The sequence below is a fragment of the Phodopus roborovskii genome, unplaced genomic scaffold, assembly GCF_943737965.1.
Source record: "Phodopus roborovskii unplaced genomic scaffold, PHOROB, whole genome shotgun sequence".
Lineage (NCBI taxonomy): Eukaryota > Metazoa > Chordata > Mammalia > Rodentia > Cricetidae > Phodopus > Phodopus roborovskii.
In genome coordinates, this window is record NW_026126585.1 from 1,513,220 (window position 1) to 1,801,577 (window position 288,358).

Here is a 288,358-nt window from a genome sequence, read left to right on the forward strand (position 1 = left end):
CACCTCTCTCTCTCTCTCTCTCTCTCTCTCTCTCTCTGTGTGTGTGTGTGTGTGTGTGTGTGTGTGTGTGTGTGTGTGTTTGTTTGTGTGTGAAGATGTGTTGAATCTGAGCTCAGGCAGTTGCCAAAAGGAATGCATGACTGACCACATCAACTCCTAGCATCCCTTGAAGAACAACATCTGGTAAGATTTGTTTGTTCAACTACGACTCAATGAATCCATCCTCTTTACAACTGGACAGAAACTGCCCTAGACAAAGTTTCTTCTTTCCCTCCCTCCCTCCCGTCTGTCTTTCTTTCTTCTTTCTTATAATTCCTGGTTAATTATCTGAATCTTTTTCTATTGGACTTCCCATTTCTCTCACTGGTGCTGTAAAAAGAGAGAGCCATTATAGGTTTAAAGAGAAAATTGACTATAGAGAAATGTCCAGAGACCTACAAGATGACCCCAACTAACAATCTGAGCAACAGTGGAAAGACTACCTTAAATGCCCTTCCCTGATAATGAGATTGATGGCGAACTTATCTATCATCATAGAGTCTTTGTTTAGTAGCTGATGGAAACAGAAATAGATACAGCTAAACACTGAGCTGAACTCCTGGAATCCAGTTGCTGAGAGGGAGGAGTGGTAAGAAAAGGGTGGCAAGACCAGGCTATAAAGACTCACAGAGACAGCTGATCTGAACAAGGTGGAGATCATGGACCCCCAGACTGATAGCTGGAAAACCAGCATTGGACACACTCAGACCCCCCTGAACAAGGGTCTCAGTTAGAAGGCCTGAGCAGTCTAAGGGACCTCTGACAGCAGAACCGTTATATATACCTAGTGCAGAAAAGAACTTTGGTAGCACATTCTCCATGGAGGGATACTCCCTTAACTTAGAGACAGGAAGGAGGTCCTAGTCCCTACTCCAAATGTCTTGACAGATTTTGTTGATCCCTCCTGGAAGGCATCACCCTCCCTGTGGAGTGGGGGAAGAATGGGATGGGAGGAGGGACGGGGGCATGGGAGGGAGAGGGAAATTGGATCGATATGTAAAATAAGAAAAAATAATAATAAAAGAATTTTCAGAACATTTACATTTTCAAGGCTTCTTTGGCTAACTATGGTAACTAAATTACAGACTCCTCACCCATGAATAACATCCAATATAGCTTTCTTGTGTTTGTTGTGAGTTCATGCTAGAAGGGCAATCAATTAAAAAATCTCACATCTCCCAGGTAGCTATTGGTCCAGCTGATACATTGTTGGTGTGAGAATTAAATACACAAAAATAAATGACTCTAAAACAAGAAGAAAAAAAAAAGGCTGGTTTCTTCCATTCTTTGTTCTTTCATCCAGAGCTGTTTGGCTGACACCAGCCTTGCTTGTTCACTGTGGGAGGATCTGGAGACATGGTATCTTTTCTGGCGGTTGTTCCCTCCTTATGTAAAACAGAAGGGTTTGAAGAGTTCAAATATTTTTCTAAACCTATTTAAAGGAAAATTTCCTATGGAGATTAATATTGCTGATCAGAATTATACTGCTGTGTGTGTGTGTGTGTGTGTGTGTGTGTGTGTGTGTGTGTGTGTGTATATATATATATAGTTGATGAAATATATTCTCATGCTTACACCATTAAGAAATCTGTCTAATTCTCTACATTGACTCTGGTTATTAATGGTTGTCAAATAATAACAACATTCTTATTTTATTTAAAGTCATATATTTTATTTTGAATAATATGTAGTCAGGTTCTCTAGAAAACATAAATTACTGAATGACTATATATATATATATATATATATATATATATATACATATATATATATATATATGGATTTATTAGAGTGACTTGTGGTCTATTGTCCAGTTAGTTCAACAATGACTGCCAACCAATGGAAGGACCAAGAATCCAGTAGTTGTTCATTCCATGAGGCTGGATGTCTCAGGTGGTTTTCAGTATAAATCAGAATTCCAAAGAAGTAGGTTGTAATACCAGTGAAGGAATGGACTTACCAGTGAGAGTGAGGGAAAACAAAGACAGTTCATATGGGCTGCCAGTAGAAATTATGGCACAGGTTAAAAGTGTATCTTCCCACTTCAAAGATTTATATTGAAAACAGGTCTTCCCAATTTAAATGATTTAATCAAAAAATTATCCACAGGTATACCAAGCCATTTGGGTTTTAGTTCATTCCAGATATATTCAAGTTGACAAACAAGAATATCTATCACAACCAATAAATTAAATATAATTAACATTTTATCATATGTTTTTATTCATATTTTGCCCACGTGGCATTCAGTTGCTATTTGCTTAAAAATTCTAAAATATTTAATAATGGATTAATTTTAAAATTGTATTTTCTCCAAATTATATCAAGTGGTAACTGGCTTAAAATAAGACATCACATATCACTTTTTCAAAACGTAGTAAAAACAAATAAAATTTTAAAATGGGGAATCCAAAACTTTTTCTTTTAAAGAACAAATGGAAACTAGTAATAATTGAAAATGGGTAGAAGTATGAATAACAACAAAAAGTTTCCAGGAAGTGAGTTAAGTGGCTACTGCTGAGTATACGTATTTTACTATGTGTGGTATATGTTTGTATGTGTGTCTGTGAGTGTATATATATATGTGTGTGTGTGTGTGTGTGTGTGTGTGTGTGTGTGTGTGTATCTATGTATGTATGTATATAATCTGTGCTACTATTGGCAGATACATAAGCATATGGAAGTCTGAGGTTGATGTTAGTGTCTTCTTCAATCATTCTCCATATTTACTTTGTGACAGAATTTCTCATTGGACCTGGAGCTTGCTGATTCAGCTAGACTGTCTGATTAGCAAGCTCAAGAACTCTGCCTTTCTCTGACTACCCTGTGCAGATATATAGGCAATATTATAACTGGGTTTTGTAATTGTGTTATAGGAATTAAATTAAGGTTCTCAAGCATGAGACACAAGCTTTTACTGACTAAGCTATTATCTATCTATCTATCTATCTATCTATCTATCTATCTATCTAATCTATCCTCTATCTACTTATCAATTTCTCTATCATTTATATTAAAAGTACCACAGATGAGTTGTCACAGTCTATTATCACAAAGTAGCTTAAATATGTTGTATAACATTAATGTAATGTTATGTAAGATTTATACTTTTTGATCCTTTTGAATATGTTTTTCATGTCCTTAGTTTGAACTTTTTCTCATTTCCATGTCTATGAATAACAGATTTTGTCTTTTCCTTTGTTGCATAGGTTTATCTTATGCTCCCACTTTTCTATTTTTAGATTTGATTTATTGTCTGTGACAATTTAACACATTACCTACAAACATTGATATCCTATATTCCATTTGATCTATATTATTGTTGCAAATCTTGCCTGAGCCTTTTGTTTGACAAATTGATCTATTCCTAAATTTCTAAAATTTCAATTTCATTCCTTTCAGCATTTGGGTATCTTACTGGATTTCCCTTTTATATCCTGTCCTGACGTCTGTCTTAGTTAACAATTATATTTCTGTGTTAAAATATCATACTAAGCAACTTGGGGAGGATAGGGTATGTTTCCTCTTTTTAATACTCAGGTCACTACCTTACTAAAATAAGTTAGGGCAGAAATTCAAGACAGGGACCTGGATGCAATAGCTAATGCAGAGGACATAGAGGAACACTGCTTACTGCCATGCTTCACATGGCTTATTTTACCTGCTTTCTTATACCACTGAGAACCATCACTCAAGGAATGACACAACCCAGAGTGAGTGGAATCTTCCATAACTAATAATCAATGAAGACAATGAACTACAGGCTTACCCATGGGTTAAACTGGTGGGTGCATTACTCAATTGACTGGTCCCCCATTGAAACGACTCCGGTGTGTGTCAAGTTGACAGAGAACTAGTCAAAAGATATTCTTTATGTTATATCTCCACTATTTTTATTAAATATTTTTTAAAATTTGTTCTGAAGTGTGTTTGTGTTCTCTGATTTTGTGTAGCATTCTATTATGTTCATTTACATTGCTTTTGTTAAGGTTCACACCTATTTAGTTTTCATTAGTGTTTAGTTCTGTGGAATTAGTAAATTTTAAAGGAGTCATGCTATCTGTGTATTTCATGTTTCTTGTGATGCTACATTGGGAATTAAATATCTGTGATTAAATAATCAAGTGGAGGGCTTTAGTTATTTGTGTTGTTTTATGGGAAAATTGTGCAATGTTAAAAGGGAACTAAGTTATAGCACAGGGAAGTGTATTTATACACATGACTGTGATTATAGAATGGTAGGTAAACCTTGTTTATATGATACTCAGAGCACTTTCAGCACTATTTTGAGGGAGTAACAGTGTTTCAAGAAGTAATCACATCTGATAAATAGAATTCACTATGAAAATATAGTAATATCCAACTCAAAACAATGACCCAACTTCAAAATTTTAGAGAATAAACAAGCAATGATAGTAATGTGTGTACTAAGATGTAGGTTAGTATGAGTATCACTCAAAATGTAGTGCAGTCAGCAAGCCAAGCATTGAGGCTAGGCCAGTAGAGAAGAAGTCAAATAAGAGACAAATAGGGGAACATTAAAAAATGTAGGGAGGAGTCAGGTAAATGTAAACTAGAAATAGAGATAGATTTTTAAAAAAGCAATACTACAATTTAAATCAGTTATACTCTCAACAGGATGAAACAGTAACACCTTCAACTCAAAAGATGTAGAGTGTGAGAATACTACAGAAAAATGAGCAGCATTAGAAGGGAGTGAGGTCAGAGCATGGATAAAACAGAGGGAGGGAAAGACTGAGCTGAGCTGCAAAGCAAATCAGGAAATGAAGGAAATGTTGTTGAAACACGCTGAGCTTTATTAAGAGGGCACCACACAGTCATTGAAGGGAAGTTTTAGAGCAGGAAGAGAGAGTCTTAATCACATCTCTAAGGGCAATGTGAAAGATAGATTTAATAATGGCAAGACTGGAGACAAGCTGTTGGAGTACTGTTACCATGCTAATCATGGATAGGAAGTGAAAGGGCTTGTCCAACACAAGTTATATTGCCTCTTCATCAGCACCTTAAAGAAAACAAGGAAAGTCTAACTTATTCATCACATGTCAAATTAGAAGAATCAATACTGCCCCACTCATGTCTGCTGGATAAAATGGGTATAATGCCAGGTTCTCATATATAGTGGATTTGTCCCAGGCCATTTTCTTCTTGGACCTTGTTTAAGGTGAGTAGCAATCTTCTACAAGGGCTGTAACCAAAAAAAAAAAAAAAAAAAAAAAAAAAAAAAAAAAGGCACATGGTATAGGATGAACCATAATTTTGAGTACAGAAATTAAACGTAACCATATTCTGGGAGGAGAAGGGAAACCAAAGAAGGAGGAAATGCATGTGGGCACACCAAACTACTTAGGCAAGAATCCAGAACCTCCAATGGATATGTTAGCCCAAAATTAAATGGTAACACTTCTAATCCTAACAACTGCACTCATAGAATTCTTTATAGGAATAAAGGCTAGGAGTTTTCTGTAGTTGCTTAGAGAAGCAAAGTGGCATAAGATTAATTCTTCCTTACTTGCTTTAGTTAGTTTCAGACATTTTGGTTACACAAAAAGTCACAATTGGACAGTATAGTTTATTAACCCAGTGTAGAATTCTACTGCCCCCCTTCCCCTTCCTGTCCAATACAAGAGAATTAATGTTTAATATATATGCTTGTATCAATTTACTGTAGATATACATTTTAAAGATAGATTCTATATTTTCATTGTCAAGTAAACCTCATACTTCACAATATATTTTTATTTACTAACAGAATAATTTTGGGGTTATATCAAGTGTTTCTTTAAATCTTATTCTTTTGTTTTTTAACTAGGTATTTCTGTGTAGCATGCTTATGTAGCCTGGGTAATTTTTGATGTCCTGTAACTAGCTCTGTTGACTAGACTAGGCTTGGACTCTATGCCTCCCTTGTGCACCCACCACCCAGCATGCATAGCTGGTTCTTGATTTTCGCCTGTAAAAGTTAGCTAATAGTCAATTCCCTAAATAGCTTTCAGCCATTTGAGATTCTGCTGTTGAGAATTCTCTGTTTAGATCTGTACCCTATAATTTAAATTGAATTACTAGGTACTTTGCTGTCTACTTTCTTGAGCTCTTTCAATATTTTGGAGATCAGCCCTCTGTCCGATGTGGGATTGGTGAAGGTCTTTTCCCCTTCTGTAGGCTGCCAATTTGTCTTGTTGACTGTGTCCTTCACCTTAGAGAAGTTTCTCAGTTTCAGGAGGTCCTACTTATTAATTTTCAATCTCAGGGTCTCTGCTAATGGTGTTATATTCAGGAAGTGTTCGCTTGTGTCAATGTGTTCAAGGCTGCTTCCCATTTTTTCTTCTATGAGGTTCAGTGTGGCTGGATTTATGTTGATATCTTTGAACCACTTGGATTTAAGTTTTGTTCATGGGGATAGAAATGTATCTATTTGCATTGTTCTACATGTCAACATCCAGTTATGCCAGCACCATTTGTTGAAGATGCTTTCTTTTTTCTATTGTATGATTTTAGCTTCTTTTAAAAAAAAAAAATCAGGTGTGTGGATGGGTCCACTGGAAGTGGAACCACTATTTATCTCTAGTGCATTAATTGGCTTTTTTTTTTAAAGCCCAATTCCTATGGAAAGGTATCTTGCTCACCCTAGATACAGGAGGGAGGGCTTTGGTCTTGCCTCAAATGATGTGACAGACTTTGATGATTCCCCATGGGAGTCCTCACCCTCTCTGAGGAGTGGATGGGTGGTGGCAAGAAGGTAGGGGTAGCGAGAGGGTACTGGGTTTGGTATGTACAATAAGGTAAGATTGTTTAAAAAATTAAAAAAAGAATTAGCTAATGACTTTTCACATCAGACCATAACAAAAATAGATTTAGCTGCCTCTCTTCAGTCCAATAGCATTTTACCTCACATGTCCAACAAAGAAGTTGGATGCAGGCTAATTTAATCATCAGGTGTTCATGGCTGTGACAAATTACAGCAAATCTGAGATGAACCTCGTGGCAACCTGATCATTTTTTTTTTCTTTCCATTACAACTTTTCCTGAAATAAATAATTTCCTGTAGTTCCTTTTGATAATAATCCTTTTCCCAATAGACTCGCTAATAATTCCACTCTGATAGTGACATACCCGAAGGCATGTCAGGGTTTTCTTACTAACTCATTTCTGAAGCCAAAGGCTGCATTACAAATGTTGAATCTCTAATTGTGAAGCAATCCCGTCACTTCACCTTTCTCCTTTGTCATTTCAGAGACAGTTTTCTATGTGTCTGTGCAATCAGTAGGTGCGTGTTCTCTTTTTCATTAATCTATTCTCATTTCTGTGGCACACACTATCTTGTAGCCCTATCATAAAAGGCAGAGAAAGACAGGTGCATTTTAAGACACTCAATTATAAAATCCCTTTAGCATACATTGTCAATTCATTGGTAATTCAGCTTGAACATGTTTCTAGCTAGCTTTTTTTTTTTTTTCAAATTAAAAGTGTGAAGTCTTTTTCTTTCATTTTGTTTATGTAAGAGAACCCTTAAGGCACCATGCTACCACTTCTAAGTTTGTTTTGAGTGCAGATGCCTTTAATCCAAGAAATCTGGAGGCAAGGGCAGGTGGATTTCTGTGAGTTACAAGCCAGAAGGGCTTTGTAGAAAGACCCTGTCTTTAGATAGATTAGAGAGGGGGAGAGGGAGACGGAGAGAGTTTAGAGTTATTTGCACTTATGTTTGGCTTTTTTGTTGGCCTTTAAAACAGGGTCTCCCTATGTTGCCTAGACCAGCTTCAAATCCTTAACACTTTACTCTGCTCTCTGGAGTGCTGGATCACCAACAAGAGTCACTTATATATACACAGTGGCCTGGACTTTGTCAACTCAGAAACTCAAAGCTGCTCCAATTGCTAAGCATAAATGTCTGTGAGTGCTCAGCACCACAAAGAACATGCTCATAAACACATCCTCCAAGGCTGGTGGAATCATTACAAAGAAGATGGGGAAAATAATAAAGGTGGGGGATGGGGGAGTGGTGCAAATTGCTACAGGTAAATGTACTAGTTAGCTGACAGCAGCAGTGGCTCCCTGATCAAGAATGGACAAGACCAAGTTAGTTGAAATTCTTTAAAGAATATAGGTGGAGGTCATGAGACCGCAAAGGCTGTTGGCAATTGACAGGAGATATGGAAGGGAGAACAATTCTTTGGGGTGTCACCATTGGTAGGGTGCCCATGCACCAGGGGATTATCCCACACCTATGAATATATGGGTTGACTATTTGGCTTTACTATGCTTTTGTTTTTTTTTTTTTTTTAAGAAGATGATGTGAAATTGGATATGGTAGGGGTTATGTGTTGGATGGTAGCCAGAGTGAGTTGTAAGTGGTAACACTGTCTTTTACTCTACATACATATAAGATGATCAAAAATGATTTTTCAAATGTATATGACCTTTATGTGTGGAGCAATTAAAGTCACTAGTGCATGCTTATTGTTTGACATAGACACAGCCATTCAAGGACCTCAGCCACATGAGGCTCAATAGACTCTGTGTGTGAGAATTTTCATTCTGCTTTCTCTAGCCATTCAGTTTCTGATTTTTTTTACAATCATTGTGAAATATGTCTCAGAAATATTTCATAACTTTTTAATTGTTCCTGTTGAGCCTCATTTTATCATTACCCATCTCATCTCATTTATTTTTTGTCTGATGATAACATCTTCTATGAAAGATTTCTAAATGTAAGAGTTTTGTGCTCACTTCTTTCAATCTTCTATTGAATTCTTTACATACATATTGCTGAAATATTTCTTTTGTTCTATGAATATTAATTCCCTTTCCAAGTTTTCTACTTGCTTCAAATTATGTACATTTGTGCTTTTTGAAAGACATTTACTGATCATTATTTATTTGAAGTTTTCTTCTTCTTGACAAAGCTGTTCTAATTTGTTATTTTGCTAGTTAAATCTGTGCTCAATCTCTCACAATATAGGCATCTCAGATAATGTCCTCAGGCTGTCCTGTCATAATTAAGTGTGGTAAATTGAAACCTCTTTGTAAATTGAGCATATATATCCTGTACTTGCTGATAACAATGAGATTGATCTGCTTGGTTAGGCTGGCTAGAAGTCTCTGATAAATGACTCTCAGGAATGACAAAAAAACATAGGAAATCCTGTATGAGCAACAGGGTCTTGTTTGCTTTCAGAGATTGTGTGAAAGGATGGAAATTTCACAGTGTGCCTTTGTAAACTGGTCACTGGGGAGACAGAAGAGTGGAACTTTGAACTTCACTCAGTAGTTTGCAGAATTGAAAATTTTCTGGGCCAAATGAGGCCCTGTTACAATAAATTATGTTCACGGTACCCTAAAGAAGGACTCCTGAGGTTTACCTTTGGCATCCACATATAGACATGCATACATAAAAATAATCCCAATCTGCAGATGAAAAGCCTTAGGCTGACTGGCAACATTTAGCAAACTGAACCACAGAATGTACATTTCTGCATTCAGAATTTTGTACATTGATCGTGATATGTGTATCTCATTCTACCAATTCTACCATGTTTGCACACACATGCAGATACATAAACAAATACCCACACATGTACACTTGCATGTGTGCATGTATGTATGCACACAATATGTACATAATGGTATCTTAATAATACACAAAAAATGTGCATTTAAAAATATAACCTCCTATAAATGAACTATTTAAGAGCTCAGTTCTTGTACTAAAACGCACAAGATTACTTTATATATGACATTCATTTTTTTTTTACTTTTACTACTTATTCTCATCCTCTTTCTTGTTTATTATCACAGAAACAGAAGCAAGTACAATGCCTGCCCTCCTACCATTTTAGGACAAATTCCACTTTGCATTACTACAAATCTTCTGACATGGCTGAGACTAAAATCAGTGTATCAACATATTACCAGTACTCAAGAAACCAAGTGTGTGCTCAAACAGGTTTTCTCTTCATTTTGTCACCAAGGCATCTCTCAGAAGAAATTAAAATCATATCTAAATCACAATTTAACATAGCAATTCCAGAATAAGAATCAGAATAGAAAAAAATTAACAGAAGGATAGCAATAACATTATATTTTCAACTTGTCGATGAATCATTAAAAATTAAATAAACATCACAAAATGAAACATACTTTTTAGAAAGGAGATTATTAGTCAGGAGGTGGTGGTGTGTATCTTTGATCCCAGCACTAGGAAGCAGGGGGAGACAAATCTCTGAATTTGAAGCCAACCTGGTTTGCAGAGCAAGTTTGAGGACAGCCAAGGCTACACAGAGAAACCCTGTCTTGAAAAACCAAAATGAAATAAAAAAGAGCCTCCACATTTAATCATATTCACTTATTTTGTGTGCCTGTTTGCATGTTGCATCAGAAGACAACTACAGGAGGCATATGACACCTAGCTATACACTCAAGTTGTCAACTTTGGCAGTAAGTAGCTATACCCAACTGATCCATCATATGGATCCCCTCATTTCAATAACAAAAAACAACCAAGCCTGAGCTAAAAATACAACTCAATGTTAGATTGCTTGCCTGACATATATAAGATCCAACCACTGTGAAACACAGAAATAAGTTTTCAAACAAGAAAACAGCCAATACAATTAGAAACAAATAATTCACAGACATCTCAAGCACATCAAAATGCTATTATTGAGTGAGGTGATCCAAGAGACAAAAACTACATGTCCTCTGTTATCTGCAGCATTGAGTACCAACTTTACATATGTAAGAATACAACACAGAGTAAACAATGGAACCAGGATATAAAACAGGACTTTGGAAGAAGGCCAAAGTGAGGAATAGCAGGATATAGGAGATATAAGGGGTAATGGGGAATGTGTTAGGGCCTTTAGTTGGGGAGAGAGGTCAATAAGAAAAAGCGAGATGCTGGGCATTGGTGGCCCATGCCTTTGTTCCCAGCACTCAGGAGGCAGAGGTAGACAGATCTCTGTGAGTTCAAGGCCAGACTGGTCTACAGAGTGAGTGTCAGGATAGGCTCCAAAGCCACACAGATAAACCCAAATTAACCCTGTCTCAAAAACAAAAAAAATAAATAAATAAAAAAAATGGAGAGAGGAGGGATAAGTAATACAGAGGACACTTAAAACACTTTAGGGAATGGTATTATTTTATTTTTAACTTGTAAGTGTGTGTGAATATATATCATAGATTACATTTATTTCTATATACAATATAATATATACTTGCACATAAAACATATACATGTATATAATGTATATAATCATATAATAAAGAAAATGGAGAGGGGAAATTTCACGTGTGTGTGTGTATGTGTGTATCTTTATGTATGTTGTAACACTTGGACTGACAATACTCCTAGAAGCACACACCAGGCAGGAGAAACTCTTTTAGAAATTTTAGATCACAGGAGTCTCCACAACTTCCAAAACAAGTTCTTTTCTCCTTGGCTGCCTTTCAAAGTATGAAGAGAAGTCTCTATTGCTAAAGGCAAGCACATATTTCTGACACATAGAACTGAAGATTCAAGATGAATATGGTCTCATTGACCTCTTCCTGAGGACCAGCCTTCCTAGTCCCAGAAGGTGCTATGCAAGATGTTAGGGGAAACAAACAATAAATTACCCAACACAAAAGTGATGGTTATGAGCTATAGCTATGACCAGCATGGCAGTGATACCCTAAAGAAGTGTTTAATAGCAATGGCCGCACTTATATTTTGTCAGTAATTAACAGCTATCGATTTGAACTTAAGGTCCTTTCTTCAGGAGGGACAAATCCTATCTCTCACTAGAAACCAGAACAACTACTGACGGCCAGTAAACTCATGGGTCTTTGAGGAAAATCTACTGCTACCACTTTGTTAGTCCAGTATGAATTTTACTGCATTGTAAATACTTATATTTATCCCCTATGTAGGTGTAGGATTCATGCTTCCTTAAAAGAAGCTTTTCTTTGCAGCAGACAGAAACTATTTCATAAAACTACAACTTGTAAAAAGCCAGAGAATAGCTATTCATGATGATTCCAGCCCCAACATTACAACCCTACACCTAACTCTCAAGAAAAAAAAATTCCTAAAAATATGAACCAGTTATTAGGGTCCCAGGAAGTCTCATAGAAATGACAAGGAGTTAGGAGTTACACACACGATACACTAAGAATGTTATTGTCCAAAAAAGACCTGAGCAACCTTCACACCAACACACAAACTAATGTAGAAGAAGGAAACCTTGCAGGACCCTTCCTCTAGATGAAGATCTATAAGCTTGCTGAGAGAGAGAAAATTAGTCTTTCCATGGATTGACAACCCAAATTGCTTATCCAGTACCAGTTGATTAGCCCTGACATCAAATTCATAAAACCAAGGATAAATGAACTCTGTAGGTGGTAAGTTTGATTATGTATGCACATATATAACTTATGTATATAATAATAATAAAGAAAAAGATGACATGAACTTGAGAAGGAATGAGCAGGATTGTGAGATTGGTTAGTTACCCTTCTATTGCTGAGACGAAACAAGATGACCAAAGGAATTTATAAAACAAAGTATTCGTTAAGGTTTCAATGGGTTAGAGTTCATGAATATCATGGCATTGTAACATACAGGCAGAAATTATACAGACTAGTGGCTGAGAGATTATACTGAATTTACAAGTGTGAGGCAGAAAGAGAGAGACCTAACTGGGAATGGCATTGACTTTTGAAATTTCAAATCCGACCCCTGGTGACATACCTTTTCAAACAAGGCTACACTTTCTAATACTCCCCAAATAGTTCCACCAACTGGGGCCAAAAGTTAAAACACATGAGCCTCTGAAGGATATTCTCATTCAAACCACCACAGGAAGGGAGGAAATTATATAATTGTTTACTCATTGAAACTTTTAACATCTTTTTAATCACTATTATGAGGCAATAGACATATATTTGACCAGCAGATGTAATGGCTTTCTCTTCAGTGGGGTAGTCAAATTAAAGATGGATACTATCCTATTCTAATGGCTATAGAGAATAGTAAGCCTGTGACATGATTGGAAATTGAGAAAAATAACAGAAAAACATGCAACTTCTTTGTAGCTATTATTTCAGACTGTCTCTGTATCTCTCTGTCTCTGTCTCTGTGTGTGTGTGTGTGTGCATGCACGCCCATGCATGCATAAGTGTGTAAGCATGCACAGGAGAGAGAGAGAATGTGGTGTGTTGGGGGATGTACAGTTGAGGCCTTGTCAACCTTAGGTGCTATTTTTCAGATACTGCACCTTCTTCTCAAAATAGCATCTCTCATTAGCCTAAAACTCACACAGCAGCCTCAACTAGTTGTCCAGTGAACCCTCTTTTCTCTCTCCACCCCTTAGATTACAAATGGAAGTCAACAAGCCTAGATACACAAGGTGAGTTCTGATGATAGGACCTTCAACACATACACATTACTGACTGAACTATGTCTGCCTCATACTTAATATTTATACAAAAGAAGTGTAGTGCATTTAAAAATCTATGCATGGCACAAAATATAGAAATAGCTTGTTTATTAACTGTCAAAAATTATTAAGCCATGATATAAATGAGCAGAAGCTTATATTCAGCAACAGCATATACAGATGAATCTCTAACATATATTGTAAAAAGAAAGCTTTGCACAAATATCCCAAAACTTCAAGTACTATATGATATAAATTCATAAGATGCACAAGTCTAAACTATAGTAAAAATGCAGAATACTTTTTATGCTGTGGTGTATGACTGGTCATGATGCAGATAGGCTCTCTGAGGTGGAGGCAAGGAGGAAGTGCTGCTTCAGAATATGCATCTGCCGACACTCTGCTAGAGAAAATCAAATGCAATTCATCTTTTATCATGATTCTTCAAACTCAAGAAAACACTATTAACAAACATTAAATTCTAGCTGATAATACACAGGCTGGAGTTTTTTTTTTTGTCATGTACATTTATATAAATAATTATGAAATGAATAAAAAAAGATGGCTCAATACATAGAGATACAAATTTAAACATATCCAGGGGATGAAGAAATGCTTCCATGGATAAAGAACTTGCTGTGCAAGCCTAAAGACCAGAGTTCAGAACCCCAGAGCCAACAGGAGGCCATATGTACTAACTGCATATCTGCAATCCTCTCATTCATACAATGAAAGGAAAGGAAACAGAAGAATGTCTTGACTTGAAGGCCAGGTGGCTTGGTGTATGCAGCACAGAAGAGCAAAAGAACTCATCTCAAATAAGGCAAAAAAATGAGAACCAATAACCAAAGTTGTCCTCTGATGACACACATGCTTTTGCAACCCACATTCATATACAAACACAGCACACACACACACACACACACACACACACACACACACACACACACTAAAAGTAGATCAGAAGAGTTAGTCAACCTAAGATGACAGTAGTTGGATCTGGAAAATGTGTAATGTAGAACATTCCACCAAGTTTATTGTATGCTATATAATTTTTATAGTATAATGTTAAGTAAAACTTCAAAATCTACATGTTTTCAGGAGCTAATATCTGGACTTTAGTTGAACATGTTACTTCTGATTTTTCAGTGAGCTAGAGTAAGGGGAGTGAATATAGCTAAGATGATAGTGTTCATACCTAGCACTCATACCTTGCAATCAGGAGGGACTGGGTTCAGCTCCAGCACTGACTGCATAAATTGGCTGAGATTGTGCATATCTACATCTCAGACCTCCTTAAGTAGAGTCAAGAGGATCAAATATTCAATACTGTCAGAGCCTAGTCTGAACTGTCTAGCTGCAAGAGACCTTGTCCTGTCTAAAAACAGAAAAGAGTAAGAACAGAAAGAAGGTGAAACAGGAAAGAAGGAAGAACAAAATGATGGAAGGAAGGAAGGAAGGAAGGAAGAAGGGGAAGGAAGGGGAAGGAAGGAGGAGGTAAAAGAGGAAGGGAGGGAATGAGAAAGGGGGAAGAAGGATCTACTAAGAAATGGCATTCTCTTTGCTGCTCACAAAATCGGATAAAACTAGATACACTCATCGTACTCTGAAAGTACCATGTTAGTTTAGACACAGTCTGATGATCAAATAAACACATTCCATTTTCCCTTGTCTTTGCGAGCTTACAAATGTTTTCTAAGAATGACCTATTTAGGTGCCACAGAGATAACCTGCCTTTTAAGACACAGAGCACACATAGTGTCTTCCAATGAAGACAGCCCAATTCTCAACTTGTGAAATTATTCAGCCACAATCATCCTCCCTGTGGCTAAATCAATACCTAGGGTTTTATGTGTTATTACTACCAAGCATTACTATGCCTGCTGTTTCACAGACATAGCTCCAACCACCTTGTTATACAGAGGATTTTGGAAGGAAAATACAGCCATCACAATAAATTCTCAGTGATACAAAACAGAAGGGAGATGGATGGTGGGTGTGCTCCTCATCTCATCACATTCACTGTAAACATGTATGAAACCTTAAAGAATACATGTTATTAAAGGGGAGCATAAGGTATCTACAACATGATTCCTGTACCTAAAGCTTAGGGTAAAGGAGATAGAAAAGTTTTAAGAGGGGGTTCATTGTGAGACTACATCTCCTACAAATGACAGGAAAGTTGTACCGATGATATTTCAGCAATATAGCTTTAAATAAGACTAGAACAAAACCAGCACCGACAGACACATCAAGTCAGAAAGGGAAAATCTTATAGAGTTCCAACCCTAGGCTAAGATTTATGGTACTTAAGGAAGGCTAAGAGCAGCAGAAATAGTCTTAGTTAAGGAAGAGGAGCCCCATACACAAAGACACACACACACAAACACACAGTTGGTTACCCAATACCAACTCCTGAGATCATACATACACATACCATTGTATGGATTGAACAGTTTGTATTTATATATTCAGCAATACAAATATATTCTATACATGCATATATTTATTTACACACACACACACACAGTTTGTGTTTGAAGAAAGAGACTGAATTTGAGACAGAGAGAAAGAGTACATGGGAGAGGTTGGAGGAAGAAAAATGGAAGAGAAATGATGTAATATTTACCATTACCCCTCAGCTCATCTTCCCTATTCATTCATAGACCAACACACTAAGCAAAGGAATGTTACACACAGTGGTCAGGATCTTTCCTCCTAAATCAGTGTAGTTAAGACTGCTGGAGACACATGGTCATAGGCCAACGTAATCTGAAAAACCCCTCACTAAGACATTATTCGAGAGGCTTCTAGATTATGATAGGTTGACTGTCAAAACCAACTCCCACAGCAAAGACACAGAACTCTCCTCTGCCTGTCAAGTACATGGATATAAATGTCACTCAAGAAGGCTTCTGTCCCACAAACTTTAAATAAATAAATGAATAAATGAATGAATAACTAACTAACTAACTAACTAACTAAATAAATAAATAAATAGACTATCTATACAAGTAGAAAGAATGTTCTCTCTGGCCAATATCTTTTCTTGGCCTCCAGTCTGCCCAACTTTATCTTGTAATAAACTCCACCCATCTTCTACACTGTTGTCTGTGTTTCCAATTTGAGTTTTTCTAAAGGAAATTGAAAGGAAATGAAAGGAAACTACTGTGAGACTCCAGTAACACAGTAACGTTGTTGTGTCCAGCATATTTCTAATCATTCCACATAACCCACAGGATACATATTGGTACTTGATGTGGTCCTTGGGTAAATCCAGGACTCAGGAGGCATAGGCAGGTGGATCTTTGTGAGTTCAAGGCAAGGGTGGTCTACAAAGGTACACAGAAAAACCCTGTCTCAAAAAATAAATATTTAATACAAATTTATTTGTGTTAATGTCCCTTCATTTCAATTATTCTTTCTGCAAATTAAGAAGAAAATGTGCACGTGGAAAGTCAAAGAATTAAAGTGATTATAAGTAGTGTAATCAGGAAATTTCCCAGTTATGTTACTTTTACTTATGCAAAATGATCAACTGTTTACTTGAAACCAAGAATAAAATATTCCAGGTCTGACCTCATAAAGGGATTAATTTTATTGGGCTTGCTTACTGGAGTGTATGTGAGTAGTTACTTACAGAGTAAAGGTGATTGATTCTTTACAAAGCATTGATGATTTATTTCAGACCATGTGTGAGAAGTCACTCACACATCACTGTCACAGGTTACAGGTTACAGGGAAAGAATGACAGTTCCTTACAGGTATATGTATAAGTCCTTGCAGAGTACACACGAGTGAAGTTTAGTTACCTAGCTTAGGAGAGACATTACTCACAGAAAATATGCATAAAATGTTCCGTTTAAGACGTTCCTTACAGGAGCAAGGGCAAGGAGTTCCATGAAGAGCAGGGATGGTTGGTGGTTCCTACAGACCATGGGGGGAGGTGTTCCATGCAGACTTTTGGTGCTAGGTTCTTACAGAGCCTTTGGGAAAGGGTCCATGCATACCATGGTTGTTCTTTCCTACAGAGTCTCGGGGAGATGTTACTTGCAGAACATGGTTTGCAGTTTCCTAAGACCCTGGAGTGAGGGGTTCCTTGCAGGGCATGGGCAAGGGCATCTTTACAGTGCATGGGGAGGGGTTCTTTACAGGAACATGAAGGGGTTCCTTATAGAGGAGTACTTACAGAGCCATTTGCAACTAGTATTAGGTAGACAGGATAGTAGTGATGATGTAAGGAATAATTTATAAAGTGTGAGGGAGGGGTTCTACAGAACATGGACAAGGATTTCCTGAAAGAGTATGGGTGAGAACTTCCTACATGTCATGGGGAAGGGGTTCCTTACACAACATGGAGAGGGATTCTTTACAGAGTGAAGTTCCTTATAAAAGCATCATTCAGGGCTACCTGTAGAAGCATGGGTGAGGAGTCACAGAAGCACAGGTAACTAAGAAACAGCTATATCACTGAATTGTCATTCCAGAAGGATTACAAAAGATTTGCTACTTCATTAAGTCCTATCTGCAGGTAACCTTCTACCTGGTAAACTACTTCCTACACAAGTTACCATCACTCATGATTTTATGTAGCTAAAACCAGGAGGGCATGGTGTAAGAGTCCTAGTTGGACTCAGGGTTAATGGCCACATTCCTGTTACTGCTGCTCTAACTGCCACTGTGTTTCCTTATTCCATTTCTGTGACTACGATGCCAAGGTTGTTTCAGTACCATGACGGCGGTAGAATAGTTATGTCCATTGGCAAAATTTATACTACAGCACTAACATACAAGAATCATGCTAGAAATTGTAGATATGATTGCATAATTGTTGTTATCCCGAAAGAAAACTCTTCAAGGATAGCTAGACCTGAGAATACTGAGTGATGCAGGAAGATATTGACTATCATGCACATTCTCTAATATCTAGAGCTGATGTTTTTTACCACAAGAAATTAGTACAATAGAATATTTAAAGCACAAAAGTCTATATGATTGCAGATTTTATATATATATATATATATATGTGTGTGTGTGTGTGTGTGTGTGTGTGTGTGTGTGTGTGTGTGTTACTTTGATGCATTTGCCCTCTTTTCTGATATAGTTTTGTCCCTTACACAATTTTCAAGGGCCCTTGACTCTAGGAGTCTACCCATACAGTCTTGGACAATGAGCTCTCTCATTTTCTGTTGCATTACTGAGAAACATTCTGGCTAGATAATGATTGAGGAGGGAAACATCAGACATATTATTTCAGGATGGACAAGTTCTCTTTTACAAAAATATTCTTCGAAAGAGATTTTCAGTGAAGCTCTTCGTCCTCATTAAATATTATCTGGTGGAAATTCTGAATTTGATCTTTCTTGTTTATTTCCACAATGAGGACCTTAAGTGGAAATGTAATTTATTTTGACCTGGGACTGATTTGCTGTTATAGATTTAAAATATGTTTGAAACACCATAAGGATCTAGACAGAGACCTTGGAATCACTTGTTCTTCCTATCTCCATGTGTCTGAATCTCCCCAAAATACAAATACACAGAGAAGAAATCCCCAAGATGGTTTCTACCCCAGACCTTCCTGACTGACTATGATATATGACATTAGCTCAGTCACTAATGTCTGACTAGGTGAATCAAGCTGCACTTCAGTAAACAAATACATCATTGTTAGGGTTTCAATATGCTGTGTTGGAATGTACTGTTACACGGGGACACAAGGCAAAGTGCTTCTATAGACAATAGCAAAAATAACATCCTCACAGTTAACAGAAGGTTCTGGACGCTATCATATGTTTAACATATGTAGACATTTTATCTGATGTGAAAACAATTGATTAGGAAAAGAAAAACATTCTCAACTGCAGAGCCAAAAGGATTGAATGGTGAATTTTGGCACATTCCCAAAATCTACCCTTCATATCTTACCAGGCTTTGCCAAGGTGACATATAAGAGAAATTTCCATAAGAGAAGTACAGGCCAATTAGTGAGAAGGCATGGAATCCAATGTCTGGAAGGCTGTCAGTAAGGAAGGCCAGGGAACTTGTTGAGCTCTGCTAGTATGGGATGCCACAGCTGATGTTTCACTCAGGAGACTACCAAAGCTTCTGCCAACTTATTTCATAACCAGAGTAAATAATTTTTAGCAGGATTTTCTTTTCTAGGTCAAAAGAAATTGTCACTTTTAATAACCAATAAAATCCATAAATCAATGACAAAGAAAAGAAAATATAAGCAGTAAGAAATGTTCTTTTAATAGGCTGTGTAATAATGCCTCAAAACTGTAAGATAATAAATAGAAAGTAAGAAAAAATGAACATAAAAGCATTAAAAAACAAAGAAAACAGCCAGTCAGATGTCAACCATGCTGCTTTATGGAACTGTATGAGTTTCTCACAATTTTCATTATTTATCCATGGTTTTGTGTGTGTGATGTGTCACATGCAACAACAAGGAAAATGAAGTTAGATGACTATGGGCAGGGGTGATGGGGATGTGATTCTCTGCATCCAGAATGTAGTTCTGGGGGCAAAGTCAGGTTGTCAGACTTGATGGAAAAACCCCACATAGGCAAATGCTCTGTCTGGATCATCTCACAATTTATTTTATTTAAGAATCATCCATTTACTTCTTTTATTTATGTATATGCGTGTTTACCTATGTGAGTTTCATTGCATCATGTAAATGCAGAAAGACATGGAGGCAAGAAAAGATCATGGATGCCCTGGAACTGGAGTTACAGATAGCTGTGAACAGTCACCTAGGTGCTTGCAGTGAAACACAGCTCCTCTGCAAGAGCAGCCAGTGCTCTTATCCAATGAGCTGTATCTCCAGTCCCTATCTTATGTTTTTGGTTGTGAGCCTAGCCTTTAACGGCTGAGCCATCTCTCCAGCCCTCCAGTCCCTATCTTACGTTCTAATGTGTTTAAGAAAATGTAGGTACTAGCCTATATTGTGTGTGTGTGTGTGTGTGTGTGTGTGAGAGAGAGAGAGAGAGAGAGAGAGAAGGGAGGGGAGAAAGATGTGGATAAGTGCTAACATTTAGAAAGCCAATTAATAAAGGGTAACAATAGACAATGAAGATGGATGGGGAAGTGTAAAGACACATAGGGAATGAAAGACAGAGTGTACAAATGAGTTAAGAAATGTAGAGTAAGGGGCAGCAGGGACTGAAAGAGATGAAAAGATGATCAGAAAAGATAATCAACAAAGATACTCATAGTTTGAAAATACCATAATGATATATTATACCTTGTTTGCCGTTAAAGTAAATTTAAAAATTCCCAATTTTTGATGGATTTGGACTAAGTTTTGTGCATGGCAATAGATATAAATCTATGTGCAGTCTTCTACACTCCAGCATCCAGTTGAGCCAGCACCATTTGTTGAAGATGCTTTTTTCTTCCATTGTATGATTTTAGCTGCTTTGTCGAAAATCAAGTGTTCATAGGTGTGTGGGTTAATAATAGGGTTTTCAATTCGATTCCATTGGTTTACCTGTCTATTTTTGTGCCAATACCAAGCTCTTTTTGGGTCTATAGCTCTATAGTAATGTTTAGAGTCAGGGATAGTGATGTCTTCAGGGGTAACTTTATTGTACAGGGTTCTTTTGACTATCCTGGATCTTTTGATTTTTTTCCATTTAAGGTTGAGTACTTTCCTTTCAAGGTCTGCGAAGAATTGTGCTGTGATTTTAATGGTGATTGCATTGAACCTGTAGATTGCTTTTGGCAAGATTGCCATTTTTACTATGTTGATCCTGCCTATCCATGAGCATGGAAGATCTTTCCATTTTCTGGTATCTTCTTTAATTTCTTTCTTCAGGTCTTTCATTTCTTTGTTTAGCACTACACCAAGATGTTTTATGTTGCTTGTGGCTATTGTAAAGGTTGATATTTTTTTCTGATTTATTTCTCAGTCCATTTATCTTCTGTATATAAGACTGTGGGAGGTACCCTTGAAAAAATTGGTACAGGAGAGCACTTCCTAAACATAACACAAGTAGCACAGAAACTGAGATCAACAATTAATAAATGGGGCCTCCTGAAACTGAGAAGCTTCTGTAAGGCAAAGGACACAGCCAAAAAGACAAAACGGCAGCCCACAGAATGGGAAAAGATATTCACCAACCCCACATCTGACAGAGGGCTGATTTCCAAAATATACAAAGAACTCAAGAAGACAGTCACCAAAATATCAATTACTCCAATTAAAAAGTGGGGTACATAACAAACTAGAGAATTCTCAGTGGAGGAATCTAAAATGGCTGAAAGACACTTAAGAAAGTGCTCAACATTCCTAGTCACCAGGGAAATGCAAATCAAAACCACTCTGAGACACCATCTTACTCCTATCAGAATGGATAATCTATAATCAAAAACACCAAAGACAGTATATGCTGGAGGGGATGTGGAGAAAGGGGCACACTCCTCCACTGCTAGTGGGAGCACATACTCATACAGCCACTTTGGAAATTAGTTAGGCAGTGGTTTCTCAGGAAAATGGGAATTAGTTTACCTCAAGATTCAGTAATTCCACTCTTAGGCATATACCTAAAATATACACATTCATACAACAAGGACATCTGCTCAACTATGTTCATAGAAGCATTAGTTGCAATAGCCAGAACATGGAAGCAATTTAGATGCCCCTCAACTGATGAATGGATGGAAAAAATGTGGTACATTTACACAATGGAGTGCTATTCAGCAGGGGGAAAAATGGAATCCTGAAAATTGTAGGGAAATGCATGGAACTAGAAGAAAACCTTCTGTGTGAGGTAACCCAGTCTCTCTCTCTCTCTCTCTCTCTCTCTCTCTCTCTCTCTCTCTCTCTCTCACACACACACACACACACACACACACACACACACACACACAAAATAAATAAATAAATAAAATAAAAAAGAACATGGTATGTCCTCACTCATATGTGTATTTTAGACATGGAGAAAAGGATCACCAGCGTACAATTCACACTGCCAGAGAAGCTAGGAAACAAGGAGGACCCTTAGAGAGACATATACAATTACATAATCCTTCATAGAAGGGTAAAGGGACAAGATTTCCTAAGCAAATTGGGAGCAGGGGGAAGAGGGAGTTAGGAGAAAGAGAAGGGGAGAAGAGAAGGAGAGAGGAGAACGCAAGGGAGCAGGAAGATTGGGTCAGGGGAAGAATAGAGAAGAACAAGAAAGGAGATACCATAATGGAGGGAGCCATTATAGGTTTCAAGAGAAATCTTGCATAGGACAATGTCGAGAGATCTACAAGGATGACCCCAACTAACAATCTAAGCAATAGTTGAGAGGATACCTTAAATGACCTCTCCCTGATAATGAGATTGATGGCTACCTTATATGCCATACTAGAGCCCTCTTCCAGTAGCTGATAGAAGCAGAAGAAGACACCCATAGCTAAACACTAAACTGAACTCCTGGAATCCAGGTACAGAGAGGGAGAAGTGATGAGCAAAGGAGTTAAGACCAGGCTGAAGAATCCCACAGAAACAGCACATGGATCCCAGACTGATATCTGGGACACTAGCAAAAACTGACCCAGACCCTCTGAAGGCGGGTCTCAGTAAGGAGGCCTGGGAAGTCTATGGTACCTCTGACAATGGAACCAAGATGTATCCCTGCAGGAGCAGACTTGAGGAACCCATTCTCCATAGAGGAACACTCCTTTAGGCTAGAGACATGGGGAGGGCATAGGCCCTACCCCAAATGAATTGACAGACTTTGATGATCCCTCATGGAAGGCATCACCCTCCCTAGGGAGTGGATGGGGTGAGGAGGGTCTGTGAGGTGCATTGGGAGTATGGGAGGTAGAGGTAACTGGGATCAATATGTAACATAAGAAAAATATTAAAAGAAATTCCCAATTTTTAACAGAATAGCAGATTCAAATCCTAATATTCATTTCTAAAAAATCAGTGTATGTATGTTAGGTTGGCAATTCCACATGTCTACATGTATTGTTACACTGTAGCAAAACATGATCAACTGAATAATAATGACCCCAAGGGGACACAACCCTATTTGTTCCTCGTTTTGTAAATATTTAGCTGTTTTGAGACAAAAATTAGCGTTGTCTGCTGAGCCGCATGCTTTCAAAAAGGGATCTCAATTTGATGAAAGCTGAGTTATTCCTCCTTTTCTTCCCAAGTGATCAATGTTTGATTCAGCAGGATTTTGTGCTTCCAGGGGAGTTACTAGGAAAGCAAGTTTGGACAGCTCCACCTCAGAGGCTATGTGTCCATCAAAGGGCACTAGCAGGGAGCCAGCAATGCACTCTGGGACATTGTTTAAGGACAAAGCCCCTGTTCACCCCGGCACTTTTGAAAACAGAGTGTGTGTATTTGGGAGGGAGTCTTTGTGAGGAGTATTGGTAAAACAGCTTCTCCACTAACCAATCCCTCAATGTAAAATAAATAGCACTAGAGTCTACAGCCTCCCTTCCCGGGGAAGAATAGGGGATAAGTGTAAATTTCATGAATAGTTGGTTCTGTATGCACTTGATTTCTGAAGTGAAGCTATGGCCGGGATCTGGAATGGCTGTAAATGTCTGGCATCTAAAAACCAATAAAGACAATAGCAAGCTTCACACCAGAACCCAGAGGGCCCTTTCCTTTCTCCTGATGTAATATTCTTACACATTACTTGTCAGAGTCCTCATGAACCTGCCTCGAATATACACAAATCAGTTACTAAGGGTTTCATTTGATTATTTGATAATTATTCTGCCAGGATGGCCATGACAACACAGATATTAGCTTAATTTCATTCACAGTTATAGACTTTAGCAGTTCACGATCAGAACAAGGTGCTGGAAGGGCATGTTTTAGAGGAAACTTGCTCTTTTTCCAGACTTGAAACTGGTCCTTTCTACTGGGTTTTCGAATGCCCTCTTTTCAGTGGGTCCTATTTAAAGAGCTCTCTGGATATCAACTGTCTTCCTATAAGGACCTTATGACCTCACTTCACCATGGTCTTGTCACCAAATCGAGCAGAAAGGCATTGGGAAAGGTTTTGGGAAGGAGAAGAGAGTTTGCATTACTTTCCACATCAACAGGCCCTTACCCCACTTCTACTCATGAGAAACTCTACCCATGCCGGCATCATATATGTTTGTTTGAACAACAATAGTTTTGTTTTGTTTTTAAGGTAACCCATATGAAGGGATTTGTGTGTGTGTGTGTGTGTGTGTGTGTGTGTGAATTTTCCTAAAATGTGTATTAAAGTGACTGAGAAACACTATTAGATTTATTGGGTCTTAATGGTGATGGAATTATATTTGGCACATAGTTAATTTTGTCAGAGAAAAATGAAGAGAGAAAAATAATGAGAAGGAAATGTTTTAAGAAGACATTAAGCTAATGAAGCAAAAGAAAAACATTGATACCATCAATTCAAAGCTCAAAACCAGAGGAGTACCATTAGGGGGTATACTCAGAAGGAAGCATGAGGGGACAGAAGACAGACAGACAGACAGACAGATCCATGTGTCCAAATCATCTTTTTTAGAAACAGACAGAAATCCAAAGGAAGAATTTATGAAATAAATGTTGGCATTTTCTCAGGCAGCATCCTAAGTAGGGAAATATCCATGATGGCCTCATGGATTTTCAGAGCAACAGGAAAGATAAACCCTTGAAGGGAGGAGAAGGAAGGAATGAGCAATCACTCAAAAACTGGTGATGAGATGGAAGGAAATCTCATAGTTCTGTTAAAGTCTATAGTTGCTTTGGAGTGATGCCTTCAAAAACTGATGGGAACACAATACAAATACATGTGTGTAATAGCCTCAGACTTTTCATTCATTTAAATTGGATACCAAAGCACAGATGATAAGCTGTGGATAAGGCTAAGAGTTTTGAACCAATCTGCAACACTGGTCTTAGGAGTTGGAAAAAGAAATCCTTAGGGCAAGCTGGTTATTTACACAAGCCATATAAGAGAGCTCTGGGTTTTACTGAGACCCTGCCTCAAAACAAAGGTATTAAATTGATGAATCCTGACATCTACCTCTGGCCTCCATACACGCAATTATCCACACACATGCACACCTGAAAGAACATGCATACACACATACCACACATATGCATGCGTGCATGCATCCGTGCTTGCACACACACACACACACACACACACACACACACACACACACACCTGAAAGAGCATGCATATGCATTAATCCCCACACACATGCATGCACACATCCATGCTTGCACACATACACAGTGTGGGGGAGAAAACAACATGAAGAATAAATATAAAAATATATCTCTATGAAACTTTTTACTGAGATTTGCTTTTCAGTACATAGTTCTAAATATGGGGATTGCACATGGCAATGGATGAACACCATTAATCCCAGTACTTGGGAGGCAGAAGCAGGTCGAACTCTGTGAGTTTAAGGCCAGTCTCGTCTACATAATGAGTTCTAAAATATCTGAAACTATTTAATGAGACCCTGTTAAGTGTAAACCTTTAAATACAACAATCTGTTGAAGAAATGTTGCTGAACTTTGTAACTCAGATCCCAGGAAAAGGAGGCATTTGTTTATACTACCCACCTGGAAGCTCTGGGGCTCTAACTGAGAGATTTAACCCCTGGCTGTTCCAACTGCCTTAGATCCTACTTAAACTCTGTGCAACACAAAAGGAAACAAAAAGGAATGCGTTTTGGAAGGAGATCTGTAAATAAGAAGGGAGTTGAGAGGGATACAGCAAAAATAAGAAAGACAAATGGGGATACATTATATACAAGTATGAAATTCTTAAAGAAAATAATAATAATAGTTTAAAAAGAAATCTACAAGAAAACATTTCAAGTTAAAAATTTTATCCATCACTCGGTTAATAATGAAGTATGTGCCATTTGTGCAACTTGTCAGAAAGGCAAGATACAAGTGCTCCCTCTCTCTCTCTCTCTGTTTCTCTCTCTTTATTATCTCCCAATATTTTCTCCAAAAATGACACCAGAAAGCAAAGCAGGATGTCCTAGCTACACATGCAGGTAAAAGAGTACAGTGGAAAGCACAAACTCATACCAGAAAGACCGAAGGAAGGACCCAGGAGAATGGCTCAGTGACAGGCCTGAGAGTGATAGCCTTGACTGTTGGAGCAAGATCAAAAGCTTCCAGAGGCAAGAGAGAAATGAAACAGCATAGCTGATGTGTGTCAGCATAGGAAGGGAGGTTCACACCCCAGGCAGTTTAATGGTAAATTTGCAGCCAACACAGAGACCTTCAGACACATGGAAACATCAGACAGATTTCCACTGCAGAATGCATTCAGTCATAGCATAATAATTGGCTGGGTCAGCCAACACTTTTGTATTTACAAGGATGTAAACACTGGTGTCCAAAGTACCTGAAAATTTATTCTTCTGGATGGGTTCTAGGATACAAAAGTCTTTTTTTTTTTTTTTTTTTTTGTTTCTACCTGAAATTACAATTCAAAAGTTGAAAATACTGCATTATTTAGAAAACTGTAGGAAGACATGAGTAAAAAGAAAACTACCAACTAGATTAGCAACCTTTCTTTAGATAATTAAAGTTACGGAGGGATTTGGGTGGGTCTGAGGTGTGTTTTTTTCCCTGCAGGTCTTACCAAAATTTTTTACTTTTGAAAATAGGTGCAAGTATTTAGGACAATTAAATGGGGTTTCTAAGTTAATCCAAATCAAAATGTAACTGTGAGCTACTACTGTGAGCCAGGAATGGATGCTGAGCTTGGGAAATGGTTCAGGGAGTGCTGTGCTCAATGCAAGAGGCACTAGTGTCCACATAAAAGGAAAGTGTGAGAGCCAGAGCCTGAATTTCTGGACCTAGGAGAGTGGAGACAGGACCTCTGGGACTCACCAGCTGGGCAGTCTGCCTAAATGACAGGCTTCAGGTCCAGTGAGAGATCTGATGTCAATTAGTAGGTAGAAAGACATAGGGGAAGAAATCTCATGTTGATCTCTGGTATGCTCACACTTGGGCATATGTGCACACATATAGCATGTGCACACATGCACACACACACACACAGAGAGAGAGAGAGACAGACAGAGAGAGAGAGAGAGAGAGAGAGAGAGAGAGAGAGAGAGAGAATATCATGGGAATTTCCATACATATTCTTCAGAAAACCTGAAATTTAACTCAGCTCAATTTCTTTTAACACTTTTATAATTACTCATGTTTATATGGTGTGTGTGTGTGTGTGTGTGTGTGTGTGTGTGTGTGTGTGTGTGTGTGCGTGCCTGTGCAGGTCAGAGGACAATTTTATCAAACTGATTATCTCCTAATTTTTACATGGATTCTGGGAACAACATTCCAGTCATTGGTCTTGTTTAGCAAGAGCAATTGTACTGAATCACCCCACCACCCCTTACAATCAGCCTTCTTGTTCTTTCTTTGGTCACAGCAATGTTGGAATTGAACCCAGGGTCTAGTGACAATTATTCAAGTGTTGTGCCACCAAGCTTTACCTCTGTCTCCAAAGTTGAATATTTTGCTAATTTAGATAATTTCTTTTTTTCTAGAACAAAATGCAGTAGTAAATGATTGCTAAAGCCGGATGCACTGCACAGATTACTCAGCCATGAATGTCTCTGTAAAGGAAGCTAGGCTTCTGTAGGTTTTAGGAATATATTGTATAAATTGAAACTTGGTGACAGTTTCTAGTAAAACACCTTCGTGTTTTCTCAAAAACTGATAATAAATAAACACATAACATTTTGGCCATGTGAACCCCAAAGGCTCTTTCATAGCTTAGTCTCTGATCCCATAATTCTCAGTGTGTCATTTTCCCTGGTGCTTGATTGAGGATGCTGTGGGAGATGTACAACCAGTAAGTCTGCGTCTTTTGTTCCTAAAATATTAACAATAATACTCATTTCTTTCCAGGATGAAAAGTAATAGTGACAGCAAAAGGGGAAATAGGTAAGTGGTGGTTAGGACCAATGTACAGAAATCCAATAATGTACCAGCTAATGAGCTCTTGTGGTTGAAGTTCCGCTGTCTACACCATATTAGAAGATTGTGATGCCTCAGCCTCTGGGTCACTGGAGGCGAGCTTTGGAACACAGCCCAGCTACAGAAACGAGTATCTTTAACTTACATTCTAATTGAGTCAGGTGGTTTGGCTGAGCTCTTGACCCAGAGCAGCACTTTTAATAGCTTCTTAAACTCTCAGACTTCCCTGTATGCATTTCATTTTTGGGGAGTTTGAGCATCCTGCATTTTTTACATCTGGAATGAGAGCCAACCTTGATAGAACCAGGCCTGCACCCAAGCTTCCTCAACGTAGACTGTTTTTCCAAGGGCTTCAGGAAGGAAGCAGAACACAATGCTGAGACAACAGCATTAGGATGTGAGGGGAGTCTAGAAACCCTTGATCTACCCTAGCTGCATGGTCTCTCTTCAACAGGAGGTGCTTCCTCACTAGAAAGCCTGTTGCTCAAGGTTGAGATATCAAAACAAACAATAAGTGTGAGATTGGATTCAGTACATGATATTTTATTGTTTCCATATGCAGCAATGTTGAACTTGTTGGGTCTGCTGTTTACCATCTCTGTTTCTTACATTAATACAATGTATCTGTACTTATCAATGTTTTCTATGCTTTTCTACCTATTGTGTCTCACTCTGTCTATAGTCTTACCCTCCATATTATATATGTATATGTATATATACGTAAATATATCACATATTATTGCTAATCTATTATATGTTTAATGCATATGTATCATCTATTTTATGTCTATTATCTATATATCTATTATGTACTTATCACTCTACATGTATCTACCCATTTTCATCAAGGACTTACTGACAAAGTGTGATTCTACTCTTATTACTGTCATCTCCTGGGGATCACTCTTGGATGGGCTGACTTCAGATCGATTTTCCAGTATCAACAGGAAAATATCTTCTATAGAGACACAGAAAACATTTAGACAAGTAGGACATTCTTGATTTTTCATCCCATTCTGATCATTACGTGACTATTACATGCCTTCATAACTATCTACTTTTCCTCTCAGGCACAGCAAAAAATAAAAAAATAAAAAGCTTCCTTTTACTTTCCTGTCCCATTTCTGAAGGTTCTTCTGTTACATAAAATTATGATTAAACACATTTAACTTTCTTTTTAGTCCCTCCATCTCTTTAGAAGTGCCAATCAAAATCCTTGCCATTCATTAGGGAGATATTACCCTCTCTTTCCCAGTGTTGGTTTCAATCAAGAAAAAGGGGTTGGAGTCAAATAACAATGTACTGCTTTTTCTTTCTTCCAGTTCTGCCTAAGAGCAGTAATTGGAGGCATAATATAGCCTTTTGGAGACTAAATACCCTCTTCAGCAAAAATGGGAATGTTGGCACTTATTTTGCATCAAGCTTCTGATATTAAGATATAAAGAATAAAAATGGAAGTTTACACAGGGTAAGTTCAAAAGACATTCTGAACTAACTTACTTCTATGGACACTGAATTTGATCACCAACAGAGGAGCTTTCATTTGTTGCCATTGTTGTTGTTGTTCTTAGAAAGCGATTACATTTGTATTTTGTGACTCTGCTTCAGAATGCCTGCCAGGGGCTGCAGAGATGGCTCAACCCTGGAGAGTCCTTGATGCTCTTGAAGTTCACATCTCAGCACTCATTTCATCCCTAGCTCCTGATGGTCCAATGCCCTCTCCTGGCACTCACATGCACCTGTACATGCAGACATAACAAATCAAAACAGAAGTAAAATCTTTCTAACGAGTCCTGAATGTGCCTTTGAGCTTCTTCCCTTTCTTTGTGTGTGTGTGTGTGTGTGTACACAAGTCCATATAAATGGGTGTGTGGTATATCTGAGAGAGAAGAGGCCAGAGATCAACTTTAGGTATTTCTAGGTATTGTTCCTAAGAGATCTTTCAACTTTTCTGTTTTGTTGTTGTTTGTTGGTTTTTTTTTTTTTTTTGGTTTTTATTTTTGTTTTTGTTTTTTGTTTTTGTTTTTTTGTTTTTTGTTTTTTGTTTTTTTTTTTTTTTTTTGTTTTTTTTTGTTTTTTTTTTTTTTTTGCAATGGAATTTCATTAGCCAGGAGCTCACCAACACCTGTTTGCTACCCAGTGAATAGCACTAATTCTGTCACTGCCACTCTGCCACCAGGATTCCATATGGTCCCCAGTTTTTGAACGTGAATTCAAAGCACTGAGTGTAGACACTCATTCTCTTTTTAATGACTCATTGTCGCATTCTAGGTAGGCCTTAATTTTCTTCAAATAATCTTAGAAGCATAAACTCATGATTGGATGGAAAGCAACCCCATGATAGAGTGTACCTGTTCCCTTCATTTTAGAGATGAGAAACGGAGACCCAGAGTGACAGTGGACAAAGTTAGACACAGACCCATTGGGAGAGAATTCTGCATCTTTAAGAAATCACAGATACAGCAGCCTTTGTTCTTTTCTGCGTTTTAGCATCAGATCCCATGACAGTTTCCTTGTCACTCAAAACTGTTCAAAACGAACAGAGACAATTAAACTGCAGCTCTTCTTACCTGCTTTACACAGACCTGACATAGCATCTGTGCTGGGCTTTCTGCAAGAACATAGTCTAATCTCTCAAGTTCACAGCTTCAATGTGTGATAACTAGAATGGCCGTTTTATCTTGGGTTCTGTTCTAGTTTCTACACAGCTCTTCAGAAAGTGACAGGGTATGACTGGCAAGATGGCTGCTAAGCTTAGTGATCTGAATTTCATCTCTGGGATCCTTATGGTAAAAGAAAAGAACTAACTCGACTCCTATAAATTGTCCTTTGATGTACTTTGAATTTTATAAGCAAACTTTCTCCTCTCTCTCTCTCTCTCCCTCTCTCTCTCCCTCCCCAATCTCTCTCTCTCTCTCTCTCTCTCTCTCTCTCACACACACACACACACACACACACACACACACACACAACACAGAGAGAGAGAGAGAGAGCACGTGCGAGAGAAATTAATTTTATTTACTTTTTAAAAAACTAAAGCCTAAGAACTTAGTTCCTGGGGTGCTTAATTTTAGAGTCAAATTTCTCAAAATTGCCAACAGCACAGTATATACTGTCTCTTTTTAATTTTCATCTAAATTATGCTATTTCTGCTCAATTCCCCACGTGGATATGTCATCTAGAATCACAATCTATTCAGTCTTCTCCTGTTCTTTGACCCAAAGTAAGGGTCCCAGGTATGGAATTCTGTTGTTTATTTAAATGGTTATGTTGGGTCATGCTTCCTTGGGAAATGGGAACAGCTGTGGGCCAAGACAATGATGACATGTGTTAGGATACATAAAGAATGAACAAAAACTGTGCAGGACACAAGCCAGAAGCTGCAGAATGCCTGGGCTTAATATTCAGGCTTCTATAACTAACCAATATAAATCCATCAACTAGACTTGGATGGAGTCAGTTCTTTGGTCTGTCACCTGTGTAGGATGATTAGAAATTTCTCTCATTTCCCCAGGGAAAGTTACACAACAGCAAATACAGAGAGATGCTTGCGAGGTTGTTAAAGGTAGTGTTACCTAAAGTCTGGCAGCACGTTTTGTGAATACCATATGATGTATGAGAAATCAGAGTTTTTTTTCTTTGGAGTTCTGGTTGTCATTAATAAAACAATTTAACAGCAGGGTCAAAAAGAAGCTATTGAGTAATTTTATTAGATTTTAAAGCATAATACTTCCAGAGTCTTGGGAGCTGTCCAGAGAACGGGATATGATGAAAAGATGGGGAAAGTTGCCTTAGCATTTGGTTAAGCCATCATGGAAGTCAGCCACATGGTGGCCAGCAGTCACATAGAAAGGAAAGCTTTAGAGAAGGGTTAAGGAAGCTCAAAGTGCCAGGATAAAAACAGGATGCATTAGCTCTAGGCAGCATCCAAAGGAAAGAAATAAAAATTAAAAACAAACAAACAACAACAACAAAAGTTGTATCTTCCAGAGTTAGAAACAAAGATAGACTCAGTCGAATCTTCTGGTGGCTTGGAAGGACTTAGCCAGGGGTGGAAATTCTCCTTAGTAAAAGTAGAGTATAAAGGCATATAAAGGCATAGCATTTCCACCTATTTCTTTTTCTTTATTTCTTTCTGTTTTTTTTTTCTTTTTCTTTTTCTTTTTCTTTTTCATAGCCAAACACGAGGATGAACTGGAGTTCAATTGAAGAGAATGAGGAGGGATCATGTGAACAAGGGGGCTCTAGACCATAATGGGGTAAACCACAGAAATAACTGACCTGAGTTAGTGGGAGCTCATAGACTATGGACTGACAGCTGGGGAACCTATGTGGGATGGAGCTAGACCTTCTGAATGTGGATGACAGTTATGTTACTTGATCTGTTGTGGGGGAGGGGTTGGGAATGGCATCAGGACCTATCCCAGGTGTATGACCTTGCTCCTTGGAGCTCATTTCCTAGGGTGAGATATTTTGATCAGCCTTGGTACAGGTACACAGGCTTGGTCCTGCCCCAACTTGCTATGTCACAGTTTGTTGACTCCTCAAGGAAGGGCTTATATCCTCTGAGGAGTGGATGGGGTTGGGAAGGTCATAGGGGTCAGGAGAAGGAGGGGGAGGGTGAATTGGGATTGGTATGTAAAATGAAAAACAAAATTAAATAAAAGAAGAAACAGTTTTTTGTGCAATAATGATGTTACTTTTAGAAAACTCCCCCCCCACACACGCACACAAACATACAGGCTCATAGACTTGAATATTTGGTCACCAGAGAATGCCACTATTTGAAAGGATTAGGAGGGATATCCTTATTGAGGTTTTAGAAGGATCAGGAGAAACAGATAGGACAAATAGATGTTTATTCCGGGAGAAATAACTTACAACATAGACAGATGAACACCAGCAGGTTCCTGGTCCCAAGGATGACTCCAGATGCTCTCCTGTCCCTGTGCTGCAAGCAAGAGAGCTCTGGGTGGCCCTTCCTGAGACTTAGTTCCCCCAGGTAACCCCTGCCCCTGCCTCCACCCCAAATGCTTGGAGGGAAAATGCTCTTAACAATTGTAATTGGCAGTTTCCTGCTACAAACCCAAACCCACACTTCCAGCTTCTTTCACTGCCCATCAGAGCTGCTAAGGAATGGAGGGGGTACAGGGGGGAGTGTGCTGTGCGTGGGGTAGTCATTTCTGACTCTATAAGGGGCTACATCCTGCCTTATTCTGTATTCATTTTGCTCATACACCAGCATGGGTGAAAGAAAGTCCCTTATGAACATAATCTTTCCTAAGATCAAACCATGTCTCTATTTCTGTCTGCCTTCTGGCTCCCTACAGCTACCTTGAGTAATTTAAAAGTTATCTCTGCAAATCTTTCATTTTTCCTCAGGGTCATCAAGTGTGGTTACTTTTCTAATTTCTTAGTAATAACTCTAGTCAGCATATCATATGAAATAAATATATTTATCTTTTTAGTCTTAATAGATTTTCCTCGGATGATTGATTTACGTACATGGCCAGTAAGCAGTGCATCTCTTAATTAAATTCTGAGTTGTGAAGTAGAACGTAGTTTGAGATGGAGTATTCAGAACCATAATGATAGCTCTAGTTAAGACAGAATTATTGATAATCATTCTTAAGGTCAGTTGTTCTAATAGTATTTTACTCATTTCTGCCTGGTTAGAACTTATTTACAAGAAAGTTATCTAAGGTAGAGTAGACCAAATTGACTGTATAATATTGATGGATGCGTAAAGGAATGAAAAGGGCCTAGTGGGGAAGAGTGCTTGCTGTGGCCTAAGTTCAAATATCCTGTACTGTATCAAAAGCCAGTCCTGTATGAGCATGAAGGCATAATAACAGCTATTAGGGGAAGCAGAGATAAGGGGATCATTGGGGATCCCGGGCTACTAGTCTAGCAACAGGTACAGTGATAGACCCAATCCCAAAAGGACAATGTATAGAGTGAGCAGGATACCTAATATCCTCCTCTGAATTATGTGAATAAATAGTATGTATATATCACACATATGTACACACACACACACACACACAAACACACACACACATACACTAGGTGGCTATTAGAGGTTCCAGCTGATTCCAATATCTCTGTACATTTCAACTCATTTCAGTGAATAAACTAGAAGAATCTAACATGTTCTAAAAGCCCTCTAAAGTTTGTATTCTAATACTTAACATGCTTTGCCTGCTCGGGTTGCTAAAGAAGGGTCTTACAGTGGCTTTTTCACAGCTCTCTTTTCATGAACAGCCCGTAACTTTCTCCAAATGTGGGCTTTGTCTTCTGAAGGATGAGCTTCTTGGTTTAAAGACAGTGATCGTGGTGAGTCCTACTGGAGCACGGAAGGTGTAGCTTTCTTCCTGTGCTTTGCACATAACTCTGGTCCAGGTTCTTTCTCATCTTTCATCATATGCACAAAAGTAAAGATTTTTCTCTTGAGATTCATATCCACCTTTTCAAAGTGAGAAGTGAAAATGTCACACAAATTCTCTGGGATTTTGTTGTTTTCACTTCGAGTTTTTCTTTTTGAACAGAACACACAGCTTCTGACTTTTGACCTGATGTAACTCTGCAGCATTTCATCTTATTTCCATTGCTAAGTATTGTCTGGCCAGCTGTCCTCTCCCTCCCTTTGCCTTTAAAAGCCTTCCATCTCCCTGCATCGCTGTTCAGTTTGTAATGTTTATTTTGATTCCAAAATGCAGAGAGAAGCATAGGGAATTCTGTCATCAGCCACCAAATTTGCATTTTTAAAACCTGAGGACAGGACACCAGTTAGGCCACCCTAATCCATGCCCTTCATCTCTAAAGTTTGGGGGAACCAGTCTCTTACTTCAGACCAATTATTCATGTAAAGTCTTCTTGAATTAAAGCTCTCTGTTCTTGTGCACCCAATGCATTTTCAATGCAAAATGCCCCTACAGACTTTGCTCCCCACTTATGAGCACTGTTTGTGGATGTTAAGGGGATGCAGCCTTGCTACAAGAAGTGCATTACCGGGTGTGGGCTTTTTATCCCTTCTTTGCACTTGTGGCTCAAGATATGAGCTTGCAGCTTCCTGCTACTTCCTCCATGCTTGATGTTTCCTGCCATGCCTCCTGGCCATGTTGGACTCTCAGTCTTAAGGAACTGTACACTAAAATAAATGTCTTATTTTCTAATTTGCTTTTGGTGATGGCATTTTATCATAGCAACAGAAAAATAACAAATACAATTGTCTATCCTGAAAGAACAAAGCTGCCTTTCGCCACAATGTTACCTTCTACAAAGTGACACACTTTTATACCAGATTAAATGTATAATCCTGCTAAATCCCAAGACTTGTAAAAATGTTTTAAACATCACTTGGGTCTCTCACACAAGACAAGCAAGACTTTATTTATTTTCACCACAACTTAGCTATGTATGCTTTATATTAACATGATTTTTTATTCTCAAGCTCCTCAGATTTTTATTTCCATGACAACTCTCTGGGGTAAGGAAGAAGGCAGGTTATCTAATTCAACCTATGTGAGCTGCTGCTCCAGTGAGTCCTGCATCTTTAAATCATTTTCTCTAACTCAGGAATGGTGTTGATCTCATGAATCCCACACCTCTCTGAAATCTAGTTCACAGCATTTCTCTCCTTTTCTAAAGTACACCTGTGTTTGCATGCTCTGCTTCCTGAAGTAAAACCTGAGTAAAAGAACACGTATACACTTTATGACTTCACTTCTCAGGCTCAGAAACATTAGACTGAATTCAGAGTTTTGGTTTTGTTTTTAGTTTTTGGTTTTTTTTTTTTTTTTTTTTTTTTTTTTTTTTTTTCTTTTCTAATTCAAGCAGAAGAACTCTTCCTTATCAGTGACACCCAGCCAATTTCTTCAATTTCCTGTTTTTATAAAGTCAGTAAGATAAGGCTATTTTGTTTATTCTCTTCTTTTCTTTCTTTCTTCCTTCTTTCCTTCCTTCCTTCATTCCTTTCTTTCTTTTATCTCTCTTCTTTCTTATGTTTCTGTTTCTCAGTTTCTCTGTGTTTCTGTCTATATATATATATATATATATATATATATATATATATATATTCTTTTCTTCCTCCCTCCCTACTTCCCCCTCTCTCTTTTTTTCTTCCTTCCTTCATTTCTTTCCTTTACTCTCATTTCTTATGGAAAAACCAGACACAGATTTATTCCTGTCACATATGGGGCTGTTTTCCAAACTCAGTAGCAGCAGAGTTGAATAGTCTAAGCAGGGACTGGACCTTGAAACTAAAATAGTTAATTTTTTTCCCAGTCTATACTATGGTTCATGAACATTTTTGCACTTCCTCCTGACTAGTAGACCTAATCTTTTTTTTTTTTTTTTTTTTTTTTTTTTTTGAGAAAGGGTTTCTCTGTATAACAATCCTGGCTGTCGTGGAACACTCTTTGAAAACCAGGTTGGCCTAGAACTCACATAGACCCATCTGCCTCTATCTCCCAAGTGATGGAATTCAAGGCATGCACCACCAATACAATCTTGATAGATAATGCTTGTATTTCTTTGTAGCTTACAAAAAAGTGAGTCAACATTTATAACTTTATTAATTACCCATAATTGCTTAGTCAAATAACACTTTCATACACATATTTCAGTTTAGGTGCTATCAGCTCAGAAGAAGGTTGAACTGGATAGAAACTTTCTGACACCAAAACCCCTGTGTGGTAGTTGACTGGAGGTGTGTGTGCTAGACTGGACAGAAGGACCACTGGAAACTGGTGAGTGGGTATGCCAGGAATTTCTGTCTGGGAGACTTCAGCACATAATTCTGAGTGGCCGGAGTGTAAGGACTGCACAGCAGTTTGCAAGTGTCTCCCACTGGCTGGGACCCACAGAGATGAGACAACATATAGTACCTCTGTCAATGCTACATGTAGCCTGAACATTGGAGCTCCAGACATCCAGGCCTTTGGAATACAGCATGAACAAGCTATTTTCCAGGTTCAAAAGTTTTTGAACTTGGACTGAGCCAGGCTGCTAGAATCCCATCTCTAGTACTTAAACCACCACTGTTGAAGCTTATGTCCCAGGTAAGACCTCTCAAATGTATCTATTTCTGAAATTTATTGCTCCTGACTTTCTAAAGAATTCTTCACTAGCATCCCTCAAATGCTTGCTGGGACATGACACCCTTAGGATATGAATGGGTTTGGAGGATACTAGGAATTGTGACACTATTCCTAACATATGTTTGCTCACCCCAGATATGTTACCAAGGACAGAAAAAAAAAATACTGATAGCACTAAAGTCTAACTTGATGAAACAATGAATTTATTGAGATTACATATGGGATTATGGGTAATGAGTTGCTTACAGGAGCAGAAATTATTCAATTACTCCTGGCTAATTGACAGCTCAGAAAAGCTGGCATCTTAGAGCATATGGTACAACCTGTTGGTTGGTGGCTCAATTGGTTTCTGCTTGTTTTGACATGTCTGTTTATCAGAAGGTCTCACAGTAATACTTATAGCATATCTATGTTTGGAGAGATGGGACCTAGTGAACCTGGTCAGTTTCAGGGACTTCCTAAAGCTATTGAATTGTTTACTTTCTGAGCTTAAAGAGCTTCCCTGTGGAATAAATGTTCACCTCCCTTAGACTGTATCAGTGTTTTACAACCCTTTTAAGTTCACAAGACCTAATAGCACCCAGTTGTTACACCTCTTTAATGTCTTGTTTTCATACCTTACTGTCCTATGTCTTAAACTTCCTTCCCAAACAGAAGATTTAATATCAGTAGAAATTGATGCACAACAGAGATAAGACAGTCCCTTGTGGACTTTGGACCACCCCTCCCTTTTGTCTATTTAGAAAACACTATAAAGGAAAGTGATTCCTTGGATTTTAAATTCGCTCATGAAAAGCTATCAGGGCTTTGTTGAGACCTATCAACAAAAATCTACTATTTGAGTCAAAAGAAGGAAACTTCAGTTTTATTATTAGCTCTGAGTAGAAAGACCCAGAATTCTAAGACACCAAAGCCATTGCATGGTATTGTCTCTTCCTTTACAAAGTTAATTAAACAACGCCTGTCCATCACATGACATGAAGGGTGTTCCCCTCACCTCAAGAAATCTATTTCTCCGGAAGAAATTCTGGGAGAGAGACCAATAACTACTCACCTAATGAAATGAAATGACTTCTTTCCCAGAGGCCTCTCACACCAGCAGAATTGCAGACCCTTGCAGAACTTCCATCATCTAGTATGGATGAATTTCACATGAACTGGCTAGACTTCCAGAGTTCTGACTCAGAAAAGCATAACTGTCATTTTTTTCTATCTTTTCCTTTTTGGTACTGGGTAAGGCTTGGGCATTCTGTCCTGGATGCTTTTCTTCTAAAGCTACCCATTTCCCACCACTGCCATTGCTGAGCCTGCTGGCTCTGGGAAAGGTGATTCAGAAAGATATTGCTTTCTGTCCTTTGGACTGCTGCCAAGATTAAGAATGTTCCTGCACATTGTTTTTCCTCATATATATATTTAAACATCTAAATGTTTTTTTCTTATTTTATTTTTCATGATTGCCTTACTTTTATACAGAATAATCTTCACTAGTCAGGTGTTTTATTATAACCAAGGGAGAATTTAGCTTTTGTATTATTACACTTTCCTCTACCTCAGAGAATTTCATACATGTATATAGGAAAACACAATCATATTCCCACACTTACCTTCTTCAGTTAACCTCATATCCCCATAATATGTTCCTTCCCAAATTCAGGTGTGGAAGGGAAACAAATTCTCTTTTGAGACTGTTCATTTGTAGGTTCCATTGCTCCAGTGGATGGCCTAAGCGCCGAAACCTCTTCCCATCAGACATCTGCTTGCACAAAAACTATGAAAATTATTATTAATTTTCCTGGGGAGCTTTCATATTCTATGCCACCTCTTGCCTTAGGTGTGCCAACATTTCCCTCTGTCTTCTCACAGCCAGGCATCTGTCTCTTCCATAAGATATATCACCTGAAACCATTCCTTCTTAGAAAAAGGAAAGTACGCTCATAACCTCTAATAAAATTCACGCTACTGAGTGTGCTTCAAAATTCCTCTTATTAACACGAGTAAGAACCCAAAAGGAACCCTATTGTTTCCCCAGTAACAACCTGACCTAAATATCACCCCTTTATGGGTTCTCTGTCACCTTGGCTATTCTACACAAATGGACAGTCACTTCCACACCTCAGCAATGCTACCTGCCATTTTAATAGCAGCTCTGCAACTACATTCTAAGCTGTAGTCAGTTACGTACAACCCAGAGAATCATCACACCAGCTCTTGTCTGATGCTTGCTTTCAGAGGCTGTTTCCTCTCTTTATGTTCAACTTTTCTATAGAGATTCTGATTATTCTTCATCATGTATCATGAAAACATAACACCCCCAGCTAGGTATCATCTTGAACATGGGAAGTATAATGCGTGGACATTCTCTATAGTACCTGTCATCCACATATCTTTAACCAACAAGTGTTTCCTTTTACAAAACAAGCAGATCTTAAATGATCACTCCTATCTTCTCAAAGTATACATGAAAGAACTGGTCAGTGATCAATGAGTAAATTAAGAAGATAGGAAATGCATAGTTCTCACAAGTAATGTAATTTACAGGTATGTATAGTATAATACACATGGAGCATGCTTTAATTAGAATACCAGGGTCCAAAAGCATTCAACACTATCTTTGTATTTTAAAGTATTTCAATGCATATCATGAAACATTTTGGCTTTTGTGCACAGTGTATGAACAGAACAGCAAACGGATAAAGAAAAATAGAACAATAAATTTTTCTTTATTCATAAACAAAAGTTCTAACATTTTAAAGGAAATGGATGCAACTGAAAATAATAAATTAACTATGTAAGTCTCAGAAAGATAAATATTGTCATGCTTTCTCTCATTTGTGGATTTTGGATTACATAAAATTAAGCATGTACTTATGACACAAGAATAGAAAGGAAATTGTCTATGGGAAAAAAGAAAACACCTGGAGGGTTGAGCATAAAAAAATATAGGTGAGAGGATGTGGGAACCATGCATTACATGCTTGTAAGAAACTGGATTTGTGTAGCCAGTTTGATAAAATTTAACATACGATAAATATAAAAACAATTGTATTTTAAAAACATGTAAATATTGAGTTTCGGAGCATTTTGTGTTTTACATTTTAAGTCACCAATAGTTTACCTGTATTTATATTAGTAAGTCATGTTACAAATCTTAAAGAAATACAAAACAAAAAGATGTCATATAAGATTAAGTGCTAAAGAATTGTTCTTACAAGACCACAGTCTGTCTTTAGGCAGTGTGATTGGTGTGGCTATCTGCCACTTGGAATTTAAAAAGAGAAGACAAAGTAGGATGTTGAGCATATAGTACATTACAGTTCCTGTTGTTCATTTCTGAAGTTTGTGCAGAGCATTTGCAAGTTCCTTCCTAGAATCCCCATGGGAAGGTTCATTGCCCCTGAGAGTTCTGTTCCATGAGCATGCCAGTATTTCTGTACCATGTTTACCATTTTTGGTGAGTAGTCAACATGCATCCACCAGGGATATAACTTCTACCTACTGACAACATATGTGCTAAAAGATGTTTTCTTTTATTCCCAGCTTTAAACAAGCATCATTTTTGCTTTGTAGACACCCACCAAAAAATAAAGTTTCTCTTAATTTCCATGGTGAACAAAATGTGGACCTCAGAGAAAGCTGCCTGGTATGGAAAATGATCTATGTCAGCCATAGGTTCAGTTTTTAATACGTTAATGTATTAAGTATGTAACAAACAGAAGTAAAATGGCAGTTAGCATAAGCAATACAAAACATCACAATATCATCAAATTAGGTCTTTAACTATCCAGCAGAAAAGCCTAGGGAGGCCCTGCTGAAAAAACTATGCAGGCATTCTGATTGATATTCCTGCCCAGAGTAAGACATTCTCTCCAAGCATCAATTGCTATCTTCTCATTTCTAAGGCAGACATTTCTATACCATCAGAAGAACAACAGTAGCCTCTGTTGGAAAATTTACCTTACAGCTGTTCTCAGTGGAGTAGTGTTGTTAATGCCCTCAGCTGTTAGCTATTCTCTGTTTTATCCTGCTACAGAGGCAGGGGGCCAGTCTGCCCAAGAGGAAAAATTTGGAAGATACTTGAAATAAACATGCTACATTTTAAGACAAAGAATAGTCCCTTCGTTTCTAGGGTATTTTCAACAACCAGAAATGATATGACTATTATTTACCAAAATGTTACATGAGCCTATCATAGACAGCGTCCTAGGGACACACAGTGATTTTGGTAGACCAGAGTTCTAGTCCCCCTGCTTTAAGATTAACCTCACATACTTGGCGTGAGAAGCTTTCGCATGGGCATTATCAGCTACTCACAATTCACTTTATTAGCTATTTATCTTCCCAGAAGTTAGTATCACTTGCATGTCACTAGAGGGAGTAGCCTGTGGTAGAAGGTCTGCACCAGAGCAGAAATGAATTATTTAAATTAGCTCTGGCAAACATAGAAAAGCCAAGTGTGGCTCAGGTTAAAACAGTGACACCTTGACTCCTCCACCACATATTTTCTTAGAGGCATACACACTCATTTCTGTCAAATGATCAACTGAGTCTTGGATTGAGGAAGGACTCCCAGTAGACATCACTAACAATAAACCAGCCGCATGCTGAATCCAAGCATGCGTGACACTAAGACTCTCAATTATTCTTCATACATTGTTTCGCTCAGAGTAAAATCTTCATCTGCAAACAGAATAAATATTTACCACTCCATTGGCTTTGTCATGACAACAACAGGAGACATATACAGGTGCGCAACACAGGTCAGGAACTGAAGACTCAGTTCTTCTAGGTGTGTGTGTGCACCTTTGTGTGTGAGTAGGTGTGTATGTGAGTATGTGTATGTATGAATATATGCATGTTTGAGTATGTGGGTGGTGTGTATGTGTGGGGGGGTTGTATATGTGCGTGTGGTGTGAGTATGTATATGTATGTGGTATTGTATGTATGTGGTATGAGTGTGTGTGTGTGTGTGTGTGTGTGTGTGTGTGATTATAATTAGGACACCTTTCATTTGAAGCAGGATATCTCCTGTTCTAGAGAGCACATAGATTTCTTTAGAGAGGCTTGCCAACAAACCATACAGATCTTCCGGTCTCTGGTTCCTTGGTTAGGATATAAAAGAGCAGGACACACTGCCTGGCTTTGTTCTATTCTTTTTCTTTTCTCTTCTCTTCTTTTCTTTTCTTTTCATTTCCAGGAAGTGAACTCAGGTTTAAATAGTAAGTACTTTTTGGACCCAGGTTTCTAATAAACCATTAAAGTCTATTGAAGACAATATTTGACTCATTTCAGAACTCTACCCCATTTTCTCTTATAAAACATGCAAAACAAAGTTCCTTATTTTAAGTGTTCAATTCAGAGATATATAGCCTTGTTGCACAGCCACCTCCTGCCTCCATAATGTGTTTTTCTTTTCTCTAATCTGAACATCTGTGTCTAACAAATAGATAATAAGTCTCCATTCTCTTGTTCATGCAGCCTCAAGCAATTGCCCTTGTACTCTCTGTTTCCTTGACTTTGACTACTCTAACTGTGTCATACAAGTAGAATCAGTCAGCCTTAAAAAAGAGTTCAATTGCAACCATGAGCCCTGCGAGACAAGTGTCGGTGTTATATTCTCTAAACCAGAGGATGAACTAGACAGATACTTACTTGCTTATGAAGAGAGTTACTAGTCCACTTTCTGCCAAAGTGATTGCCACTTCACTCTTGTGAAGACATATAGACCCTCAGAAAGTCTGGAATTCTCAAAGGCTCTTTTGAGCAGTCAGACTTCCTGGGAGACCATGGCTGAGACAGATTTACCTTTCTGACTAGTCAGCACTGTCATGAGTGTTCATACCCGCCCCCTCCCCCATGGGGTGGACATTGCACTCAAAGAGAGATTCTGCTCTCTGCAGCAGCCTGACATTCAGGTGTCAGAGAGCTAAGCCATAGTGGCTGTATATCTGGTAGCTCTACAATCCCAGCTTTGGCTCTTGGGAGCAGACACTTCAAGAGCAGGTACCTGATCAAGGTTTGACACAGGAAATTCCTTTCAGGAGCCACCATGAAAAATAACTTCATACTTGGTTGGTAAGAAACTAAATGTTTGTGTCTTCCACTAAAACTCTCACTGAAATGCTAACCAAGAAAATACCATTCAGAAGGTTGATCTTAGAAGGAGATTATTAGATGGTGAGGGTGCTGTCTCCATGACAGAAATCCACACACCGACAAAAGATGATCCTTATCTTTTCACCATGTAAGGGTGAAATATGAACACAACTTTATTATTTCTTTAGTTTATTTTATCTTTGAAATAGGACCTCATGTAGCAAAGACTATCTTTAAACCTGTTATGTACCCAAGAATGACTCAACTTCTGACCCTCCTGCCTCTGACACCTGAGGACCGGGATTCCAGGTATGCACTGCCGCATCCATTTTCAAAATGTGATGGAGATCTACTCCAGGCCTTCCTACAGTGCATGCTGGACAAGGGCTCTTTTCTGGGAGTTTCATAAGTGCCTGGTCATCCGGGCACCTTTCTCTTGGACTGCCATTATCCAGAATTGTGAAAGCAAATAAAAATAAACAACAATAAACCTTTCTGATTCATAATCCAGTTAGGGGGAACAAAAATCCAGTCAGCTTGTGGGTTTGTGAGAACTCATAACAGCACCTTGGGATTTAGCTGGAAGTTTCCCTCAGCATATTGTCTCTGTTCTTACTAAAGACATTCTTTTAGGCAGCTCTCAAGAGGATGTGGGTTCTTGCCCAGCCAATGAGGTTAGCCCTAGGCCGGTGAGAGACCCTATCTTCAAAGCATCAAGGCACATGATTTATGAAGAATATCCATCACCTGATATTTTTTCCTAATCTTCATTCACATGTACAGACATACTTGTGAATATACCCAGAGAGAAAGACAGAGAAAGAGACTTTTTTCTTTTTCTTCTTCATTCCATTACCTTAAAGCAAATGCAAACATGTAATATTTGATTCTATCTCATCCAATCTTCCACTACCCTATTTCATTAACTAATCATGATTAAACCCTCGAAAACATAGGAAGGAAACTCAACATTTTTTCTGAGTGAATGAAGATTGTTTTAAAATCCTTTGGGTGTTGAGGAAATGAAACTCAGGATGAGAAGAGATGCATTTGTTTATTATCTCTCAGCCACCTGCAAGGCTTGAAATCTGAAGGCACAACTGCCTTGCCAGAAGCCTGTGAGGTAAGTTCATTAATATTGAAAATTACTGCAAATATTTCTTTTAAGAATAATATTTCTTCTCATTATTTAGACTGATGCTATCTCTATGAAACAGGGTATCTAAACAAATTTCTACAGATGATATGCAAATTATATTTATTCAGGATTACTAGGTTAAAATGTCATAGCCAGAACCAGAGTGTAGATGCTATCTATTTCCAACATCATTCACTTGCAGACAGCCAATAAACCATGTGCATCTAGGAGTCCAGTTCTCTATGGAACATATCACTTCCTCTCAAAAAACATAATATAACTGCAGGTGGCAGAGGTGACTTAGTTGGGAAGCTGTTCCAATGCAACTACAAAGAAATGAGTCCTACCCCATCCTATCAGTGCTTGCCTGTAGCCCATTCTAGAAAGACAGTGACAGATAGTCATATGTCTTGGCCTTACTGGACAGTCAATATTGCCAAACTAATGAGTTGGGTTTAGTAAGAGAATGTGCCTCAAGAAAATAATGTGAAGAGTGCTTGAGTTAGGGAAAATTAAGTATTTGTCCCCTACAACTCTCTTCCTCCCCACCCTGCTGCAGAACTTCCATGCTCTCAAGGTTGAACAAATGAAATTGTTTTCAGAACTTCCCCATGCACAGTGCCTGTACCTTGACCCCAGGTGTGGGTGGTGCATGACTTCCTCCTATGCTTAGCCCATCCCCTGGCTTGGGTATATAAGCCCATTACTCTCTGTAATAAACAGCAGCTTCTTCTTCACTTCTTGTGGTGGTCTGCTAAGTGATTCAATCCCAATACCCTCTGCCAGCTCAGTACTCTGGTCACCCAGGAATGGCACTTGAGAGATATAGACTTCTACATACCTGTGTAGAACTCTGTCTGTCTGTCTATCTATCTCTTTCTCTACCTCTCTCCATCTCTCTCTCTCCATTTCTCTCTCTCACACACACACCCAGGGCATTTTTTTGCATGCTGTGAAACCACTTACTAACTGTGGTTCATCCCTAGCCCATTAAATTTTGATTGATACGTCTATGTCCACAAGATGGCTCATAAACACAAGTCGAAATAAGCACTGTACAAAGACAAATCTCCACAGGAGTATACATTGGCTCTTTCAAACACAGAGTCATTGTGTAAGTAGCAGTCCTCCAGAAAGAAAGGAAGTGTAGGCAAGGTAAGACATAAAGTACAAGTGCTGTGAGCGGACACTGAGAAGGGCTTGACAAGGCTTCAGTTTTCCTGGGAGGTACTGAAGTCAGGATGGTTCAAGAACAACCTTGACCGAACCACTAAGATTGCTCACAGGCACTTTTGTGCCTGCTGTGCAGTTTTGGTATGAGTGACTTAAGCATGAAAGAACCCAAGACAGTACTTTGAGCTACACTGAAATCCGTAAACCTGGAGAGTAAGAGCGCTGAGTTTTTCATGGGTCATGTTAGCTAGAAGTTAATGATCTAAGAAATCAGAGTGGGCACCCAGGGATGAATTATTTGACTCCTTATTAACCCAAGAATAACACAGCAAGACATATGTGTGTTCCCACACAAAATGATACAAAATTCTGTCTTTATTAAATATACAATATTTACAGTCTTTCTTCTGTACAGCAAAAACCATAGAAAACAAAGAAATCTAAGGCTAACTTTAACTTTTTCCATATAGTGTATTAAGACATGTTACATGGCATACAAAACAGACTTAGGATGAGGCAACATCACATGGGACTGGGGATTCTGATACAGGAAAAAAAAAAACCACAATATCCAACAAGGGGGCTCCAGCTAATCCCAGAAGGTATGGTCTGCTTTCCCTCTGTTGTGCTTTTACCAATAAAAAGCCTGAAATTATCATTCATATATGTACATATGTATGTTATAAATGAATATACATTCACTTATATATCTATAATTGGGATAGGTTCTTTCATATTTTAATTATTTACTAAAGGCAATCTCTCTGACTTCTTGTTTTTCCAAAGAATGTGCCAGAAAGACTCTAATTTCTCTGTTGAAGTGGACATGGTAATTCTTTTTCTTAAGGATTTAGGAATTTCATGGTCCAAATGAGAAACATTACCTACTTTATAATATGTAATTAGAATGTCATTTTGTCTTCATTTCCCTGTGATCTAGCTTCCTGCCATTGGCTAGCTGGCTGTGGGAAGGGTATGTTTTAGATAACATAGGCAATCAGAGAGCCTGTTTATTGGCAAATTCAGCAGAAAATTATTGGTATTGAACCTCACCAAATATGAAGTCCTTCTCATGAAATAACGATATTACTTTAAGCAAGATATGGTAACTTTTTCTTTTTCTTTTTTCTTTTTTTTTTTTTTTTTTCTTTTTTGAAGGAGATATTTACTTAAGGCAGGACTCGGTTATACTGGTTGCTGCTGCCATTCACAGAGAAGAGATTAAGTTACTTCATATATGTCCTTCAGAATATGGTTGACTACAACGTGAAGGCATAGCTAATCAGAGGTCCATTCATATTATCCTGTAAAGTTGCAAAGAAAAGGGCTTCACCTAGGCAGGACACTCAAGGAGGCTTCAGGGTCACAGAAGTCCTGTTCTGCACTGCCAGTGCCTTTTTCATGTCCTCTGAGACTTACTACTGGGATGTGAAGCATGGTATAATATAATACTGATGAAAATATGGCCAGGCTTTAATCACTTGCACATGTGACCTTTTTCATAACTTGGGACTAGCTTCCTCATTTTAATCAGCTTTTTGATGCAAACTTTACTTTTATACTGAGTGGCAGCAAGGGAAGGGTATTCACAGAATATCATGTGGTGGCTTTTGGAAGTACACTCTGTAGGCAATGGATAGCATCATACCTTTCTATAATTTTGGCATGCCAATGGATGGCATGACCAAGGGAGGAGAAAGAAAGGCCATTAGACTGACTCCAATATTTCAGATCTTCCATCTATAGGGTATCTGATTAGGGATGGTGGACCTGAGGATCTTGACCATAGTTGATTTTACTTCAGCTGCCATCTGAGTGCTCACTGAGCAGATAAAATCACTGTGGTGATAATTCCAAAGCATCCCTGGACTATATTAGTTAAACATAAAATATGAAAACTACTGGGGTAGGGTGAAAATGCCATGTGTAGGTGGGTAAAACTTTCTCATGCAAGGCCTGTAACATTGCCTCTTCCCTACGGGGTAAGATAAGTGCATGAAAGACACTCCTAAGTTAGGAGCCATGAACGTGGGGAGAGGAACTTTTGACCATTTTAGCCTCCAGAAGCCATTGCTTGCTCCACGAATATCATCTTCCTCTTTGACAAGCTCCTGTCAAGTCTGCTTTAACACAAAGCTCACTGTTACCTAAATCTTGCTTTTGTCCATTTAACCACTTTGTAGACAATCATCATTACACATGACAGAGGATTGGCTTACAAGTACACTGTTTCACTAAAACATGTTCTTACTCTTCCTCAGAGCACCTCAATGCAAAATAAAGTGGGGAACCACTCTGAAACAGCAAAGCAGTCATTAGAACCTTGTAGGAAGCATTTAAAGTTTCCAACAAAAAGTGGTGATACTTCTCTCCCTACAGAGTAGGTATAGATATAGATATAGTTTGAGGAACCACTCTATTTATTTTGACTGGTGTGTGTGTGTGTGTGTGTGTGTGTGTGTGTGTGTGTGTTATCTTGTCCCTTTTTAATTAGCCAACTATTTAGAATTTGTGAACACAGAACTGAGAATGAACAACTAACATTTTCTAAACAAATGACTTAAGGAAGACTGTAGGTAAGGCCAGAAGAGGTTAGGAAAGCCCCCAAACTGGTATAGGATGGATTAAGATACACTGTGAGTCTTTTAAAGAAAGCATTTCCAACCTGCATGAGAGACATGAAACAGCACTCAGGCATCCTTCAAGAACTCAAGCATGTTTGTGTTTGACTGTAACACCCTTCCATTAACTTCCTTTGTCACTTAGAGGTACACCACTGCTTGTTTATTTATTAAGTTAAAACTTGACCTGTGAGAGAATGGAGGACAAAACAACCCCCCTAAAAGATGGCTTCAGGAAGTAATGAGTGGCAGGATAATATAGGTGGCTCAAGAACCTCTTGCCAGAGTGCTGTGGCAATAAGGCTGATAATTTGTAGCTCAAGGGAATTCAAAAGAAGTGAAGTAGTTGTTAGACAAACAAACTAAGCAGATTTCCACAGGCTTGGTACTCAAGGCCACAGATACTGTGGGGATGTTATGAATGCAATTTCCTAAGTGCCTTCTAAGTGGGGAGATATTGTATGCAGAGAGAGCATGCATGACCTTCAGGGTTGAAATGATTCCTGTAGATATGGAAGTATGACCTTAGTTAGATGGACAACATACCAATGAATTATTCACTCAATAGATAATTTTGGGTTCACAGAGGTTTGCCTAAATATAGTTAAATGGCTCCTTAGGGAAGAATTGAGAGAGTTAAAAATGCCAGAATACCAACTAGCTTAAGATAGAAGAGCCATAGCTGAAGTGAATGCCTACCAAAGAAGTGCAATCTGGGGTGGGGGCGGAATGAGAGATTGCTCTTTTCTGTCTCCAGTCTTTACACCAGGTCTCTGCCATATACAGAGGGAATAACAGGAACTGACATGAGAGCAAAGAGGATTTAGCACCCGTTCAAATATATCCGATATAGGTGGAGATGGTGCTCCACACCTTGGCAGAGTTAGGTGGTTCTCTATGAGTCTGAGGCCTGCCTGGCTTACAATAGAGAACCCAGACCTGTCGTGAGCTACCTAGCAAACTCTGTTTAAAGCAAGTCTTTGATACAAGGACCATTTGTTCTTCCTCTGTTCAAAAAGAGTTCATTTACCACCCCTCTACAGAAATGTATCTGTGTGGCCAGTTACCTGATAAAGCGATCATTTCTGGTGGAATGAATAAGTAAGACACAAAATACTAAGAATTGTCCAAATATGTGTTGGCATTCCTAGTTCTCTGGAAAGTAGTTTGCACATTATCCATGTCTAGTCTTTGCTCTCTGCCCCCTGGTGCTGTGTGGACATCTTTATTTCTGCAAAACCTCTGCACCTCTGCTATGATTGTACTCTAAGTCCACAAAGACAGTAAACATTTGTATATCCAACAGGGCACTTGGAGTCATGATCATTTCATGTGTCTTATGACTGAATACAGGAAAAGTAGTGCATACTCATTTTTTGTGGACCTGCTTCTGCTATCATATGGTAGTTATGATTCTGACAAAACTTGAGAATTCAGATAGTGCCACCTCCTATTTCCAAAGAGAATAAAGTTGGAAATGATCAGCTCCACAGTTCTTCAGAAGAACACAAGCTCTTCTGTTTATGAAATAGACATCCAGACGATGACAAATACCTATTTTCCTAACCTAATTCTTGGAGAAACCACAGCAGTCTACCCTATGCATGAATGGAATGGCACAGCTTTTGGCAAAAATCCTTTAGGGTGAGCAAACATAGGATTGCTTACATCAAATGATGTGTTTAGTGGACTAATATCAATAGAACAGCACCTTAGGATGGGATATTACACAGGTATTTTTGGTCTTACTGTAAAGGGACTGTATCCCACAAATTAGTTTTATGAACAGCACCATCAATGATGGAGTGTTATCTAATGTGAGACATCATGAAGCCTGTATACCCTAGGAAGAAGTGGTAGCTACAGTAGGATTAGAACACTCTGACCCTTGTTTTCTATTGTTGCTATTTGAAGGTGGAAAACACAATTGAATAACCGCATAAATCAAATAGATCTTGCCCTGCCACTGAAGTGTACCCTTGTTTCTATCAGTGTAGGAAGATGCAGATGGCTAGATTTTTCACCTGTTGTGTGTTGTGGGATTATTAAAAATTCTGAATTAGCCCTGAGACTACATACAATAATATACCATCTTGGCATGTACCCACTGTTTGCTCTACAGGCCGAATGTTCTGGTATGCAGGCCTGCACACACAGGGGTGAAGGCAGCAGAATGTGTACTATGCAGAGAGTGGTGACTGACTTTACACATTTCCCTACATGATTATATCAAAGAACATATTTATAGGTGAGGGAACCACACACACTATTTGGCTTGTACTTCCATCTCTATCCAGTCACATCATGCCCGCAAAATATGGTGCTTTCTTCTGAGGGTTCCATAAGAAAGTGTTCCACCGTGGTTTCTCTCCCTTACCTGTTGTTTTACTACTAGAGGTGCTTAGGGCTATACTTTGACATGATTTTCATTTCCAGGGGCAGAAGAATATGCAGCCAACCAACATGGTCATTTATGCAATCTTTTACAGAGCCAGAGAATTCAAATGTAGAAATTGGAAATCAAGGAGTGAAGGGCATAGGGGAAACAGACTTCAATATCTCTCATTTTATTACATGATCGTTTGTCATATTAAAGATAGAAAATTAAAAAGGGCATCTGTGTTTGAATTGCTTGAGAATAAATTCACTAGCAAAGGGATAACAATTTCCTAAAGAGGGAAAGGGTGTGTAAGAATTCAGAGAAAATTCAAGGAAAGAACACGCGTTTAGAACAATATCTCAGAGTGGTGGGCTGTGAGGCCACACCCAATCCTTACCTCTGTAGTTCTGATTGAAGCCCAGATGAAGCTAGTGAGGACTTCACTGTGCCCCTCCTGTCCAGGGCAAAGCTGCACATTCAGAGGTATGGCACTCACTAGGAAGATGGATGAGCTACTGACTGCCAAGTTACCTGCTTTTCAAATTAGGTCTGCCCTGCAAAGAAAACTGGCCAGGGTCTTATCCTTCCAGGACCTTGCTTCTAGAATTTCCTAAGACCTAAAGGGTTTGGGTGGTTGTTTTCTTTTCTTTGTCCTTATTCTAAGGCGGTCCAAGGGCAGAGTTAAAAAAATGATCAAGATTACCCAGCATTGACAAATTCAATATGCCTGTTTGAATTCTGCATAGGCTTTGCTACCAGAAGAACCCAAAGCCTGAGGTACATCACCACCTTATATAGGCAAGCAAGGCAAGTGCATGGGCACTTTTGTGTACACAGGTGCAGACTTGAAAATGTGGTTGATTTCACAAATCAAGGGCTTCCTCTTAATCCCCTGAGCTAGCGGTGGCCACACACAATAGTCAGGCCCTTACCTCTTTGGAAACAGCTCAGTTGTCATTGAACTCCAAACGTGTTCTGGAGTATGAATCCTGTTTCCCTGCACATTGTTTCTTTACTGGAACTTTCTGGAGTGGATGGATGAGGATAAATCTGCTTGGTATTTCTCATTTTTCTTGCAGCTCTTTAAGTTTTTTTTTTTTTTTCCATTTTTCCTCCCAGCTAAGAGGGCCTAAGCATTTCTCACGGAACCAATTCAGACTTTTATTTGAATTCTGTTTATGCTGCCACAATGCACACATGTGTGTATCTTTTTCTTCAGTATAGCAATACTAGGAATAACCTAGCTAACATGTTCTTGAAAAGTACAGAAGGGAGTTACAGGAGCCACTACTTCCTCAAAGCTTTTGTGAAGCCTCCTGGGTTCAGGGTTCTGTATCCATGCCTCAAGACAGATCAGCAAGAGATACACAAAGTAACTACTCACTGCCTCATCATTCTATGTGGGAAAGTGCTTAGACTCTATGGAAATGAAGATGAATTGAGTAAGGGAATACTTATGTTGCCCACATTAAACTAACACAGCTGTCTCTGGTTGCCTGTAAAATGTCACCAAAACAAATAGACCAGAAGGGTCTCCCTCTGCCGTGGGTCCCTCAGCTGGGTGTTCTTATAACGTAAGACCTTCAACTAGTCTCTTTGTTCTTACAGGTGTTATGAAGGGCTCCCATGCCAGGCAGACCTGTGGCCTCTCTCCTCTCAGCTCTCAAGGGAACCAAGTTTCCCCATGCCCTCATGGAGTCGGAGTCTTCCTGGTACTAACGTCTTAAATGGAAAAGGTTACAGACAGGACACATGACTGCAGTCTTGTCATAGTCTCACATTCACTTGGCTCATTGCTCTTTAATGAGTGTCTTAGGAAAGAATGTCCTGGATACTCTACAAATACCTACTTCAGCCACAATGCAAAACAAGACAAAATAAAATGGGAAATAAATTTTAAAAACAACAACAACAAAAATTGTCTCTAAGTCTGGCTAGATGATGTCTGCTTCAGAAGCATTTCTTTGTGGGAAAATGTAACCCAACATCCCTACCCTATCACAAGAGACCTAAAATAACAAAAATTGCTTTCTCTAGGTGGATTACTTTCCTTCATTTCCTCCTGCTCTATTGGGCTCCCCAATAGATTCTTTGCTTAAAGAATTATCTGACTCTGTCTTTCTGTTTCACAAACCCACCCTTTTTCCCCTCTCAAGCTATAATACCTAACAATATGGTATTGGGCAGAGTGTCAATGCAAATGCCCCAGAGCTCACGTCTAATGGAAGCTGGTAAGACCAAGTGCCTGAGAAACTGAAGAGTGAAGTTTAAAACTCAGCTACAAATATCAAATGTGCCTGTGTGCACACACGTCTGTTCCTTGTTTACAATAGTGAAGTCTGTGTGTCTGGTGGTCACGTTCACAATGATGCATATGTCCGTGGACTGCATTAGCCACAGCTACCTGATCTCCTGAGCTGGGGAACGGAGATCAATGCTATTGGTGGATTTGGGTGTGTTTTGGAAAATTTAGGGTGAAAGAGATAAAGAGGATACCTAAACTAAAAGACAGGAAAGAGAAGAGAAAAAGAGAGGGAAAACCCCACAAAAAAAAAAAAAAAAAAAAAAAAAAAAAAGGAGGAACAAATGACCCTGTGGCATCTCAGATGAAATATTCACGTTTGCACTCGCTGGCTGTGTTTTGCAAGTCAATGTCATTTCTAAAGGAACTGTCCAAGTTCTCTGGGTATTCCTTCTCCTTCATCTGATTGGTGCGGTGTGACTGTTTATGTTGATAGAGGAAGCGGGTCATGATGCCAATGACACAAAAGGTGATAAATGTCACCACGGCTATGACACCTGTAGGACAAAGAGGGCAAAGAGAAGAAAGTTGTCACTGAGAAAATTCAGTCTACACAAGAACATGCTTTGGAGGGAGGGAAAAAGCAATAAAGCAAAAATACAAACACAAATGTGCTCTGTATTCAGAAATAAAGGCCTGCACTGAAGTCCTTAACCTTCAGTGTCAACCAAACTTCTGAAAGCAGAATAATAAGGGAGAAAGGCTCTTTCTCTGAGAAGGCTGTGCTGACCGCCTAAGAATAACCATTGGAGTTAGAACAAGAGAGGATTTGTGTGGTTTCTGAGTTGTTTAGTTTTGTTGCTAGGGATCAAAACCAGACTTGACAGATTTTAAATACACCAATCCTTGCCAAGAATTCCTTGATCTAAATGCCACCTCCACAACCGTGTGTGTGTGTGGGGGGGGGAGGATGATTGTGTATGTGTGTGTGTTTGAATGTATATATAGGTGATGTCAAAGAACAACTTAGGAGTCTATGTTTGCCTCCCACTTTGTTTTGATGCAAGATCTCTCTTTCTGTCTCTTCCATTTCTCCATCCTGTGATACATAGTGATACCCTATTTCAAAACAAATAAATGAAGAAACTACGTAACAAGCAGCATGCATATGAAATTAGTAATTAATACCAACAAAACAATTACATTTTGGTCATCCAAAATAATATAATTTCCAAAAACATACACATATTTCATATTCCTTAAGTTGTTATTGGTTATTGTTCACTATGTTTATGTGGATAGATACCAGAGAGTTAAATATATAGAACTATCTTCCACCAAAATTTTAAAAGTTGTGATAATTTAGACCACTTCTATTTGTCATATATTCTAAACTTATTGTATAACACATTTCCCAACTATTTCAGAACATGGCAAAATAAAATGCCGAAGTTGATAGTTTAGTTTGCCTGGCAATGAATGAATTTCAATCATGAACTATAGTTTTCCAATGTGGAAGAGGTTGGCTGTTTTCCACTGCTGGGTTGAAGGGGTTATTGTAGGCTGGAAGCTGGGCAAGCTGCCCAGGATCCCCTGTGGGGCTGTGATAACCTTCCCATTCCTAGAGTGACTCAATGGAGCTTGCCAATGAGTGGGGAGTGCCAGAACCCACAGTCATTTCTCACCGATGAAAACTTACAGAAGAGCAAGTGTTATAAAATTCTAGATGACATTTACTGATTTTTAAAGAAAAATCAAGGTCCTCCTACTCTGGGATGCTACCAGTAGGACTGGTAAAGTCCTACTGCTCTCATTTCTTGGAAGCAGCTTCTATGCGGTTATTGCTACCTGCTTGCCCATCTCCTTCCTAGCCATTCTGCTCAAACCAGGAAGGCACTAACTGGATCTTTCATCCTGAATCTCTGTGTTTAGTACAGGTTTGACCCAGAACTAGAGCTGATTAAATAGAGGTAAAATGGATGTTTCCTGCCGACTTTTAAAGAACTCCATATGGTGTGGATTCCTTCATTGAAGCTACCAGAAGGCAGGGGTGAGGCGCCTGCTATGGTTATATGTCACCAACGGGAATGGATTTCCACATCTCAGGCATCTTACATTAAACAATACTTGGGACACTTTCCATGTTGCAAGACCCACGAAGGGGGGGGGCGTACATTAAACTCCTCCAGGGCATTAGACATGAGACAGAGTAAAGAGTGTGATAGGGTGAAGCCAACACAGCTCAAAAACTGTAAAGCAAGGGAAGGTGGTGGCAAATGAGCTATAAGCAGAGCAGACAAAGTCTACATCCACATCCAGATGGGCTGCTGGATTTGGCATTTCAGCCACATGGGTTTCACCCTGCTCATTAGATCTAGCCCAACTCACTGTGTAAAGGAACCCCAAAAATGACTGCAGCCCCCTCCATCTGTCTGACCATTGTGACTTCTTTCCATATGTAACTTTATGGGTCTATTTTGTCAGGGCTTTAGAAGCGACAACTAGAAGCAGGCTGCCTGTCTGTCAGTAAATACTCCAGCTGTTGGCTCAGAATGCAGCTAGTTTTTAATGGGATTCCTTGGGTGACTTCTGGTAGTCAAGAGTGTAGGGGTGCTAGGCCTAGTTTGATTGCTAGGGAAATAAATATTCATGTGATAATTGTGTTGTCTGTCTGAGAGTTAATTACTCACATTCCTAAAAATTTGAAGTTTATTGTAATGGCTAGTAGAAAGATTATAGAAGCTGTGGCTTGTGTAATGCTGCCTGCTGCATCTGGGGCAGAATGAAGCCGTGGAGCTGAGGGCACAGGAGAAGAGTCAGTTATTAATCTTGCACCATGCATGAAGAAGATAAGGGCTGGACAGACAATACCTGATTCTGGGTGCTAGACAATCACAAAGGGAAGGCTTCAAACAATTTTCTGCAGAGCAAAGGATCATAGACACTGTTGGAAACCAGCAATCTGCTAACCCCGCCCCCTAACGATGGGCGGGACACACATGGCCATGCCATCACTATGTCACTTTTTAGTCACTCACTACGGGGCGCTGCTTTCAGTAATGAAGACAAGTTACCTCCAATGACGGCAGAGTCACTTCGGACTGCATTTGTGAGGGGTTCACGTTCATCTGTCTTTCCAAAGGGATCTAGACAGAAGAAAAATCCAAAACTTAAACTTCACTCTTGTCTCAAGCGCAGGGAGAGAAAACACAGCACAATGTACAACTGGGTGGTGTAACCCGATTCCTGCAGGGAAATAGGAGCCAGCATTTTGAAAGGGACCTAAGTAAAAGGCGTCTAAAATAAGGACCTACATTCAGTCCCAGAGTCCACATTCAAGCTGAATTCTGGGGCTCAGACCTGTACTCCCAGTGAGGGAGTAGTTGGTCACATATGCAGATCAGGTAGGGAAACAAGGAAGAGGTCCTCTAAAACAAGTTGAAAAAGAAACCTGACTCCCCAAACCTCGTTCTCTTATCTACACATGCTTCATGATACACGCATACACACACTTCACAAATATTTAAAGGTGAATAAAATGTCCTGGTTACAAGCCATAATTCATGTCTTCAGTAGCTTACAGTAAGCTGTGAGATGACCTTGAGGCTGTTAGTGTTGTACCTGGTGTGTGCACTTTCAGTCATCTGCTTGGTCATCTGCTTTACTGGAGAATTCCTAAGAATGACATCTGCACTTTGCTTCACCCTTTCCCCTGTGCCTCAGTGTGCCCTTGAACTGCATGAATACCTGAGTCTACTGACCAGGGTTCCAAAAGACGGGAAGAATTAGTTCCTCAGAGCAACCCTCATCGGAGGAGCAGCTGTCCAGGGTATACTCTTAATCTCTGAGCCATTGCTGTTGTCCAATTTATTTTTCTTTTAAGACAGCATCTCTTATATGCTGGACTTGGAAGGATGAGAGAGCAGAGATATAGGAAGACATGAAGTAAGGGAGAGAGGGAGAGAGGAAAGGAGGGATGGAGAAAACATGAGACAAAGAATGAGATAGCTAGAGACAGGGAGGAAGAGGATAAGTAAAGGGCCCTCAGAGGCCAGCATCTAGTAAATGTGGCTTTGGCAGGCTTTACCCGCTCCCACTTCCCTCTCCTTTGTAAACCATAGATTACATCCCTAAAGCTAGCCCTCAAGTTCTGTTACCTTATTTGGACATTTTCTTATGCCACACTCATTTCTGAAAATGAATACCAAAGTCCAGCAATCAAAAATCCCCCCTTTGGTTCATCTAATCAATATTCCCCATCAAAATATATCACTGCATCATAGCAAATTATAACACAGAACTCTTCTTTTTCCCATCTTAAGATGACCCCTGTAAGGTCATTTGCTGCTGTTTTTTCTTCGTGAGGCAGAAAGCAGCCACATCTTGCCACCATTTAATAAAGGATCTCTTGGTGAAAACAGGTGTTTAGATGTCTTTCATGTCTATGCAAGGTCTTCAGAGAGGAGAAAGACCCACACATGCCTCTCTTCAATAGAGAAGGAAATAAAGAGGGATAAAGAAGGAGTCGGGAAAGGTAAGATGGGAGTTTGGGTCATAGGGAGTCAAAATGAGACAGGGGGAAATGGAAGAGCTAGGAAGAGAGAGCAGCAGGAAAGTAAGGAAGCAGAGAGTCATGGAGGGAGCAAGGTGGGGGGGAAATGGCAAACATTTAGCTAGTCTACCTTCCATGCCCACAAGCTTCCTTACTCTGACATACCCCTAGGCCAAGCTTCCTTCCTGGAATTCCTCATGCTTCTCCATGAATACTCAAAATCTTAACTGTCTACAGTTCACATCTTTCCTTTTACTCAACAGATCATACTGGTTCCAATGTTATTTAGTCCATGCACTACTTTTAACATTATAAATAACATAGTTCTGATGTTAACCCAGATTTCTCCATTTCTAACATGTTTTGATGTTGATAGGTTAATACATATTAATTTGCTTCATTACTTCTAATTCTCTAGTGTTTACTAAAGCTACAGAGAAAACATTTCAGATCTGCCAAGATAACATTTTCAGTAGTATTGTGGATGATCAGGCTCTACAAAGTAACCCTTATTACAGTGATAACATATTTCAAGAGTGTCACCTTTGCATCGCTGATCAACACTGAATATTATATTTTAAAATCAATCTTATATATTTAATTCTTCCTCCTTCAAAACTAAATTACTTAGCCTAAATACATAAACACATCCTCAATTGTGAATCCACCCATCCTCCACCTGCCGTCTAAGATCTATCTACCTACAATTTATCTGTCCATCTATTTATCTGGCTACCATTTTTCTGTCAATGATTTGATAATATATGTGGATATATATTTGCATATCTATATTTGGTAAGGACTCCAATTTTAAAGTATAATATTAGACATTGCTTGACAACTAAGCCGAGGTGAGTTTCACCCAGAACTAAACATATTAGATTTCACCAGAAATATGTAATGGCACTTACACATTTCCTTTAAGAATGGTCTTCAGCCATCTGAGAGTGTCAATGAACAATTTGAGTCATATGATATCAGTCTATAGCTGAATACTGATATATTGGAATAAATGAAGTAAACTAATGAATTAAAACTTTTTTCTGAATTTTATGACTCTTTTGGAGACCTTGCTGGCCAGGGTGTGAAACAATTTTCTTGGAGTTGGTGCATTCTCCCTGCAAAGGAGTTTTTTAAGATTCAGAATTAAATGGAGGGTCATTAATACTCAGCAAGTAAACTCAGAAACTCCAGTAAGTCCCTGAAACTTAACAGGTTAGGTAGGGACCGCCTTTCCTAAGCTTATATAAGTAGTAAGGACTGATTATAGACACTCTCATATCAGTCAAGATGCTTGGGATGTTCTCAGACAGAGCAGCCTGAATGGGACAGGGATTAGCAAGACTGCCCGAAAGATGTACTCTTTTACCTGTTGAGCTGCAAAAACTTTTGGAGTGAGCTCCAGAGTTTCAGCCTATATGAACCATCATCCATGTTTGGAAAAGCTTTAGAGTAGAAGCTGTATTTGAATAATTCCTATTCCACTGAGTGACCTATCACCCATAGTCCAGTAAATGACCCTAGTAAGGCTCATCAGTTCTCTGAAGTAAGTACTTTTTTTTTTTTTTTCACATCTCACCAGGAATAGTGTCACACAGTGCTAGGCTAATTAATTCCTAGGGGCAGTAAATGCTTTATACATAGGCATGCCTTTCACACACACACACACAAACCTGCCAGTTCACAGTCTTCATCTTCATCTACCCTGCTTCCTAACTCATACTTCCCAAGTAAATGTGCCCTCCCTACCAAACACCACAGAGATCACTACGGGGCAGACAGAAGTAATCTCCATAGCACAAGTTTGCTCAAAGTTATGCAACAGATCCAGCCCTAAAGGGCTCAAGCTTCCCTGTCTTGATTCACTTCCTTCAAAGAGAGGATCTAATCAAGTCCCTATTCCCATTTCCCCCAGTTAATTTAGCTGTTGAATACCCTCCATGCCTCTTTATGTGGGTAAGATAAATACATAGCTAGATTGACTAATTGATTGACGGTGATGGCTGAATATATGATAGATGGGTGACACATGCTCATTAATAAGGACACACATACATACACACACACATTTCCCTTTTTCTGAGATCAGTAATGAATCATTTTTCTAACTTCTACCACTTGCCTTTTGGTAACAGCTATCCTGAGATTGATAAACATTCCATTGTCGCAGAAATTGTCATCCCTGATGATTGATGGTGTTGGTAATTTTCATGTTGTCATACTTCTCATGTAGTACTATTCTATTGGCCATTTTTATGTCACTTTGGAAAAATGTACATGTGGATGCTTCTTCTAATTTTAACAAGGTTATTTATTCTCTTCCTATTGAGTTAAATCAATTAATATGTATTGACTACCAAGAAATAGAGAGACCAGAAATCTTTGCTCATGGCGCACACATTTATTTTTCATTTTATTTATCATTTCATTTGCTGTACAGAGCCAGTTTTATTTAGATGCCACTGTACTCACTCATTAATTTTTGCTTTCACTATATGCATTTTACTCATATTAATACATCATTTTCAAAACTAATATCAAGGATATTTTTTCTATAGTTTTTTGAAAGTTTTAATGTTTCAAAACTTATAATCCAAGTAATGATTTCTAGGTCAAGTATTTTTTATAGAGTAAGACAATGATCCAATTGAATGATTTTCTTTTACTTAGCTAACCCCAGGGAATTTATGAAGACACTATCCTTTTCTCTAGTGCTTCCCAAACATGCCTATATTTACTTCTGGGTTCTCTAATCTTTGCCTTTGTCTTTATATCTGTTTCAATGACAGTAATATATAATTTTGATTATTATGCTTTTCAAATATAATGTGAAATTAGGGACTGTGATTACTATAGCTGTCTATAATCTGTGACCATTTTAGTGTTATTCACAATAACCAAGATGTAGAAGCAACTAAAGTATAAATAGATGGTTGTAAAGTGAAATTGTGCTTCTATAAACATAGATATATGTTCAAGTGTATACAAACACACATACACATACACACACATGACAACACATAAACACACTGGAATATTAGTTAATCACACAAAAATATGATCTCTTCATTTAAAAAGAATGTGGATGAAAACAATATCAGATCAAGTGGAATAAGTCAGCTATAATAAAGAAAAGTAATGTATGATTTCACTAATATTCAGAATCTAAAGAAAAAAGACATAAACAAAACTGAGAGCCAAACATAATGATACTTGACAGCAGCTTGGGCTTTGTTGGTTAAAGAATACAAATTTTATCATGAATAAACAAGATCAGAACATGAACAAATATGTTTTTATGATAAAACCTTTCATCAGACACATAAACACACAGTGTAACTAGGTAAAATGATTTGTTGCAGACTATGTATTTATGTATTTATTTATATATTTGTGTGGATGGTACACATGTGTTATTCCAGTGTAGAGGTGAGAGTTTTAATTCTGATGCTATTTTAATCTTTTTGATTGTCATGTTTTGAGACTACATCTTTGACTAAATCTGGAGGTCACTAATTCAGATAGGTTGGCCTGCCAGGAAGCTTCAGGTATCTTTTCTTTAGCCCAGCACTGTGTTACAAATGCTCACTGCCATACCTAGCTTTTTATCTGTTGCCTGGGGATTTAACTTTGGTCTTCCTGATTGGATAGCAAGCATTTTAGCCACTGAATCTTATTTCCAGCCCCCTTCCTACTAATTCAATAAAAAGCAATCATTGTATAACACATACACTTTATAACATTTTACATTTCATATGTCTGTAAGTTTGTTACTTCTTCCTCCAAAAATCTAGAGCATCATACTAAAGTTAGCATTATCTAAGTCACTATTCTGATGTTTTAATGCCCCTTAAAAACTTCAATCCTTATTTCAATTTCCACTTAAACAATAGTGACTAATGCACAGACATATTATGTATATGCACCTGATTCTACATGGAACTTCACATTAATTAAAACTGTCCATCCCTTAAACTATAATTATAGTAAAGGTATGTGTAGTCAATTTTAATTTTAACTTGTTAGTTACTGATTTTCAATCACCTAAATGGACAGTATCTATATATTGTTAAATTTCATACTTAAAATGTATTATTAATTAAAGTAATTAGTATTCTAATGTTCATACCCTTCTCTTTTTATTTTTATTCACCAGTTTGTGTGATGGTTATTGTTAGTAATCATTTTGACAGAATCTAAAATCACCTGAGATACAGACTTCTGGGTATATTTGTGGAATTATCTTGATTTCTTCACTGAGGTGAGTGCAACTACCCACTATAGCTGGCATCTCTCCCTCAGGGATCCTGGACTGTATAAATAGAGAATGACATGAATACTTCCATGTGTACATCATGTACCCTGATTATATGTGTGACATAATCAGATATGTGAAGCTCCTATCATCTCAGTTCCCGATTGTGATGGATTGAATGCTTGAACTGTGAAGCAGAATAAACCTTTATCCTATAATTTGCTTCCATCAGAGTGTATTGAGAATATAGATATGATAATTGAGAAGTCAAGTTACAATATGTAACCATTTATAATCATACAAGTAACAAGCTGAGTGCTGCTGGCCAACTCTTTATTTCTATAGGATAGCAGAAGTGTTGTTAGTGATAGAAACTCAAGAGAGCATCTTCTGGGAATTACCTGATGAAGAATGCACAGTGGTCACTGCATTCATATCAGAGTCCACCATGGAGCCACAGCTGGATTCTGTTAAGGTCCCCTGGACTGTCACGGGTGCGATGTTGGCATGGCGGAGAGCTGCTTTCAATGGTGCTATGTGGTTGTATTGAACTGAAGAAAGGCATCCAACAAAACCTAAGGTGTTTGCTCTAGCAAGTTCTGGATCCAACCCAAGAGTTTCTGCAAAAAAGTAAAAAAGAACCACAGATTTGAGGTTTTCAAAATGTTCTATGTATTTTCTTTGCCCATTAACAAAATTGACCGAAATTTCCTTGTTATTCTTTGCATAAGGAAAGTATGCATATATCCCTCTTCCTCATATGAACTGCACATTTACAGCAGGCATTAACTAAAATGATTGAAACTCCCTTGTTATTCTCTGAATAAGGAAACTATAGATATCTCTCTTGCACATCTCAGCTGCAGGATTCCACTGTATCTCATTAAAAGGGGTTATGACTATCTCTGCTTTGATACTTGTTTCAAGCTTCAAATTTTTCATCCATGTATTTATGAAATATAGAAAGGATAATCTAGCTGTATCATACTCTCATCAAATGCTAGATATTTCAAAGAATTTGGATCTCTCTCCTCATCACTTACTTACCTATGGTTGTAAGTGATTAACACAAGCAAATCACAACACTTATTACAACATTTGATTCACAATTCCAACAAGGGAGAAATAATAAAAAGGAAGCAAAAGGATTAGAAATGAACATGTATCTCCTAGAGATGCCCATGCTTGTTGTCTTCAGGCATCAGACTAGACTGTAGGAGTAAGCATCTCTACCTGCATCATTTCTCTTTATCGTACTGATTGGGAACTAATTGGGTAGATGGCTTTTTGCCTATGAACATATTCAAATTCCTAGGATATTTTTTAGTCTTTGTAAAAAGATGAAGATGCAATCATTTGAGATTCACAGCAAGATCAAATGTCTCATTTTCTTCAAGACATCTCATTCCTTTTCTTAAAGGGGATCATTTGAACAAATTGCTATGGTGCAATTACACAAAACTGCAATGCATAATGAACAGTATTTTTCTTAAGGTATAATAGTTTCGACATAACTAGATGGTTCAACTGGTTATTTTATTATGATAAGCCTTTTAGTTTCTGGAAGAGGGACAGGGATTTTCTTACCTACCAGCATACATTATAATTTTATTTTGATTCATAAATGGTCAAACAGTGTCTTCCTTGAACTCTAAGAATACATTATTCTGGGAGCATTAAGGAAAAGATGTGAGGACTTTTTGGTAGAAAATGAGATGTTAATAGTTCTTAGTAATTCTTGCCCTCCTATTTCTCCTCTAATTATTTTCTTTTAAGAAGATTTATTCTTATTCCCCTCCCTGTCTCTCTCTCCTGTGTGTGAGTGTGTGTGTATGTGTGCTTATTCATCTCCACCCAAGTGTATTTGTGTGTGTGTGTGTGTGTGTGTGCTTGTAGAGGACAAATGGGGGTGTCAGATGCCCCAAAGCAATAATTACCTTTGTGTATGCCAGCAACAAAACTAAGGTCCTCTACTCTTAACCATGGAGCCATCTCTCTAGCCCCCTTAACTTCTGTCTTCACCTTACTCTTTCCCTTCAATGTTCACCAAAAAAAGAGCTTGTCCCTTGTCTTTTCTTATATGCAAAACCAGTATTATTTCATGTGGCCAATATAATGCACTATCAACGGTTTAAATAGCCTAAATTGCTTAAAACACAGATTCATTATCTTTAACCTCTGTAGGTTGGAGGCCTGGCAGTGCTCATTGGGCTTAAAAGCATGTCCATATTTCTTCTGGATGTCCAGCTGCAGTCTTTGCTCCGACCCAGCCTCCTTTGCTTTTCTTCATGATAAGCAATGTTGCTGCATTCCTCTGTGCCTTTTTTCCCACACTTCCTTTATGATTCTGCTCTTTACTTCCTTATTTCACTCTTAAAGGCCCCACTAGATACAGTGGTTTCATCCAAATAACCGAAAAGAGTCTGGATTGAGGATCTGGCTCAGCCATTAAAGTGGTTGTCAAGTCAGGTATGTCGAACACATGGTGGTTATTGACTGGTAGTTCGTGGAACTAGCCACTGATGAGTAGTGTTTGATGGGCAGAATGATACAGAAGCAAAAAACTAGAGAAGGGAAGTATGAACTGGAATCACATCCTGGTACTGAAGAATTACAAAGTAGTGGAAAGCCATGTTTCATTGTACGAGGCCTTCAGAGTTAAGGAAAGAGTGCCACTTCTCATTCCAGGAGCTAACTGGAAGGAAGTCTGAATGAATCCAAGGAGGATATCCCTATAGAGATTGTCACAAATCAAAGGCCTTTGTACGGACATAGGCACATAGAGAAAATATGGATGAAATGCTAGAATGTGGCATTCTTTCCATAATGGAAGATGTGTGTGACATAAAGTGAGATCTCTGGGAATGTTTGTTGCACACACATTAAGATTGCAGATGATGAGAGATTTCTGAAAAGAATTACTGTGTAGACTCAGACTCTTGTTATAGGACTCAGTTGGTTAAAAGCACTTATCCTTGAGTATGATGACCTCATTCCATCTGAAAACCCCACAATGGAGAAAGAACACCAAACTTGTCTGTTGCACATGTGCATATACACACACACCAATAATAGAAAGTGAGCTTGTATAAAATAATAATAAAGACAACACGCTCTATTAGTGGGCTCAGGTAATTAGTTATCTGATATGGTAAAACAAAACAAAAATCCCATAAAGGAGAATTTAAAAGATTTTACCTCTCATCGTATTATAAACCTGTAAGTGGGGAATAATTAGTTCCTCCAAATCTTCAATATTTATCAACCATTAAGGAGCCACTATAAAATATGGGAGCATTTTTTTAACTTTTATTTCTTTTCTTTTCTTTTTTGTGTTTGTTTTTCAAGACAAGATTTCTCTGTATTGGTTTGTAACCTGTTCTAGAACACTCTTTGCAGACCAGGCTGGCCTCTATCTCACACAGATCCACCTGCCTCTTCCTGCAGTAGAATTGGGATAAAAGACTTCTGCCACCACCTCCTGGCTCTATTTCCATTTTGAATTCCATGTCTATGTGTGTTTGTACACACTCATGGGTACAGTGCCTACAGAAGCCAGAAGAGGGCATCCGATCCCCAAGAAGCTATGGTGGAAATAAATTTACATAAAATACATAAAAAAGGTCACAACATTAAGGAAAGCTCAATACATTGGACAAATATTTCACAAGTCACTGAACTTTGTATCCAAGACAGGATATATTTTATAATCAGCTTATCTGAGTGGTGAGGCTATCATTGAACTAGATGCCAAAGAAGTCAGACAAAGGCAACTGACAAAGTAGCTTCTCCCAGGCATGCAGTACAGATATCTAAATCTCACCACCGAATATACTAGTGTAATGCTCCGTTCTCAAGATTTCCTAATATACATGACTTCAGTTCAAGTGAGGAGAACCATGAAGTTTCTCTTCATAAAACGTGCTACCATTTGCAAAGGCGAGAATCTATAAAGAAAAACAAACAAACAAACAAACAAAAAAAAAAAAAAAAAACAAAAAGCATTTCTAACTTCCTTATTGGGAACTGGGAACAGACTTGAGTTGCACTCTGTGAACATACTTTCAAACAATAACAAATAACCGTGTCTACCCCTGCCCTGAAATGCTGACAGTGAAGCAATATGGGACACTGGGTAGACTTAAGCTGATGGATTTTGCTAGAATACCAAAGAACTTCTTCCGTATCTCTAAGGTTTGATTTTACCCTCTGCCAACCAATGGTCATCGTGTCTGCCACAAAAAGATTAGGAGAATAAAATAATACCTGTAAATCTTAGCTGAGTGTTCATAAATGCATTTTTGGTGGCTATAATTTTTTTGCTTACATGTTCTAATATGCATTTATGAAGCCCAACATGATGGAGTCACATGGCATGGAGTGGTCATTTTACATCTTAATTTTGGTTGGGAAGATAGCTATATAAATATGAATGTCTATTACATACACTTGAGAATTTGTATTTGAATTCCCATGGCTTACATGAAAGAAGCTGGATTTCAAAGCCTTTGCCTCTAACACCAGAATTTTAGGGTTAATGTTAGCAGATTCTGGAAGCTCCCTGGCCAGCCAGTGTAGAGTTTAAGACAAGCTTTCAATAAATGGAGAAATTGTCTCAAGGGAATGAGCTGAGGAGATATAATGGACCGTAGTTGATATTTTTCTCTTGCCTCCATATGAATGTTCAAGTATGTACACACATGTTATATATATACTTCATATATATATATATATATATATATATATATATATATATATATGTTCTTACCCCCCAGATATACATGAAAGTGTGAGTTATATATACAAACACACACACACACACGTGCACACATAAACACTTAGCTATTCATATATAGTGTGTTTATAGCTCACACTTTTGCCTTTATCTGGGAATAAGAACACTTAAAATACATTCTTACATTTTTTTGTTTTTCAAATGAATAGCACATTCTCTGTGTGGGCCTACTTATTCTTTTGTTTGTTTGAGACAGTTCAGATTATCTTGAAACATAATTCTCCTGTTCCAGTCTCTCAGGTTTTATAATGACAGGCTCTTGCCAACCCAACTGGCTCACAACATGATTCAATTATCTTTAGTCACCATAACATACAATAGAATTCTTGAAATTGCTCACCATCACTGAAATTTTGATTTTTTTTTTTTTGATTAACATCTAACCATACTAAATGCCTGTTCTTAATGGTGTAGTGTCAGACATGCTATTATCTTTATTGCTTCTATTGTTTGTCAGTTTCAAATTACTTTGCCTAAGTTTGATATCCCTTCAATATATCCAAGGAATATAATACCCAAGAATTGAAATGCAACATTTGCTATCCTTATTGGGAAATTTGAATAAACGTTAGTCAAACTTTGAATGACTCAGTTGATAATTTATGAAAGACTAACTTTTTCAGTCATTTTAAATATTTTATTGTTATATTTATGTGTGTGCGCGTGTGTGTGTGTGTGTTGAATTCATACTACCATGTTTGTGAAAGGTACTCACAGAGATCTAAGAGGACCCTTACATTTGTTTATGTGCCACCAACCATGAGTGATGGGAATTGAACTGGCTGTTCTATAGAAGAATAGAAAGTTCTCCTAACCACTGAGGTCTCTCTCCAGGCCATTTTTCGGGTATTTTGAAATCTGACTTTTCACCTTAATTGTAAACAAAGCCAAAGAATGAAGCACAAAATTAGTCGTAGCCTGAATGCACAGTAGTCAGCAAGTTTTGATGTGGAGAAAAGAACAGTGCTAATCTATTCAGGCAGCTTTAGTGTAATTTTTTATCATTTAAAAAAGTCCAAGAAGAGGTCACAAATTGCTCAATATAGACTTAGCTTTGCAATGTAACATGACATTTGCTATATGTCAAAAGTCATTTATAGTATTTGAATCTCTAAGTGTCATAAAACAAGCCAGGCAGGGCCACATGACCCTGGCTTAGAAAAGTAAAATGCTGTACAAGGATAAAATATGAATCAAGGTAACTGTTATAAATGGAGATATGAGCGTACTTTCCTTTTTCTAAGAAGTAATGGTTTCAGGTGATATATCTTATGGAAGAGACAGATGCCTGGCTGTGAGAAGACAGAGGGAAATGTTGGCACACCTAAGGCAAGGGGTGGCATAGAATATGAAAGCTCCCCAGGAAAATTAATAATAATTTTCATAGTCTTTGTGCAAGCAGATGTCTGATGGGAAGAGGTTTCGGCGCTTAGGCCATCCACTGGAGCAATGGAACCTACAAATGAACAGTCTCAAAAGAGAATTTGTTTCCCTTCCACACCTGAATTTGGGAAGGAACATATTATGGGGATATGAAGTTAACTGAAGAAGGTAAGTGTGGGAATATGATTGCATTCTCCTATATACATGTATGAAATTCTCTGAGGTACAGGAAAAGTGTAATAATACAAAAGCTAAATTCTCCCTTGGTTATAATAAAACGCCTGACTAGTGAAGATTATTCTGTACAAAAGTAAGGCAATCATGAAAAATAAAATAAGAAAAAAACATTTAGATGTTTAAATATATGATTAGACAATTATGGTATAGATGGTTCATGGCCCATATATTCAGAAGCACTAGTGTAGTGTAGCTATTTCGCATTTGAAACATTCCTTTCCTGTAGGAGGCTCCTTGAGTCTCAGGATATAAATAGAACCTTTAAGTCTCAGAAAGCAAAATATCTCAAATGTATAAGAATTTCACAAAACTTAATATGTTTACATGATAACAATAGCCAAGGTAAGGTGACTCTAACCAATCAATCTTCCTGAAAGTTGTATAGAAATCTTCAGTGGGCAAATTTCACAAGTCATCATTCTGGATGTGGAGGTATTTTCAGGGATACAGGCTTCACAAGTCATCATACTGGATAGTGTGGGATTTTCAGGGATGCAGCTTTTGCGGGTTATTATTCTGTATGAGGTGGGATGCACCTGCTTTTCAGTCTACATGTTCCTGTTATTAACCCCTCACTCATATTCTCTTGTAAGTAACCCAGATAAATTCACATGCTCATTAAGCTGGACTTTTGTGGGATCCTTACTATGCTCTGCCATGGGTTTCCTATCTAGGTTGAATAGAAATTTGACTCTCACAGGATGACACACAACGGTCTTAAGAAACTTTCATTGCAATAAATGTAGTTGAGCTGACATATTCATACTTTTGTTTTCCATTTCATTGATAAACACAGTGAGCAAAATCAACTTGAGAAAGAAAGAGGTGAATTGGCTTGCATTTTAAATCCACAATCAATCAATCACTGAAGGAAATCAGGGTAGGAACTCAAGGCAGGAACCGTGAAGGAAGAATGCTTAGCTGGTTTCCTTTTTGTGTGATTTTTGAGTTCATAGTCATTTAACTTTCTTACAGAGCCCAGAAATATCTTTGTAAGAATGGTATCACCTAAAGTAGACTGGGCCCTCCTGAATCAATCATCAGTCAAGAAAATGTCTCCTAGTCATGGCCACGGGTCAGTCTGATCTGGACAGCCTTTGAGCGAGACTTTCTTAGATGACTGGTCTATGTCCAGTTTATTGCTGAAGCTAAGGAGGGCAGTAGTTAAAACATGAAATAATTGTTAAACCTTTCAAAGGATGAAACAAAGCATGTCAAGGCAGAAAGGGTCATACCAAAAAGAATCAGAAAGGCAAAGATGATTTTGGAGAGATAAGTACGAAGGATGAGATCCTCCATCTTCCAAGGCAGCTTCCTAAAACCTAAATTCATTGCACTATTTTACTTCACCATATTTCCTGTCTTCTTCCTGCTTGTTGAATGCCTGTTCTTTCTAGTTTTCTACCTTTATCATCAAGAACTCAATTCTTCACAGGAAAACTGTCTTCTTTACTCCGGTAATGGGAAATAATGGAAAAAATAAAAACAAACAAACCCTACTTCCTATTAGCAACTGTAATGCAGCCTCAAGAGGAGTATAGATATCATTATAACATAAGTGTTTTCCATCTGGCCAATTAAAAACATGGATTTTTTACTTTTACATCCATACTAATGCCTGGACCTTTCTTTGATGAGACAAGTTTTGTTCTTACTACAACTTCATTGGTTTCCTTCCATGTGTCCAAGAATGAACATAGAATATTGTTCTCTTATATCCTGTGACTTATGTTCAGAATTTTGATGGTCATGTAATTCTGGTTTACACAGGCCACCCTCTGCTTTTGTTATACAAACAGTAAGTACAGATTCTTTGCATCTTGAGATGCTTCAAAGGAGGCTTCCTCTACCAGTGGTATGTTTTCCTCCATGTGGAGGCTTGAATGTCATTTCTTCAAGAATTCTCAGGGCTCCTGAACTCCTAATTTTATACACTGACCTCATAATATTTTATGAATCTAAGTCCCGTTCATTTTCCCCTACTCCATTCTTACCTATATTTGTATGTTTATTGGTCCATCTTTTATGAACTATTATAGTTGATACTTTTTATGAAGAAATTATGGCAAATCTGTATACAAGTAATGAGTTAATTTCTTTGAAAATGGAAACTTTTGCTCATAGAAATTGCTAAGTAAACATTTGTAGGAGTGTACAAAGGAATCAGTATTGCACATGTTAGGCCTTTTATATCTTTTATTTAGTTAAAATGATTATAATTAGATTCATAGGTAAATGTATTTATTGTATAAATAAATGAAAAAATAGACAACAGATTAGATAGATAGAATATAGGTCAATAGATGTAATATCATATGGAAAGAAGGAACAAAACAAGTAAGTTAAAGTACAGAATATCTTCCATAAAGTTTCAGAAAATGACTGCCTAAACTTTAGCTTAATAAGGACAGAAATCTCAAAACGCCTCAGCCCCAAATAATGACCTACACAGAACCAAGAAAGGCTGAGACCAGAAATATACTTTTCTGTAAGTAAGAGTACATGAATTCATTATCCAAAACCAAATATCCAGCTCTGAAAACACATATAAGTAACATTGTACAGATTGAGTAAGATGAATTTAGGAATCTGTAAATGTATATTATATGTGTATAATACATATACATATATATGTATATATATATACACACACATATACATATATATATATATATATCAGCAATTATTAAAAGAACAAGGCCATAAATTTGAAAGAAAACAAGAGGGGTATATTGGAGGGTTTGGAAGCAAGAAAGTGAAGGGAGAAATTATGTAATTATAACCACAAAACATAAAAGAAAATATTTAAAAGTCTAGCTTTGAAAACCTATTACTTCAACTTCCCAATTCACTGGCTGAACAATTGAGCACATATTAATTGGTTGCCTGGCAACAGGCATCATGCAATGGCACCTCAGTGGCTATAAGACAGTGAATACTGAATTGCAGAGACATTAGCCACATGACTAAATTTTAAAATTCTAGGTATCATTCTCTTAGGACCTACTCTGCGTTAAGTATATTTTCCATAGAGAAATTAGTTTTGAGGTTTTATGCTAATATTTAAAAGTGGCTGTAGAATTCACTCCTTTGGATTAAAGATACAAAAGGATTTCCTCCTCCCAAGGCATATTTTATTGATTTAGCATGAAATCAGAGCTGAACGAAGACAATGAACTGGTTTATTCCTGTTTTGGACTCTTTTGTTTGTTTGTTTGTTTGTTTGTTTCATATTGAAATTTTTATTGAAGGGGAGATAAGAAAATAAGGTAAAGACATACAGAGACAGAGAGATGACAGAAGAGAAGAGAGACAGGAAAATTCCTGTCTGCCCCAAGAGAACAATGTGAAACAGCCTGTTTTAGATTTTTTAAAAGTGAATGAGCAAAACTAGGGCATTTCATGTCCCAATAGCAACTCCATACACAGGCTCAAGTGAGCTACAGGAATTTAGCAACTGGCCTGAATTGGAACTTCACATCAGAGATACAAGAAGCCACTAAGGGGGATTGTCATGCTAAACACTTTTAGGGATTTGATGCCCTTCCTTTTCTTAGAGATGGAGTCATGTAGATCTTATTCATTAAAATGTGCTATACAAAAGTTCAAGGTACACGATCTAAGCAACAGTGATGACTAATCTCAAATAGCAATGTGCCTATAACCATGGGCAGCTCAGAACACAGAACGTCAGTGTGGCCCCTCTGAGACCAAATCATTCTCAGGCTGGACTGAAGTGATTATGCAGTCCCATGTGTCACATGATGAGAACAGAGAAAGGAAAGTGTAGCCTGGAAATGGGCCCCTCAGTAAAGGGCTCATCACACAAACGTGAGGACGAAAGTTTGTATCCCCAGCAACATGTGAAAACTGATACCAGCAAGGAGTATCTGTTAGCACGTGAGCGGTGGGGGAGACAGGAGGGCAGACAGTCTAGCCAATCAGTTAGATCCTGCTCCAGCCAGAGACCTTGCCTCAAAAAATACGGTAGAGAAGTTAACAAAGATACTAACATTTACCTTTAACATGAAGGGGCACATACATACATGTACACGAGTAGAAGAGTTTGCCTCAACCCATAGGTCTATTCAAAATTGGGTGATCAAAACTTACATTCAGAGACTTTGTAGATGTCTTCTTACTGTGTAGGCCATGACACTTTTTCTTCTTAGTCCAGCCATGACATTGAAAATGGGACATTTCCATAATTCAGGGGTTTTTAAACATTCTGGGATCTTTTGTCAATATTTTAATATCATGCAATTTTGAGATATCTAAATGGGTTTTCAAATATAGAAGTGGTTATTTTGTATAAATAGAACTGAGAATATTTAAAGCAAGCACATGTCTCATGAACTAGCCTGGTAATACTAGAGGAAACAGAATACAGCCTCTGGGGAAACAAACAAACAAACAAAAAACCTATTCCTGTATGTATAGGATTGTCCCTTAAAAAGTAGAAGAATATTATGTGGATGAAGATAACATTTGACCATGATGTTTTCCAAGACAATTTGTGAGAACTACAGCTGAAACCAACAAGAAGCAACCCTCGATGTCTGCCTATATTGTAAACTTCCCTAGAGCATCAGACATCAGAGAAGAACAAGCATCCTTTCACCGAGTTCAGATTTAGGTAGAAGGGACAGGATATGTGTTGTTTAATATTGATGATAATCTAGGCATCATCTATAGCCACTTAGGAAATACATTTTGGTAATGTCTCTGAGGGAATTTATAGTTTCCTTTTTTTATTTATTTATTTTTGAGGTGGGCAGCGTCACTCTATATGCTGAAGCGTGCCTCTGGTCCCATTACAACCCCAGTGAGAAAGCAGAGAGAGACAAAGCTCGTGCTCATACGAGTTTCTTCTTTTTTGTTCAGTAACCCGACAGACATGGCCAGAGCTGGTGTCACTAAGGTGACTCGAGAGTCCTTCAAGTTGACAATCAACACAATCAATCATGGTACCCAAAGTGAAAGAACAGGATGCTCAGAAGAAGTGTTAACCCTCTCAGTGTATCTGGTGGAGGCTGAGCCCAGCCAAGCAGCTGATCTTGGTGTGACAATCGCAGGGACTCAAAGTCTTGTGTTATTTGACTGAAATGAAATTCTACTTTAAGTAATTTTCTCAAAATTTGGTAAACATTTTCTCCGTGACCTCATTAACCTCCCACAAAGTGTGCCCCCACAGAGCCAATCTCATTTCCTCCTGAGGAAAGCCAAGTTTAACTGACCAGGAAATTAATGAGCTAATCATGTTTGATGATTGCTGACTGTGCTCTTCTTGTAGATGGTGTGTGTGTTGGGTGGGGGGTGGGGCGCAGGGCTCAACATCAGCTGCCTTCCTTGGCTACTCTCCACTAAAGTTTTTAAGGAAGGACTCTCACTGAACCTGGAGATCATCAGCTTGTTCGATTTTGGAGACACAATCAGATGCGGCCTCTTTCTACACTTTTACCTCTTCGGGGACAAGTTGCAGTCATTTTCTTCTTCTTTATGGGTGTACAGCCATTATCCCAATTTCAATCAAAGTTATAGGGATCCTCCTGTATAGTCACCATCCCACAGCACTGGGGTCACAGACACACAGCTGGCTTATATAGGGGTGCTAGCACCTGTTCTCAAGTCCCCCTTCTTCCATGGCAGTGACTTAACCGACTGAGTCTTCTCCCTGGACTTTTACACACGCATTTCGACGTGTCTTTATAAGATAAGGCATTTTGGGGAGACTTCAGAATAAGATGTTTGGAACGAGTGTGTTGTGTGATTTTGTTTGTCTTCTGACAAAGTTTGCATGGAGATCGGAGGTCAGAGCTGGCCACTGCTTAAACAGAGAAGCTTGGCAGTAGTGGTTCAAGCCTTTAATTCCAGCACTGGGGAGGTGGATGGGAAGTGATGAAGCTGAGTGCAGACAGGATGTAATAAAGTAGGGTGGAGACAGGATCTCAGCCCCTTTTGGATGGATGAAGGAGACAGGTAGGAGGCAACTTGTGTCTGCTCCTGCTTCTCTAATCTCCCACATTCTTACCCTAATATTTGACTCCTACTTTTTTATTGATTAAGATTAATTAGATGGATGCTTCATAGTGTAAATAGGAATTGCTGGTTGAGGACAACACAAGCATAGAGCCTTGGCTGTGCTGTCTGTACAGAGGCTGCAGCTCAGCTCAGGATTTAGAACAGGGGCAGAGAAGCACACAAGGATTGTCATCTCAGAGGCCCCGGGAGCAGAGCCTCTCTCTCTCCCATCTAGAGCACAGCCATCTGCAGCTACACACCTCTCTTGGGGCTCTAGCATCTCTCTGTGTTGGATGTTTAACGTTTTGTCTACAGCTGAACTTTAGTCACAGTGAGGGACCTCCACATTTCCGTGTCCCAATGCATCCACTGACTTCTCAGTGGGACCAGTGACTCCTGTGGGATGACCTCTGGCCTCCACGTCACCATTGCTCTGTTGTTTTAAAACACATATGTTAACATAATTCAGAGCATGGAAATTTGTCTAAATGGAAAAAAAATCTTTCCTCTTTTTTCTCATGTGATTCCATAGGTCATAAAAGTCACAAATTGTCTTTTTCTTGTGACATTTGATGTAATGCACCAGGAAAAGCAGTTAAAGGGGCCTGAATACATGGTTCTTTTAGCCTAAGTTAATAGGAACCTAACACTAGGTAGTCCAGATCTAGTACTTCATTTTGACTGTATATATTACCAGACATTCAGACCTTATTTTTTCTTTAGATTTTTGTTTCATTCTCCACACACTAGACCATTTATCTCTTTCCTTATAAAATGACTTTTGAGATTCCTTCCTTTCCAGGCATAAGACGAAGAACAAAGATGTACATACTTGCCAAATCAGCCTTTTGGAAAATACTAGTGACTCCTGTTATAGTCAGCCCATCATTCAGAACAAGGGCACATGGTCACTCTTAATTCAGTGGAAGCCAGGAAGTGTGCCAGGTTTTAAAGTGTAAAAATAATACAAAACCTTCAAACTGAGAAATGTCACAGTGTCCTGTTAATAAAGAAAATTAATACTTGGTAGCTTAATAAACACTCTCTGAAATGTTATTTTTCATCTTTTCTTTCAATTAAACATTTATATAGCACTTTCTCCAGAAACAGGATTTTATCATTAATAAATCAGAATCCTTGGCTTGAACATGCAGCTTTCCTATTTATTAACATTGTTCCCTTACAAATTATCTCTTGGAGACTTTTTTAAATCTATAAAAATAAAGATGGAAGATGTCCCTTACATAAGGCTGACTAAAAGCACCAGGAAAAGGACTGGGGAGGTGACTCACTGGGTAAAATGCTGGAAAGCAAGCATGAGGAACTGAATTTGACACTCAGAGCATGCATAAAATTGTGGTAGGGATGGAAGTGTTAATTTGTAAAACCAGCACTGGGGTAGAAAGGACAGGAAGTGTGTGGGGGTGGGGCTTACATGCCAGCCCACTATAATAACTTGTGAGTCCCAGTGAGAACCTTTCACTCAAGATTGACTGCTGGCTTCTTCAAGTCCAGTATACGTGGGCATGGACATCTACACATGCATTTGTGCATGCACTTGTACACACACACACACACACACACACACACACACACACACACACACACAGTCAAACAAATAAGAACACTGGCTTTTCATGTCTTTGCAGCTAAGGTCTATTTCTCTTTCCCTTTGTAGCTGTACCAAATACGGTGGGTTTTTCCATTAAACTCCCTGAAAGTGATGTTGCCATCTCGAGGTCCAACTTTCTTCTCCCTGACATAGAGTTCGTGTGGGGATAGTCTACAGTTTACCTGACTTCCACATGCCTGATTGAGAAAACACACAGTGGAGTGGATCCTTTACACTATGACAAGTGACCTGCCCCTCCTCTAATATCCCTATTAAACCATCCTAGCCCAGCAGGAGCAGCTCACATTCATAACCCTCAAACTCATAGGGTGTTACAAAACAGAGTATGGTTATGCTGTTAAGACAACGCAGTATTCCATGCCTGGTATCAGATTCTTGGAACCGTGTGTTGTCTATCTGTTGCATGTTAAATGCTGCACTAAAGTTTAAGTCCTTATAGCTACTGCCAGGCACATGCCAACCAATGTTTTAACATCACATTCTCACCCTGAATACCTTAATTATGAAGGAGACCCCATCCAATGCAGCAATCTCCCAGCAACCCAAAACTGCTTCTGTCCATATTTCACCTTCACTCAGCTTTTACGTGACAGCTTCTCCATTTGTGTAGTCATTTAATGTCTGTCTCTAATTCTCCACACTGTAGAATTAGGCTCGTGCCTCCTGTGCTTTTCACTGAATACTGAGTACTATAGCAAAGTACTGATGATCTTTGGAGTGAAGGCAATCTGCGTTTGTTTACAAACTCAATCAATTGGTCAGTGGATTAGTGGCTGTTACTATGGCTGGAGTAGAGAAGAGGCAGAAAGGTATTAGTTAGTGGTAGGGCTGATAAGATGGTTCAGTGGATGAAGCACTTGTCCTAAAACATTGAAAACCTGAAGGATTTTGATTGAAGAACCTCCAAGAATACAAGGCAGGTACAAGTGTGGCCTGTAATCCCAGTCTTTAGAAGATGGTGATCCTGGGTGAAAGCTGGTTAACTGGACTAGCTAATTAATGTGAGATCTAGGTTGAATTAAGAGTCCCTGTCTCAGTAAATGGAAGTTGAGAGCAATTGAGGCAAACATTCTTTTCCAACTCTGGGCCCCTGAACATACACACTTGTTCATGTGCACACAGACTTGTGCCTACAAGTAAGTTAACAAACATATACAATTGCACACATATACACATGCAAAATGGTTAATATTTGACTACAGTTGGTGGAAAACTTGAAAATCCCTCCCCATGGGAATATTTGTATAGGAGAGAGCATGCAAGAAACAAGTTCAAGATCTAGAAGTTGTAGACTATACAAATGACCCCATGAGAGTCAGAGATTTGGGCTCTTGTGCCCAGTACCACAATGTTCTATCCATTCCCTTCAGGGAAATCTGTCACACTGCCACCCTTCTTAGTGTCCTCTTAGGAAATCTCTCTGCATCACTATTCATGTGCCCTGGTTCCAGTTCTTTATTCCAAGACACATGGACCTGGATACCCAGCAGGCAAGTGCCCTATGAATGCTAATCCACAGCTCTAACACTATAATTTGAATTCCCCAAGGTTAAATCAAAAGATGAAGTGGTAGAGCTGTTTAAGTTGTGCATAATAATAATGGGTGCAGTATGAGACCCAGAACTTCTTCAGGCAGAGCAACTTTGCCGGCCTCTCTGTAGATTGTACATAATTCTCCCCAAGTCCAGAGAATAAAGTTAAGAAAATCAGCCAATGCAACAAGTGATACTCAACTAAAATTCAGTGGTTCTGCAAAACCAACAATGTGGCAACTGTGTCTAAAATATTTACTTCCAAGAGCTAGCTCAACACGTGTGAGCACATGATAAGTAATAATGAGGAAATAAGTGTTGATTCCCAGCATGAAGATTTAAATCTAGGTATGCTGAACATGTCAAACTGAATGATGAAATGCCTGTGAGGCTTCAATCCTACACAAAGAAGTACAGGCACTGAGGGAAGTTGGGAATGACAAAGGTGGCCTTCCCTAGGGAAGAATACATGAATTGGTTATCCCGCACTAAGTGGCCAGCCATGAAGACATACAGACAGGTAGCATTATATGAAATGAAACAGTTTTATTTAGAAATATGTACGTGAATTTGGGGGCAACAATGGGAAGGGAGAAAAGTTGAAATTACCTTACAATTTCAAAAATAAAAAAGCAAAAGAGTTTCTCTGACTTTGTAAAAATAAACAAGTATAAGGCTGAGGATGGCTATATATGTGTGCCTGTGACCCAAGTACAGTGAGGCTAGAGAGTGGGAACTTTCTTGTGGTTGATGAGGCAGGCATAACTCCAGGTTCAATATGTGACCCTGGCTCAAGGGAATAAGACAGAAAGTAATAGAGTAGGGCACCAGACACCCTCCTCTGGCTTCCAGTGAGCACATGAATAGATATACATGCATGCATTTGTGAATACACACCCCCTCTTACACACACACACAACACACACACACGCACACACACACACATACTCCACATATATACAAATTACTCCTGTTAACTGAGAAAGGACAGAGATATAATGAAGTTACAATAATACTGCTTCAGTTTAAGACACTAAAATATTACTGTGTAATACTAAGTAAGAGGAAAAGCATTACATAAAATAACAGTAATTTAAACCAAAAGCACTTGCTACATGTTTGTCATAGAGATTACCAGCATTATCTGCAAGACATGTTGGGTATATTTTGATCTAACACTATGAACAGCAGCAGCTATCTCAAAGAAACATTTTAGGAAACTCCACAAAAGTAGTGTAGACTAGAGTCAAAAACAAAGCTGTAGCTTACAGAAGTACTCTCTGGGGAAAGAAAGGAAATCATAGTACTTAAGCATCCTGCACCTCTCTGTTAAACACCATACCTGGCATGGTGTTTCATGCCAGGATGTTGGCGGTGAGGGGAGGGAGAAGCAGAACCACACCACAAGCCTGTAGCAAAAGGAGTTCTAGAATTGTAGGGACTGTGGCTCAGGCTACACTAAGCTCTTTTATGCTGAAAATGCTTCAGCACAGGAAAGAGTTTTAGGGCCAGTGAGTTCATGAAGCAGAGAGGGAGATTTTACTAAAGATATTTAAGTATGAGCATACATGGTTAGGAGAAAAAGAACCACTCAACCGAAATTATGACAACGATGAAGCCTGGGTGTGGGCTTCTCAAAGAGGAGTTACAGAAAGTAAGAAATACTCAAGTCTGAGAATGGGCTGCTCATGGGAAAGGGACAAATAACTGTCTTAATATTTTTCATGTATAGTATGTCACTTTGGTGGCTTTCAAGTTACATCTCAAAATGTTGCTAAGTAGCTCTTTTTATTCTACAATTTTTGGTCTCCTCTGGCAAGTGATCTAAGGAAGATGGCTCTGGAATTGACTTGGTTGTAATTGCAATCAGATAAGTGAAATCATGGGATACTCAGAATACACAGGGGACTTGGCATGCCCTTCCCTTCCCCTGACAATGGGTTTTCCGTTGTGATTCCTAGAGTACTGCTTATCACAGGAAGACAGAAGGTCTTACATGGTAATTAAGTGAGCCAGGAACCCTGCTTCTCTGCTTATGAGAAGCTTCACATGATTCCAGGCTGAAGGGATCCTCCTCATGCCTGCAATAGTTTCCCTCCTTTCTATTCTGCAAAGTGAAACAAGAAGTTCTAGCTGGCTGAGATCTGGGTATGCTGGACATTTTCTCACCCAGCTATTATTGTTTTCATAGAGTTTAGCTCTTCATACCTAGAATTACATGGGGATTCTACTGTTAAAAGACAGAAATCTGAGAAGTATAGAACTTGCTTGTCTGTCAAATTTTTTTCCAACTTTGAGATCACAGAATTTATTTTGTTTTGAGTTTCAGCTCTCTCACATTTAAACATCTTCAGTTATCATTTGTATATTGTGTAGCTCTTGCAAACAAAGCAATGTGCACAAAAACACACAACACATACCTGATTTCACTGTGTAATTACCAAGACAGTCCTGGGATGGAGAGATGACACTGTTGGTAGAGCACTAGCCTTGCTCATGTGCAGACCTGAGATTTGTTCCTAGAAACCACACAAAAATCTGGGTGTAGTGTTGCACAATCGTAATCTCAGCACTGGAGTGGAGGAGATACTGGCCTCTTAGAAGCTCATCAGCCAACTAGCTTGGCCTACATGGTGAAGTTCTAAGAAAATGAGAGACCCCGATTCAAAACAAACTCTAGAAGGAGCCTTGGAGCCAACAACAGAATATGTCCTCTCACTTCCACATGAACACTGTGTGCAAGCACACATTTGTGACAAATACACACACACACACACACACACACACACACACACACACACACACCACTACCACAAAAGAATAAAAAAATCACAATCCTCATAGGTTGTCGCCATGGGTTTTGGTATTAAAACTGAGGGAGATCATTAAGAACTCAGTCCACATTTTGAGGCAAGCTTCCCAAGACAGAGCTCACACATGCACCCTTTCACTCCCTGCTTCCAGAAGGAGAACATTCTAGGCCTTGCAGCTCAGATTTGCTTCCATATGATATTCCATGATATTCCCTGTTGAAGAACCAAGACTCTCAATTTCCCTTTCTATACATTTTTAATAAAAATGTTTTAAACATAACTCAGGATCTATTTTGCCTTTGGACATAGCAGGTTTACATTCATAAAATTTTCATACATCATAATTTCATAAAAGATCCCTGGCCCATCCCTGGAGTTTGAAAGAGGATGAGTTCCCAGGCAAGAGGGTCCAACAGATGTTTGATGTCACAGAGCACGGAAGTGAGCACAGAGGCATCCTGCCTGCTGCCCTACTCCTCAATCCCACTCTTACTTTTCTTGGTATTGCAGGAAAATACCCAACTAATGAACTTAGGAAGGGAAGGGTTTATTTTGGCTCAGTTTGAGAGCACAGTTGATCTTGACTCATACTTCATAGAGGCTGAAGCATGAGGTTTCTGGTCACACTGTACCCTCATCTGGAAGTAGAGAGAGATGAATTATGAGGCTCAGCAGATTTTCTGTTTCGTTTGTTGTCTAGGAACCCAGATCATGGAATGATGACCCTCATGCTTAGAGTCTCCCCACCTCAGTTAACCGTGCCTAGACAGTCTCCCACAGACATGCCAGACTCTTATCTACTAAGTGATTTTCCTTGTTTGAAATATCTGTATAAGTAACTCAATAAAGACAGGTTGAAAATAATCTGTTGAGAGAGGGCTGGCCTGACAGAGGAATGGGCAATCGTTACTGGGAATGTGTTCTGGGTTATGAAAAGGTTAAGGACCTAAAAGACATCATTGTTCATGGACTGTTGATGACCTATATGTTTTTAAATATTTCTTTTATTTATTTTAGTTATATTAATGTTGTTAGTTTGGTAGTAATTATCATTTTAATTATACAAAATAAGAATATTCTAGCTTCATTTCTGTTACTGTGATTAAAAAAAAAGAAAACTAATAAAAAGCAACTTAGGGGAAAAGGGGGGGAAAGCTTATTTTAGCTACCAATTTCAGGATAAAATCCATTATTATGAGTACATTAAGGTAGGAGCTTAAGCTAATCATAACACATCCACAGGTGAGAGCAAAGAGAAATGAACACACACGCTTGCCTACTTGAAGTCAGCTTGATTTCTACATTCTTACATATTTCAGGACCCCCTGTATAGGGAATGCTTCCTGCATTCACTAACTTAATTAAGTCTCTGACAGACATGCTGACTAAAGCTGTCTTCCCGCATGAATTTAGGTTGCATCAAGTTGATTATTTTAAAGTTCACCATCACGATGGAATACCATGTACTAATTTGATACGTGGATGGGATGTTTAATTGCCAAATCAACTTTTTTAAAGTTATATGGACTTTATTTAGGTACAAAAAATACAAATGAAGAGACTGAGACATAATGGGCTGCCGATATGCCATGTGTCATATTGATAAAATAACATCCCAATGTATTCAGCTGAACATTAGTCATAGGTGCTACATGTGGAAGAAGTCCCTAATTAGTAGACTTTTGTTAAGGATGAATGTCATCCCAGATAACGTTAGCCTTAAATACAGGGTAGCCCTTCACCTTCCGTGGGAGGAGGATATTACCCTTTTGGTCAGAAAACCCTGTGCATGACTGTGAGCTAAGTTTATAATTTACATTGATCCAGTCTTTGGATTTCAGACACCTTAGCCAGCCACAAGAACCATAGGTTCCAAGTTTGAACAAACCTCAGCATATCATCAGGACTTGTCATGTTTACTGTTATCCCTGGCTGATGCTATAGGACATTATTTTCTAAATTTATCAATTCTTTTGCAAGCGAAACTACACAGACTTCATGCAAGGTCTCTCCTCTCCTCTCTCTCTCTCTCTCTCTCTTCTCTCTCTCTCTCTCTCTCTCTCTTTCTCTCTCTCATGTTTGTTTGTCCACATGTTTATGTGGATGAATAAGGACATGCATCTGCCATGGAGGTCAAAGGAAGACTTCAGGTGTTGGTCCTCACCTTCTACCTTGGTAGAATCAGGGTCACGTGTTCCCCATCATTTATGCTCTGCTAGCTTCTAGGGGGTCTCCTGGGTCCACCTCCCATCTTGCCATAGAAACATAAAGATTACATGTGCATGCTTAACATGTTTGGCTTCATGTTAGTCCCAGGAATCCAAATTCCAGTCTTAATGTTTGTGTGGAAGGTGCTTTACTCATTGAACTGTCCCTGCTCTCCCTGAAATACCCATAATTCTTGATGGAGAAAGTGCTATGAGACTCCAGATGTGTGTTAGGCAGGTAAAAACAAAAAAAGAAAGCAGAAAAAAAAAACTGTGGTCACTGAGGCCTATGGAAAAGTGTTGGATTAACTGACTTTTCTTAGCTAATTAGGATATCTCCCTTCCTTGACATGTTGTTCAGCCCTTTTTCTCTCCAGTTAATAATGCACTTTTCTCAAGGGAATCTGCTTGCCCCAAGAAAATTGGCCTAATGATAAATATTAGGGTTTTCCTACATAAAGATCCATAAATTTCCTTACTGATAATTCTCTGCCAATGCACTCTGAATGTCTGTTGTGAAACAAGAGCAAATAGCCAAGACCAACAGAAACACAAAGAAGTCACTCAATAAGACTGTAAAGACTTTGGCTGAGGAGAAGAAAAAAAAAAAAAACCCTGAAGCCATAGGAAAATGTGAAGGGGGTTGGCAAGAGACTTTAGATAGTATAGTACTTTTCTTGCAAGTACAAGGGCCTACATTTGATCTCCAGAGCCAATATAAATAAGTAGACATGGTGGAAAGTGCTTGAGATCTGTAGCACAATATAGATGGAGACAGGAGTTTACTGGGGCTCACTGTTCAACCAGCCTGACCTACTTTGCAAGTTCAAAGCCAGTGAGAAACTCTATCAAAAAAAAAAAACAGAAAGAAAAAGGAAGGAAGAAAGAAAGAAAAAGGAGGAGGGAAAGAGAAGGAAGGGAAGATGAAGAGGAGAGAAGAGGAAAGGAAAGGAAGTTAGATAGAAATGAACGACTAACTTCCAAAGTTGGCAGGCACACACACATGAATATGAACCTTCAGACACATATGCACACACAGACAAAATCACACACACACATTCTCTCTCTCTCTCTCACACACACACACATGCACACACACACACAGAGAGAGAGAGAGACAGAGAGAGAGAGAGAGAGAATTTAAAATCTGGAAAATAAACTTCTGAGTATCTACATACAAATATAACTATCCACACATAGATACTGAGATATGTTCATATTGAGGCATTATATGTGTGTATGTATGTGTTTATATATGTATGTGTGCAGCATACACATGGACAGAAACCTACAGTTATATGTAACCACCAATACTTTGCCCAAAGATTCATATATACAAACACAGTACATGTACATATATCTTTACATTTACACAGCAATGTATTTCCAGATATGAACATACATACTGCTATGGTTTGGAGGATGTATGTTCCCTGGAACACTGATGAGTTGAGGGCTTTGTTCCCAGGATAGTGAAATCCCATGTCACAGTACTCTGAGAAGAGATTAGGATGTTCCTCAGGAAATTGTTATTATACATCTTGAGTCTGACCACATGAATCTCCTTCTGGTTTCTCTTTCAAACTGTACTCACCACAGGCAATTGGTCCCTGAAGAACCACTGTAGTGAGTATAATTCTGTTTAGGTTTCCAGGATCTAGTGTTAGCTAAAGAAACCTATTTTTCTTTTTAAAAAGAGTCTGTCTCTTAGATTCCATTAAATCAATAAAATTCTGACTAATACACTCATATAGATGGACATACAGAGACAAATGTCATATATACACACACAAATACACACAGAGAGACAAACATGCATACACACATAAATACACACAAATATATTCACACATATATGCACATGGCATTGGAGGAGTCACTTTTTGGAAAAGATAATTCAAATTGAAACAGCACATCCCTCTCAATGAGTTTTGCTTTGGGCCCCTCTATGGCAAATTTTTATATGGATTTTGGGGTAATTTTTTTACAAACACATGGTCTCAGCATCAAAGTTTCACAATGTACCAAAGTAAGTGCCACAGGACACAAGATAATGTGGGCTCTTGTTAGAACAGATGACATATGCTGAGCTTCCTGGTGTGCAATCTGAAGACCACAATTGAATAAAACTAACACCTTGGCACTTGGCCATCCACTGTGCTAAGGTCTGGAATGGTGGGCTCACTTGCTTCCAGGAGGACCTGGGCCTCTACCCAGCATCAGGAGCACAGTAGGGTGATGATGTATTCATGTTTGATTTCTCCTTTCTCTAGAGACAATAACTTCTTAGCTTTAAAGACCACTTATAAGTTAATTAGAATTTTGCACATAATCTTATTTCTCTACTAGAACCGGACTTTTAAGACCAGAAGTGACCTCAAGCCTTGAAGATTATTGACTCAGTATACCCGACTAAGGCCCAGTAACTGCCAAGTCACCGTGTACTCACTGATGAGTTTTCACTCCTTATCTAACCTCTCCTAACTTACCTCTGAACAGATCTTCCTGGACAGTGGCAGCAAGCTTCAGCTATCATTGAAAAAAAAAAAAAAAAAAAAAAAAAACTAGGAGGGAAAATAATGGCTCAGCCGACATTTGCTGCTGAGTCCAGTTCTATCCAAATATGGAAACATCTAACATGAGCAAGGTATGGGATGACCTTTTGTCTCACCTTGCCTACACCCAATTTAGTCTTTAAACACATGATCATGAAAATTACCCCAGTCCAGAGAAGATCAGAACAGTGCCTGTGGTGGTTTGAATGTGAAATGGCCCCCGTGTATATGATCACTTCATTCCAAGATGTGCTGCTCTTTGGGAAGACGATCAGACTTCAGGAGGTAGAGATTCTTGGCCAGAAGTACTTCACTAGAATCAGGGTTTAATATCATAGCATAGCATCCCTTCCTTTTACTTACCGAGTGCAGAGTTGATGTGATTCACCAGCTTCTTGGTCCTGATGTCATCCCTTCCCTGCCTATTGCCATAATGGACTTCTATCTGTGTGAGACTGGAACCCAAAATAAGCCAGGTCTTCCACCCGTTACTTTTTCTTGTGGTATTGTAATCACATAAACAGAAAAGAAAGATATATACTAAAAACAAAACAAAAACACCGGAAAGAATACAAGCCTCTCCCTCTGCACTGTATCTGCAATGCACCAATGGAAAAAAAGAGAGAGAGCAAAACATGCATAGAATACATGTAGAACATAAAGGCTTGTGTAACAGGTGGGGGGGGGCAAGAAGAGGATGGCTAAGAAGGATAACACGAAGACCACAGTCTTCCCAGAGGAGAATCTGGAAAAAAATACAAGACAGGAATACTGAGCAAATTCAAGGGTTGCTGTGGGGACTGGGGAAGGGTGGGCAGTTCTTAGCAGTTGTAAATGAACATGAACATCACCACTGTGATGGTATTTACTGAAAGTCAACTAGGCAGGATGTAGCTGCCAGGAGGCAAACATTTGGGTAAGTCTGCGAGGCAGTTTCTAGACAGGGTAAACTGAGATGGAACACCAACCACTACTGTGGGCAGGACTATCCCATGGTCCAGAATCTGGGACTCAATAAAATTGGAGGAAGAGAGCTGAGCACCCACGTTTATTCCTTTCTGCCTGACTGCAAATGCAACATGTCCATCCACTCCTACTACAGGGCCTCTATCCTGACAGACTCTACCTCTAAACTGTGAGCCCATTAAATCCTTTCTTCTTCAAGTCTCATGGGACAGGTATTTTGGTCCCAGCAATGAGATAAGTAATTAACACAACCAGTCTTCAGACTCCCACTAGGGTAACCTCTATGGTAAGCTGATCTATTTGTTTTTTCCTGTGATCAGTTTGTCCTAGTGTAGATCAGAAGAACAAGACTGGAGGTCTTCAAGGCAGAAGGCAACACAGCAGCTTTATAATGTATTGTGATGTGTGCCCTAAATCAGAAGTTTGATGAGACCCTCCAAAGTTGCTCAAGGAGGTTATCTCTCCAGTCTATTACCTAGTCAGCATTGACATTTATAATACTAGGTCAGATTCCTCAGGTAAAGGGCAAACAAGTCAATAAAGTTGCCACTGTCCAGAAAGAGAAATGCCAGCAAGAGGATTAAAAGATAGCAGAGTTGTGGAAGCTTAGGAACAACTTCTATCTTGAAGTGCTGCGTGGTTCCACACTTCATATGCCTGATAACCTACTTTCACACAAATCCAGTAAGGAAGTATCCTCACCCCTGCATCACACATCAGGAAAATAAGGCACATAGGGGTTGTATCACTGGCTTTTTTTGATGGAAAAAAAAAGAAAGAAACAGTTTAAGTAAGAAAGGGTTAACTTGGCCTTACAGCTTGAAGATACAGGCAATGATGGAAGAGAAGTAATGGATGAAGGAGTGTGAACCAGCTGGTCTCATTGCACCCACAGTGAGGAAGCAGAGAGAGATGAAGGCTAGTGTTTGGCTTCTTTCTCCTTACTATTCAGCCCAGGGCCCTAGCCATGGAATGAGGCTGCACAATTTCAGGATGAGTATCCCCACTTCAACTTTTTCCTTAGGTAATTCTAGATTCTGTCAAATTGTAAACAATATGACTCATCAGAGATGTCATTTCAATGGTGACTAATCTAGCCAAGCATGAGTTCAAGATTTCAACCCACAGCTTTTTATTTCCAAGTCCATTTATTTTTAAACTGATGGTTGGGTATTCCTGTAAGAATCAGGATATGTATATGCAATCCTAGGGATCCAAAGTCTCAGCTGCAAAACATGACATTGCCCTAGAGTGAGTTAATATAGAATATGATGGTGTTCAGTTTCCTACTACACACATATGCCATATACACATTTGCTAACACACACACAAACACACACACACACACACACACACACACACACACACCTACTCTACTTGTCCATGCATACATGGACAAATAATACATATAAAGCACACACATGCATGCACACATATTTTTTGACAAAAAATGGAGAGCAGTATATAACACCAACAATGTAATTTTAGGGAGAGTGTAATTTCATAAAATCTCATGTCTGCTTTTTGGAACTCTATGGTTACACCATGCTGAGAAAAGGAGAAATATATCTGAAATTTCTAAATATTGAAGTAGATTCCGTAGTTTTAATCAAATACCCTCCAAATACCCACTCTTAAAATTTATCAACTGCAGATTTGCTACAAAAAATAGAAGCTCACATAAAACCAGATGTGATTATCATTGTTCAATCTTTTCTTTTGTTTGAGACAAAGTCACACATAGCCAAGACAGGCCAGGAAGTCTCTATGAAGTTGAGTATGACATAGAACATTTGTTACACTTGCCATCTTTTTTTGAGTGAGGTAATTACACGTCTGTGCCAGCATACACCATTTATGCATTGCTGATGACCAAAGTACTTTTTGGATGCTAGGTAAACACTTCTTTTCTTCTTCTTCTTCTTCTTCTTCTTCTTCTTCTTCTTCTTCTTCTTCTTCTTCTTCTTCTTCTCCTCCTCCTCCTCCTCCTCCTCCTCCTCCTCCTCCTCCTCCTCCTCCTCCTCCTTCTTCTTTTCTTCTTCTTTTCTTCTTCTCCTCCTCCTTCTCTCTCCCTCTCTCTCTCCCTCTCTCCCTTTCTCTCTCTCTCTCTCTCTCTCTCTCTCTCTCTCTCTCTGTGTGTGTGTGTGTGTGTGTGTGTGAGGTCTATATCACGTGTCAATTAAGCTATTCACCCAGTTCCCAGGTTCAACTCTTTTAACGTGGTTTAATGATCAGAAACTTACTCCTGCCTATAACCCAGTTCCATTAGTTACCTATCATCAATTAGATGTAAGACATTATTCCATTCCCTATGACCCCAACCAGAGAGACTGAAGTTCAGGCTTAATTGTGTGAAAGGCAGAAGTCTGTAACCCCCACCTATAAAACACCTAGCTCCGAATCATAATTAAAAGTGCAATATCACTCTCATGGGACACAGTGGATGGAAAGTCTTCTCATAGCAAGGTCATGATCTCCATTACTGCTGTGACAGTTTTGCTGAGCTTCAAGTATAAGTCAAGCAAGCCATGTACCTGACCACCTAAGTTCACAGTACAGACCATTTGTCTGTGTCACATTAGCCATCAGGGAGTGATGATAGAAAGCTAGGGTTGACTCCACACCATGACTTACAGGAATTTTGCTCGATGATAAAGCCCTGCTCTTCCTGGGGTATTCACCATTAGGAGTACAATTCTCTAACAATTGAAATGAAGCATGATTAATTAGGAAACTGAAATCCTGCCTCTAAATGTTGCTTTTAGCACCTATTATACCGGGGACTTTGGGAAATCCCTAACCTGGCTGATCCAGTTTATCTTCCCTCTCCATCTCCCTCTCCTCCTTTCCCTCCCTCTCTACCTCTGTAGATTTTCATATCTCTCTCTCTCTCTCTCTCTCTCTCTCTCTCTCTCTCTCTCTCTCTCTCTGTGTGTGTGTGTGTGTGTGTGTGTGTGTGTGCAGGGGGCGGGTGTAGAGTCTGCACACACATTCAGGCATGTACAGATGTGTTTCCTGTGAATGAATATGAGTATACACATCCATGGCAACTATCTCCTTGAATCAATCTCCACAATATATTTTAAATATTCATTATGTTCCAATTATTTATTTTTCTGTGTCTGTGTATCTGAAAGCAGTTGCCCATGGAGAAGAGAAGAGGCATCATACTCCATGGAGCTGTAGTTAAACAAGGTTGTATGTTACAAGAAACAGGTTTTGAGAGTCACACTCCGACCCGCAAGTATTCTTAACTTCTAAGCAATTCAGCATATGTTGTTAGGCAGGGTCTCAGTGAACCTACAGCTCATCGTTTTGGTGCTACAGAGCATCAAAACCTCAGGACCCATCTGTTCCTGACTCCAGAATAATACAATTTAAGTGTGTCTACAGCATGCCGGGCTTCTTCCTGAGTACAGGGTATCTACACTTCTTTCTCAGTGTTTATATTCCAAGTGTTTTATATATGGAGTCATCTCTCCACATTCAACTCCATGTTCAAAGTTCAAATAATGACAGTGTTTATTCTGTTAGGTTGTGCTGAGAAAAAATATAAGTCAACCTAAGTAACAAGCTTGCACCTACCTCATAGCAATGCATTATTAGATAATGACAATAATACAAAAATTGCACACTTGATTAGGAACTTACTATTGTAAAAATGTTTCATTTGCATTAGAATTATTATTTTGGTGTAGTACAAGAAAATCTAGACAGAGGAAACCTAGACAAACACTGCAAAGTTTGGAAAACATGATTCTCACCTTCACTTCAACCTGATGATATTCCTTTGGAATAAGTAATTTTAAATTAAACGGAATGTATGGAACTAAAGTGTTTCAGCCTATTATGAACACAGACTTCTCCCTCAGTTGATTGTAGTTTGGTTCCTTGCTTCTATGTGATGGCCCCTTGCTTCAGGGATGATGCCTATACAGTCATATGCACACACCCACACCCATACACATAATTAGAAACAAGTAAATCTTTTTTAAAGCATCATTATAATAGAAATTGTTTATTTGTGCTTGGTCTATATATCCTTCCACATTGTGTAGATCATAATAATGATCCATAACTTTTGTTTGAACATAACTAACTTGAAGTTCTTATCAGTAATAGTCATGACACCTGCATTCTGGTCAGTCATACAAACATCCTTTATTACCACAGCTACACACAAGTGTGTAAACCCAATTCAACCCTAGCAAACCTGTTTCTCTTTAGGATGGTGTAGTAAGTTTAATCACAGGACAATCTGTATTTGGAAGCAAGATACCATTGACACTTTTGCTCCAGAAGATAACTCACGTTTGTGCAGTGTTAGACAAAAGTAAGTTATCTATTGAGTTTCTCCATGGGGAAAGATATAGCTCATTTCTTAAGAGAGTAACAAAGAAAGTTCCATATTACCAACTTCTAAGTCTTCCTTGATCAAAATATAAGATGTGTGTATCTGAAAAGTTGAAGGTTATTGAAATCTCCTATTTCAGGTTTGTATTTTCATTTAATGGTGCAGAAGTTCAAAATGGATTAATGGTTCTAAGATATTTCATGACACAGAGAAACAACATAAATAAGTATTACACAGATGCAACATGGAAGTATGACATTGTAATTCAGGTCAGGAGTTGTCTGTGGTTTTAAAACTGCTTTGTTTTTATTGCTGTATTCCTTCAGACATGTTCTCATGTAGCCAAGCTGCCTTTAAATATTCCAACTGACCAAAGATGACATTGAATTCCTAATTGACTCACTTCCACAACTCATCTGGTCAGACATGCCACCATAGTTAGTTCATGCAATGTTGCAAATCAACCCAGCTGTCATGCTTATCAGACAAGCACTACATCAATGAGCTACATCCCAGCCCAGGGTAGTTTAATCTTGAAGTACCAGGCATAAACACAAATTGAAATTACTTTTTTTAAAGAGTCTGTGCATCTAGACTGAAATATTGTATTAGAGTCACGTGGTGGTGATGGCAAGTTTTATATCAACTTCACAAAGCTCTCTCTCTTTCTCTCTCTCTCTCTCTATATATATATATACACACACACACACACACACTCTTAATAGACAAAGTGCCTTTATAAGATCAGGCTGTAGGCAAGCCTGTAGGGCATTTTTTAAAATTAGTTGTTCATCTGAGAGGAACCAGCATTGTTATTCCTCAGCTGTTGGTTCTGGATTCTATAAGAAAGCAGGCAGAGAAAGCCATTAGGAGCAAGGCTATAAGCAACATTCATCCATGACCTTTTCATCATTCCTGCTTCCAGATTTCTAGCTTAAACTCTTGAGTCCTCACAATTTTTATGATGAACATGAATAAAACAACACCCCCATCAACTTGCATTTTTTAAAAACAAAAAATTGCTAATTTTTATTTTTATAATAATTATATAGACTGAAGGTGTTTGATGTGATGGTTCAATGTATATATCATTTAATGATTGCCATGGTCAGGCTGTTTAACATTTCTATACATATTCATAGTTGCCATATTTGTCTTTGTACTAAATTGTGAATCCATTCTGCAAAACTCCTAGCTTACATGCAGTGAAGTTTATTAAGTAGCCATTGTATTTTGAACATCCAGAAGTTATTCATTGTTATTATTACTTTTATTAACTCTACAGATTAAATTGAAAGTAGTAACTTCACTAAGGTCATATGTAACAGGAACTGTGGCATCATTTCTCAAACTCAAGCCTAAAGTGACAGCTAATCCTCCTTATCTACTGGACAGGTGAAGCACACTCTGCAGTGTATCCCTGGGGAATTTTCTAGAAAGGATATACTAATAGAAAGTTTACGGGTAGGGACCCAAGGGCTAAAGCCTAAATGGAATAAAATGGAGAAGCTTGCTGAGTACTATTCTTCCCCATTCTTCAATTATTCACTCTCATGGCATGAATTTCTCTGCTCTACTGTGCTTTTCTTTTCATAATGAGTCTTCTGAAAACAGAGTCGAAGTAATATTTCCTCCCTTCTGCTACTTCTTTCTTTATTTAATTGAGAAACAATCTTACTTTACATTTCAATCCCAGTTTCGACTCTCTCCCATCCTTCCATGACCCCCACTGACCCCCCCCACATCCCACCTCATATCTACTCCCCAGGGAGGGTGAGGCCTTCAATGGGCGATCATCAAAGTCTGTCACATCATTTGGGGGAGGCTCCATGTATCTGGGCTGAGAGAGTATCCCTGCATGAGGAATGGGTTTCCAAAACTGCTTTTGTTTAAGGTGTTTAATTACAATAACAGAAACTCCAACTAAGACAGAAATGTATACCAGGATTGTGGGAGATTACTGTGACAGCGGTGGCTATGATGTTTGGAGAGGGTTGTGGAAGGGCTTTGGAATTTGCCATGGGAAAAACCATTAAGAGGTCAAAACTTGTTGAGCTGCTCTGTGGAGCCATAGAAGGTAGGGAATTGGGAGAAGTGTGAAATATAAAAGCCTGATGTGTAAAATGCCAGAGGGAACTTTGAGAGGCATGTAAAGAGTCTGGTTGGGTCGCTGCATATTTTAAAGTAAGAATCTTTAGGTCTAGACAAATGGGGCTAAAGAATTGGATGTGATTAATGAGATATGAGAATCACTAAAGTGAAACCTTTGCTTTGTAGGGCAATCAATGCTGGCCAGCTGGAGCTGAGAAAATAGTATTGTTGAGGTAAAGTCGTCTTCTGGGAAGAGTTTCCTCAGGGTCAGCACGCAGAAGCTGGGTTCCAAAGGTTGTACCTCATGCCGGGAGCCCAACTTGGGTAGTGTCACTTAGATGCTACTGGTTTGAAGGCATCAAGGGGTCGTGGAGAGCACGGAGGGTTGACTTTCCACAGCATTAAGAGAGTCCTTCAACAGGGCCCAGAAGAGGCTTTTGGGAAAAGTGGAGCCAAGTTGCGATAGAAGACCTCACTGGGATTTTGAGAGTTCCCATACTGTAAAATGACCACTACAGTAGCAGCAGCCAGGGAGTGGAGAGTGGAGCAACCCTGAGCCTAGGAGACAAGCTGTGTGGGCCCCAAAGGGCGGAGCCACAGAAGAGTCCAGGTGAAAATTTAAAGACACTTTAACTTTTAGAAAAGTTTTTTTTTTTTTTTTTTTTTTTTTTTTATCTTAAAGAAACTTTGGACTTTTAAGTGTCTGAGTTCATAAGGCTGTGGGACATTTGCGTTTGTAAAACATCTTGTATTGTGGTGTTAACATTAATGGTGATCTTAAGAATGAAAGAAAAAAGAAAAGATTATGATTTAACAGTGACGTGTTTCCACGTCAAGCTGACATCAGACTGGTCTTGATGGCTAGTATTTATTTCAAATTGGCATAAGCTGCAGTTAGCATAGAGGAGGGACCCTCAATTGATAACGTGCTTCTACAAGATCAGACTGTAGGTAAGCCTGTACTAATTACTGTAGGTAATTAGTACTTGGTATGGGCGGTTCATCCTATTGTTGGTTCTGGCACTTCTGCACTGGTGGTCTTGTATTTTATAATATAGTAAGCCGAGCAACCCGTGAGCAACAAGCCAGTAAACATCACCACTTCATCATCTCTGCATCAGCTCATGCCTCCAGGTTCCTGACTTGTTTGAGTTCCTGCAGTGGCTTCCTTCAATGGACTCCAACTCCTGATATCTGAGCCAAACAAACCATTTCCTCCCTGTTCTACCCTTGGTCATGGTGTCTCTTCACAGAAATAGAAAAGTAACTAGGACCTTTGGAATGTTAGAAACTTCTTCCAAAGCAAATAACTCACGCTTTATTTTTTTTATTTATTTATTTTTTTTTTACTTTTTTAAAAAATGCAAGTCTCTGGGGCTGGGAAAAAGGCTTATGGGTAAAAGCTCCTCTTGTCCTGAAAACATGAGAATAGGAATAACACAATCTTATTACACAAGATAAATGCTGGGTGGGCATGTGGCAGCCTCCCTTTTAATTCCAGCATCAAATGGTAGGGACAAGATTTGTCGAGCAGGCTATCTATAGACTACCTACAGAGGTGAGATACATGTTTGACTAAAAAGCTCTTCCTCAATGAATAAGATGGAAAGGAAATCAAGGAAGACTTCTGTAGTCAAATCTGGCCTCTTCAAGTACATATTCATAGCTGGTGACTGATAAAGATATGGTGGTATTCAGTGTCTGTCTACCACCTATTCACTATAATAATTTGGGGTTGTCAGTTGACAAACTGATGTCTGGATATTCATTCAAGGTCTTATCCTGGAATTTTATTTTTTACACAGGAGAGATTTTCCTTCAGTGGGATACAATGAACTGGGTGTTCAAGCCTTGGGTTGCTGATTTCATCATTTTTTGTCTCTAACATTCTATTTAATGCTAAATCCATACAAAGAGGTGTCGACAGAAGCTTCTGTCCCACCTTGTCCCAAGACCCTCAACTCCCAAATAAACACATAGAGACTTATATTAATTATAAATTGTCTGGCCTATTGCTCAGACTAATTCCTAACTAGCTCTTATGACTTAAATTCACCCATTAGCCATTTGGCTTGGTAACTTTTCTCAGTAAAGCATTCTCATATTGCTTCTGGCTGCCAACTGACTCTCCTCTGCCTTTTACCTTCCAAGAATTCTCCTAGTATATTCTCCCTGCCTATACTTCTTGGCTGGTTACTGACTAACCGGTGTTTTACTAAACTAATGTGAGTGACAATTATTTAAAGTGTACAAGAGGATTATCCCACAAAAAAAAGAGGGGAGAGGAGTCATATGGAGTTAGAAACAACCAGACAGGTCTAGAAAGGCTAAATGAATATGGCTAAATGAATATGGCTAAATAAAGTTGACCTGCCTTCAGATTCAGATTCTATCTTGTCATTGTCCTGACCTGGATGTGATATGTCTATAGGAACAGATGGAGAGCAACACCCACTCTCCAATGTACTGGGAAGACCCACTCATTCAGAATATAACCATGCCTCTTTAGAACTCCTAAGTTACAGTGGCCTTGCTAGATACATAACAAAGTCAGCTCTGTTTAATATTTATATAATCTTTGAAATTTGGAAACCTGGCTTGGTAGATGGCTCAGTAGGTAAAGTACTTACTGAGTCATAACATTTCTCAAAACCCACAAATAGATGGGTGGGAGCAAGAGGCTCCTCCCTGGAGACAGGAAATATAAAGTGGAGGATCCTTAAAAAGCTTTCTAGCCAGCTAGCCATCTGTGCTCAGTGGCAAACAAGAGACCTTCCCCCAATGAGATGGAAGCCAGGGGCAGCATCCAAGATTTCCCTCTGACCCCCATACACATCTGTGACAGGTTCATATGCAGCATTATTCACACAAATAACAAACACACAGGGTCATACATGCCAATCATAATACACTTTGTAATTTTGTTATTAGGTCTTATATTGACTGCACCAGACCTGAATCATAAGAAAGCACAATTGTGCAAACAAACAAAATGAAATTATATTCTTTTGAAATGAATTACTTCAAGAAATGCCCTTTTCAGTAATAGTGTAAACCTCTTTGTCACCCTCTACAAGATGAACAGAACATTCATGGTATTCAGAGTTAGCTATCCCACTGAGGAAGATGTCATAGACTTGAAATAGAAATGGAAGGACTCCAAGAATTAAATGACCCAGTTCCTTAACAAGCACCATTAAAACTTGCTTCAGTTTACCAGATCAAAATAATTTTAAGATTATCACTCATTGCTTTGTGATTTCTTCATTAATAGGGTTTCATGCAGGGTAAAATGGAATTCATCTCACTTCTATGTAATTTTTTAGGGTCAAGTGGAGGCAGAAAGCCACATGAGGAAATGTTTGTCCCATTTAGCCATTAGAAATAATGTCTGTGCTAGGTTAAAGCTTTGAGCTACCAAATCTCCATGCAAAGGAGGGGTTTCAAAGCTATATTGTGAATGATATCTTAATGCCAATTCAGAATTATATCATTATGGCTATTTTCCATCTGACAATAACATGTTTCCATATTTTAAAGAGGGTCTTTTCCACAAACCTGTGGATGATGAAGTTACTTCTTAGGAAAACAGTAATGACAATCCTTTAATGCTGACTTCCAGGGAAAATATATTAAGACAGAGTTGGTCTGGGACAGACTATCAAGTGGAGACCCTGGGTTCAATCCTCACCCAGAGATATCTCCAGCATTTGTAATGCTGGTGCAGTTGTTAAGGTTTGTTGTTTTGTTTTTCTTTAGGAATTTTAATTTTTTTTTAATTCTAATAAACACACACGCACACACACACACACACACACACACACACACACACACACACACACATATATATATATATATTAGTACTTATGAGAAGACCAAGTAAAACAAAGGTTGCAAAGCACACAGGTGAGCTGATTCAGATGAAGGCCCAATGGTACTTTTGAGGTGTTAGGGAACTCTCCAGAAAGAGATGGCTTTGTTCAAATGATTGACTTGCTTAAATATGTTTCTTTCATTTTATTTGTAAAATTTTAATTTATCTTTTTTTGTTCTGTATGTATATATATGCATAGGTTTGTAATTGTATGTATGAATATACACCTGTGTGTTTGTGTGAGAGTTTGTGTGTGTGTGTGTGTGTGTGTGTGTGTGTGTGAGTGTGTGTATCTTAGAGTTTCTATTGCCATGAATAGACACAATGACCATAACCACTTTTTTGTTGTTGTTGTTAGTTTGTGGATTCAATCATGGTTAAATTATTCCAATATTTAGATCATGAACATATAGTGGCACCATCACAAAGTAACCCACTTTGATGGATTCAAAGCTCTCAACATAGGACTGGAATGAGTCCAGTGATAAAGGCACTTACTGCCAGTATGTTATGAGTACTTTCCAGAGCCATGTCAGCCCCACAATAACACCGACTCTATTAGTTATAAAGCTGTTGGCTGTTGGCTAGAGCTCCAACAGGCTAGCTTTGTCTTAAATATTAACCCATTTCTATAAATTTAAGTGTTCCCATATGGTCTGATCTTACCCTCTAGAGGGTCCTGACCTCTTCTCTCACATCCTATATCTTGACTCCTTTCTACTATAGCTCCCAGAATCCTCCATGTCTCCTACTTTTGCCTATCTTGCTTTCCTATTGGCCACCAGCGGTTTATTTATTAACCAATAAGAGAAATATATTTATGGAATGACATCTCCCATCAACCTTGGTAACTCTTAGAAAGGATAATATTTAATCATGGTGGCTTCCTTACAGTTCAGAGGTTCAGTCCACTGTCATCATGGTAGAACATGGCAGAGTGTAGGCAGACATGGTGATGGAGAAGTAACTGAAAGTCCTATATTTCACAAGCAACAGGAAGTGGTCTATCTCATGGGGTGTGCCTTGAGCATGCATATGAGACACCGAATCTCACCTCCATAGTAAAACACTTCCTCCAACAAAAGCAGGCCACACCTCCTGATACTGCCAATCCTTTTAGTGGTCATTTTTTTTTTCAAACCACCACAGTGTATGTATACAAGAGAACAAATCAACCTGTCATTTCCCAGTCACTGTATATTCTTCTCTTTTTACTTAATTTAATTTCTTTTATCTCACAGTTTCATTATTGCCCATGGAGCTCATCAATTAGGCTATGCAGGCTGGGTAGCCATGTTTAGGTATCCACTCTGCTTTCCCAGACCTGGGATTAGAAATGCATGCCACTATGTCTAGATGTTTCTCCACGGGTTCTGGGCTCCCATTCAAGGTAAGCACTTTATTTGCTGGGTTATCTCATCAATCCCTAATGTGACTTTATCTAATGTCATTAATACAATATTTGCTATAACCAAGTAAAACACTGGAGAGTTAAGCAAAATGATAGCGAGACATTAAAAATCAAACTTAGAACGTCTTTTTATGGTAATAAAAGTGACCTAATCCTTACACATTATAAATACATAATGAAAGGTCTGACTGTGCCCCATAAACAAATGTAACTATGGTAACAATTAAAAGTTCAGAAAACTTAAGATTATGTATTTACATGGGAACATTTTGAAATCCCAAATACTAGTGGCTAGTCAAACACCTAGAGACAAGGAGATATTTAATAAGTGCAACTTATGAATCAATGAAGCTGTGTTATGTTTACAGTGACATTTATTGATGGAAGCAAATGCTTATGTTAAATTGAAACAAAAGAGTAGGGTACAAAATCTTATATACAGAGTAATCTCGATTCTTAAACAATCATTTTTTTAAATTTACTTATTTTTGTTTTATATGCATTGGTATTTTGCCATAGATTTAAGTTCCTTTGGAACTGGAATTACAGGCAACTCTGAGCTGCCATGTGGATGCTGGGAATTGATCCCAGGTCCTCTGGAAGAGCAGCAGTGCTCTTTACTACTGAGTCATCTCTCCAGTCTCTTAAGCAAATATTTTATTATGAAATTAATTCATATTTATTATAGCAAACTTGCAAAAAAAACAAGCAATTATGAGCAGCTGCCCAGTGATCACACATAATACCAACACTGGGAGGTAACATCGAGGGTTTTATTCCCTTGTATGCAAACTTAGAACATCTTATGAATTGCCAGAGAAAAGCATCATTATTCACGGAGAGTCAACACACCTTGGCTTTAAGACCATTTTGTGATGTTGTATACTTGCATTTTACAGTAAAAATATGTGTGTATGTATGTATATGTTAGAGGACAATGTGGGCAATTTATTTTTCTCATCCCCTGGGTCCTGGAGCTCAAACTTAGATTGTCAGGCTTGGTGTCAGGGACCTTTGCCCACTGAGCCATCTTGCCAGCCCTACTTCAGTTTTAATGTAGACAGTGGCATTGTCTGTCTTCATGGGCCAGAGTCTCAGAAACCCTCAGAAAATAATCTAACCTATTCATCCTGGTGCCTAAAGTTCCAGCGCTGGTGCAGAGTATGTACTAAATCAGCAGACTTTAGGACAGTGAATTTCTCCTTCCACTCACAGAAAGAAAATGAACAAATTTGGTTTGGCTTTGAAATGGAATGCTATTGAAGAAAACTGAGACAAATTTTATACACATTTTCTTCTTACAATCTACTATGAAAAATGCTTGCAGATCTTTATTCTACAGTAGAGAATGTCCCTCAGAGTAATCTTTTCTAAAATCTTAGAGTGGGTGGCATTTGTTATCAAGTCTGAACATCAATTTCTGCTCTACCCTTGCTTTCTCTGTGCTATGCTGCACACTTATTCATTTAGGTCCAAACCCTTGTTTCTTTCACTCTTGTAGTGCTCTGGAGCTTGGCCACAGTCCTTTTTCTCACTTTCTTTTTGTTTTTAATTTTAAAATTATATTTATTTATTTGGGAGGAGGGAACACATGTGTAGAAATCAGAGGAAATTTTTCAGGAGTCAATTCTCTGTTATGAGCATTTTACCGGCCAGTCTGGTCCCAGAGCTGTGTCAGCCCCAAATGAACATGCAGATACTATATTAGTTATAAAGCTGTTGACCATTGGCTTGGGCTTCTTATTGCCTATTTCTGTCTTAATTATTAACCCATTTCTATTATCTAAGTATTTCCACGTGATCTTATCTTACTGGAGAGACACCTCATTCTTATGTGCCCTCTCTTCCCCGGGCTCACACGATGACTTCTCTCTGCCTACACTTTTCAGAATCCTCGCCTCCTAGTCCCACCTGTCATCCTGCCTCAATGGCCACAGTGCTTGATTCATCAACTACAAGAGAAACATGTACAAAAGACATCCTCATCTATCCCCTTCTGTCATGTGGGCTGTGGGGATGAAACCCAGGTCATTAAATTAGCGGATGGATCTTACTCACTGAACCACACACCCCACCCTCTTCGGTTTTCTCTCAAGCTAAGTGTGTCTCCTGGATCATGAGCCAGATACTAATATGGCCCACTCATTTTCAGATAGAGAGCATTCATGGGCCACAAATGTGAGCCCATCCTAACAACATTTTGGGTGTGGACTATGGACGAAGGCCAACTGGCTTTGTGAAAAACTCTTCTATTGAAAAGCGAGGGCTTTTATTGCATTCTCTACTCAGTCATATCCCAGCCTACTCCTACCTGATAACTGATATGAAAGCGCCACAAGCAGAGAACAATATGGCCCTCAAATACTTAGGCATCTTTCTTTACTTATAATTGTATTCATGTCATTGTTAGATTTAAGTAAGTGGAGGGTCCTATGAACATCATGTCCAACATCAAATTTCCTCTAGAGAGTTTACAAGAGAATTATCAATAAAAAATGATCCATTTATTAATTGGAATTAAGCACCTTTGAGGAAATGAAAACATTAAGAGATTAAAAGTAAATAAAAATTGTCTTCAAATAAAGTGTTTGCCATGAAAGCCTGAGAAGCCTGAATTGAGTTTGGTTTCCTGAACCAAACATTCCCTGGCATGCACTCACATTCACCAACATCCCTCCATATACACAACACACAAACATACAGAAGACCATGATCAAAAAATAAAAGTGTTTTATATTCTTCGAGATCATTCTGTTTTAAAAGCAGTCAGCATTTTTAAAATACATGAGGGTGAAATTAGGAAGATCAAAATTGATTAAATTCAGATCTCAAAGATTTAAATACATAAAATATAAAACAATCGATCGTTGTGAATCTGAGAACTAATGAATAAAGGTTAATACTGCATGTGACTAGATATATAAGAACTAATTAAAAGACTCAAGAAGTATAAAGTATCAAACAGGAAACTTTGAAAAGAAATGTATAACCAGACACATACAACTGCATAACATCAACCCATACATCCACACACCAAGTTTCTTATGCTTTACAATATACAGTAAAGCAGCTGTGTGTGATGGTGTGCAGAAACTAGAACTTTCAAAAGTAAAACCAATTCTAAGGAATTTCAAAGGCAACCTCTGAAGCCAGGAGATGACAGAGGCCATGTGTGCTCATTTGGTAAATTTTCCAATTCAAATCAGCACATAGGAAGGAGCTGTGATTGGCATGCACATTTGTGATTTCCACAGTGTGATCTCTCCTCATGCAGACAATTTCAAATTCCCATCATGACATCATGGATGCAGAGCTAGGAAAGATGTGCTTTGGTAGCAGTCATGAACCAGTGCTTCTGCATATATATATATATATATATATATATATATATATATATATCCAGAGTATATGTGTGTTCTCCCTCCCTCTCTTTCACCTCCCATCTGAAATATAACACCCTTCAGCTGTCTAGCAAAATGATCTTCCAAGACTCAAGGTGAGATAAATACCTTGTTTCAGATAAAAGTTTAAAATGCAGGGACTTTAAGGCAGAATATATATATATATATATATATATATATATATATATATATATATATATCAAAAAGGTTTGGCTCAGAAAGGAGAGAATGACATTTTTTTTTTCAAAGCATAAATGTCTAACATACAGAGAACAGGAAGGGAAAACTCGCCAGGGCCACATTCATGCCCCAGCACAAACAGCTTCAGGAGCAGCATTTTTACTATTACAGTATTATTATTAAGCATAAAAGTGGTACGGTAACAAATAAGCCCATTCAGAAGTCATTCACACTGATTGATTCATCTGTCTACTACTTGGGAAGTGGAAATTGACATTTTCTAGACTCATTGTCAATTCCCATAATGTTCTAAAAATGTTATATATTCTTAATGAATCCAGAAGACTGGAGAAATGGCAGATTATTTCTGGTCCTATCTAAACTGTTACACTGTTAGTGAAGCATGTTCAGCATGCTATTTTTCCGAGTATGTCTCCTTTGTCTTGTAAATCTATATTCTGTTAGAGCACCTTCTGTACCCTTATTAGGGATTTGTAAGTAAATGAGAACACCCCACACTCCCACAAAGATCCTCAAAATTTTTGAGAAGTCATTCCAAAAGGTGCAACCAAAACTTTCCTCAGAAAGTGCTCTCTTGTGCTGTCCACTGCTGCTTAAGATGCCCAAAGTAGTAAATGCTTTCTAAACTGTACTGTGACAAACAGAACTATAAAGATATGAAAATCACAAAACTAGTTGAAAATGGGGGGGGCATATGAAGTCCAAATGTACAAGTAATTTCAAAAACTGAAAGACTTGTATTTATTAATTATAAAACGCAAAACTCTAGATTGTATATATAGTAAAAACAAACAAAGAAACAAAACAAAACCACAGATAGCTTCTTGGAGGTTTGAGATTCAATCCACAGAATTCAAGAATAACGGGACTTGGTCGTACAGGTATCAGAAATTCCAATGCTCTTACAGAATTCCTGGAAGCTTACAAGCCAGAATCCTCTACACTTCTGCACAAGGCACAGAACAAAAGATCCTGTGTCAAACAAGGTACAACAGCCAACACCCGAGGTTGGTTGTTGATTGCCCACAGACACGCATGTGACTGTGTACACAGCACACATTATACACGTGCACATGTGCAATACACAAGATCACACATGAGGAAAGGATGACCAATTTGTGACCAAAGCTTACGACATCAGTCATAAGCAAGATATATTTGAGCTCTAAAAGTCATTGTTAAAGATCAGTTATTGCTTAGAATATCCAATTGAAAAGTTCAGCGCACAACGAGCAATACATTTTTGCAACCAGAAAGTGAAAATTCACAAAACCTGTCTGGGAACGAGAGGAGAACTCACTCTTCCAATGTGAGTTTATAACTAAAGAAATTCAAGTAAGAAATTGACTTTGTAAAAGGAATTAATAAATTAAAATTTAAATTAAAATGGTATTATTTTACTTTATTACTTGATTACATTTCTCCAAGATTACTAATAATTAACCAACAAAATCATTACCACAAATAACCAGCCATTAGCAATGAAATCACCAACTCATAAAGCAGACATGAGCAGCATTGTGCACCATTGCCACACGGGTGACTTAGTACATCCTGTTTCAAAACCTGTGTCAAGACTACAGATGGCGGCAATGTCTGCAGCTGCGAGTCACTGACCACACCAACAGAGACTACTAACTCAATAATGTTAACGACATACATTGAAAATATAGGACAGAAAAACAGACCTGAGACTTTGCCTAGGATAAGTGATCTTGCGGTCCTGAACTCGACTTCTGGGGAGAAGTTATAGCTGAAGAGTTGCTGGTCCATCTGTAAGAAAACAAAACAATGCCATCAGCCCAGGCTTTCAGAAGGCATAAAGCAATCCCTTTGTAAATACTTTATAGGCTCACACTGGGAGGGTTCCTCTCGGGGGTTTTCTCTCAAGAGAGATTAGAAATGCTCCACCAGTTTTCCCACAATGCACATAAACTACCCTTTCTTTCTTCCTTGTAAAATAAGGTTTTTCACACTTCCATTCCCCTGGATATCCCACAGTGTTATTGTCAAGTATTTATTTCCCCACTGAGAATTCTTCACCAAACTCTTCACTGAAAACAAGTAAACACAGAGGCCCATCTGGTGTCTGGTATGGCACATTAAATGGGACCCAGCAGTGTTACCCGTTTTCACTTTTTCTCCCCTCTTTTTCTTGCAGCCACCACCGTCTGCTTTTCTCCCATAACCTTGTTCTGTTTTCAGGTGTGGACTGTAGGGCGTCCTAGTCACAAAATACAGTTTGATAAATAGAGAAAAGCTGTCACTGACAGACCTGGCTGATCACGGCACAATCCAGGTCCAAAAGAAGTCACTGCTGGATTCTCCAGTGCTTGATTTCTAAGGGCCATCTTTAGTAATCACCTCTGGCTTCACATGCCACTGATTCTGGCTCGCTCCTCCTCATCTTGTTCTCTTTTCCAGGCTACACCAGCAATCTATCTCCATTTTTCTCAATCTAGTCAGATCCAGTGTATTATTCCATTCTCTATTATTTGGTGGAAGAGTGTACATCAAAGTATGTGTACGTAAAAGTCAGAGGACAACCCCAGGTGCCATTTCTCAGGTGCCTTCCGGCTTTTGTCTGAGTCAGAGTCTCTCTGTGGCCTAGAAATAGGCTAGGTTACCTGGCTAGCCAGCTCCTAGGGTTCAGTATGTCTCTATCTTCTCTCTCAACATCACAGAGATTGCAAGTGTGTGCTTGCCATCTCTGCTAGATCATTATAATGCTACTGAGATCTGAACTCAGATCCTCATGCTGACAAGACACATGCTTTTCCATCTCAACCCCAACTCCTGCCCTCCAAGCTCTACTCTTAACATGCAAATGATACTGTCCTTATCATTTTCTAGTACATACGCTAGTAATGTTGATAGACAGTAATACAATGGGGTGGGTGAGTTTGCTTTGCTTGGGAAAAAAATCAAATAAATCAGGACTAATATGTTATATTTCCATCCAGTTCTTCCTTTCACAACTCTCTCCTTATATGGCCACTAAGAGTGACTTTCTTCAGAACCTCATGATCTTGTTATTTATCCTATGATTTTACTATAAGGTATGGCCCATGGTGTGTGATTTAATACTATTATCACTGAATGGGAAATTAGGCCATTAGTAAAGAATATACAAAACTTGATACAAATGCATACTTCCAAATATCTTTCTCCTTACAATGCTATTACATAGAACAACCTAATTCCAGAAAAGTCACAAAGATGAATAAATTGTCTAAGCCACACACTATTATACTAACAGTTTCTCATGGCCATGTTATTTCTGGACTTGGGATCCTGGTCTGTGTCTTTAAGTAGGCAGGTTTGTCTGCCTGTCCTTGAAAAGGCAATTTGAATAGCCAAATTAAGATTATGATCTTGGTGGCTGAGTACATTGATAACCACCTGTCTTTTTCTCTGACAGATGGGCAGCACTCCTGAAATGTACCTTATTGGCTGACCAGGGGCTAAAGATGTCCTAGGGTCCTGCTTTTGCTGATGTTGATTGTTTTTGTTCTTTAACACTAAGTGGCTTTTTATAAATGAAAAAGAAAGAAGAAATGTAGATTGGCTTAGGAATGGGTAAGGATGGTCCATGGACCAATAAGCTGACATAAGGATAAAAACAGAAAGTCTTTGCTCTAGTCTTTTCTGCTTTTTTTCAGTACTGTGCAAATACCAAGTGGCTGTTTATTATCTACTATAAATTGATTGGCAAAAATTATGTGGAGAAGGAAACCACATACATCTTACTGCTCTCTTTGTCCTCTACTTTTCTTTTTTATTTGTGGAGAGAACAGAAAACACAAAAGTATTAAAAAGTACTATATTTAAAATGCTGTACAGAACATGCCCCAGTTTTCCATCATGGCTCTATTAAAAGTATCAACAAACAAGGCTTGCAGGGATAACTAATTAATGAAGTATGTGTCCATGAGTCCAAGGACCTGAGTTTGGTCTGCAGAACTCATGTAAAAGTTACATGTGGTGACATCTGTCTGTAATCCCAGAATTTGGGAGGAAGATTCAGGGAGATCTTTTGAGATCACTGGAGATCAAGTATAGCCTCCTTTTTGGTTTCTAGATCAGTAAGAGTATCTGTATCAAAAACCCGAGGAGGAACTGTGCCTCATAAGGAATGACACGTGAGGTTGTCACATACACTACACAAACAGAAAGTTATCATTACAATTCCTGCCATTCATCAGTTCAGCAGCTGCCCTCCCGCCTCCATCCAAAGATACTCAAAGGTGTGACCCTTACTTACATGAGGAAATATTGCAATAGGTACGAGGTTAATTTCTAATGGTATGGTAATTATTTGTGTTACATATCCAAGAATTATTCCTGTACTTCCATATAATTAGAATAATTAATAGTCATTTTTACCTTTCACCACAGGCCACATTAAAGTGGTCCCCAACACTATAGCCTGGCATCCCTGAAATCCTCTCCATGAGCCTCAAATAATGAGGCTCCAACCAGTATACTCCCAACTTTATAAGCTAAAGTAATCCCACTTGTCCTGGTTTAAGAAAGAACTTGACCTATCCTAGAATAACCTGGAAAAGAATCTTAATGAGAGATTGCCAACATTGTACCCACCCATGCGCATGTTTGTACGGAATTGTCTTCAGATGATTGATGTGAGAAGACCCACTGTGAGTAGTACCATTCCCTAGTCAGGGAGTCATAAACACTATGAGAGGAGAAAAATCAATCTGGACACAGGCAAACAAGGGGTCATAGATACACTCATTTCCCTCTGCTCTTGAGTACCAATGGGACAAGTTTTAACTTCCTGCCACCCTGATTTCATATGGTACACTGTAATCTGGAATTATGAGTGAAAATAAATCCCTTCTGACATAAGTTGTTTTTTGTTTGTTTGTTTGTTTGTTTTTTCATCAGGATATTATTGCAGCAACAGATGTGAAAGTAGAACATCTCTCCTTTTCCACAAGGTCACATCAATCTTACTCACATAGCTCCTGAAGCCATGTGGAATCCATCACACTCATTCACTGAGGACCCAATGCTTTGGACTTCTTGGTAAAGACCAAGCTCTTCAATAATGAATGTAAACCAAATTCCAGTTTCTATCAAATTGACATTCTAGAGCAGAGTTAAAGTACATATAGTAAGTAAATATTTTATATCCCATATCAGATGTCAAGAGTTCCTAAGAGAAAACAAAATGAGTCCAAGATAATGAGCACTGTCCAGGAAGATCAAGGGAGCAAGGTTGCAGGACATCAGGAGAGGTCTCGATGAAGATAAACATTGACATAGTGGAAAATGCGTAGCATTCAAAAGTACAAGATTGAATAAGATAAGTCATCGCATAACCATAGCTACAATAGGGCAGGAGTCTAACAGAGTCCTATGTGCACCAGTGGGTAGCAGAGAAGAAGAGGACTCAAAAAGAGACAGCAGTGATCAACTAATATGACAGAAGAAACCTCAGAGAAGACTGATACTGTCCAAAAAGTATGTAAGTCAAGCCCCACAGGGTGGGAGCAATTTCTGTGTCACAAGTCAGGAATATGACAAGTAAGGATAAGGCTGAAATGCTCCAATGTTGTGTAGCACCCTCCTCCATTGGAGGAAAGCTTGGGTACAGGGAACCATGAAGTTGGTCTGGTCTAGCTGACTTTAGAGGTATGTGACATAAGCTTTCAGGTTATAGCCAAAGGTTCTTGGGACACTGTGTGCTTTTCAGTTTCTGAGAAACAGACACCCCCCCCACACACACACACATTCAATGAAGACTTCAGGTCATGTTATGTATCTCTGTGTTTTCCCTTATAAGCTGAGAAAGCATGAAAACTTAACAGGGTAATTAGTATTAAACATTAATCTTGTATAACCTCTGTAGCTTTGAAATGTCATTGTATCCTGGCAACTACAAGTGTATTGATCCTGACAATTACCACTATATTCTCTTTCTGATAAGGGTATAAAAACTCTAATTTATCTCAATAAAAATTATCACAGCCCCAGTCTCGCTGTGGCCCCTCTAACCCAAGTCTGGCTTTATGTCATAACAGGCCATATCTGGTAATTTTGGCTCAAGAAGAAAGGGTGGGAACTTAACACTTGGGGAAGTGAAATATTATGTCCTAAAGGGAAGCTCATTAAATAATTCAAAGTCTTCAGGAAGTCCCTGAAACTGACCAGATACACTATGGCTAGGAACTTAGCTTCCCAAACTGAGTTGCTTGAAACAAACATTTTCCTACCTATTGATCTGCCTTCAAGTTGAACAGTGCAGGCCAGGTTTCAGCTTTGGTCAGTCGCCAGCTATGCTGGATTGGATTATAGTCATGTCTTTAAGTCACTTCTGCATTTGGAACCCCTCAACTGTATGCCTGTTGGTAACCTAAAACTCACTGGTTCACTAATTTGGAATTAGCTGCATCCTTATATTGGTTTGCTGTCAGTTCTCTAGATGGAATAAGTGGACATTTGTTCATGCCTCCCCAGAAATATTTCACACTTCACAAATAATAACCTCATTTATATCTTGAGCAGTACAATTTTTGTATAACATGGTGGGACTGTGGGGAAGGAAAGAACAATAGTTAATTTTGATTGTCATCTACACGGAATTTTAAATTTTAGCAAAGAAGCAAACTTCTAGGCATATTTGTGTGGGTTCTGGATTGGATTAACCGAGGTAGAAAGACCCACTTCAAATGTGTGTGGTGCCATTCCAGGAACTGTAATTCTCAAATAAGAACAAAGTAGAAAATGGGCTGAACACATTCATTCATTTCTCTGTGCTTCCTGACTAAGGAAAGAATGTGACCAGCTGCTTCATGCTCCTGTTAGCAAAGCAGAATGTACTCTCAAACTGCAAACCAGAATCATTCCAACCATTATTTCTTACATATTTTTTCACGGCAATGAATACAGTAACTAACAAAGAAGATACACTTTGGAAATTGATATATATCTAGTTTTCCAAGGAATTTGAAAATAAAATGATAAAGTCTAGCCATCTGCAAAACTGGTGAGAAAAGGGTTTCTTCTCTAGAGCCATAAAGATCTCAGTTGATGTGTTCACTTGTATTTGATGCATTTAATAACTATGTGGATTGTGTTTCAGGTAGCTATTTGGTGGAGCGGGAAAGGTGGTCGAAAGGCTGGAAGACAGGAGAATGTTGGATCCGAGCTTGTGGCAAGTCCATGACATCTGACTCACTTAATAGGGAAGGCCTTAGAACTCTGAGATATTGAGCTGAGCCACAGTGAGGAGAGAACACATGACCCTCAAGTCCAGGTAGGAGATAGGGGGGAGGAGATAGGCAAATAAAAATGTATAATGTCTCTTCTGAATAATATATTGCTCACAGAAGAAGAGACCAACGTCAACTTCTGAGAGGGCAGATGCCATTGCACCTGTTCCTGGCAGGGGAAGAAGATGGCATTTGAAGTGACAAAAGTCAAGGACACAGATGAATGGATTAAACTCACCAAAGCAAAATGGTGATTGCTAAGCTAACATTTTCTCTTTAGGTAGAGGGGTTGTCTAGACTTTGACTGGACTTTATTGAGATCTGCCCTGCTCTGCCTTTGGCTCTTTAACCAGAGTCACCAATCTTACAAAGGGACCTATCACACTCTGTTTACTCAGATAATTATGCCTGTGCTCACATGAACAATTCGAGAACCTTCTCTGTGTTCTCTACCTAGTCAACTCTTCCTCATTGTCAAGACCCATTTTGCACTAGGAACTAGTTAGTGATGTGTATAGGCAAACTGTGACTGCCTGAAGGCTTCCACCCCATCTCTCCCCTCCTGTATACCCACCTGTGCACTATGCCCTCTTCCCCTCTCTTCCTGCAGTCTTCTGTGCTTTTCTCTTTGCATGCTTTCCTTCATAGCTCAATGTGGTTAATAACTGATTTAACTTGAGCACTAAAATCGACAGTGTTTTCTCTTCCTCTCCAGTAGTTTCTGATGGAATAGCTCCAGTGGCACAGACTCAAGGTTTTGGATTTCTAGCTATTTCCCGGGTGATGACAATGCCAGTGAGTAGGAGGAGCATGGCTCAGCGCTGGACCAGAGTCTAGGGAGACTCTGTACCACAGAATGTGGCTTGGGTCAGAAGCTCAGACATGTTTGATGAAGAAGCCTTGGCATGTAGGCTGAGTGAAAAAATGAGAAGTGAAATACCTGAATGGAAAGCTCTGGCCCCTCTCGGCTAATCTTCACCTGATGCACCCTTCTGTTGGCCAAGTTCTCTGTGCTGATGGTGAACACATGACTTTCTTCCTTGCTTAGCTGATAGCGAACTTGTAAACTTCCTTGAAAGCAAAAGAGGGGATGGACATTAAAATTAAAGCAGTAAATACAACATATACATATGTCATTAAATTGCGCATGAATTGGCCATTTCTGTTTTCTGAGCCTCAATGCCTCAGCATTAAACCTTTGTCAAAATCTTTTGTTCATCAGAGTTGAAATACACACTTCTGAATACAGCTACTAAATAAAACAAGGTTCTCTGTGTTGTTCTTCCTGTCACTTTCTATATGTGCCATTTTTAATTAAAATCCAAGGTTGAGATAAGCATGATGATGTAAAATTGTAATTTCATCACTTTGTAGGCCTAGACAGTAGGATCGGCATTTCAGGCCAGCTGGAATACAGAGTGAATCTCTGACTCAAAAAGGCAACTAGAGAGAGAGAGAGAGAGAGAGAGAGAGGGGGGGGGGGGGGGAGAGAGAGAGAGAGCAGAGAAAAGGAAGGAAGAGAGAGAAGGAACTGAAGAAAGGGAAGACAGGAAGTAAGAGGTCCATTTTGACAAGCACATCCACAGGCCTATCTTGCAATTGGAATGTGAGAACATGAGCATGACTTGGTTATTCTCATGATATGGTTCTTTCAGCATCACCTTCATCCTTCTGAGCTTGAGCAAGAGAAAACCTACCTCTTGCTACCCACTGAGGTGTAATGCAACGTTTCCAGTTTAAGTGTGGTCTGAGGAAGGTGTTTTGACCAGCCTAAACCTTCAAGGCCCCTTAGGCAATTCAAATTTTACCAGGAGAGTGTGTTCCAAGCAACTGTTCACTATCCATGCAGTTGGGATATCAGATCACTGAATCTCAACCTCACAGGCTACAAAACGGATGCCAAATAAAGAGGGTGTAGGAAAGTCTGGAAAGGCATATGAAGGACTTTCCCTCCTTGCCTTTTTTATGTGGGAAGGGGAGGAAGAGGATTGAGGGATGGAGGGAGACTAAACACTACATAGACAGCTACTGTAGTGGGGACATCCTTTTATAATTTGAAAGCTACTCTCCGTAAACAAGTGACACGGAAGGCCAACGCTCACTGGCTTGTTTATCCCATGTTTTTTCACTTCACCTCTCCAGTACAGTTAATGCCTAAGTTGCTCTGTCCACTCAGAGCACTCACATACAGTAGGAGTGCAGTAGGAGTCTTGCTCAGACACCAGGAGCTCTCTTTTTGAATATGCAAAAGAGAAAAATTGTCATGTGCAGAGTACAGTATCATATTTTCAGGGGCATTGTGTGCAGAATACAGTATCATATTTTCAGGGACGTTAAGGAGAAAAGCACACTTACTCAAATTTGGGCTAAGAAATATGAGCATGATCCACCCCTTCACATTCTCCCATTTCGTTAACCTTCATCAACACAGTCATTTTTCCCATTGCTGACAACCATAGGAAAACAACAGGGCTTGTATGCAAGACTAACATTCTTAGTCATCAGGCCAGTGCTTGATTGTCTTTTCCTTTCTCTGCTTCTTTTGGTGATTGTTAATATTCATTTAATCATTGTTCCACTCTTCCCCAGGGCTCTCTGTTGGAAACCAGCATTCTGCTGACCCCGCCCCCTAATGATGGACAGGGCATGCATGGCCATGTCATCACTAAGTCACTCATAAAGGGGCTGTGTAGGGGACTCAGTGAAAGCGAGTCTCCCTCTCTCTGTCTCTCTGTCTCTGTCTCTTTCTCTCCTGCTTTCAGTTGGCCACCAACCACCCCTCTTCTCCCTCCCCTCTCCTTCTCTTCCCCTCTCTGTCCCCCCCTCCTCTCCTCTTCTGTTCCCAGTGTCTCTATTTCTTTTCCTTTCTCGCTCACTCCCCTTTCTAAATAAACTCCTCATTTAAGCTCTATCTGTCTGGCCTGTTATCCCTTCTGCTTCGCTGCCTTGGTCACCCTCACCTGCCATGGAACCTGCTATGCCTTTACTTTGGGACCCCACTCACTTGGGACCCTCACTTGGGACCTCTCCCCTTCTCCAGTTTTATTCTTATAACTGTAACAAAGGAACAACACTTTCTATCACCACATTCCTACCTAAATACTACACAATGGTAAACAGTTTAGGTTTACAGTCCCAGAGGTAGCAAACTGTCACGAGGCATGTACTATCAATATAACAAACGAAAAAGAATGGGCTAAATGCCAGGTCAGAAGTGCATTGAGAGCAGCAATGCATCGTACTGCATTTATCTCCCACTTGGTCTCATTTTTCTCTCTAGTGCACATTACTAGTGCTATGCATAAATGGGATACTTCCTCTGCATGAACATAGGCAGAGATTTGCTGTTTACAATTTGGAAATTAGAAATAAAAGTGATTTTTGAGATGCAGTTATCTCCTCCTTTCCAAATATGGTCCTGAAATAAATAATTGTAATAGAATGCACTCTGGTCACCACCAAGTACCGCATAAAATTTTAGTGGATCCTTTTAATGTTGATACACTCAAATTATATCTTTCTCCTTTTTTCTTCCTTTTTTTTTAATATACCTTTGAGCTAAATTATTACCTCAATGCCTTTCTGTGTGCAAGAACTACATAACAGCAGTTATCCATACTACTTAAAAATATAGTAGTGAGAACCGGTGAGATGGCTCAGCAGGTACAACAGTATTTGATTACATGCATTCCAAGCCTGGGTTTCACACCTAAGAAGAGTGAGAAGATCTAACTCACATGGAATAACACACTGTGCTCTCAAACAGAAACGCACATTGAATGTGTTAATATGATAAAAATCTGCAATTGAAAATAATAGTGCAAAACTTATACTAAAATCAGACATAAAACCCTATAATTAAACATGGTGATGAAAATCCTTCTTCAAAAGAATCACATTCATATTCTAAAAATTGCCCTTGTCAAACCAGATAAAATTACGTCTCTATCCTTACTAAACGAATTCATCATGATTGAGTTCCTGCTTTCCATGTTCATTTAGAAAGTTCTTCCCTTTTTTCTTAATTTCACAGATATAAGAAAACAAATGAAAGTTCCAGGAATTGAAGGACTTATTGTATTTACTTAATAAATTTTTTAGAGTCAGGTTTAGAAACTATATCTAGTGGTTCCAAAGGTCCTATGTTACCTTTAAAATGCCAGTCATCCCTTTCTAGAATAGGGATTTCAGTGAGGAGAAGCTTTCACATTAGGACCCTTTTCCCTCATCCTTCAGAATCCAGCATAATGTTTCTCTTAGAAAATCCCCTGGTTTTTTAAGCTCATCGGCTGGTCCATCTTTGCCCTAGTGTACACTGTGTGATATTGACCGTAATCTGCAAACTCTAGTCAGGACATAACTTTGGTGTATGTGAGTATGAGTGTGTGTGTGTGTGTGTGTGTGTGTGTGTGTGTGATATGTTCATTTGCATGTTGTGTAGTGTGCATATCCATCTGCGTATTTGTACAGGCTAAAAGTCAACACTGAATCTTCCTCTGTTTATTTCTACCTAACATTTTGAAATGGGGTCTCCCATTGGCTGACCAGGAGCTCAATGACTGGTAAAACTGGTTGGCCATTGAGCCCTATAAATCCTCTTGTCTCCACATTCTCAGCAGTGGGGTTTTGTTGCAGATCGAAAGACCTAGGTTGTACATGAACACTGGGGATCCAAGTTCAGGTCCTCATGTTTGCAGAGCAAGCATTTTATTGGCCAAGCCATGCCCTCAGTTCCCTAGTGCTGTAGTCTGTATCTTTCTGATGTGTATTCTGTCAAGTGTTTTTAATTTGGTTGAAAGAGACTAAAGCAAGCATCTGTCAGGGATGAGGTAAACCATATTATACATTAAAAATGGCATCAGTGGTCAGTATACATTTATACATCCAAATGCTTGCTCACAGTCCATAGCTAATTCTTGCTAACATTTCACATGGTCCTTCTTTCTCACAATAAATTCATCATTTTCAGATTATTTTTGCTTATACATTTAGTCTCAATTTACTGTCAGTTTTTTTCCTCTCACATAATGGCTGGTTTCCCTTTGTCCTGTCTCAGCTTATTCTTGAAATCACAGAATATTCACATCCCTGAATGTCTCTAGAAAGCCAACTGGACACTCATAGTTTTGTAGCTTCATAGGCCACCATTTTCACTGCCTAAGGTGTCTAGGGACAGTGTCATTCTGGAGGAAAATGTTAGAAGTTAAATTCTCAGCAGACACACTTTAATGGCTATAGGAAAGTGTTGTGTGTGTGTGTGTGTGTGTGTGTGTGTGTGTGTGTGTGTTCTATTTTCTGAAACCCACTGGAAATCCTTGTTCATTTTCATGAGGCACTATTACCCCCAACATGGTTTCTGTCATCCAGGTGAATGGCCTTCTGTCCTATCAAGGGATGTTTCTGTGCCTCTGTATCCACACACCATTTGCATTAAAAAGACTCTAACCATTGTGGATAGTTCTCATTTCATTTTGACTAATACAACAGTTAATATTCTATTTTCAAATAATGTAATACTGAATAATAGAAAGACGTAAACTGGCATAAGAGTTTCAAGATTAATTAGTTACTAATTAATATTATTGAAACAACAATATGATTGAAATATTGTTGGTTGCTGGGTTTTGCTTCAGGATCTGTCTTAAATATTATTTTTATCCTTTTTTATTCAGTCCTCAAATTTATAAAGATTAAGGTTATAGCTTAGCAATATAGTGCTGTGGTTAGCACTCACAAGGTCCTGGGTTTGATCTCTGGCAAGGCACGAAACAACAACCACAGCAGAAAGAGCAAAATCACATGAGTACATACAAATAAAAAGAGGTTAAAATCTGTGAAATAAATCTGTACATGTGAATATTAGTCATCTTATAGATATCTTCTTTCACATTTCATTATGACTTACATTGCAATTTAAATTTCATCATGCTTGCCTCCCCTTAGATCCTGCCATAAAAATATAATGCATGATTTAGAAGCCTTTCGATCAGTGAGTACACTAATACTACTCTGGTTTCACAAAACAAATGAGAAACAATATACCTAACTTGAGAAATTTCATAAGCCCATTCTTAAACTAAACCTATTTTCCTGGGCTTGTATTCACACAAGCTTGTACAAGTTACTGTTAGATGCAGTGATACAGTTATAAAATTCTAGAAGACCATGAATTATTTAAAAAAAAAAAACAAATTCATGGATTATAAGTATTACTATCATAAAATGTCCATACTGCTCAAGGCATACTATACAGTGACTATTATATGTATTAAAATTCTAGTGACAGTATTTAGGTAAATAGACTCCTACATTTATTTAAAACCACAAAAAACCCTAAAGGATAAAAAAGAATTTTGAGAAACAAAAACAACACAAAAAAACCCTAAGGAGTAAACAGAATTTTGAGAAACAAAAGCAAATAGCATGGCAGTGGTATAGAATTAGACCTCTCAATCTAGGTAACAGAATAAAGAGCTCAAAGCTAAACACACACACACACACACACACACACACACACACACACACACACACACACACACACACTAAACGACATTTAAAGTATTTTTGTTTTTTTATTGAATATTTCATATATCCTGACCATATCCAATCCACACTGACACTTTTACATCTTCCCAGACTAATTCTTGACAAATCTCAAAGAATATACAAAGGGACATGGACTGCCTCTTCAGTAAATAATGATGAAAGAACTAACGAAGCTCACACAAAAGAACAAAATGAGATTTTAGCCACAATCAGAAGTTGACCTAGAAAGTACTAAAAGCTAAACTTTGTGATCTAAAATTCTAAAACTCCTAGAGGAAAACAAAACAAAACAAAAACATTTATTTATTTTCTTTAAATTTGAAACAACCTTGTTTTACATTTTAATCCCATTTCCTTCACCCTCCTACCCTCCCCTGCCAACCCCCATATCATCCCATTTCTTCTCCCCAGAGTGGGTGAGGCCTTCCATATCATATCATTTGGAGCAGAGCCTAGACCCTCCCTGATGTGTCTAGGCTGAGAGAGTATTCCTCTATGTGCAATGGGCTCCCAAAGTCCATTAGTATACTAGAGGGATAGCTCAGCCATTAAAGGCTAGGCTCATAACCATAAATATAAGAGAGAGAGAAACAAAAACATTTCTTAAAAATAGGAATCCAAAATTAAAATTATAATAGTCACAAGATAACTGGGAATTCATCAAGTGGAGATACTTCTCAGCCTCACAGGGCTAGGGCCAGCTTGATGGTCATCTAGGAAAATAACTGTTGTACAAGTCTGATGAGCTGAGGTCAAGCTCCAGAACCCATGGAGGAAGGACAGAAAGGACTACTGAATGTTATCCTCCCAATCCTCAACTGTACCTTAGCTTATGCACTTAACTAAATATGTATGTCATGCATGGACCCACCTCTACACAGATGATATATGAATTAAATATCATTTTAAATGTTCCTGCACAGCATCCAAAACAACAAATATAACAAAATGGTCACCAACAGAATGGGAAAAATCACTTCCAAACATTATTTAGCAAAATGTTTATTAATATCCAAATACATAAAGAATGAACTTCTAAGCAGCCATACAAAACAAACAACCTGGATGATATGGACACATTCTGAATGGATATTTTTCAAAGAAGATATACACTAAATGAAGGGAATAAGAAGCAGCACTCAAACAGGGGCAGGGGTTGAACAGGTGTTTAATCCCAGCACTTGGGAGGCAGAGGCAGGTGGATCTCTGTAAGGTCAAGGCCACTCAGTTCTACACAGTGAGTTCCAGAACAGCCAGAGCTATTACACAGAGAGGCACTGTCTTGCAAAACCAGAAATCAAAACAAAACAAAAGAGTTCTCTACCTTCATCAGAGAAATGTGAATGTAAAACATAATGAGATATAGTCTTACACTCATTGGTGTGGGCATTACCAAAATGACAAGAGAAAACAAGAGTTTGCAAGACAAGGAAAAAAGAGGAACTCTTATAGACTATGCATGAAATGTATAATCCATAACATTTTGTAAAACATGGTGGATGCTTCTGTATGAGATTTTAAGACAGGCAAGTGATGAAGGCTCAGATGATAAATGTGCTTGCTGCCAAGGTAGAACTGAATTTGATCCCCAGGAGCCATGGGGTAGACAAAGAAACTGATTCTTCCAAGCTCTTCTCTGACTTCCATATGTGCACGGTCATAGCATGTGCATAGAATATTCAAACACACACACACACACACACACACACACACACACAATTAACAAGTAAATTATTGAAAATTTTTAAAATGAAAGTACGATGTGGTTTAGCTATCTAATATGCATATATTATATATTATATTCATATATGTATAATATATATATAATGGGAATAAAATGCATTTCAAAGAGATGCATGCATCTCACATGTCTTTGTGCACAAGAGAAATACTCCAAATAATAAAGCAAAACCATAGAGGTCTGCTGAGGCATGAGTGAAGGAAATATGGTTTGTGTAAAAAGTGGCTTGTAACAAAAGAAGGAATCTTTTCCATTTGTACCATGGATGGGCCCAGAACCTTTCTGAGAAGCGAACAAATAAAGACACAGAAAGACGGGAAGCACAGGTTCTAACTTACATATGGACTCTGAAAATGTAGATTCCATAGACTCCATGAGGAGAGTGGAGGTTAGTACAGGGTGAGTCAAACTGAGGTATTGATCAAATAGCAAACACCTCAAGCTATAAGAGGAAGAACAAGTTTTGAGGACATAATACATTGATAGTTGCAAGTGGAAATGCTGGATTATTGTCTACACATATATTCAATCATCAAAAAGAAACAATTATAAAAATTTAAAAAGCCACTAGTTTATAATTAGGAACTGAGTGAACAGCCAAATTTCCCAAGGAAGTTGTTCATATAAACTCATAACCTGATAATATGATGAAAATCTTATAAATTCCCCCTGATGACAATTACAATCTCAGATCTCAGAATAAAAATGACTACAAGTGCACAAACACCTCTTTCCATGTATGTGTGGTTTCTCTTGTGGATAAGAGTTCCAAGAGGGAAGGGTATTAGTCATTAGAAAGACCTAACTAAGCACTGGACTAGTATTTACAGACACTGGTGCAATCAGAGACAATATACACTGAGATAAACAGTAATATTATCAAAGGATTGCATTACTTTCAGGTCAGGAACCAAGAAATGTCTATATTTTACCATGGTCTAGTCACACTCCCTGTGGACAAGAATATTGTATCTCCCAATGACATTATGGGAAGGATAACAACCCCCCCCTTTTTTTTTTTTTTTTTTGTCTTTTCTTCATTAATTTATTTATCCATTATTTTACATCACAACCACAGTTCCCACTCATCCTTCTCCTCCCATTCCTTCCCCCCCCAATTCCCCTTTGACCCGCCTCCACAAAACCACTCCCCCTCTGCTTCTGACAGCAAAGGGGCCAGCTTCCCATCGTTATCAACAAAGCAAGGCATATCCACTTGAGGTAAGACTGAGCTCCTCCCCTTGCATTAAGACTTGGTAACGCAACCCAGTATACAGAATATGTTCCCAAAGCAACAGGGACAGGCCCTGTTCCCACTGCTTTACAACTGTCACAGATACGTGACAGTTTTTTCCAAGGGGGTTGGGGGCTAAGTTGGTTCCATGGGGGGTAGGGGGCTTCTTATTGTTACTCCAGTGTCTGAGCTCCTAAGGGCCAAGTTATGGAACTATTAAGTAACTGCATCACCTATTACAGAATCATAATGTATTTACTCTGCATATACTGAGTATTTGTCAACTGCAAGAAGTAAGACAAGGAACTGGAAGGATGGCTTAGCACTTACAAGCATGGGCTGCTTTCACCGACCACCCAAGTTCAGTTTTTAGTACCTATGTGAGGAAGCTCACAGCTGCTTGTAACTCTAGTTCCAGGAACCCTATGGCCTTTCCTGGCTTTTGAGGTCACCTGTACACATGTACACACACACACGCACACACACACACACACACAATTAAAGTATAAATAAATTTTAAATACGCAGATTATGGTGGTTTTAAAAACCTAATATTTTGAAGCCTGTTGGCGAAGCTGTGGTTGGTAGAAATTATAGTCACTTTTGCAGCAAAGGTAAATGTTAAGATTATTTCACATAATTTCTATCTTGCACAAGGGAAGGACAGTTTAGTTGGAAATCAGCCACCCAAGAGCTCTTTGAGAATTTCTCCTGAGTTAGTAACCTCAATGCTCTAATCTTCCCTCATCCACTCTGCTCTTATGGCTTTCTTGGGCTCAATTCATTCCTTATTCAAAGCAACCTTGAAGACCCTCAGAGGAAGTAATAAGCAGTCGCCAACGCCTCCAGCGCATTGGGTGGATGGGCTCCAGTTTACTTTATTCAGCCGGATCCTAAGCACTTTAATAAGAAACAATTATCTTCTTCTATTTCACTGCTTCTGTTTATGCCAGCACAAAATAGCCCACAACATGTCCTACCTTTAGCTCAGAAAGTGTTTGCATAGAATCAAGTCCTATTACTGCTACTGAAGGCAGACCACTGGCGACTTTTCTGTGGCACTCTGCTTATCTCTTTCCCTATGTCCTGGTTCATGGAACCATTTTTCAATGTCAAGAAAATATGTTTAGTGATGAAATGAAGACTTTCTTTAATTTTAACTTCTCGCCTGATAAATATTAGCTTTTTACCATTGATTTGACACGTTCTGAAGTCATCTAGAAAAAGAGTCTTAACCGAACAATCCTCTAGATCAGCTTAGCCTACAGGCACATCTTGGGGAGAAGGGGGCTCTCTCTTTACTTTTAAAGGATGTGGGAGAACCCAGCCCATTTTGCACAACGCTGTTTCTGAGGCGGGAGATCTTGAACAGTGTATATAGGAGAGAAAACGACAAGCAAGCAATGAAGCAGGCAGGCCTGCACACATTTATTTCTCTCTGCTCCTGACTGCAACTATACTGTGAATAGCTTCACTCCTCTCTTTCTACAAAGATGGGCTGTAATATATGCTGCTGTCTAAACCCCTTGCCCCCATAAGGTGCTTTTTGTCTGAGTCTTTCAGTGAAACCAGACCAGGTGTGAACAAATCCAATCCAGCTCCCTGCTTCAGACCTGTACTCTGAGCCCAGTCTTTGAAACATACACATGAGATCCTGGGTCCATGGGAAAGCTTTGGTGATCCTTTATGTGCTTAGAGATCCCATTAAGCCACTAAAGATGTGCCTTTCTTTCTTTAGAGACAAAATTAGAATTCATTTCCATTAAGCAGAAAACATTCCTCCTATTTGTTTATGATTTATGGAATTTGACAGCAAAGATCATTAGGACTCAGTGCAGTGATTAGTCTTTGAAGTAGTCCCAATGAGGCAGCATTGTGAATTTCACGTTATGCTTTATGATCCAATTTCTTTTGACTATAGACACTCCTCAGAAGAACACTTAAAACTTTAAAATCTTTGGCGGTAATGCCGCGCCTGTGTGTCTGAGAATACTCTGCTTCAATGGCCACAGACAGGGACGGAATGCAGGAATGTTGGGTGCCCATCTGAGGCTTGTTGCCTCATTGGTAGAATGCTGCTCAGGAGTTCCCTCTCACAAGGAACTCCCTGCCATGTTCTTTGCTCTCTTTTTTCTTGTGCAGGGTTCAGCATGGGCAAAGCCATCTATGGGTGCAAGCACCAGCTCATAAAAGCAAGGCACCAGGGAGCAATGGAGAGCTAGAAGCAATCATGACCAGGTGGTCAAAACAACTGACTTTCTAATCAATAGCCTTACACACAATAGTCTTACACACAGGGATGAGGAACTGCTCCTTTGTATTTCCATAAAAAGTTGATTGAAACTTAAACAAAAAAAAAAAAAAAGAGAGCAAGGGGGGGAAGAAGGAAGGAAGGAAGGAAAGAAGGAAGGAAGGAAGGAAGGAGGAAGAACAAATCTAGAACTGTGGTACCATAAATTTGGGACATAAAATAAAACTGACCTAAGGGAAGTTATTAACTCAAACTACATTCTTTATAAATGGCTATCATTAAATGTCTTCTAACTAGTACTCAGGGGAGTCCACCCTGAATTTGTTCAGGGTAGTAGTGGGTGGTTGTCCACCAACTACACATTCAGTCCACATGATAAGGACCTGAACCCTACTCTGGTTCAATAACCTCCTCTAAAGCAGCTCCATATCTAAGATGTAGTCTCTTAGGAAGTTGCCATACTGTCATGTTTAGGGTTACTATTACTGTGATGACACTCCACGATCAAAGTAAAGTTAGGGAGGAAAAAGTTTACTTGACTTAAATTTTTACATTTAATTGAGCTTCCCTCATCTCAGGCAACTTTAGTTTGTGTCATGTTGACACAAAATTATAATGCAAAATCAACCACTTGCCAAATGAAGACACAATCACATCAGCCTTATCTGATGGGAACTGCAAAAGTCATAAAGCCAGCACAGCTGCTTGACAAAGATCCAGCAAATCAGACTGAACCACATGATGGCCTCCATGCCACTTTTGATTTGGATTTCTGCCTGTTGCACACTGGGGGACATTTAATGTTTGCACAATTTGGGGTTATTGGATTTACTGAAATTTTCTTGAGTCATTTAGGCCTTTTCCCTGTAGTACTGCTTCTAATCTTCCCTAGGAAAGTCCTGAACATACTACCACTACTGAATTAAGGAAATATCTTTACCTACATGAAAGTCTTACTTATGCCTTGGAGGCTGTGATAAACACAATGAAGTCAGAGATCTCTTTATAAGGCTATGAGGCACTCTTGAGACATCTGTCCCTGTGCTTGCTCAGGAATAAGAATTGGGGTGGGGGGATGGGAGGGGAGGGTGGTCAGGGTGCATGTGAGAGGGCAGAGAGGGTAAAAGTGAGGGAGGGAGGGAAGGAGGGAGGGAGGAAGAGGGAACAGTGATCTACATGTAAAATAATAAAACAAAAACAAAAACAAAAAAACAAGGACAGAAGATTCCCCACACAAAAGTCAAGGTCACAGGTCTCCAAGACACATGTGAATGAGTCAACAGTCATTTCAAATAAAAATATACTACATTGTCAAGAAGAAAAGGAAATCAAAACAAAGGGAAACTTTAAAAAGTCAACAAGATTAGGTTAGCTAAAGAAATCAGCCACAGATCAGATTACAAACTATATACACTCAGGCAATTACATGGTACATACAGCAACCAAGTTAGATTACCTAAAATTACCTCTTCCCTACACAGACACTTACATTGATGGGCAAATAATCATGCTGAAATATGATTTTAAAAATGAGATGCCATGATATCTCTTTCTTAGAAGAGTTAGCTTATGCAGGGCCACTGGTATGTCATATGATCAAAGAAAAACAAAATGCCAGAATTACACATACAAACAAATTATATAGATGAAACTGCAAATAATTATGCAAAAATTTGAATAATAACTTCAACAGCTTTGGCATGAGGTTTTCTCTTGGGCATTCTGACTGCTTTGCTACTCTTGGCTTGCTCAGCCTGCTTTCTTAGAGAACATAGGAATACCAGCCCAGGACTGACACCACTCACAATGGTTGAACACTCCAGAATCAATCTCTAATTTAAAAGAAAAAAAGAGAGAGAGAGATGATTTACAGGCTTGCCTACAGCCTAATATTATTGCAGGCATTTTCTTAATTGAGGTTCCCTCCTATCAGATGACTTTAGTTTGTGCCAAGTTGACATAAAACTAACCAGCAGAGAAGCATTAAAAATATGCTATCTAGGAAGGTAGAGAGATGGCTCATGGAGAGAAATGCTTGCTGAGAGTGACATTAGTGGACCTCTGGCTTTCACACACACACACACACACACACACACACACACACACACACACACACACACTAAATCCTGGGTTTAACATTTCACTAGTTTAGTGATATGAAAAATGTAGCTTGGTCAAAACTCAAATCCACATGTCTGAGCCTTCTATATTCTCAGTGTCTGTTAGCACCACAATAGTATTCTGCCAAGTATGCAGAAAGACAAAGCAATTTGAGCTGGCTTCAGGCACTTCCATAAATGAAAATATAAATGATGGTCAATTAGAGATGATTTCCTAAACCACTTTCTGAAATCGTTAACACACGGAATAACCAGCTCTTAAATAGCTTCAGGCATTTTCCACACGCAGAACATCACATAGCCACAGTGCTTTGCTTATTGTAATGGTGGCAATCCATTACTGAGCTTCTTGAAATAAGGCGGATGGGGAGTTGCATCAAGTACTGACTATGAAAATTTACCTGTGCAGAGCCAAGGACCCCATCCAAGATGGTTGTTGTTCTTTTTAGGTCCATTATTCTGTCTAACTTTAACCTTGCCTTGGAAATGGGAACAACAGATTTCCATCCATCTAGATGTTTCCAAAGTAGGAGGGAAGGAGGACTACAGAGTACCTACTGAGTGCCATGCTAGTTTTTATGGGTCTTTGGCTACTGTAGTGAAACTTCTGAGGTAACATAGTATATAGGTGCATGCAATCTGTTTCTTGTCCATCCAAACAACAGCCTAAGTTTTCCTATCCCTGTCCTTAAGAAGAATGGCATTTTCCAAGATTTAGAAATGTGTTATTGTAATGATTTTCAATAGCTATTATTATTTTTAAAGTTAAAGCTAGTGAGAAAGATGCTTAGTGGATTAGTGCTTGCCAGTCAAGCATATGACCTCAGCTTATTCTCATAAGCCCTGAGTTTATAAAACATTATGCATGTAAGCAGATGAGAAGACAGGGAGAACATTCCCTCTGATTTGAGCTAGGAAAAAGTGATAAGAAACAAAATCAAGAATAATTTATAATTACTTCCTCAGACCTTCTCAAATATGTGGTATTTAAAGAAAATAAAGTATACCACCACAAGCTTTTGATAGTATGTACTCATACAGGCTGACCTTGCTTAGATTTATATGGCTTAGCCTCCAAAGAGGGACATGCACAATATGCATTGAGAGATCTACCCATAATCCTGCTCTCTAAAGACATGGCAAATGCCATGGGACATGTCTAGAATATTAAAAACAAATGCAAACATCAATAATTCACCTTGAAGAGAAAATCAGAGATTATATAACTAATGAAACTGGCTATAGCTATCCTCCATGTTGTAAAATCAAAAAAAATAGGACAAAAAGCAGGTTCCATGTCTGTGAGTGGTCCCATGTCACTAAGTTAATGACATGACACACAGTCATTATCAAGAGCCAACATATGTCTACTGAATATAAGGTGTGCCTTCCTTTGCTTTATACTAGATCTCCTGAGCCAGGTCCTTTGCTCTGAATTTATAGAGAATACATCTACTTGGAAGGATGGATGAAAGGAAGGAAAGAAAGAAGGAAGAGAAGGATAAAGGAATGGAGGAAGGGAGGGAGGGAGATTGTAAATAGTAATCCAGTCACTAAGGGAGAGCCATGATTCATAGGAGGTTCTTGGGAAGATAAAGTGGATAAAAATGGAGTCAGGAAAAATTCTGAAATGCCCGAGTGTGGTCTTCCCACGAAACATCCTTTCTCTATCAGTTTCTCCTACATCTAAGCAAGTCTACCTCCCAGCATCATGTTAGATAACACAGGCTCTCAAAATAACCAGGCTCTAAGCAGAGTGCCAAGAGCATGGTTGGAATTTACACCTGCCATCTGGAAGCCAGAGACAGGCTGACTATTGTATGGGTCAAACATTAATTAAGCCTCACTCTTCTACCCAGATAATGTGTGAGCCCTGTCTTATAGGCTAAGTCACATATAGTCCACTTTCCTACCTGTGACACAAAACCTGGATTACATATGACTTCAGATTACCTCCTGATGTTATAAGATGTCCCTACCCTCAGTCCATGATGAGTTCACAACTTGCTTTGTTTGGAAGGTTTGATGCTTACTTCATATTCTGATCCTACTGCTTCTAGCAGGGTTATTAAATCTCTTTTCTGACAAATGCATATCTATATCCTATCAGTCTTTAACCCTGCCACCAACACATCAGGCCTGTATTAGTATCACTGTACTGTGAAGAAGTTTTCCAACCCATTACATCATAATACACAGTCTGTGATTTATGTGTTCTTATTATGTGTGGATTTGTCTCATGGCTCTATTTTCAGGAAGGCTCTTCTGGAATCCCATTTCCAATCTATCAGAAAGCCCCATCTTTACAGATTAGTCATTTATCCATGACTATGTCTTGAACATTGTAGGTGCTGCTGAAATGTCTACAGTGATAATTAACAATTTGTGGGGCTCTAAAATACCTTTGGAGACTAGTCTCTGGGCCTGTCTTGGAAGGATCTACTAGGATTAAATTGAGGAGATACATCTTAAATATGGTCAGCACCACTCCACAGACTAGGGCCTTGATTTGAGTAGAATGGAGACAACGAACTAAGTACCAGCCTTCCTTCTCGTTTTCCATAAACATGACTTTCCTAACATGATAGGCTATATCCTAAAATAATGAGGCATAATAAACCTTTACTTCCTTGAATTCCTGTAGTTGGGAATTTTACCATAATATGGAGACAAGTTGAGTAATGTATCCACCAAATGAACTAGTTCATTTCTGTGATGACAAGCTTTGAACTTTCCTAGAACAGGGGTTTCACTGTAGTCGGAGCTAAGGATGTGTTCATTCTAATTGGGAGGGTAATTAGTTATTTCTCTGGGATCGAGGACCTGACAGAGGAAGCAACTTTGGAGAGCTGTTTGGGACCAGAAAACAGAGCTTTAGGGGATGCATTTTATTATGTACAGAAAGGCCTACTGACTAGGGTGATTCCACCATTAGTGGCAGGAATGTAAGGTGGCTACTGGATTTAAGAAGTATGTATGAATGTGTCTCTTAGCTCTATTTTCAGGAAGGCTCTTCTGGAGCCATGTGTTCCCTCTATCAGAAAGCCTCATCTTCACCAAGTAATCATTTACACCTTAGCAGGTCACAGAGTTCTTCAAGCTCTTCACACCTCACAAGGTCAGGAACAGAGATGGGAGTAAAAGCTCTACCAAGCTGCAAGTCATAGATTCCTTCTATTTCTGATCATATTCCCCAGCTAGGCTCACAATACTAAACTTTCATGAGCTCCCAAAGTATCAGCCTGGTACTAAGTGTACAAGCACATATACCTATTGGTGACATTTCAGATACAACCCATACCATTTAGCCCCCAAACCCATAGGTTAATGGTTATCTCACAATATAAAATCACATAATACAATTTCAAAAGTCTCAATAGAATCTTATCAGTTCAAATACTGCTGAGTAGTCCAATCTCCCTACTAAGACTCAAGGTAATCTCTGAAACTTAAGCCACCATTAAATAATAAAATAACTCAAGTTACACACTTCTAACATATGGTATCAGAGCATAAATATTCCCATTAAAAATGGTAAGAATAGGAGACTAGCAAGGATAAATAGGATAAATTAGCCTTAATTCCAGTAGGTAGGTCAGTAGGTAGGTCAAAAAGCAGTATCCTGCAGCACCTCAGGTAAGGGAAACATGGTGGCTTGGGAAATTCCATAACTCTATATTTTGTCAAGGTAGGCAAAGGATAAAGACTGGGTACACTGCACAATCCTATAGTCCCTCACAGCACGGAAGCAAGTGACAGCAGAAGGTTCATCTGTAGTGGCTGGAACATAAAACAACAACTCCTCACATCTCGATAGACCATGAAGAGGAAGAAACAGGACTTGTATTAAGGTAAGGATGTAACCTTCAAAGAACTCCCCTGGATGCCTTGGCCCTACCTCTCAAAGGTTCCATGACTGACTTCGCAAAATAAGATCATGTGTTCTAATAAATAAACTTGCTATGTAGACATTACATAGCAGCTGATAGAAGAAGATGCTCTATGTAGAAGGGGATGGTAAGTGGTAAAATAATTATGGGTAGAAATCAGGAAAGATGAGATAAGAGAAAATAAAAACTCATTTATACAGGACACACTGGCAGTGGTATGCATAAAGACAAATGAGTTAAGCCTTAACTCTAGGTATTACATGCAGGGATGTCATTACATGCCTGGTCTATAAGCCACTCTCATAATTCAGTCTCCTTGTCCATAGCACTCGGACCTTCTTCTAGCTTCTTCCCACTCCTACTTGCTTTGTAGTAGACATTTTCACAAGCCATTCCCTTTGCTGGAGTCAATTGTTCCCAAATCAGCAAGCAAATCTGCCGTAAGATCTCAGCTGAAACATTATCTCCTCTAGAAAATTTTCTTTTCCTACATCCTTGCCCTTCTCCATTTAGAACAAGGCTCACACAGTATTAAAAATGTAATAAAGTGTTGTGTATTCGCTCACTTGAGGCTTGTCACAGTATTAAATTATGTTTCTACTAGGGTATATATTTTATTAAAATGTGATCCTTCCAATGCAGTGTGAGCTCTAGGAGAGCTGAGATTATGGCTCTTTCATTCATCTCTGTTTCTTTTGCGATGCTTAGTACTTAATAAAGATCAACAGAGAGCATTAACACAATATAAAAGAGGAGACAAAAAGGTTTTACCGCAAGGGGTAAAGCAACCTTATTTTGTATAAGATATTCTTATTAGTTAAATAGATAGCAAGGAATATGAGACTGCAATTTCGGAGAGAGGTGGAGGCCAAATTTGCCTCTCTGAAAACCATGCAGAAGAAACTGCTACAGACAGATAACTGACTTTTTTCATGCATAGGATGCCACACATAACATAACATTGCACTAAAGTCATGTTTCAAGATCAACTTCAGGTTAGTTCCTCCCAGGTCATCAAACTAAAGTCTGACTATGCTATGTGTGATTGCAAACTATATTATTCCATAAGACATCCCACACTTGTTTAGTAACAGAATCACTGTAGAGCTCTATGGTATGTTGGTCCTATTCAAATCTTGACCCCACACACTTATTCACCAAAATGATTTTTCTGAGAGACAAGGAAGAAGATCATTGACTTTACATAATCAGTTTAGGACAGATTCCAATACCCGAAGATATTGTCTAGATGGCTCTAGCCTGTCACACAAACCTCCAAGAATATTACCGTCTGGGTTCAACATCAATATCTAGTTCATAAAATTGTAGAGACTGGAGTTATCTGAAATACTTTGAGAATCTGGAACATAACACTAAGAAATGTTAAGTTGCATTGCGATTATCATTTTGGTGATTGTCTTTTACCCTCTCTGATGCAACATCTTCAGCAATTCAATAAGGGACTGAGATAAACATCACATCACCTTCATCACCATTATCATTACATATACCATCATCTTTATCATCATCAAACTAGGGGTTTTGGCCTTGTTCATCTGTGTCATTATTTTTTTCATAGTTAAGACAATTCTGATAGAGCTCTGTTAATGTCATATCATATTTAAGGGCTCCATTCACACAGCACGGATTTGGAAAAGAAACAAGTATAGTGCTGAACACAGGGAGGACTGCCTGCAGAGTTCCTCTCATTAGTGACTTCTATGAACTGGCATACGCACAGTTTGCTGTGTAGGCAGAAGCCTAGCAGAATTCTCAAAGACCTAATCATCTCAAGGTAAGATTTCTGTGCTGTGAAAGGAAACTTTAAGACAGATAAAATACTAGAGTAGTTTAAATAGAAAGAAACCAAAGGTTCTAATTTATTTACATTTTAAGGCAAACAATGACAAAAAGCATGTTTGGTGAATTCTAACTCAGTTATATTTTAATCCTATGATAATGAAAGAATGACCCATATATCTCTTTCCCCCTTTTCTTTGGATAGGGAAAGGACAAAAATATAGCAAGCTATGATGCAGAGGACATCTTAATTGCATTCATGTCGTCTGGAAAATTCCATGTCCTAACATAGAGATGGCGCTTTCAGCCAGTTGGGAATCAGACACTTAGGTACTTCAAAAGCAATTCATTAGCTCCCAATTATGGAGTTCTCGTACGTGCTCTAAACTGTCCCTCCCCATTCATCATTACAGTTGATTAATACAATTATGTAATGGCTAGCAGTTAATATAGGATCATTCATGGTTTTTATACTAAAAGCCAGTTACTATTACTGTCACCTCCACGATCTTATATCCTCAGTTTACATGATCATTCTCTCTTGTATCCACATTTCATGCCAGTGAAATATGCCCAATGACAGTTTGTAAATTTTTCCCCCAAGAAGACTATGTGCTTACTTTTGCCTTCAGGCAGTGGTGGTGCTGTTACTATTACAATGCTTAGTGAAGCAAACACTTAAGTTGTCAGCGATGGACATCTTAGAAAGCCAAGGTATTATTTATTGTTTGCAATTAATATTTGGAAGTGCTTTGAGGTCGCTGGGGAATGCTGGGAGAGAAATACAAGGTGTGTTCATAATTAGTGATACTTCAATGGGGATTACAGCCTCTTCTGGGAAGAGTGTATTTATATATCTGCATACACAAGATACTTAAATGATTTCAAAATAACCCAGGGCATAGTCTTGCCAAGCTCTAGGCTGAATTCATTTAGAGACACCCTAATCACAGGTATAACATAGTTTTAAGCTATGCTCAACCTCAGAGACCACAACCAACTTTCACAATTATCACAATGGCATTCTTCCATATTGAGAGGAAAGGGACTCCGTATTACTCACGGACATGCAGGAAGGATTTGGGTTTCATGAATGACTAAACTGCACCAGAAGTCCCCTCCTAATCATGAAGCAGAACAGAAAACCAAAGTAGCATTTTCAATTCTTTCATCTATAATTAAGTACATAAAATTTATGGCATTAGACCTATACCAATAGTTCTCAAATTTCCTAATGTTGTGACCCTTTAATACAGTTTCTCATGTTGTGGTGACCCCCTCCCCATACATAAAATTATTTTCTTGCTACTTCATAATTTGCTACTGTTATGAATTGTGATATAAATATTTTCCATGAAATGCAGGGTGAGGAATTTATTTTAAGATTGATTTCATTTCCAAATGGTATTATAATCTCAGTATTAGCCCTGACATATTACTTTCCAGATAATAGTAATCATACAATAGTATTTTTGTTAACTTGACCAAGGACCTTGCTAATATTCATTCACTTCAGAACTTTTAATGAGGACAGAAACAGGACAAATTTATTTAAATCTGTTTTGGGACATTATCTTTCTTATACTCATTTCAAGGGTTAATGCTGTCAACTTGACCAGATGTAGCATTACTTGGAGACAAACTGGAAATGTCTTTAATGCAGTTTCTAGATTGGGTTAATTGCAGGGGGAAGAGCCACTCTAAATGTGGCTGCATTGTTCCATGGCTTGGGATCCTGGGCATGGAGAAAGTCACCTGAGCATCAGCATTCATCTGTCTCTGCTTGCTGAGTATGGATGCCACGGGACCAGCTGCCTCGTGCTCCTAACTCCATGAGGCCCCACCATGATGACCTGTACCCTAAAACTGTGAGTCAGTGCAAACTGTTCATTCCTTAAGTTGCTTTTGCTAGGTGTTCTGCCATAGCCATGAGGAAAGTAACCAATACTGTACTTTTGTGTAAAAAAAAACAGAAGACATTTTTCCCAGGATCACAGATATCTCCTTTATAATTCCACTGTGCTTGAACTCACCTCTGGCTCACCACAAACCATGAAACAAAAGTGTAATTTCCTCCCAGAAGATAATAGTCTCAGTTCCAATTTCTCTTATTAGTCTTTTCTATTTCTATCACAATCTAGTTGCAGCAGATGTATACTGGCTAAGACATAGAGGTCTGTCCTTAATGGTCATATATACAATGTGGATCAAGAGATAAGTCCATGAGTTCAGTCCAAAAGGAAATAGGTAAGCTGTCCTGTGAATTCTCTAAATGTCATAAGCCACCTCTGCTTCTTAGCTATAAAATGGGGGTATTAATGTCTGTTACAAAGAGATGTCTGTTAGACTTTGTCCAAAAGTAAGGTGAGCCAGTAACCTTGTGCCAATAATAACAGGTGTCCATTGAATAGTTTTCTTGAGTTTATTTATGTGTTTGTATGTGCATATTATTGTATGAAGGTGAACTTGTGTGTGTGTGTGTGTGTGTGTGTCTATCTGTCTGTCTGTCTCTTTGTCTGTCTGTCAAGAGCTTGCCAGTGAGCCCACAACTCTATGGATCTGCCAGTCTCTGCTCCCTGTTCCTGGGATTGCAAGAGCATGTCATCATAACTGATTAAAAAAAAATTCTGGTCCTAGGGCATTCCATTTAGGCCCACATGTAATTAAGGCACTTGCTCTGGTTCTAGGGCATTTCATTTAGGTCCTCATGTTACTAAGGCACTTGCTCAAAAAGGAAAAATATTCTTAGCCCATCTGCTTGAAGATATGATAAAAAATATTTCATTGTTTCTTCTTAAAGATTCACTTAGGTTTTAATTTTTCTTCATTATGATTTACTAATTTTGAATTATCCTAAAGATGCCTAAATGATGACTCAGTGAGTAAAACCTTTGTCTTGCAAGCATGAAGAGCAGAGTTCAGATCCACAGAATCCATGTAAAGCCAGACTATCCATGTATAACCCCAGTACTCCTATATCAAGAGGGGAATCAGCAGCATAGACTCTCAGAGGCTTCAGGCCAGCTTAGTCAGTACATGAGACACAGAACCAGAGAGCACATTTCAAACAAGGTGGAAGATTAGAGCCCACACCTGACACTGTCCTCTGATCCCCATAGAAGAGGAAGGTGTTGGGTAAGACATGGAAGGGTCCCATTCTCCTCCATACTCATGGTTTCTTCCTGGGCTCCCTGAGCAGGATATGGAACAGCTGCAGTCTGTTACTTACAGATCATGCCGTTGCCAGCCCCTGCTCCTATTGCCATTCAACAAGAAATATCTTCTGACAGCTTGCACAGGCTGCTGCTACAGCACCTCTCCTTTATAGCCTGGATATTTAAACTTGAACTACCTCCCTGTATATGAAGCAGCTGGCTAGGAAGCCTGTGCCTTAATTAGCATCTTCTCCCTGGGGATTTGTGCTCAGTAAATTCACTCGTCAGAGAAAGTGCAGCTGGTGAGATGAAACAACAGAGCTAATTGTCTACAATTTCATCTTTAGGGGAAACTTGTGTGTTTTTGTGTATCCCCATGCCTGTTGGAGGGATTCACTGATATCACATTAGAGGTCAGGCTCTCCTCTGAGCCAATCATCCCTAAGTTATGTTTTGCAGTGGCCTTGCAGACAGATTTTATAGCAGAGTGTTAACCACAAGGCTCTATCTAATGTGTACCCTGTATCCACAGATTCTCATTCAGTCCGTTATGGTCTCATACTCAGTGTACAGCCAAGGGTGTCCTTGAACTTCTGATCTTTTTACCTCCACGTGACAACTCCTGTATCCCCACGCCTGTTGTGTATATGGTACTGGGGATGAAACCCAGGACTTCATGTAGGCAAGCACGTTCTTTGCCAACTGAGCTGCAGCTCCAGCAGGACCTGCTTCTTTATTGAGAGGAAGTGGAAGTTCATTTGAACTTCATGGTGTTTGGGGATGATGCTGATAGCATCTTCCACGTAAAATTATAAACCTGAAGGTGTAGAAGTCCTAGGTGACCTTGCTACCTGGTAAGTCTCTGTTGATGGTGAGTCTTGCATGGCAAGTCCTTCTTAGACAACTCCTAAGCAAATAGGAAAACTGTAATAATAGTCATTTCTTGGGCACATTTAACAACATCAACATATGCACAATTCAGAGAGGACTGACATTTTTGTTGTTGCTGCTGTTGTTTTGTTTTTCAATTTAAGCCTCTTTTCCTTGGTGTGGCTTTTTTCCATTTTTGTCTTTTCTTTCATTTTTTTTTTATGGAGGGTTATTGTATATTTTGTCCTACAGATACAACTGCCTTCCAACTCACCATGTAGCTGAGGATCAGCTCACACTTCAAACTTGTAACCTCTAGCCTCCACCTCCCCCACAAGTGTTAGGCCTATGTGAATACGTCACCATGACTGGTTCTATGGAGATAAACCCAGGAAAGCCCTCCTTAAAGAGAGCTATATCCCTGTCCCTCAATTCACTTTCCGGTTCTTCCAGAGAAGAAAAACAATCCAGACACACTAGATAAGGGGCCATGTGTTATTTCATTTAGTCATACACATTGGACAACTTTACATCAGCTTAGGCAAAGCATGCACCTCATTCATCATTTTTCTAAGATGAAAATTTTTGAAATCTTTTCTTGTAGGATTTTGAAAGGCACCTTGTATTGTAATTTTAGCCACTGTAATAAATGACACTATTCCTTATTCTTAACTTAGTATCCACTGGTCACTTTAGCCTTTATTGGTTAGTACTCCTTCCTACTATTCCATGGCCCTTGCTCTCCCAGTATCCACTAGACAATACTTTCAACTGCCATGAGACTAGCAGTTTAGATTTCACACAAAAGAGAAACCTTGTGTTACTTGGTTGATTAATTTCATGTACTATGACAGCTTTTCTGTAAAACCTAAAGTGGTTATTCTTGGGCTGTGTGTATATACCTGTCCTGTGGATGTTGAATGCTGGTGTGGGGCATGTATGTGTACATATGGAGAACACAGGTGGAGATAGGCTGTCTTCCTTGGTTGCTCCTAACCTTATATTTTTGAGACAGGGTCTCTCACCACACCTGAAGTTCATGGATTCAGCTAGAATGATGGACTAGTATGCTTCTAGGTCCTAGCAATATTATACCCAGATGTCTTACATAATCCAACTCAAATTTTCTCCCAGCCCTTTGCTAGTTACCTTTGCCTCATGCTAGCAAAATAACTGACGAATAAACTGAAGGTAGCAACAGACTCTGACTTCAGAAAAACTGTAGCCTACTTTGGCAGGAAAGTCAGGTAGCCCACCCAACAAACACATGTCTGCACTGCCCACGGCAGAGGCCCCTTCATTTCAGGAAGCAGAGAGAGAAGGATGGATCCTTCATAGAATACAAAGAGTAGCTTCTCTTTTCTAAAGGCCCCATGGCCTTAAAATAGTGCCACAAGCTGGGACCAATGATTGAATCTGTGAGCCTGAGGGGCACGTTGAGATTCAAACTGTGCCATAGTTGTTGCCATCAAACTTTATGACCGTATTCTCTGAGAGAGTAAATCACCCTTACAAGGTTATAGCAGTGGTGGTGATGGGTATGAAATGTTGATACCCTTACTAACTGTTGGAATAACATCTCGGTCATCGGTGGGAAAAGAAAGTTGGAGGTGACCTGGATGTTCTTTGCTCAAACATTTCTAACAGACCATAGGCAGTTGGAGTCAATGTAGCAACTGTAAGCGGTAAGTGAATGGGCTTTTGTTTTCAAAGACCCTTGATCAGAAATAACTGAAAGCAAGAAAAGTAGGGAAAATTATGCAATACCGAATAGAAAACTTAGCTGCCTTAAGAATGTCCCTATCACGGCCTAAAATAACTATTGATGTTTCATTGCCAGATGTATTATGTTGTTGGTAACTGTGATAGTGGGGGAAGGGGAACATGAACGTTGAAACTGTAATATTTTATTTACAACCCTGTGATTGGATACCCTGCAACAAAACGAAGTCAGGTGTGAGGGGACGTATTTCAGTTTACACTTACAGTAAAGGGGGAAGGTCAAAGAAGGAACTTCAAGAGTCACACCCACCTTCAAGAGCAGAGAGAATAAACTCATGAATTCCTGCTTGCTAATGTTTAGCTAGCTTTCTTCACACTCTTTCATAGCTCAGGCCTGAAATGGTGCTGCCTACAATGGGCAAATCCCCACAGATCTGCCCACAGACAAACTTGCTCTTGCCATGAAAATTCTCTTCCCAGATGAATCTAAGCTATGCCAAGTTGGTGGTTAAAAGCTCCAGTAAATATCTGCTTGGGGAGGATCTCATTCCTTTTGCTAATTAGGCTAGACTAGTCAATGAGTTTCTTGGGATCCACTTGTGTCCACCTCTCCAGCATTGGGATTATGAGGGGTTGCAACTGTATCAGGCCTTTACACATTGTTTTTAAGGATGGAACTCAGGTCTAAGTATTTGCATGGCAAGCCCTTTACTGAGTAAGCTATCCTCCCAGTGACCAATAGATGACTTATTAAGCAAGCACTTTTCTGAGTGAACTGTCTTCCTTGGCCCCCTCAGACATAGTCTTTATCTCCAGTCTAGGGCTAGCTTGAGAATAGTATTCCATGCAGACACACTGGATTGCTATTTGTCCAGGGCCAAAGCAACTCCAGAATTGCTCCCAGGGAAATTGTCACTAATCAGTGGAATTAGTTATACATGCTCTCAGGCCTATCTCATAGATTTAAAAGTAACTACAAGACATGGATTTTCATGCAGCTGTAACCAAAAGCCATTAAAGTGCCCTGGCAGTGAACTTCAAACTAACAAACCCTTCCCAGCTCAGATTTCGGCTTTTTTGTTTTCTTTTGTTTTGTTACATTTTGTCTTTTGTTTTTGTCACAGTAGCTAGCCACTGCCAGCAAGCATGCTACTTCCTGTTTAGAGGTGCTGTAGCAGAATGAACAACTCTTCCTGGCATTTTAGCAAGAAAGTGGAAAATAGCAAATGCACAAACATACACAAATAAAGGCAAAAAACAGTCGTGGTTCTGGTAATCAGCATAGCCGTTTGTCTAAAACAGTATCTGAGCTGTCAATCACTGGTGCTTCATGCTACAGTCAACAGTGACAGAGGTCATGTGAATGATGGAAATGGTGTGAACACACCGCTGGGTATTTCACATAACTTGAACTCAGTGCTTATATTTGACCCCTATGGTTCTAGCAGTTAAAAATGGGATCTTCAGGTTGGTGACGTGATTCAATTGTGTTTTCTGCTCTTCCACGGATACAAATTAATTACCAGCCTCCCCAGGGAATTGTACACAACCACTGTAAATCCAACTCAAGACAATTTAGCACCCTCTTCTGGTCTCACAGGTACCTGCATACACATATAGATAATTCTGTTTTCAAAAATATTTAAATGGGGATCTTCAAGCTAGGGGGATGGCTCAGAATGTAAGAGCTCTTGCTATGCAGGAATAAGGACTAGTGTTAAGATCCCCTGCACCTTTGTAAATAACCAGGTGCAGTTGTATACCTATCACCCCAGTGTAGGGGGAGAAGAGGGGACAAGAAGAATACTGACCCTTGCTGGCCACCATTATAGCAACAAAACATGGGGTTCCCACTTGGTGACATCTCCAGGGGATAAGGCAGGGAATGACAGAGGAAAACAGGAAATGCTCCCCTGAGCTTTGCATCAGTATGCATGAGCAGGTGTACCTGTAAACTCATGCATGCATGTACAAACAGATGTACCACATACAACCAAAAAATTAATTAATTAGTTAATTAATTAAAAGCTAGATCTCACATGATGGGAACCTTGTGGATAACAGTTTGCTCAAGGCCATGCAGCTGAAGTCAGAACTATCATCCCTAGGTTAGTCTGGTGGCACCTAAGTACAATGTGAGCATTAACACACATACTGTGTGTGTGTGTGTGTGTGTGTGTGTGTGTGTGTGTGTGTGTTTGCTTGTTATGGAGTTATGGAGGGCCCTGGTGAAGGTAAGGAGTCTTCCTTCAGTACTCTCCACCTTGTATATTAAGGCAGGGTATCTCAACTGAGCCAAAACCATGCAGAAAGGATAGTCTCTCTACCCAGTCCACTCCTGGGATGATCTGTATCTGCCTTCACAGACAGGCCACCATGCATACCCAGCAACTTACTTAGGCCCTAATGATCTGAACCACGGTCTTTATGCTTCCTTGGGATGCACTGCATTCGCTGAGCCATCACAATATCCCGCATGAGCTTTGTCAGGGAAGGAGCTGTGGATCCAATCATTTTTTATTCCTGCTTCATTCTGGTTAGACATATGGGTTCAGCTGGAGCACAATCTTATTCTTAGATATCATCTTGTCAGCTTTTCCTCTTGTAATAGTTGTACCTCTATTTTTGTGTGAGGTCTAATTTCTTTACTTATGTTTTCTTTCTGTGTTGTCAAACTGTGCACAAGTAGAGCCCAGGATAGCGCCCCAAGTCAACTGAAGCCTCTCAGTCACTGCTGTGCCAACAGTAAACAGAACATCTGTGTTTGTTCCACACACATCACAGATATGGAGCAAAATGACTCAGAGTTTGCCTAGACAGCATGCCTATGTTGATCCATTTCTCTGGTTTTCTGAAAACTTTTTTTTCCTCTCTTTCTCTCTGCATTTAAGAAAAATACAACTTGTGGGTAGAGAAATGCTATTCCAAAGTGGCCATACTCTGAGTTGGAAGGAGGCTCTTACTTATTTCATGATTTCAGATGCATACAATGTGATTCAGCACTGGATTATTGGTATAGTATTAAAAGCAAATGAACAAACATATAGTCAATAGTCTGAATATGGTTGTTTAATGTACTAGTTTAAGACAATCACCTTAGTCTGAAAAATGAGAGAAAGAGTCAAATAGAATAAGGTTCAGAGGTTCTAATGAGGACAAGCTCTCTCTCTCTCTCTCTCTCTCTCTCTCTCTCTCTCTCTCTGTGTGTGTGTGTGTGTGTATACTATATATGATATACATGTGTGTATGAGTATGAATGAATGCTTTCATGTGGTTTAACATTTGAGAGTAAATGGATGAATGTGCATGTGGAAGAGGAAGCCAGAGGTTGACATCTGCCTCTTCCTCTAATAACTCTCTACTTTATTAGGGAGGCAAGATCTCTTGCCAAAGCTGTTCTGATTAACCAGTTTGCTTTAGGCATCCTCACTCAGCTTCCCTGTTGCTGATACTACGGGAAGGTCAGCATGCCTTCCAGGCTTTTATGCGGGGACCCAAATGTGTTTATGCACCAAGTTTATTATCCATTGAGTCAGCTCCAGAGGTGAGGAGTTGTGGATAAAGTGACCATAATACAAAGGCTGCATTGGCTCCTTCCTCTTTGTTGTGACTGGGCAAAAGCATCTAGATGGCGCGGATGTATTTGGCTCATGATCTGAAAGGGTACAATCCATTGCTGTATGTTAGACATGGAGATTGAAGGCATTATGGCAGCGGGGTATGATGCAGTTGATTATATCTCTGTAGGCCAGGAAGCAGTGTACCTGAGGCTCTATTCATCCTCAAAGCCTGCCCCCAAACCACCCATTTCTTCCACTGCCTTTTGCCTTCTAAATATTCTATAATATCTCAGAGCTGCTACCAGCTGGGTATAAAATGTTCAAACACACGAGTTTCTGGGAACATTTTATTTTCAAGCCATAGGAGATTTTGAAAAATCTGGACATCCGTCTCCATAGAAGAGGTTTGGAAACCTAAACCTAAGGGATATATCCCCAAACAGATCTTATGATGGGTAACTAATATTTAGGATAAGGAGCACAGAGTTATCATTAACTCACAGTAGTTGTGCTGTTTGCATAAGAGCTACACATAATAGGGTAAAACGTCAGATACAGAAGGGGGAGGGGCTGATGTGCATTGGCAAGTGAAGGCTGTTGGGGTAGGCACAGCCATGTTTTTTCCAGGAAGCAGCCTGTATAGGGTTGTCCATACTGCAATGGAAGGTCACACAGCCATGCATAGTCGTAGCCCTAATTGGTCTCAGTGAGTTATGAAAAGAAGGACATAAAGTCAGGCAGAAGGCATGGCAAACAGGGGCTTAAAAGGAGTATGTGTGGGAACCAAGCAGCGATGTAATATACAAGTATGAAATTCTCAAAAACAAAACAAAAAAATGTGTTAACAAAGAAAATTATCACTAAGCTTTACTGTGTGTTGCTTAAAATTCCAAACCAACCCCAGGAAATAGTGTCAAGGAGACTCTGACTGCTATATTACTGGTTGAGAAAAATTGACAAGTAGGAAATAGAATCCCCAATGTTTATATAGATCCAACCTATATACTTTGTGGGTAGAATAAGTAAACTCTACGGATTTAATATTAGAGTTCACTGGCCTCTTTTTCCATTTCATAGATACCAACAGACACCCTCCTGAGACACGGACTGTGTGTCCCTCTCTAACAGACAATGCCAATGCCAAGACAACACATCTGGCAGGTGATTTTAGATAATATACATTCCTAATGCCAGGAGAGCTTGCCTGGTAAATGAATTTACATCAAAGTCTTGCATTTCATTCCCCACCCCATCTTGTCTCATTACATGGAATCAGAGACCTAGACGGAGTAAGCTTGTGCCATGACCCTCTGTCCATCCTCAGAAAGCTATATAAACAGATTCCAACCCACATGGACTCTGATCCCTTTCAGAGTCCCTGCCACAGCCTCTGTCTTCTTGTGTGTCTGACCCTGGTATCAACTCTTCTAATAAACTCCTTACTCCCCTAATAATCTATCTCAGTGTCTCCTTGAGCTCCCCTTATCATCAAATGAAAGATGCATGTCCTCAGTAAAATCTGTGCTAGCCTAGCATGAAGCAAGAACTTCACATCCAATGGTCTTTTAGACTCTCCAGGTTTTCTACCTATAGGTATACTCTATAGATTTATTGTTCATAATTGATTAAAGCCACTGGAAATCAAAATAGTAGAGCAGCCATGCCAGTTAACTATCTCTGTTACTTCAAGGCCACACTGACTACACGAAATAGATTCAGTCCTAAAATAATTATCTCACTGAACTGGCTTTTTGGAGATCATTCCCTAAGGAGGGATACCCTGATCAGTCTTGATACATGAGGGAGGGCCTCAGTCCTGCTCCGTATAATGTGACAGACATTGAGGATTCCATATGGGAGGCCTCACCCTCTCTGAGGAGTGGATGGGGGGTTAGAATGGGGTGATGGTAGGGGAAGGGAGAGGACTAGAGGGAGAGGGGACTGGTATTGGTATGTAAAATAAGGTCATTTTTTAATTCAAATTAAAATTGAAAATAGACAGACAAAAAAGAAAGAGCTCACACAAAGGTGATCTGGGAACTTGGGATCACACACCTTTAATCCCAGCACTAGGGAGGTGGAGACAGGAGAATATGGCTGGGGAGGAATATAAGCAAGAGGAGACAGGAATTCAGAGCCTTTTGCCCCTGAGGACTCATGGTGACAGAATTGCCATTTCAGCTGGGTAGAGGTAAGTTCTACTGGCTTAGCTGTTTGGCTTCTCTGATCTTTAGCTTGAAGCTTGAACCCCGATATCTGTCTAAGGGTCTTTTATTTTTCATGCAACAGTATACTCTGATGCAATGGCTTTGAAGAGGGTCCAGGCCAGACCTAGGTTGCAGAGAAAAGGCTTTCACTTTGTTTTGTGATGTTTAATAGACTTTTTACTGCATCATAATGTATGGTTATATTAGAAAAAGAACTTGTGTCCTTAATAAGACAACCTACACACTTTCACAGTTGGAAGAATCTAGATCACTAGGCAGAACAGTGCAGAACCCCCTATTCTTGCTCATTCCCTGATCATTGCTAACATTCTAGGTTAACTGCTCTTTTGCCTAAAAAAAAGCATCGACAGACTTAACAAAATTTTAAAATTTATAACAAACTGAATCTTGAAAAATGTGACTCTTATGGGTGACTTCTTTTAACATTGTGAGAATTGCTAATTTCGCTTCTTGCAAGTAGAAGTCTACACAAGAGCTCCTATCTTTACTAATACAGAGCAAAGGTGGAAGAAAGTTTAGGGTGGCCTTCATGTCCACTCCTCATAGAGAAACAAACCTCTGAAGGGAAGCTACACTTCTAACCTGTTTCTTTTGAAGTACTCTTACCTAATTTTTTCATATAATTTTTTTTCTCCTATTCTTTTCCCTCCCTTGACTTCTCCCAGGTCCTCCTAATCTCCCTATTTATCCAACTTCATGTTCTCTCTCCCTCTATCTTGTCTCTCTCTCTCTCTCTTTCCCTCTTCTCTTCTCTCTCTTTCTCAAGGAATAAGCAAAAATAAGAATGAAATCAGACAAACTAAAAAAAAAATAAAAGAAGAAAAGAAAAGAAAGCCAATAAGACAAAAATAAATAACAGAAATATAAATTGAAAAGTACACCAAAGCATATCTCTTACATACACATGGAGAGGAGGAGAGTCAGTTATGTGATGATGAACTATACGGAGCATGGAATCTGCCCTGGAATGTGGTTGATATACTCAGTGACAATCCATTGAAGGAAACTGATTTTCCCTTTCACAGACTACATCAATTGCAAACAACTTCTTGGTTAAGGCTGGAACTTGGTGGGCACTTCCACTTCTTAGTGATGGGGTTTTGTCTGTTTTGAACCTATGCCACTATTATACATGATCTCACAGTCTTTGTGTAAAAAGCAATTAATAGTATAATTGCCCTCCAGTAATATTCCAAGTACATTCCAGCAGCATGCAAGCTGGCCAGTAGGAATGATGATTCCAGATGGGCATCAGAAAGACTTTTCTGTTTTCTATGACATAACCATGAAAACTGGTTATAAGACTAAGGAGCTGATTTCTTGCCAGAATTCGAAGGGAGTTTGGAAACAAACTTTTTAAGCAAAGGATTCCTTATGTTCACATGGTAGATGATGCCTGGATTTTAATTCATGAAACCTTGAATCTATATAAATTTTCCTTACAAGTTTCATTTGTTAATTCTTTGCAGAAATGCAGTATCTGATCAAAAAAATAAAGAAAGCAAAATTTTGTTTTGGCTCACAGGTAAAGAGTAAGTGTCATGCTAGGGATTTATGACACCTGGAGAATGAAGCTGCCTAAAGCTTTGAGTCCTCATTCAAAGCAGACAGACATTATATTTGGGCTCAGTTCATTGTCTTATTTGTATAGAAAGCACATAGCATGGTGCTACCCACATTTAGCAACATTAACGATGAGTCTTCCCTAATCATTAAGCTAATCTAGAAAATTTATCATATCCATGACCAATGAAATGTTGCCATCAAGTTGCCAATCAAGACTAAGCACTTGTTACATAGCACTTTTTACTCTGGTCATTACAGGATGCTATCTTATAATCACCCCAGTATCCATGGCTATTAGTGCAGGATAACTAGGTGACAACTAGGTCTATAGTGATGGTAATGAATCTACTGATACTTCCTAGTAGCCTAGAGAGTTAGGGGACACTCACTTAAGATCCCAGCTATTGTAGCTCTACCTTCGCTCAGCTATGAGTGATCACCTGAGGTTATGAGGTTATAGAGTATATGGGATAGAAAGACAATTAAAAGCAAGACTCCATGATGATGCCATTTCCTTGAGGTCACCATCTATGGAAGGTTGTAACTTTGTGGTGATGCCACTGTTTAGTAGGGGGAAGAGGATTTCTACTGATTTCTTTAGGGCTTATTGCAACTATTTAAGGGTCATTCATGTTTCTACAAGAAGTCTTTTCATTATACTTTGTAAGCAAGTCTTATAAAGTCATTGGTCGGTCAAGTTGGACATTGATGTGACTGTACTCAGGTTTGTGGCTGTTCAACCGGAGTTATAATGTGTTTGTAACTTTCCAGGAAATACCATCAAGACACCAACTATGTGAAAATCAAACAGATATGGGAGAGACAGATTAACATCTCCCCAAAATAACATATTCTCCAGAGTAACCAACTTGCCAAACATAGACCACGCCAATCACACATCCTGGTTTTATAATCTGGAACTTTTAGTGACCCTATACCTTCACAATTTTTTTTAATTGATAATACAGAAAAATACAAAAGCAGTGAAAGAAAATGTGATTAGTTAGTTCAGGAATCTACTCAGAGAGGAGAAAACTAAAAGAGAACGCAGAATGGTGTTCCCACACATGCATCAAAAGCACTTGGAGCACTGCCAGGCAGGGTGCAATGTGGCTGTAAGTCAATATCCTTACAACATAGGCACTTAGCAGGAAAACATGCCTGATGCAGTACACCTGCAGGCATGGGGAGAAAGCTGGCCCACTCTGGGGAAATAAGTTCCCGATAACCCGTTTCTATTCCTTTTCACTCTGTCCTTGATTTATTGCCTTTGTTTCACTCTGCCAGGACAAAAGCTTCAGCTTTCAGCATGAAATGATATCCCAGACTCCACTAAATATATTTGTAAGACAAGGGCAGCCAACAAAATTAAACTTCGAGCACAGAGATGGGCTGTTATTTAAAGCTGGGGAGAGATTATGGGAGGATTATTACTTTATCAAAAAATATTTCAGCTACGAAACGAGCAGTGCGTTTTTCCAGTACCTTTGGCGGAGTGCTAATTTATCTCTCACCTTGCAAGGAAGGATTTAGGCTTTCATTGCCAATTTATTGAAAAGCCTGACAAATGTCAGTGGCCTATGTTACAGGACAACCAGGCTTATTTAGTTATTGCTAGGAGAGAGGGGATTCAGGACCGTCAAAGGGAAATTACGTGTGCTGTTTCTTTAAGTTTTATCATTCTCCTTTCATTTGAATGATCCATTTGAACACTTAATTTCATCTCCATTGTTTTAGAGGTCCCTCCTGAAAAAAGGCAATGCAAACACACACACACACACACACACACACACACAACCAATATATCACCATAAGGAGCCACTTTCTTTCCTTTCTCTCTTTCCTATAACGTTGTATATACATGCACTTGAAATTGTCTCAGCCTTAAAATTTTTATGATATGTATGTATGTATGTATGTATGTATGTATGTATGTATGTATGTGGCTATCTCTGTATGTGCAGATGTACATACCACAGTACATATTCAGAGGTTAGATGATATCCTCAGATATTGGTCCTCACCTTCCATATTGTTTGAGGTAGGAACTCTCATTCTGCGATGTATTTACCAGGATAGTAGGTTTGTGAGATTCCGGGGAAGCCTCTGTGTTCAACTTCTATTTCACCACAGTAGCACATAGCACAGGGAATAAAGAGCTGTGCACATATGAGTGTATGTGGTTTTATGTGGGTTCTGGGAAGCTGACTCAGGATCCCATGCTTGTATAGCAAGTCCCTTCATTACCAACTGATGCATCTTCCCAGACCTGAATCTTATACATCATTCCACCCATGAATCTTTAATGTACACTGAGAGGATGAACATTCATCAAAATTAGCAGGTCGAGGATGACTGCAATCAATCCATTTTCATTATTGTCGGTAAACTTTAGGCACTTTTCCTCCTTACCTTGAATATGGTTGTTGCCTAGATGCATTGCTTTCCGTGAGTGTTAGGAAAGCTTTATCTCACTGTGAGATGATAGTGAGCACGGACAGTGTGAAACCCTAGAACATGTATGTGAGGAGGGGTTTTTGTTTGAAAATAAACATATCCTGATGTCCGTGGAGGCTATTAAAAATTTCATAGGAAAGTTGCTCCAACAGTGGCCCGTTTCTCCTACATGAACTCTGAGCTCTCTGAGGGGCTAAGTCAGTGGTAATGAGTTCTAGAATAAATATCTTCACAGTGGATGAAGCCAGAAGCTTCTGTCCACCTGTATAATGCACTACTAAGCGAGTGCTTCAGGGAGATACCCCCATACAGTTTTGTGGGAAGATGAATGATTGTTCTCATTCACATGACTTTTCATAAGCCATGTCACTGGAGCAGGGAAAGGAAGATTCAAACAAAAGCAGTGACATGTACAAAGACCCAAGGGAAACATAATAGGATGCCTCAATGACACAAATTTAGAAAGGACTGAATGCAGGTACAATGTCTAATTAGATATGTGAATACTAAGAACACAGAAGTCATCAGAAAGCAAGAATGTGGGAAGGAAGAGGCTTAAAGATGGAACCAGACACAAGGGAGGGCTGTGGTCAGAATAGAAAGTGAATTTATCATGTGCACATATACACTCTGGAAAAAAAAAAATTACTAAACACTGTGGTGATACTTTGATTCCAAGGTTAGGCTATCTAGAACAAAACAAAAATGACTGAAGTAGGAGTTGGTTGAGATACAACTCAGTCACTAAGGTATTTTCAGCTAGCTTGGCACTTAAGTTCAACCATGAAAAACTGGGTAAAAGTGCTAGTTATGCTACTCACTGCTCATCCCACACTGAGATGTTGGAGAGAGGCAGATCTCTCAGGCTGACAGGTCCACCAGGTAGCCAAGGCAGCACATTCCAGAACAAAAGAACAGTTTAACAAAAATCAAGGTGGGCAGCTCCTGAGGAAAAGTATTCTGGCTTCCATGTGCATGTATACACACACACACACACACACACACACACACACACACACACACACACACGCACACACACGCACACACACACACACACACACACACACACACACACACACACACACACACACACAGCTTTTTTCAATGCATGAGTTGGTGACAAGTACTTCACCCACTGAGCTATCCCCCCAACCCTTTCTATGTTTTTTTTTTAATGAGGCACATAGCAACAGGCTGCTTCTATAGCAATCTTTAATAATCCCTGCATCCCAGTGTTCAGTCCTGATGTCATTACATCCTATAGTGTACTTACTGTCCTCCCTTTCTGCCAGGTATCCTTTGTATTGCTTTCCCCTATGGGACAGAGCTGCCTTTACTGATGAAGATTATTAAAAAGCAAGGAGCTGGAAGCCCCTATGAGCAGGCACAGGAGTCTCCTTGGGAACAGACCCTGGGGCCTTTCAGACTCCAACAGCTCAGGACAAGGGTCTAACCTTTTGGAGACCAGAGATAGTATTTTCCAACTTAGCCAATCCCAGATACTTCTAGAATGGTGTGCCACAATAACTGTTTGCTCTTTTCAGAGGCTACTTTGGGAAAATTTGGTACTAGTAAGGGAGCTTCTCAGTAAATGTCCTTTGGAAGGCTCAAACAGCAAAGTCATGCTTAACTGATAATTTAACAAAAACTGTAACTGCAGCTTATAAATCATTTTAACTTATAATTGTGAATAGAATATTTTTTTTTACCATTTCCAATGCACCAGTGTTTTCACTGAGAACTGCTAGCATAGTTTTATACATGTTGACTTATAATTGCTGAGATAATTCTTCTACCATCTTCAGAGAACCTAAGATTTCCTTGAGAACTTCTATTCTAGTTCAAATCCTAATCATGTGTCTTTAGATTCTGAGCTACATAAGGATACACATTTTTCTCCTTTTTGTTTTATAAAATATTTTCAATAATATGTTTGCTATTACCTTCTTCCACATCTGATCTTTCATTTTGAAAGTCCCTTAAGTTATTAGACATCCTTTTAAACTTATAATTTCCTTTCTTGTCCCTGCATTGTAGCCCCCCACTCCCTCCATCCCCTTCATTCCTGTTCAGTTCCCTGGGAAATTTTTCAGATTATATCTTCCAAATTTCTAGACTTAAAAATATCATCTGTCTAATTACCAAGACTTCTTTCTCATTATCTCTGATTTTTATTTTAAAGGACCATGGTTATAGCTCATGGAGTTATATAGTCTCCGGTCTCTATAAAGATGTTATGTGTATTATATGCACACGTTCATGTAGGTATTATCGTTTTTGGCATGTGTACATATATACTGCATGTACAGGGATGGCTAAAGGAAATGATTTCTTCCATTTTCCTCTAACTAATTGTTTTGGACAAGGTTTCTCTTTGAACCTGGTACTCATCAAATGGTAAAACTAGGTAATGGATGATTTCTGGCCATCCACCTGTCCTTCCAGCACTGTGGCTACAGTCTCATGATGCCATGGACCAGGGCTTTACTTAGGTGCTGTGGGAGAACTCTCATCCACCTGCTTGATCTGGTGAGTCTCCTCAGTACCTCCTACATGTTGGTTTTCTGCAACCCACCTTACTCCTATATTTATGAGTACTTTGCCTTGTGCATTTGGTTATTTTATTTCTCATCCGGGAAGGTTTTCTTTTCTATTCACACAGATGATTGAGAGACTGAAAATCTGATTGGAATTTTAAAATGTGGGCTGAGCTTATTGCTGACTGGAGATCATTGGTTGGTTCTCATGTGGGATACTAATTTTCAATGGTGTATTACTAAAGACCAAGACTTCTTGTATGTTTTTTTCATAATACTCTTCATTCTGTGAAAGAAAGCTCTTTTTACCTGCAGTAAAGAAAGAAAAGTCAGTAAAGTTGGGCTGAAATCCCAGAATTCAGTGTGCAGAGTACATTGCATGTCTGTTTATTGCTTCATCTACAGTGATACTTTACCTCTGGCTAGTCTTTGCTTTTGTTTATATCAACCAAAGATAAGTCAAAGTTGAAGGTAAAAGGGAACCTGTTGTGTCTCTTCCTGATGAAGGAAAATTTGACTGAGTGTCCACATCTCTCTTCACATGCACTATCTAATTTGCACCCATTCAGTGTTCAAGCTCAGGCTGGAGGGTAAACAGAGCAGTCCCATGATAAGTAGCTGTAGTGAGGTAGGCATGCCTAGAACCTGCTTAGATTAAGTCCCACACAGCCCTCTCCCAAAAATGCATTTAGGAAGTTGGCTTCCACTTGTGTAGAGCTGAAAGCACACCTTGTATGAAGCAATGGAGTTCCCTGAAAGACTTCAGTTAATTCCCTTGATGTGGCCAAACACATTCTGAAGCATATCCCAGAGGTAAGGCCAATTCACTAATTCAGATTATGCAAAAGTTGAATGCTTGCACAACAATTCAAGCTATTTTAAAGGAAAATCTCTTGTTTACTATACCACACCTAAGCATGGTTGGTATGTATATGACTAAAATTAGATGCATCATGGGGAAGGATGTGTGTGCAAGGAGCAGAGGCTTATATATCCCAAGCCTATCAACAGAAATAGAAAACAACTCACATGTTATTCCTAGCAACCAACTCCTTCTCCTCTCCTAGATGGTGAGCAGGGGCACTCAAAAAAAAAAAAAAAAAAAAAAAAAAAAAAACATTAACGCACACTATTCTTTTATACATATTTGGTTTGCACTTTTATTTTTTTTTAATTAAATCCCTTGCTAATTTGCTGTTTGTGTGCATGACTTCAAAACTTTGAATAAAATGCCCCAAATTCCTAAACACCAGGTCCTAGCAGAAACCATCAGTGACAGTGGGTCATGTTCCCATGAAGTTTCCTTCAGCATGGCCTTGAAGCCATGGTCTATCTCTTCTCTAGTCTTACAATTCCAACAGTGTGTTGACACTTCCAGCCCACCTTTATCTGCCTTCTATGCTCTTTGTTGTTTGGGATTCAAGCATTTTCAATTTCTCTAACATTTCTCTATGTAGTTTTGGAGGTGTGAAAAGGGAGGTTGATAAATTTGTACATCTATTCATGTTTAAACAGGGCCCTGTGTTTTTGTATGCAGTTTGTCTGAACAACAACTCTGCTGCTAATCCTTATTATTATTGATACCACTGTTCTTGGAAGATTCCCCCACATTGTAGTCTATTCCAACATCTCCGTTTGACCAGGTCTGTCAAACTGTGCTGGCTATTCTCACTGCCAGGGGCTGTATCTGTGCCATAGAACATGTGTGACAAAAGTTGCCACCAATGGAGAAATTTTCTTCCCACCAGATTTCTGTGTGCATCTGCTCGTGCCACAGTAGAACTACAACATATAGTAGCTGGGCTGCAGTCTTTTAGTACTTTATGTTAACAACATATTTCTAAAATGTTTTACTGGGGGATTTACCCTCTTACATTCTTGCCCATAATTTCAAACTGAACCCCTTTTAATCAAATGTCTCTTAAATGAGGCATTGAGGTAGGCAAACATAAAGAACAATTTAGCAGCCAGAGATGAGCTTTGGCTCTGCCTACATACAGTACTGTTCTAACAATAATACACGGCAGCCTGAGATATTTACCTGGGGGTACAGTGTGCACCCTCCTCCAACTCTGAGGATTTCACATAGCAGTCAGTCCCAATCATCAGACCCACCTGCATCTAACTGCACACACCCCTCTTTGACCAATGGACTAAGATTCGTCTTGCCTCATGGAATATTAAGACTTAGACAGATTCTATTCAATCATATGCTCTGATTTGGTCTGGACTGGTTTTAAGTTTATGTATGACAAGGCAAAGCTGTGTTGTCTGAAGTTTTACGAAGAACCCTATATTTGCCATCTTATGCATATGTGTAACCAAGCAAGCATATGATTAAAATCAGATGCATTATGGGAAGGGACAATCATAATTAAAAAAAAAAAGATTACATAATTTGTCATATCAATCAAAATAGCATCCCAAACCATGACACTTAAAAATACCTTTTCTCTCCTTAAATCCCACAAAAAAAAAAAAAAAAAAAAAAATACCCCTGAGTATTACCTGTGGTGCTTGAGTCTATGTCAAATTTAACAGTTCATTTCTTTCTATTCTGGAGCACTACTTCATTTAGGCTAGTTTCCTTTGATTTTTGCCAGTCTATGTTTTGATTACATTCTTAAGTAAGAGGCCTCTAAACAGTCAGCCTAAACCGAGATCATCAAGAACAGTTTCACCAGGGATGGAGTGGGGAGAAGCAGCAAATATATGTTCTCCACAAAACACACAAATTCCCTGAAACCTCAAACAAGCCTAGGGAGACAAGCTTACATATACACAGAAGGAAGAGGACAGAATACTAACACATGCTAGGTAAGGCATCGAGGAGCCAAGCCACACAATAAAGTGCAAGTACATCCTGGATAACTGTGAAGTAGAAGAAATTAACGACCATTCAAGGCATTCTTGCTGCACAAAGAAACTCTAAAGAAAAAGACCCGAGTTAGCACCTTCTCTACAATCCGGTTCTCATCCCAAGGAACGAATGTTTATAGGTCAAGAGCTGCAGGGAGAATAACAACACACCATTTACCCTTTCACCTGAGAAAGGCTTTCTTCACGCAGATGGTATTTCCTTAATCCTTAAAACGCTACTTAAAGGTCTAGTCCAAAAGTTAAAATGCAATCCCCCAATCTCTCCACAAGCGTTAAAACAAAACAAAACAAACAAACAAACAAAGATAAACAGGTGGCTCATCGTGCAGCCAGCTCTTTGGTGGATTCTGTAATATTTGCCCCACATCTTTCATCTGAGTTCGGTAAACCACTTACAAACAGAACTCATTAATCCCCAAAACCTGCTGAGAGACCCTTGACCAACGCAATTATCCCAAATCTACAGCAGATAACTCAGGGCACCTGGAGCACTCCCCTCCCCCCCCCTTTCAAACAACTGAGCATCAAAAGGGAAGATAATAATTAGAGGTTCACACCAGTGAAAAGAAAGCAACCTTTCTTAGAAAAGAAAAAAGAAAAGCAATTTCTCAGCTCTAAGAACATTTCTTGAGAGTTGTTTAGACTGGGAAAGTATAAAGTGAGAAGGTCCAGTGGCTTTTAGGAAATACAGCCACAGAATAGCGGATCAACAGACACAGTGGAACTCCAAACTCCCCGTCTGTCCATGTGGCAGCCGTAACCAAGTGGAACGTCAGAGAAGAAACTCTGAGGAGCCATAGCATTCCATGCAGTCCTGCCCAGCTCACTCGCAAGCCTTTGTTCTTTCCCACACCAGGAATGGAATGAGACATCCTCTCTCCCCAGAGTCACTCTGCTGCAATCTTGTGACACTGTTATCCCCTTGGCAGCTGAAGGTTTGGGAACATCGCTGCTTCTTCAAGCAAGTGCACATGGACCCTCAGACTGACCTTCTTTTAGCTAAGATGCTCTGGAGAAACTTGTGAGGGGTCATCCAAGATTGCCAGGTCATTGAGTGGGGCTTACATGGGAGGGTCTAGTGGTACACAAGACTACTTACTAGTCCTTCAGACACACTCTCCCTTGAGTTTCATCCCCTCTGCGGATTGCCCCACCTCTTTTAAAAGGTATGTTTCACAAGACCTTAGAAAAAAGCCGTTCTGAAATGTTCTTGCTTTCATGCTTTTGCATAGATACATCTATTCTCCCGGTGCAATGACGGCCGCCCGATGTGAGATTACCCATAGTCTTATTTTTCTCCTTCCTCTAGTAATTCTCGGCCCATAAAGTGTTCACCCTCTATGCTCTAGGCACTTTCCATTTCCTCTTTTAATTGTTCTTTAAAATCAAATGTCCTAAACATTAGTCTCTGTATTCATGCTGATAACACATTACTAAGCTTATAATTCATTATTGCTACTATCAATAAGGTCAATTTCTGTCTATGGAGTCCATATATGCATTATTTTATTTTGTCTGTACGCAATTGGTTAAAATGAAGTGCCATACTCTGAGTAACTCTTTGCCTAGCTGTAATTGTTTCTTTAACACTTCTACCGATGCAGATCAAAGATAAAGCTATTTAGCCTTTTTTCCTAGAGAGGTCTCTCATGTTTACATGTTGAGGCTGACTTCCCAACTCTGTCTTTACATGCCATGGAAAGAGAGGAGATAAAGTCCTCCAGTGTCTTCAGAGGGATCAGGGCTCCAACCTCCATAACCTCATTTGACATAATTTCTCTTCAATCTTACCATAACAGAAGAAGGAGAAATCAGGACTTCCGTTTCTAGGCTGGGAAGTAGGGCTGAAATCCTGTTAATATTACATAGTATTGTATCTAAATATTTAGATACTTAGGAGCAAACACAAATTTAAGGCATTCATTACAATAAAAAGAATAGAAAAATGAATAAGCATTCATATCATATCCTACCCACATGTCTTTATTCATTCATTCAGACCCACCACGTAGTACTGTGGGTTAGTGAGGTGCTGGCTGGACATATCCTACCATTGAGGAGTCCTACCATTGATGAAAGGTCACAATGGATCACAGCTACATTATGATTTAATGGATTTTGGAAGGGAAGGAAGAAATTATGTAAAGGTCACACACGTGTGCAGGTGATACAGCCAAGCCTAATCAGGAAATGTCATTGCTAGAGAGGTCCCAGAGACTACAGTGTTTGGGGCCGAGTGAGGCCAAGAAAATAACATTCTGAGGCATGCCTCTCCAGCTCTGTCCATCAGAGGAACTCAAGCATATGCTAGTGTCAGAGAGGTGGGCGAGCAGAAGAAGCAGTGACCGATGAAGATCTTCCTTGAGAGGAGGCAGGGTAGTCAGGGCATACTACTGTCCACTTGCTCTGTGTGTCAACTATAAGGGTTTACACTTTGAAGACACTTTCTCTCCTCATTCTTTCTTCTTTCTACTTCCGTTGAGCTAGCACATTCAAAGTACAAAGTACCTCAGGTCATAATTATTCCTTTTGAGGTGTGGGCAATCAGAAATTCAGACTGTGAACCTTACAAATTTATATGCTCCGCCAAAACTGATAGAAGAGACATTCTGAAGCAAAGGCACACCCATCACTCAATGCCACAGACAGCTGAATAAGGGAAGGTGACCGGGGAGCACCATTTGGACTTCATACCAAAGGAATTTCAGCAAAGATTGATGGCTTACCTGCGTATCTTTTAACTTCACTGGCTTGTTTCAGACAGCAAGGAATCAAAAAGACCAATTACAATATTTGCATCAGGGCTACAGAGGCAGACAGTATGATGGCTAATGCTGCCTGTCAACTGGACAGTATCTAAAATCACAAAAGAGACAAGCCTCAGGGCATGCCTCTGCGTGTTTTTCCAGATCAGGTTAACTGAAGTTAGGAACCCTCTGTAAAAATGGGCAACACCATTCCATGGCCCGGAATCCTGGACTAGAGACAAAGGAGCTGAGCAGCAGTGTTCATCTCCCTCTGCTCTCTGCTGCCTTTATTTAGCTCATGCCACCATTCCTCCCTTCCAGGATGAACTAACTGTACCCTCAAACTGTGACGCTTCCTTCTTGAATGGCTTTATTAGTACAATTTATCCGAGCAAAGGGGAAAGAAATAATTCACACAGGTGCATGCACACACGTTTTATAATATACAGTGGGAATAACATGAGAAATGAGGAAAGAAGAATTAAAATGTTTTTGTTAAAATTGTGTTTACCAAGAGAATACCGACTTACTACTCAGGACTGAAAATTCTTTCTCATTTCATGGGATGTTCTGTGACTTTCTCTGCTGGAATGAATGGTAAACTTGTTCTCTCCATGTACCTAGTATCCACAGTCTTCTTGGCAGATAGTCTAACTGTACTCAAGCTGCCCAAAGCTTATGCCAATGAGAAGCTGATACTTACATATGTTTCTGGATGAAAAGCGGATTCTTAATGTCAGGGCATCATCCTGACTGTCTCTCTGATACAGTAAATGGTTCCTGACACTTGGAAGGAACTCTGAGAATATTTGTCACATGACAATTTTGAAGAAAAACTGTTGGCATTATGGGAAAGGGAGAATTATTATTATTCAATAAAAAAACGTAATACAGCTGGCTGGGTTGATATATTTGTTTATAGAGAACCTACCCTGCAATCCTAAGGACATGAGTTTGATTTCAGGTATGTTGGTATATACTATAACCTCAGCACCTGATTACAAAAGATTTATAGTAAATGTCTTCAACTACTGAGCTTTCATTCTTCCTACCTTACTTTAACTTGTAAGAACCGATAACATCCAATAGAGGAACTGATTCTCTTTTCTTCTTTCCTTCCTTCCTTCCTTCCTTCTTTCCTTCCTTCCTTCTTTTCTTTTCTTTTCTTTTCCAGACAGAAGCTCATGTAGTCCAGGCTGGTCTTGAACATGCTATCAAACTGAAGTTATCCTTGAATATTAGTCCCCCTGTGAGCTACTACTTTGACCTCGGAAGCACTTTTTTTCAAGCTAATGTAGCCAAATTCCATTAAAATGCTCCTAGTTCCTGATCCACTGGTAATCAGGTCAATGGCTTAATGCTCTGATTATACTAAAAACATGCTGAAGATATGAATTCTTCTCAATTCCTCAAGGAACATTTCAAAGTCTGCAAATGAAGCCTTAACAGAAAGAAATGTTCATGGGAGATGGTACAAGGATGGAATAAAGAATCACAAAATCTAAGAAGAAACTCAACCCTTGTCAGTTATTATTTTGTCTCTCACCTCTTTCTCAAGTCATTATAATTTCCTCAGCAAATAATCTTTTAATTGTTATCTGAAGACCACTAATGAGAAGGAACTTAATATTAGTAAAGGCACTTGTTCCAATGGTATAATTCTTAAACTCTGAAGTCTCATTCTTATAGTTGGTCAAAGTCTTCATTCCAGCTAGATTACTTCAGAAATATGATCATTCCAACTCCGTCTAGGCTGATGATATATTTTTTTTTTTACACATTTGGGCAGTTTCTGAATCTGCCTCTTTTCATATAGTATGCAGACAGCACTGGGTTGCTCGTCTCTCCAATACCCCATATTAGTCATACTAGTAAAACCACCAGGACAATTAGAGAAACGATGGGGATATTCACTCAGTATTGTCTCTGAGGGATAAGGAGTTGGCCGGAAATAACACATATTCTGAATTAACTATCATCTGGACTCCCTGACTACTCAGTGCCTGCAAGACCCACGAGTGATACAAAATACAAGTGTGGCAAGAGGGTAGAAGTAAGAGGGCTTGAACCCCGATCAACACATAAAAAGCCAGTTAGCAGAGAAACCCCTCTCCTGAAGGGTCCATGTAACCAACCAGAGAATGTACAAGATAAGTCCCTGCGAATGGTAAACGAATGATACATAAATTGACATGACCTTGAGCCAGGTCCCAGCCCACCAGGCTACTTACTGCCCTGTTAGGACTGCCTATCTCCTTCTTAATCAGCTGTCTATTTTCAACACTACTCATGTGTCTCTGGCCCAATACTTTGCTCCAGCACACAATGAACTGGAAATCCAATGACTATCTTCTAGGATCCACATTTTTAACACAAGGTCTTTCTGTATCAAGGGCCTCTCCTGTGAGTCAGTCTAAGAAACCACACTGCATACCTGAGCTATCCTACCTGCCTGTCACACAACCAATCGACAGTCAGGACATATGCATCTCTGCTTCCTGAATTTAGTCGGGGTTTCTAAATGTTTCTAAAATGTAGATACCTCTCCAGTCAGGTGGAGCTTCTACTAAAGAGAGACTTTTGAAATGCCTTGAAAGGAAGACACTAGAGATGAATCCAAGAAAGATTCCCTAACTAAGGACACAACAACTATTTAAAAGTATTGTGCTTCAAATGCTAAAAGAATTCTACTTCTCATTTAGCTCCATGATTAAGAAAACAGACTTGGAGCCAGGTGGTAGTAATGTACACCTTTAATCCTAGAACTCAGGAGGCAGAGATAGCAGATCTGTGTGAGGTCCAGGCCAGCCTAATCTACTAAGCAAATTCCAGGACAGCCTCAAAAGCTACAGAGAAACCCTATCTGGAAAACAAACCCAAAAAAAAAAAAAAAAAAAAAAAAAAAAAAAAAAACAGACTTAGGTATGGTGGTGCCCATCCATAATCCATAACCTAGCAGCAAACCTGAGAGTTCCAATGGGTATCTCTCACATAAAGAAACAAATTACCCAAATACCTAACTATGCCACTAGGCTGAGTAAGCAAGGTTTGATCCCCTCTCTGACTCTTGGCTTGCTATTGTTAAGAGCCAAAATTAATCTGTAAGCCCCACCTGCCCAAGGAAAAGGTAACTTCAAGAAATGTTGGGGTTGTAGCTCTTGGGAAGTAACAAGCTACAAGGCTTTACTTCCCAAAACAATTTTTTTTTCTTGAACCAACTACACCTGATGTACTTAATCATGTGCAGACAGGAGGTACGTAGTCAGGAAATACATCAGGATGTGTATGTTGCTCATGATTGGACCTGATGGGAAATGTGTTTTGTCCTTTTGAGGCCCCTGTAAAAGGCAACAACCCCCTGTACAAAGGCAGAAGTCTTATCACTAATTGTAATAGCACGAGTCTCATCACTAATTGTAATAAAATTGCAAGAAAGGAAAGTAACAAAATTCAATTTATGAATCAGTAGTACTCACTGGCTAAGAAGAAATACTCCTGGTCTTGCCAATTCAGACTATTATTAAGTAGAAGTAGTTCATGTCTCTAAGGGAAAATCAGATCTGTGCCAAAGGGTGTGGCTCCCATTATCATATTTCTCTGGAAGACTTAGACAAAGCCCATCTCCAAACTCAGCCAATATTTTTGTTTTATCAGGCCCCAGTGAAGAGCACAGCAGCAAAAATGGCAGGATTCATGTGTAAACGGCCCTTCTGAAATTCAGACCTCTTTATGATCTTTTATATTTCATGGACTCCAGCATAGGAAAAAATAATAATAATCACCACAACACAATCAAGGAAAACATCAAAGTCAATGAGTTGGATAACAGTGGCAAACAGACACGCTCCCAGGATACTGACTATGACTTACAAAGGTAAAGTGGAAGGAAGCTAAGGCTGAGATTGCCCATCTGCTTAGCTCTGCAGGGTACTGCTGAGCAGGAGCTGTCCCTTCAGCTGGCCTTGTGGCTTCACACGACCAACACTCACCATTCTTGCAGAGCATGATGGCTAGAAAATCCTGAGAAGAAGAATTGAGGAAGAGCAAGAGGCTGGGGGCGTGTGCTGTCACAAAACTCAATGCAATGGTTTCCTTGGATGGAGCTGTATCTGTGTAGATGGCTGATGACGAGAGGCTTGTGTTCTTCGTCACTGGGTATGGTTCTTGAAACATGTATGTAACAGAGCTGCCAGAATCAAAAAGAGCTGAAATCTCTGGAAAAAAAAAAAAAGAATAAGAGAACATGCGTTCAAACACGTAGTCAGATACTTGGCGTAGCTGTGATGCCTGCCCATTGTTTCACTGCACCCAAAACTATGTGAGGAGTGTTAAATAAAACAGACAATGTGCTTCTTAATAATTGTGAGGAGGCTCGAATCTATTCTTGTGTGTGTATGTTCACATATGTGGATGAGGGTTCATGTTGGAGATTCAGGGTGGTATATCTTCCCCTAACCCTCTCCGCTTCATTTTTTGAGACACTGAACTTGGGGCTCATGGATTAGCTAGAATGTCTGGCTCAGAACTCCTGTCATCTCACCTCCTCTAGAGAAACACCTTGTTTTCTATGTGGACAAGGGGGATCCACACTCATATTCTATGCTTGTTGGGCAAGCGCTTTGCTGACAGGGCCATTTTCCCAGCCTTCTGTGTCCACTGTTGGCGACTACAAATGTGGCTGGGGAGGTTAATCACAACAATAACCCTTTCCCTGTATTATCGTGTTATTCAGTGAGATGGTGCTTGTAAAGCACTGAGGAGCATTGCCCAGCAGGGTCTGCATTTGTGGAACCTCTCTGTTACATGACAGTATCACCTAGGATTGACCAGATAGCTCCGGTGGTAGAATGTTGGCTATACAAGTATGCAAAGGTAATTTTGGATCTCCAGCATCTACATAAAAAGTTAGGTGTGATGGTATGCACATGTAACCCCAGTGTTGGGAAACAGAGATAGGAAGAGCCATGATGTTCATTGGCTAGTCTAGATATCAATGAGTGCCAGATTTGAGAAGATATCTTGTTCCAAAAGATAAGAAGAGCAACTGAGGATGATATCTATTATTGACCTCTGGCCTCCACATAAATGCAAGCACACTTGAGCACCCACACATCATCACATACATGTTTCCAGTACACATATACTGGAAACACACAAAAACAAAGAAGATAATTTAATCTAAGTTAATCACAGTAGCCATCATGGAATATGTCATGCTATTGACTGTATGTCTGTCAACAAATTAAATTTGTTGAAATACTTATTCTTCAAGAGTCCAGATTGCTCTTGAGCTAAGTTTAATTCTCATCTTTTTACATGGAGGTGTGAAGAAAAGATCATCTTATATAATAACACTTCTTAGATCTATGAGCACACATATGACTGGAAAACTGTGTGGTAAACTTGAGTTCATATGGATGTGATAGATTTCTTTTCTTCCCTGAGAAGGGGCTCTGAAAATATTCTAAACTTTTCTTTACTTCCTAATATTCTTGGCATTGTTCTTTATTGTAAAAATTCTGGTAAGAGTCTATAGTTGTCCTACCTAATTAATGCTATATATTCATGCATATTGTCTGGTAGACAAGAACTAGTAAGGTTCAGAAAGAATGTCTGACTTTTATTAAGCAAGTTATATTAGTGCATCTTACATTAAAAATAGCCAACACTTATGGCCATAAGAAGTTTTCCCATGATCTCCTTAATAAGTGCCTTCCCTGGGGATTAAAATGTAGTCTTTGGAGTGTCACTCTTTTATAGTTAATAAAAGCTGTTGCTTGATGTTTGTGTATATAGTCAAAAATATATGTGATTCACAGTGTATGAAAAGCGTAGTAGAGATGGGTATATACAATATGATTTTCCTTCCCTTTAGGATAATAAATTAAAAATAGAAAAACTTTTGTAACTAGACATGTCACACAAAATTGATATTTCTGTTCTTCTCCTGAGCCAGGTTTTAGTTATTTCTAATGTTTAGGCATTGCATGTTTCAGTATAAAGCTAAATTCAATAGTATGAATAGGTTCTGTTACTCATCCATTTTCTTCTGTTTTATGACAGGAGATAAAGGTGCTCGAATGGGTTTAGTTTTCCAATAGATTACTTAGAAATAAAATCTAGAGCATATTCAGTGAATCTTAACTTTTATTGTTATTTTAACTTCAGATTGTATAACACTGCAAAACAAAGTAAGAGCCAGCCTTTAGGGAGAATTTATATGCTGAATGCAGTATTCACTGAATGCTAAACATGATCCCTTCTATAAAACTTCAATTCTCACACATTATGAATGTGGATATCAAGGAAGTCTGATATTAAACACATAATTACTGTCGCACATGGACAATGGTAAATTAATAAGAATCTGAATCCAGTCTGCAGAGCTTCAGTGACCGATGAATTAGAGAAGACAGTGTTTACAGTGAGAACTATTGTAATGGTTAAAACTCATGCTTACAGATATTTATGACATGTACAGGAATGCTTACATGTTGAAATGAAAAAAGCCTGTGACATAAAGCATACAATATGATCTCCACATCTCCACTATATTATATGTGAGTAACATGTTTTTATTTGTTTGTTTTATAAATGAGTACCTTTGTGGTTAAGTTTAACTTTCTAGATTTGTACACAAATTTCTGAATTTATTATGTAGCACTTTTAGCAACAAAAATATTTAAGTGGTAGAATTGTTTATTCAGGCAACAATAGAAGTGAGCTAAGAAGTACATATTGATAAATGATGCCCAGATATATTTTGATTGATATTATCAGACAAATGAATCATCTCAAGGCTGCCAAGGTAGCTCAGAGGATAAAGATGCTTGCAACCAAGTCTGAGGACCTGAGTTCAATCCCTGAGGCCATATGGTAGAATGAAAGGAGCTATGCTTAAATGTTGTTCTCTGAGCATACATGTGCCCTGACATGCTGACAAACATACGGAGAGGACTTAGGGAAAGGAAAAAAGGGAGAGAAAGAGCAAATAAATTAAATAAATAAATGCAATTAAAATTTGATAAAATAGATAACGGAATCATGTAAAGCCCAATCTTACAACAAATGTGAACATTCATGCAAATGTGACAAGGTCATCAATGGAAAAGTTAAAATTATAGAATTCTTAGAAGAATCATAGATACATATTTTTACGTCTTTGAATCCACTAATTATTTCTCATGATTACCATAAAAACAGAAGAAATAAAAGGAAGAAAAGATAAATTAAGAATGTGGGAACTTTCTTTTCGAAAGATATACTGAAAACGAGGAGAAGAAAGGCCATAGAATGGGAGGATAAATTTGCAAATTATATTTTTATAAGGGATATATATTCAGAAGACAGAAAAATTGCAAATGAATGGCAACAAGAATAAAAGTCTCCAAAAGATTTGAATACGCAGTTACTCAAAATGACATAGAAATGAATGGTAATGATTTGAAAGAATGTTTAGCATGACTAGTCATTAGATATGAGCAAGTCAGATCCACAGTATGGCATCAATTCCCATATGGTAAGGTGTGTGCTATAAGATAGGTGTGCAATAACAGGTGTGTGAGAGTGCAGGAAGTAGAGCTCTTGTGCACTTCTGGTAAGGATGGAAAATATGCAACTGACTTTAAAAATCATTTTAGTAGTTCCTCAAGAGATAAAGCACGGGGCCAGCCAGCTGGTTCAGCACTCGTCTCTAACCAACCTTAGTGACCTGAGTTTTATTCCCAGTACTACACAGTGGTGATAGATCTAAAGAGAAAAGCCTCAAGTATCTCCAAAATATGGGAAGGCCCACTGATTTGGTCCTAAATGAAAGTCTAGGCTCAGCTCATTAGGACTCTAGGAGGATTTCTGGTAGACAGATCAAAGCTCACAGATGGCATTACTCGGGAACCTGTGGAAATGGGTTTCTACCTATCAGAAATGCCCAGTTCCCTTAACATTTGCTGGGGTTAGCTGAAAAAGCCCAAAGCTAACCTCATGCATGTACCTGCTATGCATTTCAAATCCTACAGTAGAATCCCAGCCCGCTGGCCCATCTCACTTCCGACATTATGCTACTTCCCAGACTATTCCAGATTACAAAACTGGCAAGCTCCCCCCGCCCCCCACTGCTGACCCCATCCCTTCTTCTCTTGCTAGTCTCTGCTATTTTATTCCACTTCTCTCTGTCACCCCTCCACCCCTGCAGGAGAGAGAACGCTGGCCCTGGATGATGCTATTTGCTTTTATTCCCTTCTGTTCCGGACTCTCTTCAGATTCCTTCGTCTGTCCTCAACCTCATACCTACAATCAATAAAACTGGGCTCCCCGTGGAGCAACCATTCCCATGGTTTCTCAGTGGTGCCATCAAGTACAGGTAGAAGAAGAGAAACAAAGTCAAGAAGGTTGTTGTTTGATGTGTACGGGACCACATGGCATGCATGTGCCCTAACCGCTTCACATGCTCATATAAATACATAAAATGGCGCACGAGTTTCAGTGGTAGTTTGGTAGTTTTCTTCAAGAGCATCAGGAAATTGAGAGTCCAGTGTCCACTGACTGGCCAACAGGCAAGCACAGTGAGGAGTATTCACGAAAATGCTTTGGCAATGGAAAGAAACATGCCATGACTTGGATGAAGTGACATCATCTAACGGGAGAAAGGAGATTCAAAGAAGCAGCATGCATTGGGGGGTCCTTCATGCGAGAGCTCCAGCCTAGGCAACCCCACAGAGACATAAAGAGGACTGGCTTCTCAGGGGGCAAAAGGCTGCTAGTGGCCATGAGAATTTGAGGTGACTGGCAAGGAAAAAAAATCTGAAGCTGGGTAAGGAAGCATATTTCTGGAAGCAGCAGGAAACAGGACAGTGTACACCTTAACAAGGGATTTCTTTCCATTTGAAATGTATCTAACTCAATGACTAACAATGAACAAATGTTTTAAAAAGCACAAAAAGCAAGACACTACCTATCTGGAGGAATATTTCTATCATATTTTTATTCAGTATAAAATATAAATGAGAACAAGCCCTAAAGCAGAATAGGAAACCAGATAATCAAAGGTGCCCAGCTCTGAGAGTGATTTGACTTTCATGTCACTTGGGCTGGAGAGATGGCTCCGTCTTCTTCCTATTCCACAGGACCTTAGTTTAGCACTTGGCACCCTTGTCAGTCAGCTAACAACCACCTGGATCCCCTGTCCCAAGGAATCTGGAAGTCTCTTCTGGTGTCCTTGGGCTCTGCACGGTGCACGCACACACACGCACACATGCAGGCACACACGCACGCGCGCACCATAAATACACCCAATCATGCACAAAAAATAAAAATAAATCTCTAAAAACAAAGCAAGAAAGCAGAGCCTGGCGGAAAGGAGCTGGGCTGCTGGTGACAAGACTGGGAAGGAGATTCTGGGATCCCCACTCCCCCTCTCTCAAATCTGCTTCCCAGAATCTGGGAGGAATAGATGTTTCTCTGCCATACTCACACTCACCTATGTCAACCATGTCTCAAACTCTAAGCCATTTCTTCCTTGTTATAGCACCATAAGGAACAGGACGTAGGTGTTTTGGCCCAGGACTGGGAAATGAGCACATGTTCTTAATTGCATCCCTGAGATCCCACACGTTTGAAAACCTCATCTCTGACAACATGGTGTTGTAATAAAAAGCAGGGGAGGACACCCCAGCAGGGAGCATTCTTCATTCAGGGTTCTCTCTTGACACATGGATCTCCTTTTTAGTCCCAAAACAACATTTCCAGGGGCAATTGTGAAGGCAAATATTTGGCTAAGAAGGACATCTTGCATGCAAGGAACCCTTTAATTTCACTGAAGAGGTAGACATTGGAAATGGTAGCTTAGGTAGGATCCTAAAAAGGCTAAGAAACATGCAGTTGCTTATTTAACTGATGGATCAAAATATAACACAGTATATTTTAACAGACGGGGGAGGGGCGACAGTTGTGGGAGTATTGACAAAGGAGATTGAATACAAATGTTGAAGAAAAAGGAACCTGTAACAATGAGGCTAAGGCTAGAGGATGGTTTAAGGGATATTTGAGTGATGTTGCTTGAGAGAGGCACCTAGGACCACCAATCAAGTTTTCCTTTCTCCATCAGGGGATTTTGACACAGATGCTACAGGATACTGTTCATATGCAATGGTGTCCTATCTGGTTCCCTGAATATGTGTGTGCTTCTTGTAATGATGGGACCACTCAAGGATGCCCTCTTAAACTTGCAGAAACTTTTAGCAGAGTTTTCCGAATGGGAAAACTGAGAACACTATTGTCTTCAAATTAGTTTAAATGTATTTGCTTATTCTTTAAGAATGTTATACACGCTGTCTTTGTTATTTTTTGGTACCTTGACACAGCAAGAGGGAGCTACCATTGAGAGAATTTCTCCATCAGACTGAACATTGGGCAAGCCTTTAGGAGCATTTTCTTGATTAATGAGTGATGTAGGAAGTCCCAGCCTGCTCTGGGAAGTGCTGGCCCTGGGCAAGTGGTCCTGGATTATCTCAGGAAGTGGACTGAGCAAACCATGGGGAACAAGCCAGTATACACTATTCCTTATGCTCACTGCTTCAGTTCCTGCCTCCAGGTTACTGCCTTGTCACCTGATGATAGACTGTCCTATAAGCCAGATAAGTTCTGTGCTTCCTAAGTTATTTTGGTCAGCGGTAGCACTTATCATAGCAAAAGAGAGTAAAATGAATCAGAAGTCAGGAGCAGGTTGATGCAGTGTTGCCAGGGGAAACATGAATATGCTGATTGGAGGAGGACAGTGGAATGCATTTGGTGCTTTGAGCTTGAAAGGCCATTGTGTGCTCAGAGTCTACTGGGGTATTCTGTATGAATTTGAACCTTATTGTTGAGAGCAAAGCAGATGATGGGGTCTTAGCCTATTAAGTTTCAGGGGGAAGAACAGACTCTATTGGGATTGTCCATGTAGTATGTTGTATTTAATATCTCTGAAGGTGAATCTTGTGCTTCACTGAGACACCAGATGCTGGTCAGGGAAGCTAGTGATCAGCTGTGATTAATAAGAGAGCAGCATCCCTGAGACGCAAAGTGCTTACTCAGGGTAGCACACAGAGCTGTGGGCGGGAGGGGCCAAGGCTACATTTCAAGCTGGCACCAAAGTTGAGAATATCTAAGAACCATCCAGAAGGTACTGTTTTAGGAAGTGTTGAACTACAGTTGTGACGGCGTTTTGGGGAGAAGTTTAAGCAGGGCATCATGAGAGGCCAATCGTGGTGGGATGGGCCTGGTTACAGCAGAAACCCCAGGGTTGGAGGGGTCATGAGTAGAAGCAGAATTTTGGTACCATGTGGTTGTGTCAGAGTCACAATAGAGATGCCAGGAAGCCATGTGTGAAGGTAGAGACCCCTCAAATTAGTGATGCCGGGATTGAGACAACAGTCATGGTAGGCAGTGTTTGCCGGATGGAGCTGAGCTGACTTAGGAAGGGGCAGAGCAGAGCCGGAGGAGTGGATCTAGCTAGGCTCTCAGGAGCACGGATCTTGAGTGGGTACCAGTGCCAAGCACTGAACTTTCACACTGTCTTTGTTTAGTTTGACTTTATTTGGTTGTAACTGTGCTCTGGTTCCCCATTTAAATGAGAAAAGATGTTACTTATTTTATAAATCAGAGGAAATGTCACTTTAGAGACTTTTAGAGAGTTCAGATATTTAAAGCAACTGAACTTTAAAAAAAATGTTTAAAAATTTAAAATCTGTGGGGCTTTCATAACTTGGAATGTTTTATATTGTGATGTTGATATTAATGTGAGATCTTAGAGACAAGCAAGAAAGGAAAGGATATGGTTTCATAGTAAGAGATTAGTGTGTCAAGTTGACAAGGGGGACACCTGTCCTGGAAAATTTTGTCGACTTGACCAAAGCCAGGGAAATCTGGGAAGAGGGAACTTGAATTAAGAAAAATGCCTCCATCAGATTGGCCTGTTGTCAAGTCTGTATGGGCATTTTCTTGATTAGTGATTAATGTGGGGTAGGATGCCATAGCCCACTATGGGCAGGGAAACCCCTAGGCAAGTGATCCGAGGTTGTACAAGGTCACAGGCTGAGCAACCCATGAGGGTAAGGTTGTCAGCAGCGCGGCTTCACAGATTTTACTTCATCTTCTGCCTCCAAGATCTGCCTGGATTCCTGCATTGCCTTCCACTAATCTTGAACTATAAACTCAGTAAATCCTTTCCTCTTCTAGTCATTTTGGTTATGGTATTTTCCATAACAATAGAAAGCAATCTAAGACATATATCAAATGTATTTTTATCACACCCCTCCAACTCCTTCCATCCTCACATATTTCCTCCTATGTAAATGCTATTTATTTATCACCCATTAAGTGCAGTTAATGGTGGCTTTATTGCCATGAATATAAGACCAAACAAGGGAGCATGGGCACAATAAAAGTGGCCATAGCCATAAAGAAAAAAAAAACTCTTCCCCACCTAATCAAACAATCAATTGTCAATAGGTTGTCATCTAGGGGCGGGGCCTCTTGAGTCCCTACAAATTCAGTGTTGGAACATTGACCAGATTGATTGCAAGTCGTGTGTAAGCAAGTAGAGCTCTTATGAGTTCATGAGCCCTTATCTACGAAGGTTTTAGAGCAAGCAAGATGGCTCAGTACTGAAAAGCACTTTCTACCATACCTCAGGACACCAGTGTGACCCATATGGTAGAATGAGAGGGTCAATGGCCACAAGTTGTCCTCCAACCTCCACAGGTGTGTTTTATCACATGCAGTTTCTCAACAAAATAAATAAGTACAATAGAAAACCTTTTTGTCTTCAGTGAAGAGCTATTTTTTGCTTATTCCAAGCTTTGATTCATGACTTAACACTCTCTTGGTCCTAAAGTTAGTTCCAATGTTTTATTTTCCCAAGGAGTTTATTATGTTTCCTAGAAATAACAAGCAAATCATCACAGCTATTTGGTGATGGTGCTTGATGGTGGAGCTTGACAAATGTTTTTAAAGGCTGAAGAGATGGCTCTGTTGTTCTGGTAATTAAGAGTTTCATTCTCAAAGTCCATGTTAAAAAAAAAATAACTAGTGCCAGGTGTTGGTGGCACACGCCTTTAGTCCCAGCACTCGGGAGGCAAAGGCAGGCAGATCTCTGTGAGTTCAAGGCCAGCCTGGTCTACAGAGCTACTTCCAGGACAGCCTCTAAGCAATACAGAGAAACCATGTCTCAAAAAACAATAATAATAACACAACAATAACAACTGGCATGGTGGTGGCTGTAATCACAAGCCTTGGGAGGCAGTATTCAGCAGATCTCTATAATTTGCTAGCCAGTCAGTCTGATTCACTGGAGAGTCTAGGACTCTCAAAATACTGGGTAGATGCCACCTGAAGCACATATGTCCATTTTTCCTATGGTTTACACCTTCATATATTCATACACATACATTATACATAGGAACACACACACACACCTAAAAGGAGAGTTTCTTCATGAATGGGCCCTGCATCAGGTAAAATATTTAAAAAATATTTCATTTCAATATTAAATATTCTTCTTTGAACATTGTTTACATTGGGTGCACAGCAAACTATTTTGTAAATAAAAGTTAAAAACTCTAGTAGTTTATAGTGAACAGTTTTTTTACTCATTAACATGCATTCTTTTTTTAAAAAAATTAAAGATGGCTTATGTGTTTCTGTAGCTCCTTTTTCAGCTGTGGGGTCTTTTGATACATTTTCTAATTGAGGTACTGGACCTCAAAATTTTAGTAAATGGTCCGTTTCTGGTCTTCAGCTGTTTCTTAGGCCTGGATGATGTGCCTATTTTCGACAATGACCAAACACAACTGCACTGCTAGCAAGCACACAAGCCCAGTGCTAGGACAGAGGATATGATTATGTTGATGAGGTAAGCCGAGTCTAAATATGGGACAACTTGAGAGTACAAAGCCAGGCTTGAGGGCATGGAGAATGTTGGTTTGATCATTGCCACACGGAAGAAACGGTGTAGAATGCCTAAAGGCATTGGAACCATTGCTTTGACCATGCCATGTGGGTACCACAGCATACCAAGCAGAAGCAATGGTGTGAATTGCCTCAGGCGTGCTATTACTGGCTATGGGGTGTGTGTGCTACTGGACTGAACACAGCAGTGGCATGTGTGCACGGCTTACCTTTCTGACAGAAAGGTCCTTCAAATGGTGAGTTGGTACAGTCGCAGGAGTAGCCACTGTGCTTTTCCACACACTTGCCCCCGTTGTGGCAGTTGCTTCCGTAGCTGCTGCAGTGACCTGGGCAGCCAGGTCGAACTCCAGAGGTGACCTTGGCCCTCTCTTCCAGGTCCACTTTCTGCCCATTCAAGTGTAAAGAGCGGATGCATCCAAGAAACCCTTTCTGTCTTGATGATGTCCCTCCTGAGGGTGAAAAATAAGAGGGCAAACAAGAAAGGCATCAAAGCTGTATTTCAAAGCTGTAAGGAGTAGATCACAGAACCTCTGACCATCCCCTCTCCCAGGAGTCAGGCCACATCCTGCTGTGGGCTCTCTCTCTGGACAGAAGAGCAGAGCCTGCTGTAAACACGGAGCTCTTCTACTTCCCTTTGCAGTTGCAGACAAGGCCTGCTCCTTCCCTTCTGCCAGAAACCTAGAGGGGCTTATTTAACGCTGGATGCTAATGATGACATCCCACATGTAGATTGGGGCATTTGGTGTGGAACTCATCCCCATCTTCTTGAAAATCTGTAAGATCAAGATGCCTCCCTTTGGTTTTTTGGACCTAAGCGCTCCTCACTCTCATCTTTGAACCTATCTGGCTTTTGCTGTCTTGGTGCTATTACTCTATGGAGAGAGCTCATCTGCAGAGTAATTTCACCTCCTGTCAACCTGAACGTTGTGTTACTTAAGAGCAACATCTTTGTGATAGCCCTTAACTGGGGTGATGATGTCAGCCCTTCTGAACTTCTCTTTAAGATCTCAGTGAGAGAAAGGAATTTAAAGAAACTGGAAGTTGGGGCTGTGGATGTAATTGTTGGTAGAGTGCTTGCAAGGAATGCATGAATCCCTGAGTACAATTGTCAGCACCACTGAAAATATTAGCATGGCAGTGCACATAAAAATCTCAGCACTCAGGATGTGAAAGCTGGAGAATCAGAAGTTCAAGGTCATCTTTGACTACATTGCTTGTTGAAGGCCAGCTTGAGAACATGAGACTCTGTTTCAAAGAAATACATGCTGAAAGACACAGAGAGACACAGAGAGAGGTGGTGAGAAAGAGAGAGGACAAAACCTAAGAGACACAGAGCTCTTCTTAGATGCTTAAGAATGAAAGTTTACATGACCATGGTCTATGCACGTAAATAAAATAGGAATTTTTTTTTAAATTGCAGCCTGTAGTGTGTTTCTTTTGAAATAAAAGGGAGGGAGACCGATTGTGCCTTCTGGCAGATTTCAGAGAGCTGTCAGGAACACCAAAGTGACTAACCTGCAACATATTCCTTCATGCCTACATAGCACAGGACTGTGCCCTCAAAGAAGGAGAAACAGTATTGGGTTCACCTCCATGTCACTCACTCATTACCTGCATTAAGCTCTGAACTGTTTAAGATCAGCTATTCCATCGACCATTGCACTGTTTTATAGTAAAACTTACTGCGGATCATGGAGTATACCTGTGTAGAGTTACTGCTGCCCTCTGGGCCCTTCTCTTGAGTGTTTACCTACTGCCTAGACTCAGTAGGTCCATTATGTATTATCTGCTTATTGATCTTAGAGTTTATCTATAGAATGCTATTTAACAGATAAGATTTCTGCACTCAAATTGAGACTTGGGCTGTAATCTAACTCTTACAGAGAAACATATGGAGTGTGTCAGGAGAGGTTTCAATTACCCCCCCCCCCCCGTAGCATTGAGAAGATTTAAACTTTCTCACTGTTTCGTTCACAGAGAAAATCCAGCTCTTCCCAGTTGTAAGAGAAATGTGTGCTAAGAGACAAAAAAAAAAAAAAAAAAAAACTGGAAAGCACAGCTAAATCCCATTAGCCTGTATGCGCGCTGTGCTGAGAATTCTGGAAGATCCCAGAAGAGGCGGAGGCTCATTCTGATTTTAGAGAACAGGCATTTAGTGTCCAACCCTTGAGCTCAAGGTTATATCGTAGATGAATGGAGAGTGCGAACAAGTGCATGAGGTCTGCCTAATGTACTGGTGACAAATAGAAAGAGGAGGAGGAGGGAAGAAGTAAACAAGGGAGAAGGAGGAGCAGGAGAGGATGCTGAGGGTAGAAACTACACATCGATTACTGTCTGTGTTTAGAGGCTGCCTCAAATGAGATCATTCTTAATTAACAGCCTGTGCTCAAACTCTATTAAATTTGGTCTTGAAAGTAACTACACCTGCATGTATGCTTCTGAAAGAAGGTAAGATAGGCACTTGAAATTTGCCATTTTTTGGATAAGGAACATAAATGTAGACAGGGAAAACAAAATTGTAAATTGAGGCAGGAGAGATGGGTCAGTGAGTAACGAATATGCTTTTCTCACAGAGAAGTGAGTTTGATCCTGAGGGCCTGTGAAAAGGCTGGGTGATGTGACGCATGCCTATAATCACACTGTTGTAAGATGTGACAGGCAGATCTGTGAGGAACCATGATGTAGGTGCTTAGAAATACAACTTCCTTAATCCACCCAGGTAGGGAGATTTGAATGAGAGCGGCCTCCAGAAGATCTTGTTTGCAAACTTGCTCCCCAGTAGGTTGGTGAACACGTTTGGGTAGGATTAAGAGTGATTGCATTGCTGGAGAAGGAATACCACTTGGGACCTGCTTTGAGGTTTCAAAAGTGTATGATGTCCCAAATTAGGTCTCTGCCTCATGCTTATATATTAAGTCGCAGTGCCATGCCTGCCTGGTTGTTGCCATGGTTCCCATTATGACTGTCATGGACTCTACCCCTCTGTAACTAGGAGCACAATCGAAGCATTGTCTAGGTCATGGTGTGTTATCCCAGCAAAAGAAATGTAACTAAGATACCAGGTTACCAGATCAGTAAATACATGAGTCACTGCTTGAATTCAACAAATAAAAAAGAAGACACAAGACTAGTTTCTTATTCTGGAATAATGAAAAGAAAAAAAAAAAAACTTGACTTTGCTTCCAATTCTGATGAGAATGCAGGCCAAGAGGCCAAACCTCAATTGCACTGTCTTGTCTGTTTCAATTTCAGTGAGTAAGTCTCCTTTAACCACAGATAAATCAATGGCACATACAAGCCGATCACAAAGGAAGGCTCATTATTTCTTTTCTGGTGGTTATATGCAATAAAGAGGGGAGGATTTATGGAGTCTAACACTTGGTTCTGTTTCTTTTACTCTGTAGTCACTCCCCTTCGTGGATTTGAATAACTCTTCATATATCTTCTTAGTGTCATTTTTCTCCTAGCAGAGGTGGCAAATACAAGATCTATTGCACATTTTCTTGTGTGTGTGGCTTAGTCAACAAGTTTATAAATGAAGAGAGCATGGCTGGGGTGATTTCTCTGTTAAGAATGCTCCTCTCAGTGTAGACACATACAAACCTTAGTGCAATTTTCCCCAGACTGGAAGCTCATTCCCTTCCAGATGCTGACAGAGCACAATGACACAAAGTATTGTGCAATTGATTTGCACAGTAAACTAAAATTGTGCTTTTATCAGGTTGTGTGTCTTTTTTCCCAAAGGAGAAAAATCTGTAGAATAGACTGTTTTATTATAAGGAATGTGCACACTAGACTACATGTTGAATAATTTTAAGAAGATACATACCATCACAAAAATACACACATGTGCATACCATATATTTACACACACATAGAAACACACACACACACACATATGTATGTGTGTGTATATATATACATATAAATATGCATACACACAGGACACACAAACACATATCTACATGTACATGTATACAGAGACAACATAAGCACACATTTACATATTTATTTACATACACAGATTACATAAACACATGTACCTACATACATGCTCTTGCACACAGAGATAACACAAACATGCATACAGAAAAAAAGCACAAACATTTCTATATGTGTACCTGCAACACAACAGAGACCACACAAACAGGCACACAGAGAAAACTCAAACGCTTGTCTACACATACATGTATAAGCATACAGAGAGACACATTGTTTGAGGGCATGTTGTAAGAATCGGTTCTTTCCTTCTACCCTGTGGGTTCTGGGGATTAAACTTAGGTTGTCAGGCTTGGAAAGTGCCTGCATTTGCTGAGCATCTTTTCATACCAAATTTTCCAGTTTTAAAAAAGGAAAAAATACTTGCCAAATTCAAGTACACCTTCCAGTAAGAAACCAGATGCTAATTTACCTGCTTCCTTGCTGGCTTCTTTCCCAGGCTCCACCCAGCTTTAGCAGGTGCAGTTACTTTGCTTTCATTGCACACACATATTCAGCATTAATTCTAATTTGTTTTCCACTGTGCATTTTCCCCTGACTTATGTACAGTTGTTGGGTAGCTATTTTTCCAATTTATAACATCCCTTCCTAGAGATGATCATTAAGACCAAATGACATGAACAAAACCTGCACCATTAAAGAGCCCTTCCAAAAGGCTGTATGTAGTTGTTGGCTTTTACTTTTTGGGGGCCGCTACCTAGCTCACAAATAAATTCACGGAGACTTATTCTTACTTATAAATGCCCAGCTTTGACTTGACTTGTTTCTAGCCAGCTATTCTAACTTGAATTACCCCAATTTCTCTTTTAACTACATCTTTCATTCCTGGCTGGCTGGGTGCTGGGTGGCTAGGTGGCTGGCACCTGGAATCTTCTTCGCCATCTCCTTTATCATCCTTCCTGTTCTTCTCTTGAGCCCAGACTTCTCCTCTTATTTATTCTCTCTGCCTGGCATTCCCCCTACCCCCTCCTGCTTGGCTATAGGACCTTCTGCTCTTTAGTAAACCAATCAGGTGTTTTAGAGAGACAAAATAACATACATTTACAGAGTTAAACAAATGCAACATAAAGAAGACACCACATACTTGCATCATCAAGCAAATGTTCCACAGCATAAGTAAATATACTACATCTTAAACTAATATTCCACAACAGTTATATAACTTGTAACAATTGTTGGAACAAGATATTCTTGAACACTCTCCCTGCAAGATTCCTCTTGTATGTGTTTGGGAACCCTGAGGGATACAGCTTTTATGAGTTATCTTCCAGGCCAGAGTGAGCCGGCCAGAGTGATGCAGCTACCTGGGCGCCCCATGTTCCTGTGAGCAAACCTCATCTGTAACCATAACTGAAAGCATTAGATTCACTGTCTCAGTAAAACAGACTTTAGGGAAATTGCTTCTTTGGTTTGTGATCTTTGCCCTTTCTAGAGTGAATCGAAAGTCAGTTGTTCACTTCTCCAAGGGAAAATTCACACAACAGTTTATAATACTGAGTGAGAAAACATGGCTTTATCCTTAGAGTGATTTTCAGCCTTTCTGTACAGTCTGTATTAATCTGCAAGTTCCATGAGAATCAAACCATTTCCATCACCTCTATGTATACCCATTCCAGGCATGCTTAAGTTATACTACACATTTCACAAGTTCATCTACATCTCAATGAGAAAGGAAGTGGTGTTGCTACCCTCTGCACAGCTGAGAAATCCACTTAAGAAAGATCACCTTAGCCAGGGACAAGAGTCAGATAAACTTTGTATGGCAGAGTTAGGAGTGTGATCAGATCTGGTGACAGGCGACAACACTACAGAGAACTCCTAGCCCTGAATCTGGGAGCTGAACTATTATACTGAAAAATTGAGGATAATACCACAATCAAGAAAATCCACTTTCTATGCCAAGACATCCACACACATGCATTTGTCCATTAATCTTTGTGACAACAAAGAGCACTGGTTGAGTGGGGTAGCAAGAAGCTAGTTGGTATAGTAATTCTCATTTGGCCTTGGTGGACTAGTTAGGATTGTGGCTCCTTGGATTAAGTGAATCAAGCATTAATGCCAAGCCTGCCACAGAAAACCAATTGACAGATGTTCCCTGTTTCCAAAGAAGTGCTTTTATATATTTGCCCCCTCCAACAATGCACAAACCCAGGAGACTATATTTTCCCATGTTCTTCTTTTTAGCTCCTTTGCTGCCAACACTGAATGGGCCAAACACAGTTCCAATAAAAAAAATACAGAAATTTTTTCCTATTTGCATGCTTCATCTCATTATACCTCTTTTTTCTTCTCCTTTTCCTTTCTTCCTTTACCACATGTCTTCCTTCACTCCCCTCCCCTTCTCTTCTGTTTAGCTCTTTATCCCCTATGTGAATTACTTTGCCTAAAGCAAGTAAATAGCCTACTGAATCTTAACATCTGTCATGCTGGAGCTTAATTGTTAATATGGCATATCACGAATCCCATAAGGGATAAGCCTCCAGCATGTGTGGGATAGAGTTTTTAGAGTGGAAAAACTGAGGTAGGAAGACCCACCCTAAATGTGGGTGACACCCTGCCATTGGCTAATTTTCTGGACTGAATAAAAATGGTAGATAGATCTAAGCACCAGCATGCATTTCTCTGCTTCCTGACTAGAGTTACAATGTGACCAGCTGTTTCAATCACCTGTATGGAAGAAGTAAAGAAGCAGAAGGCAAGTCTCACAAGCTCATCTATACAAATGTCTACTGTACATCTGCAGCACATCTGGGAAGATGTCACTGGGAAAAGTGAGACTCTTCCCTTGCTGTGCTATGCACACAGGCATGAGGCATGCAGGGAGTAGTATATTTGTCAATCTTAATCTCCATTTCCGTTCTATGGCTAAACACCATCATATACTTATGCTAGGTATGTCTCTTCCAAGGTCTGTTTCAGTATGCTAACTCACAGCACAGCACAAGGATGATGACAACAGTTCGGACCTCCATTACTCATATAGCAGCTCAGAGGCATGTTATAGCAGCCAACACTTGTCAGACAAAGACAGCACGCTCAAAAGAGAAAAGGTAGGTAGCTACATCAGCCATATAAGGGGTTCACCAAGTGATCTTGACTGACCCAGTAATGCAGTGGAAAGTTATCAAGGAATATTCCTGATTCCAACATCATGACTCTATATTTATGTGTGACCACATATAAATATGCTAACACAGATGCAAATATACATTCATGCCATACACATATATGCATACATAAAACTCACAAAACAGAAATAATGAAACTATCAACAGTCATGATGTTGAGATTGCACTTCAGTTAAGGCTACATTCTGTAAAATTTCCCATCTTCTACCTAATCAATGCACTGGACAACATGGCTGTGTTTCAAATATCCCTAACGATCATGGTGACAAAACAGTGTTGAGTTACAATATTGATTCTGGAAATCCATCAAGCAATGAGTCATTGATCAACACTTTCCATGCTGTCACATTGAAATTACCAGGGCAATGCAGAAGGTGTGTCCTATTTCATAATATCTGCTGCATCTGTGTCTGGAGCACAGAAAGCACTCATGATCACAGCAGTGGTTCAGTGATCAAAATGCTGCTGGACTGTCTACTTTGATTAAAATTTTTTGCATGGATAGAGGTATCTGGACAGGCATATCCATACTGATACTTAAACAATGCTATACTCAACCTATCCCAGTCAAGACACGCAGTCCAATAATGGCATTTTCTGCTACCTGCCAAAGATAAGCAGATAATGGTTCCATATTTCTGAGTGATGGAGGACACAGTCTTTCATTTGGACTACTGTAACTGCTGGTTAGTTTTGCCAATCGAGAGATTCTTAGTGAGGTACTGTCTTGATGAGGCTGGCCTGTGAGCATGTCTTTGGGGGACAGTCTTGATTGAGTTAATTCATGTGTTAGGACCTAACACAAAGTTAGGTGGCACTATCTTTTTGCTTTAGGTACTGGGCTATGTAAAAGAAGAAGGGGTAAACTGAGAGTGAGCACGCATATATTCATTCTCTTTCTGTTCTTGACTGTGGATATAAAGAGTTGCTTCAAGTTCCTGCCTCTACTTTCTCTAGTAATAGATTCTAACCTGAAATTATAAACTGAATAATCCCTTTCTTCTCTGTTGTTTATGTTGGGAAATTTTATCCCAGCAATTGGACAGGAAACTAGAGCAAAAGCTAAGCAAAACATTCATGCATTCATTCACTGCATGGATAAATTACACAAAAATGGAAACTCTGGGGTTTCAATTGCCTTTAGCCAGACGACATTTGCAAACATACCTGTCACTGAAGACTAAATAGTGAAGCATAAATAATCAGGCAAAGATGACCTATACCATCATTTCCCCTTTTCAGTTTCATGAAGATGAACTCAATAAAGCACAGCTATTCTAAGATGGGACTCACTGGAGAGAAGCCTAACAGAGTGAGCATGTTCCTAACTTGACCTTGGCTACAACTCTATCAAGATGTTTCATCCAGACCCATCCACATGCTTTCACAACTCACTGCATTTGTGATCAATGTAAGTGTCTCTTGATAAAAATTTGGCACAAGGCACTGCTGCCTCTCTCCCCTTTTAAGTCATACAAAGTTCATCCCATCTCTGTTCTTGTGATAGTTGGGTAGCTAAGATCACATTAGCAAGAAAGAAAGAAAGAAAGAAAGGAAGGAAGGAAGGAAGGAAGGAAGGAAGGAAGACAATCCCCCATCTTCAGATTCTGCTTCAGCCAGAAAGATTCATAAATTAGACTTTCACATTGAGTATAATTTATGGAAATTGTAAACTACTTGAACTGATTCCACCAAAAAGAAAATACTAAATCTTGATGAGTAGCAAACTTCCTCCAAGAAATAAAATGTGATGCTTAAATAGAACAAAACCCTTAAAATAAATTTAAAATTTTCAGTAGTAAATCATATTACTTACAGGAGTTATTAATTAAGGAAAAGACCGGCAATCAAAAGCAGGTTTTAAATCACTTGATATTATACTCTACTGGATGTACAAAACACAGCTAATGAAGATACAGGTGTAGTGGGTGATAAAATGAAAAGTGGATGTTCTCAAGGTCTCGTATTTCTTTTAGCAAGTATATTTTCAGTGATATTATTTTCAGATATAGAAATTACATTATCCCACATATAATGGAAGCAAATACAAAATGCACATGAAATGTTTATGGAGTTTTATGGCTTGTGCTGAGCCATACAGTATTGTGTTGATATAAAATAGTGCAGACTGGTCTTATATCAGTACTAGACTATCATATCTAAAATAGCCACCCACCCCCACACACATCCACACATATACTCATACATGTAGATGCACAGGTATATGCACATAGTGCATACATGCACACATACATACACATATGATGCATGTCCACACTCATTCTCACACATACATACCTACACATAAGCACCTTGAAAAGCAGTGACTTTTCACAGTTCATATTTCCATCTCCACTATCAGATGAGGTTGCTTGAATAGAATTAAGTTCTCTGTGACTATTGATGGGTGAATATGATGGAGGGAGAAGGGAGGAAGAGATAGGGAAATAAAAGAAGGACCAAATGCAGTCCAAGGCCTTTGAATCTGTCCACTCCCACCATTGGTACTAGATAGCATTGGTGCCAGTGCTGAGGATCAAAGAGGCAATGAGTACCACCTTACACCAGTTGGGTCTTCTATTGCTGTGATAACAAGCAACTTGGAGAGGAACAGGTTTATTTTACTTACACTTCAATATCACAGTCAGTGAACAAATGAACTCAGGAGAAGAACTCGAGCAGGGCAAGAATCTGGAAGCAGGAGCTAATGTAGAGGCCAAACAGAAGCTGCCCACAGGTATGTTTTATATTGCTTGCTCAGCCTGAGGTCTTATAGAATCCTGAACCACAATCCCACGGGTGGCAGCATGCACCATAGCGAGTCCCCCTCAAGTGAACCACTAAGAAAATGCTCTACAGATGTCCCTAAAAGCCAATTATATGAAGACATTTTCTCAATTGAGAGTCTCTTTTTCAAGGGACCCTTGCTGGTGTCATGCTGACATAATACCAGCCAGCACACTCCGTATTTTTTTACTACTAAAATCTGAATTCCTTTGCTTTAGTCAAGCTATTTGATCATGCTGTTAACAATAGTTACCAGGAACGATGGACTGGTACCTCTGCCCATGCTGTAAATTTTTCTTTCAATGACTTAAAATGTAAAATTTTATAAATGTCTGAAAACTATATATATATATATATATACATATATATATATACACACACACACACATATATAGATAGATAGATAGAGATATAGATAGATAGATAGATAGGTGGTACTAAAACAGTCTGAGACAGTTTATTGTGATGAACGACAAAGCTAGAGTAAAACATTTTTTTCTTTGGTTTTTGAGGGAGGGTTTCCCTGTGTAACAGCCCTTAGCTGTCCTGGAACTACCTCTGTAGACAGACCAGGCTGGTCTTGAACTCATAGAGATCTTCCTGCCTCTGCCTCCTGAGAGACAGGATTAAAGGCATGCATCATCATCACCAAGCAGAATAAAACAATTTATAAAATTAAGCTTTTAGTTACAAAAAAACATATTTCATTTTCTAGTTATAAAATACTAGGAATTTTACTTGATCTAGGGCACAAAGCTATCTTGTAGGTATTAGCACAAGTATGCTCTATAATGTATCCTACCTACAAACAACTGGCTATTCAGCTGAAGTCGGAAATGGCCTTCCTCTGAAGTATCACGCGTGCTCTGTGGAAGGTTGTCCACCTGCAGGGACGTCTCCTTGAGGTTTCTCTCAGCCCGGATATAATGCCATTGGTTGTCATTCAGAGGAGAAAGAGATTGGACGAGAAGCTCAACAGGGCCGTTACCAACATCAATAGCGAATGTGACCTCAGAAGGAGCTGTAGCCAAACAAGAAAGAAGGATGAAAGCCATTGTCAGTGTGTTGCAGGCACAAGCACATTTGGGGTGTTTAGAGAAAGGGATTCTAAGCCTCTATTAATGTGGAGAAGACATTTCTGAACTCTTGAGCATTGGGATTACCATCAACAGTATTAACCTCTAAATACTATGAATGTAAGTGCTCTATGCTCTGCCCACTTCAGTTGTTCCTTGTTGTCCAATACAGCAGGGACTAGGGGCATATGTGCCTGTCTGACTCTGCTGAAACTCTGTGTTTCCTTGGTCTATGCTGGTTTTTTTTCCTATGTCCTACTGTACACAAGAGGTAGCTATCCATCTGTAAGATGCAGAGGATACCATCTCCTCAGAATAACCATTTGCCAAGATATTTAGTCAATAACGTGATCCAAAAACTCATATTTCCATATCTAAAAATGCCAAAATCAGTCAGAAGGCTCAATGGATAAGAACATATGTTGCTTTTGCAGAGAATCAGAGCTCAGTTCCTACCACTTAGATGATACACCATATAACTGCGTAAAACTTCAGCTCCAGCAATATTATGAAAAAAAATCTGCAGCCATTCATTAATAACACTGATGATATTAAAGGGATGGTGACAATGAAGATAGTAACTGTCCTGGCCATGGAGATGGTGGTAGTAATGACAATGACCATGATTGTAGTGATGCTACTGCTGATGGTAGGGATGGAATCTGGAAGAAGATTGTCGTTGAGATGGTAGTGATTGTGGTGGTGGTGATATTGATGGTATGAGTAGTCATCAGGATAGTGAGTCTTGTATTTAATTTAACTATCAATGGAATCTAGAACCACATGTGAGACAATCCTCCTGGCACAATTGTGCAGGCTTGTCTAGAATGGGTTCTGTGAGGTGAGAAGACCATCTAAGTGTGGGTAACACCATCCTATGGCTGTAATTATGAACCAAGTACAAAAAGGAGAATTGAGCATTACTGTTTTTCACTCTGTTTTCTGACTGCATGTACAATGTTATCTATTGCCTCAAACTCTTGTCATTATACCATTCCACCATGTTGAACTGCACCCTGAGACTATAATCCACAATAAATTCTTCTTTCTTTAAGTTGTTGTTATCAGGTATGTTGTTCCAGCAATAAGAGAAGAGGATACATTGGTGGTGTGGCTGGGTGGTAATGGTGGTGGTAGTAATGTTAATGGAGGTGATGGTGTCATTAACAGTGGTAGTGATAATAATCTCAATGATTATGCTTCTGACAGAGTAGGTAAGGACTATGGTAGTGATGGTGACAATAATAGAGCTTGTGGTAATGATGGTAGTATCACCAATATAGATTAACAGAAAGAATTAGAAGTGATTTCATGTAAAGCACAATGTATAGATTTTCTCACTGTGGTCCTCAAAACAGCTCAGAGAAAGGCATACATGACTTCAAGTATCAATACAAATAGTTCAGAAAACCAGTATCCCAGATAGTAATATCTGACTGTAAAGGCAAAGCTTCTTAACAGGTCCTTCTCTTAATTATCTGGTGTCATATGATGATTTTCTAAGTACAAACAAAGGAGCAGTTAGTTATGAAATGGGGGTGATGAGAAGGCAATCTCCTGGGTATCTCGAGCCTTCTCATGTAAGTCATGTTCTACTGCTTGGCACTAAATGGTTTTTACTCTCTTTCCCTCAACACAGGGAGTGGGCTATAGCTGCTCATGGCATAACTGCCACATCAGAAACCTTCAAGTTCAAATACCTTCTGAGACCATGGCCCCCAGGGTTTACATCTTAGCAGAAAACTGCCCTTGCACAAGAAGCACCACCATACACAACTCCAGGCAACTAAGGACAGACAGTTTTGCTTTCTCATGAGTTTTGTCCTTAAAGGTAAGCAGTAAGTCAATGACTGCAAACAACATCAATAAAGAATCTCCTGAAGAAGTTCTTTTTATCATACTTCCATTTTCTTATCTGAAAAGTGAGACTAAAAGTTAAGCTGGAAATCAGGTTATCTGCATGTTAATTTTGATGAAACTATTCAAACAATCCCTGATTCAAAATGGGTGCTCCTAAGTGATGGTTGCATTATTTCTGTATCATACGATTTCCCGATGCAGATAAAGATATTTTGTTTACAAATTCATGCGCTGGAAGAAAAAGTATTGACATGAACAGAGTAGGTGATAAACAACAAATGCAAAACAGAATTCTATGAGCATTTTCTCTTTCTACCTTTTTTCAGTTTTTGTTTCTTCTTTTGTTTTCTTCCTTTCTTCTTTCTTTCTTTCTTTCTTTCTTTCTTTCTTTCTTTCTTTCTTTCCACATACTCCTTATTTCCTCTTTTTTGTTGTGTTCATGTCCATGTATGTGCAGCTGTGTGTGTTTGTGTTATGTGTGATGGACATATTTGAGGGTAAATATGGAGGCTAGAGGTCAACCTCAGAGGCCATGACTCAAGCAGTTTCTTCTTGTCCTGGGGCTAATTGAGGAGCCTGGGCCGGTTGACAAGTCTGGTCCAGATATCATTATGTTTCTTTATGTGAAAAGTGTGATTACAAGTACATGTTCATCACACCTGATTTTTAATGTGTACTCTGAGGTTCAAACTCATGTTTATAAAACAAACACTTGACAACTAATCCATTCTTCCAGCCCTGATTTCTGTTTCTGCTTCAATTGATTTTAGATATATTATTTTATAGGTTTATTTTACCTGACTATATGTCTATGCATCACTAGTATGTCAGATATTGACAGAAGCCAGAAGAGGGTGGTAGATCTCTTGAAACTGGCATTACAGATGCATAGAATCATGACATAGATGGTGGTAACTGAACATGGGTCCTCTGTAAGAACAGCAATATTTATTAGCCATTAAACCATCTCTTTAGCCTCAGTTTCTTTTTCTTTCTTCCTTCCTTTATTTCTGTTTTCTTTCTGTCTCTTTTATTTTTAGTTGTGTTTTGAGACAGCATCTCTCTGTGTAGCCCTAGCGGTCCTAGAACTTGCTTCATAGAACAGTCTGGCCTTAGACTCACAGAGATCCACCTGCCTCTGCCTTCTCAGTGATGGGATTGAAGCTGTAAACCACCACTAGCCAGATCTATTTCTTATTTCTTATTCAGATCACTAGTTCTATCTTGAAAATCTGTCCATCTCAAAATCAAATATTTATTGAAAGATGACTGGTTTTCACATAGATCTCTTTATACATATGCAGGATGAAGATTCATGAGAGTACATGGGAGAAATATTAAAGATTTGAGTAAAATTCACCCTTAAAGGTTAGTCTTAAATGTAGTAGGTTACCACCAGGCAGCATATTCCTCAAAGTGAGTAAATGCTGTAGTCCTCTTTAGCTGTTCTTGTTTATATACTTGGGTGCTAGTATCCTTGTAAAAACCATATTTTGTGTTTTGTTTACTTCTTATCAATTAATTATCAAAGACCAAAAATATTTAAACCATTCCTCCTGGACAATAAAGAATGAGTAAAGTAATAGAAGCAATAACATTAATATTTATTAAGTGCATCACACAAGCCAGACATACTGCTAAGCATTTTCTATCCACTGAATTCAGTTGGGCCTCAATACAACCTTGCTATATGGAACTATTTCATCAGTGAGTTAACTGAGCACAAGCTGTCACAGTGGCTAGAAGAACTAAGACAAAGCCTCGGAATATACTTCTAGAGATTTTATTCTGTAACAATTCTTTATTGATTCTTTGGGAATTTCACGTCATGCACCCTAACCCCACTTACCTCACAGCCCCTCTATATCCACTCCTCGCTCCTTCAGACCCCTGCAAAAGGAATCCCCCCCCCTCAACGCAATTAAAAACAAAACAAACAACAGTAACAAAAACACCTTGAGTCTCCGTCTTTCCAATATCTCTTCATTCATCCTAGTGACACTGGGTGATGTTCTATGTCTCATTCTATACCCTTCTGTCTGATCAGCCCTAACCACAAAATGGTCATTGCAATGAGTCATTGCTGTGCTTCATGGCCTCTCGTACACCAGATCATTGAACTCTCACATCAGCCCTCTCCAATATCCTTCTGTGGCTCCGAGTCATAGGCTCCCATGATTATTGTTCTATAAGAACTGCCCCTTCACACATTCCAGCAGGTCATAGATGGAGTAGATGTTAGAGTTGGTCAACCCAAAGCCCAGGATGTGCATGTGGGTTGTAGCTGAACTGCTTGGTCTGGGTCACTGGGATGACCCCTCCCAGGTGAAATGCAGAGCTTGCTCTCCTAGGCTCACATTGTTGGAATCAGTTCTCCTATGCCCATGGTGAGGGGTGGGACAAGTACAGGGCCAAATACAGGGGCCAGCTCTCTCATGGGGAAGTGAGCCATCTCTCCTGCTGTAGTGTCCAGGTGCAGCTATCCCAGAGCCAGTGAGTGGGGAGACTTGCTCAGCATGTCCCTTAGATTTCAATTCATAGTTGCTATGAACTCCTGTGCCAACACAGGCTATGGACATCATCACAGACTCTACCTGCAGCAGAAACATGGATCCAGACATACTCCTTGGCAGCAACTCAGGCACAGACATCACTATGGCCCTAATGGCAGCATGGGCTATCCAAATCAATATGGCCCTGGTGGCAGCAAGGTCCTAGGATACAGACATGGTCTTAATTGGCTTCCCAGACCCTGGGGATTTGCACAGTGGTAACAGGAGACATGGATATTAACTCAGACCCTGGCTGCTGCTGGGCCATGGATCCTGACATGGCCCTAGGCATCAGCCAAGGGCCTGGATGACACTATAGTCCAATGTAGCAGCACAGGCTACTCAGATTGCTATGGCCACGGCTTCAGCAGAGCACTCAGATATGAACATGGCCTAGGCATCCATATGGCCTTTGCTTTTATTATTGGTAGAGGTTATATTTTTGACTCTTACCTCTAACCTCAAATACCATGTAGTCTAATGTAGTCTCCCATGGCCATCATGGCGAGATAACTAGACACAGCTGAATATTAAAAAAAATTAAATAAATAAAAAAAGAATGAGCAGATGGTACCATAAGCCAACAATAAGCCAACATAGACTTGACTCCAGACTTTCTGGCAGGACACAGAGGTAATCACATATTCTCATGGCCCTGGATAGGACATCGGGACCCAGTCATTCTCTACATCATTATGAACTTCCCACTTAAATGTCTCCCAAGGATATTTTCTCATGATTTGTTCCTTTGTTGTTCAATTCAAATCTAAGGGCCTTTGAGTAGTATTCATCAATCCAGATCTTGTTCCTAGGGAGTTAAGAGATGAACAAAACAGCCTGAGGTCACCATTCTCTTTGGCAAAATCACCAAAGGAAGACCTTGGTTGATGGAATACTTGACAAGTTTTCCAAGGATCAAAGAAGCCTAGGAAAGGCAACTGGATTTTCTTCCCCACATCAACAACAAGGACATGTCACTGTACCCCGTAGGGTATCCTTTAGTGTATACTTTCTACAGCTTTTCCCAACACACAGCTCAGAGATTCACAAAGAGGTATTAGGCATCTTCAACTCCTAGCCATGGTCAGGGATGAGAACAACACTACCCTGTCCTGGCCAACATATTATTCAATGGATATAACAGCCTTGGAATCTGTTGTTTGGATAGCAAAAGAGGAGAAATCTTTAAGGTTGACGCTGTGTTTTCTGAGTCAGTGCATCTGTTAAGGCACTTTTCCTTTCCAAGTGGTTGATCTCTTGTTATGTACACTTTAGCATGAAAAGTCCATCTGCTTAAACGGGCAATGTTACTGGATCCATTGCTATGATGCTATAATGGGTGAGGGTTGCAAAAGCTTGTTACAGCTTTCCCCTTCATAACAATAGTAACAACTACAATATTACTAATAAGTTCAGGCAATATGAGTCCTTATACTTTGCTGACTTTATGTTTAGTATTTTTATATTTTTTCAATCGGTAGAGGCTGAACCCAGGTCTTGTGTGTGCTAGCTAGTCCTTCAGTCTTTTACTGAACCAAATATATCCCCTTCTTAGGTCTTACACTTAAAAATATTTAATGCAAAAAGTTTGTGATTTACAAAGTAACATTTGACGGAATGGTGATAGTAAACATCAAACAATTACATTGCAGGTTTTATTTGTGGGGCTTTTTAAATAAATTTAGTGCTAAATTTCATTTTAAAAAAGTTCTATAGCCTGAAGGGCACAGCACACTGCTACAAAGTACAAACAAATTGGACACTGATCTGTAATTAGCACTCAATCCCTGATGATTATCTTGTGATAATGTAGCATAATATTGACTTTGAATTTAGTGAGTGAAAAGGCTGAAGGGCCTGACTTTTTATTAATTTTACATTGAATTATTACGTCCACACTATGGTTTGGTTGATATGCAACCGGCTTTTCAGGTTCTGTCCAAGTTAAATGTGAATTATTTTTATTTTACACCAAAATCACAAGAAATTCCCCCATTAGTAGCATGTGTCCTTGGGCAATTAGTGAAAAGTAACATTGAGACACCCTACCCCCTCCCGTGTGTAGTCTACAACTACAATAGAAACACTTAGCAAATCCCCCATGTGCCCGAGACCCACACAATTCCCTCCACTGGGCCCTTCTGCAAATGTTCTTGTCTTCTGTGGGGGAACTCTCAAATTTCCAATATCTGTGGATATGATGTTTGCTTCACTTTCAAGGGTATCTCATGAAGTTACATCACTGTGATACTGGTCAATCACCTCATTCAAACTATGGGAAAAGGTCTACTTAGACAAGGGTAGAGGAATGCTCAATGACAAGTTCAATCAAGCTGAGGTCATGAGCAGAGTAAGAGCAAGGCAGGGTACAGGTAATGGAGACCACTTAGTGTAAAGAATACAAAAGCAACAGCAAGAGCAGCTAAAATATGTTTAATGCTTATTTTTATTCATTTATCTGTATGTTTGTATATGCTTAATTATATGTGTGCTGGTATTCATATGAGGAGATGTGCTCATTCATGTGTGTACACATTCAAGGAGAGGCTAGATGACAATATTGGTGTTGCTCCTCAGGATTCCCCCCAACCCTTGTTTTCTAACACAACTGTCACTAGTTAAAAAGACGATCTTTATTTTCCCCAGACTGAGATTATAAGCACACACCACCAAGCCATATCTGGATTTTTATTTTTTACTTGAGTTCTGAGGATAATATCCAGGTTCAAATGCTTGCCAAGTAAGGACTAACTAATTGAGCTACAATATACTTGTTTTTTGTTTACTTGTTTGTGTTGTTTCATAATTATGATTAATTTGTAATCCTAAAGAACATTAATGATTTAACCTCCCCCACCAAATGCATGTATAAACACACACACCCTAAAGTCACTGTTAATTTTTAACTATACAGATGTTAAATAAGTTAAATAACTATTTTTGTAAATAAGTACAATTGATTATCACATAGTAATGATTATGTGCTAAAGAATGGTTAATACTCCAATTGCATTTTGATTGGATTTAAGACCCAATCTGTAAGATAAAAGTCATGCCTGCTGCTATTAACTAGACTAAGAACCTGTGGTCAGGTAGGTCGTAGGCCTTAGGGGAGGAACGGCTACTAGGACTATTTTTGTACCGTAATAAAAGTGTCAATTACACATAATGCAAAATGATATTCTATTCAATAAATTGTATTAAATCATACCTTTTAATAACCACTGAATATTGAATCACACTAACCCAATACAAAAAATCAACTGAAACAAAATAAAGTGTAATATATACTGTGAAAAGAAAAAAAATAAAGAATGGTTAATATGAAAAACTCCATGTACTTCACCAGCTCCGTGAGAAGCCAGGTTGGTGTGACTATTCAGAAGAGCAACAACGCAGATCGTTTTTCATCTGCATGTTCCCACCTCTGTCTCTGATATGAATCTAGCATGAATATGCACACAGTAACACACGTGTCAGACAAGAGCTGAAAGAGCCCCAGCCATTGCAAACCATTGATAGCTTCCTTCCGCTTCCACCCAACAAGAGACAAATCTGTGATGAACTCTGCATTAAAATATCTGATGGAAAGGTTTTTTTTTTCTTTGTTTACTTGGAAATGCTGAAATCACTAGAATTCATCCTGGTGTTATAATTTGGGGAGTTTATTATAAAAATGGTTGATTATATCAAACTTGTCCTTGTGTGGAAAAGTCTCCACAAACCTTTTATATATCTTTGAGTTTATATGAAAAAAAACAATCACATTGAAATGAATAAAAATATCATCTTCTAAACATAATAGATGATAAATGGGTCAATATAATCTATAGTTTCATTTGAACAAAAGAATGTACAGGAAAGTAACTTTAGTGAAGTCGTGGACAACTTTGCAGATAACCAGGTTTACAGACAGACTATTAAAGTTATTATTACTGAAACAGACTAACACTGCTGTGGTTTTTTTTCAGTTTCATAAATATTAATTAAACATTGTAATTTTTCCTTTTTGTACTTTCATGTATTTTCGTTAGCATGATGATATGCAGTGTTCCACAGTAGAATGCCTTTCCATCTATATTTCTTTAGGGTCCATTTCGTTTAGTTATCATTAATGCACCGATCCCACAGATAGGGGCTGGGTTATTTCAAAGGTATACTTCATGCATCTAACTCTGTACACACTCTACCCCTGACAAGAAAGAGGTGAAAAATTTAGCGTAAATTGTTACTGATTACTAATACTCTCTTATACATGGGAGATAAGAAATTGTGTGGCTGCACACAAGCACATGGGGAGGGGGAGAAGTGGGTTATACTTGGTTAACATGTGCTCAGCTCAAGAATGCTCAGGCATAGGTCTCTGGGTCCAAGTTCCTCCTCAAGTATTCTCCACCTCAGTGTTTGGAACAGAGTGTTTCACTGAGCCTACCAATTCTGCTGGCCTGTGACTCCTCTGGCATGGCAATACCTGACTATGTTATGTAGGTTCTGGGGAACTGAACTCAGGTCCTCATTCTTGAATGCAGGTGTTTTACTGGCTGAGCTGTCTTCCCACCTCATTAAAAAAAAAAAAAAAAGAAAGAAAGAAAGAAAGAAAGGAAGGAAGGAAGGAAGAAAAAAAGAAAGAAAGACTTCTAAAGCATGGGCAAACTAGTAAAGTGTATCCTAAACAGGAAGAGCATGTTCAATAACAATCATCCCTGCTTCCCATAGGCTGCAATCCTGAGGCATAAAACGACAGGGAAGTGATAACCATGCCTTAAAAGAGAATGGCACAAGCAGTAGAAATGCACAGATACTTTTGGAATGTGCATGTCCTGATGAAACGAATGACAAATGCCGAAAGAACATAATAAGTCATAGCACGTTTCCAGAGATCTGACATCCCCAGTGCTAGTTTTGCTGATAACTAGTGATATTAGCTCCACCCTAACAATCTGTACTGGTGCCTGGTGGCAGAGATAAAGGGAAGCCTTGCTCTGTGGACCACTGACATTGAACCATAAAGGAGGGCACTTACAACTCATTTCAAGTCGGATGAAGTCTTTAATGCCAAGGTTCTCTAGGAAGACTCCAGATAAAGCGGTGGTTTTGAAAAAGAAGGAAATGTCAGCGCTGAATTCCGCATGGAAGGTAGGAAAGTGGAGGTAGGACGCTTCCGTAGAAAATGAGACAGCATTCCAGTAGTGTCCTGTGAAACAGAGAGTCCTTCAACATGGCTTGTGTGTTTCCTCTGGATATAGAAAAGAAATGGGCTTGTAGGTCATTTTCAATACTAGGAGGGCCCTGAAAGGAAAAGGGAAAAGGGAACCAAAATATCTTGTGCTCATACAATTCAAAGAAAGGGGGGTGTTGTACTCACGGTCACCATAGCAACGCAAGGGGCCAATTCGCCAAGCAGCTTCTGAGTTTGATCTGTTGGTATCAGTGATAATTATCTTAGTTACAGGCAGGTGATCTTTGAAGGAAAGAAAACCTGTATCCTTTGTCCTGCAAAACATAAATTTAAAGGGGGAAAAAGAAAGGATAAAGTATAGATTATCTAGGGATTCTGTGTCAAGACCCCTCTTTTGCAAAGTGACTTGGATTGGATGCAGTCTGGCTAGACTTGGGAGGATCATAACAGAAGGCCTTTAATCTCTGGGCCTTTGCGAATAGTTGGAATACCAATTATAGAACCCATGGCCTGCTTCCAAACACCACTGCATTTTATATCTTCCCTAAATGTGCTTACAGGAACACAGGTAGTTTACAAAGTTCGCTGTGCTGATTGTGGCCAAGAGGACCCGAAGGCTCACTGCAGTGTTAATGTGACATTAAACATCACTTCACTTTCCCATAAAAGAAGATCTGCTATCTGAGGAGCTAGCTGGAAAATAGATTACACAATTCCCTCTCAAAATCACTCACAGGACTTGGCTGAAGCACCTGCCAACAGGTTTTAATCAGGGCTGAATGTTCCTTATCACCTTTTTAAGATGTGTTAAAATGAACCTTTATAGTTATTGGTTGCTTTTTGCTTTGTTCTTTAGAAAGACCTTGCTGGTTAATGACACTGCCTTTGTTCTTGTTAATTATGCAAATAAGGAAGTAGCTAGTTTTCTTTTGATAGGAAAGTTTAAAAAGTGTACAGAAAGCCAATGTTTCCTCCTCTTTTAAGCTCTCTTTCAGTATCAAGGTGAAGATGGTCCCACTTGTCAGAGTATAAAATTGGAAGTAAATACTTGGCATTCTGGAGATATGGAGATATCTTAGACAGTCCAATTTGGTTGGTATGTGAGCACAGAGACTTGAATTCAGACCTTCTGAACCTACCCAAGAATACCTGCCTTATGGCACTCTCTTGTAATCTTGGGGCTGGAGAAATGGAGATGGACAGATCTCTGGGGACTGCCAGTCAGCCAAGCTAGCTAAATTCATGAACTCCAGACCAATGAAAGACCTTACCTTAAAATATAAGGTGTGCTCTACAATAGCCAGGGAATAACAAGAGAAGTTGACTATGGCCTCCACATATGCAGTCACACATGTATACATCCATCAACACACAAACAAGTAAAAATGTGTTTTCTTATATATACACATACACACACTGGGGGAGCCAGAAAAGGTAGAAGATGTATATTATCCAAATACAGTGTTCATGTATGCCATTTTCAAAAGCAAATAAAGACAATGTTTTAAAAATAATAATACAAATTCAATTAAAATAAATAAATTGACATTGACTGTGCAAATGCTTCCAGGATAAAATTTGTTAAGGATAAGTGTAAGCTTTGCCCATACAATTCTCCTCTGCAGTGTGTACCACTAATTCCATGTATGAATGTTGAAAGTGGCTCAGAGTCACTGAGACATTGCCTGGGATCACACGACAGAAAGGGCAGGAACCAAGTCATGGTTTTCCTTCCCTGTTGTCTTGTGTTTAAGGACACACATTAAGGTTAACAGTTCCTACGGCTGTTGTGTGGGTGTGCAGTGTTCTTTTGAAGATGCTTAGCGTGTTGAGTGAGCATCTGAACAGCAGCTTGCAGAGGATTAAATGAAATTTGCAGCTGCTAGGCAGTGTCTGGTCTGTGTTAAATGCTCAGAACTGGTCTCACTGATGCTTACTTGACTTGTCTTTTTCTGTCCCTGAACTACTCTGTGGCCTCAGGCAAGACAACTTATTTCATAGGCATCCAGCTATGATCCTGGATTGGAGATTTCTTGCTACATAGATACATGTGTAAAATTAAATTTTAAGACTTAGAATCCGGCCCATGAGATTTGGATGAAAACACTTAATAATTTATCTAAGTTATAAATAAACCAAAGATCCACCCAAACCCTCCTGCTACAGCCCTATTAAAAATACAAAGACATATATGATATAATACCTGTAATTTGAGTGCTTATGTTGAGAAGCAATTCAAATGTCAAGGCTTTGTATCAGCTAGAAAGCACACCTATGCATGTGGTGCCCACAGAGAGAACAGATTTGTTTTTTTGTTAAAAAGTATTAATAAGTAGAGATTGTAATGCAGAAGCCAAACACCCACAGTAGAGATAAAATGCAGATTCTCTCCTAAAGGAACCATGACATGCTACGTTATGCTCTCCATCCCCTTTTTATTTTCTTGCTGCACATGCTGGGTTCTGAAGTCTGTCCATTAATGCCGACTTGGGCCTCCTTTAGACTCCATAATATCTTGTCCATATCTACTTAGTGCCATTATATCAGCATATAGGCATATGTAAAAAGCATGCTAAGTACATAAAACTCCTCCAAATAACACAAGAAAATTTATATTTGGTTACATAGAGTAATTTACATTATCAGGGAGGATTTTTGTCTGGAAACCTTAATCAATAAAAATAACTCAGGACCCCTTCCCAAGAAATGTTATTTCCCACAGTGAACTTGGAATTATTACATCAATTAAGACAATCACCCTCAGGACAACCTGATTTAAATCCTCAATTGTAAGTTGATGTCTAAAGTAACAACCACATTGGTGAATACAGCTGGTTTATACCAGCAACAGGGAGAGATGTAGCTTAAACCACCTGTATTGAAGAAATGATGAGTCACATTTGTGCACTGTCCAACCTAGTCCTTTTGTCCTTTACTCTGCTTATGCTCTGAGTAACGCAGATGGCATCCAGGGAGCTGTTTACTTCCAGCACTGATGGTCATCTCTGTTTCCACATCTAAGTCACATTAGTCAGAAAATGTCACTTTAGAAATTCATTTTCTCAGGGTCCAGGATGTGAAGTGGAATGACCAGCTTGTGAACAAAGAATGGATTCCCCAATATTAACACTAGTGTGTAAACACACTCTCTAATGTCCCACTGACAAAGAACAGCTCCTTCTGGAAGGAAGCTGGTGCACCACTACGTGGTCACTACCTTCTCTAGACATTGCTGCACACAAAGCAACAGCCCTGAGTCCTTGAGCTGTCCTAGGCTGGTGTCTGGATAACCATCCCCATTCTGTTCACATAGGCTTCCTCCACACACAACACAATTCAATTGATTGGGTTTCAGTTTACTAATTTGCAATCATTTTTTGAGACTGACTCCCTGAGTTTCTACCTGGGTCACCTTGGCAGTTGCTGTGGGAGACCACAGCCTCCTCAGTTACTACTCACAGCTCTTTTGCTGTATTCATAAACAGCAGATCCAGCCACTGCAAGGTGAATTTTCCAATAGCCCCATTTTAGAGTATTTCAGACTTCAGAGTTCTCTCCTTACTGCATCCAGAATTTGGTAGTTGAAGGAAATTCCATTATGTTGGTGTGGTATTTCTTCCCAGTTGTTAGTCCTTTTATTCCACATATATTTATTTGCAGTTTTCATAAACATAAATTTAATATACAAACCAATGCTGCATCTTATAATTAATTTAAGACTTTGTAATATTACAGAATATAATAATAGATATAAGCGCATACTATTTCAAAACTGACTACATGCCGCATGTGATAGATATGGGGATTATTTGCTAATTAAGCCTGCAATCTCCAAAGGTAGATATCCCACTTTCCTAAATTTTTTAAAATAAAATCAGGACCTGGAGCTCCAATAGGCCCAAGGATTATATCCCCTAATTAACAGATGGCAAATTGGGATTTGATTACCCTGTCCCGTAATAAAAATTTAGTTACAGATTTATTACAGTTAGCATCCAGACTATGATAGTGCTACCAGCAAAATGATGGAAGGAAGGAAGAAAGTAAAATGAAGAACAGCTGCATGATCAGTGCATGATCAGCTAACAGTATCATTACTGTGAATGTTTGCCAGAGGGGGATTAGCTCTTTGCCCTGTGCAGCGTGAAAAGTTTTGTACTTTGAACACAGTCATTGGATTCCACGGGCTGTGGAAGCACAACAGTAGAGATAAAGGAAAGGGGGACTAGACTGCCATATCAGATCCATCCTGAGTCTCACCTAACCAAGGGCTCCAGAAAGTTCTCAGGAAGAGCCTGAGGCTCTGGTGAGGACTGACTGACTCACCTCCCTGCCCCAAGTGACATAATTCCTTTGTTGCTGTGGTAAAGTAAACATGCAACTTAACAAAGGAAAGGCTTGCTCTGGCTCTCAGTTCAAGGGTAACAATGTCCATCATGGTGTCAGCAGCTTGAGGCAGATGGTCACAGTGTAGTCAGGGTGCAAAGGGGTGAATGCTGGTTGGTGCTCATCTTAAGGTTTCCTTGCAGGACACAGAATGGTCTTTGGCATTCAATTGATTTAATCATGCCTGTCTTCTGAGTGATCCCAAATCCTGTCAAGTTGGTCATCAGTGTTAATCATAACATATGCTATGCTATTCTCTCAGGGGATGGGAAAGTCTCTGCATGCTATGCATGACCAGAGAAACTTGGTATTAGATCTGTTTAATGATCAATGTGTCCTCATTCATTTTGCTCAGTTTGTCATAATCCATCCTCGAAGGATTCTAAGCTGGCATTCTTGTCACTATAAAAATGTATAAAACGATAAAAACTAGAAATCAGATCTCAAGGGCTGTTTATTTTGTTGTTGTTGCTTTGTTTTTTGCTACTGAACTACTTGTTAATAGCAAGGAGAAAACAGTCACAAGCCAAATATTCATAATGGAAGGTTGGAAATAAGTAATGAGAAAAGCAGAACACCGAGGATTTTGTACCAATTAAAGTTGGAAGGATGTCTTAACTTGTATGTTGCTTTAGTGAAGCCAAGGAAAAGATTTGTAAGATAATTTTTTTTTCTGGAAGAAGCAAGTAAAAAAGTCATACACTCAATTTCATAAGCATTTATTAATAAATGAACATGTGGTATAAATACTGTTATAAAATTCTTATATTTAGAAACATCCTACATTATCTGCAGGAATATTTTGCATGTGACAATGTGTTAGCAGCTATACCACTTACAAGAGTGACACTCATTCCCCTGACGACAGAAAACTTCCAAAAATCCTTTATGGAAGGCAGGAGCTTCAGGGGTCCACCCTTATCCATGATGATTTGGGGGACTGGTACTGTGTAGGTCTTATGCAGTGACCATTAGTGAAATGGCTAATTCGTGTCCAGATAAAATCTTTTTTTTTTTTCTGCTCATTTCTTGTTCTTTGACTCTTATATTTTCCACTCTTCATGTGATACAATGTTTCCTGATCATTGGCCAGAATGATATAACTGTGTCGCTTAGAGATGAGCACCCCACAATCCTACTTTCAACAGAAAGGTTAGTTAGAGGTTTCTGCATTGCCTCTACTCCAGAAGGCAGCCTCTAACCCAAGCTTGGGCAAGCAACTATAATTAGATGCAGTGACCATACACAAAATGAAGCCATGAAAGTAAAAGGGGTTTTACTGAGATGGGCTCCTATAGGAGAGGGCTGGACTGAGAAACAGTTACTAAATGAAACTGTCAAACAATTACAATATTTTACACATGCGATAGCTACATGATATTGAAAGTTTTAGGTGAAAACATCTGTTTTTTATTCATATATTCTGGAACCTTTGACTATCTCATAATAAAGGCATATTTCTTTCTTAACAAACCTTACAGTTACAAATTCAGTAAAATAATTAACCGTATGCATCACTTAAAATGTGGCAGATCAGGACTTACAGCTGTAATGAAGCTTGCAGAGCAGACAAAAGAGACAAAGGGCTCATCTCACAGGTTCAGGCCCAGTGTGGGTTCCCCATTGTTTCTACAGACAGATCTTCCCCATGGCCTGGAACTTGCTGATTTAGCTAAGCTTCACATATCACGAGGCTTTGGCGTCCTTTTAAGACTTAACAGAAGGCAAATGTAGACATTAACTTTAGTTTACATTTTCATTTCGAGTGTGTGTGTGTGTCTCTGTGTGTGTGATGTTCATGAATATGTAGGTTCAGCTGTGTTCATGTATGTGCATGAATGGGTGTGCATATGTGAGGGGAGAGCAATAGTAAAGTTTAGACTTTATTTCTTTGGAACTCTCCATCGTGTACCAGGATGTGTTCTGTCTTCACTGACTGATCCTTGGAATTATGAGTGTGACTACTCATTTTGCATGAGTTCTGGAGACTAGACTGAGGTTCACATGCCTCTTCACCATGTCCTTTCTTAACTGAGCTATCTCCCCAGCCTACTCTTTGTTTCTTTAAAAAAAAAACTTTAGAAAGATGCTCCATAGAGCTTAAGTGGGTATGACCCACTAGACATACTGGGCATTTTCTCTCAGTAGGTGATCGGTTGTTGGTATCATTGAGTGTGTTTCTAGAAAGTGTCTTAATGCTATTCTTGACAAAGCACCATGTAATTCTACTCCACCTAGACTTTTCAAAAAACTGTGACATTTGGCTTTAAATTTCAATCATTTGTTAAAAGTATCCCCTACATGCATTTTGCATTTTTCTGTCATCTCTTGAGTATGCAATAGCATCTACTCTCTCCACTTGCTAGGCAATGGGAAAATTTTCTTTTTAAAACATTAGACCCAACTATGGGCCTAAATTAGCTTCAGGAAAGGGATACCATTGTGTGAATGCCTAAGGGGCAATTCCGTGAGTCAGGCAGCAGGAAGGGTTGGGGGGATGCTTGGCAGTAAAGAGAGGTGGGTGTTTCTCAAGAAACAACAAATGTAACATGAAGCAATGCAATCATCTATAGGCGGAGCCAGAGTTAGCCAAGAAGAGATAACAGAAAGGAAGCCACTATAAGTCCTCCTCTTGCTTACTGACAGCACAGTGGCCTCATGGTGGGCAGACACACTTCTCCCCAACAGAAAGGGCCAACTTGATGTGAATGCCAGCTATACATGAGAATCCAGTGACTAACAGCTCCCAGAATCACATAACCACTTAGAATTTCTGCCACCTGGGAGAAAGTTTCCAAAACAAAGCAAAAAGTAGATTAAGAAACAGATAAACATTAGGAAGTGAAATGTTCCAATGAGGCTAGCTGGGATCCCTAGGATATGCCTCTCCAACTGTCCAGAACTAGAGCTCCAAGTGCTTACAACACAGCTGGAGTTTTGTACTTGGACATTGGGGATCAAACTGAGCTTTCATGCTTGTGTTGTGGACACTACCATCTGAGTCATCACTACTTTTGAAAGACATTAGAAAATTAACTTACAAGAAAAATTCACATGGAAAACTGGGTAGATAGTTTTTGTGATAATATCAGAGAGGACCAATATAGTCAACATCTGTTAAATCGGAATAGGATTTAACCCACCTACAGAAAAACAGAGGTAAAGATTTGACCAATTGAATTCATTCAGCCATCATTCATTAAGCATGATTGCAGTATAATACCATAATAAATCTCTGCATGGTACCTTCAGGTTCCAGGGTTACATATAATAAAAAACGAAAAGAAAAATAACCCTCCAAAACGATTTTGTTCTTTAAAAATAAGAGTGACATGCTCCTCTGCCAGGAACATTGCTTTCCAAGAGGATGCACCAAGAGAAAATTCAATGTTTACAACTAGAAACCCTCAAATCTTTAATTTCAACAATGGAAGAACTGGATGGAAGCTCTCTGTGAAGGGAGCTTCACTTTTATTGATCCTGATATCTGGATGAGAAAATGTGCATTTCAGGCTAAAGGTTGTCACCAGTTGATATCCATCTTCAACATGTGACAAAATCATGCTTCCCTCCCTCTATGATGGTCACTTTCTACTTCCTGAAAAGCTAACACTTCCCTATACTATGTTCAAGACCTTGGTGTTACCTGAGTTTTTTCGCAAACCCTCAGGGGTCTAGCAAGATATTGTAGAGAACTCCTTGTGGGATCCATCGCTAGATGATTCAGTAGATGAAAGTGTTAATGACAAACACATGAAGGTTTGAGCTCAAATTCATCAAAAGTGATGTGCCTGGACCACATTAATCTGTAAGCCCACCAGTCCAGAGGACAGGAGGATTCATGGAATCAGTGGCCAGCCAGTTTTCAGGGTTAGTAAGAGACCCTAGGTCAAGAAGCAAAAAAGATGAAGAACAATTGGAGATATCTAATTCAAATTTTGTTCTTCAGACAAGCACACATAAATGTCCTACCCATACTCACAATCATGCATGCAACATTGTGTACACACACACACACACAAAGTCATAGGTATGTAGGTATGTATATAAAATCAAGGATTGACAAATGAAAGGAAATGTGTGTGTTTTTTTTCATTCAGTGATTTGTTTAATAACATTAATATGATTATTCCAGTTGTACTTATTTCTTACAACACACACACACAGACACACACAAACAAAAAACCTACCTTTGCTCTTAACTGTTGTAAACTTTATGCTTATATACCATATTTTCTTCCTTCAATTCTCTATTGTTGGACAGCAAGATTAATTTACCTATTTCCCCCCTCTCTTTACTATTTAGATTTCTCCTTTAACAGAAACTGTTAAGTAATCAGTTATATCCCTTTTCTCCATAGGTTCTTTATTCACAGACTTAAACCACTATAGAGAGAAAATACTTAAAATAATATTATATTTATAATGGGCAAGGGAAATTTTTTAAGCTTGCCAATATTCTCTAAACAATGTGGCAAACCATTTAAAGGCTATCAACTTTATATGAGGTAATACAATAATCTGATGATGATTGACAGGAGGGCTGTAAAGATTCTATGTAAATGCTATGTCATTTGATATGAAAGATCAGAACATCTATGCACTACAGTATGTGCTGTAGATGAGAAACCAAACATCAACAGATATGTGGGCCATGTGTATCCCTAATTGATCTCTCCAGTTGAGATTTCTTTTCATTTTAAGCGAATTGGTTCTTCTAGAAGTGTTAATTGAGTTAAACTTTTCTCCCCATGTATCTCCATCTTATTTTCAACTCTCTCCCCCTTTCAACATCTTTATGACACCCACTCATTTTCCTAGTTTACTTGATCCCATAGGAACATATGGCACTAAGTGTTCAGTCACCAAGGTCTATTGTAATAGAGCAAAGAGGAATCAGTCACAGGCAGCTGAAGAGTTTGCCTGAGGCTCCTTGAGAAGCCTCCCTTAGCCAGATGGAAGATGGATATTTTTCTAATGTGATTCCAGAGAGTCTATAAAACCTCTCTGGAATCCTCACTGCTGACCTGCTCCATAATCCCCACATTAGCAGTCCCTTTGGTGAAAGCAAGGGGATTCTTTAACTCAGCTGGAATAGCAATTCTGCTCATTAGTCATATGACACTTACTATGCCATCACCATCAGAACCTCAAGGATAGGTTTCCTGATATGTGAATATTATATATGGTTCATGAAGCATTAAAACATCTCAGCACTTTTAATTGTCAGCATTGTCTAGCATGTATAATGGATTAAACTGCTCCACTAACCCAAGTTTGCTGTTCTATTAACTTTACCCAACAGCAAAAATTGGGGAAATTTTAGAGCACAAAGTCCTTGAATATTCTAACCTTCACTCAGAAACTGGGGATACTTGTGGAAATATAAGGATCTGAAACAAAAATATTGAAATGTGTAAAAAGCCAGCTTGGATCTATGTTAATCATGAATGCAGGGAGGATTCTTTTTGGTTTTGTGCTTTCTTTTCTTCAGCAGACACTGGAACTGGTTAAAGAAGTAGCAGATGCAGTATTAAATTCTACCACATCTTTTGGCAGACACAGTCACAATATTTTTTACTGATAAAACTAGCTCATCAGTATTTCTATAACTTCAGTGATTTGTGGCTTAGTAGGTAGCTGATGAGGAAACTGTTTGTAGCACAAGCATAGGGAAACTGAGGCATGCATGCAAATCCAGGTGTAATGGCATAATTTCACAATGCTAGAGTTGGGGAGATGGATATAGACAGATCCGTTGCATTTTCAGGGTGACTTGCCTAATGTACTTGACACTCTCCTGGTTCTAGTAAGAGACAAATTCTCAAAAAAAAAAAAAAAAAAAAAAAAAAAATAGACAGCTTCTGAAGGATGACACTTACAATCGACCTCTAGTCTTCACACACACACACACACATACACACACACCCATCATCTGATACTACCTCTTTGTATCCTTCCTTCCCTATAACAACAACGCCAACATGCCTATGCAGTGTACAAAAGTTATTACCTCTTCATATAACACTATTGTACGTGTTGCACCTTAGCTACTTCTTTCCTTTGAAATCTAGCTCGCCATAACTCTTGAGCCAGTTTCTGAACCCAATGTTCTTAACTCTGCTTTCAAATGCATCATATTGATGAACTCATGACTAAAGAGCACTTTACCCCCTGTCCTATGGATGCTCCAGAGACAGAGAATATATGTCCTAGCTTTTCTCTGCCCTTTTCTTTACTAGCTTTTGCAGACTTATGCAGAGTCATTGAACCTAAAATTAACAATACCACATGTAGCAAAACATACCCTGTGATACAGTATGACTTTTTTTGGAAATAATATGATGGCCCTTGGAGTGAAGATTGACTTAGCTCCATGGCCATGGCAACTAACTGAGCAGAACGATAGAGGTAGACAGGTCTATGGTAATGGTGACTGAGTTGTAGACACTCTCAAGTAGAAGAAGGAGAGGGAGGAAAGGGTCGAGTACTCTCACACTGGGATTCTTGACATTATTCCTTCTCTATCACCTCATCTAAATGTTATCCAATCAACCAGGAAACTGGGAAGAGTTAACTCCAGAGTTTAGCCTCCTCTTCATCAGGACAAAGTGGGAACTCCTAGATCTCTTCTCCCTTAAACTTTTCACTGAGTGGTTCCATATGGACTCTGGTGGGTAAAGCAGGCATTCTAACAGGTAATTTCAGTTCCTTTCCTTTGACTCTTAGTAGTTTGTTTGCGATGGTTTGAATGAGAACATCTACCATGGGCTCAGATACCTGAATACATTGTTCCCTATGGTGCTGGTTGAATAGGTTTAAGAGATGTAGGCTTAGAGATGTAGGCTTGTTGGGGGAAGTAGGTCACTGGGGGCAAGACTTTAGGTTTCAAAGTTTCACACCATTTCTATTTTGCTCACATGGCTTCCTGCTTGCAAGAAGATGTGAGCTCAGCTTTGTGTTTCCGTCACCTTTGCCTGGCTGATGTCATGCTTTTCTACTGTGATGGGGATAGGACAGATCCCTCTAGAACTCTAAGTCTGAATAAACTTTTTCTCTAACCTGCCTTGGGTATGTTAGCACAGCAATGGAGAGCAAATTAAGACAGCTGTTGAACAAGACCTGTATCTAAAAGCTCTGATAACCCTAAGAGGAGTGGTTTATTATAAAGAGAAATAGAAAGAGTTACGAAGTATGCATTAATCTATATGGTGTTTAAGGTCTTGCAGGTGCTAGGGAAATGACTCAAATAGTCAGTTGAATGATGTGCAAACATGAAAACCTGAGTTTGATATCCAGAACCCAGGTTCAATTAAAGTTAGGGTGGCAGGACATGATGATTATCTCTCTTCTCTGTAGAAGCAGAGACAGGTGGATCCCTAAGGATCCCAGGTCAGCTGGCCTAGCTAGATAAATGAGCATCAGCACAAATTGAGGTAGATAGCACTTGAGGGACAGCACCTCAACATACTCATGCAGACATGAGTACCAGCACAGATACAACTGTGCTGACACAGGAGGAGTGGGGAGAAGGCATCTTGACAAGTCCCCCTGGAAGCGTGGCGTAGGTGATGGAGTTAAATTCGCTCATTAGTGATTCAGAGGTTAGTGAACTAATAATAATAAGGTCAATAGAGGGGGAAACTGGGATCTGAGTGGTTGGCACGGTCAGTGGAATGTTCAAGAGAAGAAAGTACAGGAGTACTTCACCTTCAGCAAGTGAGAACACCTGTTATCCCCAGTTGTTCCTATGCAATCAACTAAGCCTTGGCAATTGTACTTTGAGAGGAGGCACACAGTGGTAGTGTGTATATATACTCAATTTTCAATGGCAGCCTCCATCTTGCATTTTCTCCTGTGTCAGCTTCTCCAATCACACAGTATGAAGTAAAGGCATTTTATTCTGAGCCTATGAGTCTGTAAATACCATCTAAATCCAGACACAGTGAGGGAACCTATGATTCAAACTCATGAGGGAACCTGAGTGCCTGGAATAGAGGATGTTAGATGGTTTCCTTTTTGTTTGTTTGTTTTGTGACACAACCACCTACAAAACCTTCACCCTACTCTTCCTACTCTTGAAAATGATATTTAGACATGACCACTCCTCTTGATGGCTCACTTAATAGGATCTAGAGTCACCATTGATACAGATCTCTGGGCCAGTTTGTGGGGGGAGACTCCGGACTGGTTTAGTTGAAATGGAAAGGCCTAATGTTAACGTGGGTAGCACCATTTTCTGAGCTAGGGTCCCAGAATGAGTAAAAAGGAGAAAGTAAGCTGAGTCTCAGTATTACTTCCACCTGCTTCCTGACTATGGACACAATGTCACCAGCTGCCTCAAGCTCCTGCCACCATGACTTCCTATCATGACACATTACACTTTTAGACTCTGAGAAAATAGATCCTTCCGTCCCCAAATTTCTATTTTCTGTATAAAGAAAAGCAATTTACATATCCCTCTTCAAAGATGTTCTGAATTTTTTCCTTGATTATCTATTGCATCAGGACCATATAGATTGAAGTCTAGTGGTTCATAGAGATTTGTCCTCTATCCAGAACACAGAGATTTATGTGAAAGTCTCTATAATGCTGTAATAAAATTAACTGCTAAGTAAAGAGGGGGACCAAGAAGAAAGAGGTTGACATATGACCTAAGTCAACATCATCTGACAAGAGTTTGAGGTGATGGTAGCATCTAAAGGAGTTTACTTCTGTACCCAAGCAGCTCTGTGACATTCTGAGCTCATGATCCACATATTATAGAAGCAGATGGAGACATTGCTTCTTCTTTTTCTGAGATTTTTTTGTGTTCCTCTATGTGTGTGAGTGTGTGTGTGTGTGTGTGTGAGTGTGTGTGTGTGTGTGTTTATAGTTTGGCTGCCATACTCCAGGTACTATCCATCTATTTTGTTTGATTAGCTATTTGTTTTCTTGATATTTTATTTTTTTGGTTGGTCTTTCCCCTTGGACTTCCCTGATGTTCCCCAAGGACATACCTGGCTCCACCTTGCCAGTTCTGTGAGTTCAAGACCATGCCACCATGCCAAGATATTTGACTCAGGTATGGGGGTGCGGGAGATTTAATTCATTACTTCATTCCAGTGGGGCAGGCACTTTACTGAGTGAGCCATCTCCCAAGCTGTAACTTGCTGGTCTAAAACAAGGTTTTGATTAGACCTTAAATTTCATTGAACTAACTGATTCTTAACCTATAACAGTTCCAATAACAACAACAACAAAGAAAACACTATGTGAAAAGTAATTGTCACAGATCTGAGAAAAGTATCACAGGGATTCTCAGGTATAATTGAGAAGCACTTGAGGAGAAGAGAGAGTAACCCTGCAAATATTAAAATCACAGGCTATCTGAAATTTGGCCTAGACACAAAATGTGAGTGACTGTGCTATATGCACATTTACATAAGCAATAAAGTGAAAACTGAACAGCTTGTCTGGAGTTTGGAGCTCTTGTAGACCCAATATACTTGAGAACTTAGACATCCTCTCACATGACTGAGCTGGTGGAGGAGAGTATTAGACACTGAGTGTCCTATGTTTGAACTTTGGTCTTGCTATTTGACAGAGGTGTATAATATTGGGAAAAAATCATTTAACTCATCTGTAACAGGCACTTCTCAACCTCAAGACACATAATCTTATAGACTATCAAGATTATTGTGAGAATTATATGATCACTAAGTCAAATGCTGTAAGAAAAATAAAACTTTTAATTTGATGTTAAAGATCACTAAGTGATGGTAAATGCACTAAAACATCAGACAAAGAGAAAGAAACCAGACACACATCCTTCTCTCGAGGCTCTTCACCAACATGTGTATTTCACACATCTGAGGAGCTGGTTTGGTGGCAAAATGCATGTCCAAAAGTGAGAGGACCTGAGTTGATCTCCAGAACCCACATTTAAAGGCCCAATGTGGTGATAAAGGCTTGTAATGCCAGCACTAGGTTCACAGAGACAGCCATTTCCAGCTCTACAGCCAAGCTTACGTGGCTAATTCTGGGCCAGTAAGAGATCCAATTTCAGAAAATCAAGGTTAGTGACAACAGTGAAAGTTCTTTTCTGGCTTCCACACCGATGCATGAGCACTCTTACACAAAAGAGCAACTATGATGGTAGGGTTTAAATAAGTCTCTGAGACCCAAGAGAGGGTCGCACTTACACAGATAAGAGGACATAACCACCACTGTCTTCCTTCCTGCTCAAGAAGATGTAGTGTGTGCCCTACTGAAGCTCTCCACAACCCAAGAACCACATTCAAAGGGTGTGGCCCCCACCACAAGTTCACTGGCAAGTCAAGATGCCACTACACATCTATACACACACACACAAATACACACACACACACACACACACACACACAGTGTCAGATGTATAGAAAAAAAACTGACTAAATAGCAAATCTCATATTAAATTGCATTCCTTGATTAGAATGTAAAGTTCAGAATACAGTTATTGATACCAACCTTAGTATTAGTCCTGAACATGCATTTTTATTTATTTACTTATTATTTATTTGTTATTTTGTATAGGGGTGCCCTGTTCCTACATATATGCACCATGGACAGGCAGAGCTCACAGGCGCCAGAAGAGAGCATCAAATAATTTGGAATTAAGAACAGTTATAGCCAACACATGGGTGCTAGGAAACAAATCCTGGTCCTTAGGAGGAGCAGCCACTGCTCTTAATTGCTGAGCCATCTCTCAGACTTCCTTTTTCTTTCTTTCTTTCTTTCTTTCTTTCTTTCTTTCTTTCTTTCTTTCTTTCTTTCTTCCTTCCTTTCTTCCTTCCTTCCTTCCTTTCCTTCCTTCCTTCCTTCCTTTCTTTCTTTTTTATGCAGCCCTAATTTCCATTGCATTGATCATCTGCATCTTTCTCTCTTAGCTGCAATTCTGTGCATCAGATTTCCCACTGCTTTAGGAAAACTGAAGCTTTCCTTACCATTCCTCTGTGTCTGCATCACAATTGCAGAAGTGTCGAATGTCCAGGCAGCTCTCCTCTAGGCCACATCCACACTGCTGGATCCCAGGAACAGAACCTCCCCAGTAAGGATGCTTTTCATTGGATCTCCCAATCCACCAGGTGAATGGGGCTCCATCTGAAAGACAAGATGTTTCATAAGTTAGGAGTGCAAGCTGAAAGAGGGTGCACTATGGGGTGAGTGTGTGTGTGTGTGTGTGTGTGTGTGTGTACATATGTACAGTCTTCCCTGCTCCCCTTTTCTTATTTTCTGGCTTACATTTTTTTCTTTCTTCCTTTATCTCTCTCATTTATCTGTTTTCATATGTGTGTGTGTGTGTGTGTGTGTGTGTGTGTATGTGTACATACTAATGCACACATGGAGTTATTCATGTATTAAAACATTTTTATTGAAAGAACATAAGTAAATATAGATGAATGACACATTAAGAATCAGGAACAATAACTCAAATTGATAAAAAAAATTGACAATAATACCACTTAAATGGATCAGCTTAAAAACATCAAAACCTATATTTTCAAGTTTAACAGTGCAAATTTTGCAGTTGAAATGATGTATAATAGAGATTTGACATAGCTTTAAGCAAAGTAAGTTAAATTTTCAACATATAGAATGCCTTCCTTATTTTAAAAAAAAGTTTTTAAAAGTCACTGTAAGTGGGTCAGTGCCGCATGTGCTGACAATGAATAGTTAGGTCTGAGTGCTTTCCCACTAGCAGTCAGTGGAATTAAAAGGAAAACTGAACTTTTACAACCACAGCCTCAAAGAAATAATATATTTGGATGCTTTTTGAATGCCAAGAAGGTCTATGTCAATACACAGAGGGTTAAATGCACATATTCATCATGAAAAAGAAAAAGGAAAAAAAAAAAAAGAGACTATAGTGAAGTCAAACCTAGAAAAAGGTAGCTGTGTATTCTCTCATGATTTGTGTGCCATGTCTCCTGCATATGTTCTACAGCATCATTTTAATTACCCACCATTACTCTCTTGGCCTTCTTCATAAAATTTGAATCAGCCTTTAAGCAAACAGCAAACACACACACACATACACATACACACACACACACAACTCCATATTTAAGTGGATAGAATGAGATCCCGTTGAAATTATCCAATACATAATAACACAGTAAGGGCCAATATTAGCCAGTGCTGTGTTCTTTTTGGTAGATATCAAAGAGGGTGGAAATAGAATGTAAGCACATGTGAGAGGGGTCCTGACCCATTGATTTGTCTCAGTACCAGAAGCAAAATGAACTCATGCCCTGATCAAGAGAAGTTATGAGCTTTCAAGTTCACAGACTTAAAAGGAAGAGAGTCTGTGAAGATCATATCCTGGAGATATTCGGTGAATTATGATTCACTGAGAAAGAGGTGTGGGGGAGAAGGAGCTCAGAGTCCTGATTTCATTACCTTTCTGCTGTCTTTAATGCTTGGGAATACCACCGTAGCTATAGCTAACATTCGGAAGATGATAGTACAGCCCAAACAAGAGCAGCACAGATATGGGGCCCTGGACAGCATCAGCTGAAGGCACCAGATCTGGCTTCTACTGGCTGTCTTCCTTTTCTTGGCAAGTGCCAAATACTTCATATTTAAAAGAATAACAAAATATAGGCTCTTTTACTCATTTTCGAGATATGCAATTCCACACTTGACCCTGGGGATATAGTTCAATGAATCAGAGCACTGTGCTTGCTTAGAATGCAAGAAACCCTGGGTTGAATTTCCAGCAGTATACATGTAAACTAGGTACAGTGGTGCAGGTCTGTGATCCCAGCACTAAGGATGTGGAGAAAAGATGATCAAAAGTTCAAGGTTGTCATTAGTTACTCAACAAATTAGATGCCAGCCTAGGCTGCAAAAGATACTGCCTCAAAGCAAATCAAGTAATAATCATAAAGTAGTGGCAAATTTCAGTTTGTACATGTTATAATAAGAGACTTTCACACAAGCAGGATGTCATTGTTCAGGGAAATCCTTATTTTCATATAGTTACTATCTACATATACAAAGTATGCTCTTCCTCCAAATTGTTTACACTTACACAGCTAATATGTCCTGGAAGTCTTTGAGGCAATCAGGCAGAGAGAAGACAGTCAGAAGCCCAATGCTTTAACCCATGAGAAAAATAGAGGAAGGTCTTTATGAAATTGGGGATATCTCTATGAAATGGCGGAGGTCTTTATGAAATTGGGGAGATCTCTATGAAATGGGGGAGGTCTCTATTAAAAGGGGAATGTCTCTATGAAATAGGGGAGGTCTTTATGAAATGGGGAGGTCTCTATGAAATGGGGAAGGTCTCTATGAAATGGGGGATGTCTTTATGATATGGGGGAGCTCTTTATGAAAAGCATAGTTATTTTGAGGGTCTGCTTCACTGAGAAGAGCTGAAAATGTCTGCTGACATTCATTATCAAGTCTGGCTTAATTTCTACACAACCTGTAGTACTGCCTTCCTGCTTAGAATTCCCCATGTGGATGATTGCTTACTAGGACCCTTCTCTTAAGGCTTTTCCTGAATGACAAAATCATCTCCCTCATTTCAGGTAAATCCTGGTTACAAGCCACACTCAAGTGGCCTGAACAGCTGACAGGTTACCTTATTTTAACTGTATACTAATAAAGGAAAAGGAAGAAAAATATTTAAATATGTCAATATTTAAATATGTGTATGAAAGTTGATGGCTATTATTTTTTACATTTTTATTCCTGATAACCCATCCATACTGTTTCACATTGTAAAGTAATAGAGAGAAGAGAAAATGAGGAAACTGAGAACCACAAACACTATGTTGTTTGCCTTAATTCCCAACTCAATCATAGTCAAGAAAATGACCTACACTTTAACAGCAATTTTTGGCCTTTGGAGACATTTCTTTTCTCTTCTATTGACAGAAAACTGCTCCATCAGTGAAGAAATGAAATATTGTTATTTATTTTTAAAACAGTGAGTTATTGTACAAACATGATGCATTTCATCTTTTTTGGATTCTATTCTAAGTACTATATCATCAGGGATAAATCACAGAACAAAATCAAAGCAAAGAAACAAACAAAGCATGCCTCTGAGTTTATATTGATAACAGGAAAAACACATAAAAATTATAGCCTGAGGGGGAGAAACTTTAGACAATCAAGTGCTGGCCTTATTTTTTGTTTGTTTGTTTGTTTTGTGTTATTTTGTTTTGTATTTTGGTTTATTTATTTTGTATAATGTTTGGCCTCCATGTATGCCCACAGGTCAGAAGATGGCACAGATCTCATTACAGATTGTTGTGAAGCACCATGTGGTTGCTGAGAATTGAACTCAAGACCTCTGGAAGAGCAGCCAGTGCTCTTAACAACTGAGCCATCTCTCCAGCCCAAGTGCAGGCCTTGTTAACTAAGGACTTGAGCTCTACCCCCAGAATCTGCATGGCAAAAGAAGAAAGGAAAAGTCCAGACACAATGGTCCTCCCTTGTGACCCCAGTACTGATTGGAGAGGTGATAGAGACAGATGTATGTGTAGGCTCCATGGCCAACTAGCCTAGACTACTCAGAGCTCCCGTCAAGTGAGAAGGTATGATGGCAAGCACCTAGGAGCAACAGCCAGCATGGATCTCTGACCTCTACATTCAAGTAAACATGCATACACAGGCACACGTGCACAAAAATAGAAATAGATACCTGTGTGTCTGGTGGGGGAGGTGGAAAGAAGTAGGAGGAAGACAGGGGGAAAGGATAAAGAGGAGGAACAAGAAAAAGACAGGAAGGAGGAAAGGAAGATGAGAGAAAGGAGAGGAATATTAGCCCATAGTTGTTTCTTCACAAACTATTGAAGAACAATACTGTATCTGCATTCCAAACATCAAAGATCAATTTCAGAAGTTTTAGTATAGAAAATATGCACGATGATGCTCCTAAGTTTCCCTCGATGTGTGAGAATATGTTGTTTCCAGAAGAATGGCTTAAGGAGAGAAGAAAAGATGATATGTGTGAGCTTCTATGCACATTCACATGTGTGCAGGTGGAGGACAGAGATGAGTGCACAGTCTTCCTCAACTTGTGCTACATCTTACTTCTTAAGACAGGATCTTAAGAAACCTGGAATCTGGAATATATCAATGAAGCTAGACTAGTTGACCAGGAGGCTCCAAGGATGTGCTTGTCTTTTTCCGTAAAACTGGGGCTGCAGATGCTCCTGGGCATAATTTGCATTATACCACCACATCAGGCCCTTCCTTTTTCTTTTTTATTAATGTGAGTTCTGAGCATTGAACGCAGGTCCTCCTAATTGCAAAGCAAACACTCAAGTCATGCAGCCACCTCCCCCTTCAGAAAACAATCCGTTGAATAGAATAATTAGGCATGAGCATATTTTGTGCAGGTTTGGGTCAATTATGGTTTTCCTGCTACAAGAAATCCACATGAAGTCATGGACGGCCTCTTTGCACAATTAGGGTTTAATGAACAGAATTCAAATTGGAGACGCTCTTGAGTTTTGAATTGTTCAAGTTTTAAAGACAGTAAACACATAGCCTCTCAGTGATGCCTGCACAAGAGCCAGGGCAGTTTTGTTGCATCTACTTCAAGGAGCAGTGCTCACAAGCATTCTGAGAGAGGAGCTAGGGAGCTCTGGAGTTCTGAGACCTGCTGTGCTGAGCTTCAGCTGCCACTGCTATCATCATGTTAATCCATTTTCTTTTGTTTTGCCTCACATTCTTCAGAGAATTGGTTTTCTTTTTTCCCGTTTTTAATTTTAATTAAGACACAATTACATCATTTCTTCACTGCCCTTTCCTTTCTCAATCCCCTACCATATCCCATTCCTCCCTTTTACATTGCTAGCCTCATTGTTTTATTAAATATATGTGCATAAATATATAAATGCAACCCGCTGAGTCTATTTATTATTGCTTGTTTTCATATGATTTCTGGGCTGACCACTTGGTACTGGAAAGCCAATTAGGGGGCTCATCCCTGGGAAGTGCTAACTGGCCCTCTACAGATTTTCCCTGTCTACATTAGCACGTATTTTGGTATTGTCATTATTCATGTCTTGTTTGAGCAGTCCTGTTGTTGATATATCATGGGTGCAGCTTCCCTGTCATTCCTAGGAAAAACAAATTCACAGCCATCTTCCTGACCTTCTGGCTCTCACAAACTTTTCATTCTGTCCTCCATGATGTTGCTGAGCCTTATATGATTTGATGTGGTACCTGGCCACTGCTTTATATTCTGGAAAACTCAGTAAATCAAAAGGAAGAGTAAACTCTACCTAATTTTCAACCCAGTCTTTTTTTCCTGCTACACAACCTTCACATCTATACCTATCAATCTTTCATGTATGGTGTTTGTCAGTTTCTTCAATATATAGGTCCAGTTTCCCTACTAATGGCCTCCCCCTCATCTTTTAGTCTTCTTGTAAAAAAAAAAAAATAGGGACTTACAGACCCCAGGCTGGCCTCAAACTCACTATGTAGCCAAGGATGACCTGCAACTCTTGATCCTTCACTGTCAGTGCTAAGCAGAACTGGGGATAGAGCCCAGGTCTTCCTTCATGCCAGATAACACGGAGACAAATGAGCTCCAGCCACAGCTCTTCATGTCTGTGTCTTAATGCAGCCCATTCACATGCTCACTTAGAAGCTATTCAGAGAATACTGGAGAAACTACTTTCATGACTAATCACTTATAACCTGGTTAAGCACTGTGCTCCTTCCCACAAATTCAACCCATGAAATGAAGCAAGATTAAATGTATGTTTTATATACTTTCTTTTTTTGTTGTGATTTAAAAAAGTCTCTGACAAAGTCAACTTAAGGGACAAAGGGTTTCTTTGGAACACAATTCCAAAATCCATCATGAAAGACAAGGCACAGTAATAGGAGCAGAAGGCTGGCTGGATAGACACATTCCATCCACACTCAATCCACACTTGGAAAGAGATGGTGAGCTACAAACACCCATGATCCACTTCCCATGACTTACTTATCCTATGAGACTTCACCTTATAAAGGTCCTACATCATCCCCCAAGACACCCTCAACAACTGGGATGCAAGTACTCAAACACATAAAGCCAGTGGGACATTTCATATCCAAACCACAAATCCAGAAATCAATTACCCATGTCTGTGTGTATTTGTGTGTGTGTGTGTATATGTGTATTTGTGCCAGATGTGTATATATATGTATATATATAAATATATATAATATATGGTTTACACACATATATAAAATATATGAATAATTAAATATGATGAATTATTCATAAAATAATATAAAAGTATATACAATCATTATGTTAATGATTTCTCTGTTCTATGTTGTGCAAGGGTCATAGTGCCATGTGTAAGTGATATGAAATTTAGAAGACTCTGGCTGCCCTGGTGGTGCTCTTAACTTCTGGAAGCAGAAGAACATGTCTTCATCTATGAGTAATATAAAGCCCTGTGAGATAAGCATCCAGCTACAACTGGATTTTTCCTAAGAATCCAAAAGAAAACCTCCAGCAAAACAGTGGTGCTTGCCTGTAGGTCACATGCTGAGGACTTTCTCTAACACCATCCCGGGGGGTGGGGGTGGTGGAAGCACTTGTGAGGGTAAGGACCCCAGGAAGGCAGTTTGACTGCAGTGTCTTTAAAGGAAAGAAACTCTACATGCACTAAGCATTGTCTGTGACTGCAGCTCCATGGAGTGTGTGGGCACAGAAAATAAGAAAGCCAAGGCCACTAAAATTCTAAGGCCAAATCATTTCTTTCAGTGTGTAAACACAGTGAAGTCAGCTAAGTAATGATATAGAAGAAAAAGACAGACACACAGTAGGGCTGGAGATACAGCTCGGTAAGCAAAGTAATTTGTTGAACATGCATAAGGACCAGCACATCAAAAGCTGGGGAAGGAGGCATGTCTGTAACCCTAGCATGGGACAGTCAGAGCCAGGCCCCAGTGCCCATCTGCCAGCCAGACAAAGCAAACCAGTGAGCTCTAACGACAGATCCTGTCACAAAGTTTTAGAGAGGAGAGTGGCTGTGGAAGACAGCCAATATCAGTCTCTGTACCCACATGAATGTATACATCCCTTTATGTGTATTCCTCCACACGTATGCACGCACACACACACACACACACACACAGAGAGAGAGAGAGAGAGAGAGAGAGAGAGAGAGAGAGAGAGAGAGAGAGAGAGATTCTATATACCCCTTCTTTATATACAGCCTATTATTTCTGGGGAAAAAAATACAACTAACATTTAGAGAGAAAACAACCTCATCCATATCAGAAGATAATGACAGACATTCATCAACGTCCATCCCATCCTTCCTGCTTGTCAGCCAGGATGATTAAATCAGAGAATACACTTAATAGTGTGATTAAGGGCTACTCAGCCACAGCAGGAATTAACATTTCCATAATGTTGTTCATTGTTCTCTTTCCTGCTTATTCAGCTAAAGCGAACCCAAAAGGAAAAGGGGGAAACAGAAATGATTAATGACACTGCCACTCCAAACAAATGATAAATGTCTCTTTGACGAGGCCACTTAAGCCAGACCAGCCAAGGCTCTCCAGAGCACAGCACATGGTTAGAAACAGGTAGGCAAGGACCAAACTAAAATTTTTCTATTTGCATTAAAATTTTTCAAGAAAAATAATAATTTTTTTTCGAGAATTTTACTTTTTTTCTGAAAAAATGGTGACAAAGAACAAAAAGATAAAAGGATGTTTTCAAAGTCAGATGGCAAATACGGCAGGAACTGGGCTCCAGGTCCTGGCCTTCAAGCCTCTCCCAGGTGTGGTCCTGTTCTGATCCCCACCCACCTCCTCCTAGACTTATCAAAGTTTGAGTGAATCGGAAACATTGAGAACTGTGAAATTCACAGATAAATGCTGCTCGCTGGGAGCATTTTGAGACATTTATGGAAAATTATAGTAATATAGGAGAAATTTAGCATGGGAATAAAATTATTTACCACACAAGTTACTTTTATGTATTTATTCTAATTGCTTAATGTTTGTGGGTAAACATTCAGCTTTGTGTGTGTGTGTGTGTGTGTGTGTGTGTGTGTGTGTGCAAGCTAGTCGTTGTCTACCTATCATTATATACAGAAAACAACTTTCAGTATCCATCCTTGCCTAATATCTTGTTTGAAACAGGGTTCCTTCTAGAATTTCTCGCATTTTGCTACAAGAGGAGTTGTCTTATGAGCACGTGCTACTCTGAATGGCTTTACACAGAGTGTAGGGATCCTATCTCAGGTTTTTACTTGAGTGGCAAACTCTTTACCCACTCAGCCATCTGCATCTCTCCAGTTTTTACCACAAAATTTCTGATATGACAAACTTTGAAGTTCTAGTTTACAAATACAAATCTTTATCTAAGTGTGATGTGAGAAGGGAGAAGTGTTCTCTGATCCAAGCCACAGAGTCGGCTGTGGGGTATAGGAATGATGCCAGAAGTTAACCTGTGCTGAGTGATAGAGTAAAATATAACAAATGACAAAAAAGAGTCGGACAAGCAAAACAGCTGGTGCCAGTGTACTACCGGAGGGACTGTGGCTGGCTTTAAATAAAGCAGCCAAATCCCAGGAGTGCATTTATGCTAAACTCCTGCCCATTCTGAACACTGAAAATGCTCCAGGCGGTCTCCGGCAATGTTGGACTTCCTTCATTCAAAATTCAGAGCTCTTTAAAGGCAAATACTTTAATCCCCAGTTTTCATATGAGTAACACAGATGCAGAGAGAGGTAAAATCAGAAGCTTGAGGAAGATTTGGATCAAATAAATAACCTAGTTCAGTCACCCTGGCCACCTTTGTGGGGTTATTCAGTTATTCCAATAAACAAAAAAATGTAAAGTGTCAGATTCCACCATTTTTCCAGTCAATGAATGCTGTTTTCCCAGGATTGAAAAGACTAAATCTTTCAGTTATCCATGTTACTAATAAAATGAGCATATGCATCTAGATATATGTAGGGGGTATGGGTAAGCATGGGTGGAGATGGGTGGGGATGGGTGGGTATGTGTATATGTGGGTGTGGTGGAGTATGCGTACCCACATATGGATGTCAGGGTACAACTTGTAAGAAGGTTTTGTTTTGTTTTGTTTCTCTGTTCTTTACCTATCTGGCTCCCAGAGATCTCACTCAGGCATAGTAGCAAGGCCCTTTCTCTTCCCACTGAGCTATCTTGCTAGTCCTGAACGACCTTTTTATGAGAAAGTGGTTCCTGGATCTGAGGCCACCAAAATATGGAACACCTAAAGTCCCTTACATGAAATGGCATAGAATTACTAGAAGTTCAAATTGTGCCCAGATCATTTGTGATATTCAATGCAAATGTAAATGTAAACAGCCATCTTACAATAGTTTAGGGAACAAACACATTTGAAACCCCACATATTTTAGTGCAAATGTTTTTAAACATACAGTTTTTGTTTCATTGGATGTAGGGTGTGTAGATAGGGACAGATGGTATGCAATGGCTGGTTCACATTTCATTATACAATTTTCCTGTATTTCCAGTAAAGGCAATAATAAAATCTGCAGACCCATAAGAGTCTATAGCAGAGGTGTTTCAACTTGTGGGCCATATATCAGATATGTACATTAAGATTCATAACAGCAATAAAATCAGTTATGAAGTAGTAATTAAAATAATTTTATGGATGGGGGCATCACAACCTGAAGAAATATATTAAAGGGTCACAGCATTAGCAAGCTTGAGAAACACTACACCGAGGATATTTGGCTCTCATAGGTTATACTATTCCATTATTTCACTGCACACCGGTTCAAGTAGTAGCCTCCTACTAGACTGAAGTCTCAGCAGCTCTTTTAACCAATCTTCTCATTGGCTACACACTGTCTACAGATCTCCTTGGGTCTTTACACTAATTGACTCTGTTGAATGTTTGAGTTCTGAACTTAGATCACATGTCTTTCTTGTTTGCTAGTCCTAAAAACTTACTACCAAAAAACATAGAACAAACAAACAAACAAAATACTTTCTTATTATCTTAGGTATGCTTATTACCCCAGTAACTACTGGCTTTTTGTTTTACTTTTAATTATATGTGTGCTTATGTATGGGCTTATGAGAGATTCCAGGTACCAACTGATACAGAATAGTGGAAAATACCGTTGGTTATCTGACTTGGATGCTGGGAAGCAAACATGGTTTCTCTGCAAGGGTAGTACATGGTCTTTAGCACTGAAACACCATCCAATATCCTGAATCCATGTTTTTCTTGTTTTATTTATGAGCTATTTTATTAATAGAATGTTATGGAATATTTTTGTTAGATTTATCTCATTCCTTACTTTAATTATGAAAAAAAAAACTGTTTATGCCTTATGCATAACTATTACCCCATACACAAGATGGTGCCTAAAGCGTATGTGGAACTAAAATATGTACTTGCATAATGAACAAATAGCTTGTTCTTGGGTAGACAGCTCTTGGATTGAAATAGAACGTGTTTCTCTTTCAAAAGTCCTGGTTTCAAAATGCTAGGTTTGATTATCAGGATCCATATGTCAGCTTATAGCTAACTCTAGTTCCATATATATAGGCAAAACACTAGTAAGCATAAAACAAAATAAAAATTTCAAACAAAGAATAAATAGCCAAATGCCAAGAAGGGGCGTCATCCCAGGATTTCCCACAAATGACAGGTAATACAGAAAACAAGACAAATCAGATAAAACAATGACAAATACTTTTCTTGTTCTATCTATATCACTTCAATGTTGTCACAAAATCTCTGTGTAAAATAACTTGAAAAACGGAAGATTTGCTTTGATTCATGGTGTTCAAGTCTGTTGTTTCTGGGCCTGAAGGGAAACAGAACATCATAGCAGGAGACCTTCTCTGTTAGACTCCTATGGCTTCCTTCACATTCTCTGGAAAGTGAGATAATTACCATGTCCTACTTTCTACCACCTCACAATAGACTCACCACACCAATGAATTTATCCATACATGAAGTCAGAGGCCCTCACAGTGATCATCTCTCAAGAATTAGACTCACCAGCTGAAGATCAAGCTATCAACACCTTAATCTTAAATAGTACATATCATATCCAAAAAACATAACATACTAAATACATATGATTAAAATATCTTCAGTTTATGTGTGCCAGTGTGTGTACTGTGTGTCTCACTGAGCCTGTTTTCTGGCAGGTAGCACTAGAGTCACACGTGTGCACCATTGCATAGTACTGTTTTTAAATAAAATATTTGAATTAGAAACAATCTTATTTTACATACCAATCCCAATATGAACATAGGAGGTCAGGAGGGAGAGGAATTGGAATTGGCGTAGGACTGTTTTTACATGAGTGTTGGAGACAGAGCTCATGCCCTCTTCTTTGTTGCAGAGTAAGTACTTTACAAAGTAAGCCATCTTTCCAGTTCCATTGTCTCTCTTATTTTCACAGAGATCCAGTCAACAGACTGCAAAATACCACAACAGTGGTCCCAGAAAATTAGGTCACCAAGTAACTTCGACAATCTTCTTTTGTGTACCCTATGACGGTTACACAATAACAAAACCTCATAATATCCCTAAAACATCGACCGTGGTCAAGTCAATTGGTTGGAAAATAAAAAGCAAATAGCAAGAATCTTATCATCAAGACTTCAACATATGGTACTTGATAAAAATAATTGATCTTTAACTTTAATGCAAATCAAAACGAAGTAAATCTGAAGCATGTGGAAGTCAATGAGAGAAAATGCTAATATTTAGGAGAGAGCACAATTCTTGGGAAACATTTATTACCATTTCTATTATAAATATACATGGCCATTTCTTCAGTTTTCCAACCAAGGAATCTAAATTGGATTTCCATACCATTAGTATTCAAAACAAGGCTAACAAAACTTATCTCATTCAGCCATTAAACAATGCTATGAACATTTCTCTTCTCATTTTGCAGATAAAGAAATGGAAGTGTACAAAAGGAGTAGTTAATTCTCCAACCTCACATAAGAAGGAAGATGTGAATTCAGATTTTATGACTCCAAACTTCAATAATACATTTTTTTAAAAAAAATTGTGTCAAACCATTCCTGTTATAGGTGGAAATGAAAAGACATCGTATTTCCTCAGAGCAATTATTCTTGAGCAAATATTATAATCAACGCTTTGGCAAAGCTGCAGATGTTTATTGAGTATAAAGCCTCAGATCCCTTAGAGATTCTCTCAAGCACATGTGGTCTCCTCAGTTATCCTGGTATGTCTACACATCTATATTGAAAACCTGACAAAGAAACAGAAGACACTTGCACAGATAAATATTCTAATGATCATCCTTGGTGTTAATAAATTCAATTTGCCTAAACGTGTATAATATTGTCCTACAAAATTTCACTCTGGTGTTGAACAAAGCAATTTAAATGAAGGGATGAGAGGCTATAAATACTATGTAGAGTTTTCATTTAGGCTTGCTAAATCACAAATAATGTATATGGAATAGTTCTACCACCCAGCTTCCTCTGGTACCACAAAGCATCTCCTAATTTCTTGCCCTCTTTACCAAAATTATGAACCCACCAAATCCATGTAAGATGCAAATGTGTGCTTGGATATGAGCCCCTCCAGTAGCAAATGGGATACTACCATAGGTCACACCTTCAGAAAATAGTGACCTACCTATGATCAGAATTATGTATCTGTATGTGTGAAATATATAAAACAATTTAACATAACTAATATTGAGACATAAAAATATGAATTGTTTTCCCAGGATAGCTCCAAAATGCTTATTATGTAACCAGAATCCAACTGAACCCTTTCTCTAGAAATCCAAGCTTGTTGCTTCTGGAAATGTAACACATTGACTTACAATGTCATGGGGCTCTCTCAGATACTAAGAATTTGGACCTTTTAACTTTCTCTTTTTAATCAAACTCATGAAAGGACACTGACATTTCACCCTGGCATTTCACCAACAATTCACATGGTAAATGTTCAGAAACATTGGTTTCTAGGTTTTAACTTTATTCAAAGTTTTAAAGTATTATCCTGAATATTTTTATTTCTTTTTTTGAGGAATTATTTTTATTTTGTATGTGCACATAACTATGTACAATTCATGTGTAAACAATGTGTTGCAGGTGAGTGCTTTTATACAGAAGTTGATAATCAGTGTCTCCCTTGACCACATTCCATCTTACATTTTGAGACATGATCTATCACTGAGATGAGAGCTTTAAAGTTGGCTTAACCATCTGGCCAGCATACTCTGGCAATCTTCCCCTTTTTGTTCCTCCCCCTGGAGTTAGCATTGCAAAATTACATTACTAGGCTTACACTACTATGCCCACGTGGGCAGCAAAAACTTGGGGCCTTGTACTTGTGAGGCAGACACTTTACTAACTGAGCCGTATTTTATTTGTAGTATTTCTATAATTTAATTTTTAAAATAACAAATGCAATGATATCGTCGATCGATCACTTCTATAGATCACTTCTATGTGTGCGTGCATGTGTGCGTGCATGTGTGCATGCATGCCTCTGTGTGTGTGTGTGTGTATCATAATTTCCAAAGGAAAAACATAATTATCAGGTACCCTGTAGTAAGCAGAGGTAATTGGTCCAGTGCTACAGTGACCACAGTGACATGTTCAATGAACCAGCTCAATAAAAACACACATAATTATAGATATCCTGAAGCACAAACCCCCCAAGAAATAACAAAACTGTGTGTTAGACTAATTGTTCATTCCTCTACTGTCATGAAAGCTATCATGACAGTCATAAAAACAAGTGATCAAAAAGAACTAAGTTAAACAAACAACCTAACATCAGCCCACAATCTCCTTGGTGGGATATTGCATTGTGCTAGAATGACCACAACAAATGCGCCGCAAGCCATCTACCACACAGTGACAGAACAGTAGGCAAAGCAGTTTGTTTCAAAGAGAATAAATTGAAACTTCCATTCTTCAAAATAAAAAGCCCAGCAACTGTCTGAGGTTAGGATTGTGTACAGACATAACAAGCACAAAGAAATGTATTCTGCAATTGCTGGCTGGAGCACTAGACATCAACTCTGAGGAATTCCTGAAATCTTCCCCTTAGACGACTCACCACTCTGAAGGTACAAAGTCATCATCCTTAGCTACCCAATCCTTTGGAACCCATGTTAAGTACTATAAACTGCCAAGTGCTAACCAGCTAATAGATTGTAGGCTTAATTCAATTACCATAACATTTACATCAGGTTAAACGGAGTGTAATCATAGGTGGAAACTGATAAAGTACAGAGTAATAATGAAATTGAATGTGTAGCTAGAAGAAAATCATGAAATGATATTGATATTTATGGCCATGGAGCTTCTCCCTTTAACATAAATATAGCCATTCTCCAACTTATTCACAAATTCCCACGTGAGGAAACCCAGGGAAGTGTCTCTCAGTTGTTTATTCGTCTCCAGAGCCTACTGCTATTATTTGGAGTATATTCAACAAGAAACTGCGTTTTAAATTTAGCATAGATTAGAAGAGTTCAAATTCATACACTTTCTTGTTACTCTAATTTTGTCCTCAGCTGATATAGTTATCACAGTTTTCTCAATGGTTTCCCACATACATTAGCCAAACATTTGAAAAGGACGATGACATGGGCACTACCTTTTGTCCATTCTGTTCTTGTCTGTCTATCCATCATTAGCCCATCTTCTCAGGCATGTGCTTAGCTGTATTCCCAGGACTCCTCCCATCTTACACCACATTACTGGGTCTGGCATTTACAGGTATAGGAACACATTCCTTTATCATTCTTTGTAGATATCTCACGTCTTTCTTGTGCCTAAATATTTTAAAAACTAGATTCTCTTTATACCTGTAATAGCTCCCTCTACTATGGTATCTCTTTTCCTGCTCTCCTCTATTCTTTCCCTGACTCAATTTTTCTACTCCCTCACGCCCTCCTCTCCCTTCTTCTACCTCCCTCCTCTTCCTCTTAACTCCCTCTCCCCTTCTCAATGCTCTCAATCTGCTCAAGAGATCTTGTCCTCCTTCCCTTCCGTGGGGGACCATGTATGTCTCTCTTAGGGTCCTCCTTGTTTCCTAGCATTTCTGGCGGTGTGGATTACAGGCTGGGGCTCTTTGTCTAAAATCCATATATGAGTGAGTACATGTTTGTCTTTTTGTAACTGGGTGACCTCATTCAGTATGGTTTCTTCTATTTCCATTCATTTGCCTGAGAATTTCAAGATTCTATTGTTTTTTTTTGTTTTTTTTTTTTTTTTTTTTTGTTTTGTTTTTTTTTCTGCTGAGTAGTACTCCACTCTTAGGCATTTACCCAAAAGATGCACATTCATTCAAGGGCATCTCTTCATCTATGTTCATAGCAGCATGATTTGTAATAGCCAGAACCTGGAAGCAACACAGATGCCCCACAAGTGAAGAATGGATGAAAAAAAAATGTGGTAGATTTATATAATGGAATGCTACTCACCCCTGAATATTCGCGCGGCTCCGTTAAGGGAAGGTTCCTGACTCAGCATAAGCGGCCAAAAACCGCATGGCTTTTAAAAAGCACTGCTAACAATTTATTGGTGTCTATGAGAGCTTGCAATGGCAGTGACCACATCTCCAAGCCGGCAGCATGCAGACCAAGGCAGTGAGCACAGCTCTCAGTGCTGGCAGTAAAATAGCTGCAGCCATCTTTGGTAAATCGCGGCAGAAACAACAATGACTTTCATTTTAGCAATGTTGTTGTTTACCAGATAAAATACTCATGGCCAGAAAAAGATAAAGATTTACAGTAAAGACAGATTCATATTAAGAAAAACCTCTAAAGGTTTACAGTGTGTTTTAAAATATACGTAGACATGGAAAAAAAAAATAAAATGGTTTTAAAAAGAGAAAGAGGAACTGGGTGTGGTGGCACACGCCTTTAATCCCAGCACTCGGGAGACAGATGCAAGCAGATCTTGTGATTTCAAAGTAAACCTGGTATGCAGAGTAAATTCTAGGACAGATAAGAGATACACAGAGAAACCCTGTCTCAAAAAATAGAAAAGAAACAGAATAATAAAAAAGCCACAGATGGAGAGAATTTATATACTGTATGGCATTATATTGTCTTTGTATTGTTTGACTGCTGAGGAAACAACAACTGTTTAAAAAAAATGCTGCTGGATTAATTCAATTTATATATTTTAAAAATGCTTTGACTCCAACATTTAAGTTCAAGGACAAGTTACTGGGGAAAAGGATTTCTATTTTTGTTTCCACAGAAAATGAAAAGCAGTGGATTCCTTCCAGACTAATGTGGTTTGAGCAAGCCAGACCCCCTGAAACAGAGTACCAGGTGATTCAACATTCAAAACAGCTTGAACAAAGCAGCCTTGCAGACTACAGCCAGGATTTCTGCATCTTCTTAGGATCCCCCATGACAGCGTCCCCTATCAGCAGGAAGTAGTTTGGAAAGAACAACGCCCAAATTCCCAAATATTGTTTATAAATGTTTGTTTTCATTTAAATGGACTTGGTTATAAATGGTTAATGATCACAGCCAATTCTTTTTAAAGGTAAAAAGGGGATTATGGTATAGAAATGGATACTTTGTTTTGGAATGGATTTTCACTTATTGATACAATTTAAGGTCAATTTTGTGATGTGTATATTCTCCTTTTGTTTAGGTATTGTGTTTTTATAGCTCATTTAGAAATGTAATGTATAATTTAGTACATATTATAGATAGTTATCTATAATAGTCAAAACTTATAGTTAAGTTAGTTAGGTTTTCTAGATAAACAGAGATGTATTTGAGATGAATAGGCATTCTTCAAACCTTTCAAAAACCTACAGAATATGGCATTTAAAATGGTTTAGGGTTTTCGTGACAGTGAGACATAATTGCTCTTGGCAATACTACCTGCACCAGAAAGGAAGATGGAAGATGGACATCAAAGAAATGCGTTATAAAGTTACTTCCAATATGGCAAGACTAGCCATTTGGACAAGGTACTGCTCTTGTCTAGACTGTTTGACTTTATGCTGTATAAACTGGACATGCAGGACCCACAGAAGCGTGACTGCTGATTCATTGCTACAGAGTTCCTGCTTCATGGAAGAGTCTGCCAGACAGTCTGCAGGACACAGAGGAAAGTGACAGACAAGCTACCAATACAAGAAGACAGTTTAAAGTTTCCTGCTTTGCTGAAGAGTCTGCCAGACACACTGTGGCCTATGGGCTGAAGATGGAAGATTACAGAAGAACTTCAGGTGACTGACAAGGCAAGATGTCTCTGTCATTTCTAGAGTTTATATATTATCCTTCTGTGGTCTTTGATGGAGTTGAAGACAGTTGTTTTTCTTAGTTAGGATTACAGATAAGTTACATAGACTTTAGACATACAAAGATAGGATAGATGGTGGGATAATTTCTTGAATCTTGCTAAATGTTAATGGACTAAATATTGTTAACTGTGATTCTTATTTGATAACTGTTGTGTTATATATTTTGCTATGTTAAGGTTAAAATACTTCTTTTTATTTTAGACAGAAAAGAGGAGATAATGGGAGATGCCATTCTGTAAATGTTTCTCATACTGGTTAATGAATAAAGCACTGTTGGCCAATAGGAAAGCAAGATAGGCGGGATTAGGAGACAAGGAGGAAATAGGAAGTAGTAAGGAGGGTGAAGATGGAAATCTGGAGAGAATAGAACCACCAGCCGCCTCTCGCTGGTAAGACCAAGTGGAAATACATAGAAATGGGTTAATAATTAACACAGAGCTAGCTGATAAGAAACTAGTAACTGGCCAACAGGATTATATCATATACAGAGTCTCTGTGTGTTATTTGGGGCTGGTGCGGCGGCAGGACAAGACTTGGCAGCAGGCGGAAAAACCCGTATTCGTTACAGGTGTTAGTTAGGAGGACTGGGAAGTCTAAGGGGCTTCTGATAGTGGATCAGTATTTATCCCTAGTATACGAATGGACTTTGGGAGACCATTCCACATAGAGAAACACTCTCTCAGCCTCAACACATAGAGGAGGGCCTAGGCCCTGATCTAAATGATATGACAGACTTTGAAGACTCCCCATGGAAGGTCTCACTCTCCCTGAGGAGGAGAAAGGGCATGGGATCAGAGTTGGGAGGTGGATGGGGCAGGAGGGGAGGGTGAGGGAACTGGGTTTGACATGTAAAACAAGCTTGTTGCAAATTTAAATAAAAAAATTATCAAAAAATTCTTGAAGAAAAAAAACAAAACTATATTCTCTAGCCCTGCATCTTTATGAACCATTTGGTGGCATCTCCATCAATGCCTCAAAACAGTTTACATGCTCTTGTCCACCCTGGTTTCTCTCCTGTTTCCCACCCACTCTAGATTTCTAGGCTCAGAAACAGAGCCCTATTTAAGAATAAGTACTTTCTTGATTAGCAAGGCTTGGAAGAAAGCCATGATCTTATAAGCAAGCTTTGTTCTATTGAACCCATACTTTCTGAATCTTCATTGATAGCTCACCAGGTTGTGCATGCACACACCTCCAATCTACCCTGCCTGAAGCATGCTTCAACTAACTGTTCCATTAAGGCTCTTCCTGGCTGCAAAATGTCCAACATTTTGCCAAAGTAACTGCTAAAACAAACAATCATTTGTAGTGTGAAATACAGATTCTTCACACCTTTGTCCTCCAAGGGGTTTCAGATGTATTTTCCCAGTCATATGTCAACTCTTCAATCAAACCAGTCAATTCTTATTTTTGACATTTTGAGAACAGTATCTTGTTTTGGGGTTTTTTTTTTTTTTTTTACTTTTTTTTTTTAAATTGTTTTGACTATAAAATTTTCTCCTCTGGTTTTGCTTGACCTTTACATTTCCATAGTTGAACTATTCTAGTCTTTTCTCTTTGGAAATCCTAAAGTGTTAATTAACTAATTTACTTATTTTTGCTAAGAACTCATCTTTGATACTTAAAATTGAAAGTATTTCTTTTCAATTGAAAATAGAGGAATTTTGATTTCATAGTTCCTTATATTGGCTTGATTCTGTAATTGCACACAAGGTCTATCTAGTGTGGTGAGATCTGTATTCTCACAAATGATCCAACCTGTATATGTGCAAATTTCTATTTTTCAAGTATTTTTAATACATTACCAATAATATATTCATTAATCTTTAGTAATATATTCAATAAATCAATAATTGTGTATTAAAATGTTCAAAAGAATAAGTGTTGATAATAAAAATTTCAAGTAATTTTCTCATAACTGACCCATCTTTAGTAATTTTTACCATTTACTAAGGGAAAAACTAACCAATAATGTTTGTGTCATAAGACTTATAACCACATTGTTCATTACACCTTTTTTTGTAGAAAGTTTGTAATGAATGACATGTAATAGGCAATAAGAATAGTTATGTAAGGCAATCATCATTTTTATACATTAATGTGATATGCATTAATGAAAAGGTCTACAATGTTAAGCATTAATGTCCTCTATTTTATCCTACTACATTAAGTACATTTCACTACAACAATCAGTTGGTATATGTCTTATTCCATTTTGGCTCTCACAGTGAAATCTTATGGACTTACCAACAACAGAATCTTAATTTGCAGTTTTGAATAGTGGGAGTATGAAACCAAATCAGTGGTGAGGGTTTGCCAATTGCTCAGAGATGGAATGTTTCTGCTGTGTCATTACATTGCAGAAGGACTGAAGTACCTCTCTTTAGGTCTTCTCTGTAGAACCCATAGCTACCGTTTGGATGCTGGTTGCATCCTGTTGACTCAAGAGCTAGCAACTTCATGCCCAGCAGAATGAATTGGAAGGGGCTATGAACCTACTGGAAGTAAGGTCTAGTGAGTGGTATTTTCATCATTATAGGTATATCCCCGGAAAGGACTATATTATTCCACTCTTGTTTCCAGGCCATGATGTAAGCGACTTGCTCTGCCATACAATTTCTGCCATTTCCACCAAGCATGGCTACAAATATACGAAGTGACAGGTTCACCTAATCTCAAACTGGAATGCTAAAATTTTGAGACAAAGAATAAAGCTTTTCTCTTTGTATGTAAAACACTGCACAGATTTTGTTATAATTACAGAAAACAAGTAAGACAGATATTAATCCATTATGATGACTCTACCTCATGAGCTGATATTTCCTGAGGGAGTCACATTAGGGACTCTATTTCAACCTATAAAAATTCAAATCATAGAATTACTAAAACATTTTAATGCCCAAATAGCACTTACTAGAGTAATTTTGAACATGGCTGGACAAATATGTTAAGTACCCCAAGTTTAAACATGATTCTTTCTTATATCTATGCAACTCTTATCAGTATTATATTGCACACTAACCCACCATTTGACAAAAGGAAACTTCTTTCTCACAAAATAGCCAGCAAAATTAAAGATTTTGGCCAGAAGGTTTTGATTGTTGTTTGTTTTCTCATTTAAGAACTTACTGACTCTAGTTAGTCCTGCCCACATACAGATGGGCATCCAATGAAGTATAGGCCATCCTTTCATTGCACCTAAGGAAAAATTACTTTCCTTCACCCAACAGCCACCAACTACCACTGGTTCCTAAACTAGTGATTGGGAGCCCCTTTGAGGACCATTGAACTGCTTTGATCCTATGTCTGAACACAACTGCTTTAGCCATATCATATTAAGATGTCAACATTTTACAATATTCCTCCTCATCATGTAATAGCTTTTATATAATTTCAGACTCCTTCTCTGTGATGTTCCCTAAATCTTGGGCATGACCGATATTAATATTTCATTTATAGTTGAATACTCATGACAACTTTCTCAGAACTTTGAACAGTCACAAGTCTCTGCATTAGCCACTGTCCATTATAATAAGGACTTTCTCTGATCAAGGTTAAGAGAAGCACAAATCTGTCAATTATAAAAGGTAGTTGTTTTATAAAACAATTTGTCTGTTTAGGCATTTATAAAAAAATATATATGGAAATGTGAAACTGAATAGGTTGATAGTAAAAAATGGAATTTCACCCTGATATTTACAAAGTTGCTTAAATGAAGGGTAGACAGGCTATAAACATATGGCAGAATCTCAGCTTACTTTACTCAATTAAAATTACTTATCCCTAAGTGCACTGTGTAGACATGCACATGTTAACACATACAAACCCATGTGTATACACTTAAATGTTCTTGCTTAGCAGAATTTGCCTATAAGCACTTTTTATTTTTTCTTTTCTCATCTCTCTGTTTCTCATTTTCATTCTCTGTCTTGTTCCCTCTTGCCTTTTATATTTTTTCCTATTTCCTTCTTCTGTCTCTTCTTTGTAGTGAGTCACCTATATTTTACCTAAATCGATTGTCCCTCTCTTATTTTATCCTCCACATCTTTAATCTGTTATCAGTAAAATCTCTTCATTTCTTCTTAAAAAAAAAAAAACAAAAAACATACTCACAATCACAAACACAACACAGTTGATTGCAACTTGAAACCATAGCAGGCTCTTGTAGAGAGTTAACAGGCATTTTCTGATTATGGTAAATAATGAAAAAAATATAGAAGGAAGAAATACAGCAAGAAGACTTGATTTGAATACCTACATAAATCACACTTCCTTTCCAATTAGTTATAAGAGGTGAGCAAATTTATCAAAGATAACATGAAGGAGATAAAGTGAGTTGGCTTTCCTCAATACTAATAGAAAACAAAAACTTTATTCATTTGTTTCTGGACTTGAATTGATGGCTGCAAGTCTAATGCTCATTAGAGGCTTGAGCAAATCCCAAACAGAAATGGAGGGAGCCACAGCTCACACCCATTAGGAAGTGCTGGGTACAGCCACGGCAGCAGCATAAGAGGAATGGGCAAAGAAAAGCTTTCTAATGAATAAAATATGAAGACTGTGCAATTACACCGACCAGAGAGAAGTGGCCAGAGGATGATCAGCATAATGATAGCAATAAAAACAGGATTTCATGCCTGTATCTCCTACTTCTCACATCTGAATCTGAATAATATTTATTAACCATTCTCCTGTTTATGACTATGTGCAGAGTACACATAAAAAGTAAAAATAAAAATAAAACAAGGCTGTGGGTTTCCTGCCCTCAAGGATTTTCTGTTCCATGCTAGCCCATAAAGGTCATTTAACTGTTCCGGTAGATATTTCACAGTCAGAAAATAAATGAAAGCTGTAATTTAGATGCCTTAGTTGTGATGCACCAATTAAAGATGACTTTACATGCTGAGAAATTAGAATGAGTGGCCACATGATGTGATTAGTTTTATATGTTGACACAAAGCAGGTTTCCAAATACAACACTGAAAACATTAGTTGGTGTTTACCAAAATCACAATGTACTTAGTACTATGTTTTCAGGTTATAAAAGGTACAGAATGAGTAATGGGTTATGAGCTAGTGAGATAGATCACATGGTAAAGGCACCTGCTATCAAGGCTTATAAGCTCAGTTCAACCTCTGGAACCTTTCGGATGGAAGGAGAGAATAAACTCTAACTAGTTGTTCTCTGAAATCCACACATGTGCTGTGTCATAATGAAGCTTTAAAGTGGAGTTATGAGATATTGATAGTAATTTACATAATGGTAGATATGCTTACTAATCATTATAATTACATCCTCGGCATGTATTACTAATGTTTTAATAACTGAATAAATTATGTGTGTGGATAAATGTGTATGCCCATACTCACATGCACTGAAGTACAACACAGAATACAGTTTTTTAAAAGATATAGGGATGTAGAACTCACTATAAATGATATGGCCAACATAAGTTCCTCCAAGGATGACTGATTTGCCATGTAAGGCAGGATTATTCAGACATTTGTAGCACCACTGTTCAGTCAGGTATAGGTTTTTGAATTGCGTGATCTGTGCTTCCTTCTTCAATAGGTACTCACTCTGTTGCTGTCATGGGGAAAGGCTTAGTGATTGGAACACAGCCTGATGCACAGCACCATCATTTGGCACTGAAGCCAGCAATCCTACTTCTCTGTTGCAAGGGGCAGCATTGAGAGGCAGCCTTCCAAGACCTCTGTGAATAGCAGTGAGTGGATTGCAGGATCCAAGTTCTTGCACTTAACAGGGAACCTAAGGTATTGCTGGCTGCTCTTCGAAGTGTACAATCAAATTAGATGAAAAAGTTAAAGTCAAAACAAATGAAACAACACCTGGATGTTAACATGTTTGAAGAGAGGAACTGAAGATGGATCTGGAATCTGGAATCCAGGTCTCAACTTCTGGTTACACAGAAAATAGCCCCAGTCAAAAGTGTTAATATCAAACCCCTCATTATTCCAGAACTGTGGTAATGACAATCATATTTCAAAAGTATGACAAAAGCATGCTGCTGCTGAATCTTTAACACTGTGCACTATGGAGTAGAACAGCTGGAGGCTGGTCAGCAAAGGAACACTAGCATTTCCAACTAGGTCCAGGTATCCAGTACTAGAAGTGTAAAATGAAATTTGCTTTCAACTACATGTATATAATATACATGGCTAAGTTTCTCCAAAAGTGGATTTTGTAACCTAGCTGTGAAAAACGCTCAGTAATGGTGGAATATTTTTTGTGTGAGAGTGTATTATGTGTGTAGTTTTGTTATTAGTTTGCTTGTTTTGAGAAAAGGTCTTACTCTGCAGCCCTTGCTAGCCACGTACTAGCTATATAACTCAGACTGACCTCAAATTCACAGAGGTCTGCCTACCTCTGCCTTCCAAGTGCTGGTATTAAAGTTGTGCACAATTGTGCAGCTCAATATTTGTTTAGCTTGTTATATACACAGAAAGAATGAAGACTGATAATGAAAATAGAAAGCAGTAACAGAAAACACATCCAGATTCCATGAGCATTTTCCAATTAACACTATTCACTTTTTCACTGTGGAATAATCCTGCTGTATACTGTAAATATGTATTACTCTCACTGGCTAATAAAAAGCTGACAGGCAGGTATCCGGGCAGGGAAAATAGGCGGGAGGACTCTGCAAGAAAGGAGACCGACTCAAAGGAGACACCAATCAGCCTCCTAGGCAGTGGGATGTGTAGACAATGAGGGAACAAGTCATGAGCTACATGGCAGAGCATGGATAAGAAGTATAGGTTAACAAACAGGGTATGTTTTCATTCACAAGTGGACATTAGATGTAAAGCAAAGGATAACCAGGCTACAACCCACAAATCCAGAGCTAGGTAAAATGGGGGACCCTAAGAAACAACATTTGAAGGCCACAGGAAGGGAAAAAAGTTTAGATCTCCTGAGAAAACTGGGAGGAGGTAGAAGGGAGAGGATGGGGGATGGGAACATGAGGGATCAAGAAAACTGCTTAGGAAGAGGAACAAAGTGGAAGGAAAGAGATATCTTGATAGAGGGAGCCATTATGAGGCTATGGAAGAACCTGATGATAGAAAACTCCTCAGGAATCCACAAGGATGACCTCAGCTAAGACTTCCAGCAGTAGTGGAGAGAGTGTCTGAAAAGGCCCTTTAATCAGATTAGTGGCTACCCTAATTGTCACCATAGAACCTACATCCAGTAACTGATGGAAGCAGATGCAGTGACACATATCCAAGCACTGAGACAAGATCCTGGAGTTCAGCTGAAGAATGAGGGTTCCTATGAACAAGGGGCCTTAAGAGCATGATGGGGAAACCACAGAGAACTGAGCTAGTAAGAGCTGATGGACCGACAGCTGGGGAACCTGCGTGGGACTGAACTAGACCCTCTGAATGTGGGTGTCAGTCATGTGTCTTGATTTGTCTGGGGAAGGGGGCTGATAGTAGACATATCCTGGGTGCATGAACTAACTATATGGAGTCCATTCTCTGTGGTTAGATACCACATTCATCCTTAACCTAGGGGGAAAGAGACTTGGTCCTGCCTAAACTTGGCATCCCAGACTTTGTTGACTCCCCAAGGAAGGCCTTAGCATCTCTGAGAAGTGAATGAGCGTTAGGATGGAGATAGTGGAGGAACAGGGTTGGTATGTAAAAATGAAAAATAAATTTTTAAATAAGAAAACAAGTAAAAAAGAAATATGGGCTAATTTAAATATGAGTTAGCTAGAACCATCCTGAGCTATTTTCTGAGCATTTATAATTAATATAAGCCTCTGCATGGTAATTTGAAAGGGGATGCTAGGATGGGAAATCTCTGCCTACACTTTTTGGTATTTCATAAAGATATTTTTGGATTAGAGGACTCCAATAAGCAAGACATGTGCCTGTGCTAAATTCAGAGATGATTTTGAATTTCATCACAGTCCTCTAATTTGGAGATAAAGTTTGTGTCCTTTATTTACTCATGACTGCTACAATCAACGATGACAATGAAAATGACAATGCATGATGTTTTAGGTAGTCTTCTATAAGACCAAGAAGGGTCTGGTAGTGTTTACAGAACTGGGCTTGTAGGAGATACTCTTGGGGGGGATTACAGGACATGCATGTGCCTGCTAGGTAACAAAATACTGAGTATACCTTTCTATGCCACTAAAAATATTTAAGGATACTTTGATTTGGCATCAAATAATTAAATGACTTAAACTATATTGTGGGTTAAAAGGTATTATTCAGTTAATTTATAGATTAAATTACAAAGAATAACTACACTTTTGGAGTTAGCATATGTCGGAACAGAACTGTTCATAAAAAGTGAAGGAAATTAGAATCATATCAAAGCTTGTAATTCTTAATCCCATGCTTCACATGTTATTACAATACTATACTTCTCTCAAAGCTTTCTTTAATGAATTGAGTCATAAATAGATCACAATCAAGACTCCTGTGAATCATGTAGTTCTATAATATAAGAAAAAATTATTTTTCTTGAAAAAAGGAACAAAAACTATTTATTGCTGTCAGTATTCATGACATGAGAAGAATTTTGATAAAGATATGGTCTGAACAAAGTCATTATATGTATATTTATCCAGTAATCAAATATCTCCCAATATTACACTAATGCCAAAAGTAGATAAGGAGTAAAACATTGTAATTAAATTTTGATGTAACAATAATTAAGAAATCCTCAACAAAGTACTAGCAACTCATAAACTGAACTAGACAACAAATGAAATAATCATGTAACATGATCAAACATGATTTTCGCTGAAATATAAGGATGGTCAACATGTGATTTAATATATAATATGCGAAAGAAACAAAATCATATGATCATCTTAAAGAACAACACACATTTTTTGCTGTAAATTGAAAAACTAAAAATGTATAAAAGGTATGGACCTCGACACATAAAGATATAAAGGAGCTAGGTTGTATATATTAAATGGCAACATTTAGAGCTTTCCATGATAAAAAAAAATACAAGAAAAAACAAAATAAGGGTATTAAGTCTGAAAATCTGTAACCAACATAGTGTAGTCATTGTCAAAGCAGTTAGCAATAATGTTGATTAAAATCAATCAGTAAGGTTTTAATGATGGAGTGTTCTGCCTGGTCCTGAAGCCAGTTAGTACCTTTTAATTATAAACAGTTGGGCCAATGACTTAGGCTTTTTACTAGCTAGCTCCCTCTTAATTATTAACCCATAGTTATTAATCTCTGTATTTCTCCATGGCCTTATCTTACTGGAGAATGCCCAGGCATCCCACCTTCCCAGTAGCTACAGGGTGTCTCCCTGGTGTCTCCTCTCTGTCTTCCTCTTCCCAGAATTCTCCTAGTCTGGCAGCCCCAACTATACTTCCTGCCTGGCTACATCCTGCCTGTGCATTGGCTGAAACAGCTTTATTCATCAACCAATAAGAGAAACGTATATTCGCAGCATACAGAAGGACATCCACCATCAAGGTTTCTGTGCACTAAAACAAGTCGTCGAGAGAGAGAGAGAAAGAGAAATACAGATGTGATATCCTGATATATTCAAAAACAATGAAATAGCCAGAAATAAAGTTAGCCAAAAAGGAAAACGTTGCAGTTAAAAAACTACAAAGCAATGACTAATGAAATTCTGAAAGATGAATGTAAAATAAAACATATCTTACATTCATAAATTAGAATATTTCCCATTTTTTAATATGGGCATACCACTCAAATTTTTCTACAGGCCTAATACAGTCACTGATGAAATTCCAATGTTGTTTTTAACAAAAATAGAAAAGTAGTTCTATAATTTATATAAAATTATAAAAATCTTAAAATGCAACACAAACGTAAACAATGGAAGCATGATGGTAACTGATTACAAAATATATTACAAAGCAGAAAATAAAACTGTTACACTGTTAGTATATAAGCAGACATAAGTCACAAGAATGTAAAAAGCTGAGAAATCTATGCCTATACAGTAAATTGATCATGAACTAGGTTGTTAAAACAGAAAAGTTAGAAATGTATTCTTTGTAATTAAGTTTGTTAGGAAAACTGGATATCAATAAAAGCCTTATCTCATATCATATTCAAATATAACACAAAGCAAATACTTAAATAGAAGATTGATAACACTAGAAGAAAACATCTGGAAAATGCCTTGGCAATGAAAATTTAGGATATAAGCACTCTCTGAAAGGAACATACAAAATCATCAAAAACTGATAGGTCATGCTACACCAAATTAAAAAGTCAATACAAGGAGCACAGGAAAAAAAAATTCACCAGATTTGAGTACATTAACAGATTACAAGGGCTGTAATTTGCACAACCCAAATAACTCAATAGCTCCCAGCAAAGAAGCCATTTAAATAAGAGGGAAGGACCTGAATAAAAATTCCCTAAGACAAGTGGATTGCTCTATGTGTTTGAAATGTAACGAACAGCCTCAGCTGTCAGCAAAATTCAAACCAAAATCAAAGTGGGATGTCACCTCTGCCCTGTTAAGAGGGATATTACTAAAATGTCTGTAGAAAACAATCCTTTAATATCATTGTTGGCAAAAGAAGCTGTTCAGAACAACTACTGGATTCTTGGACTTTCCACTGATAGACCAGTAGGACCATAGCCTGTAAGCTGTTTTAATAAATCCCATATGTATGTATATACAGAGGTAGATATACAGTAAATCTACATAGTTACATGTATAAATATAATATATTATAAACATATATAAAACTATATATTTCTATTCTATCAGACCAGTTCCTTTAGAGAACTTGAGCTAATTAATACAGAGAAATTCAGCTTGCCACTATCCAAGGTACATAAGCTGGGCTGCCAACCAGGAACGTAGAAATGATGTTACCATCTTAATGGGACTGAACCAAATGGCTGCAGTGCTAACAACCTAGAGTATGTAATATCAAGTAAACAAACTATTTTAGAGCCTAAAATATAATGATATTTTATATTATTATAAGACCTAGCCTATATCTGTATGCTTAGCTTCTGCCCTGGCCAAATATGTGACAAGCTTGAGTACCATATCAGACATACAAACAAGGAAGGAAGTTTATATTTATTATATAAACATACAGACAAAAGCAATATGGAAGTCTGAGACAGTATGCCCCTCTCCCAAATGCACTAGTCCTTTAGAACTTTTCTTCAATGAGAATTACCTAGATGAAGTCCAGCATACAAAAGTCAAAAGAACAATAATAAACTTGAGTTAATGCAGTTAACGGGATATCAATGATTCCTTAGTGGTGTCCTAGAAAAGAGACATGTATGGTTGAATAAGATGAGGAACAAAACTAGGATTTGAAAACTGAATTCAGAAGAGATGAAAATATTGCAGAGAACTGAGTCTAATATAAAGGTGAAAGTGAAAAATTCAACAAGCCATTAGAAAGCTCAGAAGGCCTTACAAATAAAAGAGATCAAGTGGAAGAAGAAATATCAGGAATGGAAGCTGAGGTGGAGCCATTGGGTCACGCAAGTAAAGAGTGTGGAACACACACACACACACACACACACACACACACACACACACACACACACACACAGAGTAACATTCGGAACTTATAAAACACCATGAGCATACCAAATCTTCAAATTATAGACATAGACTAAAGAGAGTAACACAAGATCAGTGGTGTAAACCCGATCTTCAACACCCTTACGGGTACTAGAAGCACACAGAACACCCACCTGATAGGGTCAGAAAAGATACCCCCCCCAGCACATTGTAATTAAAACACTAAATATGCAGAATAATATTGAAAACTGTAAGAGAAAAATCATTAGTCACATATAAAGGGCCACTCATCATAGTAACACCTGCTTTCCTCAGTAGAAATGTTACAGTTCACGGGAGCCTGAAACAATGCACCCCGTCTCTAAAAGATCATGGACTACTGTAATTTCTCTGCAAAAACTATTCACCACAGCAGAGAGGAAGAGGAAACTTTCCAAGATGCTAACAGGTTAGAAGAACTTATGTGTACTAAAGCAGCCCTAAAGAGAACATTAGAAGAGATACTGGTATTGAAGAGAGTGATAAAACTGACAGTTTATTTTGCAAGATACTGACTCTGATATTCTATGTAATTTTTCTTTGTTAGCCTTTGTTACATTTGAATATTTCCAGTACACTGCACAGGATACTGTGTGCACAGGGAGACACACATGTGTCACGGTATGTCGTAGAGGTCAGCAGACAAGCAGTGTCACTCCTCATTTTTACCTCTAGACAGCTAGTTGTTTCCATGTTGTTCACAATAAAATATAAAGTAGCAAATCTTCTCAAACATCAGATGAAGGGAAATGGGTGCTGGAGCACTCCCCTCAACTGCTGTTTAACAAGATTTGCTATTTTAAGCTTCATTGTAAAAGCTGAGGCAGATAAATTGTGTACATATCAGGGAACATATATATATATATATATATATGTCCTAACCTAAAAGCTCAGAACAATGGCTTAAAATGAAAAAAAAAAAATTGAGCACCCTCATGAGCCCACAAATTAAAAATATAATATAAACTTTTGTATACGGTACAGAAATTGAGAGAATATTGTAGGCTGTGCGTGTAAGATATGAACATGAATTTATTGTGATGGAATTAGGTCTCTCTACCACACTTATTGTGTAGATGCAAACACTCTAGAATGTGACAAAGCCCCTCAAGTTGAAATCTCTTCTAGCCTCAAGCATGGCAGACAAGGCGTATTTACACTCTTCAACAAAGGAATAGAAAGGAAAATGTTTATAACAACATCCACAGTATTATCTCATGAAGTTTAGAGTTCCTACTAACTCCAAAAAGAGAGGGAGAGGGAGAGAGAATTGCATCATCATAGCAGCAGTATTTCAATCCACAACTGACATGTGTCATTTTTTTTTTAAATTATGAAAAGTAAAACAAATATATTTACTCTTACAAATGGACATAAAGTTGACAGTTTAATTTGCAAATACTGCGTTTGGTATTTTTCAGGTCTCTGAGGCTTTTTCTTGGAAAATAAAAATTTCTGGCCATTATTTTTCCCTTCTCTGTCTGAACACTATTAATATAGCTAGCACAACAGTAAGGCCATCTAATAATTTAAAATGAAATGTAAAAAGTAATTTTCTGAATCCTTTAAATATTTCATCTTGAAATGAACGTTATCTCGGAAACGCCATCAGGTGTGAGCTATTTCTGGTTAGATCAATTGCACTGTTGAGTATCATGGCAGCAGAATAGGGGGGGAGGAAGCCAGGAGATGCTGCTTCTATTTGCATCAGGATAAAGAGTGTTCACATTTTCAGGAACCATTCAAGGAGGAAACCACCAGGTTTCTCAGTACTTTACTGACACATTTAATAGCTAAAGCCTTCAGATAGAAACAAACAATGAAAACTACTAATAGATTAAATCAACCCAAAGCATCCAGGCAATGGACCACAGCTGTAAGTCCTAGGTCAACTGTAAGTTCTAGCTCAAGTTCAGTCCCAACCCCAGGAGTAACAAGGCAAAGAAGGTAGGCAAATAGCCTACTGGGTTAGTTCTAAACAAACAAGGCCTTGTCTCACAAATCAAAGTAGACTGTGACTGAGAAATAGTCAATGTATTTGGGTTCTGGCCTCTCTACACATAAACACATGCAGATGCTTATCTCTCCCTCTCCCTCTCCCTCTCCCTCTCCCTCTCCCTCTCCCTCTCTCTCTCTCTCTCTCTCTCTCTCACACACACACACACACACACACACAGAGATAGACAATCAGGCATGCACATACACAGGCATTCTAATGTAAAACTAAGTGAAAGAAATAAAATAAATGTTAATCGTCATAGTTTGTATAAGAATAAAAATAGAAAACCTAAGGATGCATGTCTCATACTTATCATACTTACCTTCACCAACTAAACAATCAACTCTGACAGAGTCACAAAAATTACTATTTGGGTACTGAGAGTAACCATGTATAAGATTTCCAAATTCCCACTCATAATGAAAATAAGGTGGAAAACGTCATTAAAACTCTGTTATTGTACACCAGAAATCAAAATAAATGGCTTCTCCATCTTTAGTCCCACACTGAGCATATCCATTGCTTCAGCTGTTCTTGGTGTGTGTGATGTATACCTCCCTTCAGTTCGCATGTACCCAGAGACCAGCACTGGGATTTTGTTCATTGTTCTAAGAATTCTTTGTGTTAGACAAAATTAAACGTTTTGCATTCCTACCCCAGGTAATCATGAGAAAGAAGTTTTATTAGTAGTATTATTCGTTGGTAATCACAGGAGGTGACTTAAATATTTAATCAGACTCTCTGTCCCATCTTTTCAAGAGCTTATAAAGAAATTTTTACTATATCCATTTAATAATTGCAAAAATAAGAAACTAAACTCTGAGGGGGGGGGAGAGAGGAGATGAGAGAAACACATGTGGTGTGAGCAAAGTGCTTGATGCCCAAGCATGTAGTGCTGATCTTGAATCACAGAAGCCATGAGCACAGCTGTGATCTGTGGCACATGCCTGCAATCACAGGCAGAAAGACAGTGACCAGGTGACCCTTTGTATTTGCTGATAGCCACCCTAGGTAACTCAGCAAGGTTCAGTGAGAGCTTCCAAATCAGAAATTAAGATGGAGGAAAGTTGAGGAAGTCATCTGATATCATCCTCTAGCTTCCATATGTGTGAGGTCACACACACACAGACACATGCACACAAACAGCAACAAGTACACATGTGCACACACAAAAAGGTTGAACAACTGATTTCATGTAAAGGTCAAATGACCTTCGTCTGAAATATGTATGACCAGACATATTCAGATTTCCTGATAATTTCAAGATTATGGCTAAGGTGATGGAATGAAAACCTAACTTCGTGAGGAGCATCAAACCAACAGAGGAGAGAAAGTGAGAATCAAGTCTGAGAAATAAAGCAGAGGGGACTAGAGGCCCATATCAAAGCAGAGAGCTTGCAACCCAGAGCCAAGATGAGTTGACCACCAGCTTCCCTGCCAGCAGAAGCAAACCAGCCCTGCCAAGTGCAGTTTTTACCATCTTCACTCTTTTGCTTCATGCTTCATTGCTTTTCCCTACTGTAAACACACTTTCATTTTTTCTTTATTAATTCTTTAATTGAATTCTATTCCCCTCTCTCTGTTCTTTTCTTTCTTGTTTTTCCCATTTTTTAAGCGTTGTTCTTGGTGCTATTCTTTCCCCTCTATGTACTCTTGGTACCTCCTTTGTAATCTTTTGCTTTTTTCATCATTTTCATTGCTTTTAACCTCTAGGTATAATCTGATTTATTAAAGCTTGCCTGAGGATTCGGAAATCAAATTCAGCCACAAGCACTTGAAGCCAGGCACACACCTTTTAATTCCAGCAGCCAGAAGCTAGGAGGTGGTGGTACCTGCCTTTAATCCTGATGAGTCCAGATCTACACAAGATTAGACTCAGTCTAGAACAGAACTATAACTCACACCTTTAATCCTAGAACTCATGAGAGGTATATATGTCAGTATCAGGACCGAGTAGGAGACTCATTCTCCAGCCACACTGAAGATAGGAGGATTCAGTCTCCAGCCATGCTGAGGAGAGCCCTTGGTTCAGCCCTTTCATCCCAAGGTAGAGGTAAGAATTAGTGGCTAGGTGTTTTGCTTTTCTGATATTCACTTTGAAGTTTGAACCCCAGTATCAGTCTCTGGGTCATTTACTTATTTGTGTTACAGTAACCTGTATTACTTATAAATCTTTTTAATATTATTACAGCGGTTAAAAGTTATGGTTACAGTATCTCTATATGTCCACAAAGTTGAATGGAGGGGATTTTTATTTTAACTGACTTCCTCCTGAGCAGCACTTGGGGTGCACCTTGGTGTCACCCAAGCTCTTTGGTACACATCCCCATCTGGAATGAAATAAATAACAACTTATTTCCACCATGGTTAGTTCCAGTGGGATTTTTGGAAGACAATTTGAGCAATGCAATTCAGCTTGTGATTTTATAGCTTTAACTGTTGGTTTGAAGCATCTCAGACTCACCTGAGAAGAGATTTCCATTGAGGACTTTTCTAGATCACAATGGTCTCTAGGCCTGTCTATGGAAGGTAATCTTGATTGTTCAGTGATATGGGAAAGCTCACATATTGTGGCCAGCATCATTCCGTAGGCAGGCCCTTGACTATTTAAGGGAAGAGAAAGCAAGGCTGCATACATTTACTTCTCCCTGTTCATGACTATGGATATGCTATAGACCAGCTGCTTCAAGCTTCTGCTACAGTACTTTCTCTGCTATGATGGATTCTAACCTCTAATGATAAACAAATAAACTTTCTCCCCTAAGGTGTTTTTGGACAGAGTATATTATTGTAGAAAAAAATGAAACTGGAGCACAGTGAATAAAAGTCCTCAGATAATAATCTTGCCATAAGCATGTGTGGCTGCAGAGGCTTGAGGATGAACTCCAAGTCTTTTCTCCATAGCCACAACAACGAGAAATAATGTAACTTCCCTCCATATTGCTTCATAGTCTCTCTTTGGTTTGTCATCATATGCTCCTAGGCTGATGAAACCAAAGGGGTAACCATGTACAGCTCCCAACCCGAAATACATAGCTTTTAGGTGGATATTCCTCTCAGCAAAGCCAATTTTGGACTCTTGTTACCACACAGTGACAGGTAAGTTACATTTCCAGGGACTGGAAAGAGCTCTGTGCTTGCAAACACCTGTTGCTCTTGAAGAGGGCTCATTTTGTTCCCAACACCAGTGGCTCATCAGCACCTGAATCTCCAGCTCTAGGGATTTTGGTATCATTTTCTGCCTGTCGTGGGCATCCATATACACATGTACAGACACACACACACATGCATACACATAAACAAAAATAAAATAAACCACCAACAACAGGAAAATGGAATGGTCTACTTAGAATTAAAATAACACAGTTTTTGGTAATTTTTCCTCTGATTCTGCATATATATTTTACATATAAGTCTGAAGTCAATTTTATGTAATATTGTCAGTGCATCCGGCAATTTGACTACAGATTATGACATCAGGTGTAGAGTTTTCTAGTTTTCATGCAGCTTTCAGATCTCTCCACTGAAGGAGTTCAGCCTATGAGGGAAAGACACACAACTTGAGGCCATCTCAGTAGTTGTACATGTCCCTCTGCCCAGAACATTGCCTCTTCTTCTGCTACATGGAGCTCAGTGACTTCCATTCAGCAAAAGCCTCTACTGAACTGAGTCCATGACATTCCCTTTACTCAGGGGTCCCATGCCACTTTAAGGTCACCATAGTCTGGAAATGTAATAGGTCTGGTCCCAAAGGAAATGGAACTTGAAGCCCATCACATGCCAGGAGGATCCATTCAGTGTGCATAATACTGTATTAGCAGCAGCATATTTAGTAAAATAATTGAGTACTGTGATGTTCAATCTTATTTCTGGATAGGGATAACTGATGTGTGAAAACCCACTCTGCTTCCTGGCATGGATAGAATGTGGCCAGCTGCCTTACATAACACTTGCCTCCATAATATACTGCCATCTCAAATAGTGAGCCAATATTAAAAATAAAATAAAATAAATGCCTTTGTGATAAGTAGTATTAAATTGGGTCTTGACAGATTCTAGATCATCTGGGAGACTGGCCTCTGGGAATAACTTTTGGGTATTCTCTTGACTTTTTTAACTGACACTATGCTCTGACCGGGATCCTGAATTATTTTTCTCAGTAGAGAAAAGGAGCTGAGCAGTATACATCCACCCCTCTCCACTTCCTCATTGGACATGAATAGCAGCTGCTTCAATCTCCTGTTTCCTTGACTTTCCTCCCTTGAACTGTGAGACAATATGAACCCATTCTTCCTATTTGCTTTTTAAAGAATACTTTATCACAGCAACAGGAAGAATAACTAACATGCCTCCTTTCCTTGAGTCACATTCATTAAGCGTTTTGTCATATAGCAACAAGGAACTTAACGGATGCAACTTTGTTCATATGCTTTCCAGGACTGAGGCAAAATGGTCTCTTTCTTTCCACTTGATAGCTTATACTGTGGCATACTCTGCCACCATCACACAGTACGGAAGAAGAAATGAGAGAGAAAGAAGACAAGCAAGGACCACATGGTTTCACTCATTCATTGAAAGCCGGCCTGTGCAGAGATTGAATGAGTTTTACGTTGTTATCTTGTTGGCTTTAAAGGATAAAGTTGAAAAGACATCTTTCTTCATCATGTCCTACTGAACCCAACTTCCTCAAATAAGGAGGCTGATGGAGGCACAATAATACTTCATTTCTGGGCACTTTGTATCTATAGGTTAAGGCTTTATGTTCCACTTTTTTTTTTTCTGTGAGAACATAGCCACTATTGGAAGGGATGGGCACACAGGTTCAGAGAGCAAAGAATTTTCCTCTTCATCTTCCAATTCTTTTAGATTAAAGATGTGAATCAGCTAAAATGGGTAGGCTCTGAAGTTACTGGAACTCTTTCCATAAAGATGACTTGGATTTCCTTAAGCATCCATCCATCTGTATGGATTCTTTTAAGACTCTGCACTGATGTATTTGTAACTACCAGGTAATAAACATGAACTTGAACTTTGGAGGAGGTGATATTGATGTTCCATTTAAGACTGGACACTCAACATCAGTTATTCTTTGCAATTAGACCAATTGCTGGTTTTAGCATTAACTGCCACCCCACTGCAAACAGAAATTCACTTGACCAGACACAAAGGAGCCCTAATCAACTGGTATAAGTGTAAATATTTACACCCTCCAAGGCTGAGAACACTGAAGAAGCTGCATGGGGTGGGGGTGGGGGTGGGGGGAGGGGCATGAGAACTAGAGGATGGGAAAGAATGCTCTGCAATGCTGTCTTCTGTGCTTATGTCTGCTGTACCCACAGATTCATCACCAGTGGCTACCTTCACAAGACTGTGCCCAGCAAGGTTTCATCACGGATGATGACTCACATGTGCACATGAGAAGTTCAGGCAGGAAAGACTCCTGTTACCAAGCCTAAAGACCCCAGTTTGATTCACACAGCACACACATGTGGGAGAAGAAAACAGCTCCTGCAAGCTGGCTCTCTGACCTCCACAAGCATGCTGTGGCATGCCGCTCTTCCTTCAGAAAGAGTTTTAAAGACATGAATGCTGGAGATGGCATGTTTCAAAGAAGGTCTTTGGTGAGAGGAAGATAGTGATAAGAGAGGATAATGGGCAAATATGATCGAGAGAGACTATTTATATAGAACTAATTCCATTCTTGCTTCTCCATGTTTCACTGTTCCTTTAGGCCAGCATAGTTCATAATGCTGTTTTCAGACCTACTCAATATCCTTCCCAAACTGACATGCCCGAAACAGCTGCATAAGCCTCCTGCTGGGGGCATTGTTGATTCTCTTAAGTGGCAGATTACAGACCATAATGTCACATGCACTAAACTGGAGTTTCCCAGGATAATTACTGACTTTCGAGAGAAAGCCCCTCAGATGACTCATACATCCTAGGGCTTGCAGGGACACAGTCCAATCAATGCCTTTATGTGTGGCTGTGCTTCAACGTAATTAAAGTAACGTTTAGTGAGTGCTCCAGGCAGGTTGTGCTGTTTCCCATGTGCATCTTTCAGCACTTCCAAGAATTCCCTGGGTGTTGAACTGGTACCAATCCACAACGTTACCATGAAAGAAGCACCCCCTAAAAGGAGAGATGGCCCTGTGTGACAGCAGGCAGCCTTGGGTCTTCGTTACCACACTTCTTCCAGTGCACACCCCTTGGCTCCATTCCCTTGGAAAGGCCATCACAAAGCAATGGAAACTGGATTTTTACCATCTGAATTTTCGATCCTCATCGGAAAGCAGAATCGTTTGTTTGTTACTGCAGTTAAAGGAGATGGTGTTTCCGTTTAAACAATTACAGAGTGGGAGCCAAGCCAGATGAAAACGATGTGAAGGAAAAGCTCTAAGGATTAAAAGCCCCATATTCTAGAGCAGAGGTTCTCAACCTGTGGGTTTTGAACACCCTTGGGGATCAATGGACCCTTCCACAAGGGTCCCCTAAGACAACCAGAAACATAGATATTTACTTTATAATTCATAGCAGTAACAAAACTGTAGTTATGAAGTAGCAACAAAAATAATATTATGGTTTGGGGACATTAAAACATAAGGAACTGTACTAAAGGTCCACAGCATTAGGAGGGTTGAGAACCACTGTTCTAGGGGATGAGCATCCAGGAAACTAGGGCACAGTGGCCATGAGTCATAGAGGGAACTTGGGGCCAAGACAGAACTGTAGTGGAACACCACAGAATCTTTGTCAGACTGGCGCTAAGATGAGTCCCCGAGAAGCAGGTACTCAGTCCAAGTTTGCTGGATGAAACAAACAAACCAAGATCGTCCTTTCATTTCCTGAATTCTGAGTCTGTACCGCGTTGTCAGCTAATCATTATTTATTTTCTCATATGTACCCTTTTAAAACAAAAGTGTGTGTGTTTTTGTTTTCAATATCATTTAAGACATTCTTGATAGCCATTGTGAATATTTACATACAGTAGGAGGATATGGGGAGATAACCTTTTTCACTACCCTTAAGCTTTTTGTAGTCTTACCACCTTAAAAGAAAAAAAAAAAAAAAAAAACAAAAAAAACATATTTGGTTGAGATGAAAGCTTAGTGAATAAAGTGCTTGACACGCAAGTGTGAGGACCTAAGTCTGAATCTGTAGAACACAAGTAAGCTGGGCGTGACAGCACACTACCGTAGTCTGAGTTATCCTATGAAGAGATGGAGGTGGACACTGGAGAATCTCTAGAAGTTTTGTGGTCAACTAGCCTGGGCTACACGACAGCAAACAATGAAAAACCCTTCCTCAACCAAGGAGTAAATGGAGGGCCAACATTTGAGATTGCCCTCTGACCTTCACACACACGGTACATGCCCAGCTACTTACACACCCACAATACACACAGACACACAAAAGGCAAACATCTGAAAAGACGTAGTTTTAAACACATTTTCCTGATGATGCAGTTTTACCTATTACTAATGTTCTATCTGGTTCTTCCAACACCTTTACAGTTTTCCTGGGATTTTCTTTTGCAAACTTGTGAGCATGCATACTCGTTTACCCTCTCTCTCTCTCTCTCTCTCTCTCTCTCTCTCTCTCTCTCTCTCTCTCTCCCTCTCCCTCTCTCTCTCTCTCTCTCTCTCTCTCTCTCTCTCTCTGTGTGTGTGTGTGTGTGTGTGTGTATGTGTGTGCATACATGTGGAATCCAGAGATAACCTCAGATATTGTTTCACATGACTTTCTATCTTGCTGCTTTGAATTAGGGTATCTTGGTGGCCTGAACTCAACCAAGTAGACTGGGCTGGATTCCCAGCAATCACCACAAATCCACCTGGCTCTGCCTACCCAGAACTCAGATTACAAGCTCTGTGTGGCTGCATTTGTGTTTTCTACTTGGGTTAGGTCCTCAGCTTAAACAATGATTGCTCTGCTGATTGCACTTTCTCTATTGCTTCAAGTATGTATCTTGATTCTAAGTGAGCCATGTTTAGTGACTTTCTTATTATTGTATTATCTATCATGTGCCCGCTGCCTCACCCATGTTAGTTCTTGAGTACTTAAAGCGCAGTGTTGGATACGCGTTGGAATCTAACTCAGCAAAATACCATCTAAGTTTAGCTACATCACATGTTTGACCTCTGACAGTCCCAGGCTCAAGAGCAACACAGTTACATTCCTTGTTTCCACAGTGATCCGCTGTCCTGTTCTCAGGCCTCTAGTAGCTCTTTCCCCCATCCCCCACATTAAATTGTATTTGCTAATTTGTCCTACAAGTTAATTAACAAACTTGCTGGAGTTTAGCTTGAAGAATCAATGAGGCATTTCCTATAATCCAAAAGCATGTATTTGGAAATCTGTTTTCCTGGGCCTGTGGCTTTTTGATTGTCTAGAGTTTCTGCATTCTTGATTATTTTAAACAGCTATAATCTATAAACATATGGGCTTATGCCCAGCTTTAATGCAGGAGTGAGGAGTCTGGTCTTGCCCCAACCTATTGGGCCAGAATATGATGACTTCTCGTGGGAGCCTTTACCTGGGAGGAGGGGTGGATTGGAGGTGGGCTAGGGGAGTGAGTGGGTTGAGAGGAGGTGATTCTCTTTTTATTTAAAGTAGAAATTATCTTATTTTATATATCAATACCAGTTCCATCTCCCTTCCATTCTCTGATGACCCCACCTACCACCATCCCATCTCTCTTCTGCTCCATAGAAAGGATGAGGTCTTCTATGGGGGGGATCAAAAAAGTATGTCACATCATTTGGGGCAGGCCCTAGGCCCTCCCCCATGTGTCTAGGCTGAGAGAGTGTCCTTCTATAGGGAGTGGGCTCCCCATGTCCATTCATACACTAGGTATAAATGCTATTCCATTACCAAGGGCCCCATAGACTGCCCAGGCCGAGTGAGTATGGGGTGGGGGAGGAGAAAGGGAGTTAAGAGAAAGAGAAACAGAGAAGAGGAGGGGAAGGAAGAAGGCATGAGGGACCAGGAAGATTGAGTCAGGGGAAAAATAAAGGAGAGCCAAAAAAGAATACCTTAATAGATGATGCCATTATAGGTTTAGAGAGGTGATTATTTCTAACACAGTTTAAAGTATGAGCTTACCATGTAGTGCACCGGCTACATATTGCATTATAGACTATGTACTTGGCTGTATCATTTAAAATTGCTGCATTGAAAACTTAGTCCCCAAGGAACAGTTTTGAGAGTTACACACTTCAAGAAGTTACTCGGTGATGCATAGATAAAAATGTCCTTATTGCAAATGCTGGTTTATTAAAAGTGACCTTAAATGCTTAGTGCACTTGCTGCTCTAACAGCAGACTCAGATTTGGTTTCCAGCACTCTTATAACTGTGAGTAACTGCAGTTTCAGGGGAGCCAGCAACCTCTTCTGGCCTCTATTGGCATTGGATCCACATGCAGGATACATATGTACATGTAGGCAAAGACTCACACACATAAAATACAAAAATAAACAAATCTTAAAAATGACAGAATGACTGGGCATGGTGATGCCCATCTTTAATTCCAGGACTCAGAAGGCAGAGGCAGGAGGATGTCTGAGTCTGCGGCCAGCCTGTTCTATGTAGTGAGTTAGCCCTCCTGCTTGCTCTCTCAATCTCTTGGTTTACCCTCAAGAGACAGGAGCTTTCCATAAGTATCCATAATGAATCCTGTATAGCCTGAAATCTATGTCTTTGATACAGATCATGTTTGACAAAGACTTCATGGAAAATCACACAATACTCTTGAGTGTGTAGGGATGAATCCCAGTGTTCCATCAAGCTCTTTATCTTCAAGAACACTCAACTTCTAACCTGAGATCTAGCCAGTCTACCTTCTGTAGTCAGCGTTACAAAGCAAAATGTACTGAAGGACACACCACTGCAAGGAAGCACTTCGGAGTGAGCCTGAAGACAGGAAACAGATAGAGGAGTCAGAGACAAACGGCCCCTTGAATGGTGCATTTGTTTATTCAAGCCATTTCAGAGGCAGAGGATAACTGAAGACCAAGGGTGTCACATGAATATCTGTGTCACTGAAAACTCCACTCTAATGAAAGGGAGATTGCAACTAAGAAGATGGTTCAGTGGGAAAATGTTTGCCAGTCAAGAAACTTCATGTAGTCACACACATCCTTCTCTTAGACCAAGTGCTTTCTTTCCTTTCACTATTCTTCATATGCACAAAAAAATGGAATGTCCACCTTCTACCATGCACACACCCAGACTCTGTGTTTTTAGTGTTTGTTGTTACTGCCTATAGACCTTGGACCCCAAACATCATTCAGATGGTATATATTATCTCAAAGAGTCAAAGATCAGGATCGATGTACCTTGAGACCCTAGAAAATACCCTATGAAAATAAAACACTGGTGAACTGAAGGCCATATTGTGAAAACTAATTCTGCAGAAAATCTAGGGGGTCACGACCCTCTTTCGGTCCACAGATCCGGGTCTAGTTTGTGGTCACATCTCATCTTGTTATTGTTTTTAGTTCCTTGTTTTCTTGTTCACCCTAGATAGACTGGTGTTATCCATGGTAACAATTAGTGAGAACATCTTAATCCCGCTCTCTCTTTGTGTGTTGTGGGGGGCATGGAAAGCATGTGTAGGTCAGAGGACAACTCAAGTGTCACTCCATACCTTCCTCCTTTTCTAGGCAAGGTCTATTGTTTGTTTACTGATGTGTACCCAGGGCTCACTGGCCTGTCTGGATTTCCAGGGAGTCTCCTGACTATGCCTGCCATCACTGCATATGATTGCTAGGATTGCAGACAGTTTACATGGATTCTAGGGATGCTAATTCAGTTCCTCACATCTGCATGGCCAGGCTTTACTAAGCTATCTCCTAATGCCAATGTTTTGTTTTTAATATTTAATTTCTATGTATTAGATACATCATAAGTGATATTGTAGCTTACTGTGAGTCATTATGTAAACCAAGAGCTAATGTTCTCTGTCCTTTTCTATCTCAAAAAACAGGTCTGATTATTCACTCTTCAGGATTAGCAACTCTTTGAGAAAAACGGCCAACACCTAGAAAATAAATAGAACTTCCACACAGCTAGGGTCTGTTTACGAACCAATTTTACAATGTAACCTTCCTCAAATTATTTGAATACTTAATTTCAAATGTTTTCCTTCCCCAAGCTTCATGTATTTCATTTATTTGGAGAAAATATATATGAAGTGTTTTCCCATGATATCCTCCTTACACAGTTTTGAGTGAAGATTGACAATTAGTGTCAAGGAGTTTACATAGCCTTGATGGAGGTGCTAATAAAAGACAAATAAAATACATCCAACTCTGTCAGAGATCATGAAAAATAGGACAAAGCTCATCAAATTCAGAATGAGGACCGGGATGAAAATTTGAGCAAGTGACACATTAAGCTTGGAAAATGGTGTGGTGTTTGGAATTGGAAATGCACCCATAGGCTAACATATTTGAGCACTTGTTCCTCCAAATGGTGTTGCTTTGGTGATGTTGCGGAACCGTGCTAGAGGAACTCCATCCCTGGGGAGCAGCATTCATCTTCATCTTGCTTCCTCCTCTCTCTGTGTTTCCCGTGTGTGAATGAAATGTGAACTCTGCTTCCTGCTCCTGCTGCCATGCCTGCCTGGTGATTACAGACTCCACCCCTCCAGAACTGTAAGCTAAACAGTACTTTTAACCGTAGTCCTTTAATCACAACACCAGAAAAGTAGTTAAGCGTCATAATAATAATGATGAATATTGGTAGTAGCAATAGTCGTTGTAGCAATACTAGTGATGATAATAACATAACAAGTGCAGCATTAAAGGACTACACTGCCTATCACTGTTAACTTTGTAGGATTTAACATTACTATAGAAACAAATGTCTGGGTATAGCCTGCCATCTATAAATTCAACCACATTAGTAAAAACAGGATCTAGATCCAAGTTTTATTTTGTTAATTGTTAGACGATTGCCTTCCCATTTAAGACGCTGGTTAATCTAAGAGGCCAGATTTCACAGCTTAAAATAATCAGGCCTTGCCCCGCTCTGCCTTTGAAACATAGTCAGGCTGTCTGTACTGTGGTTTTTAAAGCTGTTTTCTTATTGTCTTTCCCAGTACCTAGCTCCTCAATGACCTGTGTCACATAGGTTATATTGAACCAAACCATATGATGTTGTCCTTCCTGCCAGATCCTCAATGATACACATGTCAAATATTTTCCTTGTTTCTATAAATTCTCTGGTGTCCTCTGGCCTCCTTGCATAAGTTGTCCATGGCTGCCCTCTCAGTCTTACGATAGGCTTACCTACCGCAAGGTTTAGCAGGGAACCTCTCCTTCCCTTTAAGGTCCCATCATACTGCTTCTGATATAAAGAAATGTTTCTTTTAATGCTTTCCTACGCCAAGGCTTAATCTAGACTCTCGTGGTATTTGGGCCATTCATCTCAGCAAAGCCCATTCCTGATTCTGTGTCATTTTCATTCCCAAATCAGCTGACGCGCCTGCCATCTCTTTTGCTCTTCCTAACATTATAAGAATTAAAAGAAAATGGATATTTTTTTATACGTCCTGTTTACAAATTTGAAAACAAAAAATCTAAAAAATGGTAAGGTCCTAATTTTAAGAAAAACTAAACATATTTATTTATGGAATTATGGGTGGAAGGGACAAAAGGGTCATGATCTTCCAGTGTCACTCAGAGGCATTGTTTATATCAGGTCTACCTGGTATGAAAATTAATTCTCTTCAATATCTTCTAATTGTCTCTGGAAGTAATTATTTCATTACGGCTTCATCATTATTTGATGTTCTCTTTACCATTGATTAGGACAATAATACATGGCAACTTATAGATTCTGTGCAGGTAACATAAAAATGATGTTTAACTGCAAAGCTATGGCTTATTATCTAAGATATTAACATCTTTTTCTCTCTAGATACTAGAAGTACACATTGCAGAATAGTTTTGATACTGCATGAATCTTGTTCTCCAAGTGCTCTCTGAACCAACATTATTATCCTACTGACTCCCTTATTAGTGAATTTTAAATTTGAACTTTAGGTTTATTTTGCATTTATATATGAGAGCCATATTTTAAAATTTGTCTCAGTGTGACCTTTTTCTTCTTGTCATAACATGTCCATTCTACTGCCATCTTATAGTAGGCCATCCCTTGGTCAGGAAATGGATACTAAGAAGAAAGTTATCAGTGTGAGTCATATCTATGCTAATGATGATGGCCCTGTTTTAATTCATAGAAGGCTGAAAATTCCCCAGCTAGTAGTAGAACCTTTACTGAAAGTGGGAATCCATCACACACCTTCTATAAGATCTTCCTCCACTTCATTCACACTGATTAAGGTGTTTGAAAGAAACCCACACCTATGATCCTACAACTATCCCTTCATTCATCCTCTGTAAGTAGGCCCAAGGAAATAGATGGAATCATTACTTTGGTCTCTCATTGATGACCTACGTGAGATGAATACCTGATATTTTTAGGGCTCCAAAGAAAAATTAATACAACAAATTTTCTCAAAATCATAAATTTGAGACAGGCAAAATCTTGCCAAGGTCATTATTATTTAAATAGCTCGGTCATGGTTGAAATGTCCTTATTTGTGTTGCTTGTGTGGCTTCAGCAGACAATTGCCATGATGATACTCTCAGATATGAACTCACTCACTTCCTCCCCAGGAAATAGGCAGTGCTTCCTCAAGCTACTTATAATTAGGCATGAATGTGAGTTCTAATTGCAGTAGAACCCTAAATGTTGCTATTCTTAGAAAAGCCCAAGGCAGGAAAAATGCCAAGTATATATGCCCACCTCACAACTGTGCCCAAAAGAGACAAGGCTGCCTACTGTTGGATGATGAGCAGGTACTGTGATGCACTGTGCAGAAAGTTTTATCACAGCCTCTCCAGCTCCCCCTCTACCAGCCAAGCTCCTCCTTCAGCTCTCTCTGGGACAGCAAATTGAAAAGAAGCTGTGGGGTGCCACTGCTCTCCCTCTCAATCCCTCCCCCAACTCTGGCCATCTTGAGCATCATGTTCCCATCCCCTCCCTTATATTCCCTTACCAGTTTATTCAGGAGATATTAACTATTTCCTTTTCCTGGGGCCCTCCATGTGTGTCCCCCTTAGGGTCCTCCTTTTTACCCAGTTTCTCTATGGTTGTGGATTGTCATCTGGTTACCCTTTGATTTACATCTAATATACAGATATCTTGATAAAGGGAGCCAATCTGGGGTTAGAGAGAAACCAGGTGTTAGGGAAGTTCCCAGAAATCCACAAGGATGACCACAGCCAAAACTCCTAGCAATAGTGGAGAGGCCTTCCCCTTTAATCAGATTAGTGACTACAGTAATTGTCACTGCAGAACATATATCCAGTAATTGATGGAAGCAGATGCAGAGATCCATCTCCAAGCACTGGGCTGAGCTCCTGGAGCTCAGTTGAAGAGAGGGAGGAGGGATCGTCTGAGCAAGGGGGTCAAGATCATGGATGGGAAAACCATAGAAATAGCTGACCTGAACTAGTGAGAGCTCAAGGACTATGGAGTGACAGCTGGGAATCCTGCATAGGACTAATAAACTGAGCCCTTTGAGTGTGAGTGGTAGTTATGTGGCTTCATCTCTTGGTGGAGGAGCTGGCAGTGGGACCAGGAGTTATCCTGGGTACATGAACTGGCTTTTTGGAGCCCATTCTCTATGGTGGGATACCTTGCTCAACCTGGATGAGGTGGGGAGGGGCTGTCTCAACTAGACTTTGTTGATTCCTCAAGGAAGGCCTTACTCCTGTGAGGAGTGGATGGGGAAGGTTGGTGGGAGGAAGAAGGGGAGGGGGGACTGGGCCTAGTATGTAAAATGACAAAAATCATTTAAATAAAAGAAATAGATTAAAAGGAAAAAAAAAAAAAAAAAAAAAAAAAAAAAAAAAAAACCAAGAAGCTGTACTGTGGCCTTGTAACTCCTCTTCCCCACTTACAGTATCAGGATAATTTTATGGTCCTACCTAATGCCTGCCTCCATGAGAATCACATGATGTTAGACTTGGCCTGCATCTGTCAAAAACTTGTAAGACAGAGAGGCTCCCTTTGTTCTCAGGATCTGAAGATAACTGGGGATTCTAGAGGCCTCTTTGTTTTCCTTTGGGGGCCCTCATGGCTGCCTATGGCTGTGAACCAGTAAGTAAAGTTTCCTTCTACTCTCCCATACCACAGATTTATCATGCAGGACTATAGCCATGTACCTGTAATTCCCCTAATAGTGTCTCATGTCCGGGCCTAACCGTGACTGGCCGTGGCCATAAAGTGATAATTCTAATAACTCTCATCGGGAGTATAATGACTGATGGCTCTGTCCTGTGAACCTGCATCAGGTTACTGTACAGACCAGACTTCTTCTACCTGGACCTTTCTGTTCAGGACAGAAAGATGAAAGAGCCCATTCTTGGAGCTTCTCTGTAGTCGGAGCAGATGATATCACAGAGAAACTCTACTTGAATAAATGATAATCCAACACAGTTGCCAACTGTTGAACAATGTGGGCTTTGAGAACACAACAGTGAATGTCAATAGTTAATGACATTAATTTATAGTTAAAGTGGTGGTGTAGGAATCCACAGCTACCAGAATTGAAGTATAACACACTTTTTTGTTTTGGTTTGTTTATATATTGTTATTTAAATTAGAAACAAGCTTGTTTTACATATACATCCCAGTTTCCAGTACCCTTCCCTCCTCCCATTCCCCCTACCAACTCCCACCCCATCCCATTCTGCTCCTAGGGAGGGTGAGGCTAGTGGATGAAAGCTCTAGGATGGCATATAAGGTAGGCATCCATCTCATTATCAGGGAAGGCCATTTAAGGTAGACTCTCCACTATTGTTAGTTGAGGTCATTCTTGTAGATCTCTATGCTTTTCCCTAGTGCAGGATTTCTCATAAAGTGTATAATGGCTCCCTCGATTATGGTATCTCTTTTCTTGTTCTCTATTCTTTCCCTGACTCAATCTTCCTGATCTCTCATGACCACTTCTCCCCTACTCTTCTCCCTAACACTCCCCCACCCCACAACCCGCTCTCAGTCAGCTTGGAAGATCATGTCCCTTTCCCCTTCTCCAGGGACCATGTCTGTCCTTCTGAGGGTCCTCTTTGTTTCCTAGCTTTTCTGGGGGTGTGGATTGTAGGCTGGTAATCCTTTGCTATATATGTCTAAAAGCCATATGTGAGTGAGCACATACCACGTTTGTCTTTTTGTGACTGGGTTACCGCACCAGGATGATTTCTTGTAGTTCTATCCATTTGCCAGTGAATTTCAATATTTATCCCCTCCCCCCCCACAATGAGTAGTACTCCATTGAGTAAATGTACCAGATTTTCTCTATCCATTCTTCAGTTGAGGGGCATTTAAGTTGCTTCCAGGTTCTGGCTATTACAAATAATGCTGCTATGAACATAGTTGAACAGATGTTCTTGTTGTATCAATGTCCATTTTTTCAGTACATGCCTAAGAGTGGAATTACTGCATCTTGAAGTAGACTGATCCCCATTTTTCTGAGGAACTGCCCTATTGATTTCCAAAGTAGCTGTACTAGTTTGACTCCCACCAACAGTTCAGGAGTGTCCCCCTTCCTCCATGTCCTATCCAGCATAAACTGTCATTGGTGTTTTTGATTGTAGCCATTCTGACAGGAGTAAGACGGCATCTTATAGTTGTTTTGATTTGCATTCGCTTAAGGCTAAGGATGTTGAGAACTTTCTTAAGTATCTTTCAGCCATTTTAGATTCCTCAATTGAGGAGTTGGGACTGTGCACACTCACGCTTAAGAGTAAGAGAGAGGGACATACTTTGCATGTGCTATGGCATTCTTGGAAACAATCCAATGAAGGATATGTAAATTCGGACATTTCAGTAAGATGTATTTATAATTACCTCCTTTTTATCTGGTCATTGCCCTTGTTGTTCAAACCTAGGAGTGTTGCACTTTAGCTGGTCTTTTATGTGTCCTTTGAGGCTATCTGTCTCACATGGGACACAGAGCTTCTATTCAGAGGAGGTCGTAGTACTACTTAAAGGTAGAAAGTTAATGTGCATTTCTTCTGGTTTCCTTGGGCCTCCCAACTAAGGACAGTTTTCATGGGCAGCCCTCTTCCACAACCCTGACTCTATAGCTGATGGTGGAGATGACTTCCTGCTTTTAGTGCAGTTTTCATTTCACCTGTTGGGACTTCCGTCCCTGCCAACACCTCTGTAGCATGTTCTTCCTTGAAATCACTTCCTTTTAACTGGATTTACAGTCTGCTTCATAGAATCACAATTGTAAAAGGAAGCTACGGTTGATCTTCCTCTGCCCGAAGTACACACACAAGGGACACTACAAACTCAGTTGTAAATATTCTGATGATGTAGAAAACAAAACCTAAAACAACTCATAATTTAAATCCATTAATTCTCTTCTGCCCACTACAGCACTTTCCATGGATATCACTGACAGCATATTTATTTCCAGTGTAATCTTGGAAACATTTCTAGTGCATAAAGTTATTCATCCTTACATATGCATTAATATATCTTTTTAAACTCAGGGCATTCCTGTTTGCACAGAAAGGCAATTCATAATGCATGAGACTGATGAGAAGTAGTAGCATCATTTTTGTTACCATAACCAATACCCAGAATAATCAATTTAGGAAGGAGGAAGGTTTACTTTGGTCCACAGCATTAGGAGTGCACTCCATTTCTAGTTGACTCTGTTGCTTTGGGTCTGTGTTGAGTCATGTGCTGGAGTAAAAGCCTCAGGCCTCATAGCCAGAGAATTAAGAAGAATTCAAGGAGACAGGACTCCCACAATCCCATTCAAGGGCATGCCTTCTGTTACCTGACAGTCTACAGCACCCCTTCTTTATTTTTTCTTTCTTTCTTTCTTTCTTTCTTTCTTTCTTTCTTTCTTTCTTTCTTCCTTCCTTCCTTCCTTCCTTCCTCTTCCTTCCTTCCTTTCTTTGTTTTTCAAGACAGGGTTTTTCTGTATTACTTTGGAACCTATCCTGGAACTAGCTCGGTAGACCAAGCTGGTTTTGGACTCAGAGATTCGCCTGCCTCTGCCTCCCAAGTGCTGCCAACACCCTTCTTCTTCAAATCTCCCTTACCTAACAATAGCACGCTGACACATGGAGATATGAGGGCCACTGACCATACAAACAATAGAAATGGTTTTCAAAAGCACATCTTATAAAAACAGAGAGTTCAAGATGTGTACTGAGTTATCTCAGTACAATGGGTTGAGCAGCAGTGGCCAGCCCTGGCATGCAGTACCCCAATCTGTGAATGTCAGTAAATCCAGAACAAAAGGTGAAAACAATTGTTTTCTTTGGAATGTCAAGCCCCTGATGGCAAGAGGCATCAGTGAAAGTCGTTGAAGAGAATTGTGGTGTTGCTGTTTTTTCTTCACAATTATGTTGATTGTGTTCAGGATTTATGTGATAGAGTGCAGGAGATATGTTGTGCTTTTCTGGGATATTTCTATTTCTGTTTACTTGACAAATTGCAGCGTTTGCATACCACAAATGTAAACTTCATTTCCATGGCTGTTCTGGTGTGGAGGGGTGAATGCAGTGTGATGTTTGCTTGTTTACATGTGTGTATGTGTGTGGGGAGGAGGTAATTGGGCATACGTGCACTTGCATGGGCCAGAGGTTGATGCCAGGTAACTTCTTCTATCACTCTCCCTGTTAATTTATGAGGCAGGATCTCTCAGACTCTGAAACTCACCATCTGGGGAAGACTAACCAGCCAGAGAGCCTCAAGAAGCTTCCTTTCTCTGGCCCTGTGCTAGGATTGCATTGCTCCACTGAGCCGGACTTTTAATGTGAGTGCTTACATGACAAACTTTTCACTCACCAAGTCATCCCCCTTGTCCCCATTTCCTGCTCAGGTGGACCCAATTCTTTTATTGCTTTATTCCATCCTTTCAAGGAGCAATGTCACTATCAACACAACACTGGGTAAAAAGAGGTGTTAGTCTCTCTCTTCTGAATCAACAAACAAATGCAAGTTTCTCATTCTGTTTCACTGTACTGCTGAGGGTAACTGAGTTCATGAGAAATAAATTACCAACTAGCAAGCAATGCACACACAAGAAGCCTGTCAACATTTAATCATGGATTAGAGATAGGCTGAAGGCCCTACCCACCCTGTGGAGCTATAGGTAATATTTGCTGGATGAAAAGGGGGTGGGGTTTGTAATATTCCTGGGAGTACAGCCAATGGCAAGTTTGCCTTGCTTAAATAAATGACCTCTCCATTCGTGCTCAGGCAAAAAACCCCATTAAATGAAATTGGTAACAAATAGACATAAAAAAAGACATATAAGTAGGAGAGATATTTGTTGGAAAAAAAGAGGAAGTTCTGTGAGAAGGGAAAGGTGGTAATTGGGAAGAATATTATCAGAGTACATCATATATACATGTGAAGTTATAAAAGAATAAATTAAAAGGGCATATGAGCAGAGTTTCACACCAGTGTAATTTCTAATGAAATAAACTTTTCTGAAACTAGCCATTTGTATTAACCTTTAACTCTGCAGAGAACATCAGAAGAGCTGGAATCACCAAAGCTTTAAAATCCACCTGCTCATCCACCTCAAGCCACACCATCCAATCATTTGGAAGCTTTACAAGGAAAATCTCCATTTACATAACTTTCTGATTGACAGCAACAAAACCTGTGTTGATTTTGTGATTTGGGACTCCATGATTTTTCATGGAAGACCAAATTAAAAAACTCACCATCACCCTCTGGGCCCAGGGCCTGGGATGCAGGTAAGAGGAATAAAACTTGTGGGAAAATCATCTGTTATATTTTCCATCTCAGGAGAGGATAAGAGGCCTGGAAGGCAGTAGGACACTAGGACTTGGGATGGTGGTGTTAAACATCACCAGAGATGGCAGGGTGGTAATATGAACCTCACTAGAGTTGCTCCATGCATTACATACTAGGGAATTTTTAGCTGTTTCCAAGGAATTTTATGTGACTCCTACTCCCTCCACTTTAAAATAATCATTTGTGGAGGTTGGCATCCTTTTAATCCTAACCCTCTGAGGCAGAGGTGGGTGGATCTCTGTGAATTCAAGGCCAGCCTAAACCACAGAGTAGTTCCAGAGCAGCCAGGGTCAAACAGTAAAACTTTGTCTCAAAAAAAAAAAAAAAAAAAAAAAAAAAAAAAAAAGTATTATTTGGATATATGGATTTTTTAAATGGAATTTTCTTCTCTATTCTGATTATAAATCTCCGACCACCTAACCCCTATCCATTCAACATCAGTTCACAGAGCACACAGAAATATTGTCATCGGAGTGACAAGATACTACATTTAAACAGAGTAAGCCATCCACCCTGCCAGGGCAGGGAGTTTGGGTGGCAGGACACATTCTTGATAGGAGGGATACACACACAAACAAATTCATTCTGCAGTCTATAAAATAATACAATGCAGAACTGTATTCAGTCATGTGCCAAAAACAGTGACAAATCACATGCATTATTGTGGCAAACACAATTAAATTGCCAAGAAATGCTATAGGCAGTTTAGTTTAATAAAGTGTGTGTGTGTGTGTGTGTGTGAGAGAGAGAGAGAGAATAAATGTTGGTATGTCTCTCTCTACACTCATTCCTTGACATTAACTTGGTTTATAATCTTAGATTCCCCTTGTGCACCAAACACAATGTATGATCTCTCCTTCACATAAGATAACACATTTGCCTATAATGCATAGTTCACAAATGGGGGCACATGTCACTTATTAACATGGACAGTTTTTCCATGTGCGAGACTGAGCGTTCTGCCAGAAAAATGAACAATACACTTCTGTTCTGTTGTGCAGGCTGGAGATTTAGCTTCAGGTCCTTGCTACATGGACCTGCATTAATAAAACCTTTTGACTAAAAGTGTCATGCAACTTTACATGTGTTTCAAGCCACACGTGTCTAGGGTTCCCCCAAACATGATGTCTTAAGAAACTATGAGAAGAAAAGTCTACAGGTGTTCAAGGAAAGAAGTTTGGTTTTTACTTGTTTGTTTCTGTCTGTATACTGGTGTTAGTTGAAACTGAGAGTGTGGACCTCACACCTGTGGAGGGTCAATATAGAGAACAAGAGCAGAGTAGGTAAAATGAAGCAGAACAAAACTCTGCATGAAGTTCTCCAGGAAAGACCTACCAGAAAATTATACCTGGCTCCATTAAGATGGAAATGGAAGACGAATACACCATGAGCAGAGCAGAGCAGAGAGTTGGTCAGGGGATGAACAGACCAATTTAACTGAAATCCAAAGTGAGGGGATGGGAGTTGGAGTGGGAGAGAAGAAAAAGGCATTCTGGTGATTTGTTGGCCATTGCAGAGAATGGCCAGTCATATACTACCTGGGTGACTGGAAGCATCCTGATAGTTTTAGATTTATAGAAAAATGTTTTAAATGTGTTGACATAAAATTATCTATGTTTCATTAACAGTATTTTATAGTCACTTCCATATGGTATATACATTGTGTATAAGGAAATTATGATAGTCATATTTCCTACAATACATAGCCCAGGAATTAAAAATAGCTCATACTATATTTCTGGAATAATGGGGTAATTAGGTTCACACTTAGGCGCAAACAGACTTGTGTTATATTTGCTTATTTTTTTTTTTTTTGTGAAAGCGTGATAAAGAGGGAAAATTGCAAAGCCACTTCAATATCAACAATCTTTTTTGAAGCTGACTTATTGGGCCCAGGTGTACAGGAACTTCAGACATGAAGAAACACCTGTATTTGCAACACAGGAAGGTCTAGTCTTCTATTTACATCTGGAGATCAAGTTCCCTTCATTGAAATCCTTAGAGGATTAAACTCCATAGAGAATGAAATCCTGTGTCCTGTTGTCTTAATAAGGAAGGCAGAAGTAGAATAATCAAATTTGAAAAAATCCCCAACCTCCTAGGTTTTGGAGCAGAACAGGAAAATAAAACATTTTTCAGACTCAGCTGTTCAAAGGGTGCCCGCTCTCAGAATGCATGGGCCATTCCTGCTCAGGATGTGATCAGTCTTTCACAGCTGTGGAAGGTAACTTCAAAACAAGCTCAATCTCAGATAAATTCTTTAAACTCCGTTCTGTCAGCACACAGATAAAAGTGAGTCAATCCCTGCCTTGGCTGATGCCATAGTGCATGGACCTGCTATCGTACGTTTACAAACAGGAAATCTTTTCCCGAGAAAATTTGATTCTGTCTAAAGAAAAAGAGGGAGGAAGGTAGGAAGAGATAGAGGGAGTAGGTGAGGGGAAACTAGGTCCTTCATGTGGATATGTATGAGCAAAGGACTTTAAAGGGCTTTGTTTAGTTTTACCTTTAAAGACAAAGCTTCAATACTTATCCTGACAGGAGAGGAGCTGGTACATTTAACATTACAATGTAAACACCTGTTCATGTTCATGTGTTGAAATAAGCATATCAAATGCTCATGTTCCAAAATTAACATGATTTAAAACAGTCATTCTCATAGCTGTGAAATAATTGCCAGAATTTGGGAGCAGAAGAAAGACAAATGAATCCCATCCCTGCACCCCCGAGTCTGTGACGCTCGCCCATCTTTGCCAACTGTTTTAAACTTAGCTGCACCTTCCTAGGAAAGTCTTTTACATAATAGGAAATTTTGGTTCAATTCTCTTTTCCCAAAGCTGTGCAAAATTAATACAGGGCAGACGCAGACATTGCTTGACAGGCAGTTCTCCAGTCCCGAAATTCTGCTGACTTTTCCATTTGGGACAAATAGAGCAGGTGGACTCAGAAGCCATTGAATTGGCAATATTAGATTCATATGACACAAAAGGAGAGCACTTCTCACTCCCAGTATCTTAACAAACCTAGGATGTCACCGTTTTCCTTCCTTCCTAAGCAATTAATTATGCCATTAGAATATACACAAAGAGTTTAGGGGCTAACAATGCAGGATCTGGGATCACCTAGAGGGTGTCAGGCACACTTATGAGGGATTGCCTTAATTAGGCTAATCAAAGTGGATAATCTACTCTAAGGTAAGATGGAACCCTTCCCTGTCCTTGGGTCCTGGATGGTATAAAATGGTAAAGCTAACTGGTCACAGACATTCATCTCCCTTTGCTTCTGGACTATGTGAGCATGGGAGCAGCCTTCTTCATGACCTTCACGACAGGATGGACTATAACTTCACACTGAGTCAAAATAAACATTTTTCCCTTTAGATTTGCTCCTTACCATGTGTTTTTATACAGCGGTGAGGAAAGTAGCCTGCTGTTATCTGAGAATTCTCTAACCAGCAAAAGGGGAAGGCCAGTTTATGCATGTAGCTCTATAGTAGAAGCTTTTCATAGAATGCGCAAGGTCCAGGGTTTGGTTCCTGAAACTTACTCCTGAGAAAAGGAGCTGCTAATAAGATCCTTACTAATAAGGACACTGGAACTTTGATTTCTATATTATTTGCTAAATAGAAGATCTTAAACTAAACATTGTTCTTTGGAAATGAATTAGACTCCCTCAAATGCAGCTGTTTAACATACATGAGGACTTGTGTGAAGAACAGTTCAGTTGTGAGTTTCCTACAATCTCTGAAGAATCAATGCTTTTAATGGGTGTGGAGAAAAAGAAATTACGAAAATTTCAGAAAGTGAAGAATGGTGCCAGGAATGGCCATTCAGATGGAAATTAAAATGATACTAATAGCCACCGAGCCTAGGGAGAAGGTTTAGAGGCTGAGAGTCCCTGCAGCACACGAATTCAACCTGAATTCAAACCTCCAGAATAGAGGTGAGAAGTTCGTTTTGGTAACGCATGTGCTTGTAAGACATACACAGTGCCCATTTAATAATTAACAGGAATAGCAATATGCAAATAACACTAGTGACGTAAAGGGTGAGGAAGAAGGATCCCTGGGGTTTGTTGGCTACCAGCCCAGCTCCAGGTTTAATGAATGACTCTGTCTCAAGAGGAAAGAGTGGAATGTGATAGATCAGATCACCAAATAATCTCCCCTGCCCTCCGTATGCACATATGGGGACACACACACGTGCACGCACATACACACACACACACACACACACACACACAGGGCCACGGCATCATGGCGGAGCATCATAACGATAAATCTGATGGGGGAATGTCCTTTTATATAAATGCTTCTCTTATTGGTTGAAGAATAAAACACTGATTGGCCAGTAGCCAGGCAGGGAGTATAAGCATGGCTATCAGGCAAGGAGAATTCTGGGAAGAGGACCAATAGCGGGAGCCAGAGAGATGCCACTTAACCCCTGAAGGATTAACAGGTCCAAGCATTCTCCTGTAAGCCAAAATCACATGGAAATACTTAGATTAATAGAAATGGATTACTAATTAAGAGAGAGCTAACCAATAAGAATCCTAAGCCACCAGCCAATCAGTTTATGATTAACATAAGTCTCAGCGTGCTTATTTAGGGCTAAAAGGCCACGGGGCCAGGCAGAAAAGAAAACTTTGTTTACATGAATTCTGACAAGGATGTGACAAAGGAAACCCCTTGTATATTTTGGGGAGATGCAGTTCCTTACTGACAAACAGGAAATAAAATAGGTGTATCCAAATATGTGGAGCACTAATTTATGACCCAGTAACTCAACTTTGGGTATATAACCTTTGGTGGCTAATCTTGGTTGTCAACCTGACTGGCTCTGAAACAAAATGAAAAACACTAGACAGGACTGTGAAAGACTATCTTGATCTGCTTATTTGAAGCAGGAAAATGCACCCAAAACATGAGCAGGGCCTTCTGACAAAAGGACACAGAAGAAGGAAGCTCTCCTTTATGCCTGCTTGCCCTCATTCCTACTGACAAGTTCATCTATCCCATTGCTGAAGCATTCCTTTGCTGATACTAGAATTTAATTCCGTTGCAGACTGAAGATCAGCTCTCCAGGAGTCCTCCGGGCCTTGGATGTCAAATTGGGATTGCTGAAACCTCCTGCTTTATGGACTAAACTAGTACTATATTATTAGCCTGTCCAGTGTGAGGTGGCCGTTGTAGAACTACCCAGTCCATACTGTGTAACTCAATCTAATCAATCCCCACATATGGCTTCCATTGTCTCTCTTCCAAAAACAGGCAATACCAACCTGCATTCTCTCTTTCTCTCAGGACACAGATGCAGACAATTGCTGTGGCCCTGTAGCCTCTTTTGCCTCTTGTAGCTGTAAACACAATCTATCCACATGTCCAACCTTAAGACTACACTGAATTATACCTTTACTGTCCCATCTCGAGCCTATTTGTTCTATAACAAAGTGCATGGACCTCTCTCCTCCACCTGAAATCTATGTAAGCCAGAAACACGCTGCTTGGGGATATTCTCTCTCTCTCTCTCTCTCTCTCTCTCTCTCTCTCTCTCTCTCTCTCTCTCTCTTTCCTTCTTTCTCTTTCTCTTCCCTCTCATTCTCTCCTTTTTCCTTCCTCCATCTGTCTCTCCCTCTGTTTTTCTCCCTGTCTCTCACACTCTCCAGGGATCTATCATGGAAGTCAGTGGGATGGCTCTAATGGCTCTTCTAATCAAGCTCTTCTTCAGGAGAAGGGGTTATAGTTTTTTAATCCTCTCTCTGTAGAACCTATGACTTCTTTATATTAATAACAGCAACCAAAAAATGCATTTATGCCCATGTTCATTACAACAGCCAAAATGTTAACTAAATATACATGTTCATCAATTTTTTTTAAAAAAGGAATGTTGTGTATGTGTGTAACTCTGTTCTAAAACAGAGATATTTCCATTTTCTATATCTTAGTTGAATCTGGAGGATAAATTGCTAAACCAAATATGCAAGATGCAAACAGGAAAACATCACAATTTCATTTATGCCTAAATAAATACACACATAATGAAATAGAATACAAATGGATATCAAATGTGAGGTCATTAAATGAATAGGTCACTGTAAAATACAAATGATACAGCAGGAGTGTAAGATAATGAAATGTAGGTCATATATTCATTAGCTTCCTCATAGCCAAAAGCTCAATAATTGCCTGAAAAAAACAATGTAAGTGCATAAAGAATTATTTTTGACTCATACCTTCTTGGCTTCATGGATTTGACAAATCATCAAGGTAGTTGGAACATGAGGCAAAAGAGATTCTTAACCTCAAGTTAGACAGGAATCAGGAGTTAGGGGAGTGGTCAAGAAATCCGGGGAAACAGAACTTACTTCTTCCAGCTAGGTCTTATTTTTCCCTAAAAGCACCATTAGCTGCTGACCAGGCATTTGAAACATGAGCCTATTCAAACTATAACTTGAGACCCAACATACACTAAAAATTACCTTATCTGCCTTTTCTCGTCCCAGAATTCCCCTGGTCTGGTAGCCACACCTATGTTTCCTGTCTGGCTATTAGTCAATCAATATTTTATTAAACCAATAGAAATGAAATTTTTTTACAATGAACAAGAGCATAGTCGAACATCACAGAGGTGTGTTTCCTTTCCACTTGATAATCAAGATTAGCCATCAAAAACAATTAGATGTCTCCATGCTTCCAGGCTTACTGGTTTTACAGGGAATGGAGCACAAGCTGCTTAAGGCATTCCTCCCTCTAAACAGTACTAGAGAAAAGTGACACATATAACATACCACCTTCTAAACTCGAATTTAAATTAATCAAGATTAAACATTTAGTTCCTAATCTATACTATCCTATCTGTATTTCAAGTGACCAATGGATACAAGTGACCATTGGCTGCAACACTGGGCCATGCAGAATATGTTCATCAGTATCCATTTCAACATAGAATACAGGTCCTTGAGCAGAGTAAGGGGAGAATTGGAGCCATATATGTTATGAGCAGTTTCCCCACCAGCCTGGTCCCAAATAACACAAAGACACTGTATTAGATATAAAGCTGTTGGCCTGATTCTTATTGGCCAACTGTCTTAAATATTAACTCATTTCTATTAATTTAAGTGTTTTCACATGGTCTTATCATACCAGAGGGAGGGCCTGGACATTTTTCTCTCAAGTCTCTACATTTTGACTCTCCTTACTACATCTCCCAGAATCCTCCTTGTCTCCTAGTCCCCCCTATATAGTGCTTTCCTATTTGCCAACAGTGCTTTATTCATAAGAGAAACATATTTACAGGTCCTATATAGTAAAGGCACAAAATATGCCCTTTTACAGGCTTAACAAGAGATTAGGGAAGAGAATTTATAAGAAGGAATGATACCCAGGGGTACTCAGAGACACGGGCACTACCCCTCTATATTTGTAGCATTGTCAGAATCTTTACACACCTCTCAAGACTCATCATTGGAGGATGTACCAAGCAATATGGATGTTAGGAGTAACCTTAGTTAGAAGTTTCTTGGCCCATCTTCTACTATGCACTTGGGTGAGAATGACTCCTCAGCACAGAAAGAAGTAGCTAAAGTCATTTCTTGACAGATGGGTTCCTATTCAGATCCAATTAGCAAATAGTTTATGTTTGCTCACCAGTGCTTACCAAAAATGATCACTGTCAAATATAAATCAACTACTCCATGATGATGATAAGTACACATACATGTTTGAATGAAATTGCCCTCCCAAGGAAGACATGTTTGAATACTTGAGCAGCAGTTGATAATACTGTTTCAGAAGGATTAGAAAGTGTGGCCTTGTTGGAGGAAGTCTTTTTGCCAAAAGAAGAATCTGTTGTTTAAAGCAAAACAAAACAGAACAAAAAACCCTCCTGCCATTCCTAGCGTACTCTCTGCCTTTTGCATGTGGCTCAAGATGTGAGTTCTCAGCTGCTCCAGCTGCCTGGCATCTTTACCACTCTGCCTCATGAACTTTAAAACCCTTAAACCATAATCCCCAAATAAAACTGCTTCTATAAGCTTCCTTGGAAACCACCTTACCACAGCAATAGAAAAGTAACTAATGTATCATCGAATTAATCTATATTGATACATATACACACACATAGATACACACACACACACAAAGAGAGAGAGAGAGATAAATAAAATACATAGCCATAAGTTAATGAGGAATATATATCATATGTAATAAATATGTTCAATAGTAAAAATCAATTCAAGTCCAACCTGTGTTAACAACCAAGTAAGACCCTATCTTAGAACACATTCTAAAAAGAAGAGTACTTCAGTTGTAGTTCAGAGGTAAAATGCCCACCTATCATGTGTGAAACCTCAGATATATTCTTCAGTGAGAAATCTCCACTGGCAGGGCTAAGAGGCTTACATTCTGGGCATTACCATGGCAATAAAGTTTCCCTACCTCTACCATGAATTTAGGCCATCCATACCTAGATAGCCCAACTTGCTTCACCCGGTCTGTGCACTTACTTGGTACTCTACTAAAAGGTGGGTGCCTTAAAATATAAGCCTGAGAAGCCACCCTCCATTTTATAACCCTCCTACTATTACCACTTCACATGGGAAAATCTGTGGCCTTTGAATGGCTACAAAGATATTCTAGGATGTAGCCCTGCTCATCAATCCAGCCCTCTCTCTCACTCTTTTTCAGTGAAATGATTTTGAATGCTCTGCAAGTCAAACCTTATCTCTAAACAGGGTTTGGTGCACACTGGATCGTAGTAAGTGCCCTTTATTTCCTCATATAAAAATGAGTATAATGAAAAACCTTAACTCATAAAGATATCAGATTAACTAATTCAAGTGTAAGGAAAGTGTCTAATATTTGGAAGGCAGAGTGAGCAAAAGAGAGAGAGAATTGTAAAGGAAGAAGGCTGAGTTACCAGCAGTTGACCTAGGGTTGCCGCTGAGCTACCCTGATGGGAGAACATCTGTGATCTGGAAGGCATTTACAAGATCAAGGTGTCCCCGAAGCTTCACCAAACTTGTGTCAGACTCCCCATAGGCATATTAATGTTGCAGTTAATGATGGTGGTGGTGGTCGTGTGTGTATATAGGCAAACTTTAAATGTCTGTCATACATGTGCACACACACACAGAAGCAAGAAGACAACCATGATGTTAACCTCAGGATTGCCTTCCATTTCCTATAAGACAGGGTCTCTCATTAGGCTCCAGAACACTGATTTGGATAGACTGACTGCATAGTGAATTTATGTATGTACTTTTCTCTACTTCTCCAGCATAGGCCACAAGCGTATGCTATTGCACCCGTTGTGTTTATGTGAGTACACAGATGAACTCAGCTCTGCATCCCTGCAAAACAGGCATCTTACAGGCTCAGTTATCCATCCTCCCAGCCATTGCTGTTTAACAAAGAAACAGAACAAAACAGAAAAGCCTTTTAGTTGAATCCATCAATTTACTTGTGAATAGTACTCATTTCAGTAAGACAAGCCTTGTGCGTGGGGGGGTGCTGATTTCTCAAAAAGATGTGCACTGCTAATATGTAACATAATTTTAGCAATGTATGGTAGTTATTCTTGGATTTCAACTGACTACATTGGAATTAACTGAAATGGAAAAAATGGAAGGCACACCTGTGAGGGATTCTTGCTTATTTCAACATAGGAAGGTCCATTTCCTTCTAATGTGGATCTTTGAGGAATGAAGTCTTGCCTTTAATCTCTCTCTCTCTCTCTCTGTCTCTCTCTCTCTCTCTCACACACACACACACACACACACACAGAGAGAGAGAGAGAGAAAGAGAGAAAGAGAGAAGAAGAAGAAGACGAAGACGAAGACGAAGAAGAAGAAGAAGACAAAATAGGACTAGGTGGTTATTATAAATGCTCTTTTTCCAGCTCCAGACTATGGGACTCAAATTTACACTTTGGTGGTTCTGAAAATTCACATCGTTGCCACTATGTTTGACCACCCCCTTCCCATAAGATAAAGTGCATTTATAAAGAGTTCGGGCATTCACAAGACAAGATGCATGTGCCAGGGAAACTCTCTGTCTGGTTCAAAACAGCATTTGGATGCCCCTTAGTGGAGTGTCCAGTAAGTTCTGAGAATGAGTAAAAAAGGCTAAACATATAAAGAAACCTTTCATCGCCCGGCACATTCCCCAAAGACCACCAGTGACTGCCTTGTCTTTTAAGCAGTTCATTCTTAGATGCCATTTGGAAACAAAAGAAAATGGTGCATCAAGAGACTTTCATCCTGAGCCAATTAGCCAGAACCCATTTGCTCTTGAGTTTTGTCCTTACCAACCCTCCCACATTGGCTGTCATCTAAAATCCTACAGGTGAGCCTTAACTTTTGATGGCTCCTTTCCCAAAGATCAATCTTGATGTCAATTTAATAGGATTTGGATTACCATGGAGTCCAGGTCTGTGTCTGTGAGGCAATTTAGATGAGGTTGAGACAGGAAGGCTTACAGTACCTGGATGCACACACACCATCCGGGGCCTGAGGTCCTGGACAGTATGAAACAGGGACACAAGCTGAGGACCGGCTTCCCATTCTCTGCTTCCTGACAGTGGATATAATGGGATCAGCTGCCTTATTCTCTGACTTCCATGCCTTTTCTGCTATGGTAGACATACTACTCTAACATTAGTTAAATCGTGCTTTCTATGAGCCCTTTGTCAAGTGTATTGTAACGGCAGCAAGTGATTAAGATAATAATCATGAGAAGCCAACACTCAGTCAGTACAAATTATATTTAGTATTTTAAAGTTTAATATTTTCCTCTTAGGTTACCAACTTTCAGAGTACTCTAGGCAACAGAGTCACAGGAACCTTCAGCCATTGGGCATGAGGGCAGGTAATAATAGTGAGTATACAGCCTGGTTATGTGCTAAGGTAGGTGGAACCCATGCAAGCTGTAGATCAGTAGAAGCTGATGTAAAGGTAGACAATTGCTGAATGTCAGTTCCTTATGTCTAACTCGCATCACCATCGTCCTTGTTACCATTTCTCTCCTTGCTCTCTGGGGATCAGTGAAATCTGAGAGCAGGTATTCCAGTGTTCTTGTGCTGAGTAAGCAAAGTCCTCACTTACTCAGCTACTTAGTGTCTGGGTAGGAAAGATCTAAGTTTGGGTCCCTAGCATCCACCAGAAAGCTCAGTCTGTGATCTTAGAGCTGGACAGTGCAGATGGCTGGATCCCCATTCTAACTGAAATGTTGCATTTCCAGTTCAGTGAAGATACCCTGTCTTGAAAAGTAAGGTGGAGTGTGATAAAGGATGAAACCTGACATCCTTCTGGCCTTCATCCCCACCCCTATACACAAGCATTACTACTGAGCTCAGTGGTTCCTCCCCATTTATTTTAACCATGTTTTACAGCTAACTTCTCCGAGTGAATTATCCATAATGCAGCTTAGATGAATATGAGATAATTGACCTCACCTGCAGGAGTAACTCATGATCTCACCCTGCAGTAATTAACTCTGATATGCACCATTATTTAAGAGTAATGCATCTCACCAGTTGGTCAAACTATGCTTGTTTAATAGGCCCATGGAATTCTCTATGCCACATCTTCCACTTGTGATTTCCCCCAAGGATAGTTATTTGTGCCTTACCCCTGTCTCCAGACGAACGTGGGTCTTTCCTCATATACAAAGATCTTTCTTATTGTTGAACTGATAGTTTTATTAATTCACCTTCCCAGAGCTTTGGCCACTTGCTTTGATTCCTATCTTTGTACTTCTGTTTTCTTAAAAACACATGAGTACTTGCTTTATTCTTGAGATCTACCCCAGGTTATTTTAGTTATTGAGAGCATCAGATTTAATCTGTGGCCTTCAATCTATCTCCATTTGGTAGTCTGTTTCCTGACTGTGGTTGTCCAAATGAGGATTCCAAAATATAACCCAGACCATCGCACTCGACTGCCTAACATCTCGGGAATTCCCAGTTATCCTCAGAATTCTACTTGCTAACAAAATAACCGTGTCAGTAATCCCAAAGAGCACATTGTCAAAAGTCTTATGATCATTTTCACGACAAACAAATAGATGCCAAAGTCAAGTATGGCAAATCAGAACTGAAGGAAGACTGTTTGAAACCAGGCTTCCAGTACCAGATTGGGAAATAGTGAGCCTATGTCTCAAAAATATCCATTTAATAAAAAGGTAGATGAGACTAGGGGAGTGACTGATTGGGTAAAGCGCTTATGCATAAGCATGAACACAGGAGTCTGGATCTATAGCACCCAAATAAGAAGCCTGGCATGGACAGAAGATATGGAGAACTCAGTCGTTCTGAGAGTGAGCCCTATGGTCAGTGAGAGACCTGGTTCAAGAAATAAAGTAGAGTGCAATCCAGAAAAATATCCATGGCTGACCCCTCTAGTCTACATAGGAGCACAGGTGACTACACTTACATATATGGGAACATACGTGTGTGTGTGTGTGTGTGTGTGTGTGTGTGTGTGTGTGTGTGTGTGTTAGAGAGAAAGGGAGAGACAGACAGACAGACGGACAGACAGACAGAGAGAGAATTTTGTAGGTTACAGAGGGCAGTGAGGTCTGATTCAGGAGAGTGACTCCTGGTAAGATTTTTAGTCAAGGATGCCATATGAACTGCACCACTTCCTGCAGTATCTATAATACAAATAATAAGTTTTAGAAAATGTATGACTATGGAAATATAGGTTTCCTGTCAGGAATATCATGCATTTATAAATTTAGACCCCATTCATTCTGAGTTAATATCTGTAAGTTATACTTGAAGAAATTCTTCAGTTCTTAATTGTTCTGCTTAGTAAATACCTGTCTTGTTAAAAGTAAAAAGCACAAGAAAATAAACATCATCACTGAGGAGATGCAGTGCCTGTCAGTGTTCTGATACTGTTGCACTGTGTACACGATGCTGGTAATTAAAAATGATATGATGATGCTTCTTTAATCATTACAATTGGGAGATTTTTCTGGAAACTAATATGGGCACTAAGTGAAAAACAGCCACTTGGTTTCTATTATACTTTGTAGTTTGATCACATCTTCCTGCCTCCCACTGCAGGTTTGTCTGCCATGTCTATGCACAGGATGCACAAACACGTCTGAATATAGAAATTACTTCCCGTGATTACCAACCACCTTTCACATCAATATTCCCTAAGCACTCAAGAGAGGAACTTAAGAATATGATATAGTTCTGGGGGAAAAGGAAACCTGTGAACCATAATGAAACTTCCAGAACCCACACTGTGCCTCACGACATGAAAGAGAAAGGTCATGTATATGGGTCTTGACACGTGTTATGGAGTTCTAACCATGCAGAATGAAATGCTTAATGAATGCTAGGGAAAACATGGCAGTACTACCTACAACCCTGAGGAAAAACTGAATCACTCCCTAATGAAAAGCTACATAATGCTTGACTTACCACCACCTGAACAAGGTCCTGATACTGTAACTCAAGAGCTAGTTAGACCAAAGAGTCGAGCTGGGGCATTATTAACAAAGGCTTTGCCACATATGCTATGATGGATCCTCTCCATTGTCAACTTGATGACACCACATGGGACATATCTTTGTGTGCCTTTCAGGGAGTTTCTAGATTAGGTTAACGAAGTAGGCAGATCAACCACAAGTATAGGAGGAACCATTCTGTGGCCTGTGGTCTGGGACTGAATAAACTATGCCTTCACTGTCAAGACAAAGACACCCTTCCTTTGGGAAGATACTTTTTTTTTTTTTTTTTTTTTTTGGTTTATCCAGGTAATTGTTTCTCTGTATTGCTTTGGAGCCTGTCGTGGAACTAGCCCTGTAGACCATGCTGGCCTTGAACTCACAGAGATACGCCTGGCTTTGCCTCCTGAGTGCTGGGATTAAAGGTGTGTGCACTTTTATCACATCAACAGGAAAAGCAACTAGCCTGCATATCCTGATTAGAAAAATAAGAGTATAGAGTCTTAGTATCAGCCTGGCCACACCTCCTCATTCTTACTGAACTCCTAACTCTCCAGGAAACAACATGTCTAATTGTCCGTATGGCAGTGTCTTACTTTGTTATTTCTGTTTGAAGAACCAAGTCCAAGTCAACTTATAACAGAAAGTGTTTAATTGGGGTTTATAAGTCCATAGGGTGAATCCATCATGGTGAGTCAAATGACAGCAGTCAGGCAGGAGTGATACTATACAACTAACTGGGAGATTTTACCTGATCCATAGAAGCACACACACACACACACACACACACACACACACACACACACACACACACACACACTTTCTAATGCACTTGGCAACATTGGACCTTCACTTGGACATGTATATGAGTAAAATCAAAATTGTGGAAAAATAATATATTTTGTAGAGAAGTGCTTATAGCTTACAAAATCCATGACTATCAATCAAACAAGAGAAACATCTGAACTATGCTCCTTAGCAATCATACTCCTTCTCCAAGACCTCATAAAGGAAGGATGCAGAAATCATCTGGACCTTTGAGTCCACTAACTCAAGAAACTCATTACTTGCTTGTAGTACATAGGGTCTGTGTAATCACTTTGCATCCGAATAATTTTCTCTTGCTACACTATGATCTGTGTGTATATTTCTGATTCCTTGAATAGACACCAAGGACCTGAAAACACCCAGTCCAAACACTGACCTCCAGTAAATTTGTGAGTACACACACCATACATATGAAGCATATGAAGGTAAGGCTGGAGGCCAATATTTCATGATATTGTGCATATGGAACACATCTATGCCACTATGTTTTGTTTTTTGTTGTTGCTATTGTTGTTTTTTGGATAGTTCTGATTGGGAGAATTTTCTTGGGATTTTAGATAATTTACTCAAAACTCATAGCCAAAAGTCAGAGAATAACAAATATCTATGAGTTTGGGTGGATTTGATCAAAGCTTCAAATCTCCAGTGTGTTTCCTGCTATGGAATAACCAGCCAAAAATTTTTTTTTTAAATTTTTTTTTCAAGAGTCAAGAACTGTTTTGTTTTTCTTACAACTCTTTGGGTGGACTGGAAATTGCTGCATGGTCCCTTTTGTAGCTGTGTTTAAAGCTTCTCAAATGTTTGTAGTCAGGTGGAAGCTGGGATTGGAATGACTGAGGTGATTGCACCCCACATCTGGTGACTGGGAATGGGGATTGAATTTTTACATCTGGAGTACATGAAAAGCTGCTGCCCTCACTCCCTCTCCTCTGTTTCCATGTAGTTCTAGGTCCTCGCCTTTGCAGAAGCTCATCTTTAAGTAATGTTAACCATGTCCACTAATGTCAATTTTCCCCTATATGTTCCACCATTTCATTTCCTCAAGACTAGTTTGATTCTGGCCATCTAGTGTATCTATGTCATACTCTCTATCTCTCTCAACCTTCTTCTTCTTCTTCTTCTTCTTCTTCTTCTCCTTCTTCTCTCTCTCTCTCTCTCTCTCTCTCTCTCTCTGTGTGTTTGTGTGTGTGTGTGTGTATGTGTGTGTAGATGCAAGTGCCTATAGTGTATGTTAAAACCACTGAACAATATCAACAGTCATCCCTCAGAAACAGTGACATTCATTATTGTTAAAACCTGATCTTCCATTGGATATAATCTCACAAATTAAGCTAGATTACCTGGCTAGCAAGCCATGCAAGCCCCTCATCCTTGTCTCTCCAGGTCTGGAGTTACATTTGTGTACCAGCAACACTTGCTTGTTTTTCTTTTTTTAAACACAGCTCTTGAGTATTAAATCCAGGATTCCATTCTTGCAAATCAAATGTTTTGCTCATTGAGTCATCTCCAGAGCCCAGTCCTTGACCTGTCCCCAAAAACACATTCCTTATCTAGCCTTCAACAGGAGGAAACAATGCACCTTCAGAAGATGTTTAGCTCCAAAATACAGGTGTGCCTCAATCTGAACTCTAAAGAAACCTATGGCCACTTGAAAACATCTTAAGAAAAATAAAAATTCATTTAACATTCCTAATCTGCTGCACACTCACCAGCAACATAGCAGACAGTGTCTGTCATTCATCCTCATGACCATGTATCTGACTGGGACCAGAACTGCTATTGTCACCCAGGATGAAGAGAAAGGAACAGGTCACTTATCATTAGCCCATAAAGTACATCTTCACTAATGCCCACCATGTGTATGTGGCTGTCACATCAAACCTATAGGTCAGTTACTGTATTTAATATCTATGTATGTTTCTCCAGGTAGAAACATCTAGGTATATGCTTTCCACAAATTAAGTCAGCATTTAATAGAAGATTTAGTTGATTCTCCCTATTACTCCAGGAAGTAGGAATGTCCAGCAACATCAATGGGGAGAATTAATACAGAAAGTGTATCTACCGTTTAATTAAAATCCCTGATTCCATATTCTACTGCATTATACTGCTTTAAAAGCAGCTGTGAGGTCTTCAACACACTGCAAAATTGCATTGTATGAAAAGTTAAGCAAATAATTAGAATTAAGAACAAACAAACCTTATAGGAGATGGGGAAATGGTTCAAACAGTAAAATGCTTGTTCTGACCTGAATAGTGTTCATAGGGTCCATGTAAAATGTCTAGGAGGGTTGGGATATGCTTACATCCCCACTACTGGGTAAGTAGAGATAGGCAAAGAGCCCTGAGGCTCACTGGCCAGATGACTATTCAAACCACTGTGTTCTGAGCCAATGGGGAAAATAAATCCTTTAAATAACAAAGTGGACAAATTACTGAGGAGTGGCAGCCTCGTTGATCCCCGGTCAGAACATGACATATATACACCCATACAAATATGTCAGAGCAATGAATCAGGAACTCAGAGAACTATTGCGTGAGTCTTCTGAAGTTTACCTTGCCTAGGAAAGTTGGGATTTTATCATTGGTACTTCTCCTCATTGCTCTTAGAAACACTCAATAATGCTGGAAAGATGGCTCAACAGATAAGAACTCTGGCTGCTCTTCCAGAGGTTCTGAGTTCCCAATTCCCAACAACCACATGGTGGTACACAACCATCTATAGTGGGATCTGACGCCATCTTCTGGAATAAAGACATACATGCAGATAGAACACTAGTTTATAAAATTAATAAATAAATCTTTTAAAAAGACATATATGGTAGTAAACCTCTGGGAGTCCTCAATATGCAAGGGAGCTGAGGCTAGACGAAAATTAGTAGAGTCAAATATTTTATTTCAATAAAAAAGAAACAATCACACACACACACACACACACACACACACACACACACAAAGTGTCTCCCCAAACTTTAGAGGCATTAACCACAGAGACAACCTTGACAAGGAAGACTAACTAGATTATCAATTATCAACCACAAGAGAAAAATGCTTTAAAGGGCAATTTATACTACTAAAAATCCAGATCCTAGTAATACAGGTTTGAAGGCCATAAACTGTTTTTATTTGTGATAAAAAATATTTTGAAAACCTGAAGACATCACGAAGACCAATTGGAAGTATTTTCAGTGTGAGGATGCTGGCTACTCAGACTCTTAATCTACAAGGGGGAAATTTTACCAGCTGCCTTAGTCTTTGACATAAATATTTCTATAGGTGATAGTGATAATCAATGTGGCTATGAAGAAATAAAGTTAAGCAGAAATGAACCATTTGCAGTATTTAATTCATCACAGCATCCAAAACAGCAAGGAAGGCAAGTCATGGAAAAGGAACAGTGTGCCCACTTTAATTTACAGGAGAGGCAAGAGGGTTCTGAGCTCCTGGCCTTTGGCATCAGGAGGTAGAAGACTTCCAAGGGGAGTTTTATCAAGGAGCTCATGGGCTCACAGGTAATTTACATCCGGAAGATCAAGAGGTTTTCAGGCATTATTAACTAGTTTGAAGACTGAGTCCCTCAGAGGCTAACTAGAAAAGTACTTGTAGAGAACTTTGATCCCTGTGGTAGATACAAGGAGTAGATGTGGTAATAAGAGCCCAGAGGAATCAGTTTTTATTTTAAGTCTTAATTTTATTTATGCATGCGTATGTGTTTTTGTGAGGATAAATGGGATTAAGTACAGATACCTGCACAGGCCAGAAAAGTCACCTGGAGTTACAGGTGGTTGCTATTGGCATGACATGGGTTCTAAGCATCAAATTCAGGTCCTCTGGACCAGAAGCAAATCTTTTAACCACTGAGCTAATTCTCCAGGCCTGAAATGAGACATCTGCCGAGGGCCACTATTAATACAGCAATATCTTGTGATTGTTAATCAAGCCTTTGAGGCCAGATGTCTTGGATTTGAGGTCCTCCTCCCTCTGCTCACTAGCCCAATGTCTTTGGGGGAAGATACTCAACTTCTCAAACTCCATTCTGCCAAAAACTAAGATATAAACCATAACAGTTTCCACCCTGCAGGTTTGCAGTTAGAATTAATTGACACACTGCATGTAAATCTCCTTGCAAGCTTCCTAGGATTCATTTAGAATTATCTGTGATTAGCATTGCTTCTACTGTTTCTCTATTTATCTTTACAATTAAAAGCCCCCACAAGGTGGAATTACCTATCATGAAATTAAGCCTCACAAAATCCCTGAAGTCTGTACACACTATCAAATAGCCTATTTGATTGTCTGGCCCATACTTTAAGCCAGTACAGGAAATAGCTTCTTGGATTAGAACACTGCTACTTCTAATCCACATAAGTAGAAAGAAAAAAAAAAAAAAAAAAAAGCCAGAGTCAGTGCCTTGGCATAGAGCAAGGACTGTTGATACTCAACACATCAAGTGCTCCTTAAAGAGGCTTTGAATAAAGAAAGAGATGATGAATATAGGGGCCTGGAATATGGCCTCATAGGTAAGGTGCTCGCTATTCAAGAGTGAAGACATGGGTTCTATCCCAGCAACCATGTCTAAAACTGTACAATCAGAGCTAAGGAAGATGGGTCCCCGAGGCTGCTGGCCAGTCAGTCTAGCAATCAGCCGGGGTTCAGTGAGAACTTTGTCTTAAAAATATGATGGAGAGCAATCGAGGAAGACAGTCAACATCAACCTATGGCCTACACACACACACACACACACACTCATACACACACACACACACACACACACACACACATTTGCACCTTTACACACATTTGAACACATACACCATTTACATGATAATCAATTTAACAATAAAAACTGTGAAAATAAATACTCTTAGGCATTATTCCTACTGTTTAATACTGTTTAATGCATCTATATACACTGAATACTGAGATGTCTAGCTTGGCCTTCAAGCTCAAAGGGTGTCCCCAGTGAGCGTAGGTTTAGACACCACATACTAACAGCACTTCACTGTTTCTATTTGAGTGGCCACAACCTGCACCACAGACTGACAGTTCCTGTCATTTCAGGGAACTTCGGCTTCCACACTTCACTTTGGCTTCCTTCCCCAACTCATACTCTAAACCATAGCAGTGGGTCTAATGGCCTGTTTCTCTTTGCTAATTTACCTATTAATTTTGCAAATGGTCTGTTTCATGGGTGATAAACCGTAGCTTTGGAAACATGATGTTCTTAGTACAACCTGTCTTGAAGGATGACCTGGCTTTTGTAGTAGGAAAAAAAAAAAAAATAGGAAAGACAAAGAAGCATGGGGAGTGGCTGTTTATACTGTACTTTCCTGTCAGTTCATCACGTTGATAAAATAATGAATCAGTCAGTGGAGCTAGGTAACTTGCCACTCTGTGAACAGTAGGTGCTTAAACCTTTGTAGGACTAAAATGTCTTTGTTTCCATTTTTGTGGTGAAAATGGTAGAAAAGGGACTTGAGCATATACTACTACCTAGGCTTTAATAGGCTAAATTGAACAAATTTAATGCAAACAACATGGCTAAGGGTCAGGAAAATAAACATTAATGCCATTTATGGGAAGTGCTTTGTAGGCTTCCTTGGTGAAAAAGACAAACACGTCAATTTTAGTGAAATGTGTGCTCTGTACACATGAGAACGCAAGTTCAGTTTTCCATCTTCTATGTGAGTGGGGCACAGGTAGGATGAATCAGCTGTAATGCCAGTGTGCTAGACAGAGAAATGGGGACTGCCACATCAAGCTGGTTTGCTATTCTAGTCCAAAAGACACACTTTGGGCTCAACTGGGAGACTTGGCCTCAATATATACTGTGGAAAGCCTGGTGTTGGTTACAGTGCATGCCTTTAGTCCCAGCACCCAGGAGGCAGAGGCAGGAGGCCATTCAGGCTTCAAAGCAATCCAGAGAAACCCTGATACATACATCCGTACGTGCGTGCGTGCATGTGTGTTGTGGAAAGCAATGGAAAAAGATACTTGATGCCAACCTCTGATCTGCACTTATACATGTCCACAAGGCTGAGGGACAGAAGCTCCCCTGGCATGTATGAGACCCTGTCTTCCAGTCCTGACACTGGAAGAGAAATCAAAATCAAAGGGGGTAAGCAAGTAGCCGAAAGTATACGCATATAAGCATCTATAGTGTGCATGAATGGGGCACCCTAGCCCCCAACTGCTGGTATTCACACTTCAGCCACACTGCGTACAGACACCCCTGAATAACTCAGACCAACCTGAACTACACCCAGATTATTCTTCCGGGCTTCTCAAAATTGTTGGGTTGATCTAAATAAAACATTCTCAAGTTTAAACAAACGTAGTCACAAACAAGCATTAAGTTCTGAGTCCCACCACTCCTTGCAACAACAGATACAGGAAGAACTATCTTAGACAGTTGGAATTTATGAGGATCCCGGTCACTATTCAATTAGGGAAATATGTTGAGTGGCTGAGCACTGTTTTACGTTAAGTATGTTTGCATTGTATCTTTAACGAAGTCCTTTGTTTTGCCCGGTGAGAAAGTAAACTTCATGAGACATTCTGACAGTTCTGAATTTGAGAATTTAAGCAGGAAGGTGGGGACAGATGCGGGACTGTAAGCAATGAGGCACTTAGTTCTATAAACAAGAAGGGCTATTATGTGGACTGCCCCAGACTCACCCAAGGCTGTAGAATCCCTCCCAGGGAATTCAAACAACTACTGGGGACAGGACCAAAGAGTACATTGATTAGAAACTCTTTACTCTTGAGTAATGAGAAAGCCCTAGACCATAAATTAAGGCTACAAAGACTGTGTAACTTTCCTGGATCCATTACCACCCTGTGGATTGAATCCCAGTCATTTTTAATAAATCTGACATTTCACTATTAACACCCTGTACCTTCAACAATTCATTGTTTCGGACTTAAAGAACTAGTCACGGTGTTACCTGCCTGTAACAATCATAGTTGAGGAGGTAGTTGTAGGGGGTTTGGCGAGAATTCCTAAGACCCCAAGTTATTTTGGTCCACGTGCTTACACACACACACACACACACACACACACACACACACACACACACACACACACACACACACACAGCAGCTCCAGCTCTCACCCTTAAAGGGATAAGGAAGCCAGATACAGCCTCCATATCCAAGGAATACAGTTTAGGGGACCCTCAAGTTCCATGCTCATAGGTTGGAACTATTTCATGAGTTGTTTTTTAATATAGCAACAGAACAAGGTTCTAAATCAAGTTGCTTTCTAAATGCACTGGTAGAAAAATTCAGTAAGCTAGATATAGCAAGGCAGGGAAATTTCTGGCCTCAGAAGCTGTCAGACGAGGCTCCTAGCCTTTTGGTTTGTCTGTTAGTCACAGATGTTAGATCAGTCACAGTGACCATCAATGAATGTCTTCAGGAGGCTAAAGGTAGCCTGAGGTAAACTGAAATTAGGCTTCTGAACTGCATTCCATCCTGTCCACAAACATGGAAGTTTCCACGTCAACTGCCTTGCAGTAATTTGGGTGGAAGGTGTTATTGGCTTCAACTTTCATTCAGAGTTCAATACTCAGAACTTGGAAACTCCAAGTGTGACTCGAGCACTGTCATTGTGCCTGCTGGGCAGGCTGAGGAAAGAGGATTTCTTGATCCAGGAGACAAAGTGAGATATTACTGCACTCCAAAAAAGGGGGAGAAGGGAACTCTGCAAACAAGAATCAAGGAGTAAAAGGAAGTTGTATCTGAAATCCAAGAGTAAGGGTCTTACCATATACACATACATACATACATACATACATACATACATACACGAAACATGGGCCAACTGCTGTAATTGTGGCTTCAGAATGCAGGCAGTTAGCCTAAAGAGACATTACCAAACCTTTCCTACCCAGTTGTTCAAACTCTCCTCAGCCTGAAACTGGAAGTCTAGTAGGCAAGGGAAACTTCCAGGGATTCGATGCTTCCTTCAAAGCACCGTCATGAAAGTACTGTGAACATTTTGTCTAAATTCTCATTTCCCTTGGCAAATCTCTCCTCACATAGTGTGATGGCATTTTAATTTAACTCGGGGCTCAGCGGGGCTGGGAAGCTGGAGGGGCTGACTCTAGGGCTTCATTAAAACAATAGCAAACTTCTGGCAGCCACTCTGCTGCTGAGGGTTGTGATCTCAATTGCAGCAAACCAGAGCTTGGCAAGGAATTCAGTAAGAAATCTTAAGAGATCCAGACTGCTTTGAAAAGCCCCATTGTGCCCCTGGGCTCTTCATGCTGTTGTCACAGGGAGAAGCAGAACATCCAAGAGAAGACCTGTGTGCCATTTACTCCTCTCTGCCTGACCTGGAGGCCATGCACAGCCAGAGAGAAAACGAGGGGCATCTCAGAAGATGTGATCAGTTCAAAGGTATTTCTTTGTGAACAGATCACCTTGGGAATGGGCATTTTAAAGAAACCTCACCAAACACTGGCTGCCACCTAGTTATACTATCTCCAGACATAGTTCCTAAGAATGCAGTTTGAGAAATTATAAAATAACAAAACAAAACAAAACAAAAACAAACCCAGTCAACTGGGGGGGGGGGGGCTACGGATTGCTGAGAACACGGGAAACACAAACACAGGATGAGTTTGGGCTTGTCTTTAGATTACTGAAAACGGGTGAAAGCAACAGAAGTGAACCCTGGGCTGTGCAAAACCCCAGGAAGTGTTGTCATAATATATTATTCGTGAGGGACAGTTTACAATAAAAATGTTTGTGGTGGAACAATATAAATCCAAAAGGGACATCAGTTTCCCTGGTAACAACATAAGAGCATGGAAGAGAGAGTCTGAATATACACAAGGACAAACAATTGCCAGAAAGTGCTCCTGAAGGACAGAGATTTTGGACACAGAAAGCATGGAGCTAAGAGGGGAGAATAATCTCGCCAAAGTAGCCTATTTGGAATCTCTGTCTGGTGGCTGCATCTCCCAGACTATCTCTTGGCAAATGCCAGTCCCCATTGTGCCAGAATGTAAGCACAGAATTGCCCTTGGAGAGTGGAGACAATTCATACTAGCTTCCTAGACACTGTGCCTCTGTTGATAACCTTTGATTAGGAAAGCCATAGTTGTGAGGCGTGACCCAAGAAGATGCCCATACCTTTCTGAAGAGGAGCCCTGGGGTCATCAGAGCTAAGAAGGAGCCAACCTAACTTGCTGTGGGAGGGCTAATAACATACATATGTTATCTGTGTGGATCTGGGTTATGGGTCGTTAACTAAATTAAAGTTAACCCAGGCTCCTTAAAGGACTCTGATGGGAGATGTCATTCTGTAAATATGTTTCTCTTATTGGTTAATGAATAAAGCACTGTTGGCCAACAGAAAGGAAAGATAGGCAGGACTAGGAGACTAGGTGGAGAGAGGAAGTAATAGGGAGGAGATTCAAGATGGAGGACCGACAGGAAGAAAGCCAGCCCCTCTCTCCATTAAGGTAAGATCATGTGGAAATACTTAGATTAATGGAAATGGGTTAATATTTAAGACAGATCTAGCTGATAAGAAACTAGTAACAGTCCAACAGCTTTGCATGTAATACAGTGTCTCTGTGTGTTATTTGGGGCTGGTGTGGCGGTGGGACCAGACTGGGAGAGAAAAACCTACTCTTAACAGAACTCTGAATCTATCATTGATCTCTCTCTCTCTCTCTCTCTGTCTCTGTCTCTCTCTCTCTCATCTATCTACCTATTATAATTGATCTATCTATCATCTATCAAACATCTATCTATCTGCCTATCTATCATCTATCTATCTATCTATCCATCATCTATCGTTCCTTCCTTTCTTTTTTAACTTCTTCTAAATGCACATATTTCAAGATAAAATGAAATTTTTTACATCATCACTTTAAAGCAAGTGTCTACTAGGTAATCAGACAGAGAGGCAGCCACAAAGTTAGACCAACACTCAATCACTTGAGATACCTGCATTCACATGACAAAAGAAATTCGTCAAGAAAGTTATTTTGCTTTGAACTCCACAGAAACAGTATGCAAGGACCCTTTCTGCCCCTTTGTATCCAATAGGGCATGCCCAAGAAAAGCTGACTGTATGAAAATGTGGGAAAGGCAGCTAATAAATAAGTGACCTATGAAGGGTCAGGAGCCACCTGGTCCCGTGCTTTGGAGCATGTCTTTGCCCAGCTTACTAGGTCACTATGATTCTTGGGACTGTCGCTCTCTGTCTTATTAAACTGTCATTGTTCTCATTACTAGCCATATGTTCCCGCTGAACTTCTCTGTCTTGGGGTATGAGACCCTGGAAAGTTCAGTCACCCTGAACTAAGACCTGAACAAAAATAGCACCATTATTCAGAACCCGTGGTTAAACCCGCTCAGTCATTTGCCATGATGTATTAGTGGGAGAAGTCCAGCGCTTCTGTTTCCTGCCTACAATATGAAGATGCAGGAGATCATGGCCTCCACCTCCACAGGGCTGCTCCTTTGATTGCTTTGTAAACTTAAGTGCTTTACAGTCTGAAGCAATAAGATGATAATGGTGTGGTGACTGTTTGCAATAGCAGTAGAAACTGAGAGGGCACCAGGATGTGTTTCTATTAAGAAAGACCCCTGGGTCTCAGATGTTGCTTCCCGGTGTGCATTCAGGCAGCTGGACCATTTCTTATCTCTGCTCACTTTACCAGGAATGTTTATCTTGCATGGCACAGAAGTGGTTCTACAACTGGGAAGTGGTGTGACCCTCTGTGCCTTGAGTGCCTGTGCCAGTTGTTTGTCTTTTGATGAAACATTAGGTTTCTTTATGGTATTTACATCCAAATATCTTCTCATAAAAGCAATCAGGGGGGCTGGAGGGATGGCTCAGCAGTTCACCGTGCTTGCTGTCCTAAAAGGGGACCCTGGGTCAGTTTCCAGCACTGGCACCAGGTAGCTCACAGCCACCTATACCTGCAGTTGCACAGAATCCCAATGCACTATGTCCTCCTCAGCCATCTGCACACATGGAGTGCACATAAACTCATGCAACTGCACACACCCACATAAATTAAACATTAATAAACCTAAGAAGCATAAAGAAAAAAACACACACGTAGATGATGTAAGGAGCTCAATTAAGGGTTCAGGATGTGGCTAGAACAGTATTGAAGGACAGGCCAGCCACCCAGCTGAGGAAAAAGTGGGGAAACTGAGACCTTGAAGAGAAGAAACTGATACTGAAAAGAGAAAAACACAAGAACTCTAAAAAGCACAGTGAGGGGCTTTGTAACTACACAAGATCCCAGAGAAGAAAGACCATTGTGGACAGAAAGTAAAAAATCTCACTAAACAGCAATGCACATAGAGCCTCAAAATGAGGCGACAGTGAACTCTGAAATGGTCAGGGTGTCAGCCACATGGAGGAACCAAGGAACACAAACCCAGAGAGCCCATGTCTCAAGGAAGTGTGACCTTTTCAGAAAATTCAGTGAGAACTTCTTGCCCTAGCTCAAAGCTTGGGTTAATTAAAATGTCACTTGCAAATATGTTTAAAAATAAACAAGCATGCTTAAAGAATTAAAGAACAGTAAGACAACAAATAAAAGTTCATAAAACAATTAAATAAAATTCTATTGTGTGGGTTACAGGGAAAAAGAGTGAGGAGGAAATCAGAGTATGTTGCAGCAAAGTATTTGAACACAAAGTATTAATTTAAAGTAAATTAATCTTAAACAAATTATAATGCAATGTTACTGTGTGTGTGGGTGTCTGTTTGTGCATGTGCATGTATATGTTTTGAATTGGGATTTTGAAATCACAGTTCTCCTACCTCATTTTCCCATGTGCTAGCACCAGAGGAATGCACCACCAAATCCAGATTCAGTGTTTAAATTTTGATGCCATAATAGAGGGAGCCATTACAGGTTTAAAGAGAAATCTGGCACTAGGGAAATGTCCATAGACGTACAAGAACAACCCCATGTAACAATCTAAGCAATAGTGCCCTTCCCCTATAATGAGATTGGCGACTACCTTACAAGTCATCCTAGAGCCTTCATCCAGTAGCTGAAGGAAGCAGAAGCAGACACCCACAGCTAATCACTGAGCCACACTCCTGGAATCAGTTGCAGACAGGGAGAAATGATGAGCAAAGGTGTCAAGAAGAGACTGGAGAAATCCACAGAAATAGCTTATTATTGAACAAGTGGGAGCTCATGAACCACAGACTGATAGCTAGGAAACCAGCAGAAGACCAACTCAGAACCCCTGGATGTCTTTTGGACCTCTGGCAGAGGAACCAGGGTATATACCTAGTTCACAAATGGACTTTGAGGGCCCATTCCACATTGAGGGATATTCTCTTAGCCTAGAAACACAGGAGAGAGCCTAGACCCTACCCTAAATTACTTGTCAGATTTTGATGATCCCTCATGGAAGGCCTCACTCTCTGGGGAGTAGATTGGGGATGGGATGGGGGTGTTGGTGGGGGGCATAGGAGGATGGGAGGGAGAGGGAACTGGGATAGATATGTAAAATTTTTAAATTAAATAAAAAAAGAAAGAAAGAAATTGCGCTGCCAGTTGCAATTCTAGTATAAACAATAATAAAATACAAAATAAAATGAAATGATATAATGAGGGATTTAGCAAAGTCATTAGAATATATCTAAATAGCAAAAGAGAAATAGATAGAAGGAAGTATTGGAAAAAAAAGTATAAGAAACAGAAATAAATAGAAAAAAATAGCAGATGGTATTTCTATCAGTAATTGAATTAAAAGTAAGTAACATAATCCAAGGCATTAGTAGATGAAAAAAGGAGAAATATATTTTTATAGCTATAAATATATTCTATAATATTTGTATAATATTCAAAGAATAAATTAATGTAAAAAGATAATATAACAACACAGGATAAAGAAAACTAGGGTGACTGCACTATTACCAGACAATGCACATTTTAGTAAATTGTTATCACAAAAAATACATTTGATAATGATAAGTATAATCAGAAGAACCTATAGTCACTATAAACATATATGTACCTAACATTATATTCATAAAATCGGGAAGCAAACATACAAAAAAAAAAAATAACTTGAGGAGACATAAGATAAATAGTAGGCATGGAATCCAATACTCTAGTGTTCTTTGTGGATAGTCCCAAGCAGAAGTTCAGCCAGAATATAGAAAACTTAGCACTATACATCAACTCCACCTAATATTTACAGGACACTACTATTTGCAGTTGACAACAGCGTAATCTAATTGTTCATGGAATCTTCTTCAGGGATTGACAGTATTCATCATAAGACATCAAATAATTTACAACCTTTGTGCAAACCGAGCAAGAGAGAGGAGAGAAGACTATAATCAGGAATGGGAGAGGACACATCAGCACCGCAGCTGGGGCACTGAAAGGGTGGAACATGGTGGGAACAGGAACGTCTACCACTTGCTCCATGGGTTCTTTTCTGTTGATCTAATAAAACACTCTGACAAAATCAGATTAAAGAGGAAGGATGTATTTTGGCTTACAGTTTCACTGGGATGGAGTTCATCATGGCCCCAGGCAGGGAAGACAGGACAGCAGGCACATGAAGCCCTCAGGAAACAGGCCAGGCTCTGAAACCTCAAGGCCCTATCCCCTGTGACCCACTTTCTCCAACACGTCTCCACTTCCTTAAGGTTCTACAGCCTTCACAAACAGCACCACCAGCCAAAGGCCAAGTGTTCAAACACATGAGCAAATGGGGGGGGGGGCAGTTCAAACTGCCACACTTGGTAATGGGTAAGAGGGATTATTTGGGGATGCTAAACATTCTAAAATCAGTAGTATTTTTACTCTAAGGTTAGTAAAAGATACTGAATTAAATATACTGAGTAAATATAAATGAATCTTTAAATGACTGCCAATTCTATTCACTACCAACATAGTGAAAATATCTTTTTTTAAATAGGTTTAAAATATTTACATCAAAATCTCTACATTTTCCTTTCTACCTGTGTGACTATACAGAAATCACTCATTGTTTTTTCTGTTCCTTGATTATGGCTCTATAAAATAGGAAACAATAGTGTATGTGATGATTCATTTATATCATATGCTTCAGAATTAGCCTGGAATTCTAGCACAGAACAGACATCAATACATAAATTATTGACCTATAGCTATCTTATTATATATGAAAGCAAGCATACTTAGAAAATTAACATGTCCCTTCATATTTGGTTTTCAATATACATACATGAAGTATAAAATATATAGAAGTTCTGGTTGAATATGGGGAGGGGAATTGATGAAACTTGCTGATACCTTGGTGTTGCTTAAAACAAAGCATTACTCACATCTTACCAGGAATTGAGACTCCTGCTAAGCTTAACCACACTACTATAAATATATTGAGGAAGTACAACCTAACGATGTGTTAGATTTTAATATGACCCAGAGCTCAGAATCAATCATTCAGACCCCTATACTGGGATAGCACCATGATTATTACTAATAAGCTCACTATAGTTGATGATAGTAATCATTCTCATTCTCTACAGGGCTAAGGAGATAGCTCAGTTCCCTTTCTCTTCCCTGATGCTCAGTTCCCTTTCCCTTCCCTGGTGCTCAGTTCCCTTTCCCTTCCCTGGTGCTCAGTTCCCTTTCCCTTCCCTGGTGCTCAGTTCCCTTTCCCTTCCCTGGTGCAACCACAGGGCCTGAGTTCTGCTCCCCAGAGCTCACATGAAACCAGTCAAAATGTATGCCCTTAGTACCAGCATCTCAAAACAGGGATGGGAGCTGGAAACAGAATTCCCAAACGTTCCTAGGCCGGCCACCCCAGCTGTCTTTCACAGTATTATATAATGATAGATCATGACTCAAGCATGTACATGCTTGACCCAGCATGTACACACACACACACAGAGAGAGGGGGGGTTGTTTTAACATAAAATAATCTATGACAAGCTACCTTGAACACTAGGTAAAGCACAGAGCTCATTTTGTTAGCACCAGCTCAGGAACAGTTTTATTTAAATAAGCTAGTTTAGGGTACTGGAGATGGAATACAGGGTCTGCTAGGCAAGTGTTCTGTCAAAAAACCATATCACCAGTTCAGAAAGAGTTTTCCATGATCTGTGCAACATTGTATCATATAGATGAGAAAGTCATGTTTGAGATGACCTTTGTATTGACATTAGGTCGCTCAGCTCCTAAACTATATTGTGGTTTCTTATACACAAAGATTTTACACACACACACACACACACACACACACACACACACACACACACACACAGTTCCGGTTCCTTTTTCTAAGACATTTATTTTTAAATTCAGAATGTCCTGTAAAATCCCAGAACAGTGCTTCTATAGCTATAGTTAGCATCAGGAAGAATGGGATCATGAATATGCCAGCAATTATACCAGTGATGAAGTAAGAGTTGATGTCAAGGACAGGTGAAAAAGGCACACAGATATGCTTACACACACAGGATATATCAGGGTCTGGTGACAGAGATGCAGGCTGCCCAGGTATGCTGGGCACTGTCTGCCTCCAGGCTCTGCTGTAGGCAAGGCAAATGAAATGGGTCATTCACGGGCAGAGTCTCAGCAAGTACACAGGCACAGTCAGGAGACTTTATGAAAGTCGGAGCTGAAGGACAAGCAGGGATAGGGGACTAGAAAGTGGTGAGGCCAGAAGTGTTTATCATTTTAAATGGATGGACTGGGAAAACTTTTTAAGAAGACACATTCTGTAGAGCGTTTGAAATAGAGAAGGAGGAAGACATGGGTAACTAGAGCACAGATTTGCACATATGAAACTAAAAATCCAAATCCTCTCTCCTTCCTTCTTGTCTCCCTTCCTTCTTCATCATTTCTTCCTTCCCTTTACTTTTCCCTTTATCTGTTATTTGATAAGGAAGTACGTGTGTGTGTGTGTGTGTGTGTGTGTGTGTGTGTGTGTGTGTCCAGAGGTCAAAAGAGTCATATTCCTCTAGAGCTGGTGGTACATGCAGTTGTGAACCACCTGATCGTTATCTGAAGAAAATAAAAATAAAACATTATATGCTCTTAACTGCTGAGCATCTCTGTAGCTCCTGTTCTCCCCAAACTCCCTGTCTCTCCTAATTGTAGTGGGCTGATTAGTCTCATCAATCAAAGAATATAGGAATGGAAAATTGGTATAATTTTATTATCATTTAAACAAATATCCCAGAGCTTACTAACTATAAATCTCAGCAGCTTCCTGGAAGAGAGCACCCACCCTAAATTATTATTTTCTTTTAATAATTCAGCAAAAAATAAAAAAAAAAGGTTTCCCCTGTGGCCCCCTCAATACCTCTGGAATATATGTCTTCCTAAACAATTGCCCCTAAGCCTCTCAGGTTTGTTACTTAAGACCTCAGCTGCTGTCATTTGCCCGTTCCTTGAGGGAATCCCCAGGTAAAAGTCCAGAGGGAAATCCTTCTCATCCTGGAACTCCTAGGCAGAGGTTGGGGGAAACACCACGGATACCTGAGAATGGCCATGTTAAATGCACAGCTAGCTGATCAGTGTAGGGTTCTAATGGTTGTGCAGTATCTGAAGCTGAGCCAAGACACACTGAAATCAGAAGGTGCTAAAAGGCCAGGTACAGTCCTGGTCCATCAGGCCTGTCGCTTATAGTTAACCTTTATACAAATGACTCTCTACTGTAATGACCTTTCAATTTTAGTATAAAGGAAAAGTTCACATTGTATCATCTGATGAACATGCCCATCATATTTTCTCTGCAGCTCAGACTTCCTGATAATTTCTCATCCTTTGCACCTCTATCCCAAGGACTGCCTTGATCAGCTAAACAAACCATTGCAAGGATGCTATGATGCGCATCTCTTCCTAGTGGGTGATAAAGACGTAAGCAGAAACAATGACCGCTGTTGAGCTCTCAGGAACGAGGAACCATTTTTAGTATTAGAATTTCATTAAATGGTGCTAGAAGAAAAAAATGAGGAAAGAGAATAGATATGGAAATGGCTACTGCTTAAAGAATGAAGCCTCTGGGAGTACTTTCCATGCACTATTAATGTTAATGTAGTAGACCTGCTCCATCCTGTTAATTAGAACCATAACTCTTAACCTTTAGGTAAACTGTGTATTCAAGCATGCCTGAGGATGAGAAATGAAATTAACATTGCCCAAGGCATGAAAGAACTCATCCACCAAAGACCAGAGGCTACTGATGGATGGCCAGAGGTGGCCCTTATGCTTACCTCCACCGAAATCACACCAGGGCGCAGGTGTGGCCCAGCTAGCTAACATGAAAATGTTGCATCCCAGGAGCAAAGGCCTCATCTTCCAGCTGTGAAAGACATGCAATCTCTAAGACCTGGAGACATGAGGATCTGGCTGCGGCTATAAAACTCTGGCATTCCCAGTGCAGAAGCGAGGGGAGGGGGATTGAGGAGTTCTCGGAGGCAGCACAGAGCAAGCATCTTCCAGTCAGCTGGAAGGAGGAATGCTTTTCGGGAAGGAGGAATGCAATCAGTACCAGGATGATCTCAGCTTATTCTAGGGAGAAACATTCCAGTCTCCTTCAGCTGCAGGCCAGCGAGGTCCATTTCTTTAGGTTAATCTTCCCCAGCCCCAAAGATCTTCAAAGTGCTTCATAACACATAAGGACTTCTTCCAAGTATCCAGTCATTTTGAAGATATTTTCCTTCATGTCTTCTCAGATACTAAGTTCTTATAATAAAATTTATCTGTCAGTCTTCTTAACACATTCTGAAGTCCAAGCTATCATTAATAAGCCAAACTTACAAAATGTTAAGTGGACAACTCTAGAAACAAACAATTCATACATTTGAATCTGTAAGTCTTTTTGAAAGGAATGATTTTTATCTAAAATGGTATCAACTGGCAGGAAAATTGATCCTTTGTCCATCCTTCACTGGTGTAAGTCAACAGTGACTTAGTGGCCATAATTGTTCTGTTTTGTGATCACTTGTTGCCAATAATAGCTTTTTATTCCTAGTTTATAAATTAAACTATGTTGTGAGTATATATGCCAGAAGCCAAGATTTTCATGCTAAAATTTGAACCTTAGGTCCAGGGCTTGGAATGTACCCCTGTGGATAAGAAGCAGGCCGGCTTCTATTGTAACATCTGGTTCAGATGCCATTGCTTCTTTGCTATAGTTCACATGCAATCATGTGAACTGAAAAGATCAATATAGACCCTGGAAACAAAGTAGACAGCAGCACACAGGCCACAGAGGAAGGTTCATGGTAGATGCTGGGATGTACCCAGTGTAGGAAACTTCCTGGGGTGTTCATGGCCATGGCTATTATGCAACATGGCATACAGGGAGATGGCCCTCATTGGCCTATGTTGTTGTTAAGACATAAAGGTGCTTCTGAGCATCAGAGGAAATAATACCTTCAGGAAATATACCCTGTATTTTTGTTCAAAGTCACAAATATGCAAATGTGGATAAGATGCACAGGCAAAGCAAGTTTTCAAACTGGTGCTAGGTGGGATGCTTGTATGAGTCAAATAGTCAGTTAGTTTCCCCCACACATGTGTGTGTGTTCAAGTGAGTGAGTATAACAGTGACCAAGCCAAAGCACACATGTGGTAGTGATCTAAGAACAAATGGGTATCAGTCCTTGATTTAAACTGTGCTTGCCACAGACCCTGTAGTGTCAGCCCAGGAGGCTTTAGATTCTCTCCACTGTGCTTTGTGTCTTGTGGAAGGAATACTATGGTTGCATATGCACACTATTGAGTCCAGCCTTTTGTGGGTGCTGGGAGCCAAATCTAGGTCCTCAACCTTGTTCAGAAAACACGGTACCCACAAAGCCAACTTCCCATCCCCTGAATATCATTTTAAGCTATATAACATCATATGCATATGCAGACAGTTTTAGACATATGCATGTCAGAGCTAAATGAACACTTAAAACTAATTTGGGTAATTAGTTTTGCCTTTCTAAGAATAGGAATAATAAAATTCAAATATAAACTTCTTATTTCTTATTGCAATTAACATGAATTAACAATAAAAACAACAAACCATATAACCTAAATAGTGAAGCTAATTTTGGCATGAACCAAATATATGATTTTACCTAAAACTAAAATCCAAGGTATACATACACATGCTGACATGGTGGTCTATAAATAGATTCCTGGAATAAGAAATGACTTTTAGTTCCCTAGAGGTTTCTGGTATTCTTAAGTGGGATTTAATTTTTATTTTTAAAATAATACAATTTGGGGGGAGGCTGGAGGTAGAAAACCCAAGACTCTGCTTAGTAAATCAGCAAAGAAAGGAAGGAAGGAAGGAAGAACAGGAGGGGAGGAGGAAGGGAGAGAGGGAGGGAGGGAGGGAGGAAAAGAGGCAGGGGAAGCATCTTTCTTTGGGAAGTGTGGGGCCGCAAATCCGCAAACACCTTTTGCAGGCCATTGTTATTTCCTTTAGAATTGTCTAACTCTTTTGTTTTTTTCTGCCCTCATTTGTCCATTTGCCTTTTCCAGGGGCAGGTGGTAATTGCTATTATGCACCAGTTATTTCAACTTTTCACCTTCTAGGCACATGGTAGCATTAACTTTTCTGGCTCCCTGGACTTTGGGTCATAAGTGACATCCTCCCTCCACCCCCGTGCAGTATTGAAGCATGTTTAAAACAGAGTCCTTTCCTCTGCGGAGTGTAGTAGATTAACTTTGTCAACATGACAACCTATTGACAGGGGAGCTTCAATTGCTCATTCCCCTAGATCAGATTAAGTTGACTTGGGGGCATGCCTGTGTGGGAGTGTGGTTCTTGATTTTTATTTAAGAGCCAGCATGGAAAGGGGGCATCATCACTAAGCAGGTGGCTCTGGGCTTCACACAAAGCATGAGCCCATGGGAGAGCCAGCTAGCGGCACTCAGGCATGGCTCCTGCCTCTTGAGAGCCTCCTGACTTCCTTTTCCATGATAATGGACTGGGACCTAGAAGTATAAGCCCAATGAACCATTTCCTCCTTGAATTGTTTGAGGTTCAAGTGGGTTCCAAGCAACAGAAATCAGCCAAGAACACAGGTAAGCAGAGCATTCAGGAGAAGGTCCAGTGTATTCCTCTAGATACTAAGGGCGAAGAAATGGCCCAGACGCAGGCTATTCACAATGAGAATATGGGCTACTTGACACATGAACTCTCATTTTAAGTCTTTAACTATTTTGAGTGACTTGTTAATTTGGGGTATTGAGTTTGTAAATGGAGTTCTTAATTGGTCTAAATAATAAAATCCCAGAGCCATATAAGGAGGAAAATGCTGAAAGATCAGAGAGAAGAAGGAGCAAACCAAAGCCACTTTTAACTCAGCAGGAAGGACAGGGAGTTCATGCTTCTTCCTGTTTATATCCTCTCTCCTCCCAGGCATCATCTCACTCCCTGTCTGTCTGCAGACCTCCTGCTCTCTATGGTTACCGAGTGGCAAGCTCCATCCTCTGATCTCAGATAAGCTTTATTTGTGCAAGCAAGATATCACCACATAAGTATTCTTTCTGTTTAAGGAGCATTATTTTTTACTTTTCAAACACATTTTCTATTAACAAACACATCAGTTTCATGCGTGACAAATATTTTAACGTTATATGCTAGACTGCTTTGTCAGCATGTATGTACGTATGTACGTATGGCTTTTATGGACCACCAGCCCCCAAATCATGACACAGAGACATTATTACTTGTGAGGCCTTAGCTTAGGCTAGTTACCACTTAGCTCTTAAAAGTTAAATTAACCCATTTCTATTAATCCATGTGTTGTCACATGGTTCTTGGCTCTCACCTCTCCTCCTGCATGTACACCTGTGCACTGAGCAGGGGACTATGCCTTTCTTATTCTCCAAGACCTCTCTGTCCCCAGAAGTCCCACCTAACCTCCTCCTGCCTAGCTACTGGCCATTCAGCTCTTCAGTAAACCCATCACAGTGACATCTTCACACAGTGTAAAGGAATATTCTATAACATAGGGATGTGAATTATATGCACGCTCAGTGCCCACAGAGGTCTGAAGAAGGCATATGAGTCCTAAAACTTGAATTTCAGATAGTTGTTAGCACTGCACAGGTCCTGGAAAATGAACTAGGATCTTCTGAAAGACCGGAAAGCCCCCTAAAGAGTTGCTTCGTCTCTCCAGACCCAAGAAATACTTTTTCTTTCATTTGTACTTTGTGCTAGGTACTGAGCTTGGTACTGGTCTTGAGAAATAAGTATGACTGCAGGTTCTGTTGAAGGGCTCACCAATTTAGAAAAAAAAACAATCTCTCATTAAAAATCATTTTGTGGCTATATTATCCTAAAAACTGAGGTTGATGTTGTACATAAAAAGTTATTTTCATTTCAAATTTATCCTGAAAAAAATTCATTCCATTTTGTCCCTTTGGTGCCAATGGC

General features: G+C 39.3%; 1 protein-coding gene across 1 annotated transcript; it reads right to left on the reverse strand.

Annotated features, from left to right (window-relative positions):
* Positions 1-53,420: 53,420 nt before the first annotated feature.
* Positions 53,421-213,315, reverse strand: LOC127236381 (contactin-associated protein like 5-1-like). Its single transcript, XM_051204006.1, has 12 exons — positions 213,180-213,315; positions 201,884-202,040; positions 186,720-186,847; positions 186,378-186,548; positions 176,669-176,887; positions 166,159-166,398; positions 155,995-156,219; positions 109,642-109,772; positions 102,990-103,236; positions 62,391-62,609; positions 56,257-56,328; positions 53,421-53,739 (listed from the first exon to the last, which is right to left on the reverse strand). Exons 1-12 carry the CDS (start codon positions 213,313-213,315, stop codon positions 53,543-53,545), a joined length of 2,142 nt encoding a protein of 713 aa, XP_051059963.1. The 3' UTR covers positions 53,421-53,542.
* Between the last annotated feature and the right edge of the window lie 75,043 nt (positions 213,316-288,358).

What these genes read in the sequence shown, in the direction of transcription:
- LOC127236381 (XM_051204006.1), bottom strand. Translation starts at nt 213,315, where the DNA reads ATGGCTTACTTTGTAAAGTACTTACTCTGCAACAAAGAAGAGGGCATG. An exon ending in CTATGTTCATATTGGGATTG is followed by an intron (nt 202,041 to 213,179) that starts GTATGTAAAATA and finishes CTTGTCTTTCAG; the next exon opens with ATGGAGCCCCATTCACCTGG. An exon ending in CACTGTGCATTCTTCATCAG is followed by an intron (nt 56,329 to 62,390) that starts GTAATTCCCAGA and finishes TCTTCTGTCTAG; the next exon opens with ATCCCTTTGGAAAGACAGAT.